Genomic DNA, 288,358 nt, shown 5'->3' with positions numbered 1-288,358 from the left:
TGAATATGAGCAAATTCTGGGTGATAATGAAGGACAGGGGAGCCTGGTGTGCTACAGTCCATGGGGTTGCAAACAGTTGGATAGGACTTGGCAAATGAAGAACAATAACATTGCATACCTATATTGGGAGAAGAATGAGGTTCAGAAAAGCTTCCTGTCTGTGTAAGCTTTCTGCCTTTGTGGGTTGAAGTTCCATTGAAAAACCTTAATACCTATATGAAACCTATTAACATTAGAATTATGTCATACAGTTTAAGGAATTTTTGTTTATTAAACAATTTAATGTTTGTCAAAGTTTTACTTGTATGCATTAGATATCCTCAGAAATATCAGGATATGTGGTACAGAGTTAGAAATAAACAAACAGCCTTGGAAAATTCATTTAATCTTACCCCCAGTCCTTATTTCATTATTTCCTCAACAATTTCATAAGAATTGTTGTTGTTCAGTCACTCAGTCATGTCCGACTCTTTGCGGCCCCATGGACTGCAGCGTGCCAGGCTTCCTTGTCCCTCACCATCTCTTGGAGTTTGCCCAAGTTCATGTTCATTCCATCAGTGATGCCATCCAGCCATCTCATCCTCTGATGCCCTCTTATCCTTTGGCCCTCAATCTATTCCATGAGAATACAGGATTAATATTTCCTTTGGGAAGGTGTGGAAATAAAGCTTCAAAAAGGCTAAATAACTTACTCAAGGTCATAGAGCTAATGATAACTGGTTACCTGTACACAAAGCCAGGTGTCTTCCCTCCTCTTTGCCCCCGACTTCTCCTTAGGTTGAATCCTATGCCTTGATTAATGAGCCCTGCATTAGGGTGAGCTGTGATCCTGCAAGCATCAGCTGCTAGGTAACACCTGAGCTTTTAGAAACCCTTTCTTTTCATTAAATAGTGCCATTTATTACCTTGCATTAGAGAGGAACAGGAAAAAACTGTTTAAATGGCATTCTGAAAGTAATACAGGGCAATGTATACAACATCTGGCTAAGCCTCATTTCCAGGCAAAATTAGGTCATTCATGTCATAAAAGTGAAAAACTAGAAATAACCTAAATGTCCACTGATAGGGGATTGATTGTATAATTCAGATTATATTCATGACATGAATTATTGTGTAATTAATTAAATTGATGGTATAGATATATATTAACTGGCTTGGAAAATTGTAGGTGATATTAATTACATTCAAAAAGAAGGTTCCAAAGTACCTTATAGAATATAAGCTCATATGCACGATAAAAATGTATATATGCATATTGAAGTTGACAGTGGTAAACATACATGTGTTTTTTTGTTTACATAATTAACATTTTTTTTAAATAAAACTTTTCTACAACTTTAAAAACAAAGGACGATCTAGTTGAGCTTGAACTTAGCATGCAATCTTTCTCTTAGGCATAATAGATGCACAAAGGATAAATCCAATTAAGTTCTCACGACACTTGTAACAGAAGGGGCTTGCATGCTTGCTTGTCAAACTCCTACATGATAACACTATTTTTTAAAACCAATGTTAATACAATTTGTGATGGTCACCAAATTAAATTTATGAAAATCTTACATAATTGTCTCCATTCTCCCACCCAGTCTGGTTTAGAGTCTTATGTTTATATTTCCACACAGGTCCTTTTCACCATTCTTTTTATACCTCTCTCTATATGACTTTATCTAGGAGTAATCATGTATGATTTCCTTCTGTTTTTGGCACCGAGCTTAAGGTCTCAATGTGTAGTAAGAACCCAGTAAGTGCTGTGACAAATAATTGTAATCTAGTTGGTGCGTGGGATAGAAATGAAGAAGATGCCTCAAAAAATGCTGTCTTGAAATTAGCTTGCGTGTTTCAGATCAATGAACAAAGGTGTTGGATAAAGGATTAAGAAGAAGAAGAAAAAAGAACATGGTGCAGGCAGTATAGGTGCTACTTCAACGGTTTTCAGATTGGAGAATTTCCACCTAAAGGTGGAGGGGTAGGTACACTCCCCACCCCCAGAAGTCCCATCTGCAGAGAAGGGTGCTTTAGTTCAGTCATTTTATTTAGCTCTTACTTCACTCAATCTACAATTATTAATACAGTATACTAACGCATCGGAGAAGGCAATGGCACCCCACTCCAGTACTCTTGCCTGGAAAATCCCATGGATGGAGGAGCCTGGTGGGCTGCAGTCCATGGAGTCGCTAAGAGTCGGACACGAGTGAGCGACTTCACTTTCACTTTTCACTTTCATGCATTGGAGAAGGAAATGGCACCCCACTCCAGTGTTCTTGCCTGGAGAATCCCAGGGACGGGGGAGCCTGGTGGGCTGCCGTGTATAGGGCCGCACAAAGTCGGACACGACTGAAGAGACTTAGCAGCAGCAGCAGCAGCAGCAGCATACTAATGCATATATAAGGAATTTAGAAAGATGGTAATGACAACCGTGTAAGCGAGACAGCAAAAGAGACACAGATGTATAGAACAGTCTTTTGGACTCTGTGGGAGAGGGAGAGGGTCGGATAATTTGGGAGAATGGCATTGAAACATGTATAATATCATATATGAAACGAATAGCCAGTCCAGGTTCGATGCATGATACTGGATGCTTGGGGCTGGTGCAATGGGACGACCTAGAGGGATGGGATTGGGAGGGAGGAGGGAGGGGGGTTCAGGATGGGGAACACGTGTACACCTGTGGTGGATTCATGTTGATGTATGGCAAAACCAATACAATATTGTAAAGTAATTAACTTCCAATTAAAATAAATAAATTTATAAAAAATTAAAAAATACAATTACTGAGCACTTTGCTTTAGGATCAAGCAAGTTGGGTCAAAAGTAAGAAATTTTTATAATGTATATGTATATCAAATTATGTTGTATATTTTATATATCTTACAATTTTGTCAATTACATGTAAATAAAGCTGAGGGAAAAGTGGGGATGAGGATGGACTGGGAAGGGGCATAGACCTTTCTGGGGTTCATCCTATATTCTCTCTATATCTTAAAATGGGTTTGATTACATGAGTGTATACATTTGTCAGAGATTATGGAATGGATACACTTAATATTTGTGTATTTCAATGTATAAAAATTTTATCCTAAGTATAAAGAATTATAAAAAAATATTGAACTTTAGTTAATATTATGCTAAAGTATTTGGGAGGAATTGTACTGAGGTCTAAAAGTTAATTTGAAGTACATCAAAAAATAAGGTTGACGGAATGATAGATAGATATTGCTAAAACAACTATAGCAAAATGATTATGGAGTCTAAGTGACGGTTACATGTGTATTCACTGTGAAATGTTTTCAATGTTTTGGCATGATTGACACTTTTCATAGTAAAATACAGAGAAATGAAAATATCATTATTTCTCTCTTCTACACAAAACCCTCCGAAGACTTCTCAGCATACTTAGCATAAAATCCAGCATAAAACTGATAAAAGCTTTGGATTATAAGGCTCTTTACAGTATGGTGACTCTCTGACTACCTTACTGATTTCATCTGCTCATGCTCTGGCCCTCTCTCTCCAATGACAGTGGGCTCCTTACTGCTCCTAGATCTCCCCTAGTTTGCTCTGGCTTCAGAGCTCTTACTATTATTTATACATAGCATGTGCTCATCACAGGTTTTTACATAGCTACTTGTCCCTCTCCACCCATTTATTCTTGTCTGCTCAACAGCCCTTCCTCCAAAAGTCCTCTCCTGACCACCTTGTCAGTCTCTCTCCCCATCATTCTTAAGCTGTGTTTCTTTCATTCATAGCACTTAGCATCACATGATATAATTTTAAATACATTTATATTTCATTTGTTTTCCTCCCCCCATTGTTGTACAAACTGTTTGAGGGAGGGTTAAGACTCATTTTGTTCATCATTATATCACCCGTTCCTAGAATAGTGTGTTTGGCCAATGCTGGTTTTTGTTTGTTTGCTTTATTTAATTATGTATTTAATATATTATTTATTTGGCTATGTCAAGGCCTTAGTTGTACATGAGATCTTTCTTGCATTGTGTGGGGTCATTTTTTTTTTTTTTTTTGCAGGAAATTTTTTAGTTGTGGCACACGGGGTCTTTAGTTGTGGCATGTGAACTCTTTCATTTGCAGCATGTGGGACCTAGTTCTCTGACCAGGGATAGAATCCAGGCCCCCTGCATTGGGAACTCAGAGTCTTAGTGACTAACCACCAGGGAAGTCTCTGGCCAACACTCTTTTGTTGGGTAAATCAATTAATGGGAGTTTTCCATAGTGCTATTTTGGGAAATTTTTAAAATTAAAAATTTTTGTAATTTCCTATTTTAAAATTTTTCAGTGAGCTCTTTAGAATACTTTTATATTTACAGAAAAACTATGAAGTGTAGTTCCCATATACTCCACAATCAGTATCCCTTTTCATTAATATCTTACATTGTACATATGCTAAAATGAACTAACCAACATTGATATGTTATTAACTAAAGCCCGTGCTTAGATTTCCTTAGTTTTCATCTCCTGTCCTTTTGCTGTTCCAGGATCCTGTCCAGGATACCATATAACCTTCAGTCATCATGTTTCCTTAGGCTCCTCTTGAGTATGACTGTTCATCAGACTTTCTTTGTTTTTGATGATCTTGACAATTTTGAGGTGTACTCGTTAGGGATTTTGCAGAACGGCTTCACCTGGGAGTTGCCCACAGTGTGAATTTACAGGACAGTTAATTAGCTTGGAAAATTCTGTCCCTCAGGAACTCTGACTCTGTACCCAGTGATCTCAGACTTTTGTACTACTTTTAGAGCATGGACATTTTACAGGTCTTGTCTTGCTTGGTGTCCTGTAAATCTTGTGACAAATAATATATTTCTGTGTCCATCTTGCATATGAGGAAACACAGCTTCCATAATGGTAACTGTGTGAGATCACATAGAATATATGGCCAAGAAGAATTTGAACCCTAGCTGCCTGATTGCAGATCCAGCTCTCTCTGTCTGCCACCCACATTTGCCTGTTGACACCATCACAACCTGTCCTTTGCAGAAAACTGCTCAAACCTGAAGCTACTTTGAGGTACGTAATATCAGCATCTCTTTTCTCTGCTGTTTTCAATCAAAACAGTACCACTGAGTCTACCTACCAAACCAGCGTAGTGAGAAAAATGAGTGCTCGGGGACAACATTTAAATGTAAACTGATACATATTATCAAAATATCATGTTCTGGGTTGGTCAGTAGATGGAATGTATTTAAGATATATTTGCAAAGAACCAATAACCTTCATGTTGATAACACCTGTACCTGTATTGAACCCTCTCTGTGTAGGGGCTCCTCGTCCAGACTGAACATCGAGTACTTCCTCCATCACCTGAGTGGTGAGAGGAACAGTGACATACCTCTCAGTGAATGAATTACACATCTCATTCCCCGCTCCTGGAGCACTCTTTAAAGCACCAGCTGCAAAAACCCTGCTTTCCTTATGCATATAGGCTCTAAGTTGATCTGTTTTGCTCCTTATAAAATGCCTCATTCTACAATTTAAGGGTGATTTATTGTTCTGAGTTCAGAAAAAAAAGATACTTTTCACCCTCCAGGAAGCTTTCCTTCACTCTGCCATATGGTCCCATCACCCTAGACCTTGGCTATCACGTCATTTATAAGAATCGATTGCCTGTCTTCTCTAAGTCTTAAGGGTGGGGCTGTGTCTATCTTGTGCATCACTGCATCTGTGGGGCAAAGTCCTTCCATTGTTCATTTCCCATAAATACATTTTAAATGAAATATGTTTGTATAAACTGTGGCTTTATACAACATCATGTTGTTTGTATACAGTTGAAATATTATATAATTTAAAAGTACTTAAAATAACTTAAAAATATTTTAGCACAAAGCACCAGACATCACACCTTTGGTGACAAATAATTTTGAGTGAATGAGTAATTATTACACTGAGGACAGTATAAGAGTTTCAGGCCTAGATGTAGGCAAAGCAACTTTCAAAGCCATCCTACAATGTGAACAACTTCCTGCGAGCATTGGATAGTCTGGAGTCCTTTATCCAATGCTAACCTTTACTAGAGAAGAAAGACTGTCATGTTCTCTGTCACAGTAATAGGTACACTTGAGTAGTGGTTGTCTATTTCAGAATAGGGAATATTGCTAATTTTATGTGTGTAAAACATGTACCCTCATGAAGAGCCTGGTTGGAGGCTATGAATCAAGGGTTTTGAATCCATAAGTCTTCTTTCCAACAGAACAGCTCTGCTGGATTCACTTCTATGGTGGGACCCAGGAGAGCCATGTGAAATCGGCCTAATGTGGGTATTTGCAGAGGAGCCATGACTGATATAAATTGGGCCTTGGCTTTGAATGATACATAGGCTAATCTTGTAACTCATGTGTCCTTTTGGTTAAAAGTCACATGATTCTTTCTTTTTTTTTTTGAAATCACATGTAGTTGAGAAGTCCACTCACCCAGAGCATCATCTCTTAGTTTTTGGGTGGGGGCCAAAAGGGACCTATGATGTTGAGGAGTGCAAACAGACTCAAAGAGGCCATATTTGCAAAACTGTTTTCCACATATAATACATTGTTCGTGCTTTTTCTGAAGTGGTACTTTTCTCCTCTCTAAATCTAGAACTTCCATTAGAATCTACCTCTTTTGAAGTCTTCCTGAGACTGATCTCACTATGGTATTCCAGCCCGCGCACTGTTCTCCTGTAGCATCTGTGCCAGCTGGGGTACTATCTTGTGCAGTGTTTGTCAAATTTCAATTCCATTTTCTTCCCATTTTATATGGTTTATTGTTTTCTCTATTTAACTCTTTCTTCCATCTGGATCCTAGGCACATTAGAATTTTACTATCCTTGTATGCAATAAATTGTACATTAATAGGATGGTTATGGCTTGTGAGAAGAAGTTATTTGTGATTTGCACTTAGAGAGATTTTAATCAAGTTTACCATTCTCAAAAAGTCTGTTTTGCATATAAATAAGGACCCCTAAAAATCGATCTGTTTTCCTCAATTATAAAATGCTTCATTTAGAAGCCTAAGGATAATTTATTATACTGAATCGGATGGAAAGGAAGATGTATTGCATTATGCTTAATCTTATCAAATGGCTGCTATATTTAATGACAATGTGTGTTTATCATAATTATTATAAGTTGTCTAGGTTAATAAAATCAGAAGACCTATGTGCGATTTTCAAATGCTAAATTTATTATTTACGAACTGCCTCGGATACCAGCTGTCCCCCATGGATGTGCAGTCATCCCATGAGTTTGATTTCTGCTGAGGTTGCTAGAGAACTTTGTGTTTGTCAGACAAAGTAGACTGTAAAATGAGGTCTGAGAAACTTCTACAGTTAAGCACACAGATGATAAAAATCTAGAAGAGGAAGTAAATAACACACACCAGTTTTCAGGTATTTGATAACTTTTACCAATAACATTTATTCCATTATTGAAGAGGCCATTTCTAGACATGGCAGATTCAACCAAAGCAAAATCCATGCTCTCTCACAGGGATTTTCTGTTTCTTACGGGATAAAAAGAGAGTGTGTGTGTGGGGGGTGTGGGTGTGGGTGTGGGTGTCTGTGTGTGTATAGGAATGAGGGACAGGGGTGGTAAAACGTCAGATATATTATTTTGTCTCCAAAAGTATCTTGTGATGTCTGTATCTTTATCCAAATGTGAACGTGAGGAAACTGAGGCTCAGAGAGGTAAAGAACTCAAGGTCCTACTGATGGAGAAGTCCTGTTTTAATCTCATCTCTCTGATTCCAAAGTTGAACTTTCCCCACATGGGCTATGCTATGGTCTAAATGTTTGTGTCACCCTGAAATCATATTCAACCCTGAATATTCATTGGAAGGACTGATGCTGAAGCTGAAGCTCCAATACGTGGGCCACTTGATGCAAAGAGCTGACTCATTGGTAAAGACCCTGATGCTGGCAAAGATTAAGGGCAAGAGGAAAACGGGGTGACAGAGGGTGAGACGGTTAGATAGCATTGCCGACTTAGTGGACTTGAACTTGGAACAAACTCTGGGAGATACTGGATAACAGGGAAGCCTGATAAGCTGTAGTCCATGAGGTCACAAAGATTTGGACATGACTTAGCAACTGAACAACACCACCAAAATCAGTATGTTGAAATTCTAATGCCCAAAGTGATGGTGTTAGGAGGTGTGACATTTAGGATGTATTTAGGTCAAGAGGGCAGAGACCTCATGAATGAGATTAATGCTCTTATAAAAGAAACCCCAGAGAACTCTCTTCACTGATGAGAAGTTTGCCACTCAGAGGATGCTCACCCGTCCAGGGGGCTCCCTGACCTTAGACATCCAGCCTCCACAACCAGAGGTGTACATTTCTATTGTTTATAAGCCACCCAGTTGGTGGGATTTTGTTATACAGACCAAATGGGCAAAGACAAGCTACTGATGACTTTAAAGATGAAGGGGCAGGTGGAGAAAAGACTTCAGGGCTTAGAATCTGAAACCTGTGTTTTGGTTCTTAGATTCTCAGTTTTGTGATGCCAGCTGGACAAGTCAAAGTCTTCTCTTCATTCAAAAGAAAAGACAACAATCTCTTCTACTTCATGAGTTTCTTCTACTTCATGTTGTGAGGGTGAAAGTTGATAGCTTTATTGCAATATCAGAATTAAATTTCATGTATAACCATTTAAATTCAATGCCCCTGGAAAAAAAGATCATTAAAAGTATCATCAAAAAAATTGGAAAACCACAGTCCATTTTTGCAATATCAAAGTCACAATTAAAAGTCCGATGCAGGCTCATCATGTTTTTTTCCTATACCTTTGCCTTAATAGTCATCAATTTACAGAAAAGGGGAACTTTGTTCACTCTTGGATACTTAGAACTCCCTTTAGAGACATTATCTTCCAAGTTGGCAAGCTCCCCAACTCCCTAGAAACAGTGGTTGCCTGTGCTGAGTGTTTGGCAGCTGACATTTTGACAAATGAAGGTATTAAACCATGCATTAAATTTCGGTAAGGGTTTTACCTGCTATTTTTTCCCCCAAATGTAAATATATACTCTAAAATAGAAGGGAAGAAAAGTCGCCCTAGTAGCTTCACTTTTACGTAAATGCTTTCTTTGCCAAAAGTGCTTGGTTATTTGCCATAGAAAATATATCTGGTTTTAAACTGGGAGGAAAATTCTATGACATGTTGCTTGGGACCTTAGTATTAAGATGATTGCTTGGGGGGGATGACCAGGCCTGGAATACAGGAAGGCAATGTCTTGCTCAATTTGTATCTGGTTTATAGAACTTGTCCAGGAAAACTATACAGAGTTGAAAAAGGGGGAAAGCTAAATGAGGCATGACCAAGACAGGGACTTGGGGCCTCTGTAGGTTTCCTTCAAGTCCCTTGTCCAGCACTTTCCATCAGAAGATGAGATGGTTGGAAGGCATCACCGACTCAATGGTCATGAGTTTGAGCAGACTCTGGGAGTTGGTGAAAGACAGGGAAGCCTGGCATGCTGCAGTCCATGGGGTCACAAAGAGTCAGAGAGGATTTAGTGACTGAACAACAAGGGTGGGGCCCAGCAAGCTATGCTTAACAAGCCCTCCAGGTGATTCTGATAGACTTAAGTTTAAGACCCACTGACCTAGAATGAGCACAGTCGATGATCTGGTGCTCAAATTGCAGGTCCAGTGCACATGTGTCTAGATGAGAAACACTTGAAGAGAGTTTAAAAATATAAAATACGGGTCCTGAGGAATCCCTTCTTATTCACTCATTCAATGGGTTTAGAATGGGGCTCTGTAATCTGGAGTTTAGAACAGATTCCTTTGGTTAATCCAACCAGCACAAGTACAGAAATAAAGGGGCTGGATGGTCTCCGAGCTCCTTATCAGTCAAGCGATGTTGCCCTCTTTCAGTTATTGGGGATCATTAATCCTTTTCTTCTCCCTTAACTTCCACTGGAGGCACCATCATCTCAAACAAACGAACAGGTCCCCAGCCCAGCTCAGAGTAAGTAAATCATGTCTGAGCGATACAGCCTAAGTGCTGGTGTCTTTTTAAAGAAATTTCCCCAAGTGATGCTAATGTCAGCAAAAAGAATGTAAACAGAAAACCAGGCAATGTGGACACTATGCCATGAGTGAGCCACAGTTGAGTATGAGACTTGTAAGAATTTGGTCAGAGGCCATGCCTAGCTACTAATCTCAGTCTTTAGATCCAGAGGCAGAGTCATCTGGCAGTCTATCTCAGCCAATCAGATGTTCCCTTGTGGGTGCTGACCACCTCAGCTCCTGCTTGGCAATGGAGTCTCCTTAAAGCTCTGTTCTGGAGAGAAATCCCGACAACTACTGTTCCTATAGCTATACTGGTTTCTTCCAACCTGACTTTTGGGCCCTACTTTCTTTGGATTGTCTGAGCTAGTCTAGTATCCTTTCAATGAGTCCTTATATCTTCTTGAGTAAACTCTCTCTCTCTCTCTCTCTCTCTATATATATATATATATTTTTTTTAAGCTTGAAGCCCAGAGAACTTGCATTAACACATTCTGCCATTAATTGATGATGTGAGCTTGGGAAAGTCCTCTTGAATCTTTAGGCCTCAGTTCCTTGTAAAGAATCTGCCTGCAATGAGAGAGACCAAGTTTCAATCCCTGGGTCTCGAAGGTCCCCTGGAAAAGGGAATGGGTATCCACTTCAGTATTCTTGCCTGGTGGATTATGGACAGAGAAGCCTGGCAAGCTATAGTCCACAAAGTTGCAGAGTTGGACACGAATGAGCAACTAACACTTTCATTTTTCACTTTCTGTCAACGGTAAAATGAAGCTAGTCATCCAGATCCACATTTTTAGCCACTTATAAAATAATGCTTTTTCTTGAAAAAATAATAAGTTGCAGGAAACTTGAAAAAATAAAACGAATGAAGGGAGTGAATGGTTTTCCCAGTTCAAATTTTTTCCTCTCTGATAAAACTTGCTTCATTCTGAGGAAGTCTCAGCAAGCCTCTGAGAAGGGCTGTTTCCTTGCAGCACAGATGATCTTAAAGTGCTATCTTTCTATAGTTTTGTGCCCAGAAACAACTGGAGTTTTCTGTTTTAGAGCCATATATTGCTAAATGTAAAAGGCCTTGTAATGATACTTAATGGAACGCACAAAGTGGTAAATGTCATACAAACTCAGATGTAAAAACTGCTTCTACAGAAGGCCTTTAAAAAGAAAATTGATTAGATCTTTTTTTTTTTTTTTTAGATCTTTTTTTTGTTGTTATAAAAATGCTATCTAAAAATAGGGATCCTATTATTCTGGACTGTTTGGTCACCTGTCGAGTGTTGTCTCTGAAGTCTTTTAGGACACAGAGTTAAAACCCATGAAAAGGTCAAAGCAGCTCTCAATTTCCAAATTAAATTGCTTGGAAACACACTTCAGTAGGAAGTTGGGTTTTGGGAGGCCTGCTGTGAAAGTTAGCAAATGAAATGTAAAACGTGTGAAGTTTTCAGTTTTAGAAAAAAGTACTGATTTTAAAAGATTATGGCATTTTTGCTTTACCAAATTAACCTCTTTTGGTGAACTTAAATATCTCTTTTGCATTTTCTGCGGCTTACATGAAAAATCTTCAAAATATTGTTCCATTAAAATCTGCCCCCACTGCTGAAAAGTTAGAGGTCACATTTCAGGTTATTTCTATCTGCATCTCTGTGTGAAATTTCTGTACGCTATTCTAGGCATAGGCTTCAGGACATAAAGGAATACATATAAACATAATAATGCTTTTGGTGACAATGCTACATGAGAAAGCATCTGCTGTGCAGTCTTATCATTTTAGCTCACTGAAACCCCACATTTCTTCCCTGTCAACCTATTCCTCACCCACTGCAACCTCATCTTTCCCCAGTTCTCTAGTAGAACTGCTCTTGGAGAAGATTTGAAATGATCTAATTGTCTGCCCCATTGGACATGATGCTTTTTTCCTTACAATAGACTTCTCTGCTGTATGCTGTATGCTATTGCACACGTTGACATTGGTCATTTTCTGTTTCTTAAGACTATCTACCATCCTTGCCACTGGTTTCTCTGCATCTTCTGACTCCTCTTTGCCTTCTGTGAATGCAGCTCTCTGTCTCATTACTGTATTCTCTTTCCTCAGCCCTTCCTGTAAATGTTGACATTTCCTGGCATTTTACTTGTGGACCACCGCTTTAAACCTCTTCTTGCTCCCTGGGGAAGTCTACTGAATGCCAAACTTATCCCTCCTGCTTTCCCATATACATCATATTGCTGGACATCACCTAGATGGGCACGCGTGTGTGTGTGAATGCCTGCTAAGTCACTTCAGTTGTGTCTCTTTGTGACCCTGTGGATTGTAGCCCACCAGGCTCCTCTGCCCGTGGGGTTCTCCAGGGAAGAATACTGGAGTAGGTTGCCATACCCTCCTCCAGGGGATCTTCCTGACCAGGGATCGAATCTGAGTCTCTTATGTCTCCTGCATAGATAGGTTCGTTCTTCACCACTAGCACCACCTGGGAAGCATAAGCATCTCAAAACCAGCAAGGAAAGGTGACGTTCATTAACAGAGTGGTTGTTGGCACGAGAATGTGGCCATAAACCCCCACTCAGCACAAACTATAGATATGACTTGGCAAATTTCTTAATGTTCCTGGATCTTAGTTTCTGTGTTTCTATTAAGTCTTGAGAGTTAAATGGAACAGCATGTGAAAAAATAATTTAGCAAGTATATGGCACATGCTAAGCCTTACATAAAAATTAGCTATAATAACCCATATTTATATTGAACTTGATAATTCTTCTATACTACAAATTTCTTTCTCATGTTTGCTCACCTCTATAACAATCAATCATCCAATTCTATGAATTTTAAATATAAATGTTTTCAAATCTGTTCTCTTTCTGTGCCACCATTAACATTGCCCTGGTTCATATCTTTTTATGGTTTCATCTGACTATCTAGCTATCCACGTGCCTATCATGTCTCTCTCTCCAAATGTAGCTTATCCTTAGAAACCAGGGGGTTAAGGGTAAAGAGAGATAGAGAGGGAATGAAGAAAAAGGGAGGAGAGAAGAGGGGTAATATTTACCTTGAAAAATCTAGGACATGTTCTTAAAACAGTTTTATGATACTGGTTAAATGTAAAAAAAAAAAAAATCTATTAATAAGCACACCTGGACATGGTGATGGTACTTAAGGAGGTTGGTAAGCCAGTACTAATCGAAAAGACCAAAGAACTATACTGATGTGACTATTCAAATAACCTTTCATTTCTGTGTGGCTGTTTAATAAAAATGCAGTGTTTTTATATACATCCTAAATGTTGCTTTATTGAGAAACTTAAAAACAAGTTAATAACAGTATTCTTATGGATTAGGTGGAAGACTACACTAGCCATGTATTTGAAAAGAAAAATTACATAGTAAACCCAGTCACACACTGGAGTGATTTTACAGGTCAGATTTGGAATTCCAAGCAATCTAATGCTGGCAATGCTCAAGGTTACACTATTTAGTAAAGTCTAATGAACACAAGGAAACATTCAAACAAATGATATCTTTAATATTTTAATCATTTTAGGCCTACTTTCTTGTATACAACATACACAAATTAGAAATAGATAGCATTTTTTTTTAAGATTAAGAAGGTATAAAATAGTACTTGAAAAATAGGATTAAAAATAAAATATACTAATTTTCGTAGAGGATATTGTTTTCTAAAATAAAAATTGGAGACTATATTCACATTTTGCAGCAGCTTCTGCACACATTCTCTATTTCATATAATCAACCAAATTAGAGTTATGAAAGACATTCCTAGATTTCTAATTTTGTATCTTTACCTGAGTTGTATTAGTGTAAAATTTTTTGGGTGACTTTCAGTATTGTAACCAAGTTGCTACATAGGAATATCGTTAATTGTACTTTAAGAAAAGTAAAATGTCTTGCAACATTTATCACAATCTTTTAGTTACCACAGATAGAACACATGATCAGTCCCTTTATGGCTATTAGTAATGCAAAGTGCAGCTTCCAAATTTTGAACTGTATACAACAAATTGAGATTAAATGCTGAACCTAATATGTGGAACTCAACAATAATTTATGATTTGTAAGTTATTTTTGTTACTTTGGATTTTAAATAAAAATAATTTTTCTGTCTTGCTCTCTCCTGTTTGTTGTTCCCTAGTCTCAAAGTACTCTTTTCCCAAGGCATAGAACTAAAATAGCTTTGCTAATTTTCAACCAAATCATCCATTTGTCTACAAAAAGGACACATTAAATTAGACTTTTATTTTTAAGTTTATAATTTAATGTAGTGTTGCTTTCCATTTGAAGAAAAGAAGAATTAAGTAGAATGGGTATTGTTAGACTTGTGTTTTATACTCCTTGTTGAAGAATGAATAGGGCAAAGCAGAAAGTTTAAATAAAATATAAATACAATGATCAAATAGATACTATCAAGACATAGGTGGTTTGTTTTTCCCCCTAAGTGTAGGACAGGTAGGAAAATGTAATCTATGACTGAAAATAGGCCCTGGAAAAATAAGCAATGAACTCAGTTTGAAATATTTTCTATGGCTGAGTGTGATTTTTGTATATAAAATCTTTAAAAAAAATTAAAATGTGTTGAGAAACTAGATGCTTTCTTGCTAAGGTCAGGAATAAGGCAAGGATACCTCCACTTAAGACACCTTTTAAACATCTTGCTAAAGTCCTAGATAATACAAGAAAGAAATAAAAATGTGTACAGATTGAAAAAAAGAAAACTATCTTTTTTTTCTTTTTTTGCAAAAGCCGTAATTATCTGTGTAAAACATCTAAAAGGATCAAAAACAAACAAAGCCAACCCTCCCCCCAAAAAGAAGCCCTATAACTAACAAGAAAGAACAAGGTAGTAGAATACAAGGTTAGTGTACAAAAGTCCATTCATTTTCTATATTCCAGCAATGAATAAGTGAAATAAAAACACAACACTTTTTAGATTAGCATCCCTCAAAAGTTCAGAAATGCTTCTGAACAAATTTAACAAAATATGCTCAATCTCCATGTGAGGAAAACTATAAAACTCTGATGAAAGAAATCAAAGGAGAACTGAATAAATGAGATATTCCATAATCATAAAGAAGACTCAATATTTTCAAGATGTCAGTTCTTGTCAAATTAATCAAAAGTCAATGCAGTTTCAACCAAAGTCGTAGCAAGGTCTTTTGTAGACACTGATGAATTGATTCTAAAGTCTGCAGGAAGAAGTAAAAGACCTTTTATATGGGAGGGAAAAGGATAGACGAGACAATATTGAAGGAGGACTGACACAACTTGACTTCAAGACTTACTGCAAAATTACAGTAATCGGGACAATGTGGTATTGGAAAAAAAATACACATATAGATCAATGGATCAGAATAGAGAGGATGTAAACAGGGAGCATGGATACAATCAACTGATCTTTGCAAAAAGTCAAAGGCAATACAACGAAGAAACTGGTCTTTTCAGCAAATGGTACTGGAAACACATGCACAAAAAGGAATCTAGACACGACCTTTAAGATCTGTATTAGTCACCTGGACTGTCATAACTGAATTTCACAGACTGGGTGGCTACTAATCAAGGTGTGGGTAGATTTCGGTTCTCTGAAGGCCTATCTCCTTGGCTTGCTGAGCACTACCTTCTTGCTGTGGTTTTGCACAGCCTTTTATCTGTGAGTGCACATCTTTTCTTATAAGGCTACTGTTGCTGTTCGATTAGGTCCCATCCTTGTGATTTCATTTAACCTTAATCGAGTCCTCGAAGATCCTCTATCTAAATACAACCACCTTAGGTGTTAGGGTTTCAACCTATGGATTTGGTAAAGACACAATTTACTCCATAATACACCCTTCACAGAAAATTTTGTCTTCATTGTATTGCCAATGGTTACCATAAAAAGCAAAAGTCCAATATGGAAGTTCTTGTAAGATTGCTAGTGCTGAGTAGAAGGGCAATGGCATCAATCAGTCTGCTGCCAGAATAAGTGAAGATTATTTGTTGATTTCCACTTACGCACCACTTCTTAAGTATTTAAAATAAATATTTAAATACTTTCATCACTCAAAGGTGATGAATATTTGTCAGGCCACCATAAAATTCTGAAGGTCTTTCAGATAGAGGAAACAGAGTTGAGACTGTAAACAAGACAGCATATTCTAATAATTATTATTTCCATAGATATAATGTGAATGTGTTTTTAACACTGCTGCTGTTGCTAAGTCACCTCAGTCGAGTCCAACTCTGTGCGACCCCATAGACGGCAGCCTACTAGGCTCCTCTGTCCCTGGGATTCTCTAGGCAAGAACACTGGAGTGGGTTGCTATTTCCTTCTCCAATGCATGAAAGTGAAAAGTGAAAGTGAAGTCACTCAGTCATGTCTGACTCTTCGAGACCCCATGGACTGCAGCCTAAGCTCCTCCGTCCATAGGAGTTTCCGGGCAAGAGTACTGGAGTGGGGTGCCATCGCCTTCTCCAGTTACTGATGAAGATGTTAATGATAATAGTAATAATAATAACTCAATATGTCAAGTGCTTTCTATAGGTCAAGCACCACAGTTTGTGCTTAATTTAATTCTCATACCAGCCCCATGAAAATTATTATATCATTTTTATCAATAAGGAACTCAGGGCAGAGAGGTTATACAGCTCTCCCTAGCTCATATAATCGCTGTGTAATGTAGTTGGATCAACCTTGGGTCCCTCCAAACTCTAAATCTGTGCTCTTATCACATAAATTTGCTACAGTGCAGACAATGTTCAGAATATCACAGCCCCAAAATTTGTTTTGTGTGATTTGATTTTCTTTTTATATCAATGCAAGAGCTTTCTGGTTTTTTGGTTTTTTTTTTTGCTGTTTTACCGAAGAATCAGACCAAGAACACCAGTTATCAATAAAATAAACTCCTACTGAAAGGAGAAATAGTATCCTAAATGAAAACTATTCATCAAAGATGTCTGAAATTGCTGAAAAATGAAGAGAAGTATCATATCAGGAAATTGTTACCTGTGTTGCACAAACACAAAAATAAGCTTACGTTTGAACAAGTTGTGACTGGATTTTAATAAGTGGCTAATTGACAAAGTTGTAAAAGTTACTGCATCTCACAATTCAATACTTTGCAAACTTTTTTTTTCTTTTAAATTAAATGATATCTTTGGTGACACTACAGGCAGATGGTATGACCTCTTTATCACAAAGATTGTTGTGAAGCATCCATCCTTTCTCAGACAAGAAATATGTAAAAAAACAAACAAAAACCCAGCTCTTTTCTTTCTTAAAGAGCAGGATCAAACAAGAAGTTCCAGTTGAATTTGGGAAGATAATTCTCTTGCAGTGATTTATTTAGTAGTGTCAAGGATAACATGGTTTTTATGGCCACAAGAAGACTGTAATCTAATTTTGCAGAAATTCTTATTTCACTGGCACTGTTTTCACTTTTAATCTTAAGCGTTTTCATTTAATTTTGCTTAGAAAAATTCAATGGACTGCTTTATTGACAGTTCAATCCTCAGATTGGTCTTCTGCATTAAATTTTCTGGTGCCAACGTTATGTTTTAAGTCATGTTATCATTACTTTCAACAATCAATTAAGGAGTTATTTTTGCAGACTATTATTAGTTGGAATTGCTGGGTATAATTTATTCCACACAGTAAGAACTATCCCTTTTAACAATATACATTGAAAACTTAATTAGAACGGCATGGCTGGTTCCATGATGAATTTCAGCAAGGGATGTTTTCAAGTATCTAGAGCTTTAAAAAAGAAGACATAACTCTTTTTTTTGCTCTCATCTATATGCCACATGGTCAATCAGACTCCAAATTATGAACTGATTTCCCTAAAGCCTATAACTGCTTGCTGCTACTGCTAAGTCACTTCAGTCATGTCCGACTCTGTGTGACCCCATAGACGTCAGCCCACCAGGCTGTCCTGCCCCCGGGATTCTCCAGGCAAGAACACTGGAGTGGGTTGCCATTTCCTTCTCCAATGCATGAAAGTGAAAAGTGAAAGTGAAGTCGCTCAGTCGTGTCCAACTCTTAGCGACCCCATGGACTGCAGCCTACCAGGCTCCTCCATCCATGGGATTTTCCAGACAAGAGTACTGGAGTAGAGTACCATTGCCTTCTCCTATAATTGCTTAGGCTCTTTAGTTTTGAGGCCTGAAATAGTTTTAAAACGATGGAAATAATAGAAGTGTGCCAGTTGGCTTGTAGTGATAGCTACAGGAGTGTGGTCTAGGTAAGGAGTTATGCAGCCACTCCACCACGACTTCAAAGCTATGGTTAGCTTTTATATAAACAATCACGGCAGGAGAACAAATCCATGGACATCAACCCTGGTCATACTTGTGTTTACTTCACCTACTTTTCAGAGCAGACCATAGTGGAAAAAGTTTAGAAAAGGAGACAAGAAGGCAGGTGTTAACATCTGAGATACTACTGAATTTTAGCTACCTGCCTCTTCCCAGAGGACTCGCTCATGTGTTGTTTTCCTCCTGCCCTTGAGTGTTCAGGGATAATGCTCTCTGCCAGCAAACATTTCTTGGAATCAGCCTGTTAACATCTGCCTCTAGAGGGTTTCTATGAAATAATCACAGGAAACCTTTTCTGACCAGCCGACTTCCAGCACAATTAGAAGAAACTGGAGGCCCATAAGTCAAGGTTCTCCACCCTGAGGTCATATTCAACATCATAAATAGATGCACACAGGTGTTGAAACTTAGCCAAAAGAGCATGATTTCAACACCAGTAAAACCACCACCTGATTGATGAACTCAGTTATCTGTGGAAAGTGCCTTAAAAAGACACACTGATGTGGCAGGAATGGCAAGAGAGTAACTCTCAACTCCAGCCTAATTGATTTTATTCACATCTCAATTAGGTGAGTGACAAGAGAAGAGGGCTGGTCAGTGCAGGAAACAGAGAAATATGAGCTTAGTAGCTGCAGAATTGGGAGTATCATTCCTGTTCAAGGTCGGAGGAGCCCTGTCTAGAGTATTTTTTATCTCTATGAAAATGGAAGCATGAGTTCACAAGCCTTTGAAAGTCAACTCACTGCCCATACACCGCTTGAATATAAGTGTGTGGCTCACACAGCATTATGTCATGTACTACTTCTTGTCCATCTGCACAGATGCAATTTTGCAATTATTTGTGTAGTTTTTTAGGTACATTTATGTCTACTACTCAGAAAGATAAGACTCAAGAATGATACCTGTGTTTGCTAAAATTGTATTCCAGGAACATAGCTCAATGTATTCAATGAATGAATGACTGTATTAATTAAAGCACCTATTGTTATTGGAAGAGTTGCCATAATCAGAGAATTTACTGACCCAATATGTTTGCATTTAAGACTCATTGGCTGTTATAATTCTCACTTTAGTTAATACAATGAAATATTTTTATCTGTCAGTGTTGTTGGAATTTAATTAATGAGAAACAGTCCCCGATTCTGATTATATTTGATTGCACTGCTGAGGTCAGTTTTGCCAACTTTGGAGTGAGAAGGTGACATTAGACTTACGTTGACTTCACCAGTATCCCTGCTTGATGTCCTTTCTTGTGGCAAACCTGTCTTAGATGGTTTTTATATTGTCCCTTCCTTTTAAAGCAAGCGACCCCATAGACGGCAGCCCACCAGGCTCCCCTGTCCCTGGGATTCTCCAGACAAGAACACTGGAGTGGGTTGCCATTTCCTTCTCCAATGCATGAAAGTGAAAAGTGAAAGTGAAGTGGCTCAGTCGTGTCCAACTCTTAGCGACTCCATGGACTGCAGCCCACCAGGCTCCTCGGTCCATGGGATTTTCCAGGCAAGAATACTGGAGTGGGGTGCCATTGCCTTCTCTGTTCAGAGTGACAGTATTATTCAAATCACACGCAGACATCTATAAATATCTCCCTTGGAATTCCCATGGAGAATGTAAAATTAAATATTCAATTCTTTCAATACTTTCCTCTTTAAGTGAATCAATACAGAATTCTATCCAGTTTCTTTATGTATCCAAAAAGAAAAAAGAAAGTATTTCCCCTACATTTAAAGTGTATATACTTTAGAAGATACGTATCTATATGTATCTATTAAGTGCTTGCTAGTAAAATAAAGATATTGAGAGGCATAATGTAAAATGTCTCAAGGAACACACATGAGAAAACTGTATTTAGATTTAGATATAATAGCCACAGACTAAAGGATCTGAATATCTTTTTCTTTCCTGCCAAATTCAGTTTCAGATTAACATTTACTCGTTACCTGCTATGTACTTGGCTATAAATAAACCACTGTACATGTATTATTTGTTTAAAACCTAGACACTGCACAGAGGTGGAAATGGAGAATAGAGAAATTGTTTGGTGAAGGGCAGAAAATAGGTGGAAGAGACAGGATGTGAAGACAGGAATTATTCAAATCGGGTTTTGCTATGTAATATCATAGTTTCCTTATCTTTAAATAAGCTGATATTAGTATCTGCTCCACTGATACTGTTGAGAAATTTGAAGGATTAAGTGATAGTTAATAAAAGAAGTTAGAATGCCCCCTGGCACATAGTGCTAAACAAGAAGTTGTTTATTTTTTTATTATTATAACATTAAGTCAATAAGTGCATTTACTTACTATGCTAAATGCTGATCTTTATTTTATTTTTTAATTTTTAAATACAATATTGGATGCTACTCACTAGTAAACCCCTCAGTGTATTATTAATAGTTGATAAAGGTATGAATGCCTCAAAGAAGTTAGAATTTCCTGAGGACTATTCAGTAATTCAGTGAAGTTTGACTTTTGTGCAGTTCTTTGCAAGTTCAAAGAATGTGCACACTTAGAAATAAATTTTGAGAATTTCACAACTCGATCACAAAAGCTTTATCACTGATTTAATGTTAGTTTTATCTTGAATTGGTATGCTTTTTTTTTTTCACTTTGCACTGAAAATTACAATAAGTTAAATTTCCTCATTAGCAATTAAGTTTATTGTGTTCAGCTGTCCTTTGAAGGAGTGTAACACATATTTGTAAAACATTCCTGTAACATTCTTTTAACTGGACTTAAAAATTTGTAAGTACTGCAGTTTCACATATGTTATTATCTATACCCATTTCTAAAACAGATACATATAATTACCCCAAATATTCTTATACAGTATTTTTAATTGCTAATGAACTACATCTGAACTTTTACTATTTAAATAAGTTGTCATATGATTGATAAAGCTAACTGGTTATTTTTACAAGTTTGAATCACTTTGTCTTGTAGTTTAAAATCTTAATATAGACAAGTCTGTACATATTATGATAAAAATTATAAGCAAATATAGGGGTATTTTTCTTCAACTGTTTGTTTCAACCAAGATCTTTCAAATAGGAGTGAGTTAGGGCAAGTAGAGTTAGGGATTTTTGTCCTAATGAGTGTACGGCGGTCAAAATATTTGCAAGCTACTTCTCCACTCCTTGTTAACTTCCTAATGATAAATGCCGGATATGACTCTTTAGTGTACATATCCTGAAAGCACATGGCTCATAGCTCCTGCTAAGCACTAGACTTCCTTAATAAACCCTCTCAATTTATTATTTTCCATTTAGTGTTCCATTAGGAATTTACAAAATATGGAGAGTGTGTGCATCTGGCTTATTGTAAGCCTATTCATTTTTCTTTAATTTTATGGGGTATTTCAATCTCTTTCCTGAACCCAAATCCTACTTGGACTAGTTTTGACATTATGTTTTCATTTGAGCTTTGGATCCTTAATCTTATTACTTCCTGTTTTCCTAAAACTGGAGTGAATAAGCTACTTACAAGAGCATAAGCTGAATCTGTTCAAAGCCGTTTAACTATATTTACTCTGCTTTTTGGTTGATCCTGCTTCCCCAGTTCCTCAATCTTTAAAAATTTCAGGGAAATTACAAAGTCCAAAAACATGGTCTTTACTGGAGCACCTTTTTCTAGGAGATTCTGCTAAAATCTACTCATCTTGATTGTCTTTTCTGAATGTTAAAGTCAGACCCACACACACTCATAGATGGTCATCGGCTCGGTGTTCCAGCTTGCTGTTTTGTCATTAGTTTTTAGTTCATACTTGGAACGACCCTGAGAGAAAGTGAGGAATTATTGGCCACATTTTATGAATGAAATGCCTTAGCTGCAAGAGTTAATTCACTTGTCCAAAAAGAACAGAGTTAGTAAGTAGAAGAGGCTAGATTCAAATCCAGCTGTGATGGAGTCCAAGTTCATCTTTTTTGGCCATTAGGTACACTGCCTCCTGCCTCCTCCATGTATTAACACGGTCATACATGCCCTGGGTGTCCCATTCACAAAGCTCAGGTGTGTTTTATGTGTTTCCGTAAGAAAGCCTTAGGCCTGGCACAGGTGGTGTTATCATTGGCTGGGCCAGTAATTTAGTGGAAGTTCTGGGATTCAGGCAGTCCTGGAGGTGGTCCGTGAAGGAGGGCTGTGCCCAAAGAGTGTTGGAATGTCTTGGATGTTGTCCTGAAGGCATGAACAGTCCCAGTATGCTTGCTGTCTTGGCTGCCCAACTCATACCTACCAAAGTTCTTTATTGCAAAAGCATTGAAGCCAATGGATTGTTCTCTGTTTCTAAAGAAATCACACTAGTGTAATCTCTCTGCTTTGCAATTGCTCATTCAGTAAGCCATTGTTCATTAGACTCCTGGGAGTTTGCAATCTTGGAACAATTGTTTCTCTGTTTATCAGGTTGTTTGTCATTTTGCAGACAGGCACGTTTATTTGCTTATAACACAACCAAAATAATTAGCTGTTTACCTGGCAGATTGACCATGATTATGTATGACTAATGACCATAAATGAATAAAGAGGCTTTGTTGAAAGAAAAGGACTGAGCCATTAGGCATGATTTTAATCATTGATTTTCCCCTGAGACTGACAGTCTTAAACTAAGCTTATCTTTACATAATTATAGGGTATTTGCCTGATTTCCCAAGGTGTAGTGCCTTGGCAGAATCAGACAAACTGGGATTCAATTCTTCTGCCATTTATAAGGGTGATCTGTGGCAAGTTTCTCAAACTCTGTAAAATTCAATTTCCTAATGTGCAAAATAAATGTGATGACAGTAAAGTCATAGGTCGCTTCAAGGATCACATAAGACAATGCATTCAAAATAATCAACTTGAATTAGCTTCTCAATATAAGATCAAGTAATCTCCATACCTCGCATGTTTAAATTGCAAGTACTTGAAGATAAGAATTCATTTCTAACACTCATCTCATTTATCTAGTGCATGTGGATAATATTTACCTTAAATGGGTCCTTGATGACCCATTTTATCACTAAATAAGATAGTACATTAGCAGTGTCTGGTTAACCGTTATTTGAGTATTTTTACATGTTTGGGGAAAATAGATAGATAGATGGCTTATATAGATTTTGACACTGATAGCAGCAGTGTTGATGATAAAATATTCCCTGAAATTATTCATTAACTTTTCCACAGTCTGTTTCAGGAAAGTTTATGTAGCTACTCTTTCTTCTTTTCCATGTTCAATTATCTTATTGAAGTAAACACAGAACAGTTTTCATCTTCTTTCTTTCATCTCTTCAAATGTATGAACTCTAATCCAGGCTTTTCCCTCACTCTTCGTTTAGAAGATGGAGTTGTAATTCTTCAACTCTGACTGGTGATTACAGTCAATTCTTAATATCCATAATTGCCTTGTTTTCTGCTCTACTGCAAATGCAGAAACATTTTCCACTCATTTCCTAACAAGAGCTTTTTTTTTTAAATTAAATATAGTGTTCAGTAGCACAGCCTATTTAATTTCTATTCTTCACTAATGCCTATAATAATGACTCTCCTGCTTTAACAGTTAGGAAGGAGAGAATATTTACGAAACTCCTACTATGTGCCAGGTACCACAGTCTTTGAGAACATGATTGCATTGTTCATCCAATTGGCCTGGGATTTGTTATCATCCCTCTTATTTATTGTATTTCTTTGTCAAGTCCTCCAATTGGAAGTTCACTCCAGTGATGTCCAGGCCCCGTTACCTGTCTGAAGATGACCTCCCTGTTAAGACAATTTAATCACACTTAAGACATTCTGACAATAAGATAATGGTGCTTTGCCTGCCAGGACACTGACAATCATCTATCCAACAGTGACAAAAGAAAAAGAATCTACCCAAACCGAATTCAAAGCTACCTCCACCCTCCCCTCTTTCCCGTTACGTGTGAGGAAGACAAACCAGCACCTGAAACCCCAGCAAACACTAAATAGAAGCAAGGTTTCCATCACAGGAGGAGCCTGTGGATCTTCACACTTTCCACCCTGGGATTTCCAAGCAGGTTCTTATCCACTCTGAAGCCTGACATATTTCAAGTGAATCTCAGTCAGTTGGAAATATGATAATGAGTTAAAATGTGACTTGCGGAATTGAGGGACTTGAATTTGTATTCTAGTTTTGCCTCTTAGTCTCCATCTGACCTTGGGCAAGTTGCTTCCCACACATGAGCCCTAGTTTTCATCAATGAAAAATAGGAAAAATTATACCTATCTCACCTGATGTGAGGATTTAAAGTAAAAATATATAGCCTGGAGACAAGGATTGAGAAGATGCAAGAAAGGTTTAACAAGGACCTAGAAGAAATAAAAAAGAGTCAATATATAATGATCAATGGAACAAAATAGAAAGCCCAGAGATAAATCCACGCACATATGGACACCTTATCTTTGACAAAGGAGGCAAGAATATACAATGGATTAAAGACAATCTCTTTAACAAGTGGTGCTGGGAAATCTGGTCAACCACTTGTAAAAGAATGAAACTAGACCACTTTCTAACACCATACACAAAAATAAACTCAAAATGGATTAAAGATCTAAACGTAAGACCAGAAACTATAAAACTCCTAGAGGAGAACATAGGCAAAACACTCTCTGACATACATCACAGCAGGATCCTCTATGACCCACCTCCCAGAATATTGGAAATAAAAGCAAAAATAAACAAATGGGACCTAATTAACCTTAAAAGCTTCTGCACATCAAAGGAAACTATTAGCAAGGTGAAAAGACAGCCTTCAGAATGGGAGAAAATAATAGCAAATGAAGCAACTGACAAACAACTAATCTCAAAAATATACAAGCAACTCCTACAGCTCAACTCCAGAAAAATAAACGACCCAATCAAAAAATGGGCCAAAGAACTAAATAGACATTTCTCCAAAGAAGACATACAGGTGGCTAACAAACACATGAAAAGATGCTCAACATCACTCATTATCAGAGAAATGCAAATCAAAACCACTATGAGGTACCATTTCACACCAGTCAGAATGGCTGCGATCCAAAAGTCTACACATAATAAGTGCTGGAGAGGGTGTGGAGAAAAGGGAACCCTCTTACACTGTTGGTGGGAATGCAAACTAGTACAGCCACTATGGAGAACAGTGTGGAGATTCCTTAAAAAACTGGAAATAGAACTGCCTTATGATCCAGCAATCCCACTGCTGGGCATACACACTGAGGAAACCAGAAGGGAAAGAGACACGTGTACCCCAATGTTCATCACAGCACTGTTTATAATAGCCAGGACATGGAAGCAACCTAGATGTCCATCAGCAGATGAATGGATAAGAAAGCAGTGGTACATATACACAATGGAGTATTACTCAGCCATTAAAAAGAATACATTTGAATCAGTTCTAATGAGGTGGATGAAACTGGAGCCTATTATATAGAGTGAAGTAAGCCAGAAGGAAAAACATAAATACAGTATACTAACGCATATATATGGAATTTAGAAAGATGGTAACAATAACCTGGTGTACGAGACAGAAAAAGAGACACTGATGTATAGAACAGTCTTATGGGCTCTGTGGGAGAGGGAGAGGGTGGGAAGATTTGGGAGAGTGACATTGAAACATGTAGAATATCATGTAAGAAACGAGTTGCCAGTCCAGGTTCGATGCGTGATACTGGATGCTTGGGGCTGGTGCACTGGGACGACCCAGAGGGATGGTATGGGGAGGGAGGAGGGAGGAGGGTTCAGGATGGGGAACACATGTATGCCTGTGGCGGATTCATTTTGATATTTGGCAAAACTAATACAATTATGTAAAGTTTAAAAATAAAATAAAATTAAAAAAAATAAAGTAAAAAACAAAACACATAAAGCATTCAGCATAGTGCTGATATGTTGTTAAATTTCCACATTTGCTATTTCTTATCAATGGTAGTCTAGTAGGCTTATTTTATTTTTCAAGAGTAAATTTTCTTGTCTCTCTCTTTTTTTCTTTTTTGGCAACTGAGGATGACTTATCGCTCCCTTCCCTACTGCCTCTCTCTCTCTCTTTCTCGGTAAGACAGAGGAATGTAAAGGATGGTTCATAACTGGAAATTATATTATTTTGAAATGTCAGTCAGTGATATTTTCTCAGGAGAAATGATTCTTCCAAATACTCCCCAAAGAACATTATTTGGGAGGAAACACAACTGAACAATGAATTCAGAGTTCTGAGTTGATATTTCTGATGATTAGACTAGTCTTCCCTCTGTTTATATAACATTGAGTGAGCTCTGCAGATATGTTGCTGCTGCTGCTGCTAAGTCGCTTCAGTCGTGTCTGACTCTGCGCGACCCTATAGATGGCAGCCCACCAGGCTCCCCCGTCCCTGGGATGGCATTCCTTAACGTGTGGGCAGGAAACAGCTTCCTTTGACTATCTAAGGTGGACTAACTTTCACACACTTCTTAATTTTTTTTTTAGAAAGTGGTTTTCTCAACTTTTAAGAAAATGCTGCAGATTTATTTGATAGATTTTTATATCTTTGTTGGAGACAACTTAGGACAACTGTATATTCATCTGATTCCACAAGGAGTGATTAGGGGGCATTGACTGAGCTGTGTTGGAAGTTATACCTCTCTTGAAGGTCACTTGTATCCCTGATCACTGGGTGATCCAGGAGTCCAGCTAATCTGTATGCTGGCTATCTGAAGAGTCACCTTGACCTGGAGCTTTCCCCTCCTGGGGCAGCTAATTACCCCTTTCTTTGTGCATGGACTGACCCTAGTTAATTCCTGCACTGTGAAACTGACATCAACCATTGGCTTAATTGTTTCCTATCCTTCCATTGCAGGGCTATTTCTTATCATTTATTAATGATAACAAACACATTCTAAGCACTTATTGTGTGGCAGAATTTGCTAAATATCTTTCATTCTGCATCTCATGCTTTCACAGCTCATAAAACCACTATCCCCTTTTTAGAGATGAGAAAACAGAGAGGCACCTGTTACTCAGTGTCACGTGACTAGGATGTGACCTCAGGCTGTATGCTTTATTCCCAAACCATCTTTGAACTTGCCTTTATGTCACATGACTCCTGGCTGTATGGGAGGTCTTCAGTAAACAGGTGTCCTGTTAATAGGTAAATCTGAACTTCTCTGAATCTTGATGGTCTCATTTATAAAGTGGGATCCCAACTACTCTGGTCATCTTGAGCATTATGAGTTTATGTACCTGAAGAGGGTTAGTGGAGGGCCAAGTGAAAGGTGTGTAAATATTTTTTCAATCTGATTAACAAGACACTTAAAAAAAAAGATAATGTTGTGTTGTATAGCCCCAAGTCTGTCTTTTTAAATCATGATCACTGGACCCTACCAAAAGATGGTATAAAAGGGGATTTAGCATTGTGGAAGGCATGTAATAGATACCTTCACTTTGAGGAAATGTAGAGCAGGTCCCAGGGGCTGTTATATAGAGGAACTGAGTCCAGTTTTGGAGATTTAGTTGAGGACTGGCCCAGCTCGGACCTCTTTGTGGACAGGGATCAGAGTGGTAGAGAAGGCATCATTGAGGGGATAGATATTCGTGGAATGCCAGCTGTGGGCTGGAATCTCTCTTATGTTTGTAACAAATCTGGAATAGGGATCAATGGCGCATTTTACAGGTGAGGAAACTCTGGTTTCTAAGACCACACAGGCTGTGAATGGCAAAGATAGAGTTCTAAAGCAGGTGTGCAGTGGGCATCTCCGCTCTTCCCTTTGGAAGAAGGCGGGTGGCACAGAAGCTAAAGCAAAGGTCAGCATATTTAATTCTAGTATAATTTTTGTTCCATTTGTTCCCCTGTTTCTCACTGGAAAACAACATACCTGCAAGTGAAGTCCCAGAAAAGAGTCTGAAAAAATGCTCCCGAAAACAGAAAGTGCCTCAATGCTTTGTGGGAAGAGAGAAGGAGAGGAGCTTGTTGGCTGATTTACGATGAATATTTAGGGTTGTCCTTCTGTATCAGGCACTGGGGGAGGCCCAGCAGATGAGAGTGATTTGAGGGTCCCTGACCTTCACACCAGAGAAGGCAATGGCGCCCCACTCCAGTACTCTTGCCTGGAAAATCCCATGGATGGAGGAGCCTGGTAGGTTGCAGTCCATGGGATCGCTATGAGTCAGACATGACTGAGCGACTTCACTTTCACTTTTCACTTTCATGCATTGGAGAAGGAAATGGCAACCCACTCCAGTGTTCTTGCCTGGAGAATCCCAGGGACGGCGGAGCCTGGTGGGCTGCAGTCTATGGGGTAGCACAGAGTCGGACACGACTGAAGCGACTTACCAGCAGCAGCAGCAGCAGCAGACCTTCACACACTAAGGGTTTGCTACAGAAACAGCAGACAGACAATTTCTGAACCATATGCAGAGACATGCATCGGTAAAACTAACCCAGCTTTGGATTCAGAGATGCCTGGGTTTTAAACATGACTTGTGACTTTTACTAAGAATGTGGACTTTGGCAAAATTATTGACTTCTCTGAGCCTCATTTTCTTTATCAGTAGAATTGAGAATAATAAACTTACTTCACTACAGTATAATGAGACTTCAATAAATCTGAAAGTAGCTGACAAAATAAATTTTTTTTTCCTGTATTGGTTTTGGAACCAATATGTAAGAAGATAAAAAAGTAAGTGAGCATGGCCCATAAATGAACATAGTTTCATTTTCAAATAAGTATTCTGAATTAGGCATTATCACTCTATTTGACATATGTGGAAGCTGAGGAACTGAGAAGTTGGACAACAGCTAAAAGTGACCCAGCTGGAGTTGAATTTCAGGTTGTTTCATTCTGCAGTCCCTGCACATAATCACATAGTTTGACTCCTTCTCTTGGGTAGAGCAAAGAGTTTGGGACCAATGAGGAAAGTGAGCAGGGGGCAGGAAGGGTAGTGCCCACTAGTGCCTGCATTGCTCGTGTGCATCTGAGAAATGGTAGCATGTGCAAGGCCTTTGGCGGAAGGCAAGGGCATTGCTTGAGAAACTACATTGTGTACATGTTGTCGCAAGCAAGAGGAGGAAGAAGTATGTTTAGACTTGACCTTTGGCCACATGATTAGAAAGACCAGTGCCAGTGTAGACCTCCACTGACTCTGAACAGCTGATGGCAGGAAATCACACCAGAGGATCTTTGTGGGGTCCCACAGCTGTGTCACCCTCGTCCTCACGGCCTCGCACTTGCTTTCACTGTCAGCAAATTTATGAGGAAACGGAGACCGTTTTCTTCTTGAAAGTACTAATATGCAGTGATTATCACAAAACTTAAGTCCTCAATGAGAAGAAAATATTTCTTAGTATACTAAATGTGAATCTTCCCAACTTGCCATGTGTTCAGAAAATAACAATCAAATAAAGGTTACTTTGTGTTTTTATCTCTTTCCTCAATACATTCATCCTCCAAGTGTTTGAGCCTAAATAGTTCAGTGTCAAAGACTCAAGAAAACAGTAAGGCGAGACAGTAAAATTTATGTTACTTGGAATGTGACGGCTGTACTTGGAAATAGTCTAGGGATTGTTAAGGGAGGTACCCGCAGTTTAAATCAGGAAAACACTGTAAGGATAAGGAAGAAAAGGAAACTGAATTCAGTTTGCATTTGTTGGGTGGCTTCTCTGTGCCAGATGTTACAATAAGTCGTGGGGGCACAGGGAGAATTTAGGGAGACTTTAGACTCCTAGGGCACTCTTTGACTGACTCATATAAAGTTATATTTACATATATAAGAATGTAATTATATAATTGCTGTAATTATATACAGTAATTATTATAATTATATAATTACTGACTATAAAGCCATTAAAGTAAAAATAAGAATTGATTGAAGTAAAACTATTGAAACTATTGGGTGGGTAATCCAAATTGTGTTGGCCTACAAATGTAATTTATCATGTTGAAAGAGGTAAAGAAATCAAGGTGTTCTGAGAACACAGAGTGGGTCCCTAAGTCAAACTAGACACTTCTGGATGGGTTTTCTGCTGTTAAGTGTGAGATACCAATATAATAGGAAGAAGGAACAAAATAAATAAGAACCTTATACAATGGAACAGTTTTATGGTTTAGAGATCCATAGGCTGTTCAGCGTGACTGGGATGAATTGCATAAGATCTAAAATTTCTATTCCCTAAATAAATAATGTCATTTTCCCAGCTTCATCAGTGTGTGAAAGAAGAGATAACATGTAAAGAGGCATTTTTACAAGATGAATTTAGGAGTATATACCAGATGAATCAGACTATCAGGTTTTAACTTTAGTATATTTATTTGTTGTTGCTTTTCAGTAGCTAAGTTGTGTCTGACTCTTTGCAGTCCCATGGACTGTAGCACACAAGGCATCCCTGTCCTTCACTATGTTCTAGAGTTTGCTCAAATTCATGTCCATTGAGTCAGTGATGCTATCTAACCATCTCATCCTTTGCCGCCCCCTTCTCCTTTTGCCTTCAATATTTCCCAGTATCGGGATCTTTTCCCATGAATTGGCTCTTCGTATCACATGGCCAAAGTATTGGAGCTTGAGCTTCAGCATCAGTCCTTCCAATGAATATTCAGGGTTGATTTCCTTTAAGATTGACTGGTTTGATCTCCTTGCAGTCCAAGGACTCTCAAGACTCTTCTCAAGCAACACAATTCTAAAGCATCAGTTCTTTGGTGCTCAGCCTTCTTTATGAACAAACTCTCACATCTGTACATGACTACTGGAAAAACCAAAGCTTTGACTATATGGACCTTTGTTAGCAAAGTGGTGTCTAGATGTGAATATGCTGTCTAGATGTGTCATAGCTTTCCTTCCAAGGAACAAGTTTCTTTTAATTTTTAATCATTTAATGTATATTCAAACAATGTAAATCAGCATAGAAACTGCAATTTTATTTTAAAAAGTATTGTTTAGAACAAGGCTAAAGCCATTAAAGTAAAAATAAGAATTGATTGAGGTAACATTATTGAAACTATTGGGTGGGTAATCCAAATTGGGTTGGCCTACAATTTATGGTGTTGAAGGAGGCAAAGGAATCAATATTGGTTAGATACAAAAGAGTTAAGTTATTAAGATTAGAGTTCAAAGAGAATTTTGAAAGTAAAAATAAAACAAAAAGAAGAATTTTGAGGGGAAAGAAGAGGAGGAAGCACAAGGAAGAGGAGGAAGAGAGGAGAAGAAAAAGGAAAGATAACTTACTAGTATTTGCATTCTTGCCATCACAAGCAAGGGCTGAGATAAAAACATAGTTGGAGACTATTCATGTGGCACTGAGTTCCAGCCAAAACCAAGCAGAACTGCACCCATCTTGGTATCCTAGGCAACAGCCACCCTCCACTATTATGCTAATGATAAAAAACACCATGTGTATGTGATGGAAACTATAACAGAAGAGAAGCCATTCTTGGTCTGGCTTGCTCCATGTGAAGAGGGTGCTTAAGGAGGGGTTTTGGAGGTAATTGGGCAGCAATGTATGCAGTCTTGAGGGAAATATCCATGTTGTGCATAAACAAGTTAATGAGGACTGCATGGTTGGGAATTTGTATACTGTCTATGGACAAGATTCACTTACTATTTGTCACCATTGCAAGTGATATTAATGAACAAGAGCATATATTTACCATGAAGCAAGGAGAGGCCATCAAGATTTGTCAGGAGGAAACAGGCTTTGGATATTAAAGTTATCTGCTGGTCCTGTCTCTGGCTTTGTCATTTCTAGGCAGACAGCCTCTCTGACTCTAGAAAAGGTTCTACCTGGTGGGATCCGAGGGCAGGGAAAGTGAGGGTCTGGGTATTACAGGTACTTTATTCTCCCCATCCAGCTCCAGAAGCAATTAGCCAAATGAAACTGGATTACTGTAGGGAAAGAACTTATTTTATCAGCTTTTTCTAGGATGTAGATAATGTTGAACTGGATGAGTTTCCAATGCTTTTATAATCTAGTCTCAATACCGCAGCTTAGTCTCATCACAATTTCCCTATATGATCCACTTTAAAACTGAATTAGCTATTCCATTCTGTGTTGAACCCCCTCATCCCTCATCAGAATGTGAACTCTTTGGGGCAAAGATTCATCCTTCATCTATCTAGAGCACAGTTCTGACATTAAGCGCATTTCAGCGAATAAACATTTAGTAAACTCATTTCTTACAAAGCATTTAGAATCTTCTCTGTGTCAGGACAACTGGAAGCAATTGGATGACTCAATAAATGAGTTTATGAACTATAAAGATTCATTAAACATATAATAAAAGGATTTCAGTGTCATTAGCATATATGTGCTAAGTCAGAAGAAAGAATGCAATTACCTAAGGATATAAAATTAAGGAAAGAATAAGGAGAGAAAGCGAAAAAAAAAAAGAAATAGAGCTCTGGGGACACCATCTTAAGGCAGTAGTATCTTGCTTGGAAAAGTACAAACGAGTGGGCAGAGATTTAAAAGAAGAAAGAGAAAGATAGGAGAAGAGATTGAGGGTTTGGGGGATGGTTAATGATGTCAAACGCTGAACTGTACCTTTTTCATAAGAAGGTGAACTCCTTGAAGGTGTATAAACTCCATGAGGTTAGGACAAATTCATGACTTTTTTACTTACCATTGCTTTTCTAGAACCTAGCACAGTTTTTTACATGAAACTGGATTACTGTAGGGAAAGAAGTTATTTTATCAACTTTTTATAGGGTGTAGATAATGTTGAACTGGATGAGTTTCCAATGCTTTTATAATCTATTCTCAATACTGCAGCTTACTTTCATCTCAATTTCCCTATATGATCCATGTTTTAAAACTGAATTAGCTATTCCATTGTGCGTTGAACCCACTCATCCCTCATCAGAATGTGAACTCTTTGGGGCAAAGATTCATCCTTTGCCTTTAATAAATGTCTATTTGTATTTGATACCTAGCACCAGAGTAGCAAATGCAACCTGCTTCACTATTCTTGACTGGAAAATTGCATAGACGGAGGAGCCTGGTGGGCTACAGCCCACGGGGTCCTACAGAATCGGACACGACTGTGTGACTAAGTAGGTATGCATGCACCAAGCATAGTGACTGGTGTGTCATAATTGCATTCTCACTGTTCATGAAGCAAAGAAGTAGTCAATTATTTTACAAACTGGAAATTGTCTCCTGCCTGTTCTGCAATTATCACCTCCTCGTGAAATCTCAATTTCTAACACCAGTGTGGTTTCTCTTCTTTCTGTTTATTTGCACCATGAGGATCTGTACATCCCCATCAAATGAAAGGACCTTGGGAAATAGACAGAGTGGTAACCCTAGAAACAATTCCCTTTACAGCAGCATCTTCCAAACATGTAAGTTTTGGAATAAAAATCATGTGCGTTTTTTTTTTTTTTTAAGCCATGATCCATTCTGTTTGGGAAATCATAGCTATTGGGGTGCGATGGGGAATAAAATAAGACAGGATCCTCTCTTGTATGGTGCTTAGAATCTTCTGGGGAAGACAAAACTGGTCTACCATTCTCACACACAAAAAATATTAAGTTGCAATGAAGTGAAGTGAAGTCGCAATAAATTAATATTAAATTGTAACTGTGAGACTATGAAAAGATACAAGCAGATATGGTCTAGTAATTCTATATTTCCCCTTGGGCTTTTAAAATGTATTCTAGCCCACAAAAGTTGCTGAGAATTCCTGGGGTGCAAGTATTCTCTACACGTCTCCACCAACATAGCATATTCACCCACAGTATGGAACTCAGCTCTGACTTGATTCCTGAGCACTTGGAGAGCCTGAGGAACATCGTTGTATATGGGCCCCTCTAAGAACAAATAAACTAGAATCTCTGAGAGAGGATCCCAGGTGATTCACATGTGCAGCTAGGGTCCAAAACCTTTTCTCAGTCTTAATGGAGTTTGGCAGTGGGACTGCCCCCATTAAATTCACCCAGAAGTAACACCATGGACAGCTCTGCTCTCTCTTCTGGGCTTAATATGTCCCTGGACCCTGTGTTGTCTTCCATGCATGTGCTCCATGGTGGGGACACAGTGAATATTTGATAAGTAAAAAAATAGCTTTTTTGGTATTCCTAATACGGGAAATAATATATTAACACACTTTGAAATTTTGGTCAGTTTCATAAAATACAATGGATGCACAAATAAAGTATAAAGAAGGAAAATGTCATGCATTACAGATGTCATGTCTTACAGATTATTTGTGCACAGTCCAAATAATTAAATAGAACCTACTGAATGGCATTAATATTAGATCTCACTTAAAAAAAACTCTTCAATTGAAATGAGTCTTACTATCATGTGTCTATTTAATGTGGTTATATTTTAAGTTGTTATTAAATCAGTGGTGTATTTTTCAATAAAAGCTATTTTAGGTTTCAGTAAAATGTCACTCAAATCAGTAAATGCTTATTATACTGGTTGACTGCAATATAAATAAAATCAATTGTCTTTCTGTAAAGAGCAATAATCTGTTAGATGATAGAAACAAAAAAGTTAAATCTCATTTTCAATACTAAAAACAAAATACTTTTACAGTAAATGTATTAATAACACAAAATGTTTGTGCTCTATTTGAAATAAAATAGATAAAAGGAGCCTTGCATAAAACAAACACACACATTGATGTATGGCAGAAACCAACACAATACTTGTAGAGCAATTACCCTCTAATTACAAATTAAAACATAAACAAAATAAATAAAAATGTAAAGACTCTAGTTTCTGCATGAGAAAATGGAACCATATTGCTTTTCCAGGTTATTTTTGAGATATAGATGTGGTTGACTGAAATGTATTGATTCATTTCTTCATTCATAAGATATTTTTGAGCCCTTAATAGATGTCATATTATATGTTGAGTGCTGAAGATTCAATGAGAGAAAGCCAGGTGTGTCCCCAGAGTTTTAAATCTGGAATCTTTAATATAAAACATATGAAATAGATGCATATGTATAACTGTCAAATACTTATGTGCTGTGCTGTGCTAAGTCACTTCAGTAGTGCTCAACTCTTTGTGACCTCATGGACTGTAGCCCACTAGGCTTCTCTGTCTATGGGATTCTCCAGGCAAGAATACTGGAGTGGGTTGCCATGCCTTCCTCCATAAAATACGTACACATTTAACTAAATAACAAAAATTGCTAGAGACCTATTGTCCTAGAAGAATAGCAAGTATTTCTATCAAGTATTATTTTGATTAAAAAAATTCTCCAGCAGAATGACTTTATTGCTGATAGCAATAAAAAGTATGGATATTCTTTCCCTTTAAACAAATACAAAATCTAGACCAAAGTAACAGAAGTCCAAGGAAAATATCTGATAATATATATGAAATTCCATAGTGATAGGGTAGAGAACAGTCATTTAACAAATGATGCAGGGAAAACTGGTTAGCTATTTAAAAATAAAAATTAATCTATACCCCATTTTACAGCATATACCAAAACCCAAACAATGGATTTGTAAATATATGCGTACATACATACACACTCATATAAATGTAATCAAATAAAATAGAACTAGTCAGATCTGATGAAGCATAACGACACCCTAAGTTTTAAATCAATACAGAAAATAAAGGAAGAGATAAATTCGATATTGTATAGTCAAATATTCTTGTATTGGAAATGGTATGATAGACCATTTTGTATTTAAAAAATACAAAGCAAGAGAAAACACTGACACCAAATATAACTGACATAATATAACCTTTCTATCTGATGAAGAAGTAGCTCACACAATTTGATGAAGAAAAATACCACATCTCCAACAGAAATAGAAAGAAAAGGTACAATTCACGTGAGAGGAAATACATTTAGGTTTAACAGATGTATTCTGTTCAAATCATCATCAGTTCAGTTCAGTCACTCAGTTGTGTCTGACTCTTTGTGACCCCATGAATCACAGCACGCCAGGCCTCCCTGTCCATCACCATCTCCCAGAGTTCACTCAGACTCACGTCCATCGAGTCGGTGATGCCATCCAGCCATCTCATCCTCTGTCGTCCCCTTCTCCTCCTGCCCCCAATCCCTCCCAGCATCAGAGTCTTTTCCAATGAGTCAACTCTTCGCATGAGGTGGCCAAAGTACTGGAGTTTCAGCTTTAGCATCATTCCTTCCAAAGAACACCCAGGACTGATCTCCTTCAGAATGGACTGGTTGGATCTCCTTGCAGTCCAAGGGACTCTCAAGAGTCTTCTCCAACACCACAGTTCAAAAGCATCAATTCTTCATCGCTTAGCTTTCTTCGCAGTCCAACTCTCACATCCATACATGACCACTGGAAAAACCATAGCCTTGACTAGACGGACGTTTGTTGGCAAAGTAATATCTCTGCTTTTGAATATGCTATCTAGGTTGGTCATAACTTTCCTTCCACAGAGTAAGTGTCTTTTAATTTCATGGCTGCAGTCACCATCTGCAGTGATTTTGGAGCCCAAAAAAATAAAGTCTGACACTGTTTCCACTGTTTCCCCATCTATTTCCCATGAAGTGATGGGACCAGATGCCATGATCTTCATTTTCTGAATGTTGAGCTTTAAGCCAACTTTTTCACTCTCCTCTTTCACTCTCATCAAGAGGCTTTTTAGTTCCTCTTCACTTTCTGCCACAAGGGTGGTGTCATCTGCATATCTGAGGTTATTGATATTTCTCCTGGCAATCTTGATTCCAGCTTGTGCTTCTTCCAGCCTAGCGTTTCTCATGATGTACTCTTCATATAAGTTAAATAAGCAGGGTTACAATATACAGCCTTATATATAGAAATGTATAATAAAACCTTTAAATGCATAATCTATATATATTAATAGAAAACAGGGGAACATTGCTGTGAAATATCTATACTTAAAATGTGATGGTTTCAGTGTAGTTGAAATGCCATTTGACAAGACCCATTAACCATTACCCTCTTTCACCTGACCTATGGCTCACATTCTTAAAGCACTGTTAATTCTGTTTCTAAAATTTATCTTGGAGCTGAACAATTATCTCTCTTTATCCTTCCACTGTCTTAGATTTAAGCCACATTATGTCTGGTTTGGAAGACTATGAAAGCAGCCTCCCTGACCACCCCATTTTGACTCTCTCTTATTCTGCACCCTGTAGGCAGCAGGATCATTATAAAACACAAACTTCACTGTTAATCTTCTGCATAAAGGGCTCCACTGGCTTCTTGTATCTAGAATCAGTTTCACACTCTTAACTGTGACCCACAAGCTGCAGTGTAATCTGGTTCTCCCTGGTCTTCAACCTCATTTCCTGCTGCTCTTCTTCCCTCACATTGCCTGGCTACTCTGTCCTCTTCCTATTTCCTTTCCAGCTGCAAGATCTCCTTTGAACATTGCTGTTCCCTCCACCCTGGATGCTGTTCTCTCTTTTCTTGCCCAGGATGCCTTCTCCTTGTCCTTGAGATTTTGCACCCCTGTCCTCCCTTTAGCAGGGACTCTAACATCATGTCTACATCAAACCATCTACTTTCCGTGCCTACCCCCCCCCCTTTCCTCACCATCCTCTTCTTCTTTGCAGTGTGCACAGTGAGTGATTATTCATTTGCTCTCTGTTCTTGTCACTCTCTTTACTAAATCCCCTTTCATGAGTGCAGTCTGTTTTACTCTCTGTCCTTAGAACCATACACAGAGCCGTACATAGTTCATCTGTATGTGATAACTATTTGGAGACCGGATGAATGAATGGATATGTAAATGAATGAAGAATGAAATCTCTCTGCCTCAGAACATTCAATTTTCCAATTCTACATTGGCTTTCCACCCAGAGTTATCTTTAAAATGTGAATATGCTCTGTTTTATTTTAGGCATGCCAACGGTTGTTTGCTGTAACTCAAGAGAAAGTACAAACATTTTAACAGGTATATTAGTTTCTTAGGGATGTCATGAAAAATTATATGGTAAGGCTAAAGATATAACATATTTTGGGCATAAAATCAAAATTATATCCACATTATGAATTCAACTATGCAAAATGTATGCAACTATAAATGAAGGACTCAAGTGAAATAAGGAAAGATAGAAAATTCAAATGTCAAAGTAGGGGAATTAGGTGGGTAATATTGTGGATTTTTTTCTCCTATTTATTTTACTGTTGTCATAATGTTATTTGTATAATAGAACCATTTGCGGGCATAACGCTCATTAGATGCCGAACCCACCAATTTGAATTTCACCAAAATACAAACAGCTGTCTTAGATCTGTTTCCTGGCTATTAGAAGTGGAAATGCCTATGATAGGCTGTCTAGAGATGATGATGATGATGGTTTTTAAGGGAAAAGAGTATAAATAAAGTAATACAGGTAATCTTAATTTTGGAAGAGCTTGGCCAAATTCATTTACTCTACCATGCCCATATTTTCATCTTATATAAAATACAGAGAGTTGGACTAAAAAATTGTTTTTATTTTTCTCCCCACAGAATCCCATCAACATATCTATTACTCCATACGTAATTCTCTGGTTTTGTTTCTGTTACTCAGTCGCTAAGTTATGTCTGACTTTTTGCAACCCCATGGACTGTAGCACACCGGATTCTCTCTCCTTCACTGTCTCCTGGAGTTTGCTCAAACTCATATCCATTGAGTCCATGATGCTATCCAACCATCTCATCCTCTTTTGCCCCCTTCTTTTCATGCCCTCAATCTTTCCCAACATCAGGGTCTTTTCCAGTGAGTCAGCCCTTTTCATCAGGTGGCCAAAGTATTGGAGCTTCAGCTTCAGCATCAGTTCTTCCAATGAATATTCAGAGTTGATTTATTTTAGGGTTGACTACTTTGATCTCCTTGCAGTCCGAGGGACTCTCAAGAGTCTTCTCCAACACCACAGGTCAAAAGCATCAATTCTTTGGTGCTCAGCATCCTTTATGGTCCAACTCTCACATCCATGCATGGCTACAGGAAAAACCATAGCTTTGACTGTATGGACTTTTGTTGGCAAAGTAATGTCTCTGCTTTTTAATACACTGACTAGGTTTGTCGTAGCTTTTCTTCCAAGGAGCAAACGTATTTTAATGTCATGGCTTGTATAACTCTCTACTCATTGCTTTGATTACTATCTCAAGTCTGCTGGCTGGTGGACCATTGCAGAAGGGCTTTTCAACACTCTTTCTTATTAGAAGAGTTTTATCTGAAGAGCTTTGAAAAATGCTGATCCACAGGTCTCCCCAACCCTAGGTTTTGTTATATAATTGACTGCTGCTGCTTCTGCTGCTAAGTCGCTTCAGTCGTGTCCGACTTTGTGCAACCCAATGGACGGCAGCCCACCAGGCTCCCCCGTCCCTGGGATTCTCCAGGCAAGAACACTGGAGTGGGTTGCCATTTCCTTCTCCAATGCATGAAAGTGAAAAGTGAAAGTGAAGTCACTCAATCGTGTCCGACTCTTAGCGACCCCATGGACTGCAGCCTACCAGGCTCCTCCATCCATGGGATTTTCCAGGCAAGAGTACTGGAGTGGGGTGCCATTGTCTTCTCCAATATAATTGACTAGGAAGTGAAAACAGCTGTCAATATTTTAAAGCTCCCTGGCAGTCAGTGTTGAGATCTAGTCTCCCGCAGGGAAGGATCTGTGCATACTTCTCAAGATGGGGCCATCTGCAGGTCTGCCTTTGCTTAGCTGAAGCATGCAAGTATGTTCCTGGCATGGTTGGGAAGAGTCTGCATTTTGGGAGCTGCATTATCTTTCAGGTCTCAATTAACATTTACTACATGTAAGATAAATTTCACCAACCACCTCATTTAAAGTCCATCCTCGTTTTTCTCTGTCACAGAATCCTCTTTGTCACATGCCCAGTACCATTCTTTAATGAGGACCAACCTCAGCACTAGAGTCAACAGGGAGAAGAAACACCAGGACTCTTCCTTCCTGAGGGTGGAAATAAGTCAGGCCACCCACTGAGATGGTCTAAGAGTCCCTAAGGTAATCTAAGGAGGAAGATATTGCTGTGATATCTGTTAGCTATCTAAAAGAAATGTGTGAGAGGCATGAATGTTGCTTCTATTTAAAGAGGGATTTTTCCTTCTTCATAGATTTCAGGTGTTTTCTTAGTTTATTGAGTACATTAGTTTAACAAACTACAAAATAACATTAGTAATAAATGTTTCCTTCCAAAAAATGCTGATGCAAGTCACAAGATAGTTTGGCTTGAAAGCAATTGTGAAGATGGCTTTAGTGAGAGTATCTACACTCACCCATCTCCTGAGTCTAACACTCCTAAATATTTGTATTTGCAATTTTATTACTTTCACCCAATAAACTCAGTTTCTATACTTTCTCAGTTCTGCAGATTTTAATATGTGTTTCTCTCTTTTAGTCAAAATCAGGTCAGTTTTATTGGCTTTTAAAAATAGGTAGTTAGTTGGTTAGCAAGAGTATGAAAAGGTATCAAATGGCTCCAGGTTTATGGAAATAGCTTTAAATAGATTCCAAGTTTATGGAAAGATTGAACCTCAACCATGCTGACTGTAGCAAAAAGTGGAAATTAAATCTTCCCTGAGGATGGTTGAATGTTTAATATAATTTTTAATGATGAAACATCTTTAAATAGGGAGGAGTACAGCTATTTTGACCACAGAGGGAAATATATAATGTAAACCCCTGAAAGAATAAAGAGCAAACGCAATTTGAATAAGGAAAGATGAGAAGTAAAATAGCATCTCAGATCCTAAGATGATAAAAGCCTGTCCTCTGGGGACCCTTTTTCAAAAGTGTCCTCTACAGTAATACCCGTCCCCGAACAGCAGCGGTATTTGCAAACAGGTCCCAATTACATGACTTGATTACAGATTCAACCCACTGTCATGTGCGGGAACTAAACCTGACGTCCTCTCTCCCACGTCCCTGCCCTTGCAAGATTAGATAAAGGGCAGCTTCACAGAATTGCAAATATTTTTCTCTTGGGCAGGAGAATAGGAGAAATCCATCTGCAAAGTGACGAATTTTATAGGAAGTGTCCGAGGGAGTGAGGTTTACTGCTTTCTCATCTCACTTGGGTGACACAGCTGCTGACAATTAAGTGTGTGTGTGTGTGTGTGTGTGTGTGTGTGTGTGTTTGGTTTCATTTTTGCAGTTTCATCTAAATGTACTTACGTCCAAAAATATACACATTATTTCTAACACACATTTAAGGCCAGGTTTGCTTTTGTTCTTCCAGATCACAACTGACCTTTCCAGCAATGGCACACAAAAAGACATTCCCTTTGAAGGAGAGGAAATAAAAGCACAGAATCGAGTCCGTATTTGTTTGTAAGAAAAATGAACTGAAAGGCCAATCTCCCAACTCCTAAATTATTGCTGTTTCCATAAGCAGCACTTCTTAATAATAGGTGTAGGAATAATAATAATATTAAATAATAATATGTGTATCACATGGGGGTCTTGCTCGGATGCTCATTCTGGTGAACCTAGAGGTGAGGCCTGAGAGTCTGTATTTCTAAGAAGCTCTGATGCTGCTGGGCCATGCACTGCATGTGGAGAAGCTAAGTATTAAATCAGAGGAGCTAGCCAGAGCATATTACTTAATCATGCTTTGGCCTGAACATGCTGAAGTGAACTAATTTTTTTCCCAGGATAATTTTTCTTTATTCTGGTCAGAGGGTCCTAATTAAGGTTAGAGGAAAATAAAGAAATGGGAGAAAGTTAAGGTTTCTGAAGTACTTAATACATGCGAAATATTATGTTGGGGAGGAGGAAAACTTTACTCTTCGAGGTTCTTCTGGCTAGTCTAAGAACGGATGTGAGTAAATCAACTATACTTCAGCAAAAATAAGATAAATTGGTGTGCAATGAGTTAACAGGAGAAAAAATCAAATTTAATTTCATACACATGGGGCTCTCACATACATGAGAGGGTCAGAGAAAGGCAAAATGAGGTCTGTGTGCCTTGCTTAGGTAAGGAGTGGGACACGGGGCCGCCAAGAAACAGATGGATCGTTCCTAGGACAAAAAGAAGACCAGATACTTGGAAATGAGATGTTTTCCCTGCCATATAGATGAGACCACTTAGATAAAATTTATCTCTAGACTAATAATTCTCTTCTGGGGGGAAAGGAAAGGAAAGTGAAGTCGCTTAGTTGTGTCTGACTCTTTGCGACCCCATGGACTGTAGCCTACCAGGTTCCTCTGTCCATGGGATTTTCCAGGCAATAGTACTGGAGTGGATTGCCATTTCCTTCTCTAGCGGATCTTCCTGACCCAGGGATGGAACCCAGGTCTCCCGCATTGTAGACAGACACTTTACCATCTGAGCCACCAGGGAAGTCCCTTCTGGGGGGGCAGGGATATTAAATTCTTCTAGATAGTTAAGGGAAAGGTGGAAGTTTCTCTTGAAAACATAGAGTTTCAATTGCTTTTAGATCAAAATAATTCTCATGCAAAAGTGATACATTTTAGGGAGGCTTGTTCTGAACCCCTATAGTTGTACTGAGGCTGACATCTGTCTTTTTTTTTTTTTCGGTTGGTCAAAATTTATTCATTTATATATACACAGCCTTTGTAGTCAGAGAATTCTGAACTTATAGTTCATCTCTGTTGTTCAGTTTTTTTTTTCCTTTTTTTTAAATTTAATTTTATTTTTTAACTTTACAATATTGTATTGGTTTTGCCATATATCAAAATGAATCCACCACAGGTATACATGTGTTCCCCATTTTGAATATCACTCAATTTTCACTGAAACAAAATATTGTTTTCTCTTTTATATCTACCATGAAATATCCTCAGAGACATTAGGGGGCTTCCCAAGGTAAAGTGACAAATGTAACAGAACAGGGGTCCAACCCAGTTCTACTGGCCTAGAGTCCTCCCTGTAGTTTATATTAGAGCATAAGGTGGCATCTGAGCTAATTAAAACATATCTTGTGTCCTTGTTTTTTAATGAATTTTAATATTGCCAGAACTGAAAGTGTGTGACTCTTACAGCAGCTGTGTCCCTGGTGACCTGTGTCCCTCCTGACCTGACTCAGTAGTCCTCAGCTTGGAGGAGGCACAGGGAGGGTTTGCAGTGCTATCCTAAGATATAACTTTGGATGGATACGAAAATAAATTTTGTTTTCATCCCTGCTATGTGGAAAATGACAATCTTTGAAAAACTAGAGCCCAAAGAAATGGAAATAAAGCTTATTTAGGCCTGACATTTCAAAAGAGGACATCCCCAGCAGCAGTACCAGCCCTGGTCTATCATCAGGTTTTCTGTCACTCATGTTGATTAAGGTTGATAAACAGTGCTAAGCACTGGAGGTAGACCAGAGGGCATAAAGAGAGATGTAGCTCACTTGAAAAGGACTGCATTTCCTGAGAATAGAAAAGCCCATACTCCCTTTACACCTTTGCTTCCAAAGAGGAAATTCTTTTCTTTCAGTGAGAGAGCAAGCATCTTGCAGAGTACTGCTAGTTTGTCCATGGTGGGGACAGTTAACCAAGCTACAGAAACTGCTGGGCGGAAGAGCAGCCATTTGTATCATCGGGCTTCCACTGTGATCCCTATTGCATTCCATCTGACTGGTCCTAGATGGGTCTGAAATTAGTGAAAAAGGAGACAGGGATGCACAAAGACTTTTGTGGGTTAAAGGAAGCATTTTTGCTAGTGCTGTCTCACCTCTAATTCCTACCACTGACCTGCCATAATTCCAGTTTGTGAGGATTTTCCCCCAGAAACAAGCATTTCTCCAACATCAGCTGGGTGTCTTACAATTCAACACAATTCTGACACTATCTACTTGGACACAGCACCAGATCTCACAGGTTAAGACTTCAGTCATATAAGACCATCCTTCAAAGCCCATTTGAGACACCAACCCCAAGTCTAGATTGTTATCTGTGTGTCTGATGGCTATAGATTAGAAGTTCTAATGACCCCCTCACTGAGATTGATGGCTAAAGTGGCTCATGGGACTCAAAGAAACATTTTACTTACTAGATGATTGATTTATTATAAAAGGATATAACTCAGGAACAGCCAGATGGAAGAGATGCACAGAGCAAGGCATGGGGCAGGGGCCTTCATGTTCCTCCAAGTATGCCACCATCCAAGAGTTCATCAACCTGGAAGCTCTCTGAACTTAATCCTTTTAGGTTTTATGGAGGCTTCATTACACTGGCAGAATGATTAAATCATCAGTCATTAGGGAGTGATTCAACTTTTCTCTCCCTTCCCCAGAGGTCAGGGGAGTGGGGTTGAAAGTTCCAAATTCTAATCACTTGGTTGATTCTCCTGGCAACTAGTCCCCATTCTTAAGTGGGGTCCAAAAGCCACCTCTCTAATATAACAAAAGACACCTTTGTTGCTCTCATCACTTAGGAATTTCCAATGGTTTTGGGGACTCTGCACCAGAAAAAGGAAAAAAGACCAAATATATATTTCCTGTTATAAATCACACCCAGCATTGGTGACACCCCGTGGGGCATGGTATCCAGCTCATGCTCTTTCCCCTGTCTGAAAGAATAGTGTGCTTTCTTTCAGGTCCAGAATTCTACCGCCTCCTTATTTACTGTAAGGCAAGAGTCTCCCATGAAAGTCTGGGACCCTGTCTGTTGAGGACCAGTTGTATGTCCTTCAGATTTTGGTAATCTCTGCTCTCTTCTCTGCTTTCCATGTAAAACACATAGCATTTATTTTTCAGTATTTAGGACTAAACATTGAGTTTAGTTCAGTCGCTCAGTCATGTCTGACTCTTTGCAACCCCATGGCCTGCAGCACATCAGCCTTCTCTGTCCATCACTAACTCTTAGAGCTTGCTCAAACTCAAGCCCATCGAGTCAGTGATGCCATCTAACCATCTTATCCTCTATCGTCACCTTCTCCTCCTGCCTTCAATCTTTCACAGCATCAGGGTCTTTTCTAATGAGTCAGTTCTTCCTATCAGGTGGCCAAAGCATTGGAGCTTCAACTTCACCATCAGTTATTCCAATGAGTATTCAGGACTGATTTCCTTTAAGATGGACTGGTTTGATCTCCTTGCAGTCCAAGGGACTCTCAAGAGTCTTCTCCAACACCACAGTTCAAAAGGATCAATTCTTTGGCACTCAGCTTTCTTTATAGTCCAATTCTCACATCCATACATGACCACTGGAAAAACTATAGCTTTGACTAGATGGACCTTTGTCAGCAAAGTAATGTCTCTGCATTTTAATATGCTGTCTAGGTTTGTTATAAATTTTCTTTCAAGGAGAAAGCATCTTCTAATTTCATGGCTTCAGTCATCATCTGCAGTAATTTTAAAGTCCAAGAAAATAAAACACACAGCATTTGCTTTTTAGTATTTAGGACTAAACTTTCAGTTCAGTTCAGTCACTCAGTCGTGTCTGACTTTCTGTCGCCCCATGAACTGCAGCACACCAGGCTTCCCTGTCCATCACCAACCCCCAGAGCTTGCTTAAACTCATGTTCAAATAAACTTTGGATTCAAGAAATTGTTTCCCGTCTTACAAAATCTCCAAGACAAGAAAATTAAAAGGGAAGAGAAACTACAGGTAAGACATACTCAAATTTGTGTCTCAATAAATTATAACAGCAGTTGATATTCTTACAGTTTGCTTGTTTTCCCCTAAGAAACATAATTATGAAATATGGTAAAGGCATTGGACACACACAGGATCAGATTCAATGTCCCAAAATGTAACAGAATAGCTGTGTGAATTGGTTTCCTTTACTACAAAGTAAGTCTAAACATAGTCCCTGCTTCAGGTTGGTATAAGGATTATGACCAAATTTCTAACACTGTACTGCCTCAGAGTACCCAATAAATTGGACCTATGTTGCCTAGGTTGGGCTTAATAAAACCGGAAAGATAATATATTCCAGAGGAATGATGCTATTTATACCTACCACGTTCAGAGAGATTTGAAAGGAAACTTTTTATCAACCCGAAATACTCTTCAATCTATAGCATCCTAAAGTGAGGTTAATCCTCACACTGATATCTACCAGTTTTAATAATTTTAAGAAAGAAAGACAAAAACAACAAACAAGCAAACAAAGATCATAGTAGAGTTCATGGTTAAATTAACTGTTGAGTTCTTTCTTCTAAATATAAAGAAGTTCAATTCCATCATATAAAATACAGACTGTATTTCCCAGTAATTTTTTTACTATGATAAACAGAATATAATCGCATTTGTACAATATTCTGGATTAAAGTGATGAGGTTGCTTGCAATGGAAAGCAATAGACTTGAGGGCCCAGACAGTCCCATGCGCCTTATGATAACCCTTAGGGCTAACAGAATCAATCTTTTGGCCTAACTGCAACCCATTCAGGAATGTCAGAAGCCAGAAATTGGGAAACTCTGACTTAAGATATAAAAAATGATTTTCACACATGCATATAATGAAAAATACAGCTGTATTTAGGAGTGAAGTATGCTGCTGCTGCTGCTAAGTCGCCTCAGTCATGTCCAACTCTGTGCGACCCCGTAGATGGAAGCCCACCAGGCTCCCCTGTCCCTGGGATTCTCAAGGCAAGAACACTGGTGTGGGTTGCCATTTCCTTCTCCAAGGCATGAAAGTGAAAAGTGAAAGTGAAGTTGCTCAGTCGTGTCCAACTCTTAGCGACCCCATGGATTGCAGCCTACCAGGCTCCTCCGTCCATGGAATTTGCCAGGCAAGAGTACTGGAGTGGGTTGCCACTGCCTTCTCCGGAGTGAAGTATATATTGGAATATATATAAATTAATCAATATAACCACTGAGTCATTTAATAACCCTAAGTGCCTTCTGATCTACTCACTGTTATTTGGTAAAGGATAAGATCCAATTCCTACTTTAGAAGCACTTACATAATTTTTCTTTTTTTTTGCCTTTGCCACGTAACATGTGGGATCTTACTTCTCTGACCAAGGATTGAACCTGTATGCCTTGCATTGGAAGCACAGAGTCTTGACCACTGGACAACCAGGGAAGTCCCAACATACGTAATTTTTAAAAATTTCTAGGAGGGTATGTGGCCACTCACTCCCCAGTGTGTATCCCTGATCTGATTGTATAAAATCAGACAACAAAAATATGTACACTGGGGAGCAGGAAGATCAATTGATGGAAAGAAATGGGTGGGAGAGAGAGAGAGAGAAAGGATGGAAGAAATTTATTTTCATAAGCTTTTCTATTTTAATAAGTATAATCAAGATGGCTTTAAAACATTAAGCCCCAGATTCCATGGTCATTTAACTTTCAAACAATTTGAAGCTGTTGGCTAGTCTGGGAAAAAGCCACTTACTTATGGTCTTTAAGAAGGGATATCCTCTAGAACCAGAGTAGGCAGTAAAATGAAGCCTAACTGGGTAAGTGGCTCAAAAGAAGAGAATAAATTTAATTCAACAAGTAAAAGTACTAAAGAGATATGCAAAATTCATGGGTTTCTTATGTCTGGCATTTTAGGATAAGACTGTTACGTATTTTAAAATTGGACTCTTTAGCAGGATTACTCAATATCAGCCGCATTAAAATTGGCTTTGGAATCATAGTTTAAGGTGTAAATTAAGGTGACCTCAACTAGGGTGAAATACCTTTAAAGAAGCTGAGATATAAAATATGAGCCATTTTCAGGAAATGGAAGACAATTGGGAGCTGTTGAAATGGACCAACGAAAGTGGAAAGGGGAAATAAAGAAACAGATTACAGGACAAAAGCCTGAGCACCTAATTTACAACGAAATGCTTTCCTATGGTTTATGATGAGTGATAAACAGAGTCCTCTGTGTGGCCATAAAAATATATCTTTAGCTCAGAAAATATGAGTCTCACTGTCAGCTTAATGTAGTGATTTAAACTCATAGCTTTTCTCCTTGAAAGAGTTACAAGGCTGCAGTTACCAATCATTCCAAATGATGTGTATTTGGAAATTATGAACTATGACCCACAGACATTATTTTTTAGTGTAACTTAATCATGGATTTACCTATTGCAAGTTATTGTTTAGTTACATATTTCTTACTGCAGCAAGAGTGGTGGAGTATTAATAGCTATAAAACTTCATTAAACTGGCATTAGGCTTCTGAGAAAAAACCCATAAAACTGGAAAGAAAGCCCCACACCGGAGTTCTGCCTCTTCTGGCTTCAAGTCAACTTTGTTATAATAAAGTTGTTCAAAAGACTCAACCAAGAGCCAAGAGGGTCTACTGAGAAACCTCATGATGTTATAGCAGGAAATTTCTGATTCATGTAGAAGACTAATGAGCATAAAAACCATAGGAAATTCTGAGATAGAGCTTCCTAAGAAACATTAAAATGGCAAATGAGGATATTGACTCTATTAGCATATAAAGACAACACAGAAAAGAAAAAAAAAAGAAAAAGAGAAAGAAGGAAAGAAAAACAGTATAAAATGGCCATTCACAATTCTTCTACTGTGACCCTGTGTCTAGACAGTGAGAGTCTTCAATCCCAAAGTCATCCTCTTATAAACACACTCAGGAAAGAGAAAGTCACAAATCACTGAATGTCAAGCAGAGTTAAACAAAGTGCAGGAGCCATAATATTTTCAATAAGGAACTCAACTGAGAACTCATCAAGTTGGAGATGGAGGACAAATACAAAAATCCATTCCTATCTAGCAGAAATTTCTAAAGGGAGACAAAGAAAGTGGCGACCAGGAACCAACATTCATACTCATACTTATTAATAGATGCACTGCAGCTGTGGTATTCAAGCTGTGGTCTGTGGGCCTGTGGCATCTGCCTCACTTGGGAGCTTGTTAGAAATGCAAAATCACAGACCCTCTTCCTTTGGACCAGACTGCCTTTGTATCAGATTTTAGCTGATTTTTAAGCCCATGAAACATTGGTTGAGAATCAAAGCTTTGCATCCCTATCATTTAAGACTACAGTTCTACCATTTTTTACTCTCACTTCAGAGACAGGAAAATAGAAACTGTAAGAACTGTCCAAAGGTGTCTTGCTAGCCAACTGGGAAAATGGAATTCCAAATTAAAACAGTCAAATTCCTCTAAAAACAAAACTAAATTAATTTTCTTTGCTTTGCAATACATATATATGTATATTCTACTTTGTATATTCATCAATAGACTAAAACAAGATTTTCAAGATTGTGTTTCATTTCTTTGTTCTCATTTGCTTTTTTTATTCAATCAAAAGACGCTTACTCCTTGGAAGGAAAGTTATGACCAACCTAGATAGCATATTCAAAAGCAGAGACATTACTTTGCCAACAAAGGTCCGTCTAGTCAAGGCTATGGTTTTTCCTGTGGTCATGTATGGATGTGAGAGTTGGACTGCGAAGACGGCTGAGCGCTGAAGAATTGATGCTTTTGAACTGTGGTGTTGGAGAAGACTCTTGAGAGTCCCTTGGACTGCAAGGAGATCCAACCAGTCCATTCTGAAGGAGATCAGCCCTGGGTGTTCTTTGGAAGGAATGATGCTAAAGCTGAAACTCCAGTACTTTGGCCACCTCATTCGAAAAGTTGACTCATTGGAAAAGACTCTGATGCTGGGAGGGATTGGGGGCAGGAGGAGAAGGGGATGACAGAGGCTGAGATGGCTGGATGGCATCGCTGACTCAATGGACGTGAGTCTGAGTGAACTCCGGGAGTTGGTGATGGGCAGGGAGGCCTGGTATGCTGCGATTCATGGGGTCGCAAAGAGTCGGTACAACTGCACGACTGATCTGATCTGAGCATGCCTAACAGATACTTACTAAAGTGCTGATGATTAAGAGTTTATTTATGGAGTGCCTGTTCTGTGTCCCGGCTTCTCTTGTGGCTCATACGGCAAAGAATCCACCTGCAATGCGGGAGACCTGGGTTCAGTTCGGTCACTCAGTTGTGTCCAACTCTTTGGGAACCAATGGACTGCAGCACGTCAGGCTTCCCTGTCCATCACCAACTCCTAGAGCTTGTTCAAACTCACATTCATTGGGTCGGTGATGCCATCCATCCATCTCATCCTCTGTCATCCCCTTCTCCTCCTGCCTTCAATCTTTCCCAGCATCACGGTCTTTTACAATGAGTCACTGATTTGCATCAGGTGGCCAAAGTATTGGAGTTGAAGTTTCAGCATCAGTACTTCCAATGAATGTTCAGAATTGATTTCCTTTAGAATTGACTGGTTTGATCTCCTTGCAGTCCAAGGGACTCTCAAGAGTCTTCTCCAACACCCCAGTTCAAAAGCATCAATTCTTTGGCATTAAGATTTCTTTATACTCCAACTCTCACATCCGTACACAACTACTGGAAAAAACCATAGCTTTGACTAGACAGATCTTTGTTGGCAAGGTAATGTCTCTGCTTTTTAATATGCTGTCTAGGTTGGTCTGGTTTCCCTCCTAGTTCAGCTGGTAAGGAATCTGTCTGTAATGCAGGATTCCTGGGTGAGGAAGATCCCTAAGAGAAGGAAATGGCAACATACTCCAGTATTCTTGCCTGGGAAATCCCATGGACAGAGAAGCCTGGTAGGTAAAAGTCCCTGGGGTCTCAAGAGTCGGACACAACTTAGTGTGTAAACCACCAAATTGCCATTAGGTTGGTCATCACTTTTCTTCCAAGGAACCAGTGTCTTTTCATTTCATGGCTGCAGTCACCATCTGCAGTGATTTGGGAGACCTCATAAATAAAGTCTCGCACTGTTTCTATTGTTTCCCCATCTATTTGCCACGAAGTGATGGAACCAGATGCCATAATCTTAAGTTTTTTGAAAGTTGAGTTTTAAGCCAACTTTTCACTCTCTGCTTTCACTTTCATCAAGAGGCTCATTAATTCTTCGCTTTCTGCTATAAGGGTGGTGTCACCTGCATATCTGAGGTTATTGATATTTCTCCCAGCAATCTTGATTCCAGCTTGTGCTTCATCCAGCCCAGAATTTCTCATGATATACTCTGCATATAAGTTAAATAAGCAGGGTATAGAATATACTCCTTTCCCAATTTGGAACTAGTCTGTTGTTCCAGGCCCAGTTCTAACTGTTGTTTCTGACCTGCATACACATTTCTTAGGAGGCAGGCCAGGTGGTCTGTTATTCTCATCTCTTGAAGAATTTTCCAGTTTGTTGTGATCCACACAGTCAAAGGCTTTGGCATAGTCAATAAAGTAGATGTTTTTCTGGAACTCTCTTGCTTTTTCGATAATCCGATGGATGTTGGCAATATGATCTCTGGTTCCTCTGCCTTTTCTAAAACCAGCTTGAACATCTGGAAGTTCATGGTTATGTACACTTGAAGCCTGCCTTAGAGAATTTTGAACATTACTTTGCTAGCATGTGAGATGAGTGCAATTGTGCGGTAGTTTGAGCATTCTTTGGCATTGCCTTTCTTTGGGATTGGAATGAAAACTGAGCTTTTGCAGTTATGTGGCTATTGCTGAGTTTTCCAAATTTGCTGGCATATTGAGTGCAGTGCTTTCACAGCATCATCTTTTAGGATTTGAAATAGCTCAACTGGAATTTCATCACCTCCACTAGCTTTGTTTGTAGTGATGCTTCCTGAGGCCCACTTGACTTCACATTCCAGGATGTCTGGCTCTAGGTGAGTGATCACATACCGTGGTTATCTAGGTCATGAAGATCTTTTTTGTATAGTTCTTCTGTGTATTCTTGCCACCTCTTAATATCATCTGCTTCTGTTAGGTCCATACCATTTCCTTTATTGTGCGCATTAAAGTTCTTTGTCCAGAGAACCCCATAAACAGTTCTATGCCCAGTGGTCTGTAAAATATATCTCAGTCTCCAAGGATGGTAGGCAAAAAATGTCTGAAATCTTAAATCAACTTGAGACAAGAGAAAGAAAAGTATCAAATGATCTCACATAAATATAGAATCGTAAAAAAAAGAATACAAATGAAATTACTTGCAAAATAGATAAACTCACAGACTTGAAAAGCAAATTTATGGTTACCAAGGGGAAAGGTGGGGGAAGGGATAAATTAGGAGTTTCAGATTAACATATACACACTACTACATATAAAATGGAGAAGGCAGTGGCACCCCACTCCAGTACTCTTGCCTGGAAAATCCCATGGATGGAGGAGCCTGGTAGGCTGCAGTCCATGGGGTTGCTAAGAGTCGGGCATGACTGAGCGACTTCACTTTCACTTTTCACTTTCATGCATTGGAGAAGGAAATGGCAACCCACTCCGGTGTTCTTGCCTGGAGAATCCCAGGAATAGGGGAGGCTGGTGGGCTGCGTCTACGGGGTCACACAGAGTCGGACACGACTTAAGTGACTTAGCAGCAGCAACATATAAAATAGATAATAAGCAAGGACCTACTATATAGCACAGGGAATTCTACTCAATATTCTATAATAACCTATATGGGAAAATAATCTGAAAAATAGTCAATGCATATATATGTATAACTGAATCTCTTAGCTTTATATCTGAATCAAATGCATTGTAAATCAACTATACTCCAATATGAAAGAAAAATAAATAAATTAAAAAAACATGAAACTAACACTTTGAAAAAAAAAGATTGCCTTCAAAATCAGGAGAAATAAGCAAAACAATTTTCTGCTCACAGAATCACAGGGACAAAAGGTTATTTCCCACAGCAATCTCTCAATATGAATATAGAGGAGGGCACCTCATGCGAAGAGTTGACTCATTGGAAAAGACTCTGATGCTGGGAGGGATTGGGGGCAGGAGGAGAAGGGGACGACAGAGGATGAGATGGCTGGATGGCATCACTGACTCGATGGATGTGAGACTGGGTAAACTCTGGGAGTTGGTGATGGACAGGGAGGCCTGGCGTGCTGCGATTCATGGGGTTGCCAAGAGTCGGACATGACTGAGTGACAGATCTGATCTGATCTGATGTCAAAATGGGGAGAACTACAATAAATTTCCCCTATAAAAGTTTCTAATCTCTTTTTTAGGCAAGAAATTTACTTATTGATTTTCCTAAAGCAGCATTATTGCTAAGAGTAACTTGCCACTGTGGGCTATAGGAATAATAGCTATCTAATCAATCACCGTTCCACTTTCCCCACCACCCATCTTGCTGAAACTTCTAGCACATATCATAGAAGCTTGAGGTGATGGCAGTAAAATGATTTGTTAATAAAGCTTGTAAAGAATCAATATGTGCTGGTGTGGTAGATCAAAGATGGGTGTAGACACCTTTCTGCTTCCCACTACGAGCCCTGAGAAGTCAGATAAGTTTGCGTAATACTGCCTGCTGGAGAGGCCACGTGTAGGTGCTCTAGTTGATAGTCCCAGCAGGGAACAGCTTTCTGTCCCAGCCTCTTCTGCATCTCACCCAGGACACCAGCCCCTGGATTGAAGGTGTATTAGATCCGAAGGTTCATCTGCTAACTGAATACCAAGAAGTGACCTTGGCTCTTCCTACCCAGTTTCAATTCCTAATCCACGAAGTTATGAAGTATAATCACATGACTGTCCTTTTAAGCCGACGAGTTTGGGGGTAGTTTTTTGGGCAGCAGCAGGTAACTAGAACAGCTGGTGTAACTAAATCTATTCATGGGGATGTTTTTACTCTAGATCCATTTTCATCATTATGATCATAGCAAAAATCAAATAAATCCTCCAAGGAATAGATTTACTTTGCAAACATGTCAGGAAATTTCAGAAATGTGTGAACTGATTACAGAGTAAACAACTAGTCAAAAATCCCAACTTTCGTTCATTGCCAAGTGCGCATTTAAAGTGAGGGATTACGGCCTTCCCTACCCCAAAATGGAGCAAAGCAAGATTCGTTGCAAGAATTTAAAGAACGTAAAGCTTCCAACATATCCTTTATGCAAAGAGCACCTTGAGTGTTCCAAAGCAATTACCACAAAGATAACTGCAGATGAAATGAAGCAGAGTGCTGGATTTATCTTCATGTACAGTTTTCCACATGGTAAAATGTCTCCCATTTGTCTCTGCTCCTTTGACATTAGATTGATCAGTTAACTAGCTTTAGAAGCAAAAGATCAACCAGCTGACAAATTGTTCCTCTTGACTTCAAAGCACACCGAGGCCTAAATTTTAGGCCTAATGATTTTAAATCACCCTTCTTGTTACAACAGAATGCACAATGAGACTTAATCAAATTGCTAAGAAGTTTGTAAAACATGGTTTGTTTGTGCACATCAGAGGCATCAGAATAATAAATGGATGTGGAGTGGACGGGGTCCTGGTGTCTTCTATGTGTACCACGTGCAGGATTCTATTGAATTAAGCAGGCATCCCCGTTAACAGAACAGACTGCATAAATGGACTCAGCTATAAATTAAGCAGACCTCATTAGCCTGCCTTTCTGGGGGAAATGAGTTCCTCTTTGTGGATCAGAGTGAAATAAGACCTCAAGGGCTAATGTAATAAGAAGAAATCAGAACATTCTACCTGGTAAAAGCAAAGCACCCAATGCTTTAAATTCTATTCATCCACCAATTTTAGCTCATATGCAAGGAATTGAGTTTAATAATCATAATAACACTGTTTGTTTGTAGTAAAATATTAGTAATGTTATTGGGTTATAAAATTATTATTAACACTAGCAGTTACAGCTTCTATTTTTGTCAATTTTCTTAAAATAATCAGAAACACAACATTGAGAATAAGAGTGAGGGATTTTTTGTTTTTCCTGTAGGAAAGAATGCTTATGTGTAGAAAAATACAGACTATCAAAGGGCTATGCATGCCTGAAGTTCATCTAGTTCAGTTCAGTTCAGTTCAGCTCAGTTGCTCAGTAGTGTCCGACTCTTTGCAACCCCATGAATCACAGCACGCCAGGCCTCCTTGTCCATCACCAACTCCCGGAGTTCACTCAAACTCATGTCCATCGAGTCAGTGATGCCACCCAGACATCTCATTCCTCTGTCGTCCCCTTCTCCTCCTGCCCCCAATCCCTCCCAGCATCAGGGTCTTTTCCAGTGAGTTAACTTTTCGCATGAGGTGGTGGCCAAAGTATTGGAATTTCAGCTTTAGCATCAGTCCTTCCAATGAACACTCAGGACTGATCTAAGGACCCTCCAAAACCCTTCCCAGGGAGTTTTGGTTTCTAGGTTAAGAATTTCAGGATAAATGCACAAACTGGCCTTTAATATATAGGCTCTTTTGTTAATCAACTCAATAACCCCACATGTTGGATGATCAGTTCAGTTCAGTTCAGTCGCTCAGTCATGTCCGACTCTTTGCAACCCCATGGAATGCAAAATGCCAGGCCTACCTATCCATCATCAACGCCCAGAGTTTACTCAAACTCATGTCCATTGAGTCAGGGATGCCATCCAACCATGTCCTGCTCTGTCAATCCCTTCTCCTCCCACCTTCAATCTTTCCCAGCATCAGGGTCTTTTCCAATGAGTCAGTTTTTCCCATCAGGTGGCCAAAATATTGGAGTTTCAGCTTCAACATCAGTCCTTCTAATGATATTCAGGACTGATTTCCTTTAGGATGGACTGTTGGATCTCCTTGCAGTCCAAGGGACTCTCAAGAGTCTTCTCCAACACTACAGTCAAAAGCATCAATTCTTCTGTGCTCAGCTTTCTTTTTAGTCTAACTCTCACATCCATACATGACTACTGGAAAGACCATAGCTTTGGTTTGATGGACCTTTGTTGGCAAAGTAATTTCTCTGCTTTTTAATATGCTGTCTAGATTGGTTATAACTTTTCTTCCAAGGAGCAAGTGTCTTAATTTCATGGCTGCAGCCACCATCTGCAGTGATTTTGGAGCAAAAAATAAAGTCCCTCACTGTTTCCATTGTTTCCCCATCTATTTTCCATGAAGTTAGTTTTTAGATGCCACGATCTTAGTTTTCTGAACACTGAATTTTAAGACAACGTTTTCACTCTCCTCTTTCACTTTCAAGAGACTCTTTAGTTCTTCTTCCCTTTCTGCCATAAGGGTGGTGTCATCTGCATATCTGAGGTTATTGATATTTCTCCCAGGAATCTTGATTCCAGCTTGTGTTTCATAAAGTCCGGCATTTCTCATGATGTACTCTGCATATAAGTTAAATAAGCAGGGTGACAATATATAGCCTTGAGGTACTCCTTTCCTGATTAGGAATTAGTCTGTTGTTCCTTGTCCAGTTCTAACTGTTGTTTCTGACCTGCATGCACATTTCTTAGGACGCACGTCAGGTGGTCTGGTATTCCCATCTCTTGAAGAATTTTCCATAATTTCTTGTGATCCACACAATCAAAGGCTTTGGCATAGCCAATAGAGCAGAAATAGATGTTTTTCTGGAACTCTCATGCTTTTTTGATGATCCACCTGATGTTGGCAATTTGATCTCTGGTTCCTCTGCCTTTTCTAAAACCAGCTTGAACATCTGGAAGTTCATGGTTATGTACACTTGAAGCCTGCCTTAGAGAATTTTGAACATTACTTTGCTAGCATGTGAGATGAGTGCAATTGTGCGGTAGTTTGAGCATTCTTTGGCATTGCCTTTCTTTGGGATTGGAATGAAAACTGAGCTTTTGCAGTTATGTGGCTATTGCTGAGTTTTCCAAATTTGCTGGCATATTGAGTGCAGTGCTTTCACAGCATCATCTTTTAGGATTTGAAATAGCTCAGCTGGAATTTCATCACCTCCACTAGCTTTGTTTGTAGTGATGCTTCCTAAGGCCCACTTGACTTCACATTCCAGGATGTCTGGCTCTAGGTGAGTGATCACATACCGTGGTTATCTGGGTCATGAAGATCTTTTTTGTACAGTTCTTCTGTGTATTCTTGCCACCTCTTCTTAATATCTTCTGTTTCTGTTAGGTCCATACTGTTTCTGTTCTTTATTGTGCTCATCTTTGCATGAAATTTTCCTTTTGTATCTCTAATTTCCTTGATGAGATCTCTAGTCTTTCCCATTCTATTGTTTTCATCTATTTCTTTGCACAGATCACTGAGGAAGGCTTTCTTATCTCTCCTTATTATTCTTTCAAACTCTGCATTCAAATGGGTATATCTTTCCTTTTCTCCTTTACCCTTCCCTTTTCTTCTTTTCACAGCTATTTATAAGGCCTCCTAAGACAACCATTTTGTCTTTTTGCATTTCTTTTTCTTGTGTATGGTCTTGATCCCTGCCTCCTGTACAATGTCATGAACCTCTGTCCATAGTTTTTCAGGCACTCTGTCTATCAGATAATCCCTTAAATCTATTTCTCACTTCCACTGTATAATCATAAGGGATTTGATTTAGATCATACCTGAATGGTCTAGTGGTTCTCCCTACTTTTTTCAGTTTAAGTCTGAATTTGGCAATAAGGAATTCATGATCTGAGCCAGAGTCAGCTCCCTGTCTTGTTTTTGCTGACTGTATAGAGCTTCTCCATCTTTGGCTCTAAAGAATATAATCAATCTGATTTCAGTATTGACCATCTGATGATGTCCATGTGTAGAGTTGTCTCTTGTGTGGTTGGAAGAGGGTGTTTTCCCTGACCAGTGCATTCTCTTGGCAAAACTCTATTAGCCTTTGCCCTGGTTCATTCTGTACTCCAAGGCCAAATTTGCTTGTTACTCCAGGTACTTCTTGACTTCCTACTTTTGCATTCCAGTCCCCTATAATGTAAAAGACATCTTTTTTGGATGTTAGGTCTAGAAGGTCTTGTATGTCTTCATAGAACTTCAGCTTCTCCAGCATTACTGGTTGGGGCATAGACTTAGATTACTGTGATATTGAATGCTTTGCCATTCAATATCAGATCATTCTGTCGTTTTTGAGATTGCATCCAAGTACTGCATTTTGGGCTGTTTTGTTGGCTATTATGGCTACTCCATTTCTTCTAAAAAACTCTTGCCCACAATAGTAGATATAATGGTCATCTGAGTTAAATTCACCCATTCCAGTCCATTTTAGTTCACTGATTCCTAAAATGTTGATGTTCACTCTTGCCATCTCCTGTTTGACCACTTCCAATTTGCCTTGCGTCATGGACTTAACTTTCCAGGTTCCTATGCAATACTGCTCTTTATCGCATCGGACTTTACTTCTATCACCAGTCACATCCACAACTGGGTGGTGTTGTTTTTGGTTCCATTTCTTCATTCTTTCTGGAGTCATTTCTCCAGATATGAATGTTATTTTCTCCACGTTGGATGTTACTATCCTCATTTTAGTGGTGGAAAAAATGAGTCTCTAGGCATAAATCAGTGAAGGAATTGAGTTTGGATGTCATTTTTGTCTGTTTTCAAAGTCTTTGTCTGTGGAATAATGCTGATTAATTTGATGCAGGCATCTTCCTTTGACTAACTGCTGTATGAGAATTCTAACCCTTCAACTTTATTGTGATTGAGAAAAGAAAGGGGATGGTAATGCCCCATCTCCTAATTGTCAGACCCTGGCAAAATGCCCATGTTTCAATCAGTGAAAAAAAAATATACACACATATATATATAATATACACATACCTGCATATATTCATATATTAATACATATATAAGTAGTCAGTAGGCACTTGGCAGATGACTACAATCTATCAGTTACTTGTTTGTAGTGGCTGAGATGTTTTCTTTTTCTATAGAACTTATTTTTCTCATCTATAAAACAGAGGGTGTTAAATATTTCAAGGCCTGTGGAGTTGTAAAACTGCAAGAGTTTTAAAATATAAATTGGGCACAGGGTTGGGGGGTATGGAGCAAAGAAGGAGGAAGAGATGGGAGGGAGAGACAGAGAAGGGATGAGAATACTAAAGAAAGAGAAAGAAATTTAACAGGGGAGACGGTGAGATTTATCCCAGGGTCATGCTGTGTGATTTCATTTTCACAAAATGCTTAGTCTGAGGCATTTTTTTAGCACCATTGCAAGCATCTGTTTTTCATTGACAAGGTTGCATTCACTCTGAAGAACAGAAAATATGATCAGTCTTTCAAGAAAGAGTCTTTCTAAAAAAATACTTTCTCCTGTATCTTGAAACAAAATTATTAGCACATATAAATCTATATTTTGGTGAATCTCATCATGAATCAATCCTCTCTGCCCTGGACTTTGTTGAAGAAGTGATATGATATGGTTCCTTTGGTGTTCTAGAGTACGTTTGCTTTGTATAAGTTCTTTTCTAAAACTTGTCTTGTTATCATTACTATAAATATTATGGGTATTCATGGAAAAACACAAATACTTTGGAATGAAAAACAATTAAATAATATATTATATTGATGCCATACCCAGTTCCAGCATCCAGAAACACCACTATTAAAAGTAGCTTGCATATATAAGCCTACTGTCTATCTACCACCATCTGGCTTATTATAATGGTTTATTATAAGTAAACATATTAAAAGGAAACATGTATTCTAAAAATTTTAAAATTACATACTTTAATGTCTCATATTTATACACAAAGATCTGATTCATTCTTTTTACTGGCTAAGTACAATTCCATTACCTATATATTGCCATCGTTTATTTGGTCCACTATTGATAAATACTTTAAAAGAGTTTTCCTAGAACTTTACTATTACAACAAAAACTTCAATAAGAATGCTTACATATACCTTTGTACACTTGAATAAGGGAATGTAGTGAATATATATTTCTAAAAGCGACTGGATCAAAAAATACATGTATTTGAAATGCTGACAGATATTTCCGAATTGCCTTGCAAAATGGTTGCACCAGTTTCATTTCATCTAACCATGCAGAGCAGTGTCTGTTTCCCCAGTTGGTCAAAATGTGATATTACCAACTTTTTTGTATGTAGCTAGTGATAGTAGTAAATCATGGCATCTTAATAATTTCTAGTGTTTCTTCACATTATCAATGCATTCCCCATTCCCCTCACTTCTTCATAATTGTCAAATATCTTTGTTTCTATTTTCAAATCATTGTTTTAGGACCTTGGATTACTTCTGGAGAACTGGTTATATTTGCTGATTGTAATTTACACAGGAAGAATTACCCTTTCAGTTCTTAAATTTCCATATTACTGTCTCTCGTCTCCCATTTATTTATGCTGGTGCTTGCTAATATATTCATTTATATTCCATCCATTTCCAAGGCTGATTTGAAGTGGCATATGATAAAATAGTAGGCATAAAGAAAAATAGCATTGAAATGGAAGGGAAAATATCCTTAAAAAATTAATATTGTGACTTTAGCAGTAAATCTAGTTCTGGGCTTCCTAGATATCAAGGCCAAAAGAGCAGTCAGTGCTTTGATTAATGCATAGCCTATTGAAAGAGAAAACATATTAGCTCATATGGAGATGAACCTTTTTTTTTGATGTTTAATTATTTAATGTATATTTCAAGTATTCATTAACAATAGAACATATTCTGTCCTCAAAAATTATGAGCCATATGAAGCAGAACTTTTTTATAGGACTGTTTAAAAAAGAGAGAAATATTACTTGAAAATATCATTCACAAAAGGCACTTCCTAAAGACAGAAGAGGCTTAGCTACTGCTATTAGATATTAACTTGAATATAAATCATTTTTATTATATTTAATATATTCCCTAAGTGCACAGGCTCACTGCTATTCTATTGACTTTTGGGTCTAAAGAGAAAAAAAGTGTGAAATACATTTAATTGGCTGAGCAAAAAAAATACTGATGATAATTATGATAAAGATAATTATGATTTATCCTCATACAAATTGCAGCTGCCCTTTTTGCCACTTGTATCCAGCATTCATTTTTTCCCCTCACAATAACACAGGAACTTCAGGTAAAGCAGCTGAAGGAAATCTGGGAACATAAATAACATTTCCCAGCATTAATTCAGTCCAATCCCATCTACCACTGAACGACATCGGCACACCAATTCATCAGTCCCTTTGTTTGTATTATCTTTATGAGACAGATCTCATGTTCCCTAATCACAGGTTTCCACGTTCTCTGATAAATGCCCTGAACCTTCTGTTCCATATATTTATCTTCTGATACTTCTCTACGTACTGGTTGAAGAAAATGTTGACTTCAATAACAACTGTAGGAAAAACTGGGGAGAACGCCCAAATAAATGGAATTCAACCATTTCACAAATTAACTTTTTTTCCTCAAGCCACATCAATCTGCACTCAAATTGTATCCATGGTATACAGTCCAAATTCTAATCTACCCCTTTGCTTTCATTTATTACCATCCTCCCTGTAGCACTCCCAATCATTCTGAATTAATTATTTTCTGAAAACAAGAACTCCCTGCCTTCTAGACTTTCCTTCTGCTTACTTTTGGGAGAATTTCCATTGAACAAATTACCATTGCCTAAAGGCTTTTTCTGCTCAATCAACACCTTGTAATGTTTATAGTATGCAGCATGCCTTGAAAAACTCTATTGACTTGATCATTTCTTTCACTAGAAGAATACATATGTATGTGTACACAAGTATATGTGTATACACATATAGAAGAGTGAATGTATATGTTTGTGTGCATGGAGTATCGAATCCCTTGAATCTCAAGCTCATTCTCAGTCACTCAGTCATGTCTGACTCTTTTGTGACCCCATGAACTGTAGCCCACCAGGCTCCTCTGTCTATGGGATTCCCCAGGCAAGAATACTGGAGTGGGTTGCCATGCCCTCCTTCAGGGGAGCTTCCCAGCCTAGGGATTGAACCCACATCGCCTGCATTAGCATGTGGATTCTTTACCACTGAGCCACCTGGAAAGCACCCTGCTCCCCTTGAGTCTAGAAAGCACTAAATAAATATTTCTTAAGCCAATATATTCTCATTTCTTAAACAAATAAATAGTAAATCCTTTTCAGTCACTCACCGGGCATTTGTTCCTAATTGCTTTATGCCATGCATAGTGGGAGGGTCTGTAGATACAAGGAGGGCTACACTCAATCCTTAGCTCAAGAACCCCATAGTGCAGTGGGGAGATTTGTCCACATATTCAGTGCATACTCATGTCAGGAAGTAATGCTAAAATGGAGATGGACTCAGGACACTCTGAAATTACCAATCAGGGAACACCTGCATCTTCATGTATGTTCAGGAAGGGCTTCACAGAGGAAGAGACTATGAAGGAGGAACAGGAATCTCAAGAAACACAGAGAGACCCTTATGTTGGACAGACATAACCATGTAGCCACTAGAAAGGAAGCCTCTAGTCCATATTAGGGGGACCCATACTCACAGATTTTCACATAAGGAAAAGGAAAAATGAGTCCACTTAAGTCTATTAGTGGTAGATTTATGTTGCCACTCTGAGGGGTATTTGCATGCCCACAGGAAACACAAAAGAATAATCTCAAGTAGAAACATACTAGACATGAAGATAAACTATATAACATTTACTAATCAGAGGCTAATACACTAACTGTAATTTATACTTGAACTGTTTACTCAAAAAATAATTGAAGAGAGAGTCAATTGGGGAAAAGGCCAATGGTCAAGTAAATTTGAGAGATCCTTGATTGTATGGAATTAACCAAATCCCTCACTGGAGAATGAAATACTTTCAGAATCTACATACTTCTCCCCACCTCCACGAATGCACGTTTAGCCCAAAGTCCAGCTGGGTCACATCTGGATGAGTATGGCAACTTCTGAACTCAGTCTCTGCCTCCCTGCAATGTTTAAGCCACATTCAGTGATCCCTCTAAAATGCCAGCCAGGTTACTTCACTCGTCTTCTCAGATCCCTCCAACCACCACTTTCAGAGTCATATCCTAAGTTCCTACAATCCTTACACTGCCTCTAAAACAGGAAACAACCTGGCCCCTTGCTACCAGCCTTCTCTCCTACCTCCCTTCCCTCCCAGCTCTAGGCACACAGCTTTTGCTCCTTCTTAAACCCATGAGCCATACTCCTATTGCAGGATTGCTATATGGCTCCTTTGTAACATGCCTGGACATTGCTCCCTCTCTTCATGTAGGGATTTGTCCAAATAGTATTTCAGGGTTGTTTCTCTTATAGCCCTTTATGGAATGACATGCTCCCCCAATGATTTAGCTCTTTGCCTGTTTTATTTGTTTTTATAATACTTATTTATTTACCAACTGTTTCCCTCCAGTCAAAATACAATTTTCCTGAGAGCAGGAACTATTTCCTATATAACTACCTTTCCTGAGCTTAGAACAAGTGCCTTATACTTGGTTGGCACTCAATAGATACTCCCTGAGGAAATGAATAAATGCCTTTTAGAGCCCTTATCCTGTAATATGCATTATAAAAATAAAAAGTAAACCATAAACATCCAGGAGAAGGATATGATACTGGGTGCTTCTCAACAGTTTGCACATGGCACTGCTTTGCAGATTAACTCACATTTACCCATCTCTTCAGCAACTATTTACCTATCATGTTCCAGCAGCTCGCCATGGAAACTAGCGTGTCCTGAACAAACTCTGGAAATTACTGTTTCAACAGACACCAAGGGAGGACTCTCCTACTTTGGAGCCTTCAATGAGTCACAGTGAAAGACAATGAAAGTGGCCTACAGGTCTGTCTCAGTCTAGAATTGGAGGGGCTGTGAAGACTCTGGACTCTGAGATTAGAAGAGGTAACACTGGAAAAATGGTTTGAAGTCCATTGAACACACCTCAGAAGGCAGGCAATTAGATTACTGAAGGGAACAATGATTAAATTGCTAAAATGGAAGTTGGGACCTTTAATTTTATATGTCAACTTGATTGGACCATGGGGTGTCCAGATATTTGGTTAAATGTTATTTCTAGATGCTTCTTTGAGAGTGTTTATGGATGAGATTTAACATCTGAATCAGTAGCCTGAATAAAGCAGATTACCTTCCACAGTATGGATGGACTTCATCCAATCCCTTGAAATCCTGACTAGAATGAAAGGCTGAGGAAGCAAGACTTCTTTTTCTTTGCCTGATTGTCTTCGAGCTGGGGTGGCTTTCTCCTTCTTTCAAACTCAGGTTTGGACTGGAACTATACCACTGGCTCTCCTGGGTCTCTGGCTTGCTGACTACACACTGTGGAACTTCTCAGCCTCCTTTATCACACGAGCCAATTCCTTCTAGTAAGTATCCTTCTCTTGCTCTCTAGATAGATAGATAGATAGATAGAGATGCATATAGATAAATACAGAAATACAAAATAGTGTATCCTGTTTTTTATATGTATGTATAGATATATTTTGAGCTTTCTGGGTGGCACAGTGGGAAAGAATCCCCCTGCAAAACAGAAGACATAGGTTTTATCCCTGGGTCAGGAAGATTCCCTGGAGAAGAAAATGGCAACCCACTTCAGTATTCTTGCCTGTGAAATCCTATGGACAGAGGAGCCTGGAAGGCTACAGTTCATGGGGTTACAAAGAGTCTGACAGACTGAGACACTGATCACACAGATACTGATCGCACAGAAATATATATTATCTATCTTACTGGTTTTGCTCTTCTGGAGAACCTAGACTAATACCAAAGTTAAGAAAAGGAGAAAATATAGTATAAAGAGACCCATACAGTTCCTCGATGAACCTGCAGTTCTAAGTAAAGACTAGTTAGATCTGTAATGAGTCAGAAGTTGAACATTTCCATAAAGACTTTGGAGGCCCTTACTTTTTAGGCAAGATGGAAATGACTCTTGAGGGCTGTGGTTTCAATGCTGTGCTCTGGATTTATGGTCAGAGGGGAAACACCTCTGAGAGACAGGAGAGCCCGGACAGTGTGAAGGAAGAAGGAGGGAAGGAGAAAAAAGAGGGAGAAAAAATAAGGAGTGGGGGAAGATCCAGCTAACGTCAAAGGGTTTTCTACTCATTTTCTCCCTGCAGCTTTGGAGGGTATGTTTCAACAAAAACTGGCTACTCTCAAATTTCTGTACTTTTACTTTTCCTCCTCAGGAGACTCAAATAAAACTGCAGGGTTGGGGAGAAGGGGTTGCCACTTAGTTTCCTTGGAAACACCTCTGATTCCATAGTGGCATCTCTCATATCTTAATCAGCATATTGTTAATAAGACAACTTGATGTTGAATGGTAAATATGAGTGATGAGGGGAGCACAGGCTTGGGGGTGGTGGATACATGTGGCAAAGCACGCAGCCTCAGAGGATAGTAGGGGCCAGATGGGCCTGGATGGATCTTGTCCCAGGATCATTGCTGTCCTGCTGCTCTGTGGAGCGCGATGCCCAGAGCAGGGGAGCCAAATTGCAACAGATCAGGGTTTGGATCTGGGCGCTGCCAACCAACCCTGTGATCTTGGGACATTCTTTATACTCTCTGGGTTTCATATGTTATTTAAGCTTTGAGAGGAGGATAATGAGGCTTCCTGTTTGCAGTGTGCCATGACTATTAAAGGGCACTAAGAACACGAGGTGTCTGGCATTGCACAGACTGTGTTTGGTGTTCAGTAAATGTTAATTCACCCTTCCTTTCCTAGTTAATATTTTCTTTCATTTGTTCAATTATTAATTTATTCAACAAATATTTACTGACCAATTCTAGGATGTCAGGCACTGTGCTGAGCACTGAGGATAAAATGATGAGACAGAGAGACAGAAATAAAGGGAAAATCTACTTATTTTTGACAGATTCTGTCATTATTATTAGAGTTACAGTTTCCATTTTTAGAATTGTTGAAACTATTGATGCCCTGAGATTAGAAAATGGTCAATTCACTAGATAACAAGAAATGGCTCCTGGCCTTCACAATGTTGCTTTTTTTTTTCTTTTTTCATGTAAAATACTTTTTCTACCCTTATTCCCCTAAAAGTTCTCCAAAGTTCTTTTGAGGCTCTGTGTGTATACCAGTTCTGGACACTGAGATTACAACACAGAACTAAAAAGATTTGGTTTCTGCTCCCAGAGGCTTACAAACTATTTTTATGACCCTGGCCTAACACCTAGCATGTGACACAGGACCTAGTAAATAGGGCTTACTGAAATAGTGAATGATTGAATGAATGTCTAACTGAGGGCATGTAACTAATCCCCTTAGCACCATCAGAAAAACTGTCCTGAAGCAGCCATATGGATGGCTGCAGAGAGGTGGGCCTAGCAGAGTGGTTCCCAGACCTGGTCATATTGGCATTACCTGGGAAGCTGAAAAAGTTATTGGACAGATTGCCAGGAGTTACAGAAGCTCAGCAGATGATGCTTAAGTGCAGCTTGAGTGGAAAATGACTATTCTAAAGAGGATCAGTATGAAATCACCTCAGTTCTCTTATGAAATACCCCATGGACTGCAGCATGCCAGGCTTCTCTGTCCTTTACCATCTCCCAGAACTTGCTCAAACTCATGGTAACTTTTGATAAATCCAAGTTCTTGATTTTTTAAAAGTACGTATTGTTTTTGGCTGTGCCGGGTCTTCATTTCAGTGCATGGGTTCTCTCTGGCTGTGGAATACAGGCTTTCTCTAGGTATGGTGAGCAGGCTTCTCATTTCATCTACGAAAGCTAATAGAAGGAGTGCCACCACCATGGGTAAACTGTGACGACTGTTGTTTAGGCCCAACTCTGCTGACCTGAGGCCATTCCGTCAGGCTCAGGTGGCTGTGAACATTATCAGCCAATAGAGGGCACTTTAGAAAGGAATTCAAAATGTTGTACATACATTCAAAAATGCACAAAGTATACCAATCAATGAATGTCACAAAACATATATATTCATAACACCAACAACCCAAAGGCAGAAGGAAAACGTTACAATAAACCAGAATCTCCCTCACTCTCCACCCACCCCTCACCCCCCACCAGGCTCTGTGTCCTTCGAGGGAAGTTGCTGCTTGGATTTCTAGGTGGATGGATTAGTTTTGCTTGTTTTTATAAATGAACTCATAGAGTATGTGCTCTTGTGCAGTTGCTTTAATTCAATATTAGGTTTGAGAGATTCACCCATATAATTTTATCTGGCTGAACACCATCCATGCTTTCTCTTTATATTTCACTGTTGTGACATGTTACAACTTACGTATTCATTCCACTGCTGGGCATTTGGGTAGTTTCCAATCTTGGGCTATTATTAATAGTGTTACTATGAGAGATTTAATACATATATTTTGGTGAGTATATGTATCTATTTCTTTTGTGTATATATCCAGGAGTAGGGGTATTCATCATGGGTATACATAAGCAGATGCTGAACTTTTGGTGGATAACTGGCAAAACACTTTTTAAAGTGTTTTTTTTTTATCAACTTATTTTTCCATTAGCAAGGCTAAAGGTTCTTCTTGCTTCACATCCTAATAATAGTTGAAATAATCAGTCTTTATCATTTTAGCCATTGTAACATATTTGTATTGACAGCTTACTGTGGTCTAAATTTGCATTTCCACGAAGGTGGATGAAGTTGAGCACGTCTTTGTACATCAATTATCCATTTTCACAGCTTCCTTTATGAAGCACCCATTCATGTCTTTCGCCCCAGTGGATTGTCCTATCTTTTTCTTATTGATTTGTTTGGAATTCTTTATATATTCGGTATACACAAATTATTTGTTGGATATATACATTGAAAATATCTTTTTCCCACTCTGTAAATGGTCTTTTCACAATCTTGATGGTTTGTTGTTCAGTCGCTCAGTTGTGTCTGACTCTTTGTGACCACATGGACTGCAGCATGCCAGGCTTCCCTGCCCTTCACCATCTCCCAGAGCTTGCTCAAAATCATGGCATCTTTTGATAAATCAAAGTTCTCGATTTTTATTAAAAAGTATTTATTGTTTTTGGCTGTGCTGGGTCTCCACTGCATTGCACGGGTTTTCTTTGGCTGTGGAGTACAGGCTTTCTCTAGTTGTGGTGAGCAGGCTTCACATTTCAGCAGCTTCTCTTGTTGTGGAGCATGGGATCCAGGGCACGCAGGCTCAGTGCACAGGCTTAGTAGCCCAGCAGTATGTGGGATCTTTCCAGACCAGGGATGAAGCCCATCTGCTCTGCATTGGCAGGTGGATTCTTACTACTGGACCACCAGGGAAGTCCCAGTTCTTGATTTTAATGAGATCCAGTTTATCTTGTTTGACTGATCCTTCACTATTAGTACTTTTTTGTTTGTTTTAAACAATATATATTGTTGCTTACTCCAAGTTCAGGACATATTTGAGAGTGAAAAGGAATATGGAAGATTTTAGGACAAATGACAAAGATTGGATTGTCCCAAGCATTCCAAAATGTATGTGCATTCTAAGCACATTCTCCCCATTCTGAGCTTCACCAGACCAGGGAGTCTCAACCCTGGTGGCACATTAAAGTTATCTAAGATGCTTCTAAGAATTATTGCTGCCAGGAGCACCACCTGAGTCCGCTGAATCATGATTTCCAAGGGTGTGGCCAAGTGTGGGTAATTTTCTTTGTTTTTAAGAGCTACCCTGTTGACTTTGGGACCCTTAAGTGTGAAGAACTACATTCTAGCCCAATGCCTCTTAAACTATGAGCATATAAATCCCTTGGAGTCTTGTCTATATAAAGTTTTTGATTCAGTCTTTGGGATAAGGTGACATACTACACAGAAGTATGCAGTATGATGCTGATACTGCAGTATGGCACTGACACTGGTCCATGGACTAGCATTTGAGTACGAGGGCTCTAGATCAGATTTCTCCACCTGGGCACTGTTGACATTTTGATCAAATAATTCTTTGTTGTAAAGGACTGTCCTATGCATTGTAAGATGTTAACCAGCATTCCTGGCATCACACACTAGATGCTAACTGCATCCCCCAAGATGTGACAAAAATGTTCCCAAGCATTACCAAAAAGTCACTTAATGGGGAAATCAATCTTGGTTGAGAATAATTTGTCTAAATCTTTTAGATGGTAAAGTGTTTGCCTACAATGTGGGAGACCTGGGTTCAATCCCTGGGTCAGGAAGATCTCCTGGAGAAGGGAATGGCAACCCACTCCAGTATTCTTGCCGCCACCACCGCCCCCCTCCCCCCCAAAAAAGGCGGCTCAAAGAAATATTTGGGGCTTCCCTCATTCAGTTCAGTTCAGTCACTCAGTAGTGTCTGACTCTTTGCGACCCCATGAATTGCAGCATGCCAGGCCTCCCTGTCCATCACCATCGCCCGGAGTTCACCCAAACTCACGTCCATTGAGTCGGTGATGCCATCCAGCCATCTCATCCTCTGTTGTCCCCTTTTCCTCCTGCCCCCAATCCCTCCCAGCATCAGAGTCTTTTCCAATGAGTCAATTCTTCACATGAGGTGGCCAAAGTACTGGAGTTTCAGTCTCAGCATCATTCCTTCCAAAGAACACCCAGGGCTGATCTCCTTTAGAATGGACTGGTTGGATCTCCTTGCAGTCCAAGGGACTCACAAGAGTCTTCTCCAACACCACAGTTCAAAAGCATCAATTCTCCATCACTCAGCTTTCTTCACAGTCCAACTCTCACATCCATACATGACCGCTAGAAAAACCATAGCCTTGACTAGACGGATCTTTGTTGCCAAAGTAATGTCTCTGCTTTTCAATATGCTATCTAGGTTGGTCATAACTTTTCTTCCAAGAAGTAAGTGTCTTTTAATTTCATGGCTGCAGTCACCATCTGCAGTGATTTTGGAGCCCCAAAAAATAAAGTCTGACACTGTTTCCACTGTTTCCCCATCTATTTCCCATGAAGTGATGGGGCCAGATGCCATGATCTTAGTTTTATGAATGTTGGGTTTTAAGTCAACTTTTTCACTCTCCTCTTTCACTTTCATCAAGAGGCTTTTTAGTTCCTCTTCACTTTCTGCCACAAGGGTGGTGTCATCTGCATATCTGAGGTTATTGATATTTCTCCTGGCAATCTTGATTCCAGCTTGTGCTTCTTCCAGCCCAGCGTTTCTCATGATGTACTCTGCATAGAAGTTACATTAGCAGGGTGACAATATACAGCCTTGATGTACTCCTTTTCCTATTTGGAACCAGTCTGTTGTTCCATGTCCAGTTCTAACTGTTGCTTCCTGACCTGCATACACATTTCTCAAGAGGCAGGTCAGGTTGTCTGGTATTCCCATCTCAGAATTTTCCACAGTTAATTTTGATCTACACAGTCAAAGGCTTTGGCATAGTCAATAAAGCAGAAATAGATGTTTTTCTGCAACTCTCTTGCTTTTTCCATGATCCATTGGATGTTGGCAATTTGGTCTCTGGTTCCTCTGCCTTTTCTAAAACCAGCTTGAACAACTGGAAGTTGATGGTTTACGTATTGCTGAAGCCTGGCTTGGAGAATTTTGAGCATTACTTTACTAGCGTGTGAAATGAGTGCAATTGTGCAGTAGTTTGAGCATTCTTTGGCATTGTCTTTCTTTGGGATTGGAATAAAACCTGACCTTTTTCAGTCCTATGGCCATGCTGAGTTTTCAAAATTTGCTGGCATATTGAGTGCAGCACTTTCACAGCATCATCTTTCAGGATTTGAAATAGCTCAACTGGAATTCCATCACCTCCACTAGCTTTGTTTGTAGTGATGCTTTCTAAGGCCCACTTGACTTCACATTCAGGATGTCTGGCTCTAGGTCAGTGATCACACCATCGTGTTTATCTGGGTCGTGAAGATCTTTTTTGTACAGTTCTTCTGTGTATTCTTACCACCTCTTCTTAATATCTTTTAGAATTGTACATTTAGTAAAATTCTATAGATTACAAAACAACAACAGAACAAATTGCTGCTTTGTTTTGTGGGCTTACATATGCATATCTCTCCTACCATATACAACTTATGTAGCATATTACGACTGATTCCAAAGACACTCTTCCTTCTTTACTCCTGTGACATCATAACTGACTTATTTATCCCACCCAAGACCAGAAAAGGAATAATAACCCACTTTCCTTGCTCCCTTGTACTTTAATCTTCTAGGGATCAAAATTCAAGGAAGTAACAAATGACGTAGCACAACGGTTATCTTAATGGCCACAATTATTATCATTAAACACCCACTATCTTTTTTTTCTTATAAGAGTGCGTCTAGGTACATTTATTTTACTTTTTTAAAAGAAAGAAATAGTGTACCAGACAGAATAGAAATAATCAGAATTCTGAATGCCAAATGGAATTCAAAATACCTATGAATAATCTCAGTGTAATATGCTTTTAGCTTTGGCTTAGATAAGAAATCCTGGCCATAAAATAGTACAAGAAAATTGATGTAAAGAAATTGTTCAAAATGTAAGGCCTATATATTTTGCATTTTCCAGCCTTCAATTACCCTTACCCTGATACTTTCCGAAGATATAATCTATTTTTGTAAGATGGAGAAAAGGTCTAAAAAAAAGTCACTGCAATGAAAACAACTCAGAAGTTTCAAACACCAAATCAAGAGCATAGATTGCTTTGTTTGAATTTTCTCTATGCATTACTAAATCCTATTCAACTAAAATTGTTGAGCACTCATTATGCGTCATTCAGCATGCTGAAGAGCCATTAACATTAAGTTACACTCAGTTCATTCTCTAAGAATTTCAGCTTTTAATACTGAAACAAAACATGCACCTGAATTATCATTATCATCAATATCACCATTTTTGTCATCATCACCACATTATTAATATATGTTATGGGGTGTTGTGTTATAATAAATGAACAGATTTAGGGCTTTGAGTTTGTGTTTTTAATTTTAGTGTTGTGCAGGGTACAAAATTCAGTGGAAAACTTTTAAAGTAGATGATATTTTAGAATGATTTCATGTCTTATACAAGTGGAAAAATGAAGGCAGGAAAGACATCTAGGCACTTCAAGAATTGTTAAAAACACACTTAAGTGGAGGTAGGCAAGCGAATTTGGTACAGCCAGAACATGGAATTGTACAAGGAACTTGGTGCTGAAAGTAGGGGTGGGGTGAAAAGGTACAATGTGGATTTGGGCAGTTACTTAGGTCCTTGAATGTCAACAGACGTGGAGATATTTACATGATAGTCCCCATGAATGTTACACAATCTGAAGTATACAGATACCCCAGAACATGTGTAGAAATTATCTCAATCAGAACACAATCCATCAGTCACTGTGTTTCTCTGAACTGAGTGGTCTCACCAGAGCTCCCTCTAATAAGCTCTTGTCAGAAAGTCTCTCGCCACTTCTCTGAAAGACAGTGAATTAGACTCTCACATCTGACAGGAAAAGATTCTGGGGCATAGAAGGACATCAAGCAAGAGAGAGCAGAAGCTTGGCAGAAGCCAGGCTACCCACGAGCATGTGCAAACTCTCAGCAGAGCTTAGGTGATGTAATCAGGTGAGCTAACTGAAAGGACTGCATTTCCCTTGGAGAAGGTCTTCGGTACAGCAGGGTGGAATGGAGAGCTGTCATCATTTCTGTTCTCTCTCAACTTTTGTTTTCCCTTTTCAAACAGTTGAAGCCAGAGACTATTTTTAGTCCCCTGGCTAAGGGTGAGTGATAGAGTACACTAGTGCATTGGTGGGGCTGGTGGTAAACCTAAGTGGGAGCCTTGATGGGATACCCCCACAGAGCTGGCCAGGGGCAGGAGGTTGGCAGCAACATTACAGTGACAAACAGGATCCAACCAAAATCTTCAGGGGCTATCCTTTCAAGTGCTGCAGCCAGCAGACTCTATATAAATAGAAGGAAAGGAGAAGAGGGAGAAAACCAACCTCTAGGACTGATTCCTATCTGATTTGGATGTACAGGTTCTGGGGAGAATGTGGAATTCAAGTCAATTTTGTAGGCACAAAAGATCCCAGATGGTAGACCGAGGCAATCTTGTTGGGAGTTGGTGGGTATTTTATGGGTTTAGCTTGTACATATAGTCTCAAAGGTTTTAAAAATTAATTTTATCTATTACATGTCTACCATTATCTATTAATACTTATTTTGTCACTATTTTTTTTATTATTTAGTATCAGCTGGAGGAGCTGTCTTAAATCCAGTGTCACATTACTTCTAATCCAAGGAAATTTCATCTTTTCATTTTTTGCAGTAAAGAAAAATGAAAATAGCTTTTCATCAGGTATTTACTGGGGATCAGATTCCACACATACATAGTATAATCTGCCATGCCATACTGTGCTAAGTCATCTTAGTCGTGTCTGACTCTTTGCAACCCTGTGGACGGTAGCCCACCAGGCTCCTCTGTCCATGGGATTCTCCAGGCAAGAATACTGGAGTGGGTTGCCGTTCCCTCCTCCAAGGGATCTTCCCAACCCAGGGATCGAACCCACATCCCCTATGTCTCTTTCATTGGCAGGCAAGTTCTTTACCTCTAGTGCCACCTGGGAAGCCCTGATACTATAATCTAATAACATATATACATATGTGTGTGTGTATATATATATATATATATATATATATAATTTAATATTTAGTGAAACTGCAATGTTGGCACTCTCCCAAATTTGTAGATGAGTGTGGTGAGATTCTCAGAACCTATGAGACTTGTCTCAGTTTCTATTACATACAAGGAGTTTTACCAACTGGAATTTGAACCCATGTCTGTTTTCCTGTATGCCACATATTTTTGTATTGCTCTTTCTGTTTGTTGAGTGTGTGTGTTTTGGGGGTGAGTAGCAAACTTCAGGCTTCCTGATACATCAAGGTTCAGACAGTTGATGGGAGGAGATCATACTGGAGAGTCATGGTTTAGTAAAGAACACTGGAAATGTTTCTTTGTAAATGGTTTGAACAACAGTTGTTAAATAATCACCTCACATTTTAAAAAATGCATCACCCCTGAATAAAAGTGGATTATTGAAAACAAAAATTGGAAAAATTTGATCAATTAATTCTTGAGACACTAACTAAACTCAGATAAGAGCCTTCTGGGCATAAGCTCCAAAGGATGCTAGTGCGTCCAGTAGGCCAGTAAGTATGGAATAATAAAATTCCTCTGATTAGAGATTCAAATTGTTCTAGGGTAGTTTGCAGAGGGAAGGAGGAGCAAAGAAGAAGGAGGAATCAGAGTTTCTATCTGTCCAGTGAAGGATATTCAGACACACAGATGTGAATTTCAGGCCCATGACTGCAAAGTGGTCCCTGATTTGGAATTACTTGTATGAGGAGAAAACAGCACGTAAAGATCAGTGGGGCTAGGGTGAGCTCTTCTTGCTGTTTAGAGAAACATTTGAAGCTAAACTCAGGAATGGATTGTCAGTCAGAATCTCAGAAGTGAGACCAGATGCCAGTCACTATGGTAAGAGTGAAGTCTGAGGAGAGTCTTGTGCCTGTCATCAAGCCACACAGTGATGCCTGGCTAAACCTGAACCAGGCCACTGGCACAAAGCAAGAGTAGTGAACTGGCAACCTGTGATTTGGCATGATTAGAGGGAGTGATGTTGGGGGAAGCTGGCTGTTTGCAGACTGCTCTTGCTGGAAGCCTAAGGTTCTGCCCTGAAGGCAAACTTTCAGAAGCCTTTATACCACTCACTTAATTTTGCTCTGCAGCAGTTCTGCAGCTGAAAAATAAACAGTCTTATAAAAATCATGTGCCCTTATAGTGCCTTGACCCTCACACACAATGATCAAAGATATAGACAAATTTTAATCCTTACAGGTGCTATAGATTGCAGTCAAGGCAATCTTGAAATACAGAATAGAGCTATTGTATGCAAATACAAATTTGTGGAACTAATGCATGAGTGACTGGGAACAAAAGAGCCATGGGTATATAGCTCTGTGTGTGAGTGTATTTGTGTGTGTGTGTGTGTGTGTGTGTGTGAGAAAGAGAGAGAGAGAGCGCGCGAGTGTGTGTGTGTACCTTATGGAAACAATGTCCTAAAATTTATAGAAACCAGAAGGACCTGGAATGGCCTCCTTTAGTTGTGTAAATATCAGAAAGTTGGAATAAACAAGCCTGTATTTCTTAAACAAAAAGAAAGAAAGTATAAATATTTAAGGAAATACTCAAGTTTAATTCAATTCTCAGTTATGGTGAACTGACCACATTCTGGAAATAGAAAAAAATAATAGTAATGATACCAGTACCAACTATTAAAGCAATGATAATGACAGTAGTTACTGAGTTCTTGCTTTGTATCAAGTACTGTGTGATGCACTTAATGGACAGTATCACACACAGCGGGTACTATTATAATCCCTTTTTACTTACGGAGAAATTAAGGTACAGTTAAGTGATTCATGCAGTGTCACTTAAACTAATACATGACAAAGCTGTGTTTCCATCCTGTTCAGTCTGACCTGAGTCCAGATGAACTGGGAACATAATGAGGCATTTAGCAGGAGCATTCTTCTGATTTCTCTACTCTCTGCAAGGAAAGGATAGGCAGGATTTTCTGAGGAAAATGCTGCCCTTCAGTGGTTTACTCTGTCTCATCTTCTTATTTGTGGGGCACATCTATCCATGCTCATTAAACTACGCTTAGCATGTGTGTGGAACATCTGGATGTGAGTAGACTGTTGAATTTAGGAAATGCTTATCACTTCAGGGTACTATCATGTTATTCGTGATTAGTATCCCTCCTCCCTCCTTGTTTCTCAGAGTAAGGCTTTTCTGTATAAACTCAAGGTGCAATTTCCACAGATTTCATGCTGGAAATAGGATCTGCCTTTGCCTGGCTAAGTGCCTTGCAGGCTGTTGACAGTCTTGAGAGTTGAGAAGGAGACATTAGGGTCAGACCTTCCATTCATAGTCAGGATGTGCTTTTCCAATCAAATGAAACTCTAGTTGTGTGCATTTGGACAGGAATGCACTATTCTGTGTTCAGACTATATGAGTCCTGCACAGAAAATTAGGTTTCTCTCCTTGCTGGCTTCATTCTGGCATTTTCAACACCTTCCACTCTTAGTGGGAATGATGGAAAATATGGACAAAACAGAAATGAATTCTAAATTAAGGCTCAAGTGGTCACTTTGAGCTCTCATTAGAATGGAGAGTTAATGTCCCAGAAATGTTTGACTGTGTGTAATAATTAAAATATGTCCCCTGAACGAATTTTAGTTCTAAAAAGTTGGACTAATGCCTTCTTCTGCAGAATGGGGAAGGTGATGAATGCTCCCCAGAAGCAGTCACAAAAGACTGCTCTATTTTGACCCTGAAAATTACAATGAATTGTTTTGCTTTTTATCTTAATAAGAAAGAAAAATACCCTAAAGTTTATATTTCTTTCATATCCACCCATAGCAGGGACTCATAAATGCCTGCTATGAAATTAAAGAGAACTGCATACTCAGGCACTGTTATCCCCAAGCACTCAAAAATAACTAAATTAAATACTTAATGAGAGTAATTCTTTTTGGGGGAGGATGGGGTATTGGTTCTGAAATGTTTAGGTTACTGGAATATTTTGACCTTAGTCTATCTGCTTAACTTAGGCTGAAACTTTTTGCTCTATATTTGCTAAATAAATGTTAGATCATGGTAAAAGGCAAATAGTTTTGAATATTTTAACAAGAGCAACTACCACCAAGAACAAAACAATTGCACAGTTTTTATTGTCAAAACTCTTGAATAGTGGGATAATGTTATCCCACAAAATCAGCAATACTGAGAAAACAATCTTTTTCTCTGTCCAGTAGAGAAGAAACAGTGACTGCTTGGAAACTTTCGAAACCAGGGTAAATTCTGGAATGACTAAAATGAGTTTTTTTAATGTAAGTTTTCAAGCCACACAAATCTTTTATTAACCTCTCTGTAAACTGCAGAGGAAAACAGTTAATGCTTTTCATGAGAAGTCCTCCACCACCAGATTTCAACCTTCAGCTCCAGTGTAATCAGTATTTTCCACAATTATTATTCCCTAAATTTCAGTGGTAACAAGAGTGAGAAAGTTACACATCAAGAGCCTGTAGTCTAAATCTAAGGAATAGAAATGCTTTGTTTTACCTGTTTTGTTTGAAAATTTGAATATTTTACTAAATAAAATTTAGGAAACATTCGTTAAAAATGGAAAGGTCTGGAAACAGTGAGTTAATATGTCTGCATAGCATTAGTTAGCTAGAACTAAGTAATGGCTGAACTGTGTGGATGAGGAAGGGATTTTCTTGTTTACCCTACTCCTCTCTATTGTCTTATTTCTAGGTCTTTGTGCTGATTTACACTATACACTTGGTTGTCATACACATTTGAATTTGCCCTTCAGGTACTTTTCTAATTCCTTGTTTTTGACTTTCCTTTCTGTTGTGCTCTCTCCCCACCCCACCCCCCACTTTTTTCCCCTTTCTGATGAATACTTTTTTCAAAGATTACCTCTTTTTTGGTATATTTTTCTGGTACTTATAACCTTTGCACAGAATTGATTATACCCTCAGCTGTCTTCATTCATTCAACAAGTATTCAGGGAGCAAAGGCCTTAAGTCAGGTACTCTGCCAAGCACTGGGACCTTAGTAGTAAGTCATTGCACGTCGTAAGTCACTATGTGGGTCTAGGATGTGTTCCTGGAGTCATTTGATCACATTACTGTTAAAGGACTCAGATTAAGCTTATAGATGTGAGAACTAAATAGTCAGTGCAGTTCCTCCAACAACTGCAGTTTTCTTCCAGGCAAAGGGTAGGATTTTATGTCCCTCCCTTGCTGGTGGTAGGTATGGCCAGCTGATTTGTTTTGGGGAGTGAAACATGAGTGTAAATGATGGGTATCACTTTTTCAAGGAAAAACATTAAAAAATGCTAAGTGACTTATCATATACTCTCTCTCCCTTTGCCAAAGTGATCAGCTGCACTGGTGGCTTCTCCTGTCACCCAGGTCCTCGAATAGGATATAGAGCAGAGTCAGGTGATCCATAACGAACATGAGTTCCGAATGAGAAATATAACTTATTGTTTTCAGATCATGAGACTTTTTTTTTTTAGTTTCCATAGGAAAACTAGGATAGATCCTAGTCTGTCCTGACTGCCACATTTAGTACTTCTCAAACTGGAGACTAAAAGACTCATAAAATTTAAGAAAACAAATTAGTAATCTAAATAATACAATTTAGGATGACAAAATTTCTTATTTTCTGTGGTTACAGTAATTGAAAATGGGTGTTTTGTTTGTTTTTTGGCTACACTGTATGGCTTCGGGGATCTTGATTATTCACTGGGATTGAATCTAGGCCCATGGCAGTTAAAGTGCTGAATCCTAACCACTGGACAACCATTCCCTGGAAATGGGTTTAATACACTTTGAATATTATATTCTTGAATTAAATATTATCCATATTTAATTATAAAATATTATTCATATTTAATTATTAATTAAATATTACTCATATTTAATTATTAATTAAATATTATTCAATTTAACTGAGTTTCTCAACAAAATGACTCCTTGGATCTCTATTTTGGATAGAAATGTTTTTCCTTTTGTAAAATTATCCATCTAACATCTAAACTCGAGAAATATTCTCTGGGTGAAGAGGGCATCTGTAACAATCTTTAATTCTATTTTTGAGGTTTATTTCAATGAAACATAAATATATATGCAGATAATTGCACTAAATACAAAGGTTAGTGAATTTTTATAAAATAAGCACAACCAAGTCATTATAAAGACCAACAAATATAATTATCAGCATTATCTCTTCTCAAATGCCTTAAAAAAAAAGCCCTCTTTCAATCAATATCCTCCCTGTCCAAGATCAATATTAACCCCTACTGGGATTTCAAATATCATAGATTAGTTCTGCTTATGTTTGAACTTTATATAAATGACACCATATTGAATCTACTCTTCAATGTTTGAAGTGTTTGATAAAAATTTGCTGAATCTTTGTAATATTCATTCATCTTGTGTTGTATAGCTGAAGTTATATTGTAATTCAGTATGTAGATACAGCATAATTTATTTATGTACTGTATTGAAGACAGTCGTTTAGATTATTTTCAGCTTTTGCTATCAAAAGTAGTGTTGTTGTGAACATTTTTGAAAATATATATTTTGTACTTGTATTTTGGTAAATGTGTGGATATTCTTGTAATACTTAAGTATTATACAATCTGACCCTTAAGGGGCAGACTGTTTATAGTAGAATTACAGGGTAATAAGGTATGAGAAGTTCAGCCAACAGTTTGTATGCATTAATTTCAGGTTACTCCAGATCCTTGTCAATACTTCATATTATCTATTCATTTTTATTCCTCTTTCCTCCTTTTCTTCCTTCTTTCCTTGCTTCTTTTTCTCTCTGTCTTAACCTCTTCTCTATCTCTCCTTCCTTTTATTTCCTATAATTTTGGGAAAGTTGTGTTACTATACTGCTTTTTCTTTTCTGGTTGTAGTTTTTTTTTTTTAATTTATTTTTAATTAGAGGATAATTGCTTTACAATGTTGTGTTGATTTCTGCTGTACAAGAACGTGAGTCAGTCATAAGTATACTTATATCCCTTCCCTCTCCAGCCTCCCTCCCCATCCACCCCCATCCTGCCCCTCTAGGCCATCACAGAGCATCAGGCTGAGCTCCCTGTGCTGTACAGCAGTTTCCCATTAGCTCTCTATTTTACACATGGTAATGTATATATGTCAATAGTGGTAGTGTTGGTACTTTAGTCGCTTAGTCGTGTCTGACTCTTGCAACCCCATGGACTGTAGCCTGCCACGCTCCTCTGTCCATGGGATTCTCCAGGCTACAATAATGGAGAGGGTTGCCATTTCCTTTCCCAGGGGATCTTCCTGGCCCAGGAATTGAACCTGGGTCTCCTGCATTGCAGGCAGATTCTATACTGATTGAGCTACGAGGGAAGGCCAATATATGTCAATACTACTCTCTCAATTCATCCTACCCTCTCCTCCAGCTGCTGTGTCCACAAATTTAATCTCTGTCTGCATCTCTATTCCTGCCCTGTTCATCACTACATTGTTGCTTTAACCCTGCTTCTCTGATTACTAGTGAATTTGAGTATCTATTCATATGTTTTGACATTTGAAAATTTTTTATCTTTTTCTTATTGATTTGTAGGCATTCTTTATATATTGTAAATAAGAGTCATTTGTTAGATTAGATATATGCAGAAAAATACTCAAGAAAAAGTCTTAATGGTTACATGTTACACAGATTCCTCAAATATTAATGTTTCACTACATATGCTAGTCCCCCCCAGGCCCGCCTACCTATCTAGGTGAAGAAAGATGTTTTCTTTCATTATCGGCCTATATGGTTAGAACTTTTGGTGTCCTGTTTAACAAAACATTGCCCCCAAAGCCCTAAGTATAGCCTGCTTATCTTTGTTTTATATCAGTTTAAAGGAAGAAGTGCATTGAACCTGCTGTTGAGATGCCTGGACATTTTTCAGGCAGAAATGTGGAATTAGGTAAATACATGGATAGAATCATAGGCACATTCATTATTCCCTTCAGAATAAACAATTTTCTTTTATTCTGTTCTTTGGCGCTATGCTTTTATTTTGTTTATATTTTTTGGTTCTTGTTGCAGTTTAATATTGTTATTTTATTTATTTATTTTTTTAATTTAATTTAATTTTTTAACTTGACAATATTGTATTGGTTTTGCCATATATCAAAATGAATCTGCCACAGGTATACATGTGCTCCCCATCCTGAACCCTCCTCCCTCTTCCCTCCCCATACCATCCCTGTGGGTCGTCCCAGTGCACCAGCCCCAAGCATCCAGTATCGTGCATCGAACCTGGACTGGCGACTCGTTTCATGTATGATATTATACATGTTTCAATGCCATTCTCCCAAATCATCCCACCCTCTCCCTCTCCCATAGAGTCCAAAAGACTGTTCTATACATCAGTGTCTGTTTTGCTGTCTCGTATACAGGGTTATTGTTACCATCTTTCTAAATTCCATATATATGCGTTAGTATACTGTATTGGTGTTTTTCTTTCTGGCTTACTTCACTCTGTATAATCGGCTCCAGTTTCATCCACCTCATTAGAACTGATTCAAATGTATTCTTTTTAATGGCTGAGTAATACTCCATTGTGTATATGTACCACTGCTTTCTTATCCATTCATCTGCTGATGGACATCTAGGTTGCCTCCATGCCCTGGCTATTATAAACAGAGGTGCAATGAACATTGGGGTACACGTGTCTCTTTCAATTCTGGTTTCCTCAGTGTGTATGCCCAGCAATGGGATTGCTGGATCATAAGGCAGCTCTATTTCCAGTTTTTTAAGGAATCTCCACACTGTTCTCCATAGTGGCTGTACTAGTTTGCATTCCCACCAACAGTGTAAGAGGGTTCCCTTTTCTCCACACCCTCTCCAGCATTTATTGCAACCACTATGAGGTACCATTTCACACCACTCAGAATGGCTTAGATCCAAAAGTCTACAAGTTATATTGTTATTTTAGATTTACTAAAGTGATTGGACAGGAGAGCCTGGTAGGCTGCAGTCCATGGGGTTGCTAAGAGTTGGACACGACTGAACGACTTCACTTTCACTTTTCACTTTCACGCATTGGAGAAGGAAATGGCAACCCATTCCAGCGTTCTTGCCTGGAGAATCCCAGGGACAGGGAAGCCGGTGGGTTGCTGTCTGTGGGGTCGCACAGAGTCAGACATGACTGACGCGACTTAGCAATAGCAATAGCAAAGTGATAAGTCCCCAGATGCAAATTTAAGCTTAAAGAAAATTATCATTTTAAATATCACACCGTATCAAATGTATTCTGCACATAATTTGGCTCAGTTTACCAAGTTTAAGGTCAAAGCCAGCCATGTGTAAAGCAGTAATATGCCTGCCTTTGACTTCTTTGTGTCTGTATCTCCCCTCACACGTTAGGGAGGCATAATAGACAGGTGACTTTAGCTATTGCTACATCCTATGGACCAAGTCACATTATTAGTCTCCTAACTTCAAGTCTTCATAGATATATGTTTTATTGATCCAGCAAACTTTCTGATAAATGACAAAAAATCAGTAAGAAAAAGGAAAATTACAATTGGTTTGAACTTTATGGGAAAACTAGACAGAGCTGAATAAGGAAGAGGGGGAGCAAGAACATACCTTTTTGGTATAATTGTTTATTAATAAAACATATGGAAATTAAGCTAGACTAAACAGTCTCCTCTTTATATTTCATGAAGAACTGTATTGTCTTACATTAGGACAAGGCCTTTCCACAGTATGCCCAAATATTTACTTTCACATTATGAACATTTGAACTCTTTTGACATTTTCTACAAACCTCAGAGCATCCGTTTAAAGCCGACTGCTCACTTTTGCCTTTTAATTTCTTCATGCTGTAATTTAACACGAGAGTTACTTTTCTGATGTATTTGGTATGAATAAATTACATCCTACAAATGTTTCAAATGTTCAATAGGCTCTAACTAGTCATCATTTATCTATGAGTACCCTTTAGAAAAGAACAAAATGATCTTCATTTTTTTGATTTGTACAAATTAAATCTAAGAAATGTGCAGTTACGTAAGTGCAAGATTAAGGACTTCTCTCATTGCAAATTTCTAATCCTCCTACTGGAGGATTATAAACTCCCATGCTGTTGTAAAGTTTCTCTGTACACCAGGGTTTTATAACTGACTGGAAGATTGAAGGTCTTTTTTTTTTCAATTTAAATATGTTTGAATCATGGGAGTCCATTAGAAAAATACAGCCTCATTGTAATTAGGAGAAAATATACCCTTTGTTTAACATTTAATATTGTATTTCCAATTCACATATAATTGTTTATATGGTTCTCAGTCACCCACAACCCAAATAAAAAAGGTTTTATACTCTATAGCTATAAATTTCAAAAGACAACGTCAAAACATTCAGTAGAACAGAACTTTCTTATCACTCCCAGCAGACTCTTAGCTCCTACATGGCATGGCAAGCAAAGGGCTTAATTACAACCGTTTCCTATTACAGTAACCTACTTGGTTACCACATGTAGCAAAGTTAGCAGACATGAAAAAATGTGGATCATGTTTCTTTCTGTTTATTTTTCCAAGATGTTTGGGGAGGGGAGTTGCACTAGGGGAGCAGAGTCATGGCCTTTGGGGCAGCCCTTAGTGATCACTAAATTTACATTAAAATGAACTATAATAAGGTTTAAACAGGCTCCATCCTGTGTATGGATGTATTAAGTGGCTATTCAATAGGTATCAAATCTTAGTCTAAATCAAGACATACATGTTTGTGAGGTAGGGGTAGGGGTGAGGTGGGTATTTTGCTGACTCTGACATTAAATCTGGTAGTAAAAATGGGAAGAGGGGAGGAGCACCCTCTTACTTTTCTTGTTGACTTAATAGAAGAGAGAAGTGGGAGTCACCAGTGGGATGCATAATAAGGGCCTGGATATTTGTCCGTAGAAAGAGCCTGGATACCTAGGTTTGACCCAGTACCTACAATGCATTAAAAAAAAAAAGCAAGAAAGGAAGAGAGAGAAAGGAAGACACAGAAAGAGGGAGAGCGAAAGGAAGGATGGAAGGGAAAAAAAAAGAAGAAAAAAATGGTTTTCTTCCTACAGTGGTACTTAGCACTCAAGTCAAGGATCCTTGGATCTAGATCTAACTGTGTTACAATGTATCATAATGTGATACCTTAGTCAAATCATTTCCTCTCTGTGGGCCTTCAGATCAGATTAGTCGCTCAGTCGTGTCGGACTCTTCGTGACCCCATGAATCGCAGCACGCCAGGCCTCCCTGTCTATCACCAACTCCCGGAGGTCACTGAGACTCACGTCCATCGAGTCAGTGATGCCATCCAGCCATCTCATCCTCTGTTGTCCTCTTCTCCTCTTGCCCCCAATCCCTCCCAGCATCAGAGTCTTTTCCAATGAGTCCACTCTTCGCATGAGGTGGCCAAAGTACTGGAGTTTCAGCTTTAGTATCATTCCTTCCAAAGAACACCCAGGGCCGATCTCCTTCAGAATGGACTGGTTGGATCTCCTTGCAGTCCAAGGGACTCTCAAGAGTCTTCTCCAACACCAGAGTTCAAAAGCGTCAATTCTTCGGGGCTCAGCCTTCTTCACAGTCCAACTCTCACATCCATACATGACCACAGGAAAAACCATAGCCTTGACTAGACGGACCTTTGTTGGCAAAGTAATATCTCTGCTTTTGAATATGCTATCTAGGTTGGTCATAACTTTCCTTCCAAGGAGTAAGCGTCTTTTGATTTCATGGCTGCAGTCACCATCTGCAGTGATTTTGGAGCCCCCAAAAATAAAGTCTGACACTGTTTCCCCATCTATTTCCCATGAAGTGATGGGACCAGATGCCATGATCTTAGTTTTCTGAATGTTGAGCTTTAAGCCAACTTTTTCACTCTCCACTTTCACTTTCATCAAGAGGCTTTTTAGTTCTTCTTCACTTTCTGCCATAAGGGTGGTGTCATCTGCATATATGAGGTTACTGATATTTCTCCCGGCAATCTTGATTGCAGCTTGTGTTTCTACCAGTCCAGCATTTCTTATGATGTACTCTGCATATAAGTTAAATAAACAGGGTGACAATATACAGCCTGATGTATTCCTTTTCTTATTTGGAACCAGTCTTAGTTCAATCATTTATTAAATAGTAGGGAGGAAGGAGGATAGTTTTGTCTGTGAGTTTCCTACTAACTATGTCCCAGGTAATAGTATAATTATGCAGAAGAAGCTGGGCCTCTGATAACAAGGGTAATGGCTGAACCAGAACACTGTCTACCATCCAGACTCAGTTCAGTTCAGTTTAGTGGCTCAGTTGTGTACGCCTCTATGCAACTCTATGGACTATAACACGCCAGGCCTCCCTGTCCATCACCAACTCCTGAAGTTTACTCAAACTCATGTCCATTGAGTTTGTGATGCCATCCAACCATCTCACCCTCTGTCATCCCCTTCTCCTCCTGCCCTCAATCTTTCCCAGCATCAAGGTCTTTTCCAATGCATCACTTCTTCGCATCAGGTGGCCAAAGTATTGGAGTTTCAGGTTCGACATCAGTTCTTCCAGTGAATATTCAGGAGTGATTTCCTTTAGGATGGACTGGTTGGAGACTAGTCCATGTCAATAGCAAGACCCAGAGGAAATGCTGGGTGTAAAAGGATGTTCCTTGAGAAAAATCATTGCTGAAGACAGTTTTATTTTCAATAGACTGTAAAGATGCACTTGGTCCAGAAATCAAGAATTAGAAGATTGGCACCTGAGCCTAGGGGAGGGTCAAGATGACTCATGACTGAAGCAGATTTAGAGGCAAAGAGTCCTGTTGGTTAAAGGCACCTGTACCCACTCATGATGCAGTGTTGTAGATGTGGTAACCTCATCAGCACCCAGCTGTTGACAAACTAATCACCATCATTCCTCAGCTGTGCCTTATTTGGGCTGTGCTAAAAGTAGTTATGTGCAGATGTGAGAGTTGGAACATAAAGGAATCTGAGCACTGAAGAACTGATGTTTTCAAATTGTGGTACTAGAGAAGACTGTTCAGAGTGCTTTGGACAGCAAGGAGATCAAACCAGTCAATCCTAAAGGAAATCACTTATGAATATGCATTGGCAGAACTGATGCTAAAGCTGAAGCTCCAATACTTTGGCCACCTGATGTGAAGAGCTGACTCATTGGAAAAGACCCTGATGCTGGGAAATATTGAGGGCAGGAGAAGGGGGTGACAGAGGATAAGATGGCTGGATGGCATCACTGACTCAATGGATGAGTTTGAGCAAAATCTGGGAGATAGTGAAGGACAGACAAGCCTGGTGTGCTGCAGTCCATGGGGTTGCAAAGAGTTGGACACATCTTAGGGACTGAACAACAACAAAAAAAGTGAGCTGGTGATTGCAGTGCCCAAGGTGTTTGTCTCCACTGTTCGAGTTTAATAGTGTCAGTGAAAGTGTCAAGTCCATAGATAAGAAAACCTTCTCCTTGACCTTCTGCAAAGCAAGTCCAGCATCCAACCACATAATGATCTGACTTATATTTAAAATTTTTATTTTGAAGAAAGTAAACATTTTGGAAGGAAAAAGGAGGGGAGGATGGAATCTGATGCAATAAAGGGAAAAGCTCTGAGCTTGATTATAGAAGATCTGACTCAAATCTCAGCATCACTTCTTTCTCCCACATTTCTATCCCCTCTCCTCTCTTTCACTTCGACTGCCCACACATTCATGTTTATTCTCCTATTATTTTGTCTGTTACTTGTGCCATGTTCTGTCACAGGCAAAGTGAGGGCTGGTGGGAAACAAGAGTGAAATATTCCTGCTTCCATAGGATCTACCTTTTAGTGTTGGAGACAGGAAGAAACGAAGCCCTTAGAAATGATCACATGATAATCAAGACAGCAGATGATCTGAGAAAGAAGCATGTGGAGTCTTAGAAAACCAATGATACGAAGAAGTACAGGGTTTTAGTAATCCATATAACAAAAGGACTGTAGGCATGTCTCGCTTTTTTGTACTTCTCAGAAACTGAATTTTTTTTTTTTAACAATTGAAAGTTTGTGGCAACTCTGTGTTAGGCAAGTCCACCAGCACCATTTTTTTCCCAACAGCATGTGCAGATTTTTTGTCTCTGCATCACATTTTGGTAATTCTTGCTTATATTCCAAAACTCCACCAGCAAAAGCTCAAGACGATGGTTAGTATATTTTTTAGCAATGAAGTATTTTAAAAATAAGATATGTATACTGATTTTTTAGATATAATGCTATCACATACTTACAATATACACTATATTTATAGTTCAGTTCAGTTCAGTTGCTCAATCGTGTCCAACTCTTTGCGACCCCATGAATCGCAGCATGCCAGGCCTCCCTGTCCAAAACCATCTCCCGGAATTCACTCAAACTCACGTCCATTGATTTGGTGATACCATCCAGCCATCTCATCCTCTGTCGTCCCCTTTTCCTCCTGCCCCCAATTCCTCCCAACATCAGAGTCTTTTCCAATGAGTCCACTCTTCACATGAGGTGTCCAAAGTACTGGAGTTTCAGCTTTAGCATCATTCCTTCCAAAGAACACCCAGGGCTGATCTCCTTCAGAATGGACTGGTTGGATCTCCTTGCAGTTCAAGGGACTCTCAGGAGTCTTCTCCAACACCACAGTTTAAAAGCATCAGTTCTTCAGCGCTCAGCCTTCTTCACAGTCTAACTCTCACATCCATACAGGACCACAGGAAAAACCATAGCCTTGACTAGACGGACCTTTGTTGGCAAAGTAATGTCTCTGCCTTTGAATATGCTATCTATGTTGGTCATAACTTTCCTTCCAAGGAGTAAGTGTCTTTTAATTTCATGGCTGCAATCACCATCTGCAGTGATTTTGGAGCCCCAAAAAATAAAGTCTGACACTGTTTCCACTGTTTCCCCATCTATTTCCCAGGAAGTGATGGGACCAGATGCCATGATCTTCGTTTTATGAATGTTGAGTTTTAAGCCAACTTTTTCACTCTCCTCTTTCATTTTCATCAAGAGGCTTTTTAGTTCCTCTCCACTTTCTGCCATAATGGTGGTGTCATCTGCATATCTGAGGTATTGATATTTCTCCCGGCAATCTTGATTCCAGCTTGTGTTTCTTCCAGTCCAGCGTTTCTCATGATGTACTCTGCATATAAGTTAAATAAGCAAAGTGACAATATACAACCTTGACATACTCCTTTTCCTATTTGGAACCAGTCTGTTGTTCCATGTCCAGTTCTAACTGTTGCTTCCTGATCTGCATATAGGTTTCTCAAGTAGATTGTAAAAATATCATTTATATCCAATGAGAAACAAAAACTTGTAACTCACTTTATTTTGATATTTGCTTTAGTTGAAGTGGTCTGGAACCTTTCCCACAATAAATGTGAGGTCTGTCTGCACTCTCTTCAGGGAGTTCTGGAAAGCTTCTGTGAAGAAGCAATATTGAAGGGGGACACTTTCCGCTAAGTAGGAGTTAGTATCAGGTTTCTGAGGGAGTTAGAATAAAAGACAATATATTTAAGCCAGTTGCTTTTTACACTTCCTTTTCTCATTCTCCTATGTGTGTTTATTTGCATATCCAGCATATATGCAGCTGGATATTATTCCTGAAACATTTTAAATTCCCTGATTCTTTCTATAACTGGTAGTGGTTGGGGCTTTTACTTCTTTGAAACTCTTACATGATTTCTTCTTTCTTAAATTCACAGCCAAGTAGAAGCTAATAATATGCCTACTCTCTACAACTGGAAATTTTCATTTTTGCAAAACATAAAAAACTTCACGTTTGTCTATTTTGACTGGGTGGTGCTAGGCACTGTATTGAGCATTTAAAATGCATGATCTCCTTTAATGTTTGCATAACCAGGTGAGTATTTACAGATGATAAAACTAAGTTACAGAGAGATGCTATAGCTAGTCTACAAGCTAGTGATATACTGAACCTGGAATTTGTAACCAGAAAGTTCTAAAGCTGACATCTGCATATTTCATTTCATTCATTACATGCCTCTTCAGTTTAATCAGCTTTTGCTTTTCCTGAAGCCCAAGGAAGGAAAATTGACTTGCCTAATATGGCAGAACTTAGTGAGAATAGTGTCCTTATATCACCGGTATCCACTATGGGGAGGAAAAAATATAGTCTAAGATGCAAAATTTTTTTCTCTCTCATTTAGGTATACAAATATAGGGATGATAGATAGATGTTTATTATATATATATACACACATAGATTTAACAATGTCTTTTATGAATATACATTTTTAATTTTATTATAGCCCCGTTTATTTTTCCATTATAGTTAGAACTTTGGTTTCAGAATTAGAATCCAGGCTCCAGTGATTAGCTATATGCCTTTTTTGACAAAGCATGTAAATGTCTTTGCTCTGTATTTCCCATTTAAAAATAAAGTTAATTATATGATATTTCTATCATGTAGGTTGGTAGTTGATGGAATGTATATCAAGTGGTATCCTCAGTGGTCAGCAGACAGAAAACATCAGTAAATGAGAAGTTAAGTCAGGATTAACACATTAGGTATGGACTTCCCTGGTGACTCAGAAGTAAAGAATCCACCTGCCAATGCAGGAGATATAGGTTTGATCCCTGGGTCGGGAAGGTCTCCTGGAGAAGTAAATGGCAATAGACTCTAGTATTCTTGTCCGGAAAATTCCAAGGACAGAGGAGCCTGGTGGACTACAGTTTATGTGGTTGTAAAGAGACACAATTTTATGACTACACAACAACAACAACAACACATAAGATAGGCTTAAAAGGAAAGAGAACATGCAAGGACAGCCTGAGTAGATAATGTGCCTGGAGGGAGGTGGAGGAGAAAAGACATAACTAACTCTTTTATTTATTATTTTAACCAGCCACTCTGTACTTTTTCATAAGGATTCCTAAGCTGGAGGCATTATATGAGCTCTAACAATGTGATATCCTCTGAATTATGAGCAAATTTCCTTCAAGTTAAGTAGGCTGAAGATGATTGATCACCTCTGAAATCTGTTCCTTTTCTGATTCCCAGTACCAATTTATCTGCACTGCTCTTTCAAAATGTATCTCTTACAATCTCTGTGACTCAGGTCTACTCTCCCATAATAGAATATGAGTCCCTTTAAGACAGGGTCAAGTTAATTGTTTCCCCCCTCACTATCGTTCCTTCCAGTGTTATGTTTTTACATGGAGGAGGGAATAATAAATGCTAACTAACTGTACATAGAGCAATTTCTTTTCCTACTTTTCTTTCTCTTCTCTGCCTTTGGCTTAGTGTCACAATCACAGATACTTTTTTTCTGCTTCTCAGCTTTCTTTACCTCCAGGTCATTATGATTTTGTCTACAGATTCTATATCCAGGTTTCCAGATATTTGACTGACTATGATGTGAGATTCATAATAAACTTCCTTCTGGTTTAGATTTTGTGACAAATCTAGCTACGTGGCCTCTGACAAGCCACAATCTCTCTCTGGACCACAGCTTTCTCATCTTCAAAATGAGGTTGCAGGCTTCAAGACTCTTGATTATCTAAATTCCATGCCTTTGGCAGCCATCCTCATTCCTGAAGTAATGAAGCTCTGAAATAACATTTCAAGTGGAGTGTTTTGGGTGAACTGGAGATGCTTGTAGATGCTCATGAGGTTTATCTTGAGGCATGAGGATGCAGAGCATCTTCCTCAATCTGACCTTGGGTCTGGATCTTGTCTGGCTCTTGGACCATAGTCTTCTTTCCATGACGACAACACAGCATCAGCTGAGTGCTGTCATCTGCCAAATTACATCTTCCCTTCCAAAAAATGAAACTATACTCTCAGATACATTTAAAGGCGTGAAATGTACATGCTATGTAGACACTTCACTGTCTATGGAAAACAAAGGTTTGAAAAGAGAAAAAAAAAAAAAACGTTTTTCAATCTATATTCATTCCATTCTTAACTTCCTCTGACATTAACTTCAATATAGAAACTAAGGTTTCAGTAGGAGAAGAACAATCTCTGATTCTTGGGACTTTGGTTATAGTTAGTTCCAGCTCCATCACTGACTTAAGGCAATATTTTAAATAATTTGCTTAGCATTTCTTTGTCACATCTATCTTTGTGTAAAATGGAGATAAGGATTCTTTCCTTTGTTCCTAAGACACTGTTGCATAGGAGCACTTGATAGGAAGGAGATAACTTGTTACTTACTAGGTTTAGGGATAAATCCCTCAACTTTTCTGAACATCCTTAAGATGATGATTCCTACCTCATGGGATTTTTGTGAGAATTAAAGGACTGTAGCTTAGTTTCTGGCACTTAGTAGGTGTTCAACACACAATAGTAGTAGTTAATGCCTTGAGATAACAGCCATCCGAACTGTCTATAGTTATGTTTTGTTAAATCCTAGATGTAGAGCAGAGTGACTGGCCACAGAATTCACATTGGAGGATACATGGTGTGGCCCAGGCCTTCCGTATTCTGGGGTCTGGAAGAAGATGTACAATAAACACAGAAGCACCTTTGGCTGCACCTGAACTGCTTTGTTCCTTTCAAAATCGTTTCCCATTTCTCTGCCTCTCTTTTTCTTGCCTGTCCTTTGAGGAGTGTCATTTAGGTATTCTCAATGTTTCTTCAGGCTTACCAATGTTAGGGGTGAGAAACTGAGCCTTTCTCTTTCCAGGAATAGTTGGTAGGGATTTGATGGTTTCAAACTTAAGATAAATTGTAACCATGCCCTGGAGGTACAACGGGGGAAATTCAGGTGTGTTAAATCCATTGCAGAGTGGGGAAGCCTTAGTTTCAAGGATGCCGACAACAATGCCTTGTTTGTAATGTTAGTAGCTTGTGTGTTTCTTGGCCAGTATATTCACCAAGACCCAGAAATATTTATGACATTTTTCGCTCTACTCAAAGAGCAAAAGACTTAGCTTCTCAAAACTCCAAGTGATTTTCTTTTTTATCAAGCTCCAAGGCTTGATAAACAACAGGGTATGCTAATAATAATCATTATGAGGATTTTTTATGACAAAAGTATATCTATGCCAAATTCTCTAGGCACCTAAGAACGCCAAACTGAATATATTGGCTAATAAAAGGGCAGCCCAGCTCTATAAATCTGAAGCATAGTAAAGAAAAATTCTCCATAACAACCACCAACTATATAATAAATAAAGCAACTATTCACCCATGCAAAACAAAGGAAAGAAGGAGCTTTATAAAGCATCAGTGTTTTGCATCTGAAGACTGTAAAACAGAGGCTGAAAACCTAGAAAGGTGTTATATGCAGAAATGGTCTACTAGGCACTTAGAAGCTAAACCAAACCTCTTCTTAGGTACTGGGTAAGCCAAGTAGCCACTGACAACTTTATAGCAGCTGAGATAGAATAAGATGTGTGTGCTGCAGTAATGCACACTTCCAGAGTTTCAGTGGTTTTAATCCATTAGATGTAATTTCATGCTCATGTTACGTCCTATGGGGATTTGAGGTTTGTTTAACTCTCATCCATGTTAACTATGGGAGCCAGGCTGGATCTTGGCTGCTACATCTCAGTTCAGTTCAGTCGCTCAGTCATGTCCGACTCTTTGTGACCCCATGAATCACAGCACACCAGGCCTCCCTGTCCATCACCAACTCCCAGAGTTCACCCAAACTTATGTGCATTGAGTCGGTGATGCCATCCAGCCATCTCATCCTCTGTCATCCCCTTCTCCTCTTGCCCCCAATCCCTCCCAGCATCAGGGTCTTTTCAGCCTCAGCATCAGTCCTTCCAATGAACACCCAGGACTAGTCTCCTTTAGAATGGACTGGTTGGATCTCCTTGCCATTCAAGGGACTTGCAAGAGTCTTCTCCAGCACCACAGTTCATAATCATCAATTCTTCAGCACTCAGCTTTCTTCACAGTCCAAGTCTTAAATCCATACATGACCACTGGAAAAACCATAGCCTTGACTAGACGGAATTTTGTTGGCAAAGTAATGTCTCTGCTTTTCAATATGCTATCTAGGTTGGTCATAACTTTCCTTCCAAGGAGTAAGCGTCTTTTAATTTCATGGCTGCAGTCACCATCTAGTGACCGCAAAATCTTGATGTTCTTCACGTCCAGCCATACAAATGAGGGGAATAGATAAGGAAGAGTAAAGGACTCCTTTCTTATTTACCTTGAGCTAAGGATAACTCTTGCCAATGTTGCTCAGAACTAGCCACATGCCATAAGTTTACATGAGGGAGACTGAAGTAAGAAGAGTATATTGTGAACAAAAGCATTTTGCTATATAGCAGAAAGACGCTAACTCCTTGGAAGAAAAGTTATGACCAACCTAGATAGCATATTCAAAAGCAGAGACATTACTTTGCCAACAAAGGTCCGTCTAGTCAAGGCTATGGTTTTTCCAGTGGTCATGTATGGATGTGAGAGTTGGTCTGTGAAGAAGGCTGAGCGCCGAAGAATTGATCCTTTTGAACTGTGGTGTTGGAGAAGACTCTTGAGAGTCCCTTGGACTGCAAGGAGATCCAACCAGTCCATTCTGAAGGAGATCAGCCCTGGGATTTCTTTGGAAGGAATGATGCTAAAGCTGAAGCTCCAGTACTTTGGCCACCTCATGCGAAGAGTTGACTCATTGGAAAAGACTCTGATGCTGGGAGGGATTGGGGGCAGGAGGAAAAGGGGACGACAGAGGATGAGATGGCTGGATGGCATCACCGACTTGATGGACGTGAGTTTGAGTGAACTCTGGGAGTTGGTGATGGACAGGGAGGCCTGGCATGCTGTGATTCATGGGGTCGCAGAGAGTCGGACATGACTGAGACTGAACTGAACTGAACTGAACTGAGATCTCTTTCATCCTCAAGGGTGAATCTTGTCTGCGTCTCTTACCTTGATGCATGATCCTGAAAACATCTTGCACCCTCATGGACTACAATATACTCAGGAGTGAACACATAAATATTTTTTTTTTTCAGGTGGGCAGATTGCAACAAAGATCAAGAGGAATAAAGGCCAAGGAAGTGTTGAGCCTTCCATAAAGAAGCATCCCAAAATTAGTCATTATATATCATGAAGATTATGGGTCCTGGTGCTATTGTATCTTTGTTCAAATTGTGATATTGACACTTACTTAAACTACTCCTTGTCAAGTTACTTAATCTTTCGTTTCTGATTTCCCATTATTTAAATGGAATAATATTTGCCTTAGAACTATCAGAGGTGAGTTATGGGTATTTTTTTTATATGATAGATGTGGTCTAAAACATTATGTACTTAATTTGAGTTGAGGATCTTAGGTCCTATAGTCCTCTTAAAGTCAGATAGAATGCTTTCAGTAGCAAGTAACAGATGGCTTGACCTAAAACAGAATTAAATAATGAGGACATTCATTATCTTCCATAATGGGGAGTCCAGGAAAAGGTAAATACGGCAGATCATTGATGACTTAAATTTGTGTCATGTCTCCACATTAATATCCTTCACACTACTTCATCCTCAGTCTACCAACAAGGAGACTGCTACAGTTCCAGGTGTCATATCCAGACAAAACAATTAAGGGCAAGAAGAAGGATCATTATTCATAGGTTCTCTTTCTTCAGCCTGAAGAAACATTTACATAAATTCTACGTTTCCCCCTACTCCTTCCTGTCAAAACTTTCCCTGCCCATTCCTAAATTAATAGCTGGCAACTGCTACTGCTGCTAAGTCACTTCAGTCATGTTCGACTCTGTGCGACCCAAGAGATGGCAGCCCACCAGGCTCCACTGTCTCTGGGATTTTCCAGGCAAGAGTACTGGAATGGGTTGCCGTTGCCTTCTCTGAATAGCTGGCAAAGGGGATTAGAATTGCCATCACTGGATTGAACACATGACATAAAAATTAGGCTGTTAAGGAATCAACTGGAATAAGGTCTAGGCTTACTTTGTGTTCAACTTCTAGAGTAACATTTCCTTTTTGAGGAAAAGTTACCTTTTTCTGATAGAGTCTGCATTGTGTTCTCTTCGAATCTAACAAAGAATCTTACCTTTGCTATAGCTGTTGAGGGATCCTATTTGACACCAAGGTGAGGATATCAGATAGATAAAGATTGGGCTGGCCACCTAGCCTTGGGAAAGAACAAGGGCATCTTAGGCAGTAAGATTTAGATTAAAATCCTGACTCGACCACTACTGACTTGATTTTTGAAAGATGCTTACATCTCTTATGCTTCATTTCCTCTGTATAAAACCAGCTATTACCGGCGACCTCATGAGTCTTTAGAGATGACTGAATTAAATAAAGCAGCATTTCTGGCACATAGTGGACAATCAGTAAGTGTTATTATTAGAAATAGTATTAATATTGTTAGTGGCTCAGTCATGTCTGACTCTTTGTGACCCCATAGACTGTAACCCACCAGGCTCCTCTGTCCATGGAATTCTCCAGACAAAAATATTGGAATGGGTTGCCATTTCCTGCTCCAGGGGATATTCTCCAGCCAGGGATTGACCCCATGTCTCCTGCATTGGCAGGTGGATTCTTTAACACTGTACCTCCTGGGAAGCCCCAGTATTAATATTAGTGTCAGAATAATAAAGAATTAGAAGACGAAAAACTATTTTGAGCATCTTTTCCCACATCCTTTTTCTTTTGGTCATGTTGGACATCTATTGCCCTATTTATTTCCTTTCCAACAAACTCTCTGTTAAAATGTATAATTCTCATGTTTTTATGCAAATACAGCTTAAAAAATATTTGTCCTCAGTGTTCAAAAACTGGGCATGGTTAAGTAAATTAGGGAAAGTCTGCATGACAGAAAGTTAATCAACCATTAAAAATGATGTTTGTGTAGCATTTTTAATAACATGTAGAATGACTTACATTACACTATTTAAAATATGTTTCAAAGTATATCCATAATATGATATCAACTATGTAAGTGAAAAATATTCAGAGGAAGAAAACTTGAAGAGAAAATCAACTAATTAAACAACCTTTCGCTCTCATCAGATAAATTCTGCACAATATTATTTTTTCTGTTCTTTAATTCCATATTATCCACATTTTCTATTTTGACCATTATTAATTATGTATGTCATAATTAAATAATAATTAAATATGTCAAATATAGAGTTATCAATATAGACATATAGATAGATATGGGTATGTAGATGTCATCATTTATTGCAGATATTATCACTTATTGAGCTTATACCTGACCTTGTGTTAAACTCATTATATAGGCAGTACCTCATAAATTTCCTACTAGAACCCCAATGAGTAGGCAAGATTATATCCATCAGTATTTCCCATATGATGAGAAATTAGAGGTGGAAGTAATTTCCAAAATTACTGACGCCTGTGAGAAAGCTAGGATCAGAGCCCTAGGTCTCAGCCCCAGGCACCCATGATTTGAACCACTCCAAATACCTCTCCTTCTACAAAGCAGAGACTTAGAGATGAATTATTTGTTGGGGATGTTAGTTTGGTAACTTAAGTACAACGCCAGGTGAACTGAAAGGTCCCATTCAATGTAAAGACTCTTTGATTCAATGAAAGAGTAAAGTGGGATGTGTGTCTTGGACTTGTGAGTATCCAGCAGAAAATGATGTGCAGGGAAGTAAGGAATAACTGATTTGGGTAGAGATGAAATGGGAGACAGCAGGATGAAAGACATGAGAAATAGAAAGTGGCATTTTGGTTTTTCTGATTACGTTGCTGCAGTATGATGGTAGGCGTTGGCTATTTCTGATGGAGACTGCTGTATACCTAACTTCCCAGTCCATTGCGTTTTGTTCACACAACCAAGAGGTATGGATATATTTGCATGTCACCCTATGGAGCAAGAGTGGAAGTTGCTTTTTCTGGAAGTGGGAGACACATATGATTTGTTTAAAAGTCATATCATTAAAGACATAAATTAAGATGAGGAAGCAACATATCAAGACAAATTTGTGCTGGCATTTCTAGTACCTTGATGACTCTAGTGAAGGGTCTGTAATGAGCTAAGTACAAGGAAGTTGCTTGAGTTAAATTACAGAGTCAAATCTTATCTTCCACATTTTCTGTGATTTTTTGATGAGCACGGATATGATGATTTGCCAATGCAAATTCTTTCTCTGAATTCAGTTAGACTGTATGTGCTGGAAAGAGGATACTCCTACAACAAAACCCCATTCCATTTCTGCTACTACATGTGGGTTCTTGTCCATGTCATGAAGAAATACAAGTGTGAAGGCTATGCTTGCTTACAGGGGATATACTTAGATGACATAAAATGGAGAGAACTCCATGACTGCGATGGATACTGTGCAACACATTATTTTTAAATGTCAATCTCAAAGTATAGATGCTGCCTGAACTGAAATGGGATGTGGGAGTAAATTTGGCTATGACACTGACACCCTGACATCTACGTGATGGCAGCAGGACACTTGGGTCTTGAGCAGTAGGTACGTCCTTAGAGGGAAGCATATGGTTAATATTATCTAGAATATTGATATTTTCTAGCTGCTCAGCACTCAACTCTCCTTCTTTTATTAAGATCTCTCAGATTCTGGAGACATCATCTTTAGTCTTTCTGGGTACAGTGAAGCTGACTCCATTTTTAGTGCCAGGAGTTGAGTATGTAACCAGGTTGGCCAACCAGAGTCTCACTTCTCTCAACCTCAAAGCTTGATTTAGGGATAGTGAGATGGCCAGGACTAAACCAATCAGAACCAACAAATGCCTGACAACTTCTTCTTCTTCTTCTTTTTTTTCAATTTTAAGAGAAGAAAAGATTTTCCTATTTAACTTAAAGATCAGTCTTCAGCTGGTGGGGAACAGAGAGGTAGACAAGGAATAAAGATAATCTTCCTTATGAAGAAAATAACAGAGAAGCAAAAAGAAGTGCACAATAAAGGAGAAAAACCTTATTCAAAATACACTGAGTGAGCCCCTGGATCCAGCAAGGTCTGAAATTATATTTGGATTACTTAATTATATGCGCTGATAACACCATTTTTTCTTCTGGTTTGAGTCAGGTTACTTTCACGAAAATATAAGAATCTACATTAGTACCAAGTTTTCTGTATGTAAAAATTGCCACATTTGAAGTTTCTTTTTCATAGATTTGTTTTCATCATATATATGAGTTTATTATAGTTGAAAAATTAAACTAGTAAATGGCAAAAATAGTATTGTAACTATACATCAATAACAAACAAAAAATCCTTCACTTTGTTCCATTGTCAAGTGAAATGTTTTAGAATTAATAAAGGGAGCTAACATCTCTTGTAACAGGTTTTAGAAATGCTAAGATTTGTCCCTTGAAGGTGGGCATTCAACTCAACGAGTGAATGGCAGTTGTATCTGTATTCAGCCATCCGTGTTTGTGGAATCCATAAAAGAGAAACTGATCACAGACAAACACAGCTTGTGTTATGAACCACTGCATTTAAAAAGCAAAGACAATGATGTGTTCAAGCTTATCAAAGACTTCTGTTAGAAGCATAAAAATACACAGCCACATGTGGATTGATCTTCACCAATGACGCCCCTGCTAAGCTTGGGTAAATTCCAGAATAGTTCCCTAAGAAAAGCACACCTCACAGCTTCATTACAAACTGTATGTTGCACAATCATGAAAAGGCTGCAAAACCCATTCATCATAATCAAAGAATGCTTTGCTTACTGCAGCAAACATAGTCAACTTCAAGGGAGGATGTGTTCTCAGTTATCACTGATTCTATTACTTTTGTTAATAAATTGATAGAGAGCACTGCCTCTCTTTTCTGTGAAGAAGTGTGGTGACTTTTTTGGTACCTAGATAACTACTTGTATTTTTTTCAAATGTACAAAATAAAAATGACACTGATGTATACAACAGTCTTATGGACTCTGTGGGAGAGGGTGAGGGAGAGGGAGAGGGTGGGAAGATTTGGGAGAATGGCATTGAAACATGTAAAATATCATGTATGAAACGAGATGCCAGTCCAGGTTCGATGCACGATGCTGGATGCTTGGGGCTAGTGCACTGGGATGACCCAGAGGGATGGTATGGGGAGGGAGGAGGGAGGAGGGTTCAGGATGGGGAACACATGTATACCTGTGGCGGATTCATTTTGATATTTGGCAAAACTAATACAATTATGTAAAGTTTAAAAAAAATGTCTCTTTAGAACTGAAATAATAGTTCAGTTGACTTAGAAATAATTGCATGTAGTAGATACACTCAAATACTTAGCTATACTAAATACACATTAGTCAAATCAGGATAAGCACAATAATGGTTAGAGTGAAGTTACATCCTTTTATTAGGAAGTTACTTTACATTAGAGTGAAGTTACATTTCCTTTTATTAGGAAACACTATATGGTTCATAATTACTTCACTACCATTTCTTTTTAAATAAAGAGCTGTTATGGAAAAAGAAGGAATGTCCCTCATGTGTGAATGGCTATACATTTGCCACATTTGAAGTCTCCTTTCCACGAAAATTTTCACTCTGGAGGTAACGGTGTGGGAAAAAATAAGTGCTGGGCTCCTTCCCAATATTGATATGATGGAAGTGTAAGTTTTACACTGCTGCGTCCCAGATTTTAACACCTGGAACAGTGCCTGGCAGGTAGTGGGAGCTCAAAAATATTTTGCAAAAAAATAAAAAATAAAGGAAGAGCCAGTTGTTGCAAATGAAGGGAATGATACTGAAGTTTGAGATTGTCTGATGTGCTCAAATATCATCTTTTCACACAACATGCAAATATGGTGCTGTAGACCTGGGTGCTAGACAGCATTATCATCACTTTATGCATTCAAGCACAGACCTGGAACCACTTAAAAGTGAATGTTGACATGTATGTGTCTATTTCAGCAAGGCTCCTCATTTTTTCCAAAGTCATAGACACAAGTTCTAACAGAAGAGTGATTGACAGAGCAATAATAATAAATAAAGAATAAACAAGAAGTAGTAAATTTGACACTATTTCATGTACTCCTAGGATTGTTTTGAAACTAAAAATAAAATATAATGATAAGCCTTTCATTGCTTGCTCATGATATATCTAAAATTTTAATAGCTAACCTCTCATATGCTTTTTAATAAGATACATGAGGACAGGTCTTGGAAACAAAAGGCAGGGATCTGGGGAAGGCTACAGTGAAGTTAAGTACCACTGATGTGTACAAAACCAACACAGTTGTCTAAACAGAAGCCGTCAGAAAGAGAAAGACCACTATCAGGTTACGTCATGCGATCCTTTCACATAGCCTCTGACCTTGCAGAGTTTATTTGAAGGAAGTGGGAGACTCTACATTTGGCCTCTGCTCTGTTCATTGCCCTCATCTGCTTGCTGTGCCAAAACCTCAGTTGACACTGCACCCTCATTCTCTGGACTCCTGTGGGGCAAGTCATCAGGTTTCTATTCCACTTGCCTGGTGCCAAGGAAGCCAGGCCGCAGCCATAGGTAGGGCACCTACATTTGAGAGTGAAGCTCTCAGAGAGAGCAGGAGATGGAGAACATTAAGTCAGGATGGAAAATAATGTAATTGCAGGGGAAAGAAAAAGATTCCAAGGATTTGTTAACTCCAACTTCATAGTCCCATCTTAGCCTTAGAGACAGATGAATATTATTTTCAGTCAACCAAGCTGGAGGAGAAATCTTATAGGTATCCAAGCTACTTCTCCATCCATCTCATGGGCAACATAAAGCCTATAACCCTAATGGACAAGACATGGCCTTAGTTTGCCCATGAAAACATCATGCTAGTGTTCAGAAAAGAGTGTATCATCTCCTCTGAGTCTCAGCTCCCTCTTCCAGGAGACTATAGGAGATGCTCCTTTTCCCTAATTTTATTAGGGTTTAATTTAATCCTCTTTCTCAAGCTTACATTGCAAAAATCACATATCTTTCTAATGTGCTATTCACATGCCATTTCTCTTCTCACCTGCCAAATATCTCACTTTTAATAATTCCTTAAAAGCACAATGAATGGCCAGCTCCTGGTAGGTCAGAAAATGGATTTGTGAATGAGGCTAAGAGAAAAATAGTGTCTGAAGTAGGGAGATGATGTTTCTACTTTGTGACAGTGGCCATAACATACTTGTAATATTGGTTTTCATTCTGGATACTGAATGAACTTTGGCCAAAGAATCCTGTTCAGAGGGAACTGGCAGAAAGAGGAAAGGGCCTAAAAATATACTATTTATGGAAAAATTGAGGAATTAGTGCCCAGAGAAGGAAAAGAATTAAGAGAACATAAGAATAGGACTGAAGTATTTGAAGAAGCATCCCGTAAGAGTAGAAGCTTTTTACTTTTTAGTAATGACAAAAATTTGAATATATATTTAATTTACTAAATTAAAGTTACTTTGTAAAGATCAGATTCATCCTCAAATTACAAAATTTGCTTTATAGGAAATAGTGGGTCGATGGAGGGTCCAGAGAGGTCTGGGAAAAGTATCTGTGTGTGCACGTGCTAAGTCGCTTCAGTTGTGTCCCACTCTGTGCAACCCTATGGACTACAGTCTGCCAGGTTCCTCTGTCCATGGGATTCTCCAGGCAAGAATACTGGAGTGGGTTGCTGTGCCCTCCTTCAGGGGATCTTAAAAAAGAATCAGTGAATTTATGGCTCTGGGCCAAGTTCAATGTGCTGCCATTTTTACTGGGAGTCACCTCATCCATTTAGTTACAGATTTTCTATGCCTGTTTTACCTCTACAAAGCAGAATTAAATGGCTGTAATAGAAGCACTGAGTGCTGAAGAATTGATGCTTTTGAACTGTGGTGTTGGAGAAGACTCTTGAGAGTCCCTTGGACTGCAAGGAGATCCAACCAGTCCATTCTGAAGGAGATCAGCCCTGGGATTTCTTTGGAAGGAATGATGCTAAAGCTGAAACTCCAGTACTTTGGCCACCTCATGCGAAGGGTTGACTCATGATGCTGGGAGGGATTGGGGGCAGGAGGAGAAGGGGACAACAGAGGATGAGATGGCTGGATGGCATCACCGACTCAATGGACAAGAGTTTGGGTGAACTCCAGGAGTTGGTGATGGACAGGGAGGCCTGGCGTGCTGCGATTCATGGGGTCGCAAAGAGTCGGACACTACTGAGCGAGTGAACTGAACTGAATAGAAACTGTGGGCTTCCTAGGTGGTGCTAGTGGTAAAGAACCGCTTGCTAATGCAGGAGATGTAAGAAACCTAGGTTCAGTTCCCTGGTCAGGAAGGTCCCCTAGCGGAGGGCATGGCAACTCACTCCACTATTCTTGCCTGGAGAATCCCATGGACAGAGGAAGCTGACAAGCTAGAGTCCATAGGGTCTCAAAAGAGTCGGGCACAACTGAAGCAACTTAGCACACACTCACAATAGTGACAGTATGGCCCAGACAATCTAAAACATTTATTATCTGGCTCCTTAAAGAAAAGATTTGCTGATTCCCCCCATAGAAGAAACTCAAGTGCATGAATAGAGACCTTGAGAGTTTAAATTTTCTGACTTTGTCTTGCTGACTTTCTTTAAAAGAGAGAAATCTCTATTGGAAGCAATGGAGAAGAAAATGATTTAATTCCCAAAAATATTCTGTAGAAACACACCCTTATAAATAAGTACTATAAAGGGAATTACCGCTTGATGGAGAATTTATGGATTACCTCATTAAAATAATCATGAGTGGGAGGCATTAATATTCCAGGATTAACAGTTTGTAATAGCTATTGCAAAGTCATTTTCATGATCATCAACAAAATATTATTACCTAGTTCTTTTTGAGATACATGGAAAAATTTGAGATATCATCTCTGTAATATATGCATACAAGGCATATGGAAGGAGGAAGCAAGTCACCGAAAGAAAAGAGTTTTGGAGAAGTAAATGATAAATCTCTATATCATAAAGCATACTCCAACTTTTATAGAACCTTATTCATAGTCTTGGAATACGTTTTAAAGGTTCAGGCATGTTTTTACTGTACCTGAAGTCAAGTAAGTCTTTTAATTGCAAACATTATGTTCATTTCCATATGCTCATAACTTTGAAGATGGTGAATAGCAGACATTTTGCAAGATTTATTGGAGTGTTATTTCCTGTAGGCATTCATTTGGTGAGTTTTTATGTGATGAATGCATTTCTAATTGGGATTATTTACATAGGCATCTGGGACCTGGTTAAGAATGGAGAGTGGGGACAGGGAGACTCAGGTTTAGTTGATTTTACATTTGATTTAACATCTTCCAGAGTGGAGCCGGGTTCACGATATGTCATTTATGCCACAGTTTTGGAGTGACATAGGTAGCTTTATGTTTCCTTCCAGCTCTTATTGTCTATAACTCCATATCCCAACAAAATTTATCTTTACAACACCCTGGATATATGTTAAGGAGGAAAAGAGGAGCAGGTAAAGAGGCCAGAAACCTCTAGCTCAGACTGAAAATTTGTTGATTTTGTCAGCTGAGTTAGTCTGGGAAAACAGGTACAAGTCTATTACAAAGCAATGAGACTTTTTCCAATTGCTGGTAGTGTGCCCATTCTTGTGGGGCCTAGGAATAAAGGGAAGAGTTTTTTTTTTTTTTTTTAAGTTCATAAATAGATTTTTCTGGAGACTATTTTTGTACATTCATAATTTGGGCATCCCTCATCTAAGGCAGCTATTAAAACATTTTTTTAAACCACTGTCAGACTGCATGTCTATTGTGCCTACATTAGTAGGGCAATTCAGACAGCAAAATCAAGAGCAATAATGACATATATTGCTTTCTATATGTCTAAGTCTGCAATAGGCTGAATAGTTCTCACTTTGGGTTATTTAGCACCTAATAGCTCACAGGAAAGTAAAAGAAATGTATAATAGGAGGGAAGGGGATTGGTTGGGAAGAGACAAGTGGACAACGGAATAAGAACAGGGCCTGCAGAAGCTGGAGCTATCTATTCTGGAGACTGTGCATTTAGCAGAAGGATGGTTAAGACCAAAGGTTGTATAACCATGGTAGAAAAGTAAGTGTACACCAAATGTGTGTGTCAGCTTAGGAGAGAGAAGAATCTCCCCTCATGATTGTGCAGTTTTTAACCCTAAGTCCATCTAGTTTTCCAATGTCTCTGTGCAATCTAATTTGAAAAGCTGTAGAAAGTTACAAATGCATGGCCTGCCCTGGATTCTTCGCTGTTTGTGAGACACTGTGTGGTTTGTTTACCTATTGCTGCATAATGAAAAACCCCAAAATGTAGTGACTTAAAAACAACTATTCATTATTTTTTATGATGCTGCTCTTTGGCTGGGTGGTTCTCCACATGAGGTTGGCTCAGGTGACTCTTACGGTTCATTCAGCAGGGAGCTTGTAGGGCTGGAGCATTCTGGACTGGGTCCTTGTTCTGACTATTGGTGGAGGACTTTGCTTTCCTTGATTCCTCATTCAGTAGCCTAGATCCAAGTTGTTTCATGAAAAGGCAAAACTTAACATTGTCCAGACCCCCTAAAGGGCTTCTCTGGTGGCTCAGATGGTAAAGAATCTGCTTGCAATGTGGAAGATCCAGGTTCAATCCCTGGGTTGGGAAGATATCTTTGAGAAGGGAATGGCTACCCACTCCAGTGTTCCTGCCTGGAGAATTCCATGGACAGAGGAGCCTGGCAGGCTACAGCCCATGGAGTTGCAGAGAGCTGGACACTGAGACCCCATAAGGGCTGGTCTCAGATCAAAAACAATACTATTTCTGCCATAGTTTATTAGCTACATAAAGCCAGGGTAAACAGACCTCATCACCTGATGGGAGGAGCTCCAAGCACCTTCTGTACTATGTGCAGTCTTATTTAGACATAAGCTACCACACCCTGATTAATGGAAGTATTTGATGAACTCCAAACTGTAGTCATATACAACTATATTTCCAAAGCCTATGTCTTATTCAGAAAATAGGTGAAAGATGATTAGATGAATCCACAGAATACCAAAGTAGAAACTTGGTTGTATGCAGTTTGAATAATGGCTATGGGGATATAAGTACAAAAAGCTTTCTGCGGTCACAGAAGATGAAAATTACTCAAGCAACTTTCTTTACTTCTCAGACTTTCAGGATTTCTCACAGCTTTTAATGTGATAATATGCATTGCTGTTTTCAAAATACTAAATATATTGTGAAGCATTCCTGTATGGATTTGATTACAGATCTCTTTTTTCATGGAACACTTTAATGAAGAAATGCTTTACAGAATACATTTTGGGAAATGCTGAGGCAAAGCATTAGAGGGCCAGATAAATATGTGTGTGTGTGTGTGTGTGTGTGTGTGTGTGTGTGTGTGTATTAAGTTACCTCATTCGTGTCCGACTCTTTGCGACCCTATGGACTGTAGCCGACCAAGCTTCTCTGTCCATGAGATTCTCTAGGCAAGAATACTGGAGTGGGTTGCCATGCCCTCCTCCAGGGGACCTTCCTGACCCAGGGATTGAAGCCACATCTTTTATGTATTCTGTACCAGCAGGTGGTTTCTTTACCATTAGCACCACTTGGGAAGCCCCAGATAGATGGTACATGATAATACATCATACCCTCTGAGACTGCAGAAAGATGAAGAATGTTAGGGAAAGCCCACAAAACATACTAGGACATGGAGGAAAATGCCCAGAATGTGGAGTCAGAACACCTTTAGGTCATTTCCAGCCCTGTTGAGTATGCTGAGCAAGTGATTTCATCTGATCTATAGAGTGGAAAGAATAGTGTTCCCTTCTCATAGAAAGGATTCTGTGCACAGGTTCAACTGGGACATGAATTATGAAGTTGTGGGAGGTAGTTTCCAAGTTTTTTTCATTATGAGAGTACTGTTTTTTTAATTTTTCTATGAATCCTATAATCTAAGTTTGCTTACCAAGTAATGATCAAGGAACGATACAGGCTAAACTTGGTCCACTAGAGAGATGTATGCACATATAGTTGGTTTAATTTTTACTAATAACTGTTAAGGCGGATTCTACCTTTGATATCTCTGGTGGCAGCACTATCACACGATTTTACTATGTGGATTTGGAGAAGGGCCATAGATCCCCTGTCAGCCCTCTCTTTCATCTCTTAGTTTTGAAATTAGCTGTTCTCTTTACATTCATTCCTGCCACTGCTTCTCACAAGAGCAGGAAGAGGAAGAGGGGATAATAGTCATCTCAGAGACAATGATCTCAGGGCATGTTTTAAAAATGGTGGAAAGAAAACTTCTAAGATCTGTGAATGGCTGGCATGCATGCAGTTGTACCCATCATGGTTTTGCCTTCTGCATTTCCATTCGGAAACATGGGCATTTGCCTTTTTTAAATTTCTCTCTCTTCTCCCTTTCTTTTTCATGTTTCCTTATGTCTTCCTCTCTCCCCCCTCTCTCTCTTCCCCTCCTCTCTCTCAGCCATTTTCTCTCTCTCCCTCACACCCTTTCCTTCTTTGTTCCTCTCTCCATCCCACTGCCTTTATCACACCTCTGTTAAATCTTCAAGGATATACTCATCCTATTCTACCCCTTAAGACTGAGGGCCTGAATGTACAGTAATTAAGCTGCTTCTGGAGGCTAAATAGTATCATCTGCTATAATGAAACCCTGTCAATTCCACACCCCCAACCCTCCTGCTCTTTTAATAGTCCATTCTGATGTGAAATATAGAAGTTAAAATTTCATTAAAGCTGGATTTACATCATGAGATATTTCAAATACAGCCTTGGCATATAACAGGCTCTTGGTATATTTTGTGGGATTTGTTAATGTTGCTGTTGCTCAACAGGAGAATTGGGGATCTACAGTTTGTCCTATGATGCAGTAGAAAAAAAAACCCATGGTGTAATATATTGGGGAAAATTGTATTTTTCTTAGCGATTTTAATATTAACATTAACATCTTAAAGTCTCTGACATGTCCTAGAGCCAAGAAACATTTATCTTTCTTTAGCTCAGAATCTTTAGATTTATTTCAAGGCATAATTAAAAGAAAATTAATATTGACCGATATCCAGGGGAATGCAGAAAGGAATTGAAAAAAGAAAAAAAAAGGAGAAAAAGAGAGGAATTGGGAAATCTGCTCTAAATATTCTCAGAGTTCTTCAATTTATCAACTCTATAGTTATAAATTAGCAGGATATTTTCATGAATGTGTTTTATTTTTGTATAATTGTTTCTGCAAATTTCGTAACCAAAATAAATAAATAAATAAAAATCCCTGGCCTGCTTTGATCTAGCAATTGATATGTAAATTATAACTTCATGTGAGGTGATTTCCAAGTTTTTCATTGTCAAATTATTGCTTTAATTATTTTTCTATCAACCCCATGGTCTGAATTTGCTTACCAAACAAACTGTGTTTATTCATAGCTCATTTGTTTTCTTAGGATTATTAATCAGAGACCTATCTTTCAGAGTGCCTTATAGCATGAGCTAACCACAGTGACGTCATAACATTTCAACCAAATAAAATTTAAAAACAGAAACTTTTTATTTGTATTTAAACTGCAGAGTCTAATTAGAAGTAAGACTTCTTTTTTTTTAACATGGAAAACAGCTCACAAACCCCAATTACTGCTGTTGAAGTAGCCAAGGATCTAGAGTAGTGGTTCTCAGCTTTGCACATTAATCACCTGCAGAGCTTGAAGAAGAAAATGCCAATGGTGAAGTCTTATCCTCGTGTTTAAGTCTGAATCTCTGAGATAGGCACCCAGTTCTTTTGTAATGGGGCTTCCTGGGTGGCTCAGTGGTAAAGAATCAGCCTACAATGCCAGAGCCTCAGGAGACAGGTTCCACCTCTGGGTCGGGAAGATCCCCTGGAGGAGGGCATGGCAAACCACTCCAGTGTTCTTGTCTGGAGAATCCCGTGGACAGAGGAGCCTGGCAGGCTACAGTCCATAATGTCGCAAAGAGTGAGACACACTGAAGCGACTTAGCACAGCACACAATTTTGTAAGGCTCCAGATTATCCTCATTTACAACAAAGATTGAGACTCTCAACCCCTGGTATCACTACTCTGGTTAAATCATATAGATGAGATACAGATTTCCATACAGATGGAGTTACCTGTTTGGAGACAAAATGTAAAGAGGAAGGCACTGCCTAACAATGAGTCAGCTCATTCAGGGTCACTGCTTTCTTGAAAAGAGTGTTCTTTGGTTTTATCCAATCTCCTTTATTGTATCATAATCTTACTCATAAATTAAATCTCCCCAAAGCAATCATGTGGGATATTAATGCATGTTAGAATGTAGAATTTGGATAAGACCCCAGAAACTAATTCCTCTTAGCTCATTATTTAGGGCAATTCATTGAATTGCATTTCTCTAACCTTCAGTTTCTTTATTTTCATTCCAATAAAAATACTTGTGTTATAGGCTTCTGTAAGATTTAAACAACAAATATAAATAAAAAATTGCATGGTTTTACATATAAAGTTGTTGTTCAAGAAATGGCAGTTGATGCTGATCATTAATTCAAACATATTATTAAAAAACTTAGGATAAGCATTATTGACACACTTCAAAATTAATCAAGAAAAAAGTAAATAGAAAATTTGCTTTTAATTAGAGTTCTGAAATTGTAGCAATATATTCTGGTAAATATGTAACATTCATTGCTTATTTATTTTGTGCTTTTTTCATGGAAAGATTGCTAGTGTTCAATCTAAAAACTAGCATTTTCTCCAGTGGTTCCTCATAACTTTGAGTTAATAGGAAAGACATTAGTAGTCTTCATTTTTACACTGAAAGCAAATTTGAAGATGGGTCCAATGCTGGATAAGTACATGCACAATCTGGAAAGTTTAAGAAAACAGTTCCTTAGTGATGTATTAATACAGGATCTATAATTTTTCAACTCAGTTTGTCTTTGAGTTAATTTTTATTTTTTCAATATTTGAAAACTTTTCAATTTTCTGGAGTCAAATTTCTCAATTCTTTCTTCTGTTATTTTATTGCTTAGTAAGTAAAAGATCCTACCTCTCCACAATTACTAGATAATTAGCTGTATTTTCTTAATATTTTTTAAATTTTACATTTAATAATTTAATCAGGAAAGCCCAATAATTTAATTTAACTTAGTTGGAAGTAATTTGATATATATTCTGATACAAAGAATATTTATTTTATTGCAATATTAGAAAATCTTTGGTACATAGAAGTAATGTTGAATCTTTGTCATGATATATATGCCATCTGATTACTATATTTAAAGTAATTAATGAACTTAATATACAAGCTCAACATGGCACACAAGGTCCTACAAATTCAGCCCTAGATTCCTTCTCTAATCTATATCCTACAGCCCAAGTTGGCTATTGGCACCTAGAAAGCATATTCATTGAGTCCAGGGAAAATCCTAGTGATCCTTGATTCTGTTACCTCCTTTAATTCACACGATGATGCATTTACACTCAGTCATGCCTCCTCTTCAACTGGCAAATTTATTAAGAAGATAAAGGAGGAATAAATAATGTCTCTCATACATTCCCTATATCCTGATAATATTCACAATTATTCCTCTATCTATCTATCCTCACAAAATTTTTGAGTGGAAATTGTCCTCTATTTTAACATTGGACACATCATGTCTAAAATTGTGACATGTTAAGAATCTGCCCAATGTCACACAACTGACAAGTGACCAAAATGGGAATTTATAATGTGGATCTGTCTTAAGTCAAGGCTCACTTCCTTATATTCATAAATTCCTTGTATTCTATACTGTTTTGCTTTTCGTTTTAGGAAATTTATGCAGTCTGCTTGCCAGCTCAGACTTCCCTAGTCATCATACTTCAACATATGTGTATTTCTATGCATTACTTACCTATCATGTGTTATGTTGTGGGCGGATGTTGATATTTCTGACCACTCACGATCTCATCACTTTCTTGAGGAATCACATAGAATTAATCTTTGTGCTTTCTTCAGTCAACATAAGGCTAGACACAAGTTAGATGTGATAATAATAAATATTGGCTGGCTGGATGGATGCAATTTGATCACATGGTATTGTCTATTCTCTTATTTGCTTTCTATTTTAGTTATATTGCACCTCTCAATATAAAGTTCTATTATAATGTATTCACCATTCCAAATGGTTTAGAGGGGCTTTTATTTTAATTGAAGATATAGTATTACAATTATGTGAGTCATATCATATCTCTATGAGAGGCAAAATATATTCCTTTTAAACATATACTGAAGAGATTGTATGGGAATTGTTTCCAAGCTGTAAAGTTATTTACTGCTGCAGTGAAGAGAAAACAAAATCAATTTCCCTCCAGAAATTTATGAGTGGTCTAGATAGAGCTTTAGGTAATACATCTCAAGGAGATCTTTTGATAGACCCTCGCTGCTGCTGTATTTCTTTTGAACTGCACTCCACATTTCCTAATCAGCTATATCCAGACATTAAAGTAAAATTTATGATAAAAATAGAAAAGCCTGAAGTCCTTGAATTCCATTGGTTTGAATAAAGCACTAGATGAGAAAATTGTTCAACAGTTGATTTTTCCCATTAATTGTCTTATTAAAATATTTTTGTAAGTCAGAGGACTAGAAGTGGATTTCCCACATTTTATTCTGTCAAGTCTAAGGCAAGGAACACTTCCTGCATAACTAGCATGAGAAACAAATGAATACCAAAAAGCGTCATCAGTATCCTTCATTTTCAGCACACTCATTTTAGTACACTTGAAATTCTGAAATTAGGAAAAATGAACAAGAATTATCATCATCAAGGCACTATTATTAGGAATTTGATCTGGATTGTATTTTGATACCGTAGGCTAAGTATGTAGGAAAAAAACTATGGCTATCTTTTATTGTAAATATGGAGAGTATACTGAAAGGAATCAAACTAAGAGTTGACTTAGAAGTGATATACTTTAATATTGAAAATAGTTAATGGTGTGGTCATTTTGTTCTAAATGAGATTAGAATTTGAAATTATGGTTTTAATAACTATCCCAATGTGGGTGGCATCATCCAATCTCTTGAGGGACTGAGTGGAAAAAAAAAAAAAGTTGGAGGAAGAAAGAGTTTATTTTTTTCCTGCTGAATTGCTTGAGTTGGGACATCCATCCTTCCTTCCCATGGTGCTCCTGGTTCTCAGGCCTTCAGAGCTGGACTGAATTACAACACTGGCTTTCCTGAGTCTCTAGTTTGTAAACAGTGGATTGTGGGACTTCTCAGTTCAGTTCAGTTCAGTTGCTCAGTCGTGCCTGACTCTTTGTGACCCCATGAATCGCAGCTAATTATGTGATTTGATTTCTTGTAATAAATCTCTTCATGTATATCTCATCTTGTTTCTTTTTCTCTAGAAAACTCAGACTAGTTCAAGACTCATTCTCATGCAGAAGACCACAACATAAAACAGATAAATATCAAACTGCCATAGTTGAAGCATGAATGGAGATTGGAAACCTGCCCAATTATCTGTCTCTCAAATCCAACTCTAGAAGCCCCTCAATTCCATAGACTACAGTTTAAAACTACCAATTAATCCTCATAACTTTCCTTTAAAATTGATGGTGGATATGGAGACTGAGAGAAGTCAATCCCTCAGTCCCAAACGAGGGATTTACTTATGTAACAGCCAAGTCAAATCTATGTGGTTTAGTTTCCAATTTGACAACTTTGAAGATGAAAATTAAAGTACCATTGTTAATGGAAAGAAGGCAGAAGCCTGGAAGTCACACAATTGTGCAGTAAATTCAGAATTTTAGGAAAGGAAGTGAGGTCACATTTGTTCTGACCCTCTAAGTGAAGTGAAAGTCGTTCAGTTGTGTCTGACTATTTGCGACCCCATGGACTGTAGCCCACCAGGCTCCTCTGTCTATGGGGATTATCCCATAGACAATAAACAGGATACTGGAGTGGGTTGCCATTTCCTTCTCCAGGGGATCTTCCAAACCCAGGGATCGAACCCAAGTTTCTCGCATTACAGGCAGATTCTTTACCATCTGAGCCATTGGGGAAGCCTGACCTTCTAAGTCTCAGTGCAAATACCTTTCCTTACTACAGAGAATTAAGATAGCCTCATTTTTTATTCCTTGCAAAAAAAAAAAAATAGGATGCTTTAATATGCTCTAAGTCATTTGCAAAAATGGTCAACAGCTTAAGAATTATCATATTTTAAAATCATCTGAGTAGGTTGTCTATCACTGTCCATTGCTGTTCTCACTATAAATGTACACATGATAGATATACTCTATTTGCTCCAATAAGTTATTTTACAAAGGGAAGCCCTGTTCATCCTCACATTGGCTTTTCAGGATACTGTTCTATTTTCTTCATTCTTACATATCTGTGAAGATGCCCCAGAACATTTTATGTTTGTTCCTTTTGCTTTTGTTTTTGACCCTTAACAATAAACAGCATGTGTATTTACTTTGACCTCACTGTTCACTTTGGTGTTGGTCAGCTTCTCTTTCCAAGTCCATGAGACTCTGCCTGTTGCCTGGTACTCAACTTTGCTGTACAGAGGTGATTTTTTCCTGTCTCCAGTGCCTGGTTCTCCAAAGCTCTGACTGGTTGGTGGGCATGGAAAGTGCAGTTGGATAACCTGTGGTAAGAACTCTTTTCACCAAGACCCTGACACAGCTATCACTTATTAAGACTTGTTTCTATCTCCAGGACTGCAATTGACTGCCATTTTTACTTCCTGCCCAATTGTCTTCTTGGAGTTTCACATTAGGATGTTAAAAAGGAAAATTTCTATTGGGGAAGGAAATAAAAAGTAGCAGCATTTGGGGAATCATACACCCGGAATCAAATGATGACCAACTGGCATTCAGTGGTGGGGTTGAGGTGGGTTACAACTGGTCCAATATCAATACATTATAGTATATGGACTTGTGAAATAAGGACCAAAGAGTGGGGGGAGTAAATAGGGGTTGTCTTACTTACTTTCTGGAGAAACAAGCATACTCTAGTCCTCGTGGTTTTTCCATTTCTTGCCTTCAGAGTTGAGATGAATTCACCTCAAGAACAGAAATTTCTCTCAAATTCCGGCAGTAAAATTGACAGCCATGCCCAGTTTTCAGAGATGTGATTTCTCACCTCTGTTGGTTTCTTTGTAGGTATGTTGGCAGAGAGGTGGGAAAGATGCCATCAAGAGTTGCTTTCCAAATGCCATTTTAAACCATCATCACAAGTCTCTTTTGGTAAAGGATGAGTAAGGAGGAATGTTCTGTACTCAGCTCCAGAGGATTTTATTTCCCTCTTATGTAAACCACTTCATGTCAGAATAGGAGTTTATATAAAATTAATGTGTTATATATACCAGGACTAAATGACTTAATTTTGGATATAGAGACATTTTCAGTGATTAAATATTAGTATGTAGAAATTGAAGGGCCTCTCAGGAATGCTAGAGCTCCCAACCCTCCTTTATGTTTTGTCTAAAACAGGATTTAAAGGTTTTTAATAGACTTGAGAAAGGCTAGAAATCTCCATATATACAACCTTGGCTGCCCTGATTTATTGGTGGATTTCCTGTGGAATTTTTAATGCGACACTTGATTTCCCCTGCGGGGCTTGTTAACTCCTGATTGGGTAATGTAAATTTCCAGCCAAGATTAAGCACAAACAAAGCCAAAACTCATTTATTTTAAGAAGGGAAATTGAGGTTCTGAAGGTCTGGTGTTTCCCTTTTCAAATAAATGAGTTTGTCAGGTGACTCTTTTTAAAATATTTGGTTGGAATTAAGAACAAATACATTTAATGTTTTAAATTCTGAGTTATTCATTAAAGTTTGAAATAAGAAATTAAAGTTTGCAAGTATTTTGTTTGAGTCTCTCCCTCTCTGTCCCATTGTCTTTTTTTGGCTCATAGGATAAACTACTGGGAGATGTATTTCTACTTTTCCTTAGGTCTGTGCTATGCTGTGCTCGGTGCTCAATCTTGTCTGACTCTTGGCGACACCATGGACTATAGCCCTCCAGGCTCCTCTGTCCAAGGGGTTCTCCAGGCAAGAATACTGGAGTGGGTAGCTTATCCCTTCTCCAGGGGATCTTCTTGGCCCAGGAATCAAACTGGGGTTTCCTGCATTGCAGGTGGATTCTTTACCAATTGAGCTGCCAGGGAAGCTCTTCCTTAGGCCCCGGTACTCACCATCTCAAATGTCTTGCTAGATTCATTCTCAACATAGAGATGGCATTTCTGCTGGCCCTCAGCAAACGAATGTGACATTTTTAGCCAAAGACAAACTAATGATATGTTTGTATTGGAAACTGTATAAGTTCCTTGCGGTTTTTTCCCTAATTATTTCTTACCAAAAGAAAGACCACTGTCATGGAATAAAAGACTTTCCTCAGAGTAGTGACAACGTGTGATAGAGCAGAAAGTGTTTCCAGGCAAGACAATTAGGAGAAAGACGTGACGGTGGGAGAAGATCGATTGGGAATGTAGGGGGAGAAGAAGGAAGAAAGTATACCAGATTTCCTGGCTTGAATAAACTGGTGACAGATTTACAGATGGGAAAGACATGAAGAGGCGTAGATTGTTGGTTGAAAGGTGAGAAAGTTAATAAACTAGTATTTGGATATGCTGAGTTTAAGGTACCTTGGGGACACCCAAGAGGTCACGCTGACATCTTGAAATATATATTTGGAGTATGGAAGGCAGTCTGAGGAGATAGTTATACATTTTGGAATAATTTTCATAGAAGTTCCTTAGAAACTTTGGATATTAAAGTTGTAATATACATTTTGTCTTGTTTTCTGCTATAATTCTGGCATATAAATGACCATATTACTCAATGTGTATTTCTTAATCTCTGAATGAATTAATATGTGAATCAGTAAATGAAGTGGAATAATGTTATTAGAGAGAGAAAGAGTTACATTGGATAACAAGTTATTGCTTATCTACTCACAATTTTCTATATTCATTCATTCAGCAAGTTCAATTTTTTAAATAGTTTCAACTCCTTGACTTTAATGAAAATTCTTTATCAGTCAGAAATTGTCACAAACCATTCCAAAACTCAGTTTCTTAAAATAATAATTATTACTCATTTTTGTTCTCAGGACTTCACACTGGCTGGAGTTCAGTTGGCCTAGACTACACTTATCTGGGCTTGGCTTCAGGCTACAGATTGAATCCAGTTTTTTCTCATGCATCTGTCATCCTCCTTCATAACAACAGCTATTAAGATTCTCACAGCAGAAATAGGAGGCAAAGCCCTACTCTTCAAGCACGTTTTAAAACCCCTTGTCTACTACATAATATTGTCTTTAAAAGTCACATGAGTAGGTTCAAAATTAAGGGGCAGAAAAGTCCATTCCCTACACAGAATCATGAAAAGGCAGTGAATATTTATCAATGATAGTTTTATCTACCTCATTTTCCAAAATCAGTATCCGAAGTTTCATAGTCTTGCTAACATATTAGGTCAATAAAATGCCTACTGGATATCTTTCTTTGAATGTACCACATCCTTTCTAAGGGCAACACTTTTCATAATCCTGTCAAAGGACTCTCCTCACCTCATGGTTTCCATATTTACATGATCTTTTAAGTTAGGAAGTAGAAACTTTTATATACTTTAAACCTTTCATAGCATCCAGTCATCAAATGTTTTCAAATTTCCCTATGATATTCCTGTTTAGTTTCTCTCTTTATGTTCCATTTCAATTGTCCAAACTGTACTGATTCCCTCATTCCCTCTTCCTGGTATAGCCACTCAAATTCAAGTCATTCCTTACCAAATAAGCCTGAATATCATTTCCACTTTCCCACAAAAACGACTCTCTTCACATTACACCCTGCCAAACATTGGTTGACCATTTTATTAATACAGCAAATGTCTATGTAGCCATTCTAAGTGCCAGATACACTGCCATGTGCAGGGGTAAAATAGTGAACAAGGAGAGAAAGTCTCTGAGCTCTCTTGCAGCTTCATGCTAGTAGGGTCAGAGAGAAAAGAAACATAAAAATGATCTGATAAATATCTAAGAAAAATCTTAATGGTAAGTAACCTGCAGTATGTAGAAGGTGATGATTTGATAGACTACAATTGGGCATTGCCTTTAGAATGAGTGCTAGTAAGGCTTTTTCTGAAGAAGTGATGCTTGAGTTAATACTTGGATGGTAAGAGAGTTACAAACATGCAAAGATCAGTGAGAAGAACATTCTAGGCAAAAACTGTACCAAACATACAGATGAACATTTCAGGTAGGGAGGACAACTGGTGCAGAGACCATGAAATGACAGGGATGATTTTGGCAAGACTGAGAATCAGAAAGAAGGCCACCATGGTGAAACAGAGAGAGAAAAAATAAGTTGGCTGACAAATGATTTTGAAGAAATGGCATTGAAGATTGAGAGAAAACCAATTAAGGGCTTGAGGCCAAGAAAACAAGATTTATATTCCATTCTAAGAGTGATAGAAAAACACTGAAGACTTAGATGGTTACCAAAGCTTTTTTAAAAGAGCACTTTGGCTATGGTTTGGAGAATTGATTAGTCAGAAGTAGTAGTAGTCAAGATTGGAAGAAGAAATCAAAGATACATGGCCAAGATATCAGTGCAAAGCATATAACAACAATGAAAAATCAAGTTTTATTTTATGTCTCACATTGTTTTGTGAAGTGGTAAAATCAAGAGCTCTGTTTAGACATCTACGATTTGAATTGTTTAATTAGACATCTGAAGTGGAGTCGTCAAATAGTTGAAGTCAAATATCTGGAGATCTGTCAATTTTAACAATCATACAGGTATTGTTATGGTTTCTTTTCAAGTTTTAAGGACATTCTGGATTAAGTGGGGCTCAGTAACTTGTTAGTATGTGTTGGTGCTAGAACTAGTCCCTAGAGAATTAACTTTCAACTACTTCAGAGCTCTTGACTGGCCTCCACCTGTGCTTAACCCAGAGTAGGCTAATATATTCTTTAAAAAAAAAAAAAAACAACTAGATAAGGTGAGGAACAACTTTCTGCCAGAGTGGAACACTTCTCATAGAATCTAGCCACACACTACTTAAGCAAACGGATTTCCCACTACTGCTCTACATAAATTGTACACTTTGGGCCATCATATCTTCTGGTGACCGTGGTGATCCTTCTCACATCCAGCTAAACTCTACTACTTTTTCCTTTACTTAAAATCCTATTTCTGTTCTTTTTAGTACCTTTCAATTTCACTCATTCTTTAGGGTCTTAATCATGATGATTCATAAAACACTTTTCTTCCCCTAGCCTACACTAATGTCTCACCTAATTTTATTTCTTTACATTAAATTTAGCACTCCCATATCATCTACATATAATTAATTATCCTTGAGTTCTCAGGTTGTTTTTCAGCCAGACCTTCTCTCTTTGTGTACTCTCAAGCCGTAATTATGAAAAATATATTAATAAGAAAAACGTGAGCTTTGTACTTAGAATTCGGCTTGCAGCTCCATGCTTTATCAGTTTTGGACCTTGAGCTAATTATTTAGTGTCTCTAAGCCTTTAGTTTCCTTATAAAATAGTTGTTATTGGTTCTACCTCAAAAGGATGTTGTAGGCATGATATGAAATGTAATATGCAAAACTTCTCCTACAATGATCTGCACATTGTAAATTCTCAATAAATATTAGACTCTCTATTTTCTTCTCCTTAGAACCTTAGCATCTATCCAAATATTGGGATCACAATAGGAGCTGCCACAAGCTATATGGACAAAAGAAGAAAAAATGAAATTTGTTATGAATTGCTATATGGAAGATTTTTGTTTGTTTGTTTTCCTATTTGCAATACCCCACTGTGACTCACTTGATTTTCTGAAATGTCCTTCTTAATCAAAGTGCAGCATGGCCTGCAATTTTGCAAATTGAAGTGGATTAAAATTCTGTCGGAGAATTTCATGACACCCTCCACCCTCTGCTGGAAATAATTGGAGACACCCTGGGATACCGCAGACCTGGACTCAGGAATCACCACTCTCTATGTTGTCTCACTTGTGTTTTTATGAGAACTAAACTGACAGCAGCAGTTCATTAGGGGAGCATGATTGAATGTGCATGGTTTGCTGATAAACTTGTAAGCACTTGGGGAACCATGAAAAATGTCTTCCATTTTCTCAAAAAGGTTGAGCAGAAAATGTCAAAGTGTGAGAATGGGTGTGCATGTGTTTAATAAAAAAGTAATTAGAAGTAAGATGCCGAGATAGCTAACTATAGTAAGAAATTAGTCAATATTAAGACAAGTTTTTAAAGATATACTCAGTAGTATTTACTGCTCCCAATCATATACTACCGAAAAGTAAGAATGCCATACCTACACTATGTGTTTATTGCCCACGTGTGTTAGGCATTCAGTCGTGTCCAACTCTGTGACTATGGACTGTGACTATGGACTGTAGCCCTCCAGGATCCTCTGTCCATGGAATTTTCCAGGCAAGAATATTGGAGTGGATTGCCATTCCCTTCTCCAGGGGATCTTCATAACCCAGGGATTAAACTTGGGTCTCCTACATTGCAAGTGGATTCTTGACCTTCTGAGCCACCAGGGTTGTATGCAATTCCAAAGAAGGAAGACATGAAAAACAAATGAGAGGAAGACAGATGAAAGGAGCAATATGAGTCCTCAACACCAGGAATTGTTTACTGAGCTCCCAGGAATTGAGGAAAAAGCTCCTCTCCAGTTTTAGACTGCTGGGGGTTGGGCAAAGAAAGAGGCAATTAGACTTGAGTTGGATTGCTGCCCATCACAGATTTTGAGTAAGAGCTATCTCTCTAAAGCCCACTGGCATATAGGAAGGGTGTAATCCCACAGTGTTTATTAATAATACATGTCTACTAGAATTTGTGCTTAGTTTATTATCACTGCTTTTCTCTGGGCTTGCATTTTGAAATGGATCATCCTGTTTCTCAGCACATCCAGTTTAGGAAGGCAGTCAGTAGAATTTCGATACATTCTTAGAACACTTAAAGGTTCTTCTATGGCTGTGGTCATGCTCATTAGCAAATGATCTGCACACTAATTCCTCAGCCCAGAGGGCTCACAACAAGCAGAGACCTCATTAGGAAGTCCTTTGACACTCCCTTCCTCTCCTCTTTTCATCTGTTCACTTCGCCCTGAGAAAAGCCAGTGCCCCCACAGATCTGCGTCCTTTGGCCAGCAGCCTAAACTCATGGAAGCCAGCCACACAGGAAATGTGGATTCAGGGGAAGAAGCCTCCTTTCAAGCCCCCAGGGATACTTTCAGTACTAATTACAGCAAATGTCTGAGGCAGGCACCAGCTCTTGAAGCCACTGATGGTGGGTCAAGGACTGAAGCTACAGAGCCTCCCTCTTGAGTTTCCTGAAATATTTTTTATCTTAATTTTCCTTTTATCCCATCTTCTCCATGAAGACTTTCATGCAAGTCAGAACATGAGGATAAAATTTGATTTGAAAAACACTGTTACTGCAACAAATATACATACTACAACAGCTTATCTAATAACATTACTAATACTAGTATTTATGAATTGCTGAAACATGGGAAAACATTCTATCTGTTCTCTCTAATTTTATTTTCATGGCAATCCATATGTGTTATTGGTGCTATTATAAGGAAACTGTGACTCATGATAATAATTTGCTCAGAGCCAGGAAGCATTAGAGTCAGTTTCTAAATCCCACTCTGTATTATATCATAGTCTGTGCCCTTCGCACCATACTGGGCAGCTAATAGATAGTTAAATAGATAGATAGACAAACATATGTATGTTTATAAATACAAGGAGAACCGTTAAGCTTGGCTTTAAAAGATCCCTGCCATCCAGGGGAAGATCTTACTTGCTAAATGCTTTTCCAGAAATCAGAATACATGACATTTGGGGGCTATTTTCACCCTGATTATTCCTACTGTGGATCAGCTTTCCTCCTGTCCCTAAGGATAAATCTTATTGATAATGTTGACACCAGCAGTAAGGTCTGAATTGATTCCCATCTGATATGCATTCTTGATAGCGATTTGTTCTTTTCTTAGTGTTCACTGGCTTTGAACACTAAGAAAAAGCTCCTCTCTGGTCTGCTTTCCCTTTTAGTTAGTGAAATGTAATTAAACTTGGAGGCATTGCTTAAATTCCATTCCCCAGTGTCCCACACTTTCTCTTCCAAATCAATCTTATCACAGAAAATGTTGAAATAGATCTTGGAAGGGACTTAAAAACCAAACAAAACAAAAACATAGAACAAGAAGATTGAGTTCCAAGGTTTGGGGTGGTCTTTTGCAAGGTCAAAGAGCTGACAATGTATGAGAGGCTGCAGTGTGGATAGAATAGAGTAGATTGAATTAAAACAATGAATGTATGTTTCTAAGCAAGGAGCCTAGAAGGTCAGGGTTGGAAGCTCACAGTGGAGAGATGGCTCTCACCCCTATGGCCCCTTTAAACTTTCCTAGGCGAATCTCCTACTATCATAAACATCCAAGTGCCTCCCATTTTCATGTGCTGCTCTCCAGTGAACATTTATTGGCTATTTTTGGTCATTGTTGCCTCTGGCTTCCCCCTTCCTTCTCCCAAACCAAATGTCATGCTGTTGGTGGTCTTCCTCACTCACCTGAATTTTAGTGTTTGTGGTCATACTTTGTCACCTACTTTTGTTGTAAAGTACTGGAGTTTTGGAGTTTACTTTGGCCACCCGATGCAAAGAGCTGACTCATTTGAAAAGACCCTGATGCTGGGGAAGATTGAGGGCAGGAGGAGAAGGGGACAACAGAGGATGAGATGGTTGGATGGCATCACTGACTCAATGGACATGAGTTTGGGTAGGCTCCATGAGTTGGTGATGGAACGGGAGGCCTGGCATGCTGCAGTTCATGGGGTGGCAAAGAGTTGGACACGACTGAACGGAACTAAACTTTGTTTTAAATCTTATCTATCAATGTTGGTTTTGTAATCTCATTCTGTTTCTATTAATATGTGATATTTGGAGAGTCTGAACCTATTGCATTTTTCTTCCACCCCATGATTCCCATGTGGCCTTTATGGGACTCTGTATTTTTTTTGCTAATCTAGACAATTTGCCTTCCTTCCTATCCTATAAGCTGAGTTCCTTTGAAACACATAAGATCAGATCATTCTACTCACTGCCTCTTCATTAGATTTATGGTCACTTCTTCTCATTGATTAAAGATTTTAGCCATAATTATAATATACTATTCACCATTGTTACATATTATTCTTAGAAAATTCAACATCCAAATAAACTATATATTCAATACCCTGATCTCATTAGTCCTTGAATTCATTCATATATTAGCCTACTATTTCCCACTTAAGGAACACATTCTAATGGTCATATCTGAGACATCACTAATAACTGCATGATTTGAAAATCTTGATTTCAAGTACAGTGCTCTCCTCTAATCATCTTTCTATCTCTCTGTTCCATTACTCTGCATCCAAAAGTTCTTTGATCTTATTGAGACTTCCAGACCATTCACTATAGTATTTTTCACTGAATATACCTTCATGTTTTTATTATTGTCCTTAATTAATTATGAGAACATAGCCTATTAGTTCACTCCCTAGGATATGCCATTCCTGGAACATAGTAAAATATTATGAAACTTAGATCATATATTATCCACCATTTTAGTGGTAATTCCATATTCAAAGGCCTAAGGTAGAAGAAGGAGACACTTTTAGGAGAATAGGGTTGCTATTTTTAAGGTCAAACCATGTGGAAGAAGAGTTAGGCTGAAAAAGCACATAAATGCCAGGGAACAAGAGTTTTTTCATGCCAAAGAACTTGTTTTTTTGTTTGCTTGTTTTTCTTAGGCAATAAGGAACCATGGAAAGTTGATGAGGTGTTTGTGGTATTCTGAGTTGTCTTAGATTGCTAGAGCTGCTGTAACAAAGTGCCACAAACGGAGTGAGTTAAACAAAAGACATTTTTTGTCTCACTGTTCTAGAGACTAGAGGGCTAACATCAAGGTGTTGGTGGCACCATGCTCCCTCTGTGCGTACAAGGAAGGACATGTTCAAAGATTCTTTCCTAGTGTCAAGTAGTTCCTAAACTTATGATAGCATAGCTCCAATTCTCACATAATGCTTTCCTAGTGTATATGTTTCTGCCTTCACATTTCCCCTTTTATAAAGGATACCAATCATATTGGACTAGGGGCTCATCCTACCCCTGTATGAAATCACCTTAACTAATTATATTTGCAATGATCCTGTTTCTAAATAAAGTCATGTTCTGAGGTACTAGGGTAGGGATTTCAATATATGAATTTTGTGGGACAGAACTCAACCTATAACATGAATATTTGTGAAAAGCATTTTTGATATCACATAGGAATTCAAATGCTACCTCACTAAAAAGGACCCTATTTTCTCCTACCATTAGGAAATAAGTTTGCTGCGGGGTGAATGAGAAAAATCCAAGAGGGTTCCTCTGTAGATTTTCTCTTTCTACAAATGGCCTAGTTAAAAGGAGCAAGGATTTCAACATAATGTGCATTTGGCACTCACTGCTAATGCAGGAGAGGAAGATCCAGAGTGATACACAGAAATGGAGGCTGTGCCTCTTTATTTCGATGGGTGATACTCAAAAAAGCCTCCGTTTTCATGTCTGGTAGCATTTGCCAAAGTTAGGCCAAGAGAAGTCAAAGTAATTTAGATTCAATCTTCTCTCAGAAATGAAATGAACAGAAGTTTTATTAAAAGGAAATGAAGAGGAAATTGAACTTTCATATTTCATTGTGCAATTGCGATGACAAAAACCAATATTCGTGAATAGAAGTTTGAAAGATTGTTATTTATATGTCTTTCCCCTCCCCTCCTTGTGTTCACCTACACTTTACTTGCTCTTGTCAAAATAGGGGGCAAGGTATTTTGTTTTTCCCTTAAGAGTTGAGTCATGATAGTGGCATGGCAAGCCTTCAGATAATACATTCTGTATTACTTTTAAATTTTTATAGTTTCCATGTAGAACAAATTTACTTAAAATATTTAATAGTGGAAGTTGGAATAATATCATAATTTTTATATCATTATTAACTAAAACATAGATAAAAGAATGTATTTCTGGCCTTTTCTATCTTTTGGAGGGAAGAATATAGTAGAAGAAGTCTCTAGTAAGTCAAATCATAAAGGAATTAGCAGTTACTTGAGCAAACATTTCCCATTGAGAAATCAGAACATGTATTTTAAGATTATGTTTCTACTTACTTGTATCATTCTGTTGCATGGGAAAAAAATGCCTGAAATAAGACTTGCTATGACTAAATTCTTTAAGAGACATGGGGTGTTGCTTTCCTCATTGGAGCCAATATAGGTAGTGAAGTGCTGACTTTAGTGGTCAGGAGGTGTCCTCAAGGTAAGGAATCTTCATTACAATCTTGAGAATTCCTTAACGTAGGGCTTTACGAATCTACAGGGGGTCTGTTGAGAATAGCTGATGGTGCATTTAGAAATGGGCACTGGAAACTACTTTTTCCTGATACCTAAGTCAGTCCCCCATAGCTGCAAAGGTGAGATATTGGAGGTTTGTGCATAGTGTGTTGCTGTCCTGGCTCCCAAATGGCCCGCATCAGTTTTAATCACAAGGAAGGGCCAGAATTAGTCATACTCAACTACTGAACTTTAAGAAGCTTAGAAACCTTGGGACTATTTAGTGACAGCAGCAGCATAGGTCCAAGTTTCCTTACTGTATATCAGAATCCACCTCACAGTGCCCTCTTTATGGGCTACAACCTGAGCTTTATGAACAGTGGTGTTGCTGAGGGATGAATTTTTTCTTAGTGACTGGCAAAGCTGGGAGGCATGAATGGAAGTTCAGTAAAGGAGGACCACCATGTGAGTGGGGTCAGAGGTTGAGGGAAAAATAAAAATGAAGAAAAACTTATAGTCTGAAACAATTATGTTTCAGGAAGGTTATTTAGGACTCAGACCATTGTCTTGATTTTTTAATCATAAGCTTATTATTTCAACTGTCGGTCATTTTAATTACAATATTCAAATTCATAGGCTCTGTTTTTATAATAAGAAATTAGGATACCAATATTAGGCAATCAAAGAACTAATACTTAGAGAACTCTGACAGATGACATAAGTGGTTTTCTAAGTAAAGGGTTATTTCTGGTGAGGGTCCTGCCTCAGGAGTGGCTAGGGAAGGAGGTAAGAAGGAGCTAGAAAAGAGGAATGGCTATGCATTAAAGCAGAAGGGATTAGGGGTCTTAAGTAGAAGAGTTTCTGCCTTGGAATGATAAACACTGAAATTGGTTAGCAGTGGAAAGGAGTAGAGGAATATAACTTCGCAGAGAGTGGAGGTCCTGAAATTTAGAGCTGGGTGTTTCTTTACCTGCCACTAGGCCATCTCCTTAATTTTGTTATTGAAACACAAACACTAGAATACATTTCATAGAATGTTAGTAGGCTTTCCTGGAAGATAGTATTCAATGGATAATTAAGTTTAGGAAATGCCTCTTAATGCCAGTTAAGGAGATAGGTGTGACGCTGCGTTTCTTTCAGTATTTAATGTGATAATGCATGCGGTTAATCTCCAAGAGAAAGGATATATTAAAGAACATTTCTTCAAGATTTGACTATGGTACATTATTTTTGTCAAAATAATCCCTGTGACAAAACAAGTGTGTGGAAATACTGAAAAACAAACAAACAAATGAAAAAAACCCAGCCAAACAGTCATTTCTTCCCTGAGGATTTAAACACTAATGCTTTGGTTAGAAAGAAGAGAGGTCCCCATAGCTCAGTGTGGTCATATAGTGGTTAGTATTCTGCGTTGTGGCCGGAAGATGGTGAAGGACAGGGAAGCGTGGTGTCCTGTAGTCCATGGGGTCACAAAGAATTGGATGCGACTGAGCAACTGAACAACAACGAAGAAAGAAGATGCACCCGTAATCTCTTCTCCTCCTGGACTTTGTCAGTGTCAGCAGTTCAAATATCAGGCCAAGAAATAGTTTTCTTAGGGGTATTCTTACTTTTATTACATATCAGCTATCTGTTTTCTTGGTTTGCGGGCTCACAGCAGGAATTTAAACTTCACTATAAATGAAGTGTTCAACCAAGCCTTTCAGGATTCTCTGTCTTGAGATCCATCTAGTCTGCACATGTGCTTGGGAGGAGGTGTGAGTGTTCTCACTTGCACCTGCATCATTCAGTTGCTGGCAGATTTCATTTATATAAGAATGGTCTGGTATTTAAGCAGAACTAAATTGAGGGTAAGAATGCAAATGTGCCTCAGAAACTCCTCTGCTGTATCACTTACCCTGGAAATTTTTATTCCTTCTGGAGCCGTAGTGGAGTAGAAACCCAGAAGGAAAAAAAAAAAAAAAAAAATAGAAAGTGGTGTGTTCACCATGGATGGAACCTCTGGCTTTAACACATTTATATGATGTTTGAAAACAACCATGGTTACAACATGTAAATAAATAAATGAACACATGGCTTTGTATATGTAGGATAATATCTTTCTCAGTAAAAAAAAAAGAAAAAAGTGCCACACTATTTAGCATCACAATTCCTCACTGACACATGCTGATCACTCATGGCCCTGACAGAAGACACTGAATGGACAGAAGGATTGACATTGTCAAGTTAGAATATATAGACTTGGAATGAGCATCATATAGCTCCCAGATGGTGGTTTATTTTCTTTGATTGCTTTGAAAAGCAGAAAACGGCAATAAAAATCGCTGCTCTGACTTGCTCACTTATTGAATTCTTTTTTTTTTTTTTTTGAGACTTGAAAAGCATTAAACGTTTTAGTTAAAATTAAGATTCAATAAAGGTCAGTTCACTAGACTATGAAAGAGAAATCAGAGCATAGGAATAGCTGAGTGGATCCCACCAAGCTGACCTATAGGAGTTAGTAATGATTTCCAAAGCAGAGTGAGAGGAAACGAGTGACTTTCATGAACAAAATAGTGACACCATTATAAAAAAGAGGAACAAGGGAAAATGAACATACTCTGTTAACATAATTAAATATCTTTCTTGCTGGGATCATTGCTAGAGTAATTGTCCACAGTACTTGCATTTTTATTAAAGAAGCCTAGCTTTTATTCATGGTAAGTTAGATTATATTATTGATATAAGGGACTTTCAGATATACTTCAGAAACACTTTTTACAGGAATGATTTTTTAATCCATTTAGAGAGTTGAAATAAACCATATAAATTTTTGTATTTATTGAAAAGTTGAAAATCTGATTGGAATATGAATGATAATATATCTTACTAGAATCTGGTTGGATCTGTTAACAAAAATCACTACATCACTTTATATATCATTGAAGTAGTGGGCTGAAGAAAGTAGATTTGTATTCTTTGCCTTGGTTTTGAATGCAAGGATGTGCCACAAATGATTTGTAATGTAAGTACACAAGAGACACATTTGTGGTATGATACAAATTGAGTTTAAGTCTTCTGGATATTTCCTTGTGAAAGTCATTTTGACAAATTATATACAGTATATTGTGATATAGAGAAGAGTTAACATACTAGTTGTATTTTAATGACATACATATTTTTAACAAATTAGAATATCCTTAGGAATATTGAAAATTATGATAATATTACTAAACCTACATTTTCTCATTCTAATCCTTACCATGTTCCTATGAAGGGAACACTATTATATCCTTTTGCAAATTAAAAAAATGAAGCATTATTTAAACTTTCTTTGCAGATTCGTAAGAATCTACTAAGCCTTTAAATCTTCATTATGGATGCAATTTTTCACTTCATGGATGAGTAAAGAAAAAATACTACATATAACAAAGCTTCCTGTTTAGATGAAAATGGATGCTCTAATATACGTGCCATTTTGTGATGATATGGGTTAGTTCCTCCACCCAGCAGTGTAGTACCTGCTTAAAGTTTTCTTGTAATGTTCACATATTCACTTTTGTTGTTTAGTCACTCAGTTGTGAATAACTCTTTGTGATCCCATGGACTGCAGCACACCAGGCTTCCCTGTCCTTCCTTCACCATCTCCGGGAGCTTGTTCAAAGTCATGTCGATTGAGTCAGTGATGCCATCCAACCATTTCATCCTCTGTTGTTGCTTCACCTCCTGCCTTCAATCTTTCCCAGCCTCAGGGTCTTTTCCAATGAGTTGGCTCTTTGCATCAGGTGGCCAAAGTATTGGAGCTTCAGCTTCAGCATTAGTCCTTCTAATGAACATTCAAGGGTGATTTCCTTTAGGATTGACCAGTTTGTTCTCCTTGCAAACCAAGGGACTCTCAAGAATCCTCTCCAGAACCACAGTTCAAAAGCATCAATTCTTTGGCACTCAGCCTTCTTTGTGGTCCAACTTTCACATCCATACATGACTACTGGAAAAAACCATAGCCTTAGTTATATGAACCTTTGTTGGCAATATTGACCTTAATATTGGGCTAAATTTCAGTTTATTTTGCCACATGCAGCAGATGCCCACACTGCAGAGCTAGGTGTGTCTACCCCTGGTCAGCAGAGGGCCTAGTGCCATCATTCAGCTTCTGACAATTCTATCTGTGATGGGTCATAAGGAATCAGAGACAGGCAAGTTATTGCTGCACCAGAGCCTTTTACACTTTAGTTTTACTCAGTATTCCTAGTATTTATGAGGAGCTAGACCCTTCTGCATTCCAGAGTCAAATTTAGGGCCAGCTTCACCAGAAAGGTACATGTCTTAGAGCGTCATCTACCTCTTGCTTATAGCACCCCAGGATCCCATCGCCCTATATGTGGAGCTCCCTTCCCACTTGCTTCCATGGACATTCCCCTAATCCCATTGGAAGATAAATTCCATGACTCAGGGCTTCCTTTGCCTGCTTATTTGTTTTTCACACCTAAACCCATAATACTTAGAAGGTTGCTTGACAGAGTGGGGATCCAATGAATTCAACCAAATAAATAAATCATTTCCTCAGTAGATACAGCTCTAGCCATACTCAAACTCCCTCCACGTGGAACACCTCAGAATGTGCTGGGGCCTTCTGACCTGTTCCATCATCCCTCTCACCAGGATTTTAACTGCTTCCTACACAACAGACAAAAGTAGAGTGGTTTTACCTTTCCCACATCTAATTTTTTTTCCCACCAAGGTATAGAGTTTAATGTTTTCTCAATTCTCACACCATAATCCTCTGCTTTCTAATATGTACCAATAAGAAAAACCTGACCAAATTAAATTTCTTCTTTTAAAAGCACTCTTGCAATTTTAACTTGAAATAGCAAATACAAAAGACAAATACATTCCTGTATCTTTCATGTTTACTTTTTCTCCTCATAAAAGCAATATATGTATCATAGATATTATAGAGAGAAGAAGGATGCATGCCACATAATTATATCTCCCAGAAATTTTTGTATGACTGTGTTTATATCTGCTCCTGCCTTGCCAAAAGACATACACAGATACCCCCACTCCCATGCCTTACAAACACACACATAGGCTGTATATGTCTTTTTGTAAATTGCTTTTCTTAACCCCTCAAAATATTTTATTGTACAAATTTTATTCTGGGAGTTCCACATCATGTTATAATAAGAGAATATGATGTGAACTTGCCTATTCCAAACACAGCAAAACTAGATCAACGCCAGCCAGTGTGATAAATCTACAAGCAGACAGGTAGAGGAGGGAACAATGAGGTTGAGAGAGAAGAAAGGTCCAGATTAAAGCCATGGAAACTAGAGTCTGCAGATTCAGTGTTGTCTGCAGGGACAGGAGAATACATTTTGGCACTCAGGAGTTAGAACCATGGAGGGAAGACCCCTACAGAAGACTGTTGTGAAAAGGTGCAGCCTCTGTGAACAGAGGACTATAAAATGACACCCATTGGTCCAGATAAGTGATAAGAAAACCATTTCCACCCACGTCTCTTTCACAATAAATGTTAGAAAAAAATTTCCCTAAGAGGATTTGAAAGTCCTAAGCTTGCACCATATACTGATGTGAGGCCTAAGTTTTCCAAACTCATAATATATTAATACTCCTTGAGGACATATTTATGAATGGAATAATGCCAGAGCTAACCAAACACAAATGCGACTTGTATTCTTAGGAGACTCATCTCTAACACAGGGCACCAGTGGCTTCTGAAGAAAACACCACACTAAGCTTAGAGTCCCTAATTTTGGAGAAGGCAATGGCACCCCACTCCAGGACTCTTGCCTGGAAAATCCCATGGACGGAGGAGCCTGGTAGGCCGCAGACCATGGGGTCGCGAAGAGTCGGACACGACTGAGCGACTTCACTTTCACTTTTCCCTTTCATGCATTGGAGAAGGAAATGGCAACCCACTCCAGTGTTCCTGTCTGGAGAATCCCAGGGACGGGGGAGCCTGGTGGGCCGCCATCTGTGGGGTCGCACAGAGTCGGACACAACTGAAGCGACTTAGCAGCAGCAGTAGCAGCAGCAGAGTCTCTAATTACAGACCCAAAGAAGAAACAACATTCCTTGAAAAAGAGCCAGCATACACAACCAACATGAACGCAAGTGTAAGGGTTGTATCTGGCATGTTTGACACAGTGCATCAATTGTTTTTTCTTTCTTTCAGCACACCTGTCTTTTATACCGTAATTATTCTCAATGATAGTCATGAAATATCATGATACTGGCTAAGAAAGAAATGCAGACAATGAAAATGTCTTTTACTGAACTTTCTATGTGAAATCAGTCCCATAAATATAAAGTAAATTTAATACTGCATAAACTTAAAAGTAATGGATGTATAATATTTAAGTCCATTAATGCCTTTTGTGAATAAGAGGGGAAAAGCACTCAAAGAAGTACTTCCCAGAGAAAGCTCTACAAGTTTCCCAGAGAGAGCTCTGCATAGAAAGTAGAACTGAAATAATTCAAGTTATATTTCTGAACATGTACAATAACTATATTATTCTCATTTAATTTTGGACATAGTTTACACTCAGGCATATAAAGTACCAAAATTCTAGAGAACCATTTATACTGAAAGAGACAAAAAAGTTATTCTAAACCTATGAACTCACTTTCTAAACAAATGAATATAACCGAGGTCATGTAAATGGAGGTCCATCATATAAATTAAGAGTTCTCCAAATTAACTTCCACGTGGAATATAAGGTTCATTAAGAGAACAGTAATAAAAAAATTAAGACTAAAAATTAATCTACACACAAGCATAGATATGAGTGTGCATAAAAATTAAAACCCAAATTTAATTGTAACAGTTATTTAGAACTTATACCACAATGCATTTTTTTTCATGGAAGAATATTAATAGAACAAACTGAAAGAGAAAATGGTAATTATAGTGATAAAAATAACAATATTAAGTTATAGCTCTTAATTGTAGTTAATATATTGTTATTTCTTATTCTTTTTAAACAAGAAGTAACTAAAATACTGCAACAATTAATTAGAAATCATAAGGAGATATTAGGGGTTAAAATGCTTAAAGGATCCTGAGTTTTTGAAAGGACAGTGAGTTATTAACTAATTATATGCTTTATGTCAAGCATACAGGTTGATATCAAAAATATCTATATATACATGAAAAATCAGTAAATGAAATGATGAGAATTAAAGATCATTAATAATCTAAAGAATTGTAATAAAGAGAACGAAACAGTAAAATAAAGGTTTTAATAAAAAAGACAAGAGAATGGTAAAGTTCAAATAAATTAGTGATTTATCAAAGAAAACTTAGTGAAGCAAATACCAAATATTTATAGCTATTCTAATTATAGTATTTGCTATTTATAGAATATTGACAGCAATAAAGATACAATTTGTCATAAAGGGAATAATTTGCAAAAAATATCACTTATAGTCAACTTATATGTTCTTATATCATTGGGTCAAAATAAAGAAGAAAATTCCAGAATTACAAAGATAAGTTGACATATCAGTTTCACTGCAGACAAATTCATTATTAAATAGTCATGTACTGAAATGACCATAAAAGAATTTCAATATAATAGAATGCTGAAACAAATAAAGTATGAATATATTTCTTTTATTTATATACAAAAATTTTTAATGGACTGCATACTAAGATGCAGAAATCGTCTTAGTGAGCAGTGAATTAAAAATTAATATGAAAATTTCTTTTAAGAAGTGTACTTTGAGTAATATAAAAAATACAGAAGTGTAGATTAAGACTTTTTTTGAATCACAATAATATACTGCGTATTAAAGTTGTGTAGTACAGTTACTGTGGTATTTAGAGGCTAATATATAACCTTAAATGTGAACCAGGAGAGAAAATAAGACTAAAAATTAATGATAAGCATTGAATTCATCATTAGTAATTATAGAACACTAGATTAAATTTAGGTGATGGAATTCCAGTTGAGCTATTTCAAATCCTGAAAGATGATGCTGTGAAAGTGCTACACTCAATATGCCAGCAAATTTGGAAAACTCAGCAGTGGCCACAGGACTGGAAAAGGTCAGTTTTCATTCCAGTCCCAAAGAAAGGCAATGCCAAAGAATGCTCAAAATACTGCACAATTGCACTCATCTCACACGCTAGTAAAGTAATGCTCAAAATTCTCCAAGCCAGGCTTCAGCAATACGTGAACTGTGAAATTCCTGATGTTCAAGCTGGTTTTAGAAAAGGCAGAGGAACCAGAGATCAAATTGCCAACATCCGCTGGATCATGGAAAAAGCAAGAGAGTTCCAGAAAAACATCTCTTTCTGCTTTATTGACTATGCCAAAGCCTTTGACTGTGTGGATCACAATAAACTGTGGGAAATTCTGAAAGAGATGGGAATACCAGACCAACTGACCTGCCTCTTGAGAAATCTGTATGCAGGTCAGGAAGCAACAGTTAGAACTGGACATGGAACAACAGACTGGTTCCAAATAGGAAAAGGAGTACGTCAAGGCTGTATATTGTCACCCTGCTTATTTAACTTATATGTAGAGTACATCATGAGAAACGCTGGACTGGAAGAAACACAAGCTGGAATCCAGATTGCCGGGAGAAATATCAATAACCTCAGATGACACCACGCTTATGGCAGAAAGTGAAGAGGAACTAAAAAGCCTCTTGATGAAAGTGAAAGAGGAGAGAGAAAAAGTTGGCTTAAAGCTCAACATTCAGAAAATGAAGATCATGGCATCTGGTCCCATCACTTCATGGGAAATAGATGGGGAAATAGGGGAAACAGTGGAAACAAAAAATAAACAGACTTTATTTTTGGGGGCTCCAAAATCACTGCAGATGGTGACTGCAGCCATGAAATCAAAAGATGCTTACTCCTTGGAAGGAAAGTTATGACCAACCTAGATGGCATATTCAAAAGCAGAGACATTACTTTGCCAACAAAGGTCCGTCTAGTCAAGGCTATGCTTTTTCCTGTGGTCATGTATGGATGTGAGAGTTGGACTATAAAGAAAGCTGAGCGCCAAAGAATTGATGCTTTTGAACTGTGGTGTTGGAGAAGACTCTTGAGAGTCCATTGGACTGCAAAGAGATCCAACCCGTTCATCCTAAAGGAGATCAGTCCTGGGTGTTCATTGGAAGGACTGATGTTGAAGCTGAAACTCTAGTACTTTGGCCACCTGATGTGAAGAGCTGACTCATTTGAAAAGACCCTGATGCTGAGAAGGATTGAGGGCAGGAGGAGAAGGGGATGCCAGAAGATGAGATAGTTGGGTGGCAACTCCAACTCAATGGGTATGGGTTTGGGTGAACTCCGGGAGCTGGTGATGGACGAGGAGGCCTGGAGTGCTGAAGTTCATGGGGTCGAAAAGAGTCGGACATGACTGAGCGACTGAACTGAACTGAAGACTAAATTTCCCAGCTTGCTCAGTGGTAAAGAATCTGCCTGCCAATGCAGGAGACACAGGAGACTCAGGTTCAGTCCCTGAGTAGGGAAGATCCCCTGGAGAAGTGAATGGTAACCCACTCCAGTATTCTTGCCTGGAAAATTTCATGGACAGAGGAGTCTGATGGGCTATAGTCCATGGGTTCTCAAAGATGCAGACATGCCTGAGCATGTACACATACTACATTTCAAGTAGGAAAACAGGATATAGTAAATATAAAAGAAGAATACAAATACAGTTTTAAAAGAAAAAATAAGGAATATTGCTACAGATAGGAATCAGTTTCATGAACTTTAAAATGAGAAAAAACATAAAACAAAACAAAAACTGGGGAAGGACCATGAATGTAGGCATAATATTCCTATAAATAATTGACATTCAGAATTTAAAAAAGGACACTATTGAGACTTTCCCATTTCATTGCATATTGTTAATAAACATCCTTTATTAATTGCATTATATTTACTTTCAGACTACTTGCAAAGTTTTCTTGCAACATTTTAAGGACCAGTGTATTGGAAATCATTCCTCTCCCATGCCCATGGTTCAAGTTAAAAGAAAATTTTCTCTCTAGACTCAGAAAAGGGAGAAATGGAAGCAGTGTTCTTTTATCCCATTCAATCAACTCCACCCCCAGTACAGGTAACTCTCACAACTGAGCATTTTTCATCAGAGAGGTAATACATGGGAAAATAATAGTGCATTTATGATATAATTTAACTTCCTGTGTTCACTTTTCCTTACACGCCCCCCACTCCCACCCACACACACTCCACATACTCTGTTCTCTCTGTCACTCTCTCTTTATTTTAGCTGTGCTGAGTCACTTCAGTCATGTCTGACTCTTTGTGACCCCATGAACTGTAGCCCACCAGGCTCCTCTGTCCATGGGATTCTGGAGTACTGGAGTGGGTTGCCATGCCCTCCTCCAGGAGATCCTTCCGAGCCAAGGATTGAACTCTAATGTTTCTTGTACTGGCTGGCAGGTTCTTTACCACTAGCACCACCTGGAAAGCCCTTATTTTAGTTGCTTGGTTTGCTTTTCAAGCAATAATACTTTGAGCTGAGTTACATCTCAACACATTACTTGTATAAGACCAATCTACTTGATAAAAACCTCTCTTTAACCGGAACCTCATTCTTTGATCCCTTTGAAGAAAACTTTCTCTGAAGTGGTGCTACTGCTTTAGGTATGTTTGTTACATCAGAATTGAAGGCTTATTTTGCAAATAAACAAATTAATATCTTGTGGAAAGTTTCCCCTAAATAGGTGGGCACCTGTTTTCACTGTTCCTTTCCCCAATCCTACTTCAGGTCAAACTTAGATAATCAAGAATAGACCATTAAAGAGGGCCATGTTATAAATACTTACTTTTGTAAATATTCTTGCAATATGGGATTTTTATCTGGGTTCTAGTTTCTTACTAATACAAAAAAATTATAATGGACATTTATGTATATTTATTCAGCATTGCTAATATCCTCCCTAGAACAAATTTAAAGTAGAACTATTAAGTTGAAGAGTGTGATGATTTTTAGGGATTCTGATTCATATTGTTTTATTAATATTCATTAAAACCTCCTAATTTGTGCTGTCAGCAATGTATGACTTATCCATCTCATTGCAGTCGCATGAGCTTGAGAACTCAAATATTTTTTTATCTAATTTGATAAGTAAATATGGTATCTATTGCTTTTAATTTAATTTATTTGACTACTAATATGATTTTGCTTTTTTAATGACATGCATTTTCATCTTTTATACTTCACTGCATATTTATTTTCAACATCTCACATGCCCACATACTTATGAAGGTATTAACATTTTATCCCACTGATGGAAGCAATTATTTATATATTGAAGGTTTTAATCTGTTGTCTTATTTGCTATTATTACTACAAGTCAGTGCTTTGCAGTTTTTTATATTTTATTGTTTATACTTATTCATTTTATGATTATTTTCATTACTTTCACACTTTAATGAAACTTTACTCTCTTGAGATCAGTTAAGTATTGACCTTTTGATTCTACCCATTTAGCATTACTTGATGGCCACAGATCTTAGAACTGTATGCACCATAGAAGTATATTATAAATTTAAAATATGTTTTACTGTATGGAAAGGTAAACTCACAGCTATTATGAATTTGTGGGTGCAGATGGCATGTTCTTGATTACTCTAAATATCTTTCAGGGTCATTCTACATAATTTCATCCTAAATAACATCCACTTTTAGTCCATTTTACATTGGTAAAGCTTTCATGTTAAACAGACATTTCCCCCTTCAATTTACCTAAGAATAGAGATTTGATTTGTTTACGTAAGCTCATATGTGCATGACCATAATGGGTGATAATGAGCATGATAATGTATATGGAATTAAGGAAAAACTTTACTGGTGGAAGATTGATTGGAAAATAAAAGTTACTAGCAGTTTAAGCCTTTAGTTAAGAATGAAGGTGAAGGTGAAGTCGCTCAGTCATGTCTGACTCTTTGCGACCCCGTGGACTGTAGCCTACCAGGCTTCTCCGTCCATGGGATTCTCCAGGCAAGAATACTGGAGTGGGTTACCATTTCCTTCTCCAGGGGATCTTCCTGACCCAGGGATCGAACCCAGGTCTCCCGCATTGGAGGCAGACGCTTTAACCTCTGAGCCACCAGGAAAGCATGAATAAGTATAAACAATAAAATATAAAAAACTGCAAAGCACTGACTTGGAGTAATAACAACGAATAAGATAATGGATTAAAACCTTCAATATATAAAAGACATGAAGACAGCATTAAGGTGCTACCATTGGAGACAACTTGAGAATGTGGGAATCAGGCTTTCTTTAAGAATTTATTTCAGGGAATCAGAGGCAATATTGAAGGTCATAATTAGCAAAAGCACCAGAGCCCTCAAAACTGTTTAGAAACTGCTTCTGCTACCTGAGAGCAATGTAAGTGCTTAGAACAGAGAATGTACATATAAAGGGCACAGGCATTAGGACATAATAATCATGAGAATCTCCATCTGTCACATCAGTATTTTCCCATCTCATAGTATTTTCTGTGGTCATGGCTTTCAACTGATTGGAAAACCTACATTAGGGAGGGTAATATACATTGTTGTTGTTCAGTCACCAAGTTGTGTGCGACTCTTTGTGACCCCATGAACTGCAACATAACAGGATTCCCTGTCCTTCACTATCTCCCAGAGTTTGCTCAAACTCCTGTCCATTGAGTCGGTGATGCTATCTAACCATCTCATCTTCAGCTGCCCACTTCTCTTTTAATAAATAAGATCAACTGATTGTAAATATTAAGGCATCTAAAAAATAATTTCACCACAACATCTAGACTAGTATTAGACAAAACAGCTTGGTACTGTACTCTAGCCAAGTGGATACATAAAATTAACTATCACAGACATCAAAAGAGGGTCACAGTCTGTGGTCCTGCAAGAGGTCAAGGGTCACTGGAGGAGAGTCAATCCAGCTATGTCTACAGAGAAACTCAGAATGTAGAAAGTCTCCTAAGACAGGCCTATACTCTCAATCTTAGCTATTTGAGCTTTAATATTCACTCTACACAAGGGAAAGTGTCTGATCGTTTCAAGGAGGAGAGTTATATTTTAGAGTGTACAGCAAAGGCTCTCTGGCTCCATTTTATTCCTTGCATCAGCCATGAAATGAAGTGAAGAAGTCGCTCAGTTGTGTCCAACTCTTTGCGACCCCATGGACTGTAGCCTACCAGGCTTCTCAGTCCGTGGGATTTTGCAGGCAAGAGTACTGGAGTGGGTTGCCATTTCCTTCTCCAAAGGGAGAACATCTGAGTATTCTCATATAAGATGACACTGCACCTAAATGCAGCTAGGTTTCAGTGGTACGAACATAAATAAATTCAGTATTTTTCACATCTGTATTTCCAGAAGTGTAAGATTTCTTTTAATTCTGAATGGATCCCTGACTCCCCTCCTAACTGCTGCCCCTGACCTCTACTTCACTTAGCCAGGTTAGTTGCCAGACTGCGTTGATCTTTCCTTCTGTCACATTACCAAATTTCTAATTGATATTATCTCTCTGGAGCCAACATGATTCTGACCACCTGATACCTTACTTTTGAATTATTTAAGCTTATTTGCTTCATTGGCTATTTCATGCCCATTTGCTAAATGATCATTCCAGATAATAATAGTAGAGAATCTAAACTTTTTCTGTAAAGGCCAAGATCCAACTTCTTGATATTCTGTAAAATTCCTTCTTCATCCTAACATGCTTTTGCTACACTTTTTTTTTTTTTTCCTCAATACTCTTAGGTGTAAGAACTTGTTCTATACTGATAGTTTGTGGATATCAGATTCTAATGTATTTGAGACAAAATATTTCAGTCGCATTTCTGTCCAATCAAATTGCTGGAGATTTGCCCATTTTAGTACTGTCCAATAGAACTTTCTGCAATACGGTAGCCATTGGCCGTTTGTTGCTATTGAGCACTTCAAATACAGCTAGTGCTTCTGAAGATCTGAATTTTTAATTTGATTTAGTTTTAATCAATTTAAATTTAAATAGCCACATGTTGCTGGTGGCGCTTATATTTGACTGCATAATATTGGATACTGCACAGGATTCTGGCATCAGAGAATCTCATTATGTCAGCGCTTCTCCATATAAGGGCAAGAGTCTAAAGGTTCTGAGGACACTTCCACCTGGAGCCCACACACTTCACCTTCCAGATCACTCTCCCGGGACTCCAGTATCCCATGCCCAGATGGGCCCAAGTGTAGTTCTAGGACCTGTGCTGCCTCTTTTCTCATGTCTGTCTTCTGAAGTGAAATTCTTGGAGAATGAGTAGGGGGTTATGACTAGCACTACTGACTATAGTCTTGGTTGTGTATAGACGTGAAGAAGATTAGCAGAGAAGTGGGGTGGGGCTAGAGATGGAAAGTGAAGGGGGTGAGCCAAGGATCTGCTCTCCCTGTGCCACGAATGAGAAGGATTCATTTCAATATTTGGCAAAACTAATACAATATTGTAAAGTTTAAAAATAAAATAAAAATTAAAAAAAAAATCTGAATCTGGCTTTTATTCATCAGGTTCCTAAAAGGCATGCTGGAGTAAGCCTCTTATGGTCAGATATGTCCTGGCTTAGACTGGGTCAAGGAGAAGAAACCCAGCAAGAATAGCGGAGATGGTGTTGTTAGGTGATTATTAGGTAACCTTGGACAGGGTTAAATGAGCCTTCTTTCCCCTCCACAGGAAGAAAAGGAAAAATAGAATTTTGTCCTGTGAATTTCCCAAGTGATTAGAAGATTGAGAGAGCAAAAAATGAGTCAGCAGGTATTTATTCTATTTTTGTTATGATTGCATATTTGTCAAGTTTCAACATTTTATCACATGATTGCTATCTAGATTTATTAAATATTCAAATATTTCAATTTATATCTTAAATATTTAAAAAGTAAGGTACATGAGCCTCTATGTGTACTCCTGTTTCAGGCCCCACACACTTTAGGGGTGAACCTGGTGCCTACTCTGGAACTTCCTAATTACAGCGCCCGTTAGGCTGTCTCAGTATTTATGTTTTTTTCTAAATTATCTTACTAGATTGAAATAATTTAGTCTTCAATGACTAGTCAATACTTTGCATATAGTCTATCCTTAATCTACTTGAAGGAAAGAACGAATAAAATGCCACATAAAAAAGGACGCATGCTTCCCCCAACATTTGCAGATATAAGTACCTAGGATGATTATATAGCCAAAGATATATTTAAAAATCTGATATTCCAGATATTCTCCTTACAATATTCTCACATCCTCCTCTTCGACCTAATTAGTATACAGAAGCACATCTTTGCTTTCTTTTCTTTTTTTTTTTTTGCATTTTCTGCAAATACCTTTATGTGAAAGAAAGAAGGGAAGAAAGAAAGGGAAGATGGCAATTCCCAGATGTTCACGTTCTCCAGAATCCATCTATTACTTTTCTGTGACACAATTTTTAAAATTAGATTGTGCTTCGATACTTTGTAATAAGTACCTTTCCTAATTTGGTAAGAGAGTTTGTCATTTGACAGAAGTATATCTCTACCTATTTGATAAACTCTATTCTGTTTTATAAAGCTGTTGGTTTGGTCTTGGTTGAGAAGACAAATACATTATAATAAACACATGCTATTAAAAACTCAGGAATTGGAACAACATTTGCTTCATTTGACACCACAGTTTTCTCAGTCACACATTCTGCAATTCAGTACTGCCTATTAACTGAACCTGGAGTGTGATTGAGGGATATAGACTAGTAGGAGAAATAAAACACTGCTGGAATACATCTGAAATGTAGTGTCAATTGATTCAGGTTTCTATACAACTCCAATATAACTGATGAAAAATAAATTGGCTCTATCTCTTTCAGTGCGTAAAATAAGTCCTCTAAAATATTTTTAAGATTAGTGAAGAAAAAGAAAAGTATGTCATTTTTAATACCCATTCTCTTTTAAGAAATATAGATCTTGGAAGCTACAGAGTCTTTGCTTTCAGATCTCAAAATTATTATCTTCTGGGTAATGGTTTATGTTACACTTGAAGGCTTTTAAAATTGTGGGTGGAGGCAGGGAAGCTTGCAAAAGGAAATGGGGACAGAGTTAAGTCCTCTTGCATGTGAGGATGGAAGTAGGTAGGGAATTTCCCAGCGAGGGGCCAGGAGCAATGAAAGCTGAGTTCTGGAAGACAATATATGCGGGGGATGGGCATAGTGGCTTGGAAGCAGGGACATTCAGAGAAGACAGATGAGGCTAAATTTTTTTTGTTTTTAGTGAAATGCTAGACATTGTGGAATATGAACTCCTCCATCTTCTTCTTCTTCTTCTTTTTTTTTTTTTGGTAATCCTATTTTGTAATGATGTATTTCTCCTTAGTATTCTTGGGCAAAGGACATCCGGGGAGAGGTGGTTGAAGAAGAAGGTGAATGAATTACAAGCATACTGAGAGAATAGTCAAATTTGGGACTTTCTAGTTGGCTCAGTGCTAAGGAATCTGCCTGACAATGTAGGAGATGCAGGAGACAGAGGTTAAATCCCTGAGTCAGGAAGATCCCCTAGAGGAGAAAATGGCAACTGACTCCAGTAATCTTGCCTAGGAAATCCCATGGACAGATGAGCCCGGCAGGCTACAGTCCATGGGGTCGCAAAGAGTCGGACATGACTGAGTAAGCACCCTGAGACAGGAGAGAAGTGAAATTCTATAAATAGAAAATAAGTATCTATAGGTGTGTATGTACTTTCTAACCCAGCTGTGAAATTATTAACCTGTCAGCACACTTACTCATCTTGTTCTGGCCCTAGGTTAGCTTAAGACTGAGTTTGGTGGAAGAATAAATTTAACAGTAAGCGTTTCCTAAATGTCAACTGTATGATACACTTTGAGTTACATGATACGGTACCTGCCTATCGTCTCCTATAATTCTGGTCTTTTGTTCATTCACATGTTTGTAGAGAGCCCTAGTAGAAATAACTCTTTCCAGAGGCACCATTGTATCTCCAACAGAATAGGAATTAGGGCCCTTTATCATTTCAGAAATGAATGACATTGTTCAGTTCAGTTCAGTTCAGTTGCTCAGTCGTGTCTGACTCCTTGCGACCCCATGAATCACAGCACGCCAGGCCTCTTGTCCATCACCAATTCCTGGAGTTCACTCAAACTCATGTCCATCGAGTCAGTGATGCCATCCAGCCATCTCATCCTCTGACGTCCCCTTCTCATCTTGCCCCCAATCCCTCTCAGCAGCAGAGTCTTTTCCAATGAGTCAACTCTTCGCATAAGGTGGCCAAAGTATTGGAGTTTCAGCTTTAGCATCAGTCCTCCCAATGAACACCCAGGACTGATTTCCTTTAGAATGGACTGGTTGGATCTCCTTGCAGTCCAAGGGACTGAAGACTCTTCTCCAACACCATAGTTTAAAAGCATCAATTCTTCGGCACTCAGCTTTCTTCACAGTCTACCTCTCACACCCATACATGACCACTGGAAAAACCATAGCCTTGACTAGACGGACTTTTGTTGGCAAAGTAACGTCTCTGCTTTTCAATATGCTATCTAGGTTGGTCATAACTTTCCTTCCAAGGAGGAAGCATCTTTTAATTTCATGGCTGCAATCACCATCTGCAGTGATTTTGGAGCCCCCCAAAATAAAGTCTGACACTGTTTCCACTGTTTCCCCATCTATTTCCCATGAAATGATGGGACCAGATGCCATGATCTTTGTTTTCTGACAGTGAGGGAAAATTTGGATTTGATGCATCATTTTTCAGTAAAAAATAAATGTAAATGAAACATGTATACATTTCTGAGTTTTAGAAATATGCATATATCATTCTAAATTTCTATATATCCTGTAGAAAAGTACAAGGTTTATATTGTCTTGGAAAAGAATGGAATTATTAACAGCTCTGTAATTTAGTCAATGTTAGAATTTTAGTTATCACTCTATGTTTCAACAGTTTCTTATCAAACACTATTTATTGGTTCCTGCTGCCTATCAGTCACCTTTGGTCTGACATCTGAAACTCAACATGTCTAAAATGGATCTTACAAATTACATGCATTTCTTCAACAATGGCATTTGTTTGACTTTGGAGATTTTTCTCTATATGCTGATAACTTGTCCATAAGACCCTGAAATTCTCTACAAATCTACACTCTCTATTTCTCCCCATCTCAGTTACCAAAGGTCTATGATTGCTTCTTCCCAAATTGTTCATTTATCTAATTTCTCATTGTCAACTCAGAGTCTGAGCAGGTTATAACTGAATTATTGAAGTAAAGTGAAGTGAAGTGAAATTAGCTCAGTTGTGTCCGACTCTTTGCGACCCCATGGACTATACAAGTCCATGGAATTCTCCAGGTCAGACTACTGGAGTGGGCAGCCTTTCCCTTCCCCAGGGGATCTTCCCAACCCAGGGATCAAACCCGGGTTTCCCATGCGGCAGGTAGATTCTTTACCAACTTAACTCTCAGGGAAGCCCCGAACTACTGAAAGAGGATTTTAAGTATTTGGGGCACGTTTACTCTCTGTTTATATTATCATGTTGCATATAGATTCCACGATAATCCTAAAATACAGCTTTGACTCCATCACTCCCAAACTCCTAAACCATACTTGTTTTCCCTTTCCCCATAAACATAGCCCCCAAAGATATCTATTCTTGTATCCTATCACATTTTCATTTGAATCTTATCCTCCATTTAAACTGCCTCTTTCCAGCACAGCCTAAGTCTTTCCTCTCCTTTATCTTGATTGATGGGGCTTCCTTTACCTGATATACTCTTTTTACTGCTTCAATTTCTTTGTTTTTAACTATTTATTTTGTATTGGGGTATAGCTGATTAACAATCATGTAACAGTTTCAGGTGAGCAATGAAGGGATTCAGCCATACACATACATGTATCCATTCCTATTTCTTAAAATTGTACTCACTATCTCTTCTAAAACCTAGAATATATAATTTCAGCATGTTAATACTTGACTTGTTTTGTTTATCCATTCAATCTTTTCAAATACTAAATGAGTATTACTTTCTGTCAGTATATACTAATTAGCTTTCTTTGGGGTTCAGATAAGAGAAATTCAACCTGACATCTTTAAATGTTTGGTTAGACCACATAGTTAAACTGCAATGAGGAAGACAGTAAATTATATATTTCAATGCTTTGGAGTTGCTCACCACCATGGCAGATTCAAGTTAAAAAAAAAAAAAAACACACAGAATATTTATAAAATACACAATTTAAATGTTTTTCATAAAGGTACTTGAGTGTCTCAGAGAACCTAATAATGAGGTCACAGTTCAATTTCAGGAAAACCTGGATCCTCGGACATAAATATTGTCAGGTTTCTTCTCCTCGCTATTTTACGATTTTAAACATACACCCTCTGTATGACTTTTCACTCATCTATTTATGAGTTAACCTTTCATTTCCTCCTTACTCGATTTACCTGTTAGGACATGGCAACCAAAGTTCCCAAGGTTACAGATCCCTGATTCAAAGTAGTGTGGCAGACTGAGATGATATTTGGATCCATTTCAAATACCCAGGGAGGAATCACATTGTATTATTTACTGATCTTCGAGCCAGGTGTTAGGGCTACTTGGACCAGGATGGTAGGGAAAGCGGCTACTCCTAGGAAATGAAGGGTTCTTGGCCCAGAGTAGCATAGATACCCACTCCAGAGGGTTATAAAGACAAGGAACACCAAAACTTGATTCTAGGAGGTCAGGACAGGATGAACAGAGGTGATGCTTCTCTTTGGACACATTTAAAAGCATTTTCATATTCAATAAGATATTTGATCTAATTGTAACTTTTTCATGGCTTTTTTGTAGTAATTTGTGACTTTACATTTTGAATATTAATCCCAATGTTAGCATTTTTGGGTAGTTACACTTAATGCAAATTTCTTAACAGCCATACTTGTGGGGAAATGTAAAATTAAATTAGTCTTTAACATATTTTTCAAGTAACTGAGTTGCATCGGCAGGCTTTCACTCCTCCCATCTAAATTTACTAGTTTTTGTGGCTCTTCTGAACCGTTCTCAATTTAATGGGTTTGTTTCAATTAAATTTTCCAGAGCACTGTGAATGTCACTGTCCGGGTATAGGAAAAGGTTTGGAACAGATTTGAAATCCTACTGGGGTGACAAAGCCAGCAGTGCTTCTTACAGTATCTACTTCCCTTTTTTCTGTTACACCTGGGCTGCTTTATTTATATGGCAGGGTTCTTCGCTGCCAAAAATATATTTAGCACGCTTACTCCTCTAATTACCATAGCACAGAGAATCTCCTCAGAGAAACTTGAAGAGGGGTTCCCAAACTAAGCACCAAATGAAGAGAGGAGTGAGCTTATTACCCAGAAATTAATGGAGAAGAGATATGGAAGTTATTGTAGGCAGAAGATTGAGAAAGTTCTGAGGCAGCCATGGTGAGAGCACTGGGTATAGTGTCAAAAGATCAGAGAATCTGAGAAAATTGTTATAATAACAATTGAATGATGCTTTTAGACTCATTTTAACATTTTCTGTTTCAGAGAAAAATGAGGTGCGATGGAAAGCACAATGACTATCAGATTTACCAACTATTTCCCAATTTCTCTTTTCAAGTCATTCAACAGTTCAGTGATACTCTTTTATGAAATCCATTTACCATTGGTGTTTTAAAGACATGTTCCTTTGGGAGTGACTCATCTTTACTTTCAAACTTTCACTGTATTGCCTGTTCTCCTGGCTTTATTGATCATCACTTCCAGATAAAATATTGAATGGTTTGTGTTTCCTGATTAATTCCAAATTTCCTAGTTTCTTAATATGTTCGGGGAATATATGAACATTCTTTTTACAGGAAATGGTATGCAATAATTTAAATACTAAAGAAGTGTGTTATGTTTAACAATAATAAAAAATAAGTTCAGATTCTTGAAAAGTTAAAAGGATTTCAGTTTGAAGGGTTTATATGTGGTTATAATTCCTTAGGAGACAGAACGATGGATTTCTTTTAAGTAAGAGTTTTCTGAAAACCAGCAAGCAAACAGAAAGAAGACTGTTTTGATCACAAACTTTCATTGTTGTTTCTGACCACAAATGGATTAATTCATAAACTGCCCATGACTTTTAAGTATCATATTTAAAACTCCTTAAGTTCAGTCATTTATTTGCAACTTTTTTCTCTTCTACCTTTGGCTATATTATAGCCTAATGTGTATGTTGATACAGTTTTTATGATAATTTCTTTTTTGTTTCCCAAATCTTCAAAACCTCTTACGTTGATAGTGTCATTTTAAGAAATATGGAAGAATCCAGGGTTTTTGTCTGTTTTTCACTTGTGACTAAATCTGTAATTTTATCCTCATCTTTGGTTGAATTATATACCATTTAAAATTAAAGAATTTTTCTCTAAGATCAGCTGGATGCTTTTAAAGCAGTATGACTGTTAGATCTTGATTGTACAAAGGTTTCTCAAGCCAACTTCTTTTAGCTTTAAAGTCTATGACCTATTCGGAGGGTTTTGACAGTTTCTATTTTCTCCCATCACATGCCTAACATGTGACGAGAAATGATCTATATTCCCACAATGATTGTCACTTCAATCTTGCATCATGACATAATCTGATAAAGTACATTTTAAGTGACAATTTAAAAATTAAATTCCAATTAAAATCCATCCCCATGGAGCACCACTGCACAAACGCCTCATTTCACCTTAGTCATGTAGATGATTACATAATGCAATATTCACTTACAACACTAAGCTTGTTTGTGTGCTGTCAATAATAACTCCCCAAAAGCCAAAAGCATTAGCTTTTGACATCTGTGGAAAGCAAACTATCATTTCAAAGGTATTAAGCAGGAAAAAAAAGTATCAGAATCAAAACAATCAGCAAGTGTAGATTTTCAAAGCAGAAAAAAAAAAATACACATTAAAACCACATAGACCTACCATCTAATTTCTTCAGTGAATGGAGATCCAGGTATATTCAAAGACGTCACCAAATATGACACAGTAGTACAGGAAAACCTACAATAGAAATAACTTATTTTACTTCTCAGTTGGGTCTTTTCTACCATGACTGTCTGCTGTGCAAGTGTAAATGAATGTGCCAAATAAAGAAGTGAGAAAAACAATTCAGAGATAAGTATACCAGTAATTCATCCTCACAGGATATCTTCCCATTTATTTGGAAGTGGGAGGGGATTGATCTCTGAGATAAAATAATGACAATTGAAATACACTCAGAGATAAAATAATGAGAGTTGAAATGCTAGACAGTCTACCATGGGTGGGGGGTGTTACATTTTTTTAAATCGGTTCAATTCTAGGAAAAGTAAGAGAAACTGGGATTTCTCTGAGGTACATACATCAAGTTCCAAGTGTTTAAGAAGATGATGAATTATATTTCATAAACCACTAGCTAATCCATATAGTAAAAGTTTTAATAATAATCAGATTCCATTTAACATCTATTCAATTGTCAAATTTTAAATAGTTAACATCTAACTAGTGAAGATGCTGTATTAAAAATAGCCTACTTTATTGGCAAGCAGTTTGGCTTACAAAATCAACAATATCTTGACCTAATGAATTAAGTTCTGGTAAAGGATACTAAAAATAATTGCAAAATACAATACGCACATTAAATATTTACTTTGCATGACTAATTATAATAATGAAAAATAGAAATGTCTAAAATGCCTCAGAGTAGAAGACTCCTTAAATAAATTACTATTTGTCTTCAAAAGATAAGATAATATAGCTATTCATTGAAAACAGGAGAACCATGAATGGTTCTTTTTGTATAACGATACACCCAAAAGGCAGAAAGCAAAATTATCATAGTGTTAAACATGCCTTTATTTTGAAAAACATTAGAGGAAATAGTTATAAATGCAAACATGAAAGATCTAGGGATTATAAGTGAGCATCCTTTTTCTCTCTCATTGTCTCTTCAAATTTCTAGCAATGTCAATAGATACATTGTAAAACCTCTGTATCATTCCCATTTCAGTAGTTTGACCCACCTCTCAGAGACCTCCCCTGGCATTCTGGAAATCTCCAGAGTGCTACACAAATTCTCTTCAGAGAACAGGTATTTTCTTCCCCCTTTCTAGATGACCTTGGCTGCCTACCGAAAGAATCAAAGACTCATTCTTGAAATTGCTGCTACTGTCCTTTTCTAAGAGAGCACTGCTTCTCTAAGGAGCTAACTCATAAAGCTGCAAAATTCTTAGGCAGCACATTAGGTCCTCCACTTTCTGGAGTACAAAGTGTCCTCTGAGTTCCATGCAAACACTGGAAGACTGTCAGGAAGCAGCCAAGAGAATTTTTTCTTCTGGAGTCCTCTATTTTTCTCCAAGGTCCCAGTCAATGGAATGTCCTTCTTGAAAGTCTCCTCACTTTATGTGCACTTGCATTATCCAATATAAATTGCACAAAGGGAGAAATCAACACATTTTTACACATGGGTTATCTCTACAGTCTATGGCAAAATGAGGAATTCGATTGATGCAAAACAAATAGTTTTTGAATGAGTGAAAGCATGAATGCACATAGACTAGTTGCCAGCTCACCAGGATGTCAGTCACAGTTAGGAATAATGAATGAGTCAATGCCTACTAGATCCAGGGTGAGCATTTCGGCCTGTATTGATGACCCTCACTGTGCAAAGCACAATTAGATGGCCCATTTAGGGCAATTTCCAATCACATAGGGTAACAGTTCACAGAGCTCTGAAACACTTCTGCCTCCACTTCATTCTCTTTCATGTTCTTAAGAGGCTTGTGGTTCACAGACCTGTTGCTAGAGAGCCTTGTACTATATTCTCCTGCTACAGGGAAACTACTGGGTCCACATCCTGCCTAGCCCTCCCTGCCACATCTGCTATTTGTCATATGCTGCTCACTATCTTGTGGAAGACCCTCATTTATTACCTAGAACATAGCAGATACTCAATAAACAATTTTAAGAAGGCAGCTATTTATCTGTTGTTTAGGGGAGGAGAAATATAATCCCATGATCGCTTTCTTACATTTAGGACATTCTCATGAAAATAAGGTTTCTATTTCTTCTTCTACAAAAAAGATTTCAATATCTTAATTCATGAAAAACATTGGAAACTGTGCTCTCTAGTTATTTTTCCCATCTTTTAAAAGATGCAAGCACTTTTAGAAGAAAAAATGAATTAAAAAAGTCTTATACAAAAAAAAAAGTCTTATGTGGAACACAACCTCTTTTATTGTATAATTATTTCTCACATATTTATAGTTCTCTCATATTCCCACATTTTCTTTTACATTAAAAATCCTTACAAATATACTATTACATTTGCTCTTTAATTTTTATTCACTTATTCATTCATTTAGACAAAAAAATATATTACTGAACACAATAAATGCTGGGGGTTCTGTTAGTGACCAGGGGATTCAAAATGTACCAGTTAAATGTATCTGTAAAGACAGAAGCAAGGGCAATGGCAGGGAGCAAACATGTAAGACTACATAAATAAACGTCATTATGGTTGCATGAGTACCATAGAAGCAAAGCTCAGGGTGCAATGTAAGACTAAGGAAGGTCTCTGTACATTCACCCCCATTCAGCTGAAACTTAAATGATGGTAAGAAGTAATTCAGATGAAGAGTATGATTAAAACTACCTCCCCCAGGAAGAAAGAATGGAACATGAATGCTCCATATGTATAAATAATTTCATCCACTTTGAGAAACAAAAGGAAGGCCAGTACAGGTGGCATACAATGTGGAAGTCTGGTAACTACAAGAAATGTTGCTGGGAAAGCTAGGCGCCAGGCTTTCATAGCCGTTTAACCCAAATTAATGATTTTAAACTTTATTCTCATATGATATTATACATGTTTTAATGCCATTCTCCCAAATCATCCCCCCCTCCCTCTCCCACAGAGTCCAAAAGACTGTTCTATATATCTGTGTCTCTTTTGCTGTCTCGCATACAGGGTTGTCATTACCATCTTTCTAAATTCCATATATATGCGTTAGTATACTGTATTGGTGTTTTTCTTTCTGGATTACTTCACTCTGTATCATATAAGAAATGAATCACCAGTCCAGGTTCGATGCAGGATACAGGAAGCTTGGGGCTGATGCACTGGGATGATCCAGAGGGATGGTATGGGGAGGGAGGTGGGAGGCGGCTTCAGGATGGGGAACATGTGTACACCCGTGGCAGATGCATGGTGATGTATGGCAAAACCAATACAATATTGTAAAGTTAAAAAAAAAAATAGTAAAAAATTTAAAAAAAGAAAACTGCTAAATAAAAAAAATAAACTTTATTCTCAAAGCAATAAAAAGACATTAGTGGCTTGTAAGCCAGTAAATTATGTCATTGGTTTCACACTCTTGAAATGGTTCTTCTGACCACTTCTCTGACCACTGTATGAAGGACAGATGAAAGGGAGTTGTCAAGAGCAGACATGAGTACCCAGTTAGAAACTAGTAGATAACTGTGATATGAAGACAGGCAGGAAGATAAATTGATATTTATTTTGGAAGTGTAATATACAAAATCGGCTTCAGATACTAGCAAGCTAAGAATTACTAATCTAATTTCAAAGAAAAGGAAATTAGTCCTCAGAAAAAGGTTCTAAGGGCTCATAAATATGAGTGTCCACCTAGTGCTGGGGCACACCTGGTACACTTTCCTCTTAGTGCTACATTTAGTTCTATACTTTGCTTTGACCAAGGAAATAGAACCCCCCTGCCATTTATGGGTTGAATCTTCAAGAGAAAGCACATTATATGTTTCGTTCTGTTCCCCTCTAATAAACCTAGATCAAGGCTGTTCCACCAGCCTGACTGAATGAAGACAACTTGGAACAGATTTTCAATCGAACTATTATGGACATGTAGTAGGAACAAGTGATTAACATTTGTTATGCTAAGCCATTGAAGATTTTGGAATTGTTACTGCAGCAAAACCAATCCTGTTCTGTTTCAATATATATCATAACTCTCATCTTATGTTTTGGAATGGAGGGTTCAGAGAAGGTTCAATGTATCACTGAGAGGGAAGTAAAACCCAAGTCTATCTGAAACCAGATAAAATGATTTCCTTACCATGATTATAAGTGTCATTTGCACTTATAGGTTCTTATAGCAGATATAAGAACCTATAGATGAACATAGTGAATTCATGAAGATGTAAAAGTCAATCAAAAAAAGAAAAAAAAAAGATTAAAATCTTGTGAGCTGAAAGCAAATAGTAGAGTTATTTTCAGTACTTTGAGTCTCCACTGCATGGATTGTGTGTAATTGAAAAGGGAGAAAGAATGAAAGTATTTAATAGGAGTAACTGGTATAATATCTACGTTAAAATTGATTATATTGAAGAACTATTAAATCTTGGAATGTATTTTCTTATCGGAGTTAATAAAAAGGTGTCAAAATGTAAGTATATAAAATCTTAGAGATAGTCAGATACAAAGTGAGATTTTTTTTGTATTTTTAATCTTTTTTTGTCGAGAGAGATACAGATAGGTACACGTAATAATGGGTTCTGGGAATAATATCCATTGAAGTTGTAAAAGCTACTCTAAATTTAAGACTTGTCAAAACAATTCATTCATTTCAGAAAAGAATTTTACAACATATGTCGGTGTCAGCTGCATGGCACTAAAGAATCCAGTTTCAGTGTAAGCGGGCTTAAATGGCTTCTGCTGCCCCCTTAGCTCTCCTTTCTTTAAAAGTGGTTGTTAGAGAGATCAACATATGGCAAAGTTGGCAGTAAAACATCATTAGTGAAAAACACCCACAACTGCAGAAAGTTGAAAGAATTTTGGAAATTACAAAGAAACTTGAGGGCTTTGATGGTATGTGCTGTTTGGAAATGGTGTTATTTTTTTCTATGTCTATGAGGATATTATCCTGCTTCCCTCATCAGCATTCATTCTTCTATTGGTCTAACTATAGCCTTCGTTCCCCACTCCCCGCACCCTCACCACACACACACAGTGATTGGTTCAGGGTGAACTCATGACATAAAATCATCAAATCAGGTTTACTGGCACTCCCAGAAAAAAGTCTTTCTCTGGATTTCCAGTTTTCAGAATGTAAGATTGAAGATTCTCTAGCCACTTTTTCCCAATGAAAGGAGAATGGAGCCAACTTGAAAATCATAAATGGGAGACAGACACCAGATTTAATGATGTTACAAAAGCGATGTCTAGTTACTTCTTGAGCTGGGCTTCTCTGAGCCAATAGGGCTGCATGAGCTGTTTTTGTTGTTGTTCACTTGTGAATAAAAGAGTCATAACCAATGAAATGCTCTCAAAGTTGACCATTTCTAAGAAGAATATTTTATATTCAACCACTCAAAATATATGCCATCAATGAAAATATATTTACTCATCTATTTTACAAATATTTTCAGAATTTCTTCTTGCTGAGGGATTGTATTGATAGTTTGTGACAGTTACACAGAGACTTAGCCTTCAAAAAAGTCTTCATTTATCTGGAAAATAATACCTAACTGCAATGTAAAGCAATGATGGCAGAGGTAGTGGATTCCTTGAGAGCAGAGAGGAGGGACAATTCAGCAAGCCTGTGGATACTGAAAATGTCCTGGTTAATTATGACTTAACTCTTTCTGGCTGCAGGAATCCACTCTTGGGTGGGGGTACAACTTGCGGACCTGCTTCATTTCAGCATGCAGGACACCAAATACCTGAAAGCTCCAAGAGGAAATGTTCTTATGCTTGAGAATCTCAGGTCTCCATGATTGTTCTAAACTGATCTCGTATATTTACAGCCCAGTGAAAAGCCCCACGCATGAAGCTCAAGCATCTACAGACTGCTTTCCCAATCACAGATAATCTTTTCTCCTTGTACTGCACTTTGTCCCAGATCTCCTTTTCTATTTTTACAGTTTTGCTCAAATAGTCTGCTACTCCCCCTCTTACAGATTACATGATCCATCTCCCCTTTCCCTGGGGTATGGGTGTTATAGCCCAATAAAATGTTAAGGAGTTGTGGAAGCTATAACAGGGCATCCCAGGGGCTTCCTGGAGGATTTCAAGGTTTCTTCAAATAAAGGTGGTATTTTCAACAATAAGTATAAAAACTAGTGCTTTTGGAAAAAGAAAATCAGGCTTGGGAAAGGGAATTAAAACCAAATGGTTAAAAGTGCTATCAGAGTTACCAGATTTTGTTCTTGTAAATAGCATGTGTTATGTGCTAAAAGTTCAAATAGGTATACATTACAAAAAAAAAAAAAGATAGGATAAAGGGAATGAACCTAGGAAATATAATTTTATTTTAATAAGTATTTCCAAACTCATTGTTTTAAATAAACTATTGATTGTGCTTGATAATAAAATATATATTAAAATTATTAAAGATACACAAACACGTGTTCTCACCAAAAATGTTACTATGAAAATGATATCATATAGCTACCTATATAGGCATATTTATCAATATTATATTAATATTAAGACTGAAAATTGTATGGTATAATTAAATAATATTTTAAAGACTATTTAATCTTATCATTTATCTGATTGCATTTTGGATTCTGTTTTACACTGTATATTCTAATATGTAAGTTAAGTTCAGTGGCTCAGTAGTATCCAACTCTGCGACCCTGTGGACTGCAGGACACCAGGCTTCTCTGTCCATCACTAAAACACAGAGCTTGCTCAAACTCATGCTCATCAAGTTGGTGATGCCGTCCAAGCATCTTATCCTGTGTTATCCTCTTCTCCTCCTGCCCTCAATCATTCCCAGCATCAGGGTCTTTTCAAATGAGTCAGTTCTTTACAACAGGTGGCCAAAATACTGGAACTTCAGGTTCAGCATCAGTCCTTCCAATGAATATTCAGGACTGATTTCCTTTGTGATAGACTGGTTGGATCTCCCTGCAGTCCAAGGGACTTTCTGGAGTCTTCTCCAACACCACAGTTCAAAAGCATCAATTCTTTGGTGCTCAGCTTTATGGTCTGACTCTCACAACCATACATGACTACTGGAAAAACCATAACTTTGACTAGACAGACCTTTGTTGGCAAAGTAATGTCTCTGCTTTTTAATATGCTGTCTAGGTTGGTCATAACTTTTTTTCCAAGGAGCCAGTTTCTTTTAATTTCATGGCTGCAGTCACCATCTGCAGTGATTTTGGAGTCCAAGAAAATAAATCTGTTACTATTTCCATTGTTTCCCCATCTATTTGCCATGAAGTGATGGAACTGGATGCCATGATCTTAGTTTTTTTAATGTTGAGTTTTAAGCCAGCTTTTTCACTCTCTTCTTTCACTTTGATCAAGTGGCTCTTTAGTTCCTCTTCACTTTCTGCCATAAGGATGGTGTCATCAGCATATCTGAGGTTATTGATATTTCTCCCTGCAATCTTGATTCTAGCTTGTGCTTCATCCAGTCTGCCATTTGCAAAATGTACTCCGCATTTAAGGTAAATCAGCAAGGTGAAAAGATATCGTTTTGATGTACACCTTTCCCAATTTGGAACCAGTCCGTTGTTCTGTGTCCAATTCTAACTGTTTCTTCTTGACCTGCATAGAGATTTCTCAGGAGGCAGGTAAGGTGGTCTGGTATTCCCATCTCTAAGAATTTTCCACAGTTTGTTGTGATCAACACAGTCAAAGGCTTTAGCATTGTCAGTGAAGCAGAAGTAGATATTTTTCTGGAACTATCTTGCTTTTTTGATGATCCAACGGATGTTGGCAATTTGATTTCTGGTTCCTATGCCTTTCTAAATCCAGCTTGAACATCTGGAATTTCTTAGTTTACATACTATTGAAGCCTTGCTTGGAGAATTTTGAGCATTACATTGCTAGCGTGTGAGATGAGTTCAATTTTGTGGTAGTTTGAACATTCTTTGGCATTGCCTTTCTTTGGGATTGGAATGAAAACTGACCTTTTCCAGTCCTGTGGCCACTGCTGAGTTTTTCAAATTTGCTGGTATATTGAGTGCAGCACTTTAACAGCATCATCTTTTAGGATTTGAAATAGCTCCATTGGAATTCCATCACTTGCACTAGCTTTGTTCATAGTGATGCTTCCTAAAGCCCACTTGACTTCGTACTCAATGATATCAGGCTCTAGGTGAGTGATCACACCATCATGGTTATCTGGGTCATTAAGGTCTTTTTTTGTATAGTTCTTCTGTGTATTCTTGCCACCTCTTTTTAATATCTTCTGCTTCTGTTAGGACCATATGATTTCTATCCTTTATTATGGCCATCTTTGTACGAAATTTTCCCTTGGTATCTCTAATTTTCTTGAAGAGATTTCTAGTCTTTCCCATTATACTGAAAAGATTTCTAATCTTTCGCATTTTGTTGTTTTCCTCTATTTCTTTGTATTGATCGCTGAGGAAGGCTTTCTTATGTCTCCTTGCTATTCTTTGGAACTCTGCATTCAGATGGGTATATCTTTCCTTTTCTTCTTTGCCTTTCACTTCTTTTCTCAGCTATTTGTAAGGCCTCCTCAGACAACTATTTTGCTTTTTTGCATTTCTTCTTCTTGGGGATGGTTTTGATCACCACCTTCTGTACAATGTTACAAACCTCTGCCCATAGTTCTTTAGGCACTCTATCACATCTAATCCCTTGAATCTATTTGTCACTTCCACTGTATAATTGTAAGAGATTTGATTTAGGTCATACCTGAATGGCCTATTGGTTTTCCCTATTTTCTTCTATTTAGGTCTGAATTTGGCAATAAGGAGTTCATGATCTGAGCCACAGTCAGCTCCGGTCTTGTTTTTGCTGACTGTATAGAGCTTCTCCGTCTTTAGCTGCAAAGAATATAATAAATCTGATTTTGGTGTTTACCATCTGGTGATGTCCATGTGTAGAGTTGTCTCTTGTGTGGTCGGAAGAGGGTGTTTGCTATGACCAGTGTGTTCTCTTGGCATAACTCTGTTAGTCTTTGCCCTGCTTCATTTTATACTGCAAGGCCAAAGTTACCTGTTACTCCAGGTATCTCTTGAGTTCCTACTTTTGCATTCTGGTCCCCTATGATGCAAAGGATATCTTTTTATGGTGTTAGTTCTAGAAGGTCTTGTAGGTCCTCACAGAACTGTTCAACTTCAGCTTCTTAGGCATTAGTGGTTGTTGCATAGACTTGGATTACTGTGATATTGAATGGTTTGCCTTGGAAACAAACATAGTTCATTCTGTCATTTTTGAGACTGCACCCAAGTACTGAATTTCGGACTCTTTTCATAAGTCAGTAAATACACTTTTGCTTGTGTTAGCATGTATATTTTAAAAATACTTTTTAAATGCTAAAAATTGTTTGATAAAATGAATAAATAATAAGTAAATATATAACCACTATTAAACTTATTCTCACACTTCCTGTACAACAGAATACCACTTTATAATAACATCTTTGTTGCCTACTGCAAACGCCAGAGACATGATTTCTCTGTTGCATTTTTGCAATGGAGAGCCATTAGATTTTCTGACTTATTTTTGTTTCAGGTAACATGAAGGTATGGATTTGGAAAGCTTAGCAGTTTGAAGTAACCTCATTACCAGAAATTGTTAAAGGGCAGAAGGATATTTTAATCTAGTAAAGAAAAATCATTTCTGATGTATATTTAACTTCAGTTTCCAGAATTTCAAGCACAGACTGGTGGGAGTAGATGTAACAAATGCTTCTGGAAAGCTGGGGACAAGTGACAAGGCTGAGGTATTGGGTGCATTTAGTAATGGAGACTATATGACTAAGATGTATGACACACGTTTTTTTATTTATTTGCAGTGGCTCAGAGGTAAATGCACAATTCAAGGCTAGTTTTTAATGTGAAACATTGAATTAAAACTTTCCCTGGGGGACTTTAAATAGATGTCTAAGAATAGTAACTCTTAGATATTTTTTTGATGATTTTGCTTGCTTTTAAATGGTTTCAGATGGGGTGGAATTTGTGCATGGGATTTTTCAATTATCACACAGCTTGGGCATATACTTAGTTATATGGATTGCATTAGTAGATGTAAAAGAAAGTCATAAAATATTTGCTATGAAGAGTTAACAATTTAAACTATTTTAACATAACTGATCTTAAACTCAGGATTATTTATATGTTGAATATAAGCAAGAATTAAATTCTTCAATACACTTGAGGAATTTTATATGTAGAATCTATATGCTGTTGGGAGGTCAGCAATGGTTATTTTCTCTCCTGCAATGCAAAAGAAAGATTTTTCCCTAAACATTCCTATCCATTTGCTCTGTTATTCTTCCCTAAGGAGACAAAGGATTGCCCTGTTGGTAGGTACATTCGCTGGTTTATCTTTCTCTGGTGGGTGGAGATAATCAATCACAAATCAGCATGGGAGAGAATTTAGTTTATAGCTGTGTTCTTCTCCTCATGACAAGGGGGAGACAGAGATCCTGGGCTTTCTCCTATGTATTCCAAACACTGCATAAGCCTGGATTAATGTGTTTGTACGCATGTGTGGTGTGGGGTGGGGTGCCTGGATGGTGATAAAAGTGGAAGAAAGATTAAAATGCCCAGTGTTGAATTTATAACTGAAGTCTTCCAATCTAGCATTTATTGGACATAAACTAAGATGTAGGGATCTATCTAAATGTATTTTTTGCCCACCTTAGTCGATGTTGTTGTTGCCTAACTAAATGTTATGTAATATCTTAGTTGCTGTCTAATTCAGGCAGGAAAAAAAAGGTGTCATTATTGGTCATATCAAACCCCATCTGACTTTCTTAAATTTACCCCACAAAATTTCTGTTCCTCAAGATCAAAATACTTGTAACTTTTTCATATATTCTAATATTTTATAACCTTCTTCCTTTGCATAGACTGATATCCCATTCTACTTTCTCTGGACTTGAAAACAATTATTTATGTTTCAGAAGTGTATACATATCTGCTCTAGGATGAGTCCAGATCTGGTGCCCAAGTTTTTTCTTGAAATATCATGCAAATTGAACCCAAATTTCTGTAAGACAATGTTCAGTAAAGAACATCCCATAGGCCAAATATGATCCACCACCATGTTCTGTCAACAAAGTTTTATTGGAACATAGCCACAACCATTCACTTACGTATTATCTGTGGCTACTTTGGGGCTTCTCTGGGCTTCTCTGATGATTCTGATGTTAAGACTCCACCAGAAAGGCTGGAGACCTGGTTTGGGAAGACCCGCCTGGAGAAGGGAATGACTTAGCCACTCCAGTATTCTTACCTGGAGAATTCCATGGACAGAGGAGCCTGGCAAGCTACAGTCCATAGGTTCCCAAAGAGTCAGATATGACTGAGTGACTAACACACATGGTTACTTTTATGGTATAATAGTAGAGTTCAGCAGTTGTAATAGATACCACATGACACGCAGAGACTGTAATATTTACGATCTAGCTCTTTACTGAAAGCGTTCATTAATCTCTACTTAAGGCAACAATTGGTTGAAATAAAAGAGCAAGGATTCAGTGGAAACAGTGTTTTCTAGTGCACTGGAAGCCCAGTCAGTACCCAGCATGTTGCCCTGTCAGTGTGTCATTCATGTGTATTCCCAATCGTGTTCCTATTGGCATTTGAGTACATGCGAGTCTTCTTAAAGGAGGTTTATCTAATGATCACAATCTAGAACAGGCATATTTCTGTAATATTTGTTCAGTTATTTTTTATCATTATATTTTTCTCCAAAGATTTCCTTTTTTCACTATAGACATATTTTCCTTTATTTCTTGAGCCTAGTGATAATAATTATTATAAAATCCCTGTCTGCTAATTCTAATGTCTAGATCATCTCAGGTTTAGTAACTGTTGCTTATTTTCTCTTGAAAACTTTTTTGTTGTTGTTTTAAATTTCCTTGTATGCTGAGGACTTGGGACTGCATTCTGGACATTGTGAATGATACTTTGTAGAAGACTCTGAAGAGTATTATTTTATATTTTTTAGTAGATAATTTGAGTTAACTCAAACTGACAAATTTATCTTTCCTTGCAAGAGGGGGACAGCTAAAATATAACTTTTATTCTTTTAAGCATACCTTTCAGGTCATCTAGACATTTATCTTCAGCTTTTCTATTCAATATTTGCTTACCCAGCAAGCTGCAGATTTAGGTATACTGTCTGTAGTAAACATCATAAAAAATGAAAAGCTAATTAAATGTTATTTTTTTTTTCAACAAATTGACTCTCCTTCATTGATTCTTCTTCTTCCTGCTTTTGTTTGTGCTCCGGTGCCTTCACTGAATAGTCATTGTCTATTTTGTCCAGAAGTTACTGTTATTAAGGATGGCTGATTTGATTGGAAAAATTTGGATATTACCAGAAGTATAACCACTGAATAGTAGTTTTTAGATGTTTCCTTTTGTTTTCTAGAGTCTTTTATAAACATCAAAATTTGCTAAAAATCATCATTCTTAATCCTTACAATCATTAGCTCAGTTTTACTGTATTCATTTTACAGATTAAAAAAACCAAGGATCAGAAATATTAAAAAAAAAAAAAAACTAGCCAAAATTTCATAGGATATAGTATGCAGAAACAGAATTTAAATCCAAATTTGACTGACAGTTGTCCTATAATCATGGAACCTCCACACTGATTAGGTTTCTGCCATTCTGGGTCAAGCTAAGCTCTGTAGATAAGGTGCTCTGCTCTGATGTTAGGGCAAATTATTGAGAAACAATAATAACAACAACAGAAAAAGTAAATTCAAATTTCCTGAATTGTGTGTTTTTATGATTTTGTTGCACTGCATCCATGTTTTCTCATTCTTGTCAGATGATGTTTTCTTGATAAGGGTGGTATAAAAGATTCATATTTCCACTAAAGTGCTTCTCCACTGTTTACCAAGTCTAACTGCTAAGAGTATGAAATGTTTTGTGTTTATTGTTATGCATTAGATGTTAAACCTTCCAAAATATGCTGCGAATGGGATACCTATTAGGATGTTGTCATTCTTTTTTCTGTTAGCAATGAGTTTAGATGAAGGTCTACTAGCTCCCTTCAGATGGGGAGGTTGAATTTTCTCTTCCATTTAATCCATGTCTTGGTATTTCTGTACTTATTTGCTCATCATACTTCCCTGACTTTTTCTTCTGTCAGACAGATTTGCTGTACAGTCCACAAGGACAGATATACAACCCCAAGTGGGTCAATTATATACTCTCAAGGAACTTGGAACTAGAAAATACTCACAAGAGTTTGAAAACAGTTAGAGCATAGCAGCTAAAGAAGTTTATGGAACTTGGAGTTTCTTAGTGCTGTACTAGTAACTTTTATTTCTAAAGATTGCTTTTATAGCCATACTTTTGACTTTGTAAGTAACTTTAGTTTCTTTATATTACATTTCTCTTTATTCTCACAAGAAATTCCTTTGTGGCTTGCTTGTTACTAATAACCTCCCTCCCCCAGCAAAAAAAAATATATATATAATGACCTACTGACACTGCTACACACACATACATATACATTCAGAAAAGAGGCCATTTTGAATTACTTAGATACAAAATAATAGGAGTTTGAAATTGTTTTCTATATTGTCTTGATTGCCTCAGTTCCCCCAGTTTGTATTCTGGAGATGGAAAGATTAGAACAAGTGAAGGAATTAGGAGTTGCCAGATTTAGCAAGTAAAAATGTAAAATCCCTTGTTAAGTTTGAATTTTAGATAAACAACAAGTGACATTTTGGTTGCTGCTGCTGCTGCTAAGTCGCTTCAGTTGTGTCTGACTCTGTGTGACCCCACAGACAGCGGCCCACCAGGCTCCCCTGTCCCTGGGATTCTCCAGGCAAGAACACTGGAGTGGGTTGCCATTTCCTTCTCCAACACATGAAAGGGAAAAGTGAAAGTGAAGTTGCTCAGTCGTGTCCGACTCTTCGAGACCCCATGGACTGCAGCCTTCTAGGCTCCTCCATCCGTGGGATTTTCCAGGAAGGAGTACTGGAGTGGGGTGCCATTGCCTTCTCCATGGATAGTAATACTTATACTGAAAATATTAACTTTTGTCACCTGAAATTCAAAGTTGACTTGGTGTCCTGAGTTTTACTGGGCAGCTATATACTGGCCAATATAGCCCATCATGTTTTCAAACCAAAGTAGGATTATTCAGGTAAGAGCAATTGATCAAATAATACCTTATCAGCATACTCTTGCCTCCCATGGAATATGTACTGATATATAAAAACTGTGTTTATGAATAGTTCATGGCTGAAGGGGAAAGATAATTAAACAATACTCTGACTAGATGTCATCAAATCACTCTATCTTTTCCTCCCTAAGAGTTGGGAAAAAAGTTTTCTCTTTCTGTATAATATGATAGTGCAAATAACCCTTCTTGTAGAAGTCCCTATCTTCAATCAAGGCTGTTTCATGGATATAGGGTCATCAAAAAAGTTTTACTGTAAAGCAAAAAAGGTGTCTGGAAAGAAATTTTATATATATTTTTATACTTCACCTGTTTGCCACTCCAGGGACACACATACATATACACATGGGTGTGCACACTCACACAAACAGAGTTTTAGGAAAGCTTTCCCAATAAGTAAACATTAAAAAAAGAGTTCAGTCAATACAGTCAGAAGATTATCATACTAGAGATAAGGAAGAAGAAACAGCCAATATACCAGAGAAAGACAGAAACAGTAGGAATGAAAGGTGATGCTGGGATATTAAGACTACGATGGAACATGAATTAAGATTGGATTCAGCTGTTGATTTAAAGAGTAGGATCAATAAAGTATTTTTGCCTATCATAGGAGATAATCAGTAGTTTAGGGATTGATGAAAGTTGATACAGCACTCACGGTTCTTCAGTCCCTACTTTATAGATATCTCTATGATGCGTTATTCGGAGAAGGCAATGGCACCCCACTCCAGTACTCTTGCCTGGAAAATCCCATGGACGGAGGAGCCTGGTAGACTGCAGTCCATGGGGTCACTAGGAGTCGGACACGACTGTATAACTTTCAAGTAGACAACCTGAGCGACTTCACTTTCACTTTTCACTTTCATGCATTGGAGAAGGAAATGGCAAGCCACTCCAGTGTTCTGCACCTAGAGAATCCAAGGGACAGAGGAGCCTGGTGGGCTGCTGTCTATGGGGTCGCACAGGGTCGGACATGACTGAAGCGACTTAGCAGCAGCAGCAGCAGCAGCATGATGCATTATATGTGGTAAAATTCATGAGACCCTGCAAGGGTCCAGGACTATTAGTCTCAACCCCAAATAAATAGATCTAATATTTATTGACAATATTTTTCTTGGCTAAGCTTGCTTTTTCTAACAAACGTGAAGAGGGATTATAAGTGGGGTGCATCCAATTGTCTCAGGAAAGGATGATACTATTTTCTCTTAGGGAGGGAACTCAATGAAGCTTTGTGTTTCCTGCCAGAAGAAACTCCAACATATGGGCAATATATCACTGCTACAAATTTTCTTCAAGCACAGACATGCAAGGGGAAGAAGGGATGAACATTTTTTCTGGACTAAATTTAACATTATGGTTCCTGCAAAATTGACCATAAGTAAGACACATGGAAAGTACTCCAGGATGTAAAATTGAGGGAGAATTTGCTGAGGCATGGCTGTAGATACTGCTTATGCAACTGGCATCTTCTTGAAAAATTGGATAAAGATAAAAGCTACAGAAAATTGCAGAGTCTGATGTTTATGATGGCAAGGATTGAATACATTGCCAACATCAGAGTCCCACTCCTAGAAGATTAAAAAGATCTAGGAAAGCATCATCTCTTTGAAATCACCAATGGCTGAGAAAATAGTAAAAATGAAAGACAATCAAAGCAAATTTTAGTTCTTACACTTAAAAAGTTTCATACATGCATGTACACCTACATGTAAACCTCATGAATACTGTGTTATTTTTTAAGATCATATGTTTTCCTGTTTGTGTATTATCCCATGTAACTCTATTCCTTAGAAGGAGCTAGCAAGGTCACAAAGCATCCCCAGGAAAATTTGTTTATAATCTCAAGAAGAGTTTGGCAGTCACAGTTTTTATTTAGGAGAGTAAATATAAATATCCCACTAATATGTTTGTCATTTAAAAACTAGTTTAGAATGTCAGTCCAAGTGGATTTCAGTTTAAAGGATTCTGATGATCAGAAAATAGGTTGCTTAAAGAAATTAGCAATTACAATGAAAAGTAAACACACGCTTTCATATAAAATTTAACCCTTTATAAAAAGAGAATTCAAAAAAATTATAAAGCCAAAGAATTGATGATTTTGAACTGTGGTGCTGAAGAAGACTCTTGAGAGCCACTTGGACAGCAAGATCAAACCAGTCAATCCTAAAGGAAATCAACCCTGAATATTTATTCGAAGGATTGATGATGAAGCTGAAGCTCGAATACTTTGGTTACCTGATGTGAAGAGTTGACTCATTGGAAAAGACCCTGGTGCTGATAAAGATTGAGGGCAGGACGAGAAGGGTGCAACAGAAGATGAGATGATTGGATGGCATCATCAACTCCAGGGACCTGAGTCTGAGCAAACTCTGGGAGATAGTGAAGGACAGGGAAGCCTGGCATGCTGCAGTCCATGGGGTCACAGAGAGTCAGATAAGACTGAGCAATTAAACAACATCAATAACAAAGCAGAGAATTAAGTTTAGTAACTCATTTATATGAAATTTTAGCTCAAAAATATAGTTCAAAATAGTTTTCGTGATTTTTTTTTAAACCTGTCTCATGAGGCAGGTAGAACATACATTATCATCTCCATGGCAGAAGAATCTGGGATTCAGATGGACTGAGTAATTCATCTAAAGCTGAACAGTGAAACGTTATGGGAGAGTTGAGGTGGGGAGAAGGTCAGAGATCAAACTCATCACCTTTCTTGGCTTAGTAGGCTTTCCCATTTTACTATTCTTGCTTATTCTTTTGATATTGGAACACAATTGGAAGAAAAAAGGTAGAAAGTCTTCATTTATAATACCAAAGGCATAGTGACTCCAGCATCAGTTATATTCAGTTCAGTTCAGTTCAGTCACTCAGTCATGTCCGATACCTTGCGACCCCATGAACCGCAGCACACCAGGCCTCCCTGTCCATCACCAACTCCCGGAGTTCACTTAAACTCATGTCCATTGAGTCGGTGATGCCATCCAGCCATCTCATCCTCTGTCGTCCCCTTCTCCTCCTGCCCCCAATCCCTCCCAGCATCAGGGTCTTTTCCAGTGAGTCAACTCTTCGCATGAGATGGCCAAAGTACTGGAGTTTAAGCTTTAGCATCAGTCCTTCCAGTGAACACCCAGGACTGACCTCCTTTAGAATGGACTGGTTGGATCTCCTTGCAGTCCAAGGGACTCTCAAGAGTCTTCTCCAACACCACATTTCAAAAGCATCAATTCTTCGGCACTCAGCTTTCTTCACAGTCCAACTCTCACATCCATACATGACCACTGGAAAAACCATAGACTTGACAAGACGGACCTCTGTTGGCAAAGTAATGTCTCTGCTTTTGAATATGCTATCTAGGTTGGTCATAACTTTCCTTCCAAGGAGTAAGCATCTTTTAATTTCATGGCTGCAGTCACCATCTGCAGTGATTTTGGAGTCCCCCAAAATAAAGTCTGACACTGTTTCCACTGTTTCCCCATCTATTTCCCATGAAGTGATGGGACCAGATGCCATGATCTTAGTTTTCTGAATGTTGAACTTTAAGCCAACTTTTTCACGCTCCACTTTCACTTTCATCAAGAGGCTTTTTAGTTCCCCTCTGATATAAAATTCAAAAGGAAGTTTGTCACGGAAGCTCTGAAGAAGAGTAATTGATTCTGCTGAGAGATGTTTTATGCCCAAACAGAGGGACAGTGTAATGACTGGAGTTCGGATACTAAATCTTTGATGATATGGATATTTTCATTGAGGAGAAGAATTAAATAAAGTGGAACTTGGATTGCTTTTTAATTGAAACATGAGAAAACTGAAGATGTGACAAATTGTTTCACAGGAGTATGAAACCCACAAGTTGCTTAGGGAGTGGAAAACCATACTCAAGCTAAGACTCTGTAACAGCACTACAGAGATAAAACAGGAGATAAAAGTGTGACTGCAAAAATGACAAACTGTTTGTACCTTGACACATGGAACTGGGAATCAAAGTAGCATTTTGATTAAAAAAGTCCACAGAAGGAAGTCGGTCATGTGAGGGGGAACACCCCTTCAGTAGACAGTGTGAGAAACTGGACAACATAATCTCTGAGTTGGACAGATCTAGGTTTCCATCCTTGGAGAAGGCAATGGCACCCCACTCCAGTGCTCTTGCCTGGAAAATCCCATGGATGGAGGAGCCTGGTGGGCTGCAGTCCATGGGATCGCAAACAGTCGGACAGGACTGAGCGACTTCACTTTCACGTTTCACTTTCATGCACTGGAGAAGGAAATGGCAACCCACTCCAGTGTTCTTGCCTGGAGAATCCCAGGGACGGCGGAGCCTTGTGTGCTGCTATCTATGGGGTCTCACAGAGTTGTATATGACTGACGTGACTTAGCAGTAGCAGGTTTCCATCCTAGCTCCATTAATTGTTAGATGGATGAGACTGGGCATGTCTCAAGACTCCATTTCAACTGGAAATTCTAACACTAGCTTCACAAACGTTGAGGCAGCTATTACATGAGCACCAGGCTTGGCTCCCTGTGTTATATAGCAACTTCTTACCAGCTATCTATTTTACACATGATAGTGTATATATGCGGATTCCCAAGTGGCGCTAGTGGTAGAGAACCTGCCTGCCAATGCAAAGACGCAAAAGACTCGGGTTTGATCCCTGGGTTGGGATATACCCTGGAGGAGGGCATGGCAACCCACTCCAGTGTTCTTGACTGGAAAATCCCATGGATAGAGAAGCCTAGCAGACTACAGTCTATAGGGTCATGCAGAGTCGGACACGACTGAAGCGACTTACAATGCACGCACGCAGTGTATATATGTCGATTCTACTTTCTTCATTCGTCCTACTCTCTCCTTTCCCCACTGTGTCCACAAGTCCATTCTCTGTATCTATGTCTCCTTTCCTTCCCTGCAAATAGGTTCATCTAGATTCCATATATGTGTAAATATATGATATTTGTTTTTCTCTCTCTGACTTACTTCATTCTATAACAGGCTCTAGGTTCATCTATTTCACTAGAACTGACTCAAATTCATTCTTTTCTATGGCTGAGTGAGACTCCATTGTATATGTGTACTATTTCTTCTTTATCCACTCACCTGTTGATGGAAATCTAGGTTGTTTCCATGTCCTAGCTATTGTATATAATGCTGCTACAAACATTGAGGGTACATGTGTCTTTTCATTCATGGTTTTCTCAGGGTATGTACTCAGTAGTGAGATTTCTGGGCCATGTGGTAGTTTTATTCCTAGTTTTTTCAAAAGAATCTCCAAACTGTTCTCCATAGTGGTTGTATCAATTTAATTCCCATCAATAGTGCAAGAGTGTTTCATTTTCTCCACACCCTCTCCAACATTTATTGTTTGTTTATAGAATTTTTGATGACGTCACTCTGACAGGTGTGAGGTGATGCCTCATTGTAGTTTTGATTTGCATTCCTCTAATAATTAGTGATATTTAGCATCTTTCCATGTATTTATTGGCCATCTGTATCTTCTTTGGAGAAATGTCTATTTAGGTCTTCTGCTCATTTTTTCATTGGACTGTTTGTTTTTCTGATATTGAGTTGCATGAGCTGCTTATATATTTTGGAGATTAATCTTCTGTCAGTTGTTTTATTCTCAATTATGTTCTCCCATTCTGAGGACTGTCTTTTAATATAGTTTATTGTTTTCCTTGGTTTTTCTGGTGACTCAGATGGTAAAGAATCTGCCTGCAATACAGACCATGGGGTCACAAAGAGTTGAGCATGACTGAGCAACTAACACACACAATGCTGTGCAAAAATTTTTAAGTTTAATTAGGCCCCATTGGTTTATTTTTGTTTTCATTTCCATTACTCTATAAGGTGAGTCAAAGAGGATTATTGTTGTGATTTCCCTCTATTTATTTAATTAATGAGGTGATTCCCTTTATAACATAATGATTAGGGACAACAAACTTCTTTCTGACTGTCTGACTAGAACCTTGACACCAAATGATACATACAGTCATTACCAGAATAAACACAACGAGTCTCCAAAACCCAAGATTTCCTCTTATACCTAAGTATTTAAAAAAAAACAAAAAAGAAAAAGTATACCAGTCTGGCACTTTTTTTTTTCCTAACTGAATTATCCACATAATTGCCTCAATTCTTCACATCATGAATGTGAAATATTACCTTGTAATTCTTACATTAACTTGTCTCATTGCTGAACTAACATTCAAATAGTTCTTAAAGTGTAAGGTAGACAGTGTGGCATTACCAGGTTAAATTAAAATGCAATTAAAAAAGTAATAATTTTCATTCTGACAGGAGCAGTGTAATAGAGATGGTACCATATGAGAACATTAATTTTTAAGGCAATTTAAGAAAAAAATGAAAGACGACTACTTCTCTAGCAATCCTACTGCATTAGTCTTTACCACTTTGCTAAACATTGCTTTAGCTTTCCACTTTAATAGTGGCAAACTCTGAGGTCTGACATGAAATAGGCTATTTCATCTGTGATGGTTTAAGCTGGCCTAAGGAGTGACAGGAGAATATAGCAAGCAGTCAGTGCTAATGACAGCATACCGTTTTTATAGACTAAAGGTCGAGCAATGAATTTCAATTACAGAGTGTCAGGATGCCCAAATGCAGGTACCTGATAACGAGTCAGAAGCTCACAGTTTCTGTAAGGTTTCTGTTGAATTTCAATAAAGCTCTTCATCCTTAGAACAGCCGTTTTTATGCTTTTTTTTTCTTTGCCAGAAGCCAAGAGATGTAATCTTTTCTGAGCAACTCCATCTATAGCACCCTTCAGCCATCATGTCGCAATAGCTAAATGAAGCATGCCTTTCTAACATATGGGCTTCCCCTGTGGCTCATCTTCCAATGTGTTTGGAAGTGACATCGAGAGTAGCAAAGATTTTCATCTGCAACGTTTAAATGGAGTTTTCCAAAAATGCATTATTAGCTCAGCAATAGTGAAGGTTCTATGATGACCTGATAAGGCCATTTTCCTGCCAAATATTTGAACAGGTTGGAGGAAAAAAGTAATTGTAAGGGACCACACTACTCACTTGAAATTGAACAAGTGAAGATTTATGCTCAAAAAGCAGTAAATATCACTGATTCTATTAAATTCACTTCTCACATAGCTCAGGGGAATGGTTAGGGAAGGCAAAATGAGAGCAATCAATGTATTCCATCTTTTTATGTTGAAATAAATGATAAATGGTTGAGTTTACCATCCATTTCCTTTAAATGATATCCATTTAAATAAATGATAAATGGGTTGAGTTTACCACCCGTTTCATTTAATATTTTTTATTATAACATGCCCAAAAGACAACTTCTGATTTTTCTCCTCTAACTTGCTTTACCTGCAGTGGTTCTTAACTTGGTTGTGGGCAGTGCCTTTCAGCTGCTAATGCCAAAAGACTTGGATTCCTTCTTGACCCCCTTTTTTCTCCTATATCCCACAGACAGCCCAGCAGGAAATCTTTTTTTGCTCTGGCTTCAGACACAAACAATTTCCCTCAACCTCACCATCACCATTATGGTACCAAGCATGTCGTTTAGATGTGTGAATTTTATAGTGGCCACCACACAGTACTCTCTGGCCACTCTTGTCCCACCCTCCTCTGTCTTTTTTCAACATAGCAAGGGAAATTACCCTTTGAACATCACATATATATATATATATATATATATATATATATATACACATGTATATACATATAATGATGGACATCATAGGTTTCCATCTACTCCAAAGTATCCGCTTTTCTGGCCAGTGGATAGAGTAATGGTGGTATATTTCAATGCTGCCATGGGTGGGTTCCAGCTTCATTCAGGCTGGTCTATTTCCGTTTTCTTCTTACTCCTCACGTTGGTTGTATCATATTTGAAGGCTTGAATCCTAGTCTTTATCATCTCAGCAACATGACTGATGAAATCTCTGCCCAGTTCCTCAAGCTCCCACATGTTGTTTTATTTATTTTTCTTTCCTTGCATTTAAAAGTAAAAGTGAAAATCGCTCAGGCATTTCTGACTCTTTGTGACCCTGTGGACAATACAGTCTGTGGAATTCTCTAGGCCAGAATACTGGAGTGGGTAGCCTCTCTCTTCTCCAGAGGATCTTCTTAACCCAGGGATTGAACCCAGGTCTCCCACATTGCAGGTGGATTCTTTACCAGCTGAGCCATAAGGGAAGTCCAGGAATACTGGAGTGGGTAGCCTATCCGCTCTCCAGCAGATCTTCCCGACCCAGTAACCAAACCAGGGTCTCCTGCATTGCAGGTGGATTTTTTAACACCTGAGTTATCAGGGAAGCCCAATTGAGCACCTCCTTTTTTTTTTTTTTTTTGCTTGTTTGTTTGTCTGTCGCTCAGTCATGTCTATTTGTAACCCCATGTACTATAGCTCACCAGGCTCCTCTGTCCATGTGTTTCTCCAGGCAAGAATAGTGGAGTGGGTTGCCATTCCCTTTTCCAGGAGATCTTCCTGACTCAGGGATCAAACTCAGGTCTCCTGCATTGCAGGCAGATTCTTTACCATCTGAGCCAGAAGCGAAACCCTTGAGCACCTCTAAAACTGGCCAGTTCCTTGGGAAAATATTATACACATAATTTTGATGTCATCTCTTTCTCTTTCTCTCCTGTCAAGGATTTTGCTATTTTAACCCTGGTTCATCTGCCAATTCAGGACCCTACTGTTGGTTCAGTCAGCAAGACTGAGCTTTCTCTTTGTGTTCCATTTTACCTTGCTGCAAATTGGCATAAAACCTGAGGGAAAAGATGGGGTAAATGTGGATCTTATGTTCTAGTATTGTTTTTACTCCAAGATTTCGCCCCATAAATCCTACCTGCAGTGGTTGTTCTCTAACATGTCAGGAAGGTTTGTTTTAAAATTGAATTCTATCCAGCATGTGCAGTTAATTCCAAAGGTAGGTTAGTCCAATTCAAGTTACTCCTGTATGGCCAGACCTGGACATTCAGTTTTTTCTTATTTTATTCTCTAGATATTAATATGGAGAAGGCAATGGCACCCTACTCCAGTACTCTTGCCTGGAAAATCCCGTGGACAGAGGAGCCTGGTAGACTGCGGTCCATGGGGTCCCAAAGAGTCGGACAGGACTGAGAGACTTCACTTTCACTTTTCACTTTCACACATTGGAGAAGGAAATGGCAACCCACTCCAGTGTTCTTGCCTGGAGAATCCCAGGGACGGGGGAGCCTGGCTGGCTGCCGTTTATGGGGTCGCACAGAGTTGGACACGACTGAAGCGACTTACCAGCAGCAGCAGCAGCAGCAGATATTAATATTTTATGTGTCTCTATTTCAGTGGCTTTACTTTTCATGCCCACCCTGTTCTTACCGCATACCAATTTAGAGACTACGTTTACCCCAGATGTTAGGGGTCAAATCTGTTTTATAGACTGTCAGTGTTTCTGTGGGTTATGCCTTTCCACCTTAATAACTCTAAGTTCAGACCTTTCCATTGTCTTCACAACTCACATCCTAGAATAATTAATGATTTATGAAGACTTATGAGGTTATTGACAACGAAATTGCAAGTTTTTCTCTAACTTCATTAAAAAACAAAAACAAAAAACTATCCTCAGTGTATCTCACCTACTAATTTTTCCTTCTTATTTAAGGCCCTCAACGTGCCAGTAAGAAAATGGAAAGTGTTAGAGCATGATAATATATAGGCAAGGGAGGTGTAAAATATCCACAGGCATGAAATTTTCTGACCTAGTATTTCCAAAAGTAACTGTATGATTATCTTCCCCGTTAAAACATTTTTCAACAGTGTTATTTGCTTTTTCAGATAAATACATTATTTACAACACAACAAAGCAAAACCACTGTCTTCATCTCAATGATGTCCTTCCATTGTTTTTTTTTTATTCTTTGAAAAGTATCTTCTTAAGAAATTCTGCTTGCTACCTCATCTTTTCAGTACTATCTCTGCAGATTTTAACATCTACCCCCAACTGGAAATCCAAAAGCAAGTTTCAATAATAAACCTCCCATTGTCTAGTCAATTTGCATGCATGCATAATTTAATTAGAATATCAATATTTTACATCTGACTCTTATTCACATTTCTCCAGGTTTTCAAGTTCTTACAGACAAATTATGATTACCAATATTTTCATAGCATTTATATTGACTATGTTTCCTATACTGCTTTTTATAAAAAAGGTCAAAGCCCTAGTCTGTATTCAAGTGAAACATCTATCCTCAATCTAAATATCTGTTATAAATATTTTCCCTTTCTTTCCAAATTATTACATAATTTTCCCTCTCTGACAATTATTTAGAATTTGCATTTATGATGAGTTTTAATGAGAATTTAATTCATGATGGCTTTTGTGCACCAAAGTATATGTAACAATAAAGAAGTACAAAAATAAATAATTTAAACCCTTGAAATTCCAAAGCACTTGAAAATGTTGTTATGAAACTTGCTACTTAATTTTGTGGATGGTCAAATACAAACAGGGCCCATTATATGCTACTCTGACCTTGAGCAGAAATGAAATAATAATCTTGGGATATTGTACCCAAAGTAATTATTAACTCATAGCTCTTGCCTTTCCCTTAGTTTCTGCCTGACTTGGTTATTCATATTTTCCTTTGCAATTTGTCTTGCTTCATATCCCCTGGAAACTGGTATTTTGTTCTTTCATTTCCATAATTTCAATCTAGCTTTCACATTCCCCAAAATGCATGCTTTTAAATTGTGTGTGCATATCTATTTTGAACCTTTCAGTGTTTTTACTTTTAAATAATTTCAAAGGGACCATAGGGAACTCTTTTTTTTTTTTTCCTAGTTTATATTAAATCTTCTCAGGTAAAGTCAGTCCTTACACTTAAACATTTTCAGTGAAAATCTTAGGAATATAGAACATCTGAATACCTATTTTTTAATGTCAAGTAATTAAAGATTGTCAGTTTGGGTGGCTATACATATATTTAGAGAACCATAGTAAACTTGGATAAAAAGTTGTACTCTAAATAATATAATATTTCCCTCAGAATTTTGAGAAATAAAGTGACAGATACAGTTGGAATAACTGGTATTACTTGTATCTTAGACTTGAGGATTTGATTCTCTTTTTGTCCAAGGACTTGCAAAAATGTTGTAGTTGAGGTCTCCTTGATATTCTGAACATATTTCTATGCATGTGAGCTGATATATAAGTCTCCTTAAAAATGGGGGATTTTTGTGAACATGTCTATCTGAGAAAGGCTGGAGTTTAACAAAAAAAAAAATTGGAAAATTTGCTGGAAACTAATATTTCATTCAAATGAAGATTTCTAGTCTGTGGTGACTGATTGAAAGCTAAAGTGTCTTAAGTAGAACCCTCTGAATAAAATCCTGTAATTAAAATTAGGGAAATCATTTCTTCGGGTTCCAGTCAGGATTTACCTACCATTCACAATCATGTTAAGGAAAACTGTATTGCTTTTTTTTTTCTTTGTTCATCATTTCCAATCTAGAACTATAAATTCCAATCAAATCCCTACTAAACACACACACACACATGCACACACACCACCTACAGATACTTAGACACAGATATGTTCACTGAAAGATTATTTTTAAAAATGAAGCTTAAAATGTTGATATAAACTAGCTTTCAACAGTGAACAAATGGATAAATACATTATGTTTCTTTAGCATGATGAACTATAATGAAATAATACAGAAATAAATACTAAATAAAATTTATATGTGATAAAGGTTGTGTTAATGGAAAACATATGAAATTATAGGGTTAAAAATATGTCCCCATGTATGTTTTAGTAATGTCCTCTTTGGACTCAGATGATCTAGAGCAGAGGAGGGACATGGCCTCATTACCACTGGACAGTGATGAATGCCCTGACTCTCCACTAGGCCTCCTCTGATACCACCCCAGCTGGGAGACAGGGGCTTCTCATTACTATCACTGTGGAAGTCTAGGCCCCCACACCGTCTCCAATGACTACAGAGGTGTATCATTATTGCTAGACAGAGATGGAAATGCAGGCACGTTCTCAGCCTTCCCTGTCACTACCAGCAGAAGGGCTGGGGTAACGTCTTGTCTTTCAGTTTAGAAAAGGGCAAGTCTAGGCTTTCCACTTTGTTGGGGGAGGGTAGAGGCAGACCCACAGTGGTGTGTGTGTGTGTGTCTGTGTGTGATGTTAGATTGTAGCAGTAAACCAGTTAACTTTTCTCCACTGCTAGTTTGTCCCTTTCCTGGTTCATTGGCTAGAAGGAATGATTTTTATTGGATCTTTTTTCTTTCTTTTTATTTTCAGGGGAATGGGGTGGGGTCAGGTCTGTGCACTGTCATTTCCAGGATATTCAGATCTTCAGCCTCGTTTCAGGGATTATGAGGCAAAAATAAAAGCCACCACCATATCATCCCTTAAGACTTAAAATCCCTTGCCTGTTTGTATTCTTTCCACATTACAGAATATTTTAATACTTGTTTTGCATGCAATACAGAGGTCTTTGTTTACATTCAGTGGAAGAAATAGAGAAAAAGATGCATTCATCTATCTTACTAGAATCAGAAGGTCAGATATTTTGTATTTATCTTTGGAATACCCAGATACCAGGCTATCCTACTAACCCAGAGTTGTCAGTGTCAGTACCTGACAACTCTCATCTGAGTACTTTTGTCCTTGTAGTGTCCTTCTGTCTATGGCAGGCACTTCTTGCCTTACCTAGACTAGGAGCTCAGTCTCAGGAATGGAAAGTGCATAGCTCTCTTCTTACCTCTGATGGGTTTAGTCTCTCTAGAATTTATGCCTTCAAAGTTTTTTTTTTTTTCCCCTGTCTATCACACTTCAGTGGAGAAAGCAATGGCACCCCACTCCAGTACTTTTGCCTGGAAAATCCCATGGATGGAGGAGCCTGGTAGGGTGCAGTCCATGGGGTCGCTAAGAGTGACTTCACTTTCACTTTTCACTTTCATGCATTGGAGAAGGAGATGGCAACCCACTCCAGTGTTCTTGCCTGGAGAATCCCAGGGACGGGGGAGCCTGGTAGGCTGCCATCTCTGGGGTCGCACAGAATCGGACACAACTGAGGCGACTTAGCAGCAGCAGCATCACACTTCAGCTGTCCTGTATATAGTTTTTATTTTGTCTGGGATTTACTATTTTTTAACTACATAAATGAATAAAGATCTTTCATATCCTTCCACATATTAAGAGACAGAGGGAATATTTTCAAGTAATTTGGAAGATAGAGATATTTAACAGTTTATGCTTGAATGAGGTTATGGTTGTATGCCTGTCTGTTGGTTTTTGGTTTGTGTGTGCTCCAGACATATTTCTTCATGTCTCGGCTCTCAGAATTGCAAACCTGAATCCATTAGTTACTTTCTAAATTACAAAAGTTTGGTGATCTTTAAAACATTTTTGTTTAAAATAATTCCAAGTATTAACACAATTTATACTTTTTTATAAATTATAGAAGTATATTTTATGCCTAAATGTAAAGACCCAATTTAATAAAATTACTGATTTCCAAAATCAGCCAGCTAACACATTTGAATGAGATATATTGGCAATTATATATAAGCCTTGTTAGTCAAACCAACACAATTCAATAACTTCTCAATTTCTTTTCTATCATCAGTTAGGTCTTAATTTCTGGGTGAGATGATTAGATAGCATGAAATGCTGGTTAAAACAAAGATAATGAGAATGACTGAGAGGCCAAATATTCTCATGAATTACATTATCAAAATATCAGATAGTTCAAAAGAGACATTAGGATACTTACGTTTTTCCCCATTAGGCAATAGGATAGTTTATGAACTTAAAACTATTTCTGAAGACTACCAGTTTAAAGTTGAATCTTGTAGAAGATTCTGAAAAAACCTCTTCAACCTTTTCAAAAAATACTTGAGAAAATTCTGGGGAAAAAAGCCAACAAACTTTAGAACATAATACTATATACACAGCTGACAGCAGCCTATCCCTAAATGTGAAATGGTTTTCTATACATTGCAAAGACAATGCAGATTAAACAAAAATAAAACTATGAACAGTAAAGTTCTTCTCTCTACATTTTTTCAGATCCTTTAATATTCAACCAACGTTATGAAAGAAATAGAGACTTTGATGAGGTTAGTAGTTACTTATTGCCTAAAGAATATGCAGTACTTGCAAATAAACTATGATGTGAAGTAGATATTACAAGTTCAGTGTATCAGCCAGAGTGTGGGGCTGAAGTTTTCTCCCCAGATCCCAACAGCAAGCAAAAAACAGGCAATCTGCATCCTATGTCTGTTGATAAAAAATTATTCATCTAGCTGTATCTCTTTTCATTCAACAGGAGTAAATCAAAGGATGAAACCTAACAAACAAAATCTGAATGAAAATAAGAGAAAAGGAAATTGACACTCTGAAGACAGGTATAACTTTATAATTGATATACTGGGAACCAAATAATATTTGAGGAATATGTTCTTCACTTTTGGTAGGATGCAAGAAGATAATTTCATGAAACTATTATACAACATCATAAAGAAAGAATGGTAGAGAAGAAAAGTTTAGATCATCCAGATTAAAACAAGTAAAAATTAATGATGCCGGAGTGATGTCTGCTCACCTTCTCCTGAAATATCCATGTGATACAGATGAACAAATATGCATGAACCCATACCAGAAGTTAAGATTACCAACCACTAGAACAATTTTCTAATCAACAAATTACTAAATAAGGCCTTGAGAGATCGTAATGGACTCAAGAAGCAAAATGGTTAAAGATTGGTACGTACTCCACTGTATACTTAAAACCTAGAAACTTAAAAATTTCTAATTTGAGAAAGGAAACCACTGCCCAATGTGCAGGATTTGCTCTCCAGGACAAGCACCTCATTTTTTATACACGTTCCTGTTGATTTCTGAAATGTTAAGGGGAAGGTAGGATGTGTCTGAGACATGAATTCACTGAGAATGGTGACGGTGCACTCTGGGAGTTGTAGTTTTTTGAGCACAGTCTGAATAAGAAAAATATTCCAGATGGATTCACACTATCCTTGGTACAGTCAATGGATCACACAAAGGTAAGAGAACAAAAATCTGTATTTAAGCATGACTAGATACTCAGAAAATGGACTATATTTTGTGCTTACAAAAATTTTACTAGACCTGAGAGAAAGTTGGGTCACTCCACCAAGTTGGCTTACAGGATTGTCATCCACTTAATCAGAGATGAGTAACAAGATATGGAAGCATAGGGGGATGAGGAATATGGTGAGATTTCTGAAATAGAAATCAAAGGAGTCCTTGGATTCACAAAAGCCACATTTTTGAGGAAATTTACTATATGATCAGGAATAAATGGTAGAAATAAGTTATTGACATAGAGCATGAAAATAGTATTTCAATACTGAAATATTAGTGTGTACAGGAGACTACTGGAGCATAAATGCCTTGACTTTATCTGGAAACAGCACTGAAACCAATTAAATATAAGTTACCTCTAAATTATTTTCAGTGGAAATCTATACTAAAGCAATTCACAAGCAAACCATTTTATTACAATCCTGTCACATGAAATTGGACCTATGGAATATAAAAATTCACATAATAATATTCATTCAGCATATAGGTATTGATTATTTTAGTCTAGGTCAGACAGTGTTAGATGCTGATGAATCAACAATGAACACTATGAGAGTCAGAAGCCTGAATTTATCACCTGGCTTGGCCATTTCCTCTACCATTGTGACTAAGAAGAAATTAATTACTATCTCTTTTAAATAATTTAGTGTTTAGTTCCTCATTTAAATATTTTAAATAATTTAGCCTTAGTTCTTCATTACAAAATAGAGGTGATTTTATTTATATTATTTAACTGACACTCTATTTAATTATATACCTGTATTTGTATATGTCTAGGTTTTCACTTTCATGCATTGGAGAAGGAAATGGCAACCCACTCCAGTGTTCTTGCCTGAAGAATTCCAGGGATGGGGAAGCCTGGTGGGCTGTCATCCATGGGGTCATACAGAGTGGGACACAACTGAAGCGACTTAGCAGCAGCGGCAGCAGGTATGGTTATCCATATATACAATTATCTATATTGCATGAATATTCATGACTGTGCCTAATTAGCCGTATAGTGTGTGTGACTATATAATTATTTGTAAAATAGATATATATGTATATATACACATATATTACATATTCCATATACATGTGGATGGATGATGTATGTATACCTGCACATATATGTGTTTGTGTGCATCTATACAGGAGAACAGAGAAGGCAATGGCACCCCACTCCAGTACTCTTGCCTGGAAAATCCCATGGACGGAGGAGCCTGGTAGGCTGCAGTCCATGGGGGTCCCAAAGAGTCAGACACGACTGAGCGACTTCACTTTCACTTTTCACTTTCATGCACTGGAGAAGGAAATGGCGACCCACTCCAGTGTTCTTGCCTGGAGAATCCCAGGGAAGGGGGAGCCTGGTGGGCTGCCGTCTATGGGGTCACACAGAGTCGGACACGATTGAAGTGACTTAGTAGTAGTAGTAGTATACAGGAGAAAGAAAGAGAGAAAATTTAGAATTGCATTCAGCATGTTTAAGTAGTATATCATGGAAGTTTGTAAGAATAATTATCACCATTAAAAATTTCACTAGCTTAGAGGATGAATAGGATGTATAAATACACATTTGAAATTTAATGGGTAGACATTATTGTGGGAGATCAGAGTGCGTCACTTTTGGGGGGAAATATGAGATAGTATCCTAGGATTGGAAATATTTTGGTTTAGTACTGGTTATTTATATTTTTTTCTAAATGGGAAAGAAGAATAAATATATTTTTAAATAAATAGTGGATATGGAATATTCAAGAAAGTGCTAAGCTCAGTAGGACACATGATAAGACATCTAGGAGAGAAATGTTGGATTTGGGCCTATGGTGGGATATTAGTGGCAAATTGTAAATGGTATGTTACTTTTGAAGTAACTTGAGGTTTCTTATTCTATGCTGCAATGTAATTAGCGAATTTCATCAGTCAAATATCAGTTTTCAGTGATTAATGATATTGTCAAATTGATTTGATACCAATTTTCCTACCTGTAAACAAATTCATGCCAAGTTATAAAAGATATCTTTAACATTTCTCATTCTGTTAAAATTATTAGAACCATAAACATTTGTATATGGAAAGATCTTTGAAATTCAAATATAGCCAGAGTGTCTTCCTTAATGCCAGAGAACATGTTGCAATTATATTTTTATTTTCAACATCCTCAAACAATGTAATATTAGTTTATTGAATATATGTTGAATGAACTACTAAAAGTATCAAGAACTTCCTGTTGACAAGCACTGATCTAATATTTTACATGGATTATTTCAATAATTTATGAGAGACAGAGAGAAATAGATAGAGGTGTTAAATAACTGATTTAGTAATATTCACAGAGTGTATGCTTTTATATACAAGCACAATGAATAAATGATAAATGGAGAAATCTGGGACTCTCAAGGAAAAAGTAGCTGAATCACAAATTTCCACAGCACCAAGAGCTGGGCTGGGCCCAATTCTGAACTGGTTGTTTTCCAAAAGAAGATTCTTTAACATCTCTAGTATGAATCTTATATATGGATTATTTTTTCTGTTTGAGATATATTTTCAGTTCAATGATAGATTTTCAAAATCAATAAAACAATTTCGTTTTTTTTTTCCTTATCCTTTCATGTTCCCATTACCAACCCTCAGAAGTGGATTACCCACTCTTTACCACTATTTAGGGGTTTCCCAGGTGGCGACAGTGGTATTAAGAACCTGCCTGCCAATGCAGGAGACATAAGAGACATGGGTTTAATCTCTGGATCCAGAAGATCCCCTGGAAAAGGGCATAGCAACCCACTCCAATATTCTTGCCTGGAGAATTCTGTGGCCAGGAGAGCCCGGTGGGCTACAATCCATAGGGTCACAGAGAGTCGGACATGACTGAAGCAACTTAGTGCACGCGCATCACTATTTAATGTTCGTGCCAGATGTCCCAGATTGCAGTGCTCTTATAGTTGTGCTCCTTTCTTTGGGGAGCACTGGGCAGTGAGAAGTGCCCCCTTCTATTTCCAGCAGCTGAGACAGACAACATGATAAATGTGAGATGCTGAAGGAGTGCACTCAGGTCACAAGAAAATGAACTGCAGGTTGAGGACTTTCTAGTCTTCATTCATTTCCCAAGCTGACAAAACATTGTTTGAATCATAGTTTTTCCTTTGCCTCATCCATTTTCTCCCTCATTTGTTCTTCCTCTTTCTTGAATTCATCAGACATTTGTACATTCCCGCCACAAGTCAGAGCTGTGTTAGATATGGGGGAGTGGTGGTAATAAGTATGCTATGGGGGAGTGGTGGTAATAAGTATGCTATCTATATTGGACTGAGTGGACACAGAAATAAGAATCAATTTCTCTGAAACCATGTAATAAATTCAATAACACAGTGGCTTTCACCTTTTTACCTTGAGATCCTGTTGATGTCCCACGATATCACATATCCTAAACTCTTTGAGGCACTGCTATTACATCATCCACTGAATTTATACTTTGAAATCTTTGCATTTTACCTAATCACCATTATTCTTCTTCACTGTTCAAAAAAAAAAAAAAACAACCAAAAAACAGACATTGTTTTTGTGTGGCCATCAGGTAAATTAGTAGGAGTTTTATAACAGAATGGTACTTCTTTCCTCCTGAATTTTAATGTCCCAGTTCGAGTTTTTACTGTTCTCTAATGAGCAAGGTTATACAGTGCTAATGGATGATAATACATTAAGTCAATATGTGGTTAAGACGTGAGATGGAAGAGGTGACATAGAACATGAAGGATAACTTATTTTTATGTGTGTCTTTGATGTGATCTTTGATGTGACACATCTTTGATGTGTCTTTTTATGTGATCAGGAAAGTCCTCCGGATCTCTAATTTTTTCATCTGTAAAATCAGAGTAGATAATGATTTTTTTCTCTCTCTCTCATGGACATTAATTCCTAAAAGTTTTTCAAACCATGATTCCATCCCCAGCATTAAACATGGTGATTTCTACAGCATATATGCTTTTAAAATTAGGGTTCAGGATGGGGAACACATGTATACTAATTAAATAATTTTCTATTAAAGAAAAAAAAATAAATAAATAAAATTAGGTTTAATTAGTGAGTGGAGAAATACTTTGAAAAGTATAAAAAGTTGTATAGTACATGCATAAAAAATACTGTTTATTTACTTAGAGCTCATGTATTTAGGGTTATTTAAAATAACAGGAAAATATGGCTTCTCATACTTTCCTTTTCAGCCTGGTAAAATGGATATTAAATTGGTTCAAGGGTAAGAATGCTATTATGCAATGAGAATTGAAGCTCTGGGATCTGATATTCATGCATGGAGGTTTCTCACACTAGCCAGGGGCATGGCACCTTCATGCATCAAAATAATGGAACAATGCTGACAATAATGAAGATGAATGGCTTGACTTTAGGCATTGATAGACTTGTATTTTCAACTGTAAAAATGTAGGTGATCCAAAGCATAAGCTAATGCTGCCTGAAAATTGTCCAATAATTACATATCTAAGTATATAGGAAATGACTGTATATTCTCATTCAGTTACACTTAATGTTCTAAAATGTTTTCCAAATAAGTTGCAGGTACCTGGTGTTATATCAATAATTAACTGAGCAAGAAAAACTGATGTTCACTTTTCATTTCTGATTTACTTTTTGGGCTCTGTAGGAGCACCCTTCAATAATCAATTAATTTTCATCATCAAATATTTGAAGCCTGCTGCTGCTGCTAAATCACTTCAGTCGTGTCCAACTCTGTGTGACCCATAGATGGCAGCCCACCAGGCTCCCCTGTCCCTGGGATTCTCCAGGCAAGAACACTGGAGTGGGTTGCCATTTTCTTCTCCAATGCATGAAAGTGAAAAGTGAAAGTGAAGTCACTCAGTCGTGTCCGACTCTTAGCGACTCCATGGACTGCAGCCTACCAGGCTCCTCCGCCCATGGGATTTTCCAGGCAAGAGTACTGGAGTGGGGTGCCAGTGCCTTCTCTGATTTGAAGCTTAGGCAAAAATAATCTTATCAACTCTTAGGTGTCTAAAGAGGGATAGGATATTAGCCTGTATTATTTAAAGACATCTGTAGGGCCAAAGTGGTATATGTAGTAAGAATACAAATGTTCTTTATTCTTGTCTTAGCTGAACAGTCTTCTAAACAATTAACAAATAACTCATTGCATCATTTACTTACTTTGAAAGGTAGTATATATTCAATGTCTAACGTGAAAAATATAGATAAGGAGAAAATTGTGATGCAAAAATCTATATCCCACCACTCCCCAGTAATCTACCAACACAATATTGGTATACACGTCTGTTTTTTTTTTTTTCCTGATTATATGGGTGTGTGTGTGTTGGGAGGAGAGCTAGAAAATTGGAGAGAGATTGTATTTAAAGTGTTTTTTTCTTCACAAATTGTTTATGCACTTAAGAATATAACCTGCACATTTTTCATGTCATCATATCAATTTGAAAAATATTTCAGTGTCCCCATGCTATATAATTATGTGCATACACCTGCATTTTTTCATATTTAAGTCTTCCGCACATTTTTGCTAATATACATAACCATGGTAAACACTTCAGTTATCCTAAGACTGAATTTATTAAGGTACAAAAGTCAAGTGAGCAATTTACTGTGATTTCCAATGGGAGATATAATTGAAAGTTAATTAGATAAAGAAGGTAACCAAAATACATTACTGCTTTGATTTTCCTTGGAACATCTTAGAAAGCTCTCAGATCTGTTCACTCATTTCCATGAGCAAAAACTTTCATCACCTATATCAGCTGCTGACTTTTAGTGTCTCGCCTATTTCACCAAGTTCCAAACTGGCTTTCTTATACACACCTCCTAGACTCTTCTCTACAGAATAGCCAGAACATGAAAAAGAAATAAATAAATAAATAAAAAATTAAACATCTAATGAAGTCACTACCTTGGTTTCAACTCATTTTCTTATGCTTATTAAATAATTTTAGGATAAATACTGAACTCTTGTCAGGCTTCATGAGGTCCCATGAGTTCTGATCCTGTTCATCCCTCTTGCCCTGTCCTCATCACTCAACTATCTATTCTTGCTCTTTCAACTCCAATCATGCCAACCTTCATTCAGTTCTGTTTTTATTAGTTTCTTTTCTAATATATGTGATTCTTACTTATCTTTCAAAACCACTTTAAAATTTTCTTCCAGAAGAAGAGAAGTCTTTCCTGATTCCTAGTCCAGATCAGTCCTTAGTGTATATATATATATATATATATATATATACACTACTTTGCCAACAAAGGTCTGTCTAGTCAAGGCTATGGTTTTTCCTGTGGTCACGTATGGATGTGAGAGTTGGACTGTGAAGAAGGCTGAGCGCCAAAGAATTGATGCTTTTGAACTGTGGTGTTGGAGAAGACTCTTGAGAGTCCCTTGGACTGCAAGGAGGTCCAACCAGTCCATTCTGAAGAAGATCAGCCCTGGGTGTTCTTTGGAAGGAATGATGCTAAAGCTGAAACTCCAGTACTTTGGCCAACTCATGCGAAGAGTTGACTCATTGGAAAAGACTCTGATGCTGGGAGGGATTGGGGGCAAGAGGAGAAGGGGACAACAGAGGATGAGATAGTTGGATGGCGTCACTGAATCGATGGATGTGAGTCTGAGTGAACTCCAGGAGTTGGTGATGGACAGGGAGGCCTGGCGTGCTGCGATTCATGGGGTCGCAAAGAGTCGGACATGACTGAGCGACTGAACTGAACTGAACTGAACTGAATGTATTCATCATTTGTGAAATATTTCTACTTATGAAATTTATCCAGTACAACTTTGGATTATCATTTGTGTCTGTGTTATTTGATTAAACACTACCACCCCAATGAGAGTGTAAGTTCACTTCAGTTCAGTTCAGTCACTCAGTTGTGTCTGACTTTTTGCGACACCATGAACTGCAGCACAACAGGCCTCCCTGTCCATCACCAACTCCTGGAGTCCACCCAAATCCATGTCCATTGAGTCGGTGATGCCATCCAACCATCTCATCCTCTGTTGTCCCCTTATCCTCCTGCCCTCAATCTTTCCCAGCATCAGGGTCTTTTCCAATGAGTCAACTCTTCGCATGAGGTGGCCAAAGTATTGGAGTTTCAGCATTAGCGTGAGTCCTTCCAATGAACACCCAGGACTGATCTCCTTTAGAATGGACTGGTTGGATCTCCTTGCAGTCCTAGAGACTCTCAACAGTCTTCTCCAACATCACAGTTCAAAAGCATCAATTCTTTGGTGCTCAGCTTTCTTTATAGTCCAACTCTTATATCCATACATGACCACTGGATAAACCATAGCCTTGACTAGATGGATCTTTGTTGGCAAAGTAATGTCTCTGCTTTTTAATATGCTGTCTAGGTTGGCCATAACTTTCAAACTCTATGGTAATAAGAATCTCATAAATTTGAAGACATTACTGTATCAACAATGCAAAACATGTAGTATCAATGAGTGGGGTTATTTTATTCCAACACTGTTTCCTACTGATAGAATAGAGAGATAGGTGGATAGATAGGAATTTCCTTTATTTTCTAAGAAGTGCATTTCTATTGAAAGTTATCAATTCATTAGCATTGCCATCTCAATAAAGGATAAATGGATACAGGGTATTTAAATTTAAAATGTTGAAATAAAAGACCACACAATATTAATTTATGCAAGCTCTTGATTTCATTGAACAGAGCACTGAGCTTGGAATAAAAAGTTGTAGTTGTAGGTTTATCACTCATGAGTTGTGTGGTTTGGGACAAGTCACCATCTAATTTAGAATCCTTGGCCTGGGAAGGGAGAAGCAGGAGAAGAAACTGGTATTTCTGGATAAAGTCCCGCATAAAATGTCTGTGCGTGCTAAGTCAGTTCAGTCGTGTCCAACTCTTTGTGACCATATGGACTGTAGCCTGCCAAGCTCCTCTCTTCATGGGATTCTCTGGGCAAGAATACTAGAGTGGGTTGCCATGACCTCCTTCAGGGGATCTTCCCAACCCAGGGATTGAACCCATGTCTCCTGTGTTTCCTGCATTGGCAGTCAGGTTCTTTACCACTAGTGCCACCTGTGAAGCTCCCTCTAAATATGACAAATACTCGCAAATGCTCTACATTTCCTCAACCATTTTATTTAGAATTATCCTTCCAACACCCTGACCAGTAACATTCTCATCATTTTACAAATAAGAATCTGCAAGTCAGTGGAGGTTGGCTACAACCTCCAAAGTTATATGGAAAATAAGTGATAAAACTCGGTTAAAATTATGTGTATATGACCTCAAAGCAGATGCTCCTTTTAATCATAAACCATGTGGCCCTAGTTGGAAATAAAGATATCTTTCTCACCGAGTAGTTTTGAGACTTGAATGAGATTATATATGCAGTCACAAGAGTGCTTGGCTATTAGTAGATAATTAATCCACATTTGATAAGTAAAACCAAATATAATCCATGGAATAACTTTTGTGTAATAAACACAAATTACCATAGCTCACTCTCCCTACACAGAAGCTTTATTCATCACAGAGAACTTCTGCAAAGATAGATCAGTTTCTGCCTCTGTAAGGCTCATAAAAACTATTTTACATCTTTCTATAAGAACATTTGGTTAGAAGACTGAATCCCTGAATACATACAGGGTAATTTTTGGGGAAAAAAACTAGCCTATAGAAGACATTGTTTCACACAACTAGTAATTAAGATCTACTAGCTGTTGAGAGGCAGTAACCTTGAAATACATTTTTGGCTCTGTGTATCACAAAAGCAACATTTTATGATTGTTCATAAAAATATACATAGGCTTAGAAGGTCTGGTTATTAAATGAATAAATAATTTGGGAAGTGCACAGAAAAATAACAATTTGAATAATAAACAAGAGTTGTTTGGGTGTTTCAATGATTTACTTATAATGGCAGCAGTTTAAATTAGATACTGCGATACTCATAATCATTGTACAAACCCTAGTTGAGTATTTTAGCTCTGTGCACTTAATATACCATGCATTTTCAATGTAAGCCAATTTGTCTAATAAAATGATGAAAAAATATACCAGTTCAATGAAGCAGCTTTATAAAGACTGTAATTTAAAGACAGAGCATTAAGCAATCATTTCCTGCTGTTTCCTGCCTGCATATTAAGCAGTGTACACACAAACCTAGCAATTCTGATGCTTCAGAACAGTTCTAAAAAGTTAAAATCAAACTGAAGATTCTTTTATCCAAACAGAATCCTCCCCAGGTACAAAAGTCAGAACGATACAAAAGTCTAATTTGCATCTCTCATAATCAGACATGCATTCAAAAGTGCAATTAACCTGAAGTTGAATTCAACCTGAACAGTTAAGAGTTTGTTAATATGTTGAGTCGAGATTTTCCTTTTTTAAAATTTTTTAAAAATGTCTTCTGTTACTATGAAAAAACTTTAGTTATGGTGCTTCATATTTTTTTCAAATTGTAATTTGGATCTGAGCCCAAGAACTTTAATGGCTGGCTTCCGATACCAGGCTGCCTTTGTGAGCGTGTCAGACAATGGGAGGAAATCAATTTGTCTTGAAAAGATTATTTGCATAAATAGATGACTTTTCCCTTACCATAAAGAACTTGTAAAATATCACCAAAGGGTTATAAGGGTATCAAAGCGATAAAAAATCAGCAAAACAAAGTCTGTGTTCTCCAAGACTGAACTAACTTACATCTGCATTGGATTTCATTCTAATTTTACTTCTAAACCCCTCAGATTAAGTTTCTGTTGTCTTAGCTTTCATGACATCTCCAAAACACTGGTGAAAGAGCATGGGCAAGGAAACTCAAATAAAATGGGAACAAATTAAATACTGAAAACTCAAGTTGAATAGGATGCAATTGTGTTATTAAATCTCCTACACATAATTACATGTTATGCATTAGCTTAGGAAGCAAATGAATGACCATTTATAATTATGTTCAGAATCACTTTAACTTTAGGTCTGTGTTTAAGAGACTAGTAGTGCATTTGGACAGGAAGGCAATGGAATAAATGTGTCTCTGGTCATTGAGGACAGCTCTCTGATTTTATAACAGTGAGTGAGATGTGCCCAGTGAAATTTATAGCGTTCTTCTTCAATTTAATTTAGTTCAACAAATGTTTATGAGCACCATACATATTCTGGGGACATACATCTTTTAATAAGGAAGTTTCTCTTCCCTAAGGATGCCTGCAAACTAATGGAGGAGTCCTAGATGGCTGAAAATCAAATTATCACACACCTTTCTCTCAGGCCAATGTGCTGTTCACTATATCAAGTTAAGTCTAACACATATCTAAGGAAGCCACACTTGCAATGTCAAACACAGTTTGAAGAGACTGAAAACAGATGTACTTTCCAAATACTCTCTGTGTGGATGCTTCTTGAATTGTAGTTTTCTGTAATGGTGAGTGATAATTTGAAAGTGATTGCCTTCATATGCAAATGCCTAGTATAAATGTGCAAATAAATTTTAAAACATTCCAAGTTCACAACAATTAAAAATGGAGTGTGGAAGAGTACAATATGTGAATAAGTGTGGTAAAGTAGATATCCTTTGTCTAAGAGGTACACAAAGTATACAAAGAAATTGGGGTTGTTCCCGTCAATAATCCTTAAAAATAAATTATTGAAAAAAGTTCCATAAAGATATTTCAACTATTAACACAATGCTCAGTGTACGGTAGGTACTCAAGTATTTGTTTAAAGTAAGAATAGTACTAGTTTTAAGACAGGTGAACTATTCTACTAATATTCTCTTCACCCACAAAATTTATTATCAGATTGAGGATTTATTATTTCTGAAACCCATGTGTAGTAGACAAGAAGAAATTAGAAGTAACACAGTGAACCAGCTGTCACAAGAGGGTACCTCTTGATGATAATTCCTATAACTGAATAGGAATATGAGAGCAGGTCCCAGGAAACCATACAGGAGAGAAAGTTGTGGAGTAATGGAGTCATGGCTTCCCGCCAGCCTTGCTCAGAAAATCTCAGCTCTATTGTCCCTTTGCCCTCACACCCTATTCAAGCAGGAAGGTCATCAGAATCTCTCCTATCAGAACTTTTTGACAGATGGCATATGCAACGTTCATTTCACTCTGAGGATTTGCACACATTGTCTGTTTAATAGCAGTTCCTGTGCCCGCAGAATCTGCAGTAGCACAGACGAACGATAGTGGCTGGAGCAATAGGAAGACCATTATAAATGTCATTTGGTTGAAAATGTTTCTCATGTTAAAGACTAAATTTTGAGTAGTAGCTGGCAAAGAAAATGAGATCGCTGCAATTGTTTATATATTTAGTTTGCTTCAACCCAGGTCCCTGGAAGCCTCCCATATATTTTTGAAAGGAGAAGTAATAACATCAGGCAGAGAAACAGAATGAGATGGTGAGGAGAGGGAGAATAAGCAGTGGTAGAGAACAAAGAGGAGAGAAAATATAACACCAGCGCAACACAAGGAAGCTACTTGAGGGCAAGGACTCCTTTCTATTCACGGCTGTATCCGGAAATCCTAGAACACAGCCTGACAACTGTTCTTTAAATATTGGTTGACTCACTTTCAATACACCTCCTAGCAAATGAATGCATCACCATTATTCTAGCTATAATCTACAGAAGGTTAACAACCACGACTTCCTATGTGTAGTTCTATCTCACTTTATTTGTAACTTGAATAAATATGTATTCATTAGGTAACTGTGTAGTAAACCAAACATAGTTCTCTCTTCAGGGTGCAAAAGCTTCTTCTTAACAAATTTTTGGTTGCTGTTAAATACTGAATTAAAAACATTTCATTCATCAAACATGTATTAACTGAGAAGCAAATGATACTCCTGGTATCTTGCAGGCACTAACTGTTAAAACATGAATAAGAAAATATAAACTCTTCTTGTGAAGAACCTAAAGTGTAGAATCACTGTTTATTATTATTATTTTATATATATATATATATGTGTGTGTGTGTGTGTGTGTGTATTTTTTTTTTTTTTTTGAGAGGGGACTTCATTGGGACATTCCAAGAAGCTTATGTGAGTCATTCTTTGGGTTCCTGCAGTGGGAAAATTTGTAAAGAGTATGCTTTTTACTCAGGCACAACACCCCTGACTTTTGCAAACATCTAAAGTTAGTCATTTGGAGCCAAGTTTGGTGAATTGAGTTTTCTGTCCAGGTAATGTGTGCTCCCAACCCAGCATGAATATGAAGAAATGAGACAAAATTTCTTGTGTCTCTTAAGCTATCTGTGGGAGTAACATTCAGAGAAAAGTCTCTCAATATATTGAGTCATGGTTGCATTCTTGAAGTATTTGTAAACTTTGCCAAGGGGATCACTCTGAGGGATTCTGCTCTTTGCATCCTACAGGTCTGGCATAAATACCAGAAACATTCGTTTCTTTGTGTCTTATATGTGAAAATAGGTACCCCCTCCCCCCACACTCTCCTTCTTTCCTATATTTATCACCAAAGGAACTTAAAATTTATTGAAATGCCAAAAAACTGTACAGAGATAATTTTAAGTGTCCTCTTTGTCCTTTTTATATTAGTAAAAATACCATCTCAGTAAATTTAACTTTGTGTCTTGTATATATTAGCTTAAATATCAACTCTGAGGGCCTCTCCATAAATGTGTCCTCTAGTCTTCTACTCATTTTACATGGTGAATTTCCTATCTTAATGGCTCTAAATGCATAAGTACAGTCACTTCATACTAGTGATATTAGTCTACCTGTTTACTACTTTTGTCCCTGATTTCATGAAAATAGGAATGTTGTCTATCTGAAGAGACCACTTTATTTTATTCCCAGATCCTAAAACAGTGCCTGAGATATGAAAAATACTTGATTTGTTGAATGAATAACTGAATAAAACTTTGGGTGTGCAGCAAATTCCTCTTTCCTCATATTCTACATTTAAGTGGCTCAGACAGTAAAGCATCTGTCTACAATGCAGGAGACCCAGGTTTGAGCCCTGGGTGGGGAAGATACCCTGGAGAAGGAAATGGCAATCCACTCCAGGACTATTGCTTGGAAAATCCCATGGACAGAGGAGCCTGGTAGGCTACAGTCTGCTGCTGCTGCTGCTGCTGCTGCTGCTGCTAAGTCGCTTCAGTAGTATCTGGCTCTGTGCGACCCCATAGACCGCAGCCCACCAGGCTCCGCCATCCCTGGGATTCTCCAGGCAAGAACGCTGAAGTGGGTTGCCATTTCCTTCTCCAACGTAGGAAAGTGAAAAGTGAAAGTGAAGTCACTCAGTCATGTCCGACTCTTCACGACCCCATGGACTGCAGCCCACCAGGCTCTTCCGTCCATGGGATTTTCCAGGCAAGAGTACTGGAGTCGGGTGCCATTGCTTTCTCCGTCTATGGGGTCACAAAGAGTCAGAGACGACTGAGCTACTTCACTTCACTTCATTGCATGAACCACTATAAAATCAAATCAGTAGGTCTCAGTTGCATATCTTTGCATTCTAAATAAACCCATTCTCAAAAATAAAGCAATGCCTAAATAGAGCAACAGCAACATTTTAATGGTATATTCTCTGAAACAACAACCCCTGCCAAAAATAACACAAAAGTAGAAAACCACATGCTGACCTCATTCATGAATACCAAACAAAAAGTAACCTGCTAGCATGTTGAATTTAGTAATATCATAATAGAGTAATGCACAACAACCAACTGAAGTTCAGTTAAAAACTAAGAATGATGTGATATTAGTATCATTCACAATATAGCCATATCAATAGGCATTAAGAAGGCATGTAATACATTTCAAACATCAGTGGTCTGCCTCATGCTTAACTGTGAAATATTGAAACATCTCTTTTATAGTCATATCTATATAAAGATATGATTGTTCATAACAATCATCATAATTTAGTACTATTTTGAAAGTACAAGACAAAAACTAGCAAAGAGAATGAAAAAGAGGTGTATGTTTTGGAAAATAGCAGGCACCCTTATAATCATTCAGAAATTTGTATTTAATTATAAAATAATTAAATATTAAAAAAAAGTCTAAATAAGAGAATGAACTGATGTTATTGACTAAAAAATGAATGAAAAATTCAATGGTTTCCTTATACACAAATAATTGGCTAAAAAATATAAACCAAGAAAGAAAGTGGTAAAGATCACTAATTAATTTCTAACTTATCCAGAATTGTCTGTATAAGAGAGAATTCTTATCCAGAGATAAGAATTCATTCTTATCTTATTCTTATGGAATGAGAGACATTAATGACCATTTAATGCATAATCTTTTAAAGAATACTCATCTTAAATTGACACATTGACATGTAAATGAAATTACATTCTGATAAATTTCCTAAAAAATGTTTGGAGGGAAAATATTAAAAATATGAATCTAGATCTAAGGATTTAATCTAAAAGACAAAGCCTTAGAAGTAGTCAGAAACAAAAAGGATGAAGAGAATAAGAAGAGGGTGCCAGATCACCTAAATAGTTAATGTATTAATTAGAACTGCATGGCAATGACACAAACAGATTAATAGAAAATAATGAAGACTGAAATACAACCAGTATATTTGTGATCTTAGTATGTGAGAAAATGGCACTTTAAGAAGAGAGGTAAAATATGGATTATTCATAAATTATATTGATATGCTGCTGCTGCTGCTAAGTCGCTTCAGTCGTGTCTGACTCTGTGCGACCCCATAGACAGCAGCCCACCAGGCTCCCCCGTCCCTGGGATTCTCCAGGCAAGAACACTGGAATGGGTTGCCATTTCCTTCTCCAATGCATGAAAGTGAAGAGTGAAAATGAAGTCACTCAGTCGTGTCTGACTCTTAGCAACCCCATGGACTGCAGCCTACCAGGCTCCTTTCGTCCATGGGATTTTGTGCCATTGCCTTCTCCATATGTTGATATACTTATGAGTTTTTGTGGGGAGAGTTAGAGCCTTATGTCATTCCATGTATCAAAATAAATTTCAGAGACATTAGATATTTAAACAAAAAAATAAATTGGTAAAAGTTTCAGATGACTTTTTTCTTCTTCTGCTAATAGTTCTATTCATATCATGAAACCAAGAAACCATAAAGGTCTGAACTGTTAAATCTGACAATGAAATCACTGAAAAAACCTAAGCCATATGTATTTACATATAATGAGATACAGAAAAATAAAATACATATGACAAAGACAGTTTTACTGTTTATAATGTAGAAAGTGTTCCATCAAATATTTAAATAAAACAAAACAACTATGAGATAAACTTACCAGAAAAAAAAAATGGAATTAATGATATAGGTAGTGTGTTCAAAGATCACTGATACACATAGTCAGGTAAAGATCATAAATTCAAATTTTGTACTTCTCACACTCCACCCTGCACTAAAAACATCACAGTGATTATATGTAAAGTATATGGGAGAAATATGAAAGGACACTGAAGCACGAAAGAACAAAATTAACATTTCCACAGAGCAGGCTAGAACAGAAAGGCAAGAGGGTAAGCAAGCTTCACTGAAGTTGTTCTAGGGGGTTTCTGTTTCAGACATGTTTATGGTAGAGACTGTTGGCTCCTGTCAAGCAAGAAGACCCACATGGGGCTAGAGTAAAGGAAGATTCATGCCTTGAGACCAGAGGACAGAAGGGCACATATCTGATGATGAACAGATGTTGATGTTTAAAATCTGCTGTAGCTTTGGTTTACCTTATGTAGAAAAGAACGAGAGAATGGAGGATGGATAAGGGGAACTTAGTGAAAACATAATTTGCAGAGTCACAGGCTATCACATCCCATTGTGACTATCATCTAAAATATGTACAAACTGAATCACTCTGCTGTACACCTGAAAATAACACATTTTAAATCAACTATAATTATAAAATATATTTTTTTGAGGTAGGGCCACCTTAAAAGACTAGGGAAGGGAGGCAGGGAGGTAAAGACAAACCCCTAGGAGACAACGAGGAGTGAGAGAGAGAAAAAAGTTGATTCTCAGTAATGATAATCCTGCCCACTTCAAATGAAAGCTGCTGCTGCTGCTAAGTCGCTTTAGTGGTGTCCGACTCTGTGTGACCCCATAGATGGCAGCCCACCAGGCTCCCCTGTCCCTGAGATTCTCCAGGCAAGAATACTGGAGTGGGTTGCCATTTCCTTCTCCAATGCATGAAAGTGAAAATGAAAGTGAAGTCGCTCAGTCGTGTCCGACTCCCAGCGACCCCATGGACTGCAGCCTACCAGGCCCCTCCGTCCATGCGATTTTCCAGGCAAGAGTACTGGAGTCGGGTGCCATTGCCTTCTCCGTCAAATGAAATCATACTAATGTAAAGAAATGGGCTTCCCAGGTGGTGCTAGTGGTAAAGACTCCACCAGCCAACACAGAAACTATAAAGAGACTCAGGTTCAATCCCAGGGTCAGGAAGATTCCCTGGAGAAGGGCATGGCAACCCACTTCAGAATCCCATGGACAGAGGAACTTAGTGGGCTACAGTCCATGGGGTTGCAAAGACACAGCTGAAGAGACCTATCACACAAGGTAAAGAAACTTAAAAAATTAAGTTAGCAGGAAAAAAAAATCCTTCAAAAAACTGAAAGTAATTTCAATTACTTTCAACAACATAGAACAACATAAAATAATTTAAAAATCAGTGAAGTTCAAGGTTTTCAGAGAAATGAAGGAAAACTTTACATTGACAAAACGTAGAACTGGAAATTACAAAAGAATAATAGGAGGATATGGAAACCCAAATAAAAGCCTATGAATGCCAGAGGGAGCAACTGAAATAAAAGACAAAAACAATACCAACATTGCACACAGATGAGGACAGAATTTCTGAAAAGAAAGTAGAAAGAGTCTGCTAGGCAAGATGGAATTTAAGGACACATAGAAACGAGACTGAGAGATTCCTAAATAATTCCATTGTTCTAGAACAGAATAGAGGAAATTAAAAATGAGCTATTTGAAGAGTTTTTTTTTTTCCAGAAATGAAGAAAAATATGCATGATTAAATTAAAATTACACTCTGAGTAGAGAGAAGGTGTATATAACTTAGTGTGCATCTAAACATAGTCATAAAATTGTAGATACAAAGGTTAAGTTAATTTCAAATACAAAGATACTAGAAGAGTAAAGATGAAAGTAAGGAATTTCTGATAAGAAAACAAAAACAGAGGAAGGGAATTAAAAACAGGGAGAATGAGTAGAATGGACATTAAAGCAACAAAGAGAACTATTATTTTGCATAGTTTATTGACCTACCAGAAGGCCAAATTACATTTTAGAAGGAAAGCAAAAGAAAAATAAGATAAAAAATGAAGTCCAAAACATTCTGTGACACACTAAATGAAAATTAACTAAATTCATTTTGTAAAAGATACTGTCTGATAAAATGATCAATTTCTCTGACCACATTGCAAGTTTATTTCCAGGCAAGAATACCGGAGTGGGTTGCCATTTCCTTCTCCAGAGGATCTTCCCAACCCAGGGATTGAACCCAGCTCTCCTGCATTGCAGGCAGATGCTTTAACCTCTGAACCACCAGGGAAACCCATTAAATAAGATAAAAAATGAAGTCCAAAATATTCTGTGACACACTAAATGAAAATTTAAATTCATTTTGTAAAAGATACTGTCTTATAAAATGATCACTTTCTCTGACCACAATGCACGTTTACTAGAAAGTAACAATAGGAGAGTTATTTATCATGTTTCCTAATAAGCACAATTAAAATTATGTATTAAAAGGGAAACAAGCTAATATCACATATCAAAATGTGTAAATGTAACTATATAAATAGTTCTACATTGTTATTAAAATGAAAATGATTGAAAATAAATGTGTTCAACTCAACAAATTATTCAAGATCAATAGTATAACTGAAGAAAGTTTAAGAAATAATAGTTTATGACAATGTTTAATGAACAACATACACAGAAACAATAGAAGATCAATGACACAAAGTTAGTTCATTGAACAACTAGACAAAATATAAATCTTTAGCAAGACTGAACAAAATGAAAAAGGAAGAAAATGTACAAATAAATGAGAAAACAGTTACAAATATTTAGAAGTATAGATGGATAGATGACACATGTGTAATAGGAATGTTATAAATTTAAAATAACTTCAAGAAAACATTGTGAGGCATTAATTTGAAAATTTAGAAGAAATTACTCTTAAAATGAATATATATATATACATATATATGCATACACACACACACACACATACATACATGTATTACAATTGTGGATGAAAAATGTTACCTGCCATATCCTTCTACAAAGGATGTTGTGGCCAATCTGCCATCAGACAATGAAGCCACTCTCAAATGTGCATTCTAAGTGGTTTCAGGATGAAAAATAACACAGTGCTGGCACTAGATAGAGAAGGTGCGTTATCAAAGGAATTGTTGCAGGAAAGGGGACCCCTTCCAGGGCCCGAAATTGGGCTCTTATCTACACTCAGGAATGAATTGTCCAAGGAGACACATGTGCTGACAAAGCAAGAGATTTTATTGGGAAAGGGAACCCAGGAGAAGAGCTCTGTCACATGGCTTGCAGTCTCTGGTTTTATGGTGATGGGATTAGTCTCTGGGTTGTCTTTAGCCAATCATTCTGACTCAGAGTCCTTCCTGGTGCTGCAGGCCTTGTTCAGCCAAGATGGATGCCAGAGAGGATTCTGGGAGGTGGTTGGACATGCGGTGTCTCCTTTTGACCTTTCCTGAACCTCTTGGTGGAGGCTTATTAGTTCCATGTTTCTTACCAGGACCTCCTGTCATAAAACAACTCAAGCAAATGGTTACTATGGTGCCTGGCCAGGGTGGGCGGTCTCAAAAAGTGTTCTTCCCCTAAGAGAATGCTTTCAGTAATTCCAGACTTTTGCATTTTCACATACACAGAAAAGAGCCAAATTCATTAACTTGAGATGTTTATTTTTTTTAATAGCAGAAATCTTTTGATGTTTAACTAACTGGTTTGTTTTAGCAAAAACTCCTATATATCCTGGCTCCTCCCTTAACCTCTTTGAAGCAGTGGCTCAGAGCTATCTTAGAGGCTGTCTCCTAGGCCTATATGATTAACATGTATGATGAATAAAACATAATTCTCAACATTTATGTTGTGTATTTCTACTGTTAGCATAACCAAAATTGACTCTGAAGGAGTAGAAAATACGAATTTTTGAAAATACATTTCTGTGTGGTTTTACACACACACACACACACACACACACAAAACCCAAATAACTTACAGAAAATTGCTACAAAACACTCAAGGAATGAATAGGTAATCCCTATGTCCTATAAAGTATTTCAAAAACAAAATAAAAATAAGTAAATAAAATAAGATAGCTACTTTTATGTCAGTTATTAGATATCTGTTTTTAAAACCAGGTAAAAATACAAATTGACATATTAGTATGTTTTAAGTAATAAAAAAGCTCTTAAAATTCATCAAGATAAACTATATATTGAATTATACATATGTAAAGTTTATCCCAGGAAGACTGGCTAAACACATAAAAATTCTGATGTACTGTATCACATTAACTAAAACCAGAAGGAAAAAAAAAAAGCAAATTTTGTAGATACAATAAATTATTTAAACAGATTTAAAAAGAGAGACACTTGATAAAATTTGATAAAATTCAGTTCAGTTCAGTCACTCAGTCGTGTCCGACTTTTTGCAACCCCATGAATCGAAGCACGCCAGGCCTCCCTGTCCATCACCAACTCCTGGAGTTCACTCAAACTCATGTCCATCGAGTCAGTGATGCCATCCAGCCATCTCATCCTCGGTCGTCCCCTTCTCCTCCTGCCCCCAATCCCTCCCAGCATCAGAGTCTTTTCCAATGAGTCAACTCTTTGCATGAGGTGGCCAAAGTATTGGAGTTTCAACTTTAGCATCAGTCCTTCCAAAGAAATCCCAGGGCTGATCTCCTTCAGAATGGACTGGTTGGATCTCCTTGCAGTCCAAGGGACTCTCAAGAGTCTTCTCCAGAACCACAGTTCAAAACCATCAATTCTTCAGTGCTCAGCCTTTTTCACAGTCCAACTCTCACGTCCACACATGACCACAGGAAAAACCATAGCCTTGACTAGACGGACCTTTGTTGACAAAGTAATGTCTCTGCTTTTGAATATGCTATGTAGGTTGGTTATAACTTTCCTTCCAAGGAGTAAGTGTCTTTTAATTTCATGGCTGCAGTCACCATATGCAGTGATTTTGGAGCCCCAAAAAATAAAGTCTGATACTGTTTCCACTCTTTCCCCATCTATTTCTCATGAAGTGATGGGACCAGATGCCATGATCTTTGTTTTCTGAATGTTGAGCTTTAAGCCAACTTCTTCATGCTCCTCTTTCACTTTCATCAAGAGGCTTTTGAGTTCCTCTTCATTTTCTGCCATGAGGGTGGTGTCATCTGCATATCTGAGGTTATTGATATTTCTCCTGGCAATCTTGATTCCAGCTTGTGTTTCTTCCAGTCCAGCGTTTCTCATGATGTACTCTGCATATAAGTTAAATAAGCAGGGTGACAATATACAGCCTTGACAAACTCCTTTTCCTATTTGGAACCAGTCTGTTGTTCCATATCCAGTTCTAACTGTTGCTTCCTGACCTGCATACAGATTTCTCAAGAGGCAGGTCAGGTGGTCTAGTATTCCCATCTCTTTCAGAATTTTCCACAGCTTATTGTGATCCACACAGTGAAAGGCTTTCGCATAGTCAGTAAAGCAGAAATAGATATTTTTCTGGAACTCTCTTGCTTTTTCCATGATCCAGCAGATGTTGGAAATTTGATCTCTAGTTCCTCTGCCTTTTCTAAAACCAGCTTGAACATCTGGAAGTTCACGGTTCAAGTATTGCTGAAGCCTGGCTTGGAGAATTTTGAGCATTACTTTACTAGTGTTTGAAATGAGTGCAGTTGTGCGGTAGTTTGATCATTCTTTGGCATTGCCTTTCTTTGGGATTGGAATGACCTTTTCCAGTCCTGTGGCCACTGTTGAGTTTTCCAAATTTGCTGGCATATTGAGTGCAGCACTTTCACAGCATCATCTTTTAGGATTTGAAATAGCTCCACTGGAATTCCATCACCTCCACCAGCTTTGTTCATAGTGATGCTCTCTAAGGCCCACTTGACTTCACATTCCAGGATGTCTGGCTCTAGGTGAGTGATCACACCATCGTGGTTATCTGGGACTTGATCTTTTTTGTACAGTTCTTCTGTGTATTCTTGCCACCTCTTGGGCGGCTGCGACCAGCGCACTAAGCACGGCGGAGAGGAACTACCCCATGTCTGAGATCAGGGGCAGAAGCTGGGAGGACCTCATGCCCGAAGGGCGGTGGCCAAGAGGAGTTACCCCGCGTCAGTGGTCGGGCCAGCTGCTGAGAGTGCCAGGCTGCAATGGCGCAGGAACGGCCGAGAAGAGCTACCCAAGTCCGAGGTCAGGGGCGGCGGCCGAGAGGAGCTACCCAGTGTCCAGGGTCAGGGGCAGCGGCTGGGAGGAGCTACCCCAGGCCCGAGGCCAGGGGCGGCGGCTGGGAGGACCAACCCCAGGTCCAAGGAGCAGTGGTTGCGCAGGCGCAGGAGGGCCTAGAGGAGCTATCCCACGTTGATAAAATTCAGCATCATTCATATTAAATTTCATCAATTATCAAACTCTTAGAAAGATATATATTTCCACAATATTTTTAAAAACCTACCACAAATCTCCTGAATATGGTAAAACTCTAGAAATTTATTCATTAAGTCAAGAACCATTTTTAATTGGATTTTACAGAAGAGACAAAGAAAAATAACAATGAACTACTGTCTTTTTTTGTTTTGTTTGTTTTATTTTTGGAAGTCAGTAGGTCACAACAAAATATGTTGCCAAAAAAAAAAAAAAAAGAGAGAGAAAGAGAAAAAGAAGAAATCAGCAGCCAAGGCAATGTTTTATAAGATTCAGAATGTGTGTAAAGACCATCTAACACAGCCTGCCTAATGACTATATTCTTTTCAGTGTCTGTGTCTCTTTAACTAGCAAATGTTTTTCAGTCTTCTTTCTCAACTTTATAACACATTGTTAAATGCTAGTCTTCTATTTGATATTCTCAAGAAGTTGTGTCAGCAGCACAACACTTCTCCTCTGAAAGCTTTTGAAGTCTCTGGCCTAAGATCCTAAATTAGTTTTGATTAAGAATGAATTTAATTTATTTGGGACTGGAAATTATTTAACTTCTACTATATAAACAGATGATCTGTAGAAGATGGAAACCGAATAATGGCATATGTTAAAAGATGCTCAGTTCTCCTAATGATCAGGGAAATGCTTATTAAAACTACAATGAGATGCAATGCTATGCATATCAGGTTGGAATACTTAAAACTATCAATTATACTTTTAGAGGATACCTTACCATATCAAAAAATACCTATGGAAAAGATTTACATTTGATAAAGTTCTGTGACGTGCAGGTGCCCATATATTCTCTACAACTTTCTATATGTGCATTAAGTATTGCAGTTAATTATAGTTTTTGTAGCTTACATGCATTCAATTTTAATGATTTATTTATAAATATTTTAAATATGTCCATGAAATACTGTTAAATTGAAAGTTTCTAAAATATAAATGGTAAACTGTATTTAAATACTGCACATACACACAAATATACACATTTTAAAACAGAAGAGTGAGAGAAGGCATGAGAGAGAGAAGCATTGCTGTAGATAAGACATATGCAGAGACAGACAGATAAACATCAGAGAGGAATACAAGAGAGTTTCACATAGACACAGTGACGAAAAGAGAGAACAGACAGGTGAATAAAAACTTCAAGACAATGCACTAGTTTATATACAGAGACTTCCCCGGGGGATTCAGTTCTACTACTTTTATTTCTACTGCTTTTTTTTCCTTTTCTGTTGAATAACCGCATACTAAATATACTTTAAGAAAAAAAAAATTGGAGTTTTATTTTAAAAAATCAATGAAAACACAAAAACTAGTTCTATTCACACTAATCACACTCCATAGGATATATCGGATATACTTCAATATTTCCCACCCTATGATGAGGAAAACAACTTTTATTTTTTATTGGAGGATAATTGCTTTACAGAATTTTGCTGTTTCCTGTCAAACCTCAAAATGAATTACCATAGGTTTACATATATCCCCCTCCCTTTTGAACCTCCCTCCTATCTCCTTCCCTATCCCACCCCTCCAAGATGACACAGATCCCCTATTTCAGTTTTCTGAGCCAAATAGCAAACTCCCCTTGACTATCCATTTTACATATGGTAGGGTAAGGTTCCTTGTTACTCTTTCCATACATCTCACCCTCTCCTTCCCTCTCCCCATGTCCATAAGTCTATTCCTTATGTCTGTTTCTCCATTGTTGTCCTGTAAATAAATTCTTCAGAACCATTTTTCTAGATTCCATATAAATGCGTTAGAATGTGGTATTTATCTTTCTCTTTCTGACTCACTTCACAATAAACTGTGGAAAATTCTGAAAGAGATGGGAATACCAGACCACCTGACCTGCCTCTTGAGATACCTGTATGCAGGTCAGGAAGCAACAGTTAGAACTGGACATGGAACAACAGACTGGTTCCAAATAGGAAAAGGAGTACGTCAAGGCTGTATATTGTCACCCTGCTTATTTAACTTATATGCAGGGTACATCATGAGAAATGCTGGGCTGGAAGAAGCACAAGCTGGAATCAAGATTGCCGGGAGAAATATCAATAACCTCAGATATGCAGATGATACCACCCTTCTGGCAGAAAGTGAAGAGGAACTCAAAAGCCTCTTGATGAAAGTGAAAGAGGAGCATGAAAAAGTTGGCTTAAAGCTCAACATTCAGAAAATGAAGATCATGGCATCTGGTCCCATCACTTCATGGGAAATAGATGAGGAAACAGTGTAAACACTGTCAGATTTTATTTTGGGGGGCTCCAAAATCACTGCAGATGGTGACTGCAGCCATGAAATTAAAAGACGCTTACTCCTTGGAAGGAAAGTTATAACCAACCTAGATAGCATATTCAAAAGCAGAGATGTTACTTTGCCAACAAAGGTCCGTCTAGTCGAGGTTATGTATGGATGTGAGAGTTGGACTGTGAAGAAAGCTGAGCGCCAAAGAATTGATGGTTTTGAACTGTGGTGTTGGAGAAGACTCTTGAGAGTCCCTTGGACCGCAAGGAGATCCAACCAGTTCATCCTAAAGGAGATCAGTCCTGGGTGTTCATTGGAAGGACTGATGCTAAAGTTGAAACTCCAATACTTTGGCCACCTCATGCAAAGAGTTGACTCATTGGAAAAGACTCTGATGCTGGGAGGGATTGGGGGCAGGAGGAGAAGGGGACGACAGAGGATGAGATGGCTGGATGGCATCACTGACTCGATGGACATGAGTTTAAGTGAACTCTGGGAGTTGGTGATGGACAGGGAGGCCTGGCATGCTGCAATTCATGGGGTCGCAAAGAGTCAGACACGACTGAGCGACTGAACTGAACTGAGGTTCATCCACCTCACTAGAACTGACTCAAATGTGTTCATACTTATGGCTGAGTGATATTCATTTGTGTAGATGCACCACAACTTCTTTATCCATTCATCTGTTGATGGACATCTAGGTTGCTTCCATGTTCTAGGTATTGTAAATAGTGCTGAAATGAACAATGGGATACATGTGTCTCCTTCAATTTTGGTTTCCTCAGGATATATGCCTAGGAGTGGGATTGTTGGGTCATATGGTGGTTCTATTCCTAGTTTTTTTAAGGAATCTCCATACCGTCTTCCATAGTGGCTGTACCAATTTACATTCCTACCAACAGTGTAAGAATGTTCCCTTTTCTCCACACCCTCTCCAGCATTTACTGTTTGTAGACTTTTTGATGAAAGCCATTCTGACCAGTGTGAAGTGATATCTCATTGTAGTTTTGATCTGTATTTCTCTAATAAGGAGCATCATTGAGCAAATTTTCATGTGTTTGTTAGCCATCTGTAAGTCTTCTTTGGAGAAATGTCTGTTTAGGTCTTTTTCCACTTTTTGATTGGGTTGTTTGTTTTTCTGGTATTGAGTTGTATGAGCTGCTTGTATATTTTGGAAATTAATCCTTTGTCAGTTGTTTAATTTGCTATTATTTTCTCCCATTCTGAGGGTTGTCTTTTCACCTTGCTTATAGTTTCCTTTGCTGTACAAAAGATTTTTTTTTTTTTACTTTACAATATTGCATTGGTTTTGCCATACATCAACATGAATCTGCCATGGGTGTACACGTGTTCCCAATCTTGAACCCCCCTCCCACCTTCCTCCCCATACCATCCCTCTGGGTCATCCCAGTGCAGCAGCCCCAAGCTTCCTGTATCCTGCATCGAACCTGGACTGGCGATTTGTTACTTATAAGATATTATACATGTTTTAATGCCATTCTCCCAAATCATCCTCCCCCCTCCCACGGAGTCCAAAAGACTGTTCTATACATCTGTGTCTCTTTTGCTGTCTCACATACAGGGTTATTGTTACCATCTTTCTAAATTCCATATATATGCATTAGTATACTGTATTGGTGTTTTCTTTCTGGCTTACTTCACTCTGTACAAAAGATTTTAAGTTTAATCAGGTCCCACTTATTTACTTTTGTTTTTATTTCTGTTACTCTAGGAGGCGGGCCATAGAGGATCTTGCTTTGATTTATGTCATCAAGTGTTCTGCCTATGTTTTCCAGTTTGAGTTTATCTTTGCACATAGTATTAGCAAGTGTTCTAATTTCATTCTTTTACATGTAGCTGTCTGGTTTTCCTAGCACAATTTATTGAAGAGTCTGTCTTTGCCCCATTGTATATTCTTGCATCCTTTCTCAAAAATAAGGTACACATAGGTGCATGGGTTTATTTCTTCACTTTCTATCTTGTTCCATTGGTCTGTATTTCTGTTTTTGTGCCAGTATCATCCTGTCTTGAGGACTGTAGCTTTGTAGTATAACCTGAAGTCAGGAAGGTTGATTCCTCCAGCTCCATTCTTCTTTCTCAAGACTGTTTTGGCTATTCGGGGTCTTTTGTGTTCCCATATGCATTGTGAATTTTTTTGTTTTAGTTCTGTGAAAAATGGCATTGGTAATTTGGTAGGGAGCACATTAAATCTGTAGATTGCATTTGGTAGTATAGTCATTTTCACAACATTGATTCTTCCTACCCAGGAACATGGAATATCTGTCCATCTATTTATGTAGTCATTGATTTCTTTCATTAATGTCTTATAATTTTCACTATAAGTTCTTTTTTTTCCTGCTGCTACTCCTGCTGCTCCTGCTAAGTCGCTTCAGTCACGTCCGACTCTGTGCGACTCCATAGACAGCAGCCAGCCAGGCTCCCCAGTCCCTGGGATTCTCCAGGCAAGAATATTGGAGTGGGTTGCCATTTCCTTCTCCAATGCATGAAAGTGAAAAGTGAAAGTGAAGTCACTCAGTCATGTCCGATTCTTAGTGATCCCATGGAGCCCACCAGGCTCCTCCGTCCATGGGATTTTCCAGGCAAGAGTACTGGAGTGGGGGGCCATTGCCTTCTCCGTTTGTTTCCTTAGGTAAGTTAATTCCTAGATATTTAATTCTTTTTGTTGCAACGGTGAATGTGATTGATTCCTTAGTTGCTCTTTCTGATTTTTCATTGTTAGTATATAGAAATGCAAGTGATTTCTGTGTATTGATTTTGTATCCTGCAACTTTGCTAAAGTCACTGATTCGCTCTAGTAATTTTCTGATACTATCTTTAGAGTTTTCCATGTACAGTATCATGTCATCTGCAAACTTGAGAGCTTTACATCTTCTTTACCAATGTGGATTCCTTTTATTTCTTTTTCTTCTCTGATTGCTGTAGCTAGGACTTCCAGAATTATGTTGAATAATAGTGTTGAAAGTGGACACCCTTGTCTCGTTCCTGATCTTAGGGGGAATGCTTTCAGTTTTTCACCATTGAGAATAATGTTTGCTGTAGACTTATCATATATGGCCTTTACTATGTTGAGGTAGGTTCCTTCTATTCCCATTTTTGGAAGAATTTTAACATAAATCGTTGCTGATTTTTGTCAAAGACTTTTTCTGCCTTGAATGAGATGATCATTTGGCTTTTATCTTTCAATTTGTTAATATGGTGTATCACATTGATTGATTTTCTTATATTGAAGAATTCTTGCATCCCTGGAATAAACCCAACTTGATCATTGTGTATGAGCTTTTTGATGTCTTGCTGAATTCTGTTTGCTAAAATTTTGTTGATGATTTTTGCATGTATGTTAGTCAGTGATATCGGCCTGTAGTTTTGTATTTTTGTGTTGTCTTTGTCTGGTTTTCATATCAGGGTGATAGTGGCCTTGATGAATGAATTTGGAAGTGTTCCTTCCTCTGCAAAGTTCTGAAAGAGTTTTAGAAGGATCAGCATTAGCTCTTCTCTAAATGTTTGATAGAATTTTCCTGTGAAGCCATCTGGTCCTGGGCTTTTGTTTGATCACAGCTTCGATTTCAGTGCTAGTAATTGGATTTTTCATAATTTCTATTTCTTCCTGATTCATTCTTGCTACTGCTGCTAAGTCACTTCAGTCGTGTCCGACTCTGTGTGACCCCATAGACGGCAGCCACCAGGCTCCCCCATCCCTGGGATTCTCCAGGCAAGAACACTGGAGTGGGTTGCCATTTCCTTCTCCAATGCAGGGAAGTGAAAAGTGAAAGTGAAGTCGCTCAGTCGTGTCCGACTCTTAGCGACCCCATGGACTGCAGCCTACCAGGCTCCTCCATCCATGGGATTTTCCAGGCAAGAGTACTGGAGTGGAGAATCTGTCCATTTCTTTCAGGTTATCTATTTTATTACCATATAGTTTTACATAATAGTCTCTTATAATCCTTTGCATTTCTTCATAATCTATTGTAACCTCTCCTTTTACATTTCTAATTTTGTTGATTTGATTCTTCTTTCTTTTTTTTTTTTCTTGAAGAGTCTGGCTATAGGCTTGTCAATTTTATTCATCTTCTCCAAGAACCAGCTTTTAGTTTTATTAATTTTTGCTATTGTTTCTTTCATTTATTTTTCCTTTATTTCTGCTTGTATCTTTATGATTTCTTTCCATGATTTTTTTTTTAATTGTTCTTCTTTTTCCAGTTGTTTTAGGTGTAACGTTAGGCTATCTGTGCAATGTTTTTCTTGTTTCTTGGGGTAGGATTGTATTGCTATAAACTTCCCCCTTAGAATTGCTTTTGTTGCATCCCATAGGTTTTGAGTTGTCATGTTTTCATTGTCATTTGTTTCTAGAAATTTTTTGATTTCCTTTTTGATTTATTCAGTAATCTGTTGGTTATTTAGAAATGTGTTGTTTAATCTCCATGTGTTTGTGTTTCTTACAATTTTTTTCTTGGAATTGATATCTACTCTTATAGTGCTGTGCTCAGAGAAGATGCTTGATATGATTTCAATTTTCTTAAATTTATTGAGGTTTGATTTGTGACCCAAGATGTGGTCTTTCCTGGAGAATGTTGCCTGTGCACTTGAGAAGAAGGTGCATTCTTTTGCATTTGTATGGAATGTCCTGAAGATATCAATGAGATCCATCTCATCTAATGTATCATTTAAGACTTGTGTCTCCTTATTAATTTTCTGTTTTGATTTATCCATTGGTGTGAGTGGGGTGTTAAAGTCTCCTACCTCTATTTGTTTTACTGTCAATTTCTCCTTTTAGGTCTGTTAGTTTTTGTCTTATATGCTTCCATGAGGTGCTTCTATGTTGGTGCATAGATATTTGCAATTGTTATGTATTCCTCTTGGATTGATCCCTTAATCATAATGTAGTGTCCTTCCTTATCTCTTGTAATCTTCTTAATTAAGGTCTATTTTGTCTGATATTAGGATTGCTACTTCAGCTTTCTTTTGCTTCCCGTTTGCATAGAATATATTTTTCCATCCTCTCACTTTCAATCTATATGTGTCTTGAGGTCTGAAGTGGGTTTCTTGTAGACAGCATGTATATGAGTCTTGTTTTTGTATTCATTCAGCCAGTCTGTGTCTTTTGGTTGGAGCATGTAATCCATTTACATTTAAAGTAATTATTTATATATATGTTTCTATTGCCATTTTCTTAATTGTTTGGGGTTGATTTTGTAGATATTGTTACTTCTGTTGTATTTCTTGACTATATAAGTCCGTTTAACATTTGTTATAAAGCTGGTTTGGTGGTTACTGAATTCTCTTAACTTTTGCTTGTTTGAAAAGCTTTAGATTTCTCCATCAACTTTGACTGAGATCCTTGCTGGGTACAGTAATCTTGGTTGTAGATATTTCTCTTTCAGTACTTTAAATATATCCTTCCATTCCCTTCTGGCCTACAGAGTTTCTGCTGAAAGATCAGCTGTAAGTGTATGCAGTTTCCCTTGTATGTTACTTGTTGCTTCTCCCTTGCTGATTTTAACACTGTCTCTTTGTATTTAGTTCTTATTAGTTTGATTAGTATGTGTCTTGGCATGATTCTCCTGTATGGAGCTCTTTGTTCCTCTTGGACTTGATTGAATATTTCCTTTTCCATGTTGGGGAAATTTACAACTATAATGTCTTCAAAATTTTTCTTATATCCTTTCTTACTCTCTTCTTATTCTGGGACCCCTATAATTTGAATTTTGGTGTATTTGATATGGTCCCAGAGGTCTCTGAGACTGTCCTCAGATCTTTTTGTTCTTTTTACTTTATTCTGCTCTTCAGGAGTTATTTCCAGCATTTTATCTTCCAACTCACTGATTCATTCTTCTGTCAGATATTCTGCTATTGATTCCTTCTAGAGTATTTTTAATTTCAGTAATTGTGTTTTCTCTGTATGTTTATTATTTAGTTCTTCTAAGTCTTTTTAAATTGATTCTTGCATTTTATCCATTTTGTTTTCAAGGTTTTTGATCATCTTTATTATCATTATTCTGAAGTCTTTTTCAGGTAATTTTCCTATTTCCTTTTCATTTATTTGGACTTCCATGTTTCTAGTTTGTTCCTTTATTTATTCAGTATTTCTCTGCCTTTTCTTTTCTTTTTTTTAAAGTTATCGTGTTTGAGTTCTCCTTTTCCCAGGCTTCAAGGAAAGTTGAATTCTTTCCTTGAAGAAGGTTGAATTATTTCCTCCTTTTGGTTTCTGCCCTCCTAAGGTTGACCCATGGTTTGTGTGAGCTTCCTATGGGGTGAGATTTGTGCTGAGTTTTTGTTTGCCTGTTTGTTTTTCCTCTGATAGGTAAGGCTGAGGGAGGTGGTAATCCTGTCTTCCGATGACTGGGTTTGCATTTTTGTTTTCTTTGTTGTTTAGATGAGGCAACCTGCACAGTGTGCTACTGGTGGTTGGGTGATGCCAGGTCTTGTATTCAAGCGGTTTCCTCTGTATGAGTTCTCACTATTTGATAATCCCTATGGTTAGTTCTCTGGTAGTCTAGGGTCTTGGAGTCAGTGCTCCCACTCCAAAGGCTCAGGGCTTGATCTCTGGTCAGGAACAAAGATTCCACAAAGGGTTTGTTATGGCATTATGTGAGATTAAAACAAATAAATATTCAAAAAGGGGAAAGCGAAGATGAACCCCAGTAAATGGCAGTTAGACAATCAGGCAAATAATAATTAAAATAATGGAATATACACATATAGTTATATACCCATGAGCAGAGTGAAAATAGTCCAACAAAAATAAAGTGTAGTAGATTGATCTGGTGTACAAAGGAAATAAAAAATATTTACCAGTTAAGAAGAAAAATAACTAAAGCAAAAACTGGAAAACAAAACTAAAGCAAGGTGCCAAATGTGAAATAAAACTATGAAAACAAAACTAATAAATATGTTGAGAGGAAAGGCAAGAAAGAAAGAGTAGATATGCAGACTTAAATAGAGGTAGATGAAGAAGATTTATATACATTATAGATTAACTGCAAGGGGGAAAGAACATTAGGAAAGGAAAACAAAGGAATAAATTTAGAAAAAAATTAATAAGTTTAAAAAAATTTTAAAGTAGAAGTAAAAAAAAAGAGAAAAGAAAAAAAAAAAAAAAGGAAGAAGAAAGAAAAAAGGGGGGAAATGGAAAGCATCACAGAACTGCAAAAGCCCATAATAGAGGCAGAAGTTTATAACAACAATAGAAATTATGACTGAATATACACATATACATATACACCCATAAGCAAAATCAAAACAGTTCAACAAAAATAAAGTACAACAGATTGAGAAACCAAAAATAATATCTAACAGAACAAAACTAATTAAATCACAAGCTGGAAAACCAAACTAAAGCAAGGTGCCAATTGGGGAATAAAGCAATTAAAATAAAATTAACAAATATGTTAAGAGGAAAGGAAAGAAAGAAAAGAAAGAATAGATATGCAAAGTTAAATAGAGGTAGTTAAAGAAGATTTATATATGTTAAAGATTAACTGCAAGGGGAAAAGAACAGTAGGAAAAGCAAACAAAGGAATAAATGTAGAAAAATATTAATAGGTTTTAAAAATTAAAATTGAAAAAGAAAAAAAAAAGAGGAAAACTCTACAGAACTGCAAATGTAGAGGCAGAAGTTTATGACAACAATAAAAAAATGTGACTGAGGAAAAAAGAATAAAAAAAGGTTCAAAAGCTTTGGTATCTTAGTGCCAATAAAATCGACAACAGAGGGGGGAGAAACTGGGGGGAAAAAAAAGGAAAAGAAAAATCTGAAATAATCTACAGAACAAGTCAAAAAATAAGCATAATAAATGCTTTTCTTGAGTAACTGCTCTCAGAGTCCTTTCCCTCGCTGGGAGTCACAGTCCACCTTACCTCCCTAGTATGCTCTCCAACACTATGCTGATCTCTGGACCTGCTGTGGGGGCTGCTTGGATTCTAATCTGGTCCTACTCCTGGGTGTTCTTGCCTCCTATGTCCACACCTATCAGAGCTAGTGCGTTTTCTTTTGTGGGTGCTCTCAATGGTCTTTTATATATTCCACAGACACAGAGTCTGCTTAGTTGATCATGTGGATTTAATCTGCAGCTTGTACAGCTGGTGGGAAGGTTTTGGATCATCTTCCTTAGCCACACTGCCCCTGGGTTTCAATTGTGATTTTATTTCCACCTCTACATGTGGGTCGTCCACTGGGGTTTACCTCCTAAGGCTGCCCTGGAAGGCTTGGGTTTGCCTCTGTGAGAGCCAGGTGTGGAGGTGGTGCAGTTGTTTGGGTCACAGGGGTTCTGGCAGCACCAAGTACTCAGGAGGGTTTGTGGCTAGGGAAGAAGGAAATACAGTGCTCTAGAAAGATATGGCAACCTGTCTTGTCCAATATGCTTCAATATTCTTGCCTGGGGAACCTCCTCTCTGACAGAGAAGGCTGGCAGGCCACAGTCTATGGTCGCAAAGAGTCGGACATGACTGAAGCGACTCTGTGCGCATAAACTTCATGAAGATTTTTTTTTTTTGCCTGTGGCAGCTCTGCCCCAGTGAGAGTTGAGCATGAAGGTGGTGCAGCTGCTTGGTTTTCAGGGACCCTGGCAGCACCAAGTGCACAGGGAAATGGACTGCCTCTGCTGCAAGAGTTATGGCCCTATCAGAGTCTTTTTTTGAGCCTCTTGTAACTGGCAATCAGAAGGCTTCTCTGGCCCATCTTTCTCCATACCTCTGCCCGTTCAGGCACTTAGAGGGCTCCCTTGCCCGGGGTCCTTCTCTGTTGTTCGGCTCATCAGGCACATAGAAGGGCTGAGCCCTGACTGGGGTCCTCTTCTGTAGATTGGTGTAGCAGGCACTTAAAAGGGCACCCTGGGAGGAGTCCTACTCTGTAGTTCAGCACATCAGTCACTGAAAGAAGCACTCTGGGTCGGGTCCTACTCTGTAATTCAGTGCGTCAGGCATTTGATAGGCTGCCTCTCTATTGTTCAGCTACAGATGCTGGTATGTGGGGAGAGAGAGGTTATGGTGATGGCTCCACCCCCTATGCGTGACTCAGCAGTATCACCTTGTGTCCATGGCTTGCCTCCACTGGCATTTCCCACCAAGATCTCCTCCCACACATCCCCTCAATCCATCTCTCTGCATCCAACAGCTGCCCTCACCCTTGGATTGCTCCATATTCCCTTAACTCCAGCCCCCAGCCACTGCCCCTTCCAGAAGACCAGCGTTCCTGCTGAGGTATGTGTGGCTGTGACAAGGACTGTCTGATTCTCATTCCATTTAGGCTGCCACAGATCAGCTGTTACACTTTTAGTCTTAAATGTTTCTCCTCTGACTCAGACAATTGACCCACTGTGGGGATCGGACCCCTGCTTCAGTTCCCCTACCCACTGAGGGCAGGTCCAGTCCTACTAACACTCCTGTTTTTTCCCCTAGTCCCTTCATCCTATCGAGTTTTATGTGGTTCTAAATATTCTTTACCACTGGTCAGGTACTCCTGTCTGCTCTCAGCTGATGTTCTGCATGCACTTCTGTGTCTGATGATGTATTCCTGATGTATCGGTGAAGAGAGATGTACTCCACGTCCACCTACTCCTCTACCATCTGTTCTCCCACTTTCAGGTTTTATCACAGAAGTACTACTCAGACACCCGTGGCTCTCTTCAGAATATCATGGAATTCCTGAACACTTCCCAGCCCTTTATAGATAAAATTATTTTCTCATTTCACTTCACATTTTTTAAAGCCTTCATAAGCGTATTTTTAAAAGAAAAAATAAGTTACACTCACCAGTTAAATTACTCTATTTTTTGGAGTTGTGACTGTGATAAATGGTAGAAAAATCTTTGGTCTAATTAACTATGCTAATTAGATATGTTTGTAAACTCATTTATATTTGTTTAAATATATTAAAATATATTTGTTTAAATATATTTGTTTAAATATATTAAAATCAATCATTTATTTAGCCATTGTGGCTTCCCTGGTGGCTCAGACGGTAAAACGTCTGCTCACAATGTGGGACACCCTGGTTCAATCCCTGGATTGGGAAGATCTCCTGGAGAAGGAAATGGCCCAGTATTCTTGCCTGGAAAAGCCCATGAACAGAGGAGCCTGTTGGGCTATGGTCCATGGGGTCACAAAGAGTCGGACACAACTGAGCAACTTCACAGTATTTAGCCATTTACCTGTTGACAGTAAAAATGAAACTTAGGATGGCACTCACTGCTACAAACACAATGATGAACCTTTTTACTGTAGTTTTCTCTAAGTAGAGAGCACATATCATGACGAACAAACCTCAAGATTCAGCTGCTTTACCAAAACTGGAGGTTTGAGGTTGCAGATGATAGGAATAACTATATTTAATATTAGTCACAGATTATTATAGAACCTAACAGTAATTTCTAGCATTAATTATAATTATTAGGAAACTGTCTCAAGTCTCACTTTATATCAATTGTATGTACCCCTTCTTAGACTATTTATCCTCTGTGGCATTCATTTATCCAAAGTATTTAACCCAAATCCCTGAACTACAAGATTATACCATTTGAGCACTAAGTAAGCATTAAACATACACTTCTAGAAAATGGGCTTTCTGGATCACTATATATTTGAAAGTAGAGTTACACCTGGCTTATTCTTCCTCCCACAAGACATACCTTAACTAAAGCTGAATGTGGTTTGATAACTAAGAGGAACTCTAAACATATTCTACAATAGGAACAGATTCTTGTATAACTGCTTCCTGGGAGATGATAAAGGTGTTAGGTAGTTAGAACAGGAAAAAGGAGTCCAGAATGGTGGTGGCTAAAAGACAAGGAAGGGAAAAGCCTGCAAAAATAGAACAAAGGAAGGTCCGAGGACCAGAGTGAGGACCTCAGGTAAAACAAACAGCACTCCTGGCTACCCAGTTTACATGGGGCAGGTCCAGGGGGAGGAACAACAATCATTTAAAAGAGGAGCCAAAGGGCCGGGTCTCTCTCCCTCTCTTCTTTTTGCATTTTTTGGATTGGCATGCCCTCACGCCTGGAGGATGTATTTTCCTTTATTTTCTAAATAAAACTGAGCTGTAACACAGAGCGGTAACACTGGTCCGTCCGAGAGCTGTAACACTGGTCTGTCCGAAAGCTGTAATACTGGTCCGTCTGAGGACGGTAAGGCTGGTCCATTGCTTCAAACTTTTGTTGTGAGGAGACCTAATCAAGGAAATTACACACTCCCTGGACAAAAGTCTGAGCGAAAAAGAACTCCTATACAGTATAAAATTAAACATCAGTTGTAGAAGACATTCTATCCAGGATCTCTTGTTGAGAAAATGGAAAACCGATATGAGGTAAGCTGGATTTGCTTTTACTCTAGGAACTCCCACACTTTCCTGATGTTTTGAATTATTTATGAAGAAATCCCACAGTAATCCATTTTTACAGTGTGTGTGTGTGTGTGTGCACGCGCACCCGCGCGGCGGGGAGGATCTCTTTCCACCATTCTGAAGCCCTCCTGTATAACAAAGGCAGAACTGAACAAGTATACTGTCATTTCCAAATCTACATAGAAACCTGACACTGACCGAGGGCACAGAACTGGTGATATTTATATAACAACTGAACAAAAGATGGCAAAAAAGATAAAAATCTGCATCAAGATTGCTGAGTAATTTAAAGAACATTTGTATTAAAACTAAAAAAGTAGTTTTGCTATAGTCTTAAGATAATTTTGGCCAGATCCTATTTTCTATGAGGATGCCTGGAGCATAGAAAGTGAGAGAAAAGTCAGGGGTCACAGAAAAATTTGAACATAATTCTCTCCCAAAATATATCTAAAAGAAATTAGATAATGCAATTAAAGTGTGTGTGTATATATATACATAAACATATATATATTCTATTTTAATGATGTTCATTCATTTCCTACAAAGTTTATACATTTAACATTGTGTGATTTGGATCCTATTAAAAAGTATATTAAACTAAAATAAAATATTCCAGGAATCATCTTGGTGATGGGAGAATATTTTTACACAGCTAACTGAGAGCACAAATCATCCCATTTAAAACCACGTTAAGTGTAACAAAATTGTAAATTAAATTGAGAATGGATCTGGGCTTTTCTGATCATAATTGTCTAAGGGAAAAAGTTAAGTTGAGTGAAGACTCAATTTTTAAGAGAATATTTTGAAGCAACTGAAAGAATAATCATATTCCTATCAAAGCTTCATAGATGGGACTTTCCTAACAGTAAAATTCTTCTCATACTGAACTACTGGGAATTAGATAATGTTGGCTGTTACGCCGTAAAACGTAAGATTTTTAATAATCAGGTTATTTACATTTTTTCCTTCTCTCAGTTTCTGTGGAGACAAACTCTGCCAGGAACACATGCTTTATGGGATGGCGGGCAGTGCAAGAAAGGGGCCAGGACCTCATTCCTACCAATACAGTATTGAAATGACCAGTTTATACACAGGACCCAGATGTGTCCTAGATTTTGATTAATAGCATTGACAACTCCTACTACCTGGATGATAGACAAATAAAAAAATGAATAGTCCAGTTCTTCCTGGAAAAGGCTGATGATGACTCAGACTTTTAAGTTATGGGGTCTCCTCAAGGCTCTGACTACAGCCTTACTCTTCTCTATACTCCTTCTGGGATCTTTCGTCTAGTTCTATTTCTTTAAATATCATCTATTTTCTGTAGACTCTCAAATTTAAATCTTTATGCTCTACTTGTCCCCTATGTTCCAGACTCATATATCAAACTGCCTACTGTCTTCTCTACTAGGAATCTCAATATGGCCAAAACAGAACTATTCATACTTCCCAAATTCAACACCACTCCAAGCCTTCTCTATTTCAAAAGATGGCATCATTACTCACCCAGTTTCTCAGGACCAAAACTGTCAATTTATTCTTGTTTCTTCTATTTCTCTCATATCTCATATACAGTATGTTGGTGAATGCTGATGACCTACTTGCAAATCATATGTCAGATCTGTCAGTTCTCATCACTGCCTCTGTTATTCACCATCATCTACAGCTAGGAACTTCAGTTACTTCATCATTCTCTGTTTTTGCCTCCTCCACAAAATAGCCAGAATGATTAGATGGCTCTTTAAAATCTACCAATGTCTTCTCATTGCAAAATAATTATAAAATAATGCAAACTCTTACCAAGGTAAAGCAAATTCCACTAGATGCTGACCAGTCCTACTGACACCCTCTTTGAAGAATTCTGCTATTATTGTAACTTATTCATTTGCATTTTGGAATCAAGTTGTATCATAAAACTGCATCAATATTTTGATTTGAATTCTATTGAATTTGTGGGTTAATTCTGTTAAACAGACATCTTTATGATATCATCTTCATTTCTATATACTTAATATTATTTTATTTGTATACTTGTATAAGTCTTTTGAAACATCTCCTACTAAAGTTTTATAGTTTTGCCTGCAGATGTTTCACAATTTCTGTTACACTTGTTCTTAAGCACTTGATATTTTCTGATATATGCTGCCTTATAATTGCATTTGTGGTTGTTTTTGCTCTTTGATAGAAATTCAACCACTTTTGTTATATTATGTCCAGCCATCTTATCCAAATTTCCTATTATTTTTAATAATTTGTTCTGAATATCCTTTAGAATTTCTATTCAAATGATCATATTTTCTAATTGATAGTTTTATGTCCTTTCCAATCTCATGCATCTAAATTGTTTCTTATTAATTTAAATGCTGATAAAATACTGAATTCAAAAGTCATCCTGGGTGCCCTTGTCTCATTTACAAGTTTAGACACAATACTCTTAATCTTTTCCTGTTTAGGATTACACTTAACTCTGTTGCTGCTGCTGCTGCTCCTAAGTTGCTTCAGTTGTGTCCGACTCTGTGCAACCCCATAGATGGCAGCCCACCAGGCCCTGGTGTCTCTGGGATTCTCCAGAGTGGAGTGGGTTGCCATTGCCTTCTCCAATGCATGAAAGTGAAAAGGGGAAGTGAAGTCGCTCAGTCGTGTCCGACTATTAGCGACCCCATGGACTGCAGCCTACCAGGCTCCTCCATCCATGGGATTTTCTAGGCAAGAGTACTGGAGTGGGTTGCCATTGCCTTCTCCACACTTAACTCTAGATTTCTATTTTCTTCCTTTTTGTGTCTACATCATACTCATCATATTAACAAAGTTCTATCTTACTTGGCCAGGGATTTTTCTTTTTCACCAGAAATGAAGTGAATTTTATCACATACTTATTGGTTTGTATAATTCAAGAAGAAACTATAGTCATTCTCTTAAATTTGTTAATACAGTGTACTAATGTGTGTTTTCTTATAACAATAAATTATCACTGATGTTCAGAAATCAGTTTGTACATACTTGTTCACTGAAATTTATTGACCTTTATAGTCTAGAATTTGTGGTGAATTTAAACCATGCTTACACATGGGCAACACATGCTATGAAACTCCCAAGTTTAGCACATAAAAGTCAACACAACTTTTGTCTCCCTTTGTGTCTTTGGACAGAAACTTTTAGATTTAAGCTATCAGGCAAAGAATTCAGCTGCTCTGAGGCTCCATGATGCAAACAAAACTTGGTGATACTACATGAAGACAGAGATGCCTTAAGACCCTCCGTGGCTCCAGTTGTCAGCTCTTGAGGCTTTCTAGCTCAAGTGCCAAAAAGATAAATAAGTTTTTCTATGTGTCTGGCCCCAGTTACCATCTGGATTGCCACAATTTGAGGTAAGTTGAGTGAAAACTACCTAGTTGATCCCAGTCAACCTCCAGAACCATGGAAGATAATGATAAAACAAGTGTTGTCTTGACATTGAAATTGGAATGATTTAATATATAGAAATAGATAATTGGGAATTTTTTGTTGTTGTTGTTAATGTTCCAAGGGAACTTGAGAAATTTTGAATATTACATATGACCATAAAATCAGGCTTATTGATTATGTTGTTCAGATTGTTATGATTTACACATTATGTATTTGTCTGAAAGTTTATTTGGTACTAATACAGTTAGTATAAGGTGGATGCATTTAGTCTCATGTTAATGATTATGGAGAAATAAGAATATAATTTTTACGCTAGACCAAAAGCCTATGATTCACAAACACACACACACACACACACACACACACACACACACACACACCAGCTCAAACAGCCCTCTGGTCACCCTGGGGATTTCATACCATTCTCTCTATGAAATTCCACTCTATCCTTTCTCTAGGGCATGGATCTGCAATATTTTTCCATAAAATACCAGAAAATAAATGTTTTAGGATTTGTGGGTCATATATACTCCTGCTCCTCCTCTTCTTTGTCTCTCTCTATCTTTATTTTCTTCTGCTGTATTTGTTGTTTGTTGTAAAAACACTTCATGTGCTATGTGCTAAGTAGCTTCAGTTTTGTCTGACTCTTTGAGACCCTACGGACTGTAGTCTTTCAGGCTCCTCTGTCCATGGGATTCTCTAGGCAAGGATACTGGAGTGGGTTGACATGCCCTCCTCCAAGGGATCTTCCCGACTCAGGGATCGAACCTGCATCTTTTATGTCCTCTTCCTAGGCAAGAGTGTTCTTTACCACTAGTGCCACCTGATTAAAAACAAAACAAACAAAAACCCCACATTCTGGCTCATGGGTGAACAACAATGGGCTCTAAGCTGAGTTTGGCTTGTAGACCATATTTTTTTGATCTCTGCTTTCAGGATCAATTTGGATGAAGGAAGTCAGCAGGAATTTCTCAGCTTGGAAAATCCAATATTTTTTTTTCCAGAATACACAGGAAGATTATCTTTTCCACACTTTCTTTTTATTGGGTTGGTGCCATATAACTGAGTTCTAATAACTAGTTTCAGGCCAGACCTCTAAATTATCTTGCAGGATCAACCACATTTTCATGCTGCTCTCACTGGATATCTGGAAGGGGAGATCCAAATAAGGACTCTGAGGACAACCTAGAGGATGAGCAGGGACCACTGAGGCACTGATTGAAAGAGACACCTACAAGAGTTACTCAACTCACGTCGAATTTTGGAACAAGAGGGGGATATATTCATTTTGGATTAAGTCAATTAACTGATTAGGTTGTTTGTTAGAGCACGTTGTGTTACCATGGCGTGGTTCACAAGACTTTGAATGATACTTTGTCTACTTCTCTAACCTTATTTCTCTCAGGTTTTCCTCTCATTCATCATATTTCAGCCAAACTGGACATTCCTGTTTCTCATAAACACTCCAAGATGGTCCCTATTCAGGGCCTTTGCTCTGTCTATCTTGATGGGAACATTTCCTTTCAGATTTCCCTCATCCCTCCAATCAAATGTAAAACTCTCAGACAAAACTTTTGCAACTACCATTTGTGAAGATGAGGCACCCCATCCAGTTTTCAATATATATATATATATATACACACACACACATATATATGTGTGTGTGTATTCTTGATATCATTTCTTGAACTGAGATGATAAAAATTCTGTGTTAATCATGATCTTCCTTTACTTTAGCATATAGAGGATTTTTATATTGAGAAGGGGAAGCAAAAATACACAGAACTATACAAAAAAGATCTTTATGACCCAGATAACCACAATGGTGTGATTATTCACCTAGAGCCAGACGTCCTAGAATGTGAAGTCAAGTGGGCCTTAGGAAGAATCACTACAAACAAAGCTAATGGAGGTGATGGAATTCCAGTTGAGCTATTTCAAATCCTAAAAGATGATGCTGTGAAAGTGCTGCACTTAATATGCCAGCAAATTTGGAAAACTCAGCAGTGGCTACGGGACTGGAAAACATCAGTTTGCATTCGAATCCCAAAGAAAGGCAATACCAAAGAATGTTCAAACTACTGCACAATTGCACTTGTCTTCAACGTTAGCAAAGTGATGCTCAAACTTTTCCAAGTTAGGCTTCAACAATATGTAAACTGAGAACTTCCAGATGTTCAAGTTGGTTTTAGAAAAGGCAGAGGAACCAGAGATCAAATTGCCAACATCCTTTGGATCATATAAAAAGCAAGAGAGTTCCAGAAAAACATATACTTCTGCTTTATTGACTACGCCAAAGCCTTTGACTGTGTGGCTTACAATAAACTGTGGAAAATTCTTCAAGAGATGGGAATACCAGACCACCTTACCTGCCTCCTGAGAAATCTGTATGCAGGTCAAGAAGCAACAGTTAGAACTGGACACGGAACAACAGATTGGCTCCAAATTGGGAAAGGAGTATGTCAAGGCTGTATATTGTCACCCTGCTTATTTAACTTATATGCAGAATACATCATGCGACATGCCAGGCTGGATGAAGCACACACTGGAATCAAGATTGGCAGGAGAAATATCAATAAACTCAGATATGCAGATAACACCACCCTTATGGCAAAAAGCAAAGAAGAACTAAAAAGCCTCTTGATGAAATTGAAAGAGGAGAGTGAAAATTTTGCCTTAAAACTCAACATTCAAAAAAACTAAGATCATGGCATCTGGTCCCATTACTTCATGGCAAATAGATGGGAAAACAATGGAAATAGTGACAGACTGTTTTTTTTTTTTGAGTTCCAAAATCACTGTAGCCATGAAATTAAAAGACGCTTGCTCCTTGGAAGAAAAGCCATGACTAACATATTAAAAAGCAGAGACATTACTTTGCCAACAAAGGTCTGTCTAGTCAAAGTTGGATGGTTTTTCCAGTAGTTATGAATGTGAGAGTTGGACTATAAAGAAAGCTGAGCACTAAAGAATTAGTGCTTTTTAACTGTGGTGTTGGAGAAGACTCTTGAGAGTCCCTTGGGACTGCAAGGAGATCAAACCAGGAAATCCTAAAGGAAATCAGTCCTGAATATTAATTGGCAGGACTGATGCTGAAGCTGAAACTTCAATACTTTGGTGACCTGATGGGAAGAAACAACTCATTGGAAAATACTCTGATACTGGGAAAGACTGAAGGCAGGAGGAGAAGGGCATGACAGAGGATGAGATGGTTGGATGGCATCACCAACTCAATGGACATGAGTTTGAGCAAGCTCTGGGAGTTGGTGATGGACAGGGAAACCTGCTGTGCTGCAGTCCATGGGGTCCCAAAGAATTAGACACAACTGAGTGACTGAACTGAACTGACAGAGGCTTTGTTGGACCAGTCTACTTTTTTATGTCCAGCAGCTAGAATAATTTCTGATATATAAAATACCCTCAAGATTATGTAAAACTGGGGGAGGAGCCAAGATGGCGGAGGAGTAGGACTGGGAGAACACTTTCTCCCCCACAAATTCATCAAAAGAGCATTTAAACGTCAAGTAAATTCCACAAAACAACTTCTGAATGTTGGCAGAGGACATCAGGCACCCAGAAAAGCAACCCAACTCTTCGAAAGGAGGTAGGAAAAAATATAAAAGACAAAAAAAGAGACAAAAGAGGGAGGGACGGAGTTCCGTCCCGGGAAGGGAGTCTTAACAAGAGAGAAGTTTCCAAACACCAGGAAACCTCCTCACTGCCGAATCTGTACCGAGCTTTGGAAGCACAGAGGGCAACTTAACAGGGAGAAAAAATAAATAAACAAATAAAACTCGCAGATTGCGAGCCCTACGGTAACTCCCCCAGCAGAGAAGCAGCGCAGACGCCTGCACACGCCATTGGCAAGCGGGGACTGGGCAGGGATGCGCGGCGCGGGCTGCATCGCTCAGAGTAAGAATCTGGCCTGAATACCCTGAGCGCTATCTGAGCGAAATAATTTGGGCTAGCAAACCAGACTGTGGGATATCTACCACGCGAAAAGCCAGCCCTAACCTAAGACACCGTCAGGCCCGTGCACGGAACAAAGGACTGAACAGAGATAGCCAGCTGCAGACCTTCCCCCTTCGGTGACAGGCAGCCAGAACCGGAAGGGGGCAATCGCAGCCCCAGAGAGACATTATCTATAAAACTGTAAGCAGGCTTCTTTGCTAACTAAAACTTCTTGGGGGTCTGGACGGTCAACATCTGCCTGAGAAGGTGCGCCGGTTTTATACCCAGATAACCGAGTGGCGGGGAGGTGATAAGTCGCAGCATTGGCACTCGCCAAACACCTCATCACCTGAGCTGCTCGGACCTGGGAAGAGCACAAAATGCAGGTCCAACTGAGTCTGCGCCTCTGAGGACTACCCGAGTGCCTGAACCTGAGTGGCTTGGACCTGGGAGGTGCATGCAGCCCAGGGCCAGCCTCGGATTGTTCCCAGCAGAACAACCTAGAGCCCAAGCAGTGTGGGCAGGGAGGCTACACGCACCGTGAGCCGGGGCAGATCCAGTGTGGCTGAGGCACTGCGAGCGCTCGCCAGTGTTACTTGTTTGCAGCATCCCTCCCTCCCTCCCCACAGCGCGACTGAACAAGTGAGCCTAAAAAAGAAAAAGAAAAAAGTGTCCTCCACTGTCCCCTTTGTGTCAGGGCGGAAACCAAACACTGAAGAGACCAGCAAACAGAAGAAGTTATAACAGAGGGAAACGCCTCGGAGATTAAAACCCTGTGGTTACTACAGGCTACATAGGAAGGGGCCTATAGATCTTGAGAAATATAAGTCAGACCAAGGAACTAGCCAAAAATGAACTGAACCCACAATACTCACAACAAAACCAGAGAAAGTCCTAGATATATTTTTACTATTTTTACGATCATTCTTTCTTTTTTTTTAATTAAAAAAAATTAAGTCCTCTATTGTTCCTTTAATTTTCACTTTTATAACCTATTACTTTGCAAAAAAAAAAAAAGACCCTATTTTTTTCTTCTTCAGCAAACTTCATATATATATATTTTATAACTTTTTGACCTTTTTTTTTTTTTTCTTTTCTTTAACATTGTATTTTTGAAATTCCAAACTCTACTCTAGATTTTTAATTTTAGCTTTTTGGTATATGTTATCAATTTTGTACCTATAGTTTTTTTTTTTATAATTTATGTGACTTCCCCCCCCCCCCCCCCGTTCTTTCTCTTCTTCTTTTATATAACATTGTATATCTGAAATTCCAAACTCTACTCTAGATTTTTAATTTATGCTTTTTGGTATTTGATATCAATTTTGTACCTGTATTTTTGCGACGATGTTTGTTTTTGTTTGTTTGTTTGTTTTCTCTCTTTATTTTTCTTCTTCCTTTTTTTTTAACATTGTATTTTTGAAATTCCAAACTCTACTCTAGATTTTTAATTTTTGCTTTTTGGTATTAGTTATCAATTTAGTACCTGTATTTTCTTTATAATTTTCGCGACCTTGTTTGTTTTTCTTTGTTCATTTTTTCTCTCTTTCTTTTCCTTCTTCTTTTCTTTAACATCATATTTTTGAAATTCCAAACTCTACTCTAGATTTTTAATTTTTGCTTCTATGTATTTGTTACCAATTTTGTACCTTTAAGAACCCAATCTTCAGGACCCATTTTTCACTAGGGAGCGAGATTACTGGCTTGACTGCTCTCTCTCCCCCTTTGGACTCTCCTTTTTCTCCACCAGATCGACTGTGTCTCCTCCCTAACCCCTCTCTACTCTACCCAACTCTGTGAATTTCTGTGTGTTCCAGATGGTGGAGAACACTTAGGGAACTGATTACTGGCTGGATCTGTCTCCCTCCTTTTCATTCCCCACTTTTAACCCTTCTGGCCACCTCTGTCTCCTTCCTCCTTCTTCTCTTCTCTGTATAACTCCGTGAACATCTCTGAGCGGTCCAGATGTGGAGTGCACATAAGGAAGTGACTACTGGCTAGCCCACTCTCTCCACTATTGATTCCACCTCATCTGATTTGGGTCACCTCTAACTCCCTCCTCCCTCTTCTCTTCTCCATGTAACGCTATGAAACTCTCTGAGTGACCCTCACAGTAAAGAAACTTTTCATCTTTAACGTAGATGTGTTATCAATGGTGCTGTATAGAAGGAGAAGTTTTGAAACTACTGTAAAAATAAGACTGATAACTGGAAGCAGGAGGCTTAAGTCCAAACCCTGACTCCAGGGAACTCCTGACTCCAAGGAACATTAATTGACAGGAGCTCATCAAACGCCTCCATACCGACACTGAAACCAAGCACCACACAAGGGCCAACAAGTTCCAGGGCAAGACATACCAAGCAAATTCTCCAGCAACACAGGAACACAGCCCTGAGCTTCAAGATACAGGCTGCCCAAAGTCACCCCAAAACCATAGACATCTCATAACTCATTACTGGACACTACATTGCACTCCAGAGAGAAGAAATACAGCTCCACCCACCAGAACACCGACACAAGCTTCCCTAACCAGGAAACCTTGACAAGCCACCTGTACAAACCCACACACAGCAAGGAAACGCCACAATAAAGAGAACTCCACAAACTGCCAGAATACAGAAAGGACACCCTAAACTCAGCAATTTAAACAAGATGAAGAGACAGACGAATACCCAGCAGATAAAGGAACAGGATAAATGCCCACCAAACCAAACAAAAGAGGAAGAGATAGGGAATCTACCTGATAAAGAATTCCGAATAATGATAGTGAAATTGATCCAAAATCTTGAAATTAAAATGGAATCACAGATAAATAGCCTGGAGACAAGGATTGAGAAGATGCAAGAAAGGTTTAACAAGGACCTAGAAGAAATAAAAAAGAGTCAATATATAATGAATAATGCAATAAATGAAATTAAAAACACTCTGGAGGCAGCAAATAGTAGAATAACAGAGGCAGAAGATAGGATTAGTGAATTAGAAGATAAAATGGTGGAAATAAATGAATCAGAGAGGATAAAAGAAAAACGAATTAAAAGAAATGAGGACAATCTCAGAGACCTCCAGGACAATATTAAATGCTACAACATTCGAATCATAGGGGTTCCAGAAGAAGAAGACAAAAAGAAAGACCATGAGAAAATACTTGAGGAGATAATAGTTGAAAACTTCCCTAAAATGGGGAAGGAAATAATCACCCAAGTCCAAGAAACCCAGAGAGTCCCAAACAGGATAAACCCAAGGTGAAACACCCCAAGACACATATTAATCAAATTAACAAAGATCAAACACAAAGAACAAATATTAAAAGCAGCAAGGGAAAAACAACAAATAACACACAAGGGAATTCCCATAAGGCTAACAGCTGATCTTTCAATAGAAACTCTTCAAGCCAGGAGGGAATGGCAAGACATACTTAAAGTGATGAAAGAAAATAACCTACAGCCCAGATTATTGTACCCAGCAAGGATCTCATTCAAGTATGAAGGAGAAATCAAAAGCTTTTCAGACAAGCAAAAGCTGAGAGAATTCTGCACCACCAAATCAGCTCTCCAACAAATACTAAAGGATATTCTCTAGACAGGAAACACAAAAATGGGGTATAAATTCAAACCCAAAACAATAAAGTAAATGGCAACGGGATCATACTTATCAGTAATTACCTTAAACGTAAATGGGTTGAATGCCCCAACCAAAAGACAAAGACTGGCTGAATGGATACAAAAACAAGACCCCTACATATGTTATCTACAAGAGACCCACCTCAAAACAGGGGACACATACAGACTGAAAGTGAAGGGCTGGAAAAAGATTTTCCATGCAAATAGGGACCAAAAGAAAGCAGGAGTAGCAATACTCATATCAGATAAAATAGACTTTAAAACAAAGGCCGTGAAAAGAGACAAAGAAGGTCACTACATAATGATCAAAGGATCAGTCCAAGAAGAAGATATAACAATTATAAATATATATGCACCCAACACGGGAGCATCGCAGTATGTAAGACAAATGCTAACAAGTATGAAAGGAGACATTAACAATAACACAATAATAGTGGGAGACTTTAATACCCCACTCACACCTATGGATAGATCAACTAAACAGAAAATTAACAAGGAAACACAAACTTTAAACGATACAATAGACCAGTTAGACCTAATTGATATCTATAGGACATTTCATCCCAAAACAATGAATTTCACCTTTTTCTCAAGCGCACATGGAACCTTCTCCAGGATAGATCACATCCTGGGCCATAAGGCTAGCCTTGGTAAATTCAAAAAAATAGAAATCATTCCAAGCATCTTTTCTGATCACAATGCAGTAAGATTAGATCTCAACTATAGGAGAAAAACTATTAAAAATTCCAACATATGGAGGCTGAACAACACACTGCTGAATAACCAACAAATCACAGAAGAAATCAAGAAAGAAATCAAAATTTGCATAGAAACGAATGAAAATGAAAACACAACAACCCAAAACCTGTGGGACACGGTAAAAGCAGTCCTAAGGGGAAAGTTCATAGCAATACAGGCACACCTCAAGAAACAAGAAAAAAGTCAAATAAATAATCTAGATATGTTTTTAAATTTCCAATTGCTTTTGCAAATGTATAGAACATAGATACATACATGTACAAACACAAGAATGAATACAATAAGAACATAAAAATATGTGCTTATGATTTAACCCTTCATGTATTACTTTGCTAAGTACTACTATAACAAAGCACTACAGATTGGATGGCTTAAACAAGGATAAATATAATACAGAAATTTATTTTGTATAGTTCTGTAGGCTGGAAGTCTGAAATCAAGCTCTTAGCAAGGTTGATTCCTTCAGAGATCTATGAGAGAAGGATCTGTTTCATATCTCTCTCATTTGTTTACAGATGACTATCTTTATGTCCACATGGTGTTCTCCCTGTATGTGTGTATCTGTGTCCAAAACTACCCTTTTTATAAGGACACCAGTCATGTTGGATTAAGGTTCATCCTAATGACTTTGTGTTAGTTTGATTACCTCTGTAAAGAATCTGTCTTTACATAAGTTATATTCTTAGCTACAAAATCTAAAACTTTATCATATACATTTTGTTGTGGGGATACAATTTAACTCATGACACTCTGCCCTCTGGACAACCAAAATCCATGTCCTTACATTCAAAAGACATTTACCCAGTCCCCACATCCCCCTTTCTGCCCAAATATATTAGTTCATTAGCATCAACTCTGTCCAAATCTCATCTGAATATCATTTACATAAAATATGGGTGATTCTGGGTATAATTCACCCTGGGTCAAAATACCTCTTCTCCTGTAAACCTGTGAAACTAGACAACAAGTTATCTGCTTAAAAAATATAATGGTGGGCAAAATGTGTTAAACATTCCCATTCTAAAAGGGAGAGATTGAAAGGAAGAAAGCGGTCATGGGCAGAAATAAATGCAAAAGAAACAAAAGAGACCATAGCAAAAATCAACAAAGCCAAAAGCTGGTTCTTTGAAAGGATAAATAAAATTTACAAATCATTAGCCAGACTCATCAAGAAACAAAGGGAGAAAAATCAAATCAATAAAATTAGAATTGAAAACGGAGAGATCACAACAGACAACACAGAAATACAAAGGATCATAAGAGACTATTATCAGCAATTATATGCCAATAAAATGGACAACATGGAAGAAATGGACAAATTCTTAGAAAAGTACAACTTTCCACAACTGAACCAGGAAGAAATAGAAAATCTTAACAGACCCATCACAAGCACGGAAATTGAAACTATAATCAAAAATCTTCCAGCAAACAAAAGCCCAGGTCCAGACGGCTTCACAGCTGAATTCTACCAAAAATTTAGAGAAGAGCTAACACCTGTCCTGCTCAAACTCTTCCAGAAAATTGCAGAGGAAGGTAAACTTCCAAACTCATTCTATGAGGCCACCATCACCCTAATACCAAACCTGACAAAGATCCCACAAAAATAGAAAACTACAGGCCAATATCACTGATGAACATAGATGCAAAAATCATTAACAAAATTCTAGCAATCAGAATCCAGCAACACATTAAAAAGATCATACACCATGACCAAGTGGGCTTTATCCCAGGGATGCAAGGATTCTTCAATATCCGCAAATCAATCAATGTAATACACCACATTAACAAACTGAAAAATAAAAACCATATGATTATCTCAGTAGATTCAGAGAAAGCCTTTGACAAAATTCAACATTCATTTATGATAAAAACTCTCCAGAAAGCAGGAATAGAAGGAACATACCTCAACATAATAAAAGCTATATATGACAAACCCACAGCAAACATTATCCTCAATGGTGAAAGATTGAAAGCATTTCCCCTAAAGTCAGGAATAAGACAAGGGTGCCCACTTTCACCATTACTATTCAACATAGTTTTGGAAGTTTTGGCCACAGCAATCAGAGCAGAAAAAGAAATAAAAGGAATCCAAATTGGAAAAGAAGAAGTAAAACTCTCACTGTTTGCAGATGACATGATCCTCTGCATAGAAAACCCTATAGACTCCACCAGAAAATTACTAGAACTAATCAATGACTATAATAAAGTTGCAGGATATAAAATCAACACACAGACATCCCTTGCATTCCTATACACTAATAATGAGAAAACAGAAAGAGAAATTAAGGAAACAATTCCATTCACCATTGCAACGGAAAGAATAAAATACTTTGGAATATATCTACCTAAAGAAACTAAAGACCTATATATAGAAAACTATAAAACACTGGTGAAAGAAATCAAAGAGGACATTAATAGATGGAGAAATATACCATGTTCATGGATTGGAAGAATCAATATAGTGAAAATGAGTATACTACCCAAAGCAATTTATAGATTCAATGCAATCCCTATCAAGCTACCAACGGTATTCTTCACAGAGCTAGAACAAATAATTTCACAATTTGTATGGAAATACAAAAAACCTCGAATAGCCAAAGCGATCTTGAGAAAAAAGAATGGAACTGGAGGAATCAACCTACCTGACTTCAGGCTCTACTACAAAGCCACAGTTATCAAGACAGTATGGTACTGGCACAAAGACAAATATAGATCAATGGAACAAAATAGAAAGCCCAGAGATAAATCCATGCACATATGGACACCTTATCTTTGACAAAGGAGGCAAGAATATACAATGGATTAAAGACAATCTCTTTAACAATGGTGCTGGGAAATCTGGTCAACCACATGTAAAAGAATGAAACTAGACCACTTTCTAACACCATACACAAAAATAAACTCAAAATGGATTAAAGATCTAAACGTAAGACCAGAAACTATAAAACTCCTAGAGGAGAACATAGGCAAAACACTCTCTGACATACATCACAGCAGGATCCTCTATGAGCCACCTCCCAGAATATTGGAAATAAAACCAAAAATAAACAAATGGGACCTAATTAAACTTAAAAGCTTCTGCAAAACAAAGGAAACTATTAGCAAGGTGAAAAGGCAGCCTTCAGAATGGGAGAAAATAATAGCAAATGAAGCAACTGACAAACAACTAATCTCAAAAATATACCAGCAACTCCTACAGCTCAACTCCAGAAAAATAAATGACCCAATCAAAAAATGGGCCAAAGAACTAAATAGACATTTCTCCAAAGAAGATATACAGATGGTTAACAAACACATGAAAAGATGCTCAACATCACTCATTATCAGAGAAATGCAAATCAAAACCACTATGAGGTACCATTTCACGCCTGTCAGAATGGCTGCAATCCAAAAGTCTACAAGCAATAAATGCTGGAGAGGGTGTGGAGAAAAGGGAACCCTCTTACACTGTTGGTGGGAATGCAAACTAGTACAGCCACTATGGAGAACAGTGTGGAGATTCCTTAAAAAACTGGAAATAGAACTGCCTTATGATCCAGCAATCCCACTGCTGGGCATACACACTGAGGAAACCAGAAGGGAAAGAGACACGTGTACCCCAATGTTCATCGCAGCACTATTTATAATAGCTAGGACATGGAAGCAACCTAGATGTCCATCAGCAGATGAATGGATAAGAAAGCAGTGGTACATATACACAATGGAGTATTACTCAGCCATTAAAAAGAATACATTTGAATCAGTTCTAATGAGGTGGATGAAACTGGAGCCTGTTATACAGAGTGAAGTAAGCCAGAAAGAAAAACACCAATACAGTATACTAACGCATATATATGGAATTTAGAAAGATGGTAACAATAACCCTGCATACGAGACAGCAAAAGAGACACTGATGTATAGAACAGTCTTTTGGACTCTGTGGGAGAGGGAGAGGGTGAGATGATTTGGGAGAATGGCATTGAAATATGTATAATATCATATATGAAACGATTTGCCAGTACAGGTTTGATGCACAATACTGGATGCTTGGGGCTGGTGCACTGGGAGGACCCAGAGGGATGGTATGGGGAGGGAGGAGGGAGGAGGGTTCAGGATGGGAAATACGTGTATGCCTGTGGTGGATTCATTTCGATATGTGGCAGAACCAATACAATACTGTAAAGTTTAAAAATAAAATTAAAAAAAAATAAAATAAAACCTTAGCAGAGAAAATTCCATTAGATTTTAAGGCTTAAGGCTAATCCTCTTTGACTTTATGCTCTGTCCTCTAGGCCCACCAGGATGGCAGCCCTACTCTCTTGGCCAGTGCCTTTTGGGTCCATGGTACCACTGGCAACCTTGTTGGCCTCTGAACTACTTTCAAGTTATTAGTCCCTTTTCTTGAAAGAAAACCCAGGTTTGATCCCTGGGTTGAGAAGATCCCCTGGAAAAAGTAATGGCAATCCACTCCAGTACTCTTGCCTAGAAAATTCCATGGATGGAGGAACCTGGTGGGCTACAGTCCATGGGGTCGCAAAGAGTCAGACACGACTGGACGACTTCACTTTCTTTCCTTCTTTTCTTTCCACAAGATTTCCTTGATAACCTTATCTCTATTCCTGGCTTCTGCTGAGGTGGTTCATTGAACTCATGAGTCACTTGCCTTCTCTTGAGCAAATTCTTGATCAGCCAAACGCTTGTCCCTGTTGCCACACTCTATGCATAGGCTGACAATTTTCCAAACCTTCAAGTTCTAGTTCCCTTTTGCTTACTAATTCCCTCTTTAATTAATCTCTTCTCCCATATTTTCCTATACAGAGCAAAGACAAAGCAGGTCAAATTTTTAGCACTTTGCTTAGCAATATCCTTAGATAAGTATCTGAGGTTATTGCTTACACATTCTACCTGTAACAGAACACTGAAATGCAATTCAGTCAAATTATCTACAACTTAAAACAAGGATGGCCTTTCCTCCAGTTTTCAGCAAAATATTCCTCATTTGCTTGTGAGAGTTTTCCAGAAGCACTTTAATGTTTATATTTCTAACAATATTCTGGTCATTCTACCCTCTTTCTGAGCTCTCTCCAGAATTACTTTAATGTCCATTGTTCTACCACAGTCTCTTCAACTCAGTCCAGGCCTTTTCCATCATGTATCTCAAAAAAGTTCCAGCCTCTATCAATTATTTCTCCCAGCATCACTCTACCTCCTGTACCAAAATCTGTATTAGTTAGCCAGGGCTACTGTAACAAAGTATCATAAATAGGGTAGTTTAAACAACTAAAATTGATTATCTCAGAGTTCTTGAGGCTAGAAGTCTGAAATTAAGGTGTTGACAGGATTGGTTTCTTTGATGGATTTTAAGGGACATCTTTGTTCCAGGGCCCTCTGGTTGGCTTGTATATATGTGGCAGACTTTATATTCACATGACATTCTTTCTATATATGTAACTTTGAGTCCCAGTTACTCATTTTTATAAGGACACTATTCATACTGGATCCAGGCATCCTAATGACCTCATTTAAACTTTATTATCTCTGTAAAGAGCCTATCTCCCCCAAAAGGTCACGTTGTGAGATACTGGGACCTAGGGCTTTAACATGTGAATTTGTGGGGAGCATAATTCAACCCTTCCTGATAGCTCAGTTGGTAAAGAATCCACCTGCAATGCAGGAGACCCCGTTTCAATTTCTGGGTCAGGAAGATCCATTGGAGAAGGGATAGGCTACCCACTCCAGTATTCTTGGGCTTCCCTTGTGGCTCAGCTGGTAAAGAATCCACCTGCAATGTGGGAGACCTGGGTTCGATCCCTGGGTTGGGAAGATCCCCTGGGGAAGGAAAAGGCTACCCACTCCAGTATTCTGGCCTAGAGAATTCCATGGACTGTAGAGTCCACAGACTGGCAAAGAGTCGGACATGACTAAGCGACTTTCACTTTCACAATTCAACCCATAGCATCCCACAGTATGTAGGATAGGAAAAAAATGTGGATGGTGGTTCAAGCATCTAGCTTTGACCTATCTAGTCTCATTCATTAAGTTTTATGCTTTAAAAGCTAAAGCATATTGCAGAAATACAAATGATATCCAGAGGTAAATGATAACTTCATTCATATTTATCTCAAATTGTGGACATACACTTGTTTCAGACACTATGCATAATAGTATAACCTCATAACTTTTCCAATTAGAATTATCACTTGTTTCCAACATTCTTTTTAATTTCCTTATGCATGTCTGTAGTTGAGCAACTTCATTTTAAGTTCCTTCTTATCTTAGTGCATTTAGGTAAAGAATACACACATTAGCCTGTGCAAATCAGGCTTTGCCACATACTGTTTCATGTACAAATTTTTGTAATTATGAAACATGCCTTTAGTCTTGTAAATTATTTCCCCAACTCTATCAATAGTGAGTTTCAGTATCATTTCATGCATAAGTCCATGACCATAATTTGCTTCAGATAGATTGCAACATGAACATACCTATAGACTATTCCTAGGTAATTTCTCCATTTTTATCTGTAATAGAGGCCTTTCCTTTTTCTCAACATCATTTTTAATTCTACTTTAGGATTCAGATTAGGTAAGAGCTGTGCATAACTGCTAGAGTTTATTCAATCAAAAACTGAAGCATGTAGTCTCACTAATATGAGAACAAAGGGAAAATATTTGAAATTAGACCTGCAGTAAAAATCCACAGTGTATGATTGCCTTGGCTATGCCTCATCAAAGCATTAAAGTGTGGATTGTACACATCATTAAAGTAGTGACTCAAAACAGAATGCAATGATATTAGCAAATTTTACCCTTATCAGAAGGGACTTGAGATGTGACTTTCTGCCACTCTTGTGGAGGTAACTAGATGAGATGTCAATCATATCCAAATCAGAAACACTCAAGGCACTATTAACTAAAGTGCTATCAGTATAAATATATCTTGAACTGAAAAACTATCATGACTAAAATATTGACATGAGGAATTTTGACTTGCTCACAGTGTGATGTCTCTTTTCCCTTGACCCTTAAACACTGACAAATGTTTGTTAAATTTTCTCAATATTGTTATGAAGCCAATATAAAGTCAGCCTGTTCATAGCACTCTAATGGGGATAGGGACATAAAGATTAATATAAATGGTTTCATTTATTATGTGGGTGTATATATATGCTATGCTATGCTAAGTCACTTCAGTCGTGTCCAACTCTGTGCGACCCTAGAGACGGCAGCCCACCAGGCTCCCCAGTCCCTGGGATTCTCCAGGCAAAAACACTGGAGTGGGTTGCCATTTCCTTCTCCAACGCATGAAAGTGAAAAGGGAAAGTGAAGTCCCTCAGTCGTGTCTGACTCCTAGTGACCCCAGGGACTGCAGCCTACCAGGCTCCTCCATCCATGGGATTTTCCAGGCAAGAGTACTGGAGTGGGGTGCCATTGCCTTCTCCGTGTGTATGTATGTATGTATGTATGTATGTGTATGTGTGTGTATATATACATATATATATATATTCCACATCAGTTTTTTAAAAATAAAGTTTCCTTTATGGGAGACTATTATAATTGAGAGCTGGAGTTGCCAAGGGTTTCAGGATAGTAATATCTCAATCGTTCCGATAAACATTCTAACTTCAGATAGTTGATTGGAAATCATAATTAAATGTGAACTGTAGTATTAGCTAATGACAAAATTTATGATGCAGATATACTGTCACTCATTAAACATATTTGCATTGTAAAAGATCAAAAACATAAAGGCTTACTTGACAAATGTTCTTTCAGAAGCATATGTTTTCAATATTGTGAACTTTTTGAGAGAAGTATATGCTAATTAGGTTTCTCTATAGAATTTAATCTAGTTTAACAGCATTTTGAAACAAATGTCTCACAAAAGAAATCTGTTGCTACCATGTCTAAGTTATCCCTATTTTTCTAAAAAAACTAAATTATCCTGAAGAGTCTTTTTCTTCTGGCAAACTATGATGATTAAGTACATCTTTCTAGACATGATTTATGTATAATGTGGGGAAAGTAATAATAATTCTTTGGGTAGGGATGAAGAGTAAATTAATTAATACATGTGAGGAAGTTACTACAAATGAAACCTCGAATACAGTAAGTGCTTAATAAAGGCTAACTACTGTTTTGTCTTTGGTTTATTTTCTAATAACTAAAACTTTATCTTCTAAAATTAATTCTATTTAAAGTTTCAGGCAATAAGATTTATTTTTTAATGAATCAAGTTTGAGTCCCTGCTCCATAAGACAGTGTGTGTGTGTGTGTGTGTGTGTGTGTGTGTTTAGAAATGCAGATAGAAGTTGCTTCATTAAAGTAAAAGTTTGTCCAGGTTTGACACACACTAATAGAATGGAGTCACCCCAAACAATAGCAGTTACTATTTTGAGTCAACAGGAGTTCAAGAGAATCAAAGATATATCTTAAAGTAAAGAAACAAACACTGTATGAATACAAGCCAGCACTGTAGATTTAAAGAAATGGAAGTGTATCAAAAGTTTACAGCAAGGGAGATAATACATTAAGAATAAGTCCAAAATCTATCTGAAGTTGGATTCTCCAAGAAGCAAATGGTGAGATGACGTTTTCCAGCAGGAAGTTTATTAGGGAATATTCTTAGAATATACATCTATGGAGGAGTGAAGAGCATGGGATTGAGAAAAGGGAGTAACTGGGCTGTGAGACAGTTGCAACGAAGGTCTGAGCCATAACCATAGCTGGTATGGTGTTCAGAGTTGGCCCACCTTGAGGCAAGCAGGAAGGATCTTTACACCTTCCTACCACTAGCCAGTCACTGGCTACAAAATCCTATTGACAGGAAGCTCTCAGAAAGCAATTTTCAGGGGAAGCACCAACAAAGCACCTGGGAGAATGAATGCCTCAGACTTGAGGGGGGGACATGGTGCTTACAACAGCATTCACTACGCAATGAAACCAATCTCTGAAGTTCGATTTTATTGCCCTGTAACTCTGAAAAGAGAAGGGGGTTGCAGCAAGAAGTCAGGAAGAGAGTTGAGAGACCTGATAAAGCCATCTTCAAAATACCTTTTTCATGTTTCTTTAAGAAAGTAAAAGTTGAGCACACAATTTGGAAAAGGCCAGGGCTTAGAAATTCCCTTTTTGATTATAGAATCACACAATAATATCAGTATTATGAGTGGAATTTGTCAATGAAGATGTATTAATTAAACTGCTTTGAATTATATTTCTTGTGTGCACAGCTGTTTCCAATTACATGATTATAGCTTACAAAGCCAACAATTGAAATCATGTTTTTTTAATTTTTTTTTAGCATCCATGGGAGAAAGCACACTGTATAGCTATTAAAATAAGCTCTCATTCTGTTAGAACATGAAATGCAGGATGAGGACTACAGACGCCAGCCATTGAGGGAATTCATGCAGAAATATGCCCTCCGGCACGATGCTTATTCTACATGATATGACTCGTCTCAGAGCTCCTTTCACTAAGCAGATCTTTAAATTAACAATAGGTCAGATTTAGAAATATTTGGTTAGGAGATACTCAACATAAAAATGTTTGTTTGTTTTTTCACTTTTAGTGACCCACTGCTTTCAAGTTAGGTGTTCCCAAATTACTAATGATGACATATAGAGGTCATTGAGACTCCATCTCTCTTGCTTTCCATAACTTTTTATGTCTTGTGGACTTAGAGCTAAGGAGAATAACTCATGACCTATGCAACTAGAAGAGTTCAAGGGTTTAACCCTCAGGCTCTGTGTTCAGACAGATATGGGTTTGAATCTAGGTTCCTCCAGTTAGTCACTCTGATTTTGAACCATTTCATTTAACAACATATAATAGATGCATCAAAAAAGTCGTGATGAAAACAGACTGTAGACAAATTTATTAACAAAGATTCTGTTTCAGTCTCTTAATTAGTTATTAATTACCATTTACTGCATACCTCTTACGTGTCAGAACAGTCTTAGGTGTATTAACTAATTAAATCAAGTCAGCTTCATGCAGGGGGTACTAGCATCATCTGTGTTTTATAGAAGAAGAGCTAAAACTTTGAGAGATTATATGAAGTGTGCAAGCTGACTGCCAGCAAATAGTACAATCATATCATGTAGCAACATTAAAATAGTGGTCATAACAAACAATAAATATTAGGTGCTGTGGTCACTAGTTCTATGGTATTAATACTACTTTTACTACTGCTGCTGCTACTAACTAATCAGTGCTAAGGGGTTAGAAGAGAGTACAGTCTGATTACAGAATCATTTTACCACATATACTTCTGGCTGAAACCTTGGTTTCTTACAGTAATTTTTAACTGAATATCATAATACAGTCAACATTTGAACAACATGGGTTTGAACTGTGCAGGTCCACTTGTACATGGATTTAAAAAAAAAAAAAAAAACTGCAGTACTACACAATCCAAGGTTAATTGAATGTGCAGCTATTAAACTGCAGATACAAAGGGCTGACTATAAAGTATTAATCAGATTTTTGACTGCTGGGATCAGTGGTGCCCCTAACCCCACATTGTTCAAGGGTTAACTGTACTTTCAGCTTTAATTTATATTTATATATTCCATCTAATTTGCACTGCTCCAAATCTTCAGTATATTACTTATGGTAAGTATTTACCTAGTGTAGATGAGAAAAGATAGAGGCACAAAAAAAGGAAAGAAAATAAGCAGGATCTCAAATTTGGGGGACTGGGAGGACTGGAATTAAAGCTTGAATCTGATATTTTGTCCACTTAGTTTATTATAAAGGAGAAATAAAAAAACTTATTAACAAACTTAAGTTTCTTATTTCTTTTGCCAAATCACATGAGTGATTTCACTGCATTTGGAGAATGTAGATGAGATGGCACTGTGTAAAATATAGGCTGCACCGAGTAAGCACTTCACTTTGAGGGCTCCGCGTGCTACCTGAGTGTTAAGTTGTCCTCTACAAGAACAGCTGAAGCTCAAGAACAGAGTGAGATCTGCAAGATTGAAAACATGATTAAAGAAAACACAGAGTAGTTTCAAATGTATAATCCAGTTTGACCCATGAGATGAGCGGCTTCAGAAAGCATGTACAGTTGGTTGTCTGTGGGTTCCACGTCCATGGGCTTCCCAGGTGGCTCAGACGGTAAAGCGTCTGCCTGCAATGCGGGAGACCCGGGTTCGATTCCTGGGTTGGGAAGATCCCCTGGAGAAGGAAATGGCAATCCACTCCAACATTCTTGCCTGGAAAATCCCATGGACGGAGGAGCCTGGTAGGCTACAGTCCATGGGGTCGCAAAAAGTCGGACACGACTGAGCGACTTCACCTTCACCTTCCACATCCATGGATTCAACCAATCATGGTTACAAAATAGTCAGAAAAACATTTTCCAGAAAGTTCCAAAAGGCAAAACTTGTATTTGTTGCAATCAATTTACTTAGTATCTACCTCATATTTACAACTATTTATACAGTATTTAAGTTGTAATAGGAATTATAAGTAGTCTAGAGATGATTTAAAGTATACAAAAGGATGTGTATATTATACTATACTATACTACAATATTTGCCATTCTATATAATGGGTTTGAGCATCCAGAGAGTGGATTTTTGTATCTAAAGGACGTCCTAGAACCAATACCTTGTGGATACAAGGGATCACTGTACTGATTTACCACTGGGCTGATTCTTTGTTTTTTTTTTTTTTTTTTAAACTTTACATAATTGTATTAGTTTTGCCAAATATCAAAATGAATCCATCACAGGTATACATGGGCTGATTCTTACACATGGGCAGCTCTAGATAACAAGTTCCAGGGTGAATGCCAGTAGGAAATTAATTCTTAGCCATGGTCAATTTCCTCTCAAAGGTAGAAAAAACAAACAAACAAAAATCTATGGGCATTCCACCAAACTGAGTTACTCCAGTTTGGTTCAAAAGCTGATCTGCTGATTCAGATAATTTAGTTTGCCTATGGATACAACAGTCTGACTTTGAAACAGTCACCAAACTGAGCTACTCCAGTTTGGTTCAAAAGCTGATCTGCTGATTCAGATAATTTAGTTTGCCTATGGATACAACAGTCTGTCTTTGAAACAAAGACACAAAGGGAAAAGTGAAAGTGTTTTTGGAAAGGAAACAATGTCTTAGGTAGGATGAGCATCAGATTGAAATAGGACTTTCTATGTTGAATTATGGCACTTGTAAGCTGAAAGTGTATGTCCCCTCAAAATCCATATGTTGAGGTATGATGGTAATAGGAGGTGGGAAGATAATTAGGTCATGAGGGTGGAGTGCTCATAAATGTGATTGGTGCTTTTGTAAGAAGCAGCAGGAGAACTCGGTGTCACCCTCTATTCTCTACCATGTTGGGATACAAGAAGATGGCCTTTTGTAAACCAGGAAGACTGTCCTCACTGAACAGTTAATCTGTTAGTGTCTTGATCTTGGATCTTCCAGGCTCCAGAAATGTGAGAAAGAAATGTGTGTTTGTTAAAACACCCAGTCTATGGTAATTTGTTGTAGCAGCCCAAGCTGATTTAGACACTTGGTCAGATTGCTTCAATCATTTAGCCTATATTATCTCATGTAAATTTCTCATGTTCTTGCTCAGTCATTCAGTCGTGTTAGACTCTTTTGCAACCTGGTGGACTGTAGGCTGCCAGGCTCCTCAGTCTGTGGGATTTTACCAGGCAAGAATACTTGGAGTGGTTTGCCATTTCCTTCTTAGGGGACCTTCCTGACCCAGGGATTAAACCCACGTCTCCCGCTTGGCAGGCAGATTTTTTACCACTGAGTCACTTGGAAAGCACCTCATGTAAATTAAAGATCTTGAATTTGCTAGTCAATGCATGGGTATTTTCAGAAGTGAATTTCAGGGACATTTTCAGATCATACACTTTGCCCACATAGGGCAATATCAAAGAATGATCTAGTCATTCAGACAGTTTGCTAAACCTCAAACATTCATGTATTAACTTCATGATTTTTCTACATCTACTTGTACCATTTTTACTTATTTTTTCTTTATACAATTACATAATTAGATTTATTTAAAATCAAACTAAATTAAATCAACACTGAAAGTAGAATACAAGGTAAAACTTGCTTTACACCAGAAATGTAACAATAGAACCATAAATTCAACAAAAGCAAAACATTTTTGTTAAGGTGATCAATTTGCTTAGGGATCTGAATGAAAATTTTAGTCTTTTTTTAATGTATAATGAGTAAATCCTGAAGTGGCTGAAGAGTTGTTTCCAACATACTAAGACTTTTTCCTTGGATAACTGAAGGAAAATCAAAAGAAAAACATACTATATTTTGAACCATGATTTACTTTAAACAAATTCCTGTTTAGGTACCACTAAAAATGATCTTAGATCCGCATACTAAATCTTGGAATTCTACATTTCCTTATCCAGAAAGTATTGAAGTGTTCTGCCTGACAAAAGAAGTAAACTCACTTGAATCACAGTTGAGTCATGCTTTTAAGGAACTAAATATGCATTATGAAGCAGTGAAGAAACACTTGTACGTAAGTAACTATGGAGCAAGAAGGGGACTACCCAGCAGGTTTCCCCGTTTTGGTGTACACTAGGGCCTTTAACGTGGCTGTGCTCCTTTCTGGAAATACAATAAAATACACTATTTTCAGAACAAGAGCTTTTCTCTTCTTCCAGATTAACTATTTATGTCTTCACTTCTGAGAGCTTCTTCTTACTTTCACCATTTTATTCTTTCCGTCCCAACCACCTTCATAGAAATGATCACTGCCTCGTATTTTCTTGTGTGTTTAATTTAGATGTGGGCTTATTTTATTTTTCTCTCTCTTAGAAAGGGAAAGGCTCTCCCAAAAGGGAAAGGCTCTTGTCTGCTTTGTTCACACTTGGGTCAATGGTGTGCTAGACCTGGCTTGTTCAAGTACATCACAGTGGATTAGTAAACTTCCAGGAATTTTACGAACCAGTTGATATTATACCAGTAGTTTAAAATCATCATGTTAGGAATATTTATATAAGACTCAGCAAAACTATAAATAATTTTTTTTTCCTGGGGAACTTGTTTTTAAACAGTTACCTGCACATCACTTGCTCTGCTTCCATGCTAGAAACATGCATGTAATATGGAAGAAGCCTAATGAATTTCTGGTTATTAAATAAAATGCATGTCCCAAAAATAGGAAAAAACAAAATACTATTCCAGCTCAAAGGAAGTCAGGCAGGAGTTCCTTCCATTCAGGCTTTTTATTCTATTCTGGTCTTCAACTGATTGGGTTAGGCTTGCCCATATTAAGGAGGGAAATGCACTTTACTCAGTCTATTGATTCAAATGTTAATCTCATACAAAAGCACCCTCATCAATACACTCAGAATAGTGTTTGACCAAATATCTCAGCATCTAGGAGCCCAGTAAAGTTGACATATTAAATAAAGCATCACAACTAAGTTCCTGATACAAGCTGCTATTATAATAATTGTGATTGTTAATATTAATATTATAATATTAATATCAGGTGACAAGTATTTTGTTAGACATTTTCACAAACCATATTTTTTATCCATATCTCTCCTTCACATATAGTATTTTAATTATTAAATTTCAAAAAGCACTGTTACAGCAAATCATCACATTACCCTTAGCATTAATTAAAAAACTAAAATAGAGAGATCCTATTATTAACCTTGAAATCCTCTGCTGTGGTACACATAGTTGAATATATATTTTTTTTGTTGAATATATTTTAAGAAAATCTAGGACAGGACTTGGGGACCTTATTCAGAGAAACAGAGAACACATCTGTTACCAGATAAAAACATGTACTTATTTTAGCAGGTGATATTTGTTTTAATTTTTCTTGCCTCTATCTTCCACAAAGGCCATGGTGAAGATTTATTTTTCAAATTGTTAGAAGTTGTTATATAAAAATGACCTCTGAATGCAAGAATAGAAACATAGTTAAAAGTTCATGATTTGGACAGTCAGCGTTAATGTAGACTGGAGAAATAATTTGGCAACCTCTTCCCTTTTCCCTAGGTAGCTTGATGAATGACCGTTTCCTTTATTCTGTGTTCAGAAGTTTTATGGGCCATGGAGAGTGCAAGATCAGAGTAATTTAGGCCTGAAATAAAAAGAAGTATTACCCAGCCACACTTAAATAAATGTTGTAAAAGGCCTGAACAAAGCATTTTTTGAGTACCAAAAATTCCACTTTTCAGAGAATTTTTTATAGTGTTTGCAAATAAATAAGAAAGAAAACTATATTTGTGATTTCAAAGTAAGGTCATAGCTCCTAGCATTGCAAATTATTTTGGGAATTGGTATTCATTCAGAGCTCCATTGAATTAAAGACTGTGCAAGATGGATTATCTAAAGCCCTAATTTGGAGAATTTTCTAGACATTTTCAAAGACAATTGGAAACACTGAGATCACCATCAATTAGGTCAAAACAAATACAAATTTGAACATTCTAGCTTTTTGGATAAAATACAGAATTGGGAATGAGAAAGGGGAAGGATCCTAAGCTCTGTGTCTGAGTTTCCAAACTTCTGTTCATTATACTCTAAGATATTCTAGGACAATTATTATTTTATAAAGATCTTTTCCATCATTAGAGTACATCTGCTGAAACTTGATTCACTCTCTTAATACTCTAATTTTAACAATTGTTCTTATTCATAGCTCCCCAGTAAAAGTTGATATCTTGATTCTTTTCTCTCTAAATTTGTCTTAGAAACATACACATGCACTTTAAGTCATCTGCCATTCTTCCTTCTTTGCAACTTGTTCTCTTCATACATGTCACATTCTAACACATGTACTCCTCTCCATGTACTGATTGGTCTATGAAATTATCTATGAACAGTCTTTTTACCACCTCCTCCCAAGTATGGACCACCAAAAACTTTTATCTGAAAAATTTCCAAAACATGTCCTGTGTAGTTCTCTCTTCTTCACAGTACACCAGTGATCTATGTCATCTGAGAAGCAATCTGACTGTGTCATTACTCTGATTAAAATCTTCCAAGTCTACATTTGCACTTCCAAGTCAGTGCAAATCCCAAGCTTCTAAAACTGTCTTATTAAGCCTTCCTGCTCTGCTCATTGTTTGGCTCACCAATCATTCACAACTCCTTGTGTTCTACTCCACTGCTTTGTTATGCCACACGTCTTCCATCCTATGACAGCAATGCATGTCCTCTTGTCTGTCCAACTTCACAAAGCCAATCACCCAAAATCCAATCCAGTCCCTGACACCTGACCATTCATTTGGCCAAAATACACCAGTTCTCTGATGTTGCCTTGGACAAGGAAATGGCAATCCACTCCAGTATTCTTGCCTGGAGAATCCCATGGACAGAGGAACCTGGAGGGCTACAGTCCATGGGGTTGCAAAGAGTTGGACACAACTGAGCAACTAACACACCTGATGCTGCCTAAGATGCTACTTTCTTCCTTGGTGGCCCAGGAATTGCTCATGTTCCTTCTTTATATGTTCTCATCACATGTTGCATTCTAACACATGCATTCCTCCCTAAGTACTAAACAGTTTATTTTCTTAGCTGTCTTCCCAACTAGTCCACAAGGCCAAATTTTGACAAATTCATCATTGAAAATTAAGACTTTATTACAGTTCTGATCATGAAAATGTCTCAGTGAATATTTGGAGAAGGAAGAAAAAATAATTTTTGCTATAGGGAATAATTATAGAAAATAAGAATTGGATCAATCTTATCAATCCACTTTTCTCTCCTCTCCATTCCTCTCTCCCTCTCCTCACTTCTCCTCTCCACTCCTTTCTTCAACCCTTCTCTCCCTCTCTCTCTTTTCCCACTTTCTGCGCTTCTGCTACTTAGAATCTCACTAAATTCCATGTCCATTACACCTTTCTCTTTTTCCATAATAGTGGTTTTATTTATGTACTATTTCCAATGAGTTTTATAGATAGAGGTGGAGTGAAAGAAGGAGAGAAGGAAAAGTAGGAAGAGAAGGATAAAATGGAATAGTAGTAGGAGATTTTAACATCCATGAAGCACTTTCTACATGCCATGCGCTATACCAAGTATTTCATCAGGATCTATCATTAAATCCTCATATCGGCAGTATGTGAGAGGTATAATTATTCACATTTTATAAAGAGGGAAACTGAGGCACAGTAAGGGGCACACCCAAAAGACTGAGAAGGAACCTGTCCACCTGTATCCCAAGTACACATTTTTTCTTTTTGTTTTTTGGTGCCATCATATAGCTCTCCCTCACTATGCATCAAACCAATGCTCAGCTCATTCAGTTTGGTTCAGTCGCTCAGTTGTGTCCAACTCTTTGCATCCTCATGAACCACAGCACGCCAGGCCTCCCTGTCCATTTCAACTCCCAGAGTCCACCCAAACCCGTGTCCATTGAGTCAGTGATGCCATCCAACCATCTCATCCTCTGTCGTCCCCTTTTCCTCCTGCCCTCAATCTTTCCCAGCATCAGGGTCTTTTCAAATAAGTCAGCTCTTCACATCAGGTGGCCAAAGTATTGGAGTTTCAGCTTCAGCATCAGTCCTTCCAATGAACACCCAGGACTGATCTCCTTTAGGATGGACTGGTTGGATATCCTTGCAGTCCAAGGGACTCTCAAGAGTCTTCTCTGATACCACAGTTCAAAGGCATCAATTCTTCGGCACTCGGCTATCTTTATAGTCCAACTCTCACATCCATACATGACTACTAGAAAAACCATAGCCTTGACTAGATGGACCTTTGTCGACAAAGTAATGTCTCTGCTTTTTAATATGCTGTCTATGTTGGTCATAACTTTCCTTCCGAGGAGTAAGCGTCTTTTAATTTCATGGCTGCAATCACCATCTGCAGTGATTTTGGAGCCCAAGAAAATAAAGTCAGCCACTGTTCCCACTGTTTCCCTGTCTATTTACCATGAAGTGATGCAACCAGATGCCATGATCTTAGTTTTCTGAATGTTGAGCTTTAAGCCAACTTTTTCACGCTCCTCTTTCACTTTCATTAGATGTATACAGAGCTCTTGAATGAAATTCTCTGGTCCCTTTAGAACTTAAAGCCAGAACTCAAGACGTGGGAATTCTCCCATATGTGTGTCTATAAATGCTAGAATGAATAAAAGCATATGTCTTTGTTTTCCCTACCCATACAGATTCTGCACCCTCTGCTAGGACATTCCTCAGTGACTATCCTGCCTAGCAACACTGCAGTGACAATGTAGTAGAAGGACTCTTTTCCCTAGGAACACATTCCAACACTGCATCAGGCCAAGGCACATGTTAAGAGTGAAAATCAGAGTCCATGAAGCCCCTTCCATTCAATGGGTTTCTCCTTTTGCTGCAAACTTCCTGACTCAGCTTCCTTAAGCAGCGAACATTTCCCAAGGATCTCCAGGTATCCCTTCCTGTGATAGGTCATTACCCCTCTAGCTGCTGAGAGGTGAAAAGGTGCTATTAAGCAAGTGGTATCCATTCCAAGAGCCGTATTGATTGCAATCCCTTTGTCAGATGCTGTGTGGAAACAGGGCTCAGCCACTCATTCATCACAGGTGCTATTTCTGGTATGTTTGAAACTTGTTCTGTGCTTCTCCGAAACCTGTGCAGGCTAGTGTGCCCACTGCAAGTGTGTGGTAGATATCACATACTTGTGAAATAAATATGACAGTGTATGTAAATTTCTATGACTCTTTAAGAAGGCAACAATTGATTACACTTCTTCTGGTTCCTCAAATACACCTTCTCTGTCTTTCTTGTATTTCCTTCTCTGTCTACAAAGGTGAGCTTTCCCTCCTCCTTTTGAGTTGACTTGAACTGATCTCATGTTTGAAATTCAGCTCAGGATATCCCTTCTTCTATTTTATGAGGCAAGCCTTGGCCCAAGTATCTCTCTGTTAGGATTCTTTTCTCACTGGGCTGTGAAAACCCACTTACTTATATGTGTGTGGTGTCTTCAATTACCTCTTTTCCTTTCAAAATCTAGAATTATAGACCATCATGTTTAGTATCTGGTATTGTGTGTATTCTCAGTCATATTTGACTCTTTGTGACCCCTGTGGTCTGTAGCCCACGAGTCTCCTCTATCCATAGGATTTTCCATGCAAGAATACTGGAGTGGATTACCATTTCCTTCTCCAGGGGATCTTTCTGACCCACGGATCAAACTGCCATCTCTTGTGTCTCCTGCATTGGCTGGCAGACTCTTTACCACTAGTGTTACCTGGGAAGCTCTATCTTGTATTGTAGCTGGAACCAAGTCTTGTCTTAATATGTTTCCATTGAGTGAATAAGTATCCTAATAATTTCACTAAGTTCAAAATAAGCTTATCAGTTCAATGACCTGAAATCCAATAGTTTGGGCTAAGGTATTCAGGACATCTAGTTGTACAGCATTCATTCATGCTTTCAGCTGTGTTAAAGGACTAATGTTTGCTTATCTTTGGAATTTGACATGTTCATTAATGTTTCTTCTGCAATTGTAGCTTTGCTCCAAATAGAGAAAAAGTTTAAGGGAGTCTTTTTAACCTCCTCTTTCTTCTTCTGCAGAGGAGTTACCATGAAGGAGTGGAGACTGCAGAGATTTGACATCTGACATGCTGAGAGCCACCCTTACTTTTGCTAGTCTTAGGGACTGTCATATAAATTGAGAGCTCATCCACAAGATGGAAATAGCAATGCCTTCTTTTTACATCTTGAAGGGTTGTTGTACAGATCCAAATATATTATGCATTTTTTTATTCTTTGGAAATCCTCAAACAAATATAACTTCTGCTAGAACTTGTAGAAGACCTCTGATATCTCTGTCAATCAATTTATGTTCTAGTTTCCCTTAAACTCCACTTTATATTTGGTTATTAGTGTCCTAAATACAAGCTACTGCACTTTTATTTATTACTTCTCCCGGATACATGTTTTTATTTCCCCAAACTTATGAGCCTTCTGGTTAACAAGAGCTATTTCTTCAACTTGAAGTAAATTTGTTTGACTTAGTCATTTAAATATAAATTGAGGGTGTTTTAGTAGGGCTGCATTACAATATTATAAAATTATGGTTTCAAATACAGCTGGCCCTCAGAATTATCCATGGAACTTAATAAGAACAAAAGAATAAGAAGAGCAGATTTCTTGTCTTTACTATGGACCCACTGCAAGTCTGTATGAAATATCTGCCTCACTGACTTTGATGATGGTGCTTTTATTCCTCAGCAGGCCCTGTTCCCCAGCAATGGTGTTTTGCACCAGAGAGTTCTTTACCTTGGCTACAGGTGATTGGACAGGGGAGGTTCTTCATTTAATGAAGTCAAACTGTAGGCTTCTCAGTGAATTATCTTCTGAATACAAGAGCTAGTCTAATTTGCTAGTGGCAGAGATCTAGCCATTAACTATCTATTTCTACTACTTAATAGTTGTATGAGTGAGAGAGTGAGTCAATGAGCGCTCAGTCTCTCAGTCATGTTCGACTCTTTGCGATTCCATGGATTGCAGCCCATGAGGCTCCTCTGATGATGGGATTTTCCAGGCAATAATACTGGAGTGGTTGCCACTTCCTCCTTCAGGAGATCTTCCCACCCAGGGATTGAACCCGTATCTCTTATATCTCCTGCATTGCAAGCAGATTCTTTACATCTGAGCCACTGAGGAAGCCCCATTAGTTGTATAAACATAGTCAAATCACTAACATTATCACTTTGAGTCTGAAGTTGGAAGTGGGGATAAATCAAAATGCATTATGTGTTCCTTTGTGAAATAGAGGAAACAATAGAACTTAACTCACAGGCTTCTAACATTTATGATGCATAGAAAGTACTAGATTATAGGTAGTTATCATCCTACCTTTCATGGGGTTGTTGAAAGGAATGATTTACATGATGCATATAAAGTGATTAGAATATTTCCTGGCATCTATAATTGCTCATTCACTTGCTCACTCAGTCGCTCAGTTGTGTCTGACTCTTTGCAACCCCATGGACTGTAGCCCACCAGGCTCCTCCATCCATGGAATTTTCTAGGCAAGAGTACTGGAGTGGGTTGCCATTTCCTTCTCCATAATTGCTCATTAGCAGTTAGTAATATATTATTATTGTTGTTTTATTTCACCTGATTCTTGTTTGTGTGCTTTATCTCCTATAACATGTACTTATAATTCACTGGACTTGCGCATCCTCATACACTCATTCAGCAAGAGTCCTCTAAACAGCCCAGTGTGTGAGTACCTGCTGAGCCTCTGGGTATGGAATGCCCTTCCCAGTGTCCTGAGACTGCCTGGTCTCTCCCAATCTTATACAACTAGTTTCAGATCTCAGCTCTGCCTCTGTAGCTTCACTGACAACTTGACCTCCATAGAGAGCCTCCTTTTCTAAACTCTCCTTGCCTTCTGAGACACACTCAAGTGCCTGTGCTCATCACAGAAGATTAGTGTCAGTTGTTTTTATGAACGCATAGGACTACTGCGTACAGCTATAGAGGTCATGCCCTGTGCGAGATTCTAATATGAATAGATATCTGAATGCAGCCCTAGTTATTAGTTAATGCTGCTTGGCATAGGGCTGGATCTAATTAGTTCAACAAGAAGCAAGTTTATAATTTATCTGTCTGAAGAGGTTGTGTTATATGATTTATTGGAACCAAAGGAGGACGCTTATTGATAGTTGGCACAGTTGGCCATGGTAGCCCTAATCATGTCCTCCTTAAGTATGTTATTGTTGTTGTTGTTTAATCACTAAGTCATGTCCGACTCTCGTGATCCCATGGATTGTAGAACACCAGGTTCCTCTGTCTGTGGGATTTTCCAGGCAAGAATACTGAAGTGGGTTGCCATTTCCTTCTTCAGGGAATCTTTCTGACCCAGGGATAGAACTTGCATCTTCTACATAGACAGGCACGTTATTCAACACTGAGCCCCGCACTAAGCATGTAAGCCCCTGAAGTCTGGAATCACAATCACCTTCAAATTCATTCATTTATGTATCCACTTGTTGAATCATTCAACAAATATTTATTGACAACCTAATTTCTGTTCATTCTCTTAGATTCTGCATCTCTGTTCTTTGTCTCACATGTCAGATAATATAAATAGGTTACAGTTTCTTCAAATCTGGTTTCAGATTTGTTTGCATGAGTGTCCAGATGATGTGACTAACTAGCATACTAGACAAAGTTACCTTCTTACCTTAATTTTTCTCATCACTGACTAAAACTTATTTATATAACTCTTCAAGACCATATAGTGCTATGTTGTGCTTAGTTGCTTAGTCATGTCCAACTCTTTGCAGGACTGTAGCCCACCAGGCTTCTCTGTCCATGGGGATTCTCCAAGAGAGAATACTGAAGTGGATTGCCATGCCCCTCTCCAGGGGATCTTCCCAACCCAGGGATCAAACCCAGGTCTCCCACATTGCAGGCAGATTCTTTACTATCCAAGTCACCAGGGAAGCCCAAATGCCATATTAAATGATGATAATAAAAAGATAGCTCATAGAAGCTACTGCTACCAACAAGTATGTTTATATTGCTGACATTCATCCATCTATCTTCAACATATTTATGTAACTCCCATGTCCCTGGCTTGAGGTTAGGCATGAGGAGTACACAGGCAATTAGATCCTAGTTCTGCAAAATTCAAAGTTTAGCATTTTCATGTAAGTAAATGAATTCAAGGAATGGACTTCAAAAGTGGTGAGCAATGGTAATAGCAAGTTAATGAAGAATAATACACTACTCTAAATTGCATCATTTCTGATTTGAGTTTCAGGAAAAATAAAATATGTTTACCCTGGATAGGATTATGGAGGTTTGGTGTTCAATGCTAAACTTGTTGAAAGGTGCAGAGTTAAAACTTGCACAACAAAACATGTTGAGGCAAAAGAAAAAAAAAATTTGTTTTGGCTAGAGGCCAAATTTCTGTGTCAGCATTTAAGGAGGTGTTTTATGGGAGGGGGGAAGTTATTTTATGGGGGAGTCCCAAAATTTCAAGTATATTAGTTGGCCTATCACATCATAGCTAGCAAGACAGATTGGTATCATTGAGCAGAAGTGATTCGAACTAATGAATAGACAGAGTGGGTTCCACTTGAAGAGAAATGTCCTTAACCTGGACAAGCCATGTTGGAATACTATTTGAAGAACAGCCTTTAATCTGTGGCCTTCTGTGATATCTCTAATTTTAAAATGTTGGCAATATACTAAAAAAAATTAATGTGCAGAACAAATTAACCATATCTTGATCTACCCAACTTATAACCTCTAAGATTAGGACTTGTTTGTCAATTTTAATCCTGAAAGATTGTGAGTGTGGTGAAGAGTTGGGGGTGGGTAGGGTGGCAGGAGAGATGCCGATCATGTTTGCATTCTAAGGATAATTCTGGCACAACTGGAAGTATCACTCATAGTATAGAAACTTGCATTCAATCCCTCTGAGGTACTTGTTAAAATGCTTGTTCCTGGCCCCACCTTAGATGTTTGGAGTCAAAGTAGCTGGAGAGTGTACTGGACCCCATGGTGTGAGGAGAAGCCCAAAATGACAAAGACCAAATAGTATGCTATCTTCCCATTAGGGGAAGGGATATTTTTATGCTGTGTTACTCATTATGATGAAATAATTCTTGAATTCGATTGCTGTACAGAATCAGGTCTGTCTTTCCTTATGGGAATAAGGACAGGCTTTGAAATATTGGAGACTCTGAGAGTTGACCTGTTGCTTAGTATCAGTGTCACTCATTTGTAAAGTAGGGATTTACTTATTGACTTAATAACTCCTTGGTAATCACTGCTTATAGCATCTTTGTACACAGAGACCTCCTGATTAGTGCTTTATTGACCTGGAAGATGATGCTTTTATCATTTAGTTCAGGCCAGTGCAAGCTTTTGGCATGCTCACTCCAACAAATCCCCACATTAAAATAAAAACATTACTCTCATTAAAATTAATGGCTGTTATGCTTACCCACAAAAGGGAGACTCCATCACTAACTGCAGCAGCAAGGGGTAGCAGTAGATAATTTTGACTAAATGTATTAAGACATCGCACTTACTTTCCCATTTCCAAAATTAATGAAATTATCAAATTCTAATTTAAAATCCATTTACTGTCACTCACAGAGCTTTGCTTTTTTTTTGACCTATTTCATCCTTTTGCTCTAACTACCTACTAGTAAAAATTTCACCTCATAAAACATAATGATAAATGCCAAAACTCGTGAAATATTTTCATAAAACTCCAGAACTCCAGTATCTTGATTCTGGGCAATCAGGAGCTGAAGATTCCATTTTCATCAGGTGAAATATTGGAGAATGCTTCTTTATTACTGAATCAAAACTAGCTTCAGTTAATGGTGGAGCTATGAAAATGATTACATGTCTCAATCAAGAGCACACCAACTGGGAGGCTCTACACTGGGAAAATGATTTGAAACCCTGGTAAGTGCTTATCCAGATCTTATACTTTTCTTATTAACTCAATTACAAACAGACCAATGTCTTACAAAAATTATCACATATCACAAAGGGCCCTGTAGAATCAAAAACCTTATAACATTCATGGTAAAGCAAAATAAGTTTTCTACTATCAGAGGAACACCTTACATCCATGGTACCAACTTATGGTTGAAAAAAAATATTGAGAAAAATTTGTCAATTTACCTTAAAATGAGAGACCATTATTGTTTAATTTAGGGTCATGCCAGGTTATAGTTCAGTCCAGTTGTTCAGTTGTGTCCAACTCTTTGCCACCCCATGAACTACAACACTCTAGGCTTCCGTGTCCATCACCAACTCTCAGAGTTTGTTCAAACACCTGTCCGAGTTGATGAGGCCATCCAACCATCTCATCCTGTCATCCCCTTCTCCTCCTGCCTTCAATCTTGCCCAGCATCAGGGTCTTTTCCAATGAGTCAGTTCTTTGCATCAGGTGGCCAAAGTATTGGAGTTTCAGCTTCAGCATCAGTCCTTCCAATGAATATTCAGGATTGATTTCCTTTAGGATGGACTGGTTTGATCACCTTGCAGTCCAAGGGACTCTCAAAAGTCTTCTCCAGCACCACAGTTCAAAAGCATCAATTCTTCAGTGCTCAGCTTTCTTTATAGTCCAACTCTCACATCCATACATGACTACTGGAAAAACCATAGCTTTGACTAGATGGACCTTTGGTGGCAAAGTAATCTCTCTGCTTTTTAATATGCTGTCTAGGTTGGTCATAACCTTTCTCCCAAGCTTTTATTCCATAGCTTTTCTTCCAAGGAGCAAGCATCTTTTAATTTCATGGTAAATTAAATGGTAAATTTCATGGTAAATTAAATTACCATTAATCAAGGTAAATTGAAAGTGGTCAGGTTATAAACCATCTTTTATTGACAAAGATCATATGAAAGGGTCATCAAGTCTGAAAATATGAGGGAAGCAAAGAGTAGAAAAAGAACACAGGAGAGAGCTTGAGGCTCTGGATATATTTTGATCAGTATAGGCATGCATTTCCTTTCAATGGTGAGCCCATTGAAAGCCAATAACTTAAGCCAATAACTTATGAATGCCCTGGCTTCTATATCAGGAATGGTAAGATAAGGGCAATTGAAAAGAGCAGAGTCAACCATGTTTACTTAATCAATAAATAAAGATTCGGCAAACTATTTCTTATTGATCTTAGAGAAAAAATATGCAGAAAATATTAGGAATAACTCACTTCCATGAGGTTTAACTGTAGTCCAGAAATTTAAATAAAATTGTAGATAGAAGCCTTTTTATGCAGGAATCTTTGCAACTGCATTAAAGAATTAAAAGTGTGCACAAGGAAAAAACATTTTAATACATGTGATCTCTTTACATATCATAAGTTTTATCTTTGTCTAAGACACATGGTTAAGATGGATTGAGTTTTTGACAATATGAGCCATAAGAATTTAAAAAACAAAAAATGAAACAAAGCCTTGAATTATTCATTCACTCAGTGCTCATGAATAAGTGTTGTGCCAACTTTCGTGTCTGAGGCTCATGTTAAGAGCTAGGATTACAGTGTGAGCAAATGCAACTCTAGTCTTCAAGAAGCCTATGTCCTATTATAAATGGCTGACCAAGCCACCTAAATTTCTTGAGCCTTGGGTTACTTCTACTGACATTGAAAGAGCTGGATAAAACTTTCCTGTGTTCTCTTTTGAGACCAAAATTTTAACAAATATTTAGAGGGCTGTATAGAAGGAAATTGGGCTTCTCTTGTGGCTCAGACAGTAAAGATTCCACCTGCAATGTGGGAGATCTGGGTTCAACCTCTGGGTTGGGAAGATCCTCTTGAGGAGGGCATTGTAACCCACTCCAGTATTCTTGCCTGGAGAATCCCCAAGGACAGAGGAGCCTGGCAGGCTATAGTCCATGGGGTCACAAAGAGTTGGACATGAGTGAGTGACTAAGCACAGCACACAGAAGGAAATGGCCACCGACTCCAGCATTCTTGCCTGGAGAATTTCATGGACAGGGAGACTGATGGGCTAGGATTCATGGCATCACAAAGAGTTGGACATGACTGAGCAACTAAAACACACATACACACACATACACATAGAATTTAGTTTACAAAAGAAATGTATAGATATTCTAGGAGTGTGATGAGCAAGGCTGCTGTGAAAATTCATTTTCTATTCCAGTTATCATATCTTACCTTTCAAATTCTTCCCATAAGTGTAGGGCTATAACTTGCTGTGCTGAGTTCATTAGATATTCATTACCATTTCCATTCGTATTTAAAGAGTACTGTCTGACCTCCCTGGCAGTCCACTGGTTAAGACTCTTGGCTTCAAATGCAGGGAGTGTGGGTTCAACCCCTGGTCAGGGAACTAGGATCCCACATGGCACTTGGTGAGGCAAGAAATTAAGAGTACTGTCTATGCTGTCTACGTATAGGTTAGTCAGTGTACTAGGGATTTTAAACACATTATCTTGAACTTGATTCTCAACAGAATCCAATTATTATTATTATTCATATGTTACAAATGAAAAAAATGGGACTTAGGGAAATTGAGTAACTTACCAGTGTCACACAGGTATCAAGTGACCGAGACAACATTTGAACTCAGAAGGCTGATCCCTAAGGCAAGTGCTCCTAACCTATTCATTTTCATCACAGAAGGGTCATTGTTAAAAAATATACTGTTTCATCTCTAGCATTACCATCATTCTGGGAACTAAGCACTGCACCCCTTAAATCCACGGGCTTTCATCCTCTCCAAGGGAGTACAGACATCAGTTACTCTGAAACACTGCCTGACCCTCTCTCCAGTCTGGTTGGAAGGAGAGCTCCTCCTTTGTGTTTGCTGCCACCATTGATCCACTGTAGCTGACAGCTTTGTATTTGCTTGATTTCCCCCTCTAGATTTTGATCCCCTAACAAAATTGTTTATGCCTTTCTTGTGTATGTATCCCCAGTTCCTAGCACAGGATCTGACTATGACAAGTATAAGAATATATGTTGATTAAACAAGTGGTCATGTGAGCAAATGAATGTAATGACACTCAGTCTGCCTTGCTAACTATAATTAAACCATATGATTGTACTGGGTCCTGAGAAATTATGTCTAGGAATGGGTGAGCTAACTAGGAAGATATTATACTTAATTTTTATTGCCCTGCATAATGTTTTGATTAGTGAAGAAAAAAGAAATGACAGGAAGTTAGGTGTATGAGCAAGGTGACACTGTCTGTGACTGTTTACATGCTGTAGAAAACTTTTTGTGGGAGATGACATTGAACAGTGTGACTCCAGATGGGAAGTCCTGGAACAAGTCCTGGAACAGCTACATCTACATCACTGGGTGAGTATTAGATTCAGAAATATGGGGTATGGACTTGGCAATCCAAAATCTGAAGAACAATGGTATAATCGTTCCTCACTCCTGGGTACTAGTTACAGAAACTAAGCATGACAATGTTATGTTGTATTGTGCTCAGTTGCTCAGTTGTGTTCAACTCTTTGTGACCCCATGGACTGTAACCTGCCAGGCTCTCTGTCCATGGGGATTCTCCAGGCAAGGGTTGCCATTCCCTTCCCCAGGGCATCTTCCCTACCCAGGGATCAAACCCAGGTCTCCCACACTGCAGGCAGATTCTTTGAATTGCCCTTTTGGTCACTCAGTTTATTTTATGTTGCATGCAAAGGGTCTGAGGGGAATATTGCTGGTTCTAGCTGGGCCCCACTGAAGAATAGTCTGAGAGAACTCTCCTGAACCCATATTTGGAAACATATACAGTAGTACTAAGTGACCGTACTGATGAAATGTTCCTGGACTTCCTATCTGTGTATACAGTAGACACTCAATAAACATCATTGACAAAGTTAACAGATGACCTGGATTGACAAATCAAATCATCCCAAGGAGTTTATTTTCTTCTCATGGGTTAAAACGATACCCTGTCTGAATAGGAAATGCAGCATTGAGTGCTCAGATTCTAATAATTAGCTCTGTCAGTGTGTGCCTTCTCTCTCCTCACACAACTGTAAAAATCTCTCTCCAGTTGCTTTCAGGGAAATTCACTTACAATTTTCTATTAGTTATTACTGGATGAGCAAAACCCATGTACCTCTTGTTTTTCTTTATTGCAGTGTCTTTTCTTTTCCAAATACACCAACAAGAAAACAACCCAAAAGCACAGACAGTAGCATCTGGATGATGTTTGCCGACAGATCACGTTGCTCTTGTGTTTACAGCAAGCTCCATTGTGCACTGCTGGAATGACTTTGGGAGAACAAGCTCTTTATCTACATGAGTGGGTGCTTTTATTTTCCTGACTGAGTTTCTCAAGGAGAAGATGGTACAATCACAGTTCAGCAGTGAGAAGTCAGGAGGAGGAGGAAGAGGGAGAGAGGAGCAATGCAAACAAAACTTCTATCCTACAAGAACTCTCTTCTCCTTGGTCCCTTTGTCAGTCTTAACAAAACTAGCACACCTGGCCAGTGATGCAAACCACTCTGCATGGCCTCTACATTGTTACGAGATGAGTTGGTGGTTGGAAGAGCTGCCACTGAAATGAAGCCAGTTTTCAGGGAAGTTTAGCTACAGCTCATGGCTGATGGAAGCATTAACTCATTGGTGTTAAGACATTCTGGTGATGGGGTAATGCTCAATTTCATTTTGAAACATCAATATTGCAAATATCTACTCCAGATGTAAAACTGGTTCATGAGTGTTTAATTTATTTGAAAGACATTGCAGGCTATTGATTTTTTTTCTCCTTCAAGAAAATGAAAGCAGCATATCAGTGTGTCCTTGGGCAACTGACATAACTTGCATATGCCTCTCTTTGCTCGTCTGTATCAGATACAGGACTAAAAGTTCATGGCATGGTTCATTCATTTGTAATCACATACTGAGTATATGATATATGTCAGATTACAAGTGAAGAATGAGGGTGGGAAGGGTCAAGAAGGGAGCACAAGGAACAGAGGAGGATGAGAGGCAAAAGTGGGGTGCTGTATCAAACGGGTAAAACATCCAGTGAGCACATAATTAAAATAAAAGGTCTAAGTGTTACAAGAGATACATGTCCCAGGTAGTCAATTGGCACAGAGAAGTAATAGATAACTGAATTTGAGGGTCTCACAGAAAGAATCACAAAGGAACAGAAACTGAGTTATTGGCTGAGAGAGCCCAGAAGAATGTGCTGCAGGAGAAAGAGTGAGTGCCTTATAAAGGAGGATGAGCATTTTCAAAAGGATGGAAACACAAGATTGAGATTGGACCCTGCACTGTATAAAAGAGAGGATGGAAAACCATCCCAGGAAATGAATAGCATATAACTGCAATCTTTTTTTTTTTAATTTTATGCAAACAGAATGGTTAGAAAGAAATGCACCGAAATGTCAACAGTGATTATATCTGCACAGTATAAGCTCATTTTACCTTATATTTTATTTTATTTTATTTTTTTTTATCAAAGAGTTGGAATCAGAATTTTCACCATAGAAGCCTTGAAGCATTTAACAAATGAGCAGATATTTTAAATGAGTGTCTCTCTTAAATAGGAAGTTAAGCATTTTTCTTAGGTGGAAGTTGAGGAAAAATTCAAAAAATTAACAAAACCCAAGCGCTAATGAGGAATTAAAAAAATCTTATCTATGGGACACCATACTTTTGAGAATCAGACTTTTTCAAAAGCAGAAGAGTCTTTTTTCTGTGGATAAGACATTTTCAGAGACCGCATGTGACCCTAGGACCAGCACTTAAGAGATACTTGGGTTTGGGAAAAGACTGACACACTCAGAGAAAAGCGGTATTGGTTACAAAAATATAGTCAAGGGGAGAGGAAAATAGTAAAGTAAGGCAAAATCTTGAGGAAGATGGAACTTAAGGTGTGTATATGTGTGTGTGTATGGAGAGAGAGAAAAAGAGAGAGAACAGGTAAGCTTATTGTGAGCTGGATACTATGCTAGGTGCTAGGAGATGAGAGAGTTCTAAGAGTCCAGGATGGCACCCAGGTTTCTGAAAACAGGATTGGATTAAGATGCCATCAATGAGAGACTTCCCTGGAAGTCCAGTGGTTAAGACTCAGGGACTGCACTCTAAGAAAATTAGAGATATCAAGGGGACATTTCATGCAAAGATGGGCTCGATAAAGGACAGATATGGTATGGGCCTAACAGAAACAGGAGATACCTTATATTTTATATAATTTTGTATTTTCTGTAGTGAGTGCATGTGTACATGGTCAGTAGCTTCATTCATGTCCAAATCTTTGTGACCCTACCGACTGTAGCCACCCAGACTCCTCTGTCCATGGGATTCTCCAGGTAAAAATACTGGAGTAGTTACCTGTGTCCTCCCCCAGGGGATCTTCCCAACCCAGGGATCGAATCCACACCTTTTACATCTCCTGCACTGGTAGGTGGGTCTTTACCACTAGCACCACCAGCGAAGAACATCAATCACACAGGGTCATGGGGCAGATTAAATGTGACTATGTATTCATTAACCAAAATTTGCATGCCTACTATGTATAATGAACTCTGGTCCTTTTAAAGCCTGAGGAGAAAAAAGAGACAGTGCTTGTTCTCTTGAAGCTCATTATTTTTGTGAAGGAGACAGAAACACAACCAGTTTGAAGAGAGAAATCAGGTCACATGGAAGCACCAAAGGGTGTCTCAAAATTTAGAACAGAGTTTGTCAGGACAGTTTACTAGGCTGGCCTTTGAAGGACTGTCAAGAAAGAGCAGTCAGGAAGGAGAAGGCAGCACATGTAGAGACAAGACCATGGAGTAGCCTTTGGGAAATTACAAGTAATTCTGTACAGTAAACTAGCATGGGAAGAGTACACAGCAGCCACTGGAGAAAGTCAGATGGAATCCTCATGGTCCAGCTTGAGGAACTGATCTTTTAACATAAAGTTAAAATAATTGGAAAAGTATTTTTGAAAGAGTTGGGGGAACAGGTAAGTTTACCATGGAAAGAGGTTCTAGACAACTCATGGGTTGGTGTATTTCACAAACGCTGAAAGCCAGAGATGTAGGGACATAAGCACACAGAGGGTATCAAAGGGGAGTAAGGGTGAACCAGGAACTAGTTGGGTTTTTGCTTATGAGTCAGTAAATAGTGGTTCTTACTGGTCGTCTGTTACTTTTCAGTCTGTACTGAAAATTTTCCATTTTGAAAATTCCTTTCTATTATTCCATGTGTGTCTCATGAGCTCATCAGTCATGTGACTGAAACTGACAAATGAAGAGGCTTTACCAAGACTGGCCAAAATGATTCACTGTGGGGTAGTCCCACAATATAACCAGGGACAGAGTGAATCCCTTATAAGATGGTCTAGAATGCTAGGAAGAGAAACTTGGCTGGAAGGATGCAGTAAGCACAAAGTTAATGGAAACATCATTGAGCTACATGACAAAACTTTTCTTGAGGATGAAGACAGAAGAAAGAAAGGTGAAACTGGGTAGGGGTAAAGAGTGAGAGAGACTCAGAGCAAGAAAGAGAAAACAAGTTGATAAAAGGGGAGGAGAACAAATGGGAGAAAGAGGAGGCAGACAAAAGCACAATGAAGCCTGACATCATAATTTGACTGGAACTAGCTGTTGCTGACACCAGCACCACACATTGGACCGCTTCATTGAAACAGCCAATATACTCTGATTTTTTCTTAAATTATTTTGCATATGGGAATCACAAATTAGGAATACATTATATATGGAATCTCATATGAAGTATGAAGGTGGAGAGGGGCAAGAGGAGACCTGAAAGAGCAGCTTGAGAAAGGAAGCAAAGACGAACTACTCAGTGTCCAAGGATGAAATGAGGGAGATGAGAATACAACCAGACAAAGAAGTGGAGTCAGGTTATATGGGAGCACAGAAGAGTGTCGCTTTTGAATGGAGTTTCCTGGAACAGCCTTCCAGAGGAGAGGACACCTAGCCCATACTTTTGAGGACAGGTGAAAAATTGCATTCCAGGAGAAGGGTCATTAAATTCTGTTCAGAGGCCACCTGCTTGGCTTTGTGGTTACCCTTTCAGTAGCCTATTATTCTTCTCTAAGTTTCCTCTGTCATATCTAGAGATCACTGTCTTTGTTTTAGTGTTACAGAATGTTATTTAACTCTTAATCTAAATTTATTCTGATTTTAAGCACTTTGAGAAAGAAGCACATGGCATAGGGACTTAGGCTTCCCATGCAACTCTAGTGGTAAAGCATCAGCCTCTCAATGAAGGTTAGACTTAAGAAACACAGGTTCAATCCTTGGGATGGGAAGATCCCCTGGAGGAGGGCATGGCAACCTACTTCAGTACTCTGGCCTGGAGAATCCCATGTATAGAGAAGTCTGGCTGTCTGCAGTCCATAGGGCTGCACAGAATCAGACATGACTGGAGTGACTTAGCACACATGTACATACAACATAGGGACTTAATAGTCTACAATGGATACCATTGAATCTTTGCATTATGTACTGCCACACAGCAATAGAGGTTTAAGATAAATAATACACATGCATTCCACCACTGCCTCAGCAGATAAGGAATCTGGCTATGGCTTACCTGGATCTTGTGCTCCAGGATGTCTCACCAAACTCCAATCAAGGTGGTGGTGGGGCTGAAGGTCTCATTTGAAAGTTCAGCTGGGGAAGAATCTGCTTCCCAATGATTGTTGTCAAGATTCAGTCCCCCGTGGGCTGATGGACTGAGGTACTCATTTCCTTCTTGGCTGTCAGCTGAAAGGCACTCTCAGTTCTTTTCAGTATAGGGAAGTTGACAGTACTGGCAGCTTGTTCCATTAAAAGCCTTTAAAGAAAAGTGTATACAGGGAGAGTCTGAGAGAAAGATAAAGGCATATCTTATGTAATATATTCATAGACGTGATATGACATTGACTGAGCCATATTCTATTGGTTAGGAGAAAGTCAGAATTCTCACTGATACTCAAAGACAGGGCATAACCAGACAGAGACATAACATCCAGATACAGGAGCATTAACAGACAGCTTAGGATGTGTCCTCCACAATCCTCTCACTTAGTAAGGGTAAGGTCCATTCTGTCTCCTCAAGAACATCTGGATTGGTAAAGTATAACAGAATAAATGTTTAAAAAACTAAAAATAGCAGATAGAGACATTTCTAAATTTTTGCTTAATCATCTTTTAAATTTGTTCACTTCAGTTCAGTCACTCAGTTGTGTCTGACTCTTTGCGACCCCATGGCTTGCAGCACGCCAGGCTTCCCTGTCCATCACCAACTCCCAGAGTTTACCCAAACTCATGTACATTGAATTGGTGATGCCATCCAACCATCTCATCCTCTGTCATCCCCTTCTCCTCCTGCCTTCAATCTTGCCCAGCATCAGGGTCTTTACAAATGAGTCAGCTTTTCACATCAGGTGGCCAAAGTATTGGAGTTTCAGCTTCAACATCAACCCTTCCAATGAACACTCAGGACTGATCTCTTTTATGATGGACTGGTTGGATCTCTTTGCAGCCCAAGGGACTCTCAAGAGTCTTCTGCAACACAACAGTTCAAAAGTATCAATTCTTGAACACTCAGCTTTCTTTATAGTCCAACTATCACATCCTTACATGACTACTGGAAAAACGATAGCCTTGACTAGACGGACCTTTGTTGGTAAAGTAATGTCTTTGCTTTTTAATATGCTGTTTAGGTTGGTCATAACTTTCCTTCCAAGGAATAAGTGTCTTTTAATTTCATGGCTGCAGTCACCATCTGCAGTGATTTTGGAGCCCCCAAAATAAAGTCAGCCACTGTTTCCACTGTTTCCCCATGTATTTGCCATGAAGTGATGGGACTGAATGCTATGATCTTAGTTTTCTGAATGTTGAGTTTTAAGCCAACCTTTTCACTCTTCTCTTTCACTTGCATCAAGAGGCTCTTTAGTTCTTCACTTTCTGCCATAAGGGTGTTGTAATCTGCATATCTGAGGTTATTGATATTTCTCCCGGCAATCTTGATTCCAGCTTGTACGTCGTCCACCCCAGCGTTTCTCATGATGTACTCTGCAATAAGTTAAATAAGCATGGTGACAATATATAGCCTTGATGTACTCCTTTTCCTATTTGGAACCAGTCTGTTGTTCCATGTCCAGTTCTAACTGTTGCTTCCTGACCTGCATACAGATTTCTCAAGAGGCAAGTCAGGTGGTCTATTCCCTGGTCTATTCCCATCTCTTTCAGGATTCTCCACAGTTTATTGTTATCCACACAGTTAAAGGCTTTGGCATAGTCAATAAATCAGAAATAGATGTTTTTTTGGAACTCTTTTGTTTTTTCGATGATCCAAAGGATGTTGCCAATTTGATCTCTGGTTCCTCTGCTGTTTCTAAATCCAGCATGAACATCTGGAAGTTCTCAATTCATGTCCTGTTGAAGCCTGGCTTGGAGAATTTTGAGCATTACTTTGCAAAGTGTGTGAGATGAGAGCAATTGTGTGGTAGTTTGAAGATTCTTTCACATTGCCTTTTTTGGGATTGGAATGAAAACTGACATTTTCCAGTCCTGCGGCCATTGCTGAGTTTTCCAAATTTGCTGGTGTATTGAGTGCAACACTTTCACAGCATCATCTTTTAGGATTTGGTAGCTCAGCTGGTTAAGAATCTGCCAGCAATGAAGGAGACCCAAGTTCTATTCTTGGGTCGGGAAGATCTGCTGGAGAAAGGATAAGCTACCCATTCCAGTATTCCTGGGCTTCCCTGGTGGTTCAGACAGTAAAAAATCTACCTGTAATGCAGGAGATCTAGGTTTAACCCTCAGTTGGAAAGATTCCCTGGACAAGGGAAAGGCTACCCACTCTAGTATGGCCTGGAGAATTCCATGGAATACACAGTCCATGGGGTCGCAAAGAGTCAGACATGGTTGAATGGCTTTTCTGTTATACGCAACCCTAAGAAATCTGCCAGACTACTCTGTTCATGGAATTCTCCAGGCAAGATTACTGGAGTAGATGGCCATTCCCTTCTCCAGGGGATCTTCCCAACCCAGGGATCAAACCTGCATCTCTTGAATCTCCCACATTGCTGGGAGATTCTTTACCACCTGAGGCACCAGGGAAGCCCCAGAGGTAGCTTAATACATCTTGATTTAGAAGTGAAAAAGTAGGGAAGCAGAGAATTAAAGTGCCACTCTGAGTCAGGACTGAACTTGGTTTACCTGAATCTAGGGCAGTACCCATTTTCAAACTTTAGCACTCATTAGAAGGCAGTTAGACACACTTGTTAGGAGGGACAGTTAAGACACAGACCTTTGGACTTTATCCCTAGAGCTTCTGATTCAATACGTTTGGGATGGGGTTTGGAATTTGCATTTCTAACAATTTCTCATGTAATGCTAATATTGCTGGTTCTGGGGCCACATTTTGAGATCCCCTGATCTAGGACATTCAAGCTTTGGCATGAAAGTTCCACCTGTTGAACAAATGTGAAATGAATGCCGTTTATGTGTCTTACTAAACTGTTAAGCAGATGTGGTTTACGGTCGAATTGCATGTAACTGTTTCATATTTAGGATCTTACATAGAACTATTTTTGTTCATGAGTGAATGTTTTAGGCTGGAATACATGATCACCTTATTACACTGCCAAACATGGATCTTGCTCTTGTTTAAAGGTGTGGCAAACTCAATGAACTCTTATTAGAGTTGTACTCTCCTGTTTCTCTATTTCCCCTAAACAAGCAAGTGGCCAATAAAAATCATGTGAGTAAAAACTACCTATGGTCAATCTTAACTTGCTTATAGAGACAAGTTCAATACAAACTGGGTCTAGTTTGTAGAAAAAATAATTTTTTAGATCTCTCTGGAAACTAAGCCAGATGTACTTTATTATGGTCAGTCTTAACACACTGCTGAGAGAAATTCAAGGTTTTCCTCTGACACCCAACTGTCACTCCAGACAGTCCTCTGTGACACATCACATACAATAAACACATATATACATTGAATACCTAAATACCTCATCTTTCACCAACACATGTTTATTTTCCTTATAATATTATCAACCATTGTCTGGCAGAGGTTTCCAGAGGATTTGATTCCATGAAAGAGGAAATTTTTACTTAACAGTTAAAAAAAACAATAAAGCCATTTAAAACACATCATTTTCAGTCTACAAAAAAGGTGGACTTTTAAAAAAATGCTTTTGTAAAAATAAATATAGGTGTCATATAACCTGATCATCAATTATAAAGCCAGAAGTTTCTTCCAGAGGAAATCGTTTCTGAAATTTTGAGCAAATGTAAAACATTCTTTTCCAAGCATTAATTTCCTGTACTCTCAGAGGGAAGGTTGCCACCAAGCACTGATACATAAGTAGAGGACAAAGATTTATACCATTCTATTTTTATTGAATAAGTATATAGTATTATTTTGATTAGAGAGAAAATGAAAAACTAGATTAAAAATATTATTTATATTTACTAATTATTTACCATTGTAGATCCAGGTATTAGGAAACACTTGGGAAATAAACCTTAGGAAATAAGGTTTTATTTATTTCCTAAGATAAACCTTTGGCAAAACCTGGGAAGATTGAAAAATATTTCTTGAAAAAAAATGAACAAGTAAGTGAATGCTGTTAGAATTTAAGATGAATAATTTTCTCCAGGTTTCTTTTAAAGATATTATATATCTTTCTTAATTTTTAAAATATTTTTTTCTCATTACATTACATTCTTGGCTACAATAGCTCTTTCTTTCCTACTGTGAGCTGAAGACTGTACTCAGTACTGAGGGTATAATCGTAAGCCAAAGCACAGGGTTCTGACCCTCATGGAGGTACCAACTTAGAGAGAGACACAGGCATGGGTCCAAGAGTCACCAAATATATCAATTACACTAAAGTGAGCACTCATATGCGGTGAAAATAGGAGATGGACATTTAGTCAGCAAGGTCTGAGAAAGCTTCCCTGAGGAAGTGATTCTGAACAGCCATCTAAAGAAAGACTAAGAATTAATTATAGCCATACTTAGCCCTGATGGTCCAGCAGCTAAGACTGTGTGCTCCTAATGCAGGGTTCGATCCCTGGTCTGGGAACTAGATTCCACATGCTGCAACTAAGAGCTTGCATGCTACAACTAAAAGATCCTGTGTGTCATGATGAAGATTGAAGATCCCGTGTGCCACAACTAAGACGTGGTGCAGCCAAATAAATAAATAAGTTAACTATGTCATGAAGAGAGCAACAGTGGTGAAGGTCGATCAAATAGCACCTGCCAAGGTCCAGTGGCAGAGCAAGCATGATCCTTCAAGGACCAATACACCTTGCCTTTCAAATTTGCTACAAAATCAATTATATCCACTCTAAACACAGAGTACAACTAGGACATCTAAGCTTATTAAATGCATAAATCATATATAGTAATATGATTTTTTTCCTACTGCAGCATAGGGTATCATTGCTTTTGCAAAGATAGAGGTCATACCTTCAGTCAGATGAGGAGACTCATGGCTATAATATACTAGCTCTTTCATGGTCTGAGTTTCTGGTTAAACTAGTGGAGTGTATAAATGTGGAGAGTATTTAGGAGTTAAACCCTTAATCCTACTCTCCCACATAGGAAAGGCTCTCATGCAATCTCATGTAAAATCTTTACATTAGGCAGCCTGATTTATCTTTGCAGCCAAGGAACTAATGTGGAACCAATTGCTAATGACAGCACACTGGTGAGAGTTCACATTGGTGCTTATAATGGTCAGCATGCAGATCTCCAGACCACTGTTATTGACCTGATCAAAGCCATGGGTACCTATGGGAGGCTGTGCTCACACTTCTACTCCATAAATTTAGCAGACCAAGAAGTTTATTACTACCCTGAGACAAGCTGATGATGGAATGGCTGGTTGAGTTAGTGCCTTAGCTCTTCCGATCTATTTCCAATCACTGGTGGAGGAACCAAGGCTGTGTAATGTGTGCATTTTCATTGGGTTCTTGTTACTAAGACCATATGATAAACACTTGAAGACAAGTGTGCTGGGCTTTTAGCAAAATCCCAAAGGCTAGTGAAATTGTTCTTGGGGGGAGAGGGGGAAGGATAGGGCAGAAACATTAGCTCCCAATTCTTTCAGAATGATGTAAAACAATCAAGAGGCTTTGAGAATCTGATCCTTGGCTAGGTCATGGATGAATTTTAGATTCTATTATTGTAGGCATTTTTAAAGTAGATTTTCAGCATAACACAAAGTTGTAAAGGATCTAGTGATAGTTACCTGAATTCAAGCCAAATAATCTTGCATTTATAGGAAAAACAAAAACAAAAACAAAAACAACCTGGGAATTGTCTCTGTGGATTTGGACAAACAAAAATAATTATACAGCTTAAAATCCTAGTTTGATTTTAGCTCATTAACTTTTGTCTATAAGAAAAGAAGAAAAAATTAGGAAATGGAAGTATATAACAGTGGTTGAAAGTGTGTACTCTGGAAATTGTCTGTCTGTGTCTCACTTCAAACTGTGCCACTTACTCACTGGGAAATTTAAATAGTACCCTGAAATACCACTGATTTTCTGTATGTATAAAATAAAGATGATGACACCATGTTCAAAGCTTGGTCATGAGAAATGAATAAAGTATGGCATGTAAAGTGGTTAGCATAATTCCTAGTACAGTTCTGCTATCAGTCACCCTCATTAAGATGAAATATGACTTTTTCAGTTAATCCCATGAGCTGGAGCAGCATCTCCACCACCATACCATAAGCCATTTGTGTCTGGCACAAAGAAAGAGAAAAGGTCCAGTGTACTGGGAACATGTGGCTTGTTCACACTACAGAATGGAAACCATCTGAGCATCTCATTGTGTAGATGTACCAGCATAAGATCACATACTAAATGCAATACATATTATAAGGGAACTATTGACAGATGTTAGACAGAGGAGGGACCAGTTTCAGTTTCATACTGAAGGAAAGTTGGTCTGACAACATAAGGTATATGAGTTGGCCTGATTAACACAGGGGTGAATGTGCTATCATAGAAGTAAATGTGAAAAGAATAAGAGTCTGATCTAAGGTAATACAGTGGGGATGGAAAGGAGAGCATTTAAAATATTATGATAGAATCCTTTAGATGTGGTGGCAGAATTGGAAGAATACTTATTCTGACATGCTACTTTGAAAAAAAAATTAATTTACCTCCTTTAATCCCTCTTTATTCTTTCATCTCTTCCATGTGTCCTGCTTGTGAGCCAGGGGACATCTCTACCCAAGATGGAGAAATATGGAGAAGGAATTAAACAGCAGAGAAACAAGCTTAGGAAATTTATAGGACAGGATAGTCCTCTTGTGTTCAGCACATTCCAATCAGGCACAAGGGCACCTGGAAGAGGGCAGTGGTCATCTTTTCCATCCCAGGATTCAAAAAGAACTAGAACATGCCACCTTGGGTGGCTGCACCAGCAGCAGGCAAGAGACCAGGGGGGTTCAGAATGGAAAGGCTGGGCTATAGATCATCTGGCTGGGCTAAGCAATCACATTAGTCATGATTCAAGAAACACACTTCTGTTTCTATTTAAAACTAGCAAACATAGTACCAGTATATTTGAAAGGGAGTTAGCTTTTGTGACAGGTCTCGATAGAAAGTCTAAAACTTTAGTACGGTCTACAGGGTTTAAAAGACTGGCTTCTGCTTAGCTCTTCAATTTTATCTCTCACTAGCTCATCCCTCCTTCGGCCCCTTCCTGGCTTATTGTCCATTCTTTTCCTACTTTTTCCCACATGCAGCCACTCTGGAGCTTGAGGCCCCGCTGGCCTCTGGGCTTGAAATATTTTTCTCACTCCTCCTTCATGTGGAAAGCTTCTCTTCATTATTTACATCTCATCTTGACTTAAGGCAAAGCAGGTCCACAGTCCTTGGACACTGTCTTATAGGAATACTCAATATCCTCATAGAATCCAGGTCTTTTCTGCAGAAAATGTATTACATTGTAACTATGCAGTATTTCAGTTATTCTTTTTTTTATAGAAAATACTAGAGCATAAGCTACACAGAAACAGGCTCTGGGCTTGTTTTTACTCACACACACACACACACACACACAAACACACAAAAGTGAAAGTATTCTACATGCCAGATTGCTAAATAAAGGCATGAATGAATTCCTTGACATTATTACACTGAATTTTCATGTAATCTTCCTAAAGAAGGTATTATCTTCATTTTATAGAGGAAGAAACGGGGGCCCCAAAAGATTATGACAACTGTGCTAGTTCACAGATGCTGGTTTTGACTCATGCTAGTGATATTTTATACAGCAAACTCTTTTGTTTTGACTCTGTATTTTGCCTTACAAATAGAAAAAGTGGACTCCATACAGACTACACACAGAATTGACAGAGGCAGTCCTCATCTTGGGGGTATTTCTGTGCTGAAACATTTGACAATTTATTTTTGAAAGTCACAAGGCCCAGTCTTGAAACAGACCAGATGCCACAAAGAAGCAAACAAATAAAATAGGAAACTGTGAATCCCTGTATATGCTTCTGGTTATTAATATTCTGTGAGAAAAATAAAACAATGAAGAAAGACCTCCCTTCCTTTTAATTCTTCAGCTCTTTAAAGTGGCTCAGAAATGCTGGGGTCAGTGAGACCTATAAAACCTCCACACCAAAGTGCCCAATAAACTGATAACCAGAAGCAATAAATAATAGGCAGGGAATAAGAAGATAAGGATTTCATATGAAAAAAGTATAAAGCTGTTACTTAAGAAAAATAAAGAGTTCATGATCTGAGTCACAGTCAGCTTTTGGTCTTGTTTTTGCTGACTGTATAGAGCTTCTCCATCCTTGGCTGCAAAAACTATAATCAATCTGATTTCAGTATTGAACATCTGGTGACTTCCATGTGTAGAGCCTTCTCTTGTGCTGTTGGAAGAGGGTGTTTGCCATGACCAGTGTGTTCTCTTGGCAAAACTCTGTTAGGCTTTGCCCTGCTTCATTTTGTACTCCAAGGCCAACTTTGCCTGTTATTCCAGGTATCTCTTGACTTCCTACTTTTGTATTCCACTCCCACTGACCTAGAGCCAGACATCCTGGAATGTGAAGTCAAGTGGGCCTTAGAAAGCATCACTACGAACAAAGCTAGTGGAGGTGATAGAATTCCAGCTGAGTTATTTCAAATCCTGAAAGATGATGCTGTGAAAGTGCTGCACTCAGTATGCCAGCAAATTTGGAAAACTCAACAGTGGCCACAGGACTGGAAAAGCTCAGTTTTCATTCCAATCCCAAAGAAAGGCAATGCCAAAGAATGCTCAAACTACCACACAATTGCACTCATCTCACACACTAGTAAAGTAATGCTCAAAATTCTCCAAGCCAGGCTTCCACAATATGTGAACCATGAATTTCCTGATGTTCAAGCTGGTTTTAGAAAAGGCAGAGGAACCAGAGATCAAATTGCCAAAATCTGCTGGATCATGGAAAAAGCAAGAGAGTTCCAGAAAAGCATCTATTTCTGCTTTATTGACTATGCCAAAGCCTTTGACTGTGTGGATCACAATAAACTGTGGAAAATTCTGAAAGAGATGGGAATACCAGAACACCTGATCTGCCTCTTGAGAAATCTGTATGCAGGTCAGGAAGCAACAGTTAGAACTGGACATGGAACAACAGACTGGTTCCAAATAGGAAAAGGAGTTCGTCAAGGCTGTATATTGTCACCCTGTTTATTTAACTTATATGCAGAGTACATCATGAGAAATGCTGGACTGGAAGAAACACAAGCTGGAATCAAGATTGCTGGGAGAAATATCAATAACCTCAGATATGCAGATGATACCACCCTTCTGGCAGAAAGTGAAGAGGAACTCAAAAGCCTCTTGCTGAAAGTGAAAGTGGAGAGTGAAAAAGTTGGCTTAAAGCTCAACATTCAGAAAACGAAGATCATGGCATCCGGTCCCATCGCTTCATGGGAAATAGATGGGGAAACAGTGGAAACAGTGTCAGACTTTATTTTTCTGGACTCCCAAATCACTACAGATGGTGATTGCAGCCATTGAAATTAAAAGCTTACTCCTTGGAAGGAAAGTTATGACAAACCTAGATAGCATATTCAAAAGCAGAGACATTACTTTGCCAACAAAGGTCCGTCTAGTCAAGGCGATGGTTTTTCCTGTGGTCATGCATGGATATGAGAGTTGGACTGTGAAGAAGGCTGAGTGCCGAAGAATTGATGCTTTTGAACTGTGGTGTTGGAGAAGAGTCTTGAGAGTCCCTTGGACTGCAAGGAGATCCAACCAGTCCATTCTGAAGGAGGTCAGCCCTGGGATTTCTTTGGAAGGAATGATGCTAAAGCTGAAACTCCAGTACTTTGGCCACCTCATGCGAAGAGTTGACTCATTGGAAAAGACTCGGATGCTGGGAGGGATTGGGGACAAGAGGAGAAGGGGACGACAGAGGATGAGATGGCTGGATGGCATCACTGACTCAATGGACGTGAGTCTGAGTGAACTCCAGGAGTTAGTGATGCACAGGGAGGCCTGGTGTGCTACAATTCATGGGGTCACAAAGAGTCGGACACGACTGAGTGACTGATCTGATCTGATCTGATGATGGAAAAGACATTTTTGGGGTGTTAGTTCTAGAAGGTCTTGTATTTCTTCATAGAACTGCTCAATTTCATCTTGTTCAGCATTATTGTTTGGGGCATAGAATTGGATTACTGTGATATTGAATGGTTTGCCTTGGAAACAAACAGAGATCATTCTCTCTTTTGAGACTGCAGTCAAGTACTGCATTTCAGACTCTTCTGTTGACTATGAGGGCTACACCATTTCTTCTAAGAGATTCTTGCCACAGGAGTAGATATAATGGTCATCTGAATTAAATTCGCCCATTCCTGTCCATTCTAGTTCCCTGATTCCTAAAATGTTGATGTTGCCATCTCCTGTTTAACCACTTCTAATTTACCTTGATTCATGGACATAACATTCCAGGTTCCTATACAATATTGTTCTTATCAGCATCAGACTTTACTTCCATCACCAATCACATCCACAACTGGGTGTTGTTTTCACTTTGGCTCCATCTCTTCATTCTTTCTGGAGTTATTTCTCTACTCTTCTCCAGTAGCATATTGGGCACCTACAGACCTGGGGAGTTCATCTTTCAGTGCATATCTTTGCCTTTTCATACTGTTCATGGGGTTCTCAAGGCAAGAATAATGAAGTGGTTTGCCGTTCCTTTCTCCAGTGGCAGTGGCCACAGGGCCAGAAAAGGTCAGTTTTCTTTCCAATCCCAAATAAAGGCAATGCCAAAGAATGTTCAAACTATCACACGATTGCATTCATCTCACACACTAGCAAAGCAATGGTCTAAATTCTCCAAGTCAAGCTTCAACAATATGTGAACTGTTGACTTCCAGATGTTCAAGCTGGATTTAGAAAAGGCAGAGGAACCAGAATTCAAGTTGCCAACATCTGTTGGGTCATAGAAAAAACAAGAGAAGTCCATAAATACATCTAGTTCTGCTTTACTGATTACTCCAAAGCCTTTGACTGTGTCAGATGAGATCAGTTGCTCAGTCGTGTCCGACTCTTTGCGACCCCATGAATTGCAGCATGCCAGACCTCCCTGTCCATCACCAACTCCCAGAGTTCACTGAGACTCACGTCCATCGAGTCAGTGATCCAGCCATCCAGCCATCTCATCCTCTGTCATCCCCTTCTCCCCCTGCCCCCAATCCCTCCCAGCATCAGAATCTTTTCCAATGAGTCAACTCTTCGCATGAGGTGGCCAAAGTACTGGAGTTTCAGCTTTAGCATCATTCCTTCCAAAGAAATCCCAGGGCTGATCTCCTTCAGAATGCACTGGTTGGATCTCCTTGCAGTCCAAGGGACTCTCAAGAGTCTTCTCCAACACCACAGTGTAGATCACAACAAACTCTGAAAAATTCTTTGAGAGATGGGAATACCAGACCATCTTACCTGCCTCCTGAGAAACCCATATGCAGGTCAACAAGCAACAGTTAGAACCAGACATGGAACAATAGACTGGTTCCAAATTCAGAAAGAAGTATGTCAAGGCTGTATATTCTCACCCTGCTTATTTAACTTATATGCAGAATACATCATGTGAAATGCCAGGCTGGATGAAGCACAATCTGGAATCAAGACTGGCAGGAGAAATATAAATAACCTCAGACATGCAGATGATACCACCCTTATGGCAGAAAGTGAAGAGGAACTAAAGAGCCTCCTGATGAAAGTGAAAGAGGACAGTGAAAAAGCTGGCTTAAAACTCAACATTCATACATGATATTATACATATTTCAATGCCATCATATATGAAACAAGTTGCCAGTCCAGGTTCGATGCATGATACTGGATGCTTGGGGCTGGTGCACTGGGACGACCCAGAGGGATGGTATAGGGAGGGAGGAGGGAGGAGGGTTCAGGATGGGGAACACATGTATACCTGTGGCAGATTCATTTTGATATATGGCAAAACCAATACAATACTGTAAAGTTAAATAAAATAAAATTTAAAAAAAAGAAAAAAACCCTTCAACATTCAGAAAATGAAGATCATGGCATCTGGGCCCATCACTTCATGGCAAATAGATGGAGAACCAAAGGAAACAGTGACAGTCTTTATTTTCTTGGGCTCCAAAATCACTGCAGATGGTGACTGCAGCCATGAAATTAAAAGACGCTTGCTCCTTGGAAGAAAAGCTATGACCAACCTAGACGCATATTAAAAAGCAGAGATATTACTTCACTAACAAATATTCATCTAGTCAAAGCTATGGTTTTTTTCAGTAGTCATGTATGGACGTGAGAGTCAGACCATAAAGAAAGTTGAGAACTGAAGAACTGATGTCTTTGAACTGTGGTGTTGTAGAAGACTCTTGAGAGTACCTTGGAATGCAATGAGATCAAACCAGTCAATCCTAAAAGAAAACAATCCTGAATATTCATTGGAAGGACTGATGCTGAAACTGAAACTCCAATATTTTAGCCACCTGATGTGAAGAACTGACTCATTGGAAAATACCCTGATGCTGTGAAAGATTGAAGGCAGAAAGAGAAGGGGATGACAGAGGATGAGATCATTGGATGGCATCACCATCTCGATGGACATGAGTTTGAGGAAGCTCTGTGATTTGGTAATGGACAGAGAAGCCTGGCCTGCTGCAGTCCATGCAGTCAGAAAAAAAATCAGACAGGGGTGAATGACAGAACTGATGAAAATATGTGATTGGCAACTTCAGTTTCCTGTTTAATTCATCTGCTCATATCTTGAAAACTCATACACTATTTATTTAGTATGCACCTATTTGATTCAAATTTTTGAAGTGCTTGCCATATACCAAACTTCTGTTGGAAACCCTGCAGAAACTGATATGAATAGGCAAGATCTTTAGCCACAAATTCTCACTAAATTGATGGGAAGAAAGCTTTAATCAAGAGACTTATAAAATACAGTGATTGTGCTCATGATCATGATGGGGTATGTTTTAATATTCTGGAATTGCAGATAAGGAAATGATAAAGTTCATTATTTTCAGTTTCTTATAGGACATTATTTCTTCATACAAAAATGTTAGCATTAAAATTAAGAATCCAATATTTACTAAATTGCTGCTGTTTAAGTGAAATCAGATTCAACCAACATTGTCTGAAATATCGAGTACCTTTTCAGGACATAAACTAACTTATGTTTGAGGTAACCTATAGATAAAAAATCAGTGCTCAATCACTTTCTTGGATTGTCACATTTAGAATTTTTAAAAAAAAATCTGCCTATATCCACCTATTTCTGCAAGGGTGGCAGTTATTTCACTGTCCACACAAACAAAAAGTATATCAGAGATGAGACTTTTGAATACCCAAGGCTTCTGTGATAAAACCAGCTTGTACTGATGGAAGCTCTGTAGGTGAAAACTGCCTTAACATTAAGGGTTAAATGTGGTGTCCCCACCAATAGAGAAATGAAGATCCATTTCTGAAGGCACTGGGTAGCTGGCCTGGTCATTCAGGGAATGAGAAAATGAAGGTTCCATTTAGTTGGGGCATCAGTTTTCTAGTGCAAAGGTCAGTGAAGATGGAATAGAAAAAAATAAGGCAGAGGCACCGGCAAATTTCTCCCACTATTTCACCAGTGACCTCATTTGACTCTCTTCCCTGCTGCTGACACATCCTTTCCTTTAAAATTACACATAGTGCTAAACAAATGGGTCTCTTCAGAGTTATTTAGCAGAACTAATCAGCACACCAGCCTGGTTTCAAAATGAAGGGTCCATTCCACGGCTGAGGAGGGCGATTACTTTCCTATCCTCCATCAGAGGTAGGGGTCACCTGAAACTTGGAAAGAATTGGTGCTTTTTCCTTCATTCAGGGCAAGAAATTGTATCCCTGTCATCCTGAAATTTCATTCTTCCACCTGAAAACTCATTTCCTTTTAGTATTATCCTTCTGGACTTTTCCCATGCCAGATAGAAATTGTGCTCAACCCTGATGTACATAAGAAGTGAAGATGGTCTTTTGTACTGCCTAGGGGGTAGTGTCTCTCCCTGAGGGGAAATTGCTGGATGGTAAGAAGCCACAATGGCACCCCACTCCAGTACTCTTGCCTGGAAAATCCCATGGATGGAGGAGCCTGGTGGGCTGCAGTCCATGGGGTCGCTAAGAGTCGGACACAACTGAGCAACTTCACTTTCACTTTTCACTCTCATGCACTGGAGAAGGAAATGGCAATCCACTCCAGTGTTCTTGCCTGGAGAATCCCAGGGATAGGGGAGCCTGGTGGGCTGCCGTCTATACGGTTGCACAGAGATTGTCAAAGAAGTCTCACAGATGAACAGTATTAAAATGTTAATATGAGTTCATACCCAAAATGTAGCTGAAAACTTCACTGTGGTAAGTGACAATCTCTGATTAGATTTCTATGAGGCACTTTCCAAATCAGACTCTGTCCATGTTCTGGAATACACAGTTGTACAAAAATAAGTATGATTTCACACAGGCATGGGACACTAAACTAACTGCTCAGACTTTTCTCAATAGTGTCAGAAGAAAAGTGAGTTCAGCCCTGTAGAGAACAAGGCAACATAAGACCTTGGAAAGCAGTAAGAAGGAAAGTGGAAAGTGTTACTCGGTCACATCCAGCTCTTTGTGACCCCATGGATGGTACCCTGCCAGGCTCCTCTGTCCATGGGATTCTCCAGGCAAAAACACTGGAGTGGGTTGCTATTCCCTTCTCCAGGGGATCTTCCTGACCCAGGAATTGAAGCCAGATCTCCTGCATAATAAGCAGATTCTTTATCGTCTGAGCTACCAAAGCCAAGTTTGATATCTTCAGTGTATCCATACAAAGAAAAGACATGTCTATTAAGGGCTACCTCCCTCCTTTGCATTTATATTATCAAGGATTTGTAAACTTAATTAAAAACAAACATCTAAGCATTGAATTGTGTTGCTAAAATCTGGCAGCAAATATGTGTAATGGAATTTAGCTCCTGCAGAGACTATCAAATTCCTTGACCAGCAAACAAGTTCTCTACAAATATTTGTCTATCATCCCTGAAAGATATATTCAGATAAGTAAGGATTCTTGGTGTGAAAGGACCATGGAAACACATTAAATGGGAAAATCCCTAGAATGTTGTAGGCATCTGATTCAAACAACATGAATAACTTTCCAGCACTAGTTTTGTCTAAATATATGGGCTGCAATGAGAGTTAATTAGATAAACAACTTCTTATAAATGTTATTACACCTTTTAGATGAATAATTGGGTAGTTAAGCATATGCTTAATGAGATCTTGGTTTTTTTATCCCATGAAATGATTGACCGCAATTTTTATTTATTATATGTAGTTATTTACCTGGAGGTGAAAATGAAGATTAATCAGGGCCAAACTAAAATTCTCTGACAGTTTTTCTGAAGATATACACCTTCCAAAATAGAAAAAAGTTCTCTATTATTTTTTTCCTATTTATATCTTTTCATTTTTAACATCTTCATTGAAGCTGTCAGAAATGTTCTCAAATATGAGAGATGAGATTTATAGAATAAAAAATGGAAATTTAACCATGGATTTTGCTTCATTTTGTCTATATGATAAGCTATTTTATGATTCTACAGTTTATCATTACTTAACTGAAAACAGAGTTTGTTTTCTGTTTGTGTTATTAAAAAATCAGTACAGTTCTTGCTTGAAATTTGAGATATATAGAAAAGAAAAGGTGAAACAAATTACTAACCATTTAACAAATCCTTGAAAAGCACTGGTACTATTTTGGGGATTCCTTTCTAATAGCTGTTGTATATAAATTTCATATACTTATGTTTACTATTAGGCACACTGAATTTAACAACAACAACAAAAAATTAATGTCTTCAACACTCGATAAATATAATGGGTAATGAAATCACAACATTCTTTAGACTAGGTTAACTATAAATCATTTATGTAGAATATTTCAAGTGATTTCTGATGTTAGTATCAGTTCACTTCAGTTCAGTTGCTCAGTCGTGTCTGACTCTTTGTGACCCCATGGACCACAGCATACCAGGCCTCCCTGTCCATCACCAACTTCCAGAGTTTACCCAAACTCATGTTCATTGAGTTGGTGATGCCATCCAACCATCTCATCCTCTGTTGTCCCTTTCTCCTCCTGCCCTCAATCTTTCCCAGCATCAGGGTCTTTACAAATGAGTCAGCTCTTCGCATCAGGTGGCCAGAGTACTGGAGTTTCAGCTTCAACATCAGTCCTTCCAATGAACACCCAGGACTGATCTCCTTTAGGATGGACTTGTTGGATCTCCTTGCAGTCCAAGGGATTCTCAAGAGTCTCCTCCAACACCACAGTTCAAAAGCATCGATTCTTCAACATTCAGCTTTCTTTATAGTCCAACTCTCACATCCTTACATGTTTACTGGAAAAACCATAGCCTTGACTAGATAGACCTATGTGGTAAAGTAATATCTATGTTTTTTAATATGCTGTCTAGGTTGGTAATAACTTTCCTTCCAAGGAGTAAGCATCTTTTAATTTTATGGCTGCAGTCACCATCTGCAGTGATTTTGGAACCCCCAAAATAAAGTTAGCCACTGTTTCCACTGTTTCCCCATCTATTTGCCATGAACAGATGGGGCCAGATGCCATGATCTTAGTTAATATAGTAACTATAATAAATATCCTTTTATGAAGAGAACTTCTTGCATTTCTTTTGGATAAATTCCTAGCTGAGAAATACTGAGTCAAATTGCCTTCATTGTTAAAGCTCTAAAAGCAATACCAAATGCATTTTCAGATTGATTATGACTCTCTCCCTCTCACTTGCAGACTCCTTCTTCCCCCCTTGCTGTCTTTCATTTCTTCCTTCTTTCCTTCCCTCTTTATTTCATTCTTTTTATCAGAATAATCCAGGGATGTGGTTCTCCCATGAAATGGCAATGTTATCCCTTTTGGTGAGACATATAATCCTTCTGGAATATACTGGTATAACTAACTGCTAAGTATATCTTTGAAACATTGTCATGGTACCATGAAGCATATTTTTCAGAATACTTCAATCTGAAACGTCCTTGAAGTTCCACTGTGAGACAATTTTTGGTTTCAGCATAAATTTTATATAAGAATTCTAATGATGTTATGGTGTTCTTTCTTCTCATGGCTCTTCAGTTTTTGAGAGGCACAGTTAATCAAAATATAATAAGTTTATTGCATACTCTGTGTCAAGCATTATGTTTCGAGCTCCACATGCATCCTCTCATTTAGTGTATACAACAGTGATATGAGAAAGATACCAGTATTTTGTTCTCAATTTACAGATGAAAAAATAATCAGATACTTTACATTATTGACCTGGGTCATGTTACGATTTTATTATGCTCACAATTTTTTTGATTATGAATTAAAGCTGGGAACAGTAAATTAAAGCAGGGCACAGTAAAAAATAACTTATTCTTTTTCCATAATGACCATGGTGTTGACTGAGATAGATTGAAAAACAGAGATGTTTGGGGTAGTCCCACTGGGGGCCATAAGTTTAGGGACTTTCTTCTGGTTGTCATCTGAGTTCTTTGCTTCTTCCCCATATCATCTCTATTGGGTCTGATGTATCTAGCATTGTTTCCTCACTACATGTCTTATGCCTGGACTAGGATGACTATCACATCCAAGGATGCCCAGTTCTCCCCAACCCTGCACTCTCCTTTCTACCGATGATGAAAAACTATGCAGTAAAAACTTATGAGTGGTTTTGGTCTTTTGGCTCTCAGGACCTGCCTTCCAAGTGGTCAAAGATAAGTTCTTTCCTCTTTCAAGTCGCCAGTCTGTGAGAATGGTGAGTGTAGCTGATGATGGAAGCCAGGACCTGTCCTGGTTCTTTGGCTGTGATTGGTGAGGGAAGTTCCATTCAAGGAGAAACTCCCATGTCTCAGGTGTAAGCCAGTAGTTATATGTTGACATGTATCTGAAATTTGTGTCTCTTTTCCATTGACTTGGAGTCTGGAGCCGAGACTAATGTGAGTGACTGACTCCCTCAGATTCTAGTACATGGTGAACTGGCCTCATGTTGCCCTCACTCTCTCTTGTGGTGCTGGGAATACCAATATTAAATGCAGATATATATATATATATATATATATATATATATATATATATATAAGTTCAGTTCAGTTCAGTCACTCAGTCGCGTCCAACTCTTTGTGACCCCATGGACTGCAGCACGCCAGGCTTCCCTGTCCCTCACCAATTCCCAGAGCTTGCCCAAACTCATGTCCATCGAGTTGGTGATGCCATCCAACCATCTCATCCTCTGTTGTCCCCTTCTCCTCCTGCCCTCAGTCTTTCCCAGCATCAGGGTCTTTTCCAATGAGTCAGTTCATTGCATCAAGTGGCCAAAGTATTATATATATATATAAATTTTTACAAATTCTTTTTTTTAATTTTATTTTATTTTTAAACTTTACAATATTGTTGTCTTTTTGTCTTTTAAAATCACTCTTTGGTTTAACTTATTCCTTTTCATACTATATTATTCACAATTTCTAAAAGAGTTTTAAGATAATATTGACACAAAATAATTTTGTTTATTCTTCTTGATCTGAATGTAACTATTATTTCACTATTAATTAGGCATTAAGACATTTATCCTTTCACTTAAATAAGGGAACCTATATGAGAAATACATTCTTTAGCTGAGATTTCTATATAATTTTTTTTCTTATTACCACTTATAACTAGATGGATATTTAGGAATATATTTAGAAATAATGTATTTCTGGAAGTGGGGGGGGAACTCCACTTGATGAGGGTAAATTATTATGTAGATGTAACCATATCTACAAATGAAACATTTTTTCAAGTATTTTTTATAATTACATATATTTTTCGTGAATGGATTATACTATAGTTTCTTTGTATGGATTTCCTACCTTTGTGGGCTTCCCTGATGGCTCAGAAATGTAAAGAATCTGCCTGCAATGCGGAAGACACAGGAGACATAGTTTTGATCCTTGGGTTGAGAAGATCCCCTGGAGTAGGAAGTGGCAACCCACTCCAGTATTCTTGCCTGAAAGATCTCATAGACAGAGGAGCTCGGAGGGCTGTAGTCCAAAGGTTTGTAAAGAGTCAGACATGACTACGTGACTAAACACACAACACAACAGCACCCATCTTTGTCAAGTTTTAGTACCAGCATTTTGCTAGCTTCCTAAAAATAAGTTTGATAGTTTTCCACTGAAAATAGCTGTTTTGATTAGATTCTTTCAACATATTAAATTGGCATGTTAATTTTGATGACTATTTTACTGATCACAAATTACTTTATTCAGAAGGTCAATTACTAGAAAAATAGAAACTGTAAAATATTTAAATATACATCTAATGGGGTGGGAAATATGTGTTTAGAAACAGACACAGGCAGTATCTCTTGCATATAAACATTTCACCATGAAGGAGAGTTTATACATTTGATGTTGACTTTGTAAGAGGAAAAAATAAATCAATGCTACTCAGTTCAGAAGGAACTTTGACTACACAAGCCTCATTTGAAGAGATAACAAGTTAGACCAAACACTGGCTGAATACAAACACCCCATTTATCATGAATATAAAATATTAACAGCATTCAGAGTGTTCATGACAATAATATAACTGCTGTGTGCTTAATGAACTTAAAGAGAAGAATTAAATCCAAGTTTTAAGAATTAAATCCTAGATTTAAGCCTATGTCAAATTCACCCAGTCAGAAAACCTTTATAGAGTGATGGTTAAGAGGTTAGGAGCAAGCTGGGTACTGTGTCATAGGCATGAGAACAGAGAGGAAAATGAGGTCTTTAATCAAGTGATACAAATGGTTATTGAGCTCGCATAAACACAGAGATTCATATGCTTTCTCATCAAGATAATGAGTGTGATAACTCACCTCCTAGTATGTATACAAAGGTTTACAAACGACTCTGATCAGATGGGGCTTCCCTGATAGTTCAGTTGGTAAAGAGTCTGCCTGCAATGCAGGAGACCCTGGTTCAATTCCTGGGTCAGGAAGATCTCCTGAGAAGGGATAGGCTACCCACTCCAGTATTCTTGGGCTTCCCTTGTGGCTCAGCTGGTAAAGAATCCACCTCCAATGCAGGAGATCTGGGTTCAATCCCTGGGTTGGGAAGATGCCCTGGAGAAGGGAAAGGCTAACTACTCCAGTATTCTGGCCTAGAGAATTCCATGGACTGTATATAGTCTATGGAGTCGCAGATGTATCTCTATCTTTCTTATTTCCTTCCTTCATTTTCAGTTAGAGAAAGAGAGAGTGGGAGAAAAGAGAGGGAGGGAGAGAGAAAGAGATAAAAGGAAAAGTCAAATTTTAAAGTATTATAATACAGTATTCTTGTGTACCTGTATTTTTATCTGATTTTCTATATAGCAACATATCATGTTTAATAAATGAGAGTGGTAATGAAAAATCTTATTATTAAACATATATGCTTTGCAAATGTTGCCAACACCATTGTCTATACTTTGATATCCTATTCATGCTTCAAAATCCAATCCAAATGTTCATCTCCCTTATAGGAAGTCTTTTGAGGATGTCAAGTGAAATAAAGGGATCTCAGCTAACATTTATTGCTCCTCTATTACAGGCTAAGGGTTTTGTTAGGTTTCCAAAAATGCCATCTTATTTAGCCCACAGAATAATTCATTATATCAAATGCTGACTCCCATTGTATAATTCAGGAAACTGAGGCAAAGAAAAGCAATTATATTGTCCAAAGTATCGGCTAATCAATTATACAGGCTAGATTTAAACCTAAGTCCTCTTGAGCTAAAAAAAAAAAAAATCACTATCCATTCCACAATACAAGCAGTGTTTCCTCTAAACTCCCATATAATTGTGTTGACAAAGTATTTTACATGTCACCTTGTCTTATATATCAACACACAACTTGGCACTCTGAAAGCACTATTAAATTTGACTTAGATTTATTTATATACAATATATGGAAATCGGGTAAACGTCACATTCAGTAAATGTCCAAGGTACGCATAATTGGATACATTCAAATGGTAAGAGACAAGGACGCCTTTGAATTTATGCCTGCCAGACAGAATAGAGAAGAAGAAGATTAGAGGAATAAATAAAATGAACCCACTTCAAAAATATTTTATACCAAACGGAATACTTTGGTATTTGGTTCCTTGTAATTTTTTTTCTGGTGTTTATCTTTAGTAATCTTATTTTCCTTTAAAGGCTTAATTTGAAAAATACTCCCAAAGAGAAAGCCACTGCAGGTAAGGCAGACGGGATACTTGCTTATGAATGTGCCACTCACCTTACAGTTACCGACAACCTCTTCTATTAATCATTGGCACAGATATTTACTAGAGCTTGTGGTTAATTTTGGGCAATAGGACCAATTTAGACCTCTCTTAGAGGAAAAAAATTTCCCATCAGGCACTGAAAGCAACGCCAGGAGATGACAATTACAAGTTAATAGGGTCATTTATTTTTGTGTTTATATTTTCAACTGAAAGAAATACATTAACTACTACAGGAGACCTCGTGAGAGTGTGAAGGAGCTAAAAGGACAGTTTATTTTCTCATCTGAAAATCAAGCTATACACCAAAAAACTAAAGTCTAATCCAAGTTTTGCTATGCAAATGTAAGTGAAGGGGAGGGGAGTTGTAAGAACCTATTAGGTAGGATTGACTCTGAGTCTGAAATTCATTGGAAACCATAGCATAGCTTCCAGGATGAAGTATTTTGATAATAGTTCAGAAATTAACAAACGTTCACTAAGACCCATGCATGACACCCTGCTAGGCAACATGGAAGGTAAAGCTGGAAAGCTAAGTCTATCTTTGACTCCAAAGCTGAAAACTAAGAAGATACAGTGAGTCAGTATGTAGCAACTTTTTATCCCAGTGGGGGAAATGACATATGCACAAATAAATATACACCTTTCTTGAATATTAACAGACAAATCATGTATAAATTTTGCTGAATCAGTGCCAGGGTGGATAGAATAAAAAGTGTTTAAATGTAGAAACTACTGCTTTTTAAAAAGGAAGTACCATAAGAATGGGCTTCCTAGGTGACACTAGGGGTAAAGAGCCTGCCTGACAATGCAGAGACATACGAGAATGTGGGTTCCATCCCTGGGTCAGGGAGATCCCCTGGAGGAGGGCATGGTATTCTTGCTCCAGGATTCTTGCCTGGAAAATTCCATGGACAGAGGAGCCTAACAGGCTACAGTCCATGGGATCACAAAAAATCAGACATAGTTGAATTGATTTAGCACACACACACCATAAGAATGTAGAATGTTCTATGGGAAAGAGAGAGAGATTGTAGAACACTGAAGAACGTAAGTCATGAGAACATGATTGCGTGAGCAACGTATCTCCTTTATCAGATATATGAAATATCCTAATGGAGGGCCTGGCTCAGAAGCAAGGATTCTGAAGACACAACTATAGAACTGAATGGAAGGAGTCAGAAAACCATGGGATACATGAGTATATACATGAAAGTGCCACTTTCTTTCAGTTTGACGGCTTCATAAAAGGACTTGCGGAAAGTGCAATAGAAAATACTTTTTTTTTTTTTTTTTTGCTATTGAAAGTTTGCAATTAGTCCTATTTTCAGGACAGAACCATTACAAAATTAAAATCCAGAGAGAGGTATGCAGAGTTGCAATTCAGGAATATTTACCAGTTGGTGGTAACATTTCAGTAGGACTTAAAAAATCATAGATGAACAACACCGGTTTCAGAGTCATAATGATCAAAATACAAGGACTAGGTTCATAACTTGTTGGCTTTTTGACATATGCCTTACCTTCCTCATTTATATGTACCTGGGAGATACTGTTGGGTTTGGTTCCAGACTACTGCAATAAATTGGATATCGCAATAAAGCAAGCAACATAGATATTTTGGTTTCCCAGTGCAGAAATAAGTTATGTTTACCCTATACCATTATCTATTAAGTGTGTGATAGCATTACACCTTAAAAACAATGTACATACCTTAATTAAAAACAAAACAAGACAAAACATTGTTAGACTTCCATGGTGGTTCAGTGGTTGAGGATCTGTCTTCTAATACAAATGACACAGTTTTGAGCCCTGGTCCAGGAAGATTTCACATGCTGCAGGGCAACAAAAGCCATGTGCCACAACTACTAAACCGAGCTCTAGAGCCTATGCTCCACAATAAGACAGGCCATTGTAAGAAGAAGCCCGAGCACTGCAACTAGAGAGTAGCCCCTGGTCTCTGCAACTAGAGAAAGCCTTTCTACAGGAAAGAAGATGCAGCACAGTCCAAAAGAAATACATAAATTATTTTTTTTAATTTAAAAATACATTATTGTTGAAAAACAAAATACTAACCATCATCTGACAACACAAGGCTGCCACAAACCTTCAATTTAAAGAAAAAGTGCCATATCTGCAAAGCACAACCCAGTGAAGCACAATAAAGTGAAATGAGTCTGTATATAAAATGGGTGTAACACTACCTACTTCACATTTTTTTAAAGTAACAGTGGTGATAATATTTTTGTAGCATTTAGCACAGTGCTTGATACATAATTAGAAATTAATAAATGGCACTGCGGTCATTATTGTCATTGCTATTCGTGTGAGGCTATCCTTGAGACAAAATTACAACAAGTGTATAGGAAATAATTTGTGAAGACTACAACAAAGGTCCGTTTAGTCACAGAGCCAAAGAATTGATGCTTTTGAACTGTGGTGTTGGAGAAGACTCTTAGAGTCCCTCGGACTGCAAGGAGATCAAACCAGTGAATCCTAAAGGAAATCACTCCTGAATATTCATTGGAAGGACTGATGATGAAGCTGAAGCTCCGACACTTTGACCACCTGATGTGAAGAGCCGACTTATCAGAAAAGACCCTAATGCTGGGAAAGATTGAAGGCAAGAGGAGAAGGAGATGACAGAGGATGAGATGGTTGGATGGCATCACCGACTCAGTGGGCATCAGTTTGAGAAAGCTCTAGGAGATGGTAAAGGACAGGGAAGCCTGGTGTGCTGCAGTCCATGAGGTCACGAAGAGTTGGACACAACAGAGTGACAGAGCAACAAGGATTATGACCTAAGAATCAGAGAGGATGGGGCAAAATGTGAGAGAATTTGCAAAGTTAAAATCTTCTGACAGAGGTAGGAAAGACCTGAGAAGGAGCCCCTGACCTTCCAGATCTTTTTTCCAGTTTGCCCAAATGGTCTGACAGAGGTAGGAAAGATCTTAGAAGGAGCCCCTGACCTTTCAGATCTTTTTTCCAGTTTGCCCAAATGGTCATAACTGTAGCCATGGAATCATCCAGAAATGATCTCTGATGGATATGAGTTTTTTTGAAAATATGGTTCTGTGCATAAGCTGAAAGTTAAAATCGCCTGAATACTTCTTTTCCCAGGGTGCTTCACCATCTCCAATTTTCTGTACTTTAAGGCACCCCCTTCAATAATTGTTGATTACACTTACTTCAATTGTTCTGTCTGAATATGTGGATTTTCTCATGTGTAAGAAATATAGAGATGGATGGAACCACAAAAACTGCTTCCTGATTTGGGGGGCAATGAAGGAACATTTTATTACTTTTCTGTCTTTATTTATCTTTTGCATGCTTGCTTGCTCCTTCCTCCTAAGATTATGGACATGCAGATCAAGTGCACCTAAAGTACCCATTGCACTGAACATAAAATACATCTACATGAATAGATGGAGATTATATGAGTAACTTACCTAGAGATAAGAATAACTTGTCACAGAGTTTCTATATTTGGACCTTAATAAGTTGGAACCACAATTTACCAATTTTGACTGATTAGGACTATCTCCCCACGTATCTAAAAGCATCCAGAGCTATTTAGGAACTTTAGGATACATGTTTTTCTTTTTTGGATCTCCCACTAAAATTCACTCAAATTAGTGAAAACATGAAGAGCTTCTTGCTGACAGAAATACCTTAGTTATCTAACATGCCCTAAAACTAAATCCATTGTTTTAATTTTATTTTTAAAGTGACCAGGGCTGGAGGCATTTATGCCAACATTATAATATATAGTGGAATACTAATGACCCCAAGAGGACCAAGAGTGGGTCAGAAGAGGGCTGGACATGCTGGGGGTGCGTGGATCCTTGGAGGACATCTTTTAGGAGCACTGTTGGATAACTCAAGAAGAACCGAAGATTATTAGAATTCTTTAATCTTCTTGTAAATAGATTCATCACACTTTCTACACCAAGCTTGGGTCACAAGTCTCCACTCAGCCTCCATCTGCAGATCTTGCACACCATAGACAACTACGGTATAAAAAGAGATCTGTGAAAATCTAATGGATTGGTCAAATGAAGATCCCACACTTAGACTGAACTAAATATGGAGAAGTATCTTCTGGCTCAAGGGGTAGAGCCCAGATGACCCTGTTAGAGGTAAGATATCAAGTATCTATAGGTGACAGGTGCTTAGAACATATAGATGTGGTTTTCAGTTCTGATCCTTTCTCTGATCGGGAGTAGCTGGATAATGTTGAGAAATATATTGAGGAAATACACATATCTATATCTATTTGTCTATCTGTATTAATATTTATCTATATGTAACATCGGAGAAGGCGATGGCACCCCACTCCAGTACTCTTGCCTGGAAAATCCCATGGACGGAAGAGCCCAGTTGGCTGCAGTCCATGGGGTCGCTCAGAGTTGGACAGGACTGAGCGACTTCACTTTCACTTTTCACCTTCATGCATTGGAGAAGGAAATGGCAACCCACTCCAGTATTCTTGCCTGGAGAATCCCAGGGACAGGGGAGCCTGGTGGGCTGCCGTCTACAGGGTCGCAAAGAGTCAGACATGACTGAAGCGACTTAGCAGCAGCATATGTAACATGCACATACAACATGCATATAATGTAAACCGCATACAAGTACAGGGAGAATGTAGGAAAAGTGCTTAGAATGGTGTTTAGAAATTATCAGGTAATTAGAAGCTGCTATAATTCTAGCAATACTTTTTAAGAGTAAAATATGCATTTGGTCCACTGGCAACATTTTACCCTTTGATTTGCCGTGTTATACACAAGTCTAAACTTCTGTTCCAAAAATCTTTAATTTTTCTCAGAAAATACTGCTATCAGAAATAATTTTTAAAATGTATCTCTCCTCAGATATTCACACTGTTTTTTCTATTCTACAATATTACATACCTTTGATTTTCTAAGAAGTTTGGTCAACAGGAAAGCACACATAAATCCAGCACTTAATATACAGATTTTGAGATCTGCTTATGTAGGAAACATTTTATTATCATCTTGTTTTTTCCTGCCTGGTTCTGGAGTAGACAAGATCTGGACACTTAAAATTAAAAAAGAAAAAAAGCTCTTAGTTCACTTAAATCATATTAATATAGATCTGAAACAATGGTGCCAGACAATATCAATTGATCCCATCACTCAGAACATCTGAAGAAGACACAGCAATTTCAATCTCTGTTTTGAGACACTTAGCATAGTCTATATACTCTATTGAGGTCTTAGGATATCCCAACTCAGTCAAGGGCAAGTAAAATCATAAATGAATGAATACTTGAGATAAGCTAAATAATATTATCAGCAATATATAGAATATATATAAGAAGAATATATATATATATATATAGAAGAAATTAATTACGGGGGGAAAAGATGAAAAAAAGTATAGGATTTCACAACAGTTAAAATAAGTGAAGAAAACTACACACAAGAAATACATAGTGCTTATGCTTTCAGCATTTAAACATGCTTATAATTTAATAGAAAACACATTGGAATGATCTCCAGATTGGCATGTGCTCTACTAAAAGATACCAGAACCTGTTTTCATCATCTTGATTTTTCTTTGGAAATATTATAATAAAAGTATCAAAAGTTGCATCTCAATAACATGGATTTGGTTAAACTGGAATTCTGGTTTTCTCTGTGTTATAATGATTATATTGATGTCAATTACACCTAGGATCCAAGGTAGTCTTGTGGGAAGAAAATTAGAGGAATCCTCCAGTAACCATGGAGGAATGAGAGATCCTATTGTATATTCTATTCTCACTTCACTTAAAAATTCTCCTTAACACACACACACACACACACACACACACACACACACACATATATATATATATATATATATCTCTCAATGCTTTATTCTACTGGGGTTGTTCTATCCCAGGGAGACCAAAAGACGGTCAGTCACCTAGGAGTTCAAAAATGGGGGAAGTGTTAGTTGGTAAATAGTTGTGTGAACAGTTCAGTTTCATCTAACAGTAAGCTACAGGTGAGGTCTGCCCCTGTTCGAAGAATAAAATGAGCACTGGCCATGAAGTCCTTCATTTCCCAAGAAATAAGAATGGGGAAAAGTTCATGCTGAGGTTTGACAGAAAAAAGCAAAATTCTATAAAGCAATTATCCTTCAATAAAAAATAAATTAATTAAAAAATAGGGAGAAGTTATTTGAATAAAGTGTGTCTCTACAGGAAACTAGGAATAAAATAGTTATTTTAATAATATTTCTGAGTTTAAGGAGTTATCCCCTTAGTTTTATGTCATAGAGATGAATATGAACCAAATAAAAATATTAACTGTTAATAGTAGAGTAATTGCTAAGGACTGTACTAAATGCCAGACTGTCTAAAATATTCTTTACAATGGGGTAGGGTATAAAATGGTCTTCCCTAGAGGCTTAGTGATAAAGGATCTGCCTATAATGCAGGAGATGGCTTGCAATGCAGGAGACTCAGGTGTGATTCCCTGGGTCAGGAATATGCCCTGGAGAAGGAAATGACCACCCACTCCAGTATACTTGCCTGGGAAATTCCATGGACAGAGAAGCCCGGTGGGCTGCCGTCCATACGGACACAGAAGAGTCGGACATGACTTGGTGACTAACAACAACAGGATATACATACATATTTAATACATAATATATAAACTTTAAAAATATAAATGTGGATACTCAGAATTTAAGTAACTTCTCCAAGTTTTTAGAGCTCCTCTAAAGTCTTTTATACAGTACAAAGTGTATTTCAATAAGCAAATTAGAGCCAAGGCTAATTTTTCTTATGTAAAACTTTCCCAAAATGAGGGAGAGGGAGGAAAGAGAAAATCATCTTTGTGATTTTATATAGGATCAATTTAATTTGGATTCACAGTACTTAGACCATGGTGAATACACAAAAATGTCAAATATTTGTTAGTGCTATTAGTAGATGTGTTACAGAGGTTTATCACAGAGATAATTCATAGAAGGTTATATTACTATGCAATTAAAACTATATGTGGCACAGTAGAATGAAAAATACAACATTTGATCCATAAATGTATTGCTACCCAAACCTAACAAATCTAGCATCCTTAACAGAAGAAAGAATGAGACTGTTTCCAATGTCCGGCTAAGTCACTTCAGTCGTGTCCGACTCTGTGCGACCCCATAGATGGCAGCCACCAGGCTCCCCCATCCCTGGGATTCTCCAGCAAGAACACTGGAGTGGGTTGCCATTTCCTTCTCCAGTGCATGAAAGTGAAAAGTGAAAGTGAAGTCGCTCAGTCGTGTCTGACTCTTAGCGACCCCATGGACTGAGGCCTTCCAGGCTCCTCCGTCCATGGGATTTTCCAGGCAAGAGTACTGGAGTGGGGTGCCATTGCCTTCTCCTTTCCAATGTCCACTCCTGACTTAAAAGCAGACACTATGCCCCATATTGATAACAGGTCTTTGCTGTCTAAGAATTACATACTGTTCTTTTAATAATTAGAACCTATTATTTGAGATCAAGTTAAACAAAATAATCCCAAGAAAATGATTGCTTACCGAGAAGAAAAGGTTGATAATAGCCCCTTGCTTCCTGGAAGCAAGAGCCCCCCTGCATGTGTTTCACTAAAAGTACAAGAGAAAGAAGCTTGATAGAAATTCTGGCTTTCTCATACCTCTTTCTGTTCAGAAAATATATAGGAAGGTAGAATTTTCCATTTCAGGCGGGAGATAGAGATATTACAGTATTCTGTAGAAGACAGAATTTCCTCAGAGGCTACAAACCAACCTGCTGTCTTCATACAGAAAACTAACTCCACCAGAGACCCTTATTCCCTGTCCTTGGACAAATGCCACTCTCTAGACAGGGCCCTCCCCATTTCAACAATAAAATTAGAAAATAAAGCCAATTAAAAATAAACAAAAGCATAACCACCTCATTGCTGCTGCTACTAAGTCACTTTAGTCGTGTCCAACTCTATGCGACCACATAGACGGCAGCCCACCAGGCTCCCCCATCCCTGGGATGCTCTAGGCAAGAATACTAGAGTGGGTTGCCATTTCCTTCTCTAATGCATGAAAATGAAGAGTCAAAGTGAAGTCGCTCAGTCATGTCCAATAACTCATTAAAATAAATGTTCATTGTCATGAAAACTCAGTGGCTGAGATCATTTCTGAATTTTCTGTTTAAGCTACAGGAGTAAGAATGGAAAAATAATGTTATCTTTTAAATGCTTGGAATCTTTAGTAGATATTTTTGAAATACTTTTTACTTTGCTTGTCTTTGTTAAACAATACCTTTTTAGGAACATAGGTTAATACAGACAAGATGGAGATCAGTTAGGACTACACAAAAGGGAGGGGGGGTGTTGAATTGATCTTAACTATTCAATGATCCTAGGGAAAATTTCCCCATGCCAAATTTCAGCCTATACTCTCTCTCTCTCTCTGTTTGTGTGTCTGTGTGTGTTCTATCAAGGTATTATATACAAATATAATTAACACACATGAATTATACAGGTTGGTGGCTTTTATAAAATGTTTATGCTAAAGTAATCACCACTTCAATCAAGGTAATGAACAGTTCTATCACTCGGAAAATGCACTTATTCCTTCTCACTCCCACCCTTCAATCCAGGAAACTACTAATCAGACTTTGTTCAACATTAATTTTGCCTATTCTGAAATCTCATATAAATGGAATCATACACTATGGACTCGTGTGTGTAATCTCTTTTGTTCAGCATAGTATTTGTGAGATTAACCCAATGAGTAGCTTGTTCCTTATTATTAATATATGCTTTCATTTCTCTTGGGTGAATACCTTGGAGAAAAAATGCTAAATGTATATTTCTTTATAGGAACCTACCAAAAATGTTTTCAAAATTGGTTATACCATTTTATACTTTCGCCACAGTATACGAGGTTCCTGTTGTAACATATTATTGTCTAGAATTTTGGTATTTAGTGCTCCTTTCATTTTGGCCATTTTAGTAGGTGTGAAATTGTGTGTTGTGATTTTAGTTTTGCATTTCTTGAATGACTAATGCTATTAAGCACCTTTCAATGCTTATTATTTGCCACTTGTGTATTTCTTAAGTGAAGTGTCTAAGACTTTTGCTCATTTTTAGATTAGTTTATGCTTTTTTTCCTATTATTGAGTTATATGATTTTTTTCTACACTTTGAAGTCCTTTTGCAGGTAAATGTGCTAAGAAGTTGTCATTGAGTCCTTAGTTTTTAATCTCCAGATAGTTTATTTTAAAAGGTAGTTTTTGGAGAGTAGAGCTGAGGCTTTAGACTAAGGTGAGGCAATACAGTCTCTTGTTACATGGGTTTGAAAGGAAGAAGTCAACACCACCCTGTGTTAGCAGCATCTGGGAACACCTATGAGGAGATAACGTGTAGACAATAAAGAACAAACTCACAGTTTGGCCTTCACATAGAAAATGATTATTCCTGAATCTCTCCTGAGACAAAGGACAGGAGATTTTTTTTTTTTTCAAGTGCAAGCTTTTTACTTTTGATCAAGCTGAACTTAAACATTTTTCTATGTTTCATCTTTGTATATTTTATATTAGATATCCTTGTCTAATCAAGAATTGGAAAATTTTTTCTCCTCTGTTTTCCTCTAGAGATTTTGTTGGTTTAGTTCTAAGATTTATTTATGTGAGTTAGTTTATGGATGATATGAGTTGATGGGTTAAAAAATATTTTTTAATATATGGATATTCGGTTTTTCCATCATGATTTGTTGAAAATAATATTATTTCCCATTTAATTATTTTGGCTACTAATTGAAAATCACTGACAATGCATTTCGTTGTTGTTCATTCACTAAGTCATGTTCTACTCTTTGAGACCCCATGGACTGCTGCACACCAGGCTCCAGTTTCCTCTACTATTTCCTGGAGTCTGCTCAAATTCATATCCATTGAGTTGGTGAATCTTTCTCAGCATCAGAGTCTTTTCCAACAAGTCAGCATATGGATATCTATTTCTGCGTTCTGTATTCTGTTTCAATGATCTATATATAAGTCCTTATGTCAGTATCATTCTATGTTGACCATTAAAGCTTTAGATTAAGTCTTCAAGTCAGATAATGTCAGCCTTTGCTTGTTTGTTTCAAAGTTATTTTGACTATTTGAAGTACTTTGTATTATGTGCATACATGTTAACTCACTTCAGTTGTGTCCAATTCTTTGTGACTCTGTGGACTATTGCCTGCCAGGTTCCTCTGCCCATGGGATTCTCCAGGCAATAACACTGGAGTGGGTTGCCATGCCCTCCTCCAGGGGATCTTCCTGACCCAGGGATTGAATCTGTATCTCCTGCGTCTCCTACAGAGCAGGCAGATTCTTTACCACTGAGCCACCAGGGAAGCCTACTTTATAATGTATTTCCATATGAATTTTAATTGACTTGTCAATTGCTACAAAAAATCCTCTGTGATGTCAGCTGTGATTGAGTTGACTCTATAGATCAATGCAGAGCGGATTTACATCTTTACAATATTAAGTCCTTTAATATGAACATGGCATAACTTTACATTTACTTATATTTTCTTTATTTCTTTAAGTAATGGTTTATAGTTTTTCATTGTACTAGTCTTGCACATATTTTGTTAAATGTATCCTTATTTCATGTTCTGATAATTTTGAGTGGTGTTTTTAAAATTTTATTTTCTCATTGATCACTACTAGTGTATAAATATAAACTTTATTTTTGTATATCAACTTTAATCCTGTCAAATGCACCTAAAGATAAACCCTTCCAGGATTTTACAAAATAAATTTCTTAGAGTTTTCCATGTGGACAGTTGTGTGTCATATAAAATGTAAAGAGGGAGTTTTACTTCTCTCTTTCCAATCATTAAAACTTTATTAGTAACAATGATAATAATCTTTGCTTTCTTAAATGATGATGGTGATGACATTGTTGATGATGTTGATGGCTGCCTTATTGTACAGTTCCTATTTCCAGAGAAGTAGTGAGTAGAAGTGGTAAGACAGGCTATCTTTATCTTGTCATAGGGGTAAATAAACTTTTTTTGTCATTAGCAATGGCATTAGGTATAGATTCATTTTTAATGAACCTTTTTCAGATTCAGCAAATTTCTTTTTATTCCTAATTTGCTGATAATTTTGAGAATGTATATACATTGAATTTTATCAAATATTATCAAGACTTTTTTTTTTCCTATTTCTATTAAGATGACCATATATTCCTCTTTTATTCTGAGGCTGGAATATAGACTGATTTTTAGATGTTGAACCAAATTACATACATTTGAGTTGCTGATGTTTTGTACAGGATTTTTGTGTCTAAACTCTTAAGAGATATTACTCTGTAATTTTCTCTATTTGATTTGTCACTGTCAGATTTTGTGTGTAAGGGTAATAATGCTGATCTCACAAAATGAGTTGGGCGATGTCTATTCTTCCTCTACTTTCTGGAAAAGTTTGAGTAAAATTGGTACTTATTCCTCCTCCTTTGATCATGTTAATAATCATGCAGACTTCTTTGTGGACAATTTTGTTCATAGAACTTTGATTTATTTAATACATTTATGAAATTCTTATCCTCTGTTCTGTCTGCAATAAGTTTTGGTAACTTGTTTTATGAAATTTCTTCCTCTATCTACCTTGTAGAATTTGTTAGCTTAAGGTGATTCATAGTATTTCTTCATTATCATTTCATGTCTGTTGAATCAGTACTAATATCTTCACTTGTATTCCTTATTTGAGTAATTTGCTCTCATTCACTTTCTTTTTCTGCTACATGGTGTTTACTTTGATATTTTCAAATATCTAGCCTTTGACATTCTTAGTTTTCATTATTAGTTGTGCCTTCTATTTTATTGGTTTTGGCTTTTTATTACATCTTGCATTTTATTTATTTTATTTTGGCTTCTTTAGGTGAAAAGATGAGTCAGTGTTTTAAAACACTTCTTCTTTTCTAATATTGTTTAAAGCTGTAATTTTCCCTCTGCTGCTGCTGCTGCTGTTGCTAAGTCGCTTCAGTCATGTCCAACTCTGTGCGACCCCATAGATGGCAGCCCACCAGGCTCCGCCATGCTGGGATTCTCCAGGCAAGAATACTGGAGTGGGTTGCCATTTCCTTCTCCAATTTTCCCTCTAACTACTGATAATTTTACCTCTAAGTACATATAACTCAGATTCCAATACACTTATCTTTTTGTATTTATGTAGTCCATGATATTTAAATTTTCATTGTACATTCTTATTTAACGAGTAATTTAGAAATGTGTATTTGCAAATACCTAAAGATTTTGAAAATATTTAAATGTATTGATTTATAATTTAAATTTTTACAAATCTTATAAGATTTCAAACTTTTGAATGTATTGAGCCATACCACAGGCAAAAGTCTGCTTGGTTAAGACTAAGGTGTACTGTCCCTTTATCTAATCAAATTACTCAATTTGCATAAAAAAAGACAAAATGGATTTTGACAAGTAAATAAATTAATTGTGACTATTATTTTACAAAAATATAAAGATAATTACTATTGATAATAAAATAACAATCTGTGAAATATCTTCAAAGATATAAAGAGGTAAATGGCAACCAAAGAGAACATATAACAGATTGTTCAAAATTAATGAGAAAAAAAAAGTAAGATAGTCAAAGATAAAACATAACATAGAGGCTTTCCTGGTGGCTCAGTGGTAAAGTATCCACCTGCCAGTGCAGGAGATAATGATATGAGCATTGGTCTGGGAAGATCCCCCATGCCCCAAAGCATTTAATCCCCTGCACCATAACTATTGAGCCCGTGCTCCAAGTCCAGGAGCCACAACTACTGAACCCACATGTTGCAGCTACTGAAGACCATGAGCCTAGAGCCTGTGCTCTGCAACAAGAGAAGCCATCACAATAAGAAGCCCAAGACTCACAGTGGGAGAGTAGCCCCTGCTTGTCACATTAGAGAAAAGGCTGCACAGCAACAAATACCCAGCAGGGGCAAAAATAAATAAATAAATAAAATTATTAAAAAATAACATAAAACAATGAAAAATAAAATTTTAGTGGTATATCAATTATGATATTTATTTAAATAAAGATTAATTACTTAAAATCTCCTAGATTCCAAGACTTTAAGATTTGGTAATTATTTAACTCAAAGTTGCTTGTAAGAGATACAAGTAAAATGTACAGTACAATACAAAGTTAAACAAAAAAAAACTTTAGGCAATTTTAATAAGAGAAAAAACCTGCAAAAGTATTTTTTTTTTAATTTTCAAAGGATAAGTGGTTAAACAAAGAACATTATTTTGTATGGAAACCCAATGACAATATACCATTTATAAAACATTATGCACTTAACAAGTACCTTCTAGAACTAACACCAAAAAGAGAAAAAGAAAAAGATGTCCTTTTCATCATAGGGGACAAAAGTAAAGAAGCAAAAGTAAGAAATCAAGAGATACCTAGAGAAACAGGCAAGTTTGGCCTTGGAGTACAAAATGAAGCAGGGCAAATTCTCATAGAGTTTTGCCAAGAGAACACACTTGTACACTCTCTTCCAACAACACAAGAGATGACTACACATGGACATCACTAGATAATCAATACCAAAATCAGACTGATTATATTCTTTTCAGCTGAAGATGGAAAAGCTCTATACAGTCAGCAAAGACAAGAC

Source organism: Bos grunniens, chromosome 18 (assembly GCF_055505025.1).
Source record: "Bos grunniens cultivar Pamir isolate PY7600 chromosome 18, Bosgru_T2T1.0, whole genome shotgun sequence".
NCBI lineage: Eukaryota > Metazoa > Chordata > Mammalia > Artiodactyla > Bovidae > Bos > Bos grunniens.
This window is presented reverse-complemented; position numbering follows the sequence as displayed.